The 286,537-nt window shown below is 42.5% G+C and overlaps 6 protein-coding genes across 10 annotated transcripts in view; 5 read left to right on the top strand and 1 right to left on the bottom strand.

Moving 5' to 3' along the window:
- The window catches only part of SLC5A1 (solute carrier family 5 member 1), a 26,366-nt gene extending 15,157 nt beyond the window's left edge, over positions 1-11,209 (top strand). Inside the window, exons 6-16 of one of the 3 annotated variants that reach the window (XM_066561981.1) lie at positions 2,574-2,679; positions 2,905-2,985; positions 3,324-3,544; positions 4,475-4,610; positions 5,363-5,470; positions 6,389-6,539; positions 7,061-7,229; positions 8,263-8,478; positions 9,158-9,260; positions 10,063-10,068; positions 10,123-11,209. In XM_066561981.1, coding sequence (XP_066418078.1) covers positions 2,574-2,679; positions 2,905-2,985; positions 3,324-3,544; positions 4,475-4,610; positions 5,363-5,470; positions 6,389-6,539; positions 7,061-7,229; positions 8,263-8,478; positions 9,158-9,260; positions 10,063-10,068; positions 10,123-10,346 — 1,521 coding nt within the window. In that variant the 3' untranslated portion in view covers positions 10,347-11,209. The remainder of the gene's footprint in view (positions 1-2,573; positions 2,680-2,904; positions 2,986-3,323; positions 3,545-4,474; positions 4,611-5,362; positions 5,471-6,388; positions 6,540-7,060; positions 7,230-8,262; positions 8,479-9,157; positions 9,261-10,062; positions 10,069-10,122) is intronic. The other 2 variants (XM_066561979.1, XM_066561982.1) reach the window with 2 other exon arrangements.
- Positions 11,210-16,791: 5,582 nt separating this feature from the next.
- RSPH14 (radial spoke head 14 homolog) lies at positions 16,792-91,341 on the bottom strand. The gene is made up of 7 exons (XM_066562527.1): positions 91,293-91,341; positions 90,392-90,840; positions 89,030-89,132; positions 88,729-88,847; positions 20,236-20,461; positions 18,458-18,594; positions 16,792-17,489 (listed from the first exon to the last, which is right to left on the bottom strand). Exons 2-7 carry the CDS (start codon positions 90,588-90,590, stop codon positions 17,230-17,232), a joined length of 1,044 nt encoding a protein of 347 aa, XP_066418624.1. The 5' UTR covers positions 90,591-90,840; positions 91,293-91,341; the 3' UTR covers positions 16,792-17,229.
- Positions 33,814-85,223, top strand: GNAZ (G protein subunit alpha z). Its single transcript, XM_066562526.1, has 3 exons — positions 33,814-34,153; positions 54,342-55,617; positions 83,145-85,223. The coding sequence occupies exons 2-3, from the start codon at positions 54,895-54,897 to the stop codon at positions 83,487-83,489; spliced, it is 1,068 nt and encodes a 355-aa protein (XP_066418623.1). The 5' UTR covers positions 33,814-34,153; positions 54,342-54,894; the 3' UTR covers positions 83,490-85,223.
- Positions 91,342-94,464: 3,123 nt separating the features above from the next.
- RAB36 (RAB36, member RAS oncogene family) lies at positions 94,465-107,835 on the top strand. Of its 3 annotated transcripts, none has more exons than XR_010784693.1 (11): positions 94,465-94,567; positions 95,281-95,376; positions 96,503-96,591; positions 99,060-99,125; positions 99,812-99,913; positions 101,535-101,599; positions 102,187-102,238; positions 103,600-103,681; positions 104,654-104,740; positions 105,279-105,398; positions 105,631-107,835. XR_010784693.1 is itself a non-coding variant. In XM_066562068.1 (11 exons), the coding sequence occupies exons 2-11, from the start codon at positions 95,308-95,310 to the stop codon at positions 105,693-105,695; spliced, it is 801 nt and encodes a 266-aa protein (XP_066418165.1). In that variant the 5' UTR covers positions 94,465-94,567; positions 95,281-95,307; the 3' UTR covers positions 105,696-107,835. The 3 variants fall into 3 exon arrangements, 2 of the variants coding, with proteins under 2 accessions (XP_066418165.1, XP_066418166.1); XM_066562068.1 differs by having other exon boundaries at positions 104,650-104,740; XM_066562069.1 differs by lacking the exon at positions 94,465-94,567 and adding an exon at positions 95,137-95,197 and having other exon boundaries at positions 104,650-104,740.
- A 3,363-nt stretch (positions 107,836-111,198) lies between these two features.
- BCR (BCR activator of RhoGEF and GTPase) lies at positions 111,199-205,294 on the top strand. The gene is made up of 23 exons (XM_066562195.1): positions 111,199-113,206; positions 157,557-157,741; positions 168,403-168,507; positions 169,015-169,200; positions 172,678-172,785; positions 174,163-174,223; positions 174,642-174,694; positions 175,041-175,181; positions 184,004-184,125; positions 185,331-185,499; positions 186,781-186,900; positions 187,512-187,587; positions 188,023-188,127; positions 188,711-188,785; positions 189,356-189,453; positions 190,122-190,253; positions 197,249-197,308; positions 197,436-197,545; positions 198,351-198,490; positions 199,889-200,023; positions 200,610-200,715; positions 201,521-201,683; positions 202,408-205,294. Exons 1-23 carry the CDS (start codon positions 111,697-111,699, stop codon positions 202,495-202,497), a joined length of 4,050 nt encoding a protein of 1,349 aa, XP_066418292.1. The 5' UTR covers positions 111,199-111,696; the 3' UTR covers positions 202,498-205,294.
- Positions 205,295-213,217: 7,923 nt separating this feature from the next.
- SPECC1L (sperm antigen with calponin homology and coiled-coil domains 1 like) lies at positions 213,218-279,222 on the top strand. The gene is made up of 16 exons (XM_066561946.1): positions 213,218-213,311; positions 227,454-227,643; positions 233,107-233,266; positions 233,979-235,612; positions 237,097-237,304; positions 243,509-243,582; positions 244,034-244,209; positions 245,691-245,857; positions 247,474-247,565; positions 252,756-252,846; positions 255,240-255,323; positions 256,491-256,647; positions 260,045-260,147; positions 269,711-269,827; positions 270,359-270,418; positions 272,161-279,222. Exons 2-16 carry the CDS (start codon positions 227,491-227,493, stop codon positions 272,248-272,250), a joined length of 3,366 nt encoding a protein of 1,121 aa, XP_066418043.1. The 5' UTR covers positions 213,218-213,311; positions 227,454-227,490; the 3' UTR covers positions 272,251-279,222.
- Positions 279,223-286,537: the final 7,315 nt, after the last annotated feature.

Below are 286,537 nucleotides of genomic sequence, written 5' to 3'. Positions count from 1 at the left end.
AGCCCAAAGGATTTCTGTCATTCAGGGACCTCACCTGTTCCTGCTCCCTAAGTGTGCAGCATATTGTGAGTAGTGCCCAGAGCAGCTTGCAGAGGCTTTTTAGCCATCAGTGTTGATGATATTGGTCATTATACCAAAGGAAATGGCCTGGTAAAAATAAAGTCTTGATGGATAGTAATAGACTAAGTTATGACAAGACAAAAAGGAATTAAGGTCTGAATGTTTTTGAAGAGATCAGAAATCATAAACTGGAACTTCTAAATCTGTTACAGCATTTTCTCTCTGCTCATTGTGCATCATTTCAGTAGGAGATCTATGGGCAAAGACTTCCCAGGGGAAAGAGGAAGAGAAGAATTACCTTCTCCTAGGAGTGCACATTGCAGGGGGGAGAGCAGGTGCCCCTGCTCTGGCACCCACAGGATAAACTCAGCTGGCACTTGGAGTGGAAAGGAAAGAGTGACTCTAATCAGAGATTAGCTGAAGATTGTCTATAGAAAAGTATGAATGGAGAAACAGGGAAATATTGGAAGGCAATAATCTTACTGGGGAGGAGCAGTGAAGCTGGAAGACACCTCAGCAATTTGAAGAAGCTGATACATTTCTCAGAATGCTCAATAATTAACTATACATTTCTTTGTGGGAATCATTTTAGGCTTATCAATATTTAATGATATGTAGGCTAAACTAAAGCCAAGAACAATAAAAGGAATGTCTGGAACATAGACTAATTAGTGGTGTGAAAAGAAAGGAAAGAGATTACCATAGAGAAACGAGGCAAAGGCTACGGTCTGACAGCCACTGGGGTTAGAGCTACAGGTCCTGGTTCCCAGTGCCAAACGAAAGGCTCTAAGAAATCTGCTCCAGAGGCACTTTCGGGGCTGGGAGCTCTGCTGTGACTCCCACTCTGCTCACAGGAGCAGCTGTGTGCTGCCAGCACAGTGGGGCTGCCCAGGTCCAGCCTCTTCCTCCTCCTTCAGCAGGAAGCAGGGCGAGCTCCTGCCCTGCAGTCTCACTTTCAGTGTCCCGGCAATGAAGATGGTTTTTCTCTCTGGTATCTCCCAGGCTGCTTCCCTCCCTGCTGGGCTGTGCCCTGCCCTGCACTGCTCTGCCCGGGGCAGCAGCGGGGCTGGGCTGTGACCCCCGGCCCGGGCCGGCCCCTGGAGCCCCCGCAGGGCTCGGGCAGAGCTGTGTGTGTGTGTGTGTCTGCCCCAGCTGTGTGTGTGTGTCTGCCCCAGCTGTGTGTGTGTGTCTGTCCCAGCTGTGTGTGTGTGTCTGTCCCAGCCGTGTGTGTGTGTGTCTGCCCCAGCTGTGTGTGTGTGTCTGCCCCAGCTGTGTGTGTGTGTCTGCCCCAGCTATGTGTGTGTGTCTGCCCCAGCTGTGTGTGTGTGTCTGTCCCAGCTGTGTGTGTGTCTGCCCCAGCTGTGTGTGTGTCTGTCTGCCCCAGCCGTGTGTGTGTGTGTGTCCGTCCCAGCTGTGTGTGTGTCTGTCTGCCCCAGCTGTGTGTGTGTCTGCCCCAGCTGTGTGTGTGTGTCTGCCCCAGCTGTGTGTGTGTGTCTGCCCCAGCTGTGTGTGTGTGTCTGTCTGCCCCAGCTGTGTGTGTGTCTGCCCCAGCTGTGTGTGTGTCTGCCCCAGCTGTGTGTGTGTGTCTGCCCCAGCTGTGTGTGTGTGCCTGCCCCAGCTGTGTGTGTGTCTGTCTGTCCCAGCTGTGTGTGTGTCTGTCTGCCCCAGCTGGTGACCCCAGGGGTTCTTGCTGCCAGCTGAGGATGGCAGTCCCTGTGCAGAGCCCCCCATGGGCGCTGGGGATGCAGAGCAGCCCATGAGCTGCATGCTCAGGAGCAGCCTCTGATGAAAGCAGAATTTACAGTAAGGCATCACAAGTGCACCGGGGCAGGTTATTCTGATTGCAAACTTGTGTAAATACCATTGATGCCAATTATCTCTAAATCAGGAAGTGATTTAATGGGATTAACGGCCCAGTGTTACTTTGAAACCTGAACAATTCCTTCCTTACGCAAGAGCTAAAGGTTTCCTCTCTTTGCCAACTGCTGTCAATTTTTCTGACAGGAACTTAAAAATAGAAACCATACAAGATGTTTGCCTTTAATGCAAATGCAGCATTTGTCCTGAGCCAGCAGGAAGAGCTACACCACACATGAGCAGTGAAGGGAAAGGGATTTGTGGAGTGGCACTGAAGGAAGAGAACTGTCCTGGAGGTGTCCCACAGTCCACCCTGCACACAGCAGCAAAGGGAACTCACACCCAGTTTTAAGCAGTTTGTTTTGAATCTGTCTCTTAGTGCCTAAGTACTGAGCAGTGAGGTGACTGTCTAGAGAAAACAGCCCTGTTAAAAAAGGCCTGGGAGTTCTCTGAGAAGTGTCACACCTCTGGTACTAAGAACTGCTCAGTTCTGAGGGGACACTGGCAGGTGCACAAAAATGGCTTCTATTTTCTTTTTGATTTGTATGTGCAGTACTACAAGGGGCAGAGTTGTGCATTTCAGTGCCCTCATCATGGAACTATAATATGTCACCATGAACCTAAACATGGCTGAATCTACCATTTTTCTTTTCTAGGCTGACATCTTCTCTGGAGCTGTATTTATCCAGCTGGCCATAGGGCTGAATCTTTATTTGGCCATAATTATCCTGCTTTCTATTACTGCTCTTTACACCATCACAGGTGAGCTTGCAGAGCAGTCTGATAAATCAGAGATGTTGAGGGAGCCAGAAGAAAGAGAAGTGGAGAAAAAGGGAGAAATGAAAATCTGAAAGGGGGGCTATTTATGGTAGTCCTTGAAAGACAGAGGTGGTGAGAAAAGGGAAAAAAAAAGAAAAAAAGCATTTCCACTTTTTTTGAGATATTTGCCCAGGGCTAACTAATTTGTCCTGACTTCTCTGCCATCAGGTGGCCTTGCAGCTGTGATTTACACAGACACCCTACAAACATTCATCATGGTATTGGGATCCTTCATTCTCATGGGATTTGGTGAGTAAATCAGATGAATTCAACTGGAATGTTCAGCCACAAATCTTGCAATGGCTACAGGAATGAATCCTGCAGTGTGAAACTGTTACCTTAACCTGGAGGTTTCAGCTCCTGTATCTGTTTATCAGGGAAGAAAACAGGCATGTTGCCAAAAGTCAGGCACCTTTAGTTACTGAGTTGCTCTGTCTCCCAAGCACAAGTGAATGTGTAAGGTAACAAACAGCATCCCATGATGGGATTTTTATGTCCACATCGAGGAGGCTTCTCTCCTGACACTCTCAAGCTCTGAGATTCCAGTACCAAATCCTTTATTGCTCCTGTTCTTTTGTGTGTTCCAGCATTTGCTGAGGTGGGAGGCTATGAGGCCTTCATGCAGAAGTACATGGCAGCCATTCCCTCCAACGTGTCCTACGGGGGCACCCAGGTGGACCCTGCCTGCTACACCCCCCGCAGGGACGCCTTCCACATCTTCAGGGACGCCAGCAGCGGGGACCTGCCCTGGCCAGGGCTGGTGTTTGGCCTCAGCATCCTTGCCATGTGGTACTGGTGCACTGACCAGGTAATGTGGGCCCTGCAAAGGCCAGACCCAGAGCTCTGTGCTCCAGGGTGATCCTGCCCTGCAATGCAAAGCTGAGCCACAGAACTGGCTGTCATTTCCAGACTGGTCAGTGACTTTTCAGTTTCTGGTTTCAAGGCATCTCTCACATGCAGGAAAATGGAATGGGTGTTCTTTCTGGAACCTTCCTGCACACCTCTGCCCAGCAGATACCATGTCTGCCTCCCTTCTCATTTTTTATGTGTGACCATGTGGGAAAACAGAGAGGTTGTGCTGTGAACACTTAGGAAACCATGGAACAAATGGCCCTTGTTAGACTGGGTCTGGATACCATTCCCTTTTCAGTAATACAAGTTTGTTTCCTATAAATGCAGCTTTCATCTTTGCTTGCATAGTCTTGGGGGGATGTTCTTTATATGTTTGGTCTTTCAGCCTGGAGACTCTTCCCCAGTCTTCCTTCCTTCCCTCTAAAACCTACTGGCCAGTTTCCTCAAGAGATCACACTGACACAAGTAAAGAAAAATGTGCTCCTGCTCCTGCAACATGTGAATGTGTCTCTAACAAAGGATCTCTCTGCATCCTGAATTGTGAGAAAGATCATCTTCATGATTTCTCAAGAAATTAACAAAATCCACAATGTAACTGTATTTACTGCTCAGTTAAATATTCTATTCCTTTTTAGCTTTTTAGTCTGTCTGCTTTAAAAACTTCTTGTGAGAGAAGTCTTACCCCTCAAACACACACCAGATAAGAAATATTTTCCTTTACTTGTTTCAAACATATCCTTTGATTTTCATGTAGTTTTCATTTTTCCTAGTGGTAGAAATGCTAAACAGGCTCTTTTGCTATCACAGAAGTTAAGAAGTACCTTGCATGTGGCACATGGCACGGTGTGATCATGGAAATGTTACAGCTGCCACGTGTCATTGGCAGGTTATTGTGCAAAGATGTCTCTCTGGCAAGAACATGTCCCATGTGAAGGCTGGCTGCATCGTGTGTGGGTACCTCAAGCTCTTGCCCATGTTCATCATAGTGATGCCTGGCATGATCAGCAGGATTTTGTACACAGGTATGATATGGATATGGAAATGCAAAGTTCTTGCCGCCTGCCTTGCATTGCCAATCTCCGTCCCTTCCAAAGGACCTGTGAGATTGTCATCTTCTCATCCAAATAGTCCAGGCACCTTCAGCTAACTGCACTGTTAGAAGCCACAAGCTTCCTCTTTTCCCTGATCCCAGGTTTCTGCTAATACTGGTGCTGTCTGTTTTAGGGGAAAGAAATTCCACAGGGTCCCTCCCCAGCTGTCTGTTTGCTACACACTCTGACTGAATGAGTGGAAAATGCTGTCCAGGACAGATATTGTGCTGGCAATTGGAGGGACAGGGCCATCAGTCACAGACTGCAGGGTTTGGGCCATGGGCAGTCCCAAGGGCAGCATGGGGAAATGCCACCTTCCCATCTCCCTGACCAGCAGAGAGTTTGGCTGTGTTTGGCAGCAGGCAGAGGAGACAGGTTCAGGCTGCAGGGAGTGGGCTTTGTGTTCCTCTGCTTGTTTTTCTATTTGTCTCCTTGTGGTGTTCAGCCCTGGTCTGACAAATGAGTGCAGATTTTCTTTTGACCTGCAGCACTTGTCAGTATTCTCTTAGAGAGGAAGGGAAGAGGCTTAGGATCACCTTCCTCCCTGCCAGCAAACCAAGGATGAAATCAAATGTGTCAGTCCAGTGGTTCAACATAGAGATACATTCTAGAAGCTCTGTTAATTTGGGAGCAATCTGTTGTTTACATGACCTTGTCTCAGTGTCTCATTATCCTCTCCTCAGATGTGGTGGCTTGTGTTGTGCCTGAAGTCTGTCAGCGCTACTGTGGCACCTCAGTGGGCTGTACAAACATTGCTTACCCAAAACTGGTCGTGGAGCTTATGCCAAATGGTAAGACACTGTCTGGATTTGTTGTTTCTTAGTTTTAGGAAAGCCAGACTGTAAAAACAAGTGATAGAGGGAGTCCAAGACCCATATTTAGTTCCAAAATTCTTGCTAGAATGATGTACGATTAAGCAAAGGGGTTGTCTGTATTAGCTGTAGGTGCAGAATAGCTCCACACTGACAGTGTCAGCTCTCAGCTGGCACATGCTGTGTGCTGAAATGCTAAATGAGCTCCCTTTTTGTGAAGGTAAAAAATAACCTGCTTGGCCAATGATTTATGAAAGACTCTCTGCCAGGATCTCTGTGTTGGAGGCCTATTCCTGTGGTCCTCCTGCCACCCCCAAAGAGATGGGTGCTGGCTCATAAGGCAAAAAAGCCAGGTTATGATATTACAGAGACCATGGCACTTCCCTGATAGCTTTGGTACTTTCCCATCCATGTTGTTAAAATCCTGCAGTACTTCCCCATGCTCTGTGGCCAGACCAGACCACCTGGAAAAGTGGCTTACTCTGGTTTTCAGACAGTAAAAGAAACTTGGTGGTTTTTGGCACATACCTAGTTCACAAATATACTACAAGCAAGTGAGCACTCTCCTGCAAACAAAAGGAATTATTTTTATAACTGTTGGGAAAAGTCTGCTTAATACTATTTTCTTTTTATTCTAGCATTTAATCAGGCAGAATTCACTAAAGAAGTAGCTACATGCTAAAAGCTCAAGAGTTTCCCTGGCACTGCTGTAAATAGCTTTTTGCAAGCTCTGCTTGCCCAGCAAGGGAATGTCAGGCAGGATTTTGTGTCAGGCACATCAATGTGCCAGACACGCTCAGAGCTGCCCGATGGAAAGGGTCGGCAAAGAGCTGCAGCCGGGTTCTGAGGCTGCCCCCGGAACGCTCCTCCCTCCCCGTGCCCATCTCTGTGTTCCAGGTCTGCGGGGTCTGATGCTGTCAGTCATGCTGGCCTCCCTCATGAGCTCCCTGACATCCATTTTTAACAGCGCCAGTACTTTGTTCACCATGGACATTTACACCAAAATTCGGACGCGGCCATCGGAGAAGGAGCTGATGCTGGCGGGCAGGTGAGGCCCCCCCGCTCCCCCCGAGCGCTTCCCGGAGCTGCCCCCGAGCCCGGGCCCGGCTCAGCCCCCCCGGCCGGGCGGCACCACCTCCCGGGGCCGAGCGGCTGCGCCAGCCCCGGCTCCTCTGGGGACAGCATCCCCTGCTCCCCACTGCTGCTCGAAGGAAAATCTTTTCCATTTCCTTCCTGGGCTCCCTGCTGCACCAGGCTGCAGCATCAATGAGCTGGTTCCAGTTCATCTGCTATTGATTTGTCTCTGGACGTAACAACCACAGGAGAAAAGTGATTTTGTATGTTCTGATTGCATATTTAACCATGTGCTGATGGATATTTGACGTACACACTACCCAACCTGGATTTCTTTTGTTTGTTCAGTGCTAATTTGCCATTATAATTGATTTCACTAGTTGAAATACAAAATGAACATGTAAATTATTGATTAATTGATGTTCTTTTTTCTTTCTGATAGATCATAGATACTTCCAAGCAGATGGCTAATTGAATATCTGGCTATGTTTACAGGGCATTTATGTTAGTCTTAATTGGCATCAGCATTGCCTGGGTTCCTGTGGTGCAGTCAGCCCAGAGTGGGCAGCTCTTTGATTATATTCAGTCTGTAACCAGCTACCTGGGACCTCCCATTGCTGCTGTTTTCCTGCTTGGTATCTTCTGCAAGCGTGTCAATGAGCAGGTAAGTGCAAATTAGGAAACAGGTATGCCACGTGTTCCTTTAGCAACTGGGAGAAGTGGGGTTTTTTTTTTTGTTATGAGCAACTTCTTCCTGTTTATTTTAATCCCAGTATAGCCCAGGGATTTTGTGTCTCCATACCCCAAAGGCTGAGGTTTCAGAGATGAATTGGACAAGGTTCTTTCATTGTCTGATAGATAAACAGTCACCTAGGAATTCATAGATAGCTCTGAAGCTTAGGCTCTCTATCACTTTGCCAAGAAGTGTGTTCAAAGGATAATCTATGGACACATAGTTGAAAGTTTCATTTAGGATATTGGTCACCAAGCTGCTTTACCAAACAAACAACCTCCCACCTATCCTGTCCATCTGGGTTTTGAATATCCCTAGGAGTAGAAACTCCACAGTGTCTCTAGGCAACCTGTTCCAATGGTCAAGCACCTTTACAGTAAAACAAACAAACAAGGTTAAACAGAATTTCCCATGTTTCAGTTTGTGCCCACACATAGCTGTGTGTCTGTTACCTTTGGGCTGGAGTACTGTACCCCAGGCACCCACCAACAGTACTGGGAATTAAATAATTACACAGGGCCATTAGCAGGTAAACCAGACACACGTTTTAGGAAGGATGACACAACATTCTGGTTGGTTCCATCGTGCCAGAGCTGTCAGGGATTAAGACCTCAAAGGTAAAAAGGTATGAGAACAGCCCTTGGGGTGTGCAATTCATGGCTGAAACCTGTCCTGTGGAAGGGCAGAGTTGTGTGGAGCCAGATGGACTCTGAGAAATGGTCTGGACACAGTCCTGAGGTGTGCCTGACATCTCAGAGCTGTTCATTACCCCTTTCACTTGTACTCATAGACTAAGCTGTGAATAAGGTGACTGAAAGCATCTGGATTAAAACCCACATTCCAAAGCCATTGTAACACAATACTACATCCACGTTTCCTCCAGCAGCTGTTTGAGAGCTCAGAGTTTATTTCCATCCCTGAAATGACTCATTTTGATCCCTTCTTGTCACACCCTTGTCTGCAGGGTGCCTTCTGGGGCCTGATCATTGGGCTACTGGCTGGACTCAGCAGGATGATTGCAGAGTTTGCCTATGGAACTGGCAGCTGTGTGGCCCCTTCCAACTGCCCCTTCATCATCTGTGGCATTCACTACCTTTACTTTGCACTGATCCTCTTTGGGGTCTCTGCCATCGTCATCCTGGCAGTGTCCTTCATGACCAAGCCCATTCCTGATGTACATGTGAGTATCTCTGATGTTCAGTGAGTATCATCACTGATGTTCAGTGAGTATCTCTGATATTCAGTGAGTATCTCTGATGTACAGTATCTCTGATGTACAGTGAGTATCATCACTGATGTACAGTGAGTATCCTCACTGATGTTCAGTGAGTATCTCTGATGTTCAGTGAGTATCTCTGATATTCAGTGAGTATCTCTGATGTACAGTGAGTATCTCTGATGTACAGTGAGTATCCTCTCTGATGTTCAGTGAGTATCTCTGATGTTCAGTGAGTATGTCTGATGTTCAGTGAGTATCATCACTGATGTACAGTGAGTATCACTGATGTACAGTGAGTATCTCTGATGTTCAGTGAGTATCTCTGATGTACAGTGAGTATCATCACTGATGTACAGTGAGTATCTCTGCAGTCCTGCTCCTCAGGAGATGGAGCCCAATGAAAGCACCAGTTCATACCTGGAGTGTTATCTCTTGACCCTTGAGCCACCCCCAGCATACACTCTTGTAAGAAAGGAAATATCTTCATTTACCTGTGCCAGCTCTTGAGTGGCTCCTCATAGCCTGGGACATGCCAGACACCTGGGATGCTGTGCCCTGGAGCAGCTGAGGTGCTGGCCAGGCTGGTTGCTCCCTGTGTGCTCAGCCCATGATCAATTCCAGTCCTTTTGTTCCGTGGCAGCTTCACCGCTTGTGCTGGGCCTTGAGGCACAGCAAAGAAGAACGGATTGATCTTGATGCAGATGAGGAGCAGGACAGAGCTGATGAAAAAGATGATGAATCAGGTAACTCTTGAATACCTAGAGATTCTGTCATATATTTGAGTATCCCTGTTTCATTCCTGAAGGAACATTAACATGCTTGATAGTTGAAGACATCCTCCCTCTCCCCAACAGTAAATCCTCAGCCCCCACAAATTTAAATGGCTCATGAGCTGCCTTTTCCAATCTCTCAAGCTCAGTGTAAATCAGAAATGAAGTGGATTTGAAGGGAGGAAATCTTAATCTTTTGGTATCTGAGTGGCAGCTCTGGGACTAAACCAAAGGCAATGCTGTGGGTCAGAGCACTGTGCATTGGCAGAGCTGTGTGTGACTCCAGCACTTGGAGGGAATTCACCTGGAAAGAAGGGTTGTGCTCAGGATTGAAGGCACCTGACTGCCCAGATCCCTCTTTGTCATTCTTTGCTACAAAAATATGGTGAAATTATAAAGGGTATGGTCAGGCACCACGAAAGCAGACTGCAAACCCACTGCTCTCTTTACGGGGTTTCTGGTTCTGCTCCCAAGCTCCTTTTCATCAGTATCCTCAAATTATTTTATTTGTCTTTCAATTAAGATTGTAGAAAGTACTGAAAAAATGGAGTTTAAGCTTTGAAGCACAGTTTGCTTCTCCAATACCAGGCCAAGTCTCTGAGCTGCAAAAGGCCCAAGTGTCTTCTGCAGAAGGCTCTCTTGGGACATACAGAAAATCCCTTTTTTCTAGATGAGCTGTGCAAACACAACATTAATGAGATTCTTGTACTATTTTGTACCAAAATGCTTCCACTGAATTCCGACCATAAATCAGAAGGGGAATGCTCTGGCCCAGAGATCAGTGTGTGCCATGACCTGCACTCACCTTTCCTGACCAGAGTGTTATTCCTTGCAGTTAATGAGGAAAACCAGGAGGAGCCAGGATGCTGCAGGAAAGCTTACAACTGGTTCTGTGGCTTGGACCAACAGAAGGGCCCCAAACTGAGCAAGGAGGAGGAAGAGGCCCTGAAGAGAAAACTGACAGACACCAGTGAGGTGCCACTGTGGAGAAACATCGTGAACATCAATGGCATCATCCTCCTGACTGTGGCTGTGTTCTGCCATGCCTACTTTGCATAACCCCTGAGCACAGTCCTGAAACTGGACTGCATTGTTCAAGCAAAATGATGGTTTGTAGATTTACACAATTAGATACACATTGTATTTTCATCATCCACTTTTGTAAAACATCAGAGTGATTTACTCACTGATTTTGTGATCATAATTTCAACAATTTAAAGATGAAGGCCACTGGGATTTCAAGAGAGAATTTCTGTTTAGGCATTGAACCGATCCAGGGCTAACTGAGGTTCAGAATTTCCATCCAATATTCTCTCTGCTCATGATACATTTCATATTTTAGGTTCAGAACAAGGCTGCTTGAGCCATATTTCATATCAGGTTTTGTGAACTACCTTTTAGGGTTCATTACACTGTTTTGATTTTCATCCCTTCCTCTGATCATTCAATTTTCCTTTTCCTTTGGCTATGATAATTTGCAAAAAACTGACAACCACTGAGGGACTGTATTACAAACTCAAATTAAAACATTGCTTTTGTCCTCCCAACATGGGATATCTGAAGTAAAGGATTTATGCACATATCAATGTATTTGATATTATATATAATTTTCCATTATCAGTTTTTCCCCCTTTTTCTCACTTTCCACTGGGTTGTGTTCCTCGGTTGTCAGTGGAACACTAACCTCTGCATTGATCACATTTTGAAACTGGGGAACACCTGTCTTAATGATGCTAAAAAGAATTTTTCTTACAGTAGATTATTTGTTTAAGGTTAACTTCCAAAGGTCCTCCTCTCTTGATATTTTAATATATACCTTTACTTGAATGTGAAGCTTTTTATACAAAATACATGTATTATATATACACAAGCAATACATTATGTATATGCTCTATATATATTATATATATTTAAAATATGTATTTATGTGTGTGTATATATATTAATTTCTTACTGATCAATTCCCACCCTGGGGTGTCAAGGCCCTCTTTGCTGTGGGCTTGGAGTCAATGTCCTGCCTCTGTCTCTGGTCTGTGCTGCAGCCCAGCCCAGGCCATGATGGAACATCCTCAGCACTGGAGTGCTGGGCTGCATTGTGCAGATACATCCAAGGGCTCTCTTTCCTGCAAAGCTATAAATCTTTCCTCTGAAGATTTCATTGAGAAATAGGATTGCTGCTGCATGGCAGCATGAGTTAGCAGTTCAGGAAGGAGAACAGTCACAGCTGTGGGATATCAGCTAAAGCAGGCTGATTGTCTCTACTCGATACCTTTGGTGCCAGCTGGGAACACAGGAAAAGACAGATTTAACACTTCAAAGCAAAAAGCAATAGATCTTCATCTCATTCAGCTTCCTGGGGAATCAGGTGTAGGAAGAAGATGCTGGCTGCTCAGTGCCACAGTTCCCTGCTCCTTTTTGCACACCTTGGTGGCACTGTGCTGTCCCCAAGGTTCTGCCTCAGGACACTCCGGGCTGGCAGCAGCTGGAGGGGAAGGCACAGACAAATCCCTGCGGTGCCACAGCACCCTGCTCTGCCTCCTGGCCTTGCATCACTGCCATTTCTTCATCTCCTGGCAGCATCTTTGCTTCATTTGGATGTAACCCCAAATGCTCAGGATCCCAGCAGAATTGCTGCTCTTCAGTGGAGTTGATGCTATTCAGCATAATCCCTTTGCATAGGCCAGATCTAATCAATACTTCAGAAATACCAGTGCAAACCTTAACACAGTGATAGAGTATCTTAAAGACCATGGAATTAATTGTATTTAATGAACAATGAAGATTTGTATGTATTAAAGTAATTGTATGTTTTGAAGTATTTGGTGTCCACAAAGTGATGGGATTTTTATAAAATATGATGGAAGACAGAGAAACTTCATTTGGTGTCTAGGTTTTGGCTCTGGGTAATAGTAATGGATGAAAAACAAACAAGGGAGATGTCACTGAGGATTGCCCAGATCCCTCTTTGTCATTCTTTGCTACAAAAATACAGTGAAATTATAAAGCTATTTGGATAAAGACAAAGAACCCAAGTGATTTCCTGGCAGTCTGAGCAGCCTTTGGATGACCTCCTGGTTAATCAGGCACCATTGCATGACTTTGCTCCTCAGAACCCCAGAGTTTTGAAAATCTAACACACACTTTCCCAGGGGTATTCACTGTATGTCCTCAGCAACCTGATTCATTCTGGTCTGAAGGTGGATGTTGTGGAGGGAAGAGCTCAAATGTTTACCAAAAGTTTGACAGCTGCTGTTGACTCCTGTAATTTTGTAGAATTTCAAAGAAAAAATGCCTTATATTGTGAACAGTTGATAAAATTGTAATCTTTAGCTAACTTTAAATGCCAGCTCAGGTTGGTAGCTATTGCATTCATGATTTTAAGGAAGAAAATTACTTTAGTTTTCAGGGGAGCTCTGTCCATGAGCTGTCATTGGGGACAGTCAGCTAAAAGCAGTCGTTTACACTGTTCTGGGCATTGTCCTGCTTTAGAGGTGGGATCTGTGAGCACAGCCTTTATACATTTGTTTTGTTTGATTATACATTTGAAAAATGTCTGGTTAGTGGTGAGACTCCAAATAAATCTCTGGCTCACAGCACAAAGTACCTGCATGGCACGTACAGCATAACACAGCTCTGTTCCAGGGGATCTGGAGACATCCCAGCTTACCCTGGCAGGTAAGATACATGGTTAAAGCTTATTTTAGTGGATTTTAGTTAGAGATACAGAATTATTTTAATAAAATAAAGTAAAATAAAATAAAATCTGCACTTAGTAGCACTATCAGCAAATTGTGACACTGCTCTGTAAAGAACACGCTAAACAAAATCTTCCATTTAAGAAATACTACATAGTTCTTAAGAAAAATCCTGAAAAAGTGTAATCACTGTTCATTTAATTGTCTGCATCACTCACAAAAATGTATCCAAGTACCTCACAAATGTTTAGTATTGATGATGATGAGAACACCCTGTTCTTAGAACTCAGAATTTGGGTTTATTCCTATTTCATTACTGAAAATCTCATGTACTGAAATGCCAGGAGAGGGGAGGTCTGGGACTTTTGCTTGGAGTCAGTCTGCAGTAGCCATGCTGTGGTTTCAAGCAGCCTGTTTGGCCTTGCTGGGCTGGGCCATGGCACAGGGCTGAGCTCCTCAGGTGCAGTGGTTGTGGTGATGGGAGCTCAGAGCAGCTGGGATTGCCAGGGCACTCAGCTCCCTGCCCTTCCTTAACTGGCAAAGCCAGGGTGTTCCTGGAGAGTAAAAGCCAACACAAAAATGAGGAGCAAAGCTAAACAATCAGTCCAGGTACTGTCAGACACTGTATTTGCAGGGCACTTGAGCTCAGTGGTTTGAAGTGTGGAGCCAGAGGAGTTTAGAGCTGCCATTTCTGGGGGCAGACGGCACAGAAAAGGGCTGGGCACAGGCTGTGGGCTCACAGCAAAGCTGCTCTCAGGAAAGCTGCTGCGTGCCTGAATTTGCTTTGTGGTCTGATGTGCCAGCTGCAGGTGTTTGTGCCCTGCAGAGACCCCCAGAGAGGGAAGGGAGCAGCAATCAGAGACCTTCCCTCCTGAACTGAGAACCTGTAGTCCCAGATTCAATAACAGCAGGCAATACCCTGCTGAAAGAGATGGGAAATGCAAAAACCTTGGCTTTGTTTGGTGATTCGTGGCATTTTCCCATGGAGTGTGTATTGTAGGCCTGTGCTGGAGAGCCTAAAGGACAGACAAAACTTCACTCACTCCAATTTCTACTGGCTGTTCTGATGCAAGACAGGATAAGCAGTGCCTCAAGTTATCATCCTTATTATTTATGAAAGAAGTTGCCTTTGTTGTGCCTCCTGAAGAATATTCCTTCTTGCCCTCTACCATGGGCAGCTGTGAGAAAGAATAATTCCCCTGGAGCTCCTGAGCCCACCCTCCCCTCACCTGGCACAGCTGAGGCCAGAGCAGCTGTGCCTGCCTGGACCAGCACCTCCCCTCCTTTTCTGAAGGTACCTGGAAGAGCTGCAAGCTGAAGTGTGAGTTTCTTGTCACTCTGTGCAGCATTTTTGTTTACAGTATTTAAGTTATACAGCCTATAACTTTAAAGATGTAGCTTATATGCAAGGTATGCTAAAACAAATTATTAAAATGGTTTTATTCATTTAAATTGCAAACTTTGTCTTGCTAAAAAGAAGTCCTGTGATTTGAGCATATTAGCTTTGTGTGTAGCTGTCTGTGCCCTTCTGGTTTAATGTCATTAGCCAAATGTGATTTTCCCAGACTATTTTGTCCTTTGACAAATGTCTCACTATATGATTTTTATGATTTTTTTTGATAGAAAAGGTAGTGGTGGGAAACAAATTTAGTCCCTGCTTTGAAACATGAAGAGATGGAATGAAAAGCTGCCATTTTCCAGAGCAGGACAGAATGGTTTCCACCCCTTGGCCTTCTGAAAGAGTATAGGGACAGTGGAAATGAGTCTGTAGCTGCAAGAACAAAGAGCCATAACATTCTTAACCTTCTAGAAACTGTTAGAAATAATTCAATGTGGCCTCTGCCTGGGGGGGACACCAGAGTGCACAGGGAAGTCTTGTTTCCCATGGATTCAGCTGTCTTGTCTTCTGGTGCTCTGAGGACTGCTGGGCAACTGGTTTGAAAGCCCAGTGTGTGTAGAGTGTAAGTGCATTAATTCCAGTATTGACCTGGGACCATATTAATTATATCTGGGCCTTAATAATTGTTGGCTTCAAGCTAAAACCAAATTGATTTCATTGATGTTAAAAATTTGCCTTGGTGCTAAAACCAGAGACTTGCTGTACACACAGCATTTCCTTTGAAAGGGTGAGTTTAATTAGGGTGCCAGTCCTGAGGTGTTCATTTAATTATTTGTTATGTGTATGAAGCAATTCCAAAAGATCTTCAGTATTTTTGTGACCAAGTCTGTGGTAGATTTATTATGGAGCATTCCTGACTGAAAGCTAAGTCAGTCCAAGGAAAGTGTCCATCAGCTGTTCTTTGATCCAGCCAATTGTTTTACTGACACCTACAGTGCTAATTAATTCCCAGCTTCATGAAATAGGGACTCTTGTCTCTCATCCCAAAGCAGGGAATTAGCCCTCAGCACAGCCTGTGACTTTTGATTATTATATCTGCAACCACCTTTTTGTCAATAATGCAGCTTTGTAAGTAGAAAACCCCAATTAACAGTGGCTGTCCATGCACAGACTTCAAATCCTGGCATTTGCAGAGGCAGCACATGGTCAGTACAGCCCAAGGGAGTTCCTGTTGTGTTTGGAGTGTGATGGTTTCATGTTGTCAGGTGTAGCAGGGCCAAAGAATTGCTGAGACAAAAGTTGACGTGTGGGAGGGCCCCAGTAGTGTCCACAGCTCAGAGTTCACCTGAGGCTTTGTTCCATTTCTGTACTGTAAGATGAGAACACTGATCCATGGAGAGGCTTTTTTGGGAACAGTTGATATTGTCTTTAAAGCATTGATCAGGCAGATACTTGGAACACACTACTTAGGGTCCAAATCAATTTCTTCTAGTCAGAGCAGCTCAGTGTGGATGGTCTTATTTCTGCATCTGACCAAGCTAATTGTTCTGGGACCTCACTGAAGGGTGATACCTGTATTATCAGGGAAGGCTGTGACAAGGTTGGACCTGGGTTAAAATGATGATTGTTACCAGATTTTCCTGCAGTTCTGTAAGAGCAGCTGAGCCTGTACTGTGCTGCTCCAGTCCTTTAGCATGTTATTAAAGCTGCCTGGCTTCTCTTATTGAGTTGGATGCACTCTGGCACCAATATGTATTACGTACGAGTGCCTTATGTGTTTAAAAGGCAGAGTTCCTCCAAGATCCTGCCTGGAGGGAATGAATCCAACTGACTCAATACTTTAAATCACATCTTTATAAGAGAGGAAATTCACCCTTTGGTTACATTATGGAAGAGAAGCATTTTAACTGTAATCACTCCTACAGGAAGAGTTTATCCTGTGTGTAAGGGTAATGCAGTTTGCAGTGTGACCGTGGGTTTGAATGGAAAAGCAGCCCTGACAAATAACCCCTTTTATAGTCCTGATGCAGCTGCTTTGTAGCTACAATTCTGGATATAAAACTCCCATGTGAGAACAAAACCCAAGTGAAAACAAATGGGACTTGCTGTGAAGCTGTGTCAGCCACCCTGTCACATCTTCCCTGGTGGCTGAGAATGGCCAGGGCTGTCCTGCTCATTTGTGTTATTTCTTTGCCCAGGTCTCCTGTTGAAGCCTCTTAAATTACATTCTTGTAACTGCAAACAGAGATTTGCAATATGTCAGTAGAGACCAGCCTTGAACTCCCAGTGAAGAAAATGCTACTGAAACTTCCCACCACTTCCATTGCCCACAGCTCAAACCCTGAGGTGCTTTTGTTCCCTGTTATAAGCAATTCCAATTAGGGACCACAGCCCTCTCCTGTTGGAGAGGCCCCAGCACAGCTTCACCAAGGCTTTAACCTGGTAAAGGCTTTCTGACTTTGCTCTTAATCCCATGTTCAACAAATGTTTGCAGTAAAATTCATGTGAGTTCCTGTTGTTAGATCAATTTGTCAGTAGGGACAAACTGCTGGAGGGGTTAATTGTGAACCTTTCTAATATAATTAATTATTGATTAGTGTTTGATAGGCTGAGGTTTAAAAAAGAAAAGGAGAGAACATTATGAAGAAAATAAAAGGGGTTGGTGTCTTGTATCATAGGAAAATCTTGGTAATTTGGGCAATAACTCCTAGTGGAGAATTCCACACTTCCTAACTTTTCTTCTCCGTTTTTCTGCTTGTGACCTGCAATATAGATGTGAAACTGTTGCCAAATAACTTTTCAGGACAAACTGACCCAGAGTAAGTAAAGAAGAGAGCTCTGGGGTGCTGAAGGTCTCATGTAATCGTGTACCTTTTACAGCCAGACAACAACAGAGGGCAATAGATCTCTAGAAAAGATCGCGGCTGCAGAAGGGTTTCCAGTCGATCGCGGTGATGGCGATTTCGGCAGCTCTTTGCACGGCCTCGCTGGGATCCTCCAGACACCGCTGAAAGGTGTCCCTGTGCTCCAGCAGCGTCTGGCGGCCCTCGGGCAGCTCAGCCAGCAGGGTGAGGGCTTTGATCGCATTCAAACGCGCTTTGCTGGTTTCCTCAGCAACCAGCGCCAGTAAAGGTGGAATGGCTTCAGCACCCATGGCTGTGGATCTCCCTGTAGGGAAATAAAGCGGCTTTGAAATGTGTAATGACATCTACTCGTCATCCTCTTGGACTGACACGCTCCATTCCCTGCCTGGCTGCAGCTCGGAACAGCCCTGGAGGCGCAGGGCACAGAGGCAGAACGTGCTCTTCTTTCAGAGACCAAGGCTGGCTCCCAGCCGTTCATTTTTAAGGAAAAAGATCTTCCATGGTTAACTTTATCTGCCTTGTACATTAGTATTTCATTTGCAACAAATTATCCAAAAATACACGAGGCACTAAATGATAGAATGTGTTTTGGGGGGGGGTGAGGAGTGGAATTTGTTAGATGCCCTTAAGAACATCCTCCAGTCTTTCATTTCTAAAAACACTTCAAAGACCGAGATCCACTCATGAGTTGTCTTTGGAAGCCCGAGGAAGGTTTGCAGAGGAGGACTGGAACACAACTGCTGTTATTGAGTCTTTTATGTCTAATTACTCATTCATCACACTGGAAATTTAGCAGTTAGTATTTTCTGTGTCATGTAAGTTACTTGGGAGAGCTACAGACCTTATTAATATTCATTGCTCTCCCAGCTGTGAGAGAGGATCTGCCTCTAATCCCCGAAGGTTTCCAGAGAGCAGCGCTCCTCTGCCGAGCACTGGTGATTCAGCGCAGCTCCGGGTTTCTGCATCTCTGTGTGGTCTGGACTTGAGTGGAAAATGTTCCCCCTCTGGAGGGAAATGATGCAGGTGAGGTAGATAAGTAACTTCTTGACCTACTTAGGGGAATGAAATGTGAAATATCCTGTCCCCCCCAGCACTGTGACGAAGCAGCAACAGTTGCTAAAGACAATGATAAAGAAATGTCCCAATCTTAGAGTTTCTTGAGGAGCATTAACATTGTCAGAAACTGAGGACTTGGGGAGTATGGGGGACAAATGTTTTGTTACCTAGTTGCCCTAGAATTGGATTTCCCCAACAGAATAGCCTGTGTCTCACCCTGAGGTGTAACAAGAGCAAACATCAGCGCTCCCGTTGAGTTGACTTGAACTTCGGGCTGCGTGTCCTCCAGCAGGCTCAGCAGCACAGGAATCACCTCTTCCTCAACCACGGCGATTTTCCCCTCGGCATGAGAGCTGTGCAGAGAGGATGGTTCAAGTGAGTGAGCCCTGAGCTGTGCCCGCTGCCCCTGCAGCCCCCTGGCCTCTGGCCACGCCTGGAGCCGCACCCCGGTGCCACCAGGGCTGTCACAGCCGCTGTGCCCCCTGGAGGGACTGTCCTGCCCCGGCACCGAGGGGTGGCTGTGCCTGTGCCTGCTGAACCCACCTGCTGACACCGGCCTGAGGACACCACACCCACCGGCCTGCACGGGCTTCACTATATTCTAGGGTATTTCAGGTGCTCCACTATATTCTAGGTTATTTCAGGTGCTCCACTATATTCTAGGGTATTTCAGGTGCTCCACTATATTCTAGGGTATTTCAGGTGCTCCACTATATTCTAGGGTATTTCAGGTGCTTCACTATATTCTTGGTTATTTCAGGTGCTCCACTATATTCTAGGTTATTTCAGGTGCTTCACTATATTCTAGGTTATTTTTAGGTGCTCCACTATATTCTAGGTGATTTCAGGTGCTTCACTATATTCTAGGTTATTTCAGGTGCTTCACTATATTCTAGGTGATTTCAGGTGCTTCACTATATTCTAGGGTATTTTTAGGTGATATCTGGGTTTTTAAAAAAGCTTTCTATGGCACACTGGACACTGATGGGCAGCTGCATGTAACACGATGTAGGATTAAGGGTGTTGCTGTTCCTAATTGTAACAGAATCACAAACCTGGCTGGTGAAGCCTCTAGAGATTTAAAAACCTGCTAAATCAGAGGGCTAAAATGAATTCTTCTCCCAGATCACTTTTCTTTCTTTCCAGCCTCTCTAATGAGAAGAATATTTAATGTGGCCCAGCCATTGCAGGGACCTAGAACATAGCTCATGTCCATATTTCAGTTGTATTTTGTTTTCTTTCTGTGACTCAGGTTAATGATACTCTTTTCCTCTCATACCTCTCTTTATTACAGGACATGAGGAAATCTGTAGAGCCAGTTGATATGTAAACTACATCAACTGCTGACCTAATTTTAAAATTAGACATTTGTTGAACACTTATATTTTCTGATTGCAGTACAGTGGACTTAAGTTATTCCTTTAATCCATTCTCTGATACACAAATTTAATATAAAGATTGCTTTTTCTGATCCATCCCTGATGTATGTGGCAGCCTGTGGCAGAAAACTATTTCTGTCTTCCATCTCAGTGAAAGTTTCTAAGGATCTCTAATTTTCTGAGAGAGCACTTTTCCAAAAGCATAAGGGAGATTCTCCCTACCTCCATAGTGGTCAGAATTCTGTTTCTACAAGATTTTTCATGTAAGATTTTTTTCCTAGCAGTGTGGTACCAGGAAAAAAATCCTGATTCCACTGCCAATACTGAAAACAAACAGAAGGAGAAGGAATGACTGATGAGCATCTGCTTTCTTCAGTGATTTATAGCAGTTAGGAATTTTTTAAGCCCCATGTGTCCCATTTTGTTTTACCCATGTGTGCATTCAGGCTGATGGTGCTTTACATGTGAAACGTGGCAGCTTCAGTGTGCAGTGGAACACAGCTGTAAATGAATGGCATTTATTTACTCCTGGAATTAGTTCTGAATTTACTCCTGAATTTATTCCTGAAAGAATTAGTTCTTTCTTGGACTTAAGCATTAGAGATGTTTCTTTACCTGATTTCTAAGAGGACCCAGGCTGCTTTGCTCCTGATGGCTGTGGAGGGGTGTGAGAGCTTTTCCTTCAGCACAGGAACAGCACCAGCTGCCAGGGCTTCAGAAACCTCCACACGGAGGCAGTTGGAGAGTGTACCCAGGATCAGCTCCTGGATCTCATCCAACTCTGTCTCCAACTTCAGGACCAGTGGGGGAACCAAACCAGCCTGCAGGACACCAGCAGCCCCTGCAGAGGAGACAGGAAGGGATGTGGGTGAGAGCTGCGTACAGTTACTATTGCTACCTGCAGCTGGAATTTCCTCAGAGGATCAAAACACATGTGGGAACTCATTTCCTTACCCAGAAGTGGAATTGAGAGATGGAAACTACTCCAAGATCCCCTGTTTATTAATGTCATCTCAGCATTGCTTCTTTGGGAAGCTTCCCCAAAACTCCTCTAAAGAAATCAATACCAGGTAATAACCAACAAGACAATTGCTTCAATGTTCCCAGTTTCTCTGTGATATTTCTCCCAAAATTATCATTGCAAGGGAAATATAGGAAATATATATACATTACAAAGCCACCTTCTATGCAATCTTTCTAACAGTTCTCAACATGAACAGATGCCAAGAGAGACAGAGATGTTGGCCTTTAGAGCTCGTTCTTTTATTCTCATGGTGGTTTCTGGTGGGGGGAAGTCAGGATTTTGGGAACTGTCAGCTTCCTCACACATTTCTTTGTAGTAGTTCTGTCAAGGCAAAAATTTAAATTCTGAACTTTCCAGCAGTCAGTACTCTTGCACTGGCTCCTAAAATATAACATCAAAGGTAGAGAGATCATAACTTGCTCAGCAAGTGATGTCTTTGCTATGAGCAAGAGTCTGATTTGTACCATTTCTCACCCTTTACTAAGTCAACACTCAACAGCAATGCCAGGGGAAAGCAGAATGTACTGTCCACGAGTAACTATGTGAAAACAAAATTCTCCAGCTTGTCTTGTTGCTAAGACTGATTCTTTGGTTGCTATGAGAAATGTGGCTCCTTTCAAAGTGATTCATATATGGTTAGATAAGGAAGTTTTGTGGATAAGAGTCATCAAGGTATTTTCAAATGGATCTTCACAGCAGACACAAGTAGGAAAGACATTTTCATGACCCTTGGTAGTGCATAAGAAAAATCCCTCACCTTGATAAGCGGGTGAAAAACAGGATTCTAATCTAGAGGTTATTCTGTTGCACATATTTCTGAGCCTTTGCTAATACTGAATAGCTTCTTATGGTACTGACTTATCAGGATCCACATGACAATGCCAAAGCCAAGAAATGCCTTGGGGTGATATTACAGCTTTGCTACCTGTGCTACATTTGGAGGTCAGTTTCTGTGAGAATTCAAATAAATTAGGAAAACCAGTTCCAAGACAATTTACATTGAAGGCTAACAGCATTTTCCAAACAAGGATTTCTCTTTGTGCCAGAAAGGCAAAGCAGGAAAGGAAAGTGAAATAATGCTCTTTGAAGCTGTGCCTCTGTGTGTCACTACAAGGGAGTAGCTGCTTTCACTGTGAAACAAACCCAACCAACCCTATATTGTTCCCTGGAGGAAAAAAGGAAATTTCTCAAAGAGTAACTCCAGCCCGTTTCTACTGTTCCTGCAGGAGGATGTGATAAAGGACACCTGTACTATTGCTCTGCTGGAAGGTCCCTGGGATGGAGCCCCATCATCCCTGACCAGCACCAACCCTCTTGACAAGGATCCCTGGGGTTTGGATTGCACATTGTAGGTATAGAAGGGTTTTGGCAGGTCAGACAGCAGCAGGAATATGTCTGGGAATTCTCTGTGCCTTATGGAATGCCAGGCAGTAGGGAGCTCACTAGTGAACTGCTCCCAAGGAAGCAGACTAAAGCAGTTAAATCATATCCAGAATTCCTTTAGCCACACTTCCCAACAGTCTTTTGAAATGGCCTGTGAAATACAGGATTTTTCAAATGCAACTTTTTAAACTCCTCCCAAAGTTTTTCATGAAAACAAACTGTATGGCCTGAGTGCATGGAATTGGGATCCCCAGACTGCTCAGAGTCACCACCACAGTCACAGGAACTTCTAAATTCTGTGTGGAAATCAGTACAGAATGTCAGTTTGGGAGGTACAGTTCCAGAGGAAGAGCAGTAAATCAGATGTGACAGCCTTAGGCTCACACTGCCTGTCACAACACCTGTGTGTAGCTTTGACTGACGTGGATCCCTGGGACAGCCCATAAGCAAAGCCTTTCTGCACAGGGCAGACACACTCTGCTTTGAGCCCAGAGAAAGCACTGCTTGATTGACCTTAACTTCCCACCTGTCTGTAACAACTGCTGCTGTAGCATTCCCTCTGCCTGCCCTGTGCTGGGAGATGTACTTGGCTCTTTCCTGGTTTGGGTGCTTGCTCTCAAATACTTCCTAGCCATTTTTTAACCCATCACGTTAAGTTTCATTTTCACTTTACTGCAATTCCCTCTTTTTCAGGACTTCCTTGCTAAGTTCTCTCAATTCTCTTGATCACTTCATCATCATGCAGGCAGGAAGTATAAACAGCATTCATGTTTCACTTTTTTTGTCTGGGTGTTTCAATTATCTTTAATGTATTCCACCAATACATTCATGCAGCCAGAGCTGCTTTCATGTGCCCTTGGCTTTATTCCTTCCAGTTAATGTTTATTGACTTTCTTTGCCTCAGTCATCCCTCATTCATTGCACTTCATGTCTTCTTTTGGTGCTGGCCTTAGTGTAGCGCTGCAGTCCTGGGTGTGAAACCCCAGGAAGTCACTTTGTGTCCATAAGCTGCTGAGATGAGGTACAGTGTTGTCGAGAACAGCTTTGATTCTGTACAGCCATTAACCAGTGTTTATTCTGGGGCTACTGGTCTCATTTTGTCTGAACACTTGGGATGTTCTAATGTTTTTTTAAAATTGATTTTGTTTTACCAGGCTGAGTCTCTGTACCAGGAGCTTTCTTGTCTATTGTTTTTGTCAAGCTGTCTGAGCTCAAATGCTGCCATGCTATGAGAGGCAGCTTCCCAGATACAAATATAGAAATAAAGATGAATTGTTTGACCTTGTCAAAAGTCTCAGTGTGGTGAAGAGAAAGAGGGTGGAGAGGAAAGGCCATCAACAGCAACAAAAAGAGACTACCTAACGCTGAGACTGAAATTTCCACGTGGAAATTCGTCATGATTTTCCCAGGGGAACCACAGGTTGAAAGGTCTAGGGAGGGAAAAGGGAGGAGACAAAATCAGTGGCAAATTGTCTGGGAGTCACTTGTAAAGGGGAGAGGTCTCAGATCCTTGGATCTTAGTGGGTGAGCCATTGGAGGGGAAGGTAAGCTGGGGTTTTGAGTAGTTCTATACTGAAAAATACAGTGGCATACTCAGGATATTGACTTTTTCATTAAAATACTGCCCTTTCAAAAGGGATTTGTCTATTGCAGAGAGTGTTCTAGATACCCTGGGCCCAGTGAAGTAGTTGGGAAAAATGTTTTCAAAATGCAAATAGTTGCATTTGCAGCTGCATAGTTAACGTCATTATTGATCTGTTTTTCTGAGAACTTGTAATCTTCCCTTGGGCTGCTTTTTATCTGAGCACTCATCTCTTCCTTCTCATAACTGTCTGGCCACTCTCATCCTCCATTTCCTGATTTTTTTTTCAAATAGGCCCAAAGAGGAGTTGCCATTTATTCTGTTCTTTCAGTATGGCTGCAGGGCATGTAAACAAGTTAAATTTAGTAGAAGATGAAGGAGTTATTTACAGTACATAAGAATGGTGTTTTGTTTTGATTTTTAATTACATAAATCAAATCACATTGCAAATCCTTTTCCTTGAAAATGTTGGTTTTCAACTCAAAGTGGTCTGGTCTGAAGCATGTGCCTCATGCATGGCCACAAAGTGATGATTGGTATAATAGAACACAGAAAGATAATATGGAAACACAGATTCTCTGGAAAATGAATCTCTGTTGGCACCTTGGACGTGTCCCTGCCATGGTCACACAAATATTTGACATGCTCAGCAAAGGAATTGTGCTTAGGAAGGGGCACAGAGGGAAAGCAAAGCAGAGGCATGGGAAGGGAATCTGCTGCCTGGCACCACAGGCAGCTGGCACAGCCCTGGGGAGCTGGCACAGCCCTGGGGAGCTGGCACAGCCCTGGGGGAGCTGGCACTGCCCTGGGGGAGCTGGCACTGCCCTGGGGAGCTGGCACTGCCCTGGGGGAGCTGGCACTGCCCTGGGGGAGCTGGCACAGCCCTGGGGAGCTGGCACTGCCCTGGGGGAGCTGGCACAGCCCTGGGGAGCTGGCACTGCCCTGGGGGAGCCACTGGCTGAGGAGCCACTGGATCCTGCCTGAACTCCCAGAGCAGCAGCTCTCCTGCTTGCCCTGCATAGTAAATCAGCATTTCAGAGGGAAGAAAGGGTTTGTTACCCCTGTGAGTGCCCCCATACGTGACAGACACTGGCCAACAGTGCTGGGTGATGCCTCCTTGGTGCCAAGAGTGACACTTGGAGTGACAGCTGAGCACAAGGGATGCTGCCCCTGCACACCTTCCTTAATGACTCTTTGCTCACTACTGTTTAAATGGAAAAAATATAATTTATTCTGGGAAAATCTCTGAGTCACCTGTCACAAGAGCACAGTTTATGAACCTTGTAGTAGCTTATTTAATGCTAAGATTCAGCATTTTGGTTCTCAGTGCTCCCAGCATTATGGCTGTGTCAGGGAGCAAATTGAATATAATACTGGAAATGCTCTAAACCTGGGCTGATTGTTCTGGTGAGCTTGGAGCAGGAGGCAGACCACACTCAGTGAACTACAGCTCACCTGCTAGAACCCACCAGCTTCACCAAGACTGCTACTGAAGAGGATAATTCTCACCTGAAGAGGATAATTCTCTTGGGCTCTTTGAAAATCAGAATATTTTGCTCTTCTTTGCACGAATAGTTCTCTGTCTCTCCATGACAATTTAACAGGAACAAACAGCAGAGTCCCAAAGGATGCCTGTGCCCAGAGACAGAGGCCACCTCTTATCTGCAAGGACTGAGGGGTGGGAAGTCTCTCTTTACATGAACTGAAGAACTACTGGGAGATTAAGAGAACTGAGGAAAACACTGCAGAGATTGGATCAGACTAGAAATAGTAAACAATTCTGTATCAAATAATTTCAAATGGAGGCACTGGCTGGAGGCATTTGTCTTATGAGAGCCCTGGGGATTCAGCAGGTACAAAATCACAACCTCAACAGTAGCGTCTGCCAGATCTTCATTAAAAATACAAGAGCATTATAAAACTTTATAAGCTTTATAAAAGCATTATGTGATCTGCTTTTGAAGCCACTGAGAATTTTTCCAATACTCAGGATTTTGGTATGCTGTCTGAATAAAAGATATGACAGAAATTAAGGTTATAAAAATATTAAAAAGTCAGTAGTACCCTGCAGGAGCACATAATGTGGCTGCCTCTGGGGATGATTTAAAAACCCAAAATGTTTCCAGCATTAACAAGGAACAGGAAAGATTGGTCTGATAAACAAGAGGTTCCTAAGCCTCAGTAAAGAATGAAAGAGATTTCTGCATATCTTGGTTTTGTTTTTAGAAACTTTGTTTGGAGTGTTGCAATTGTAATATCAAAGTACCACTGAAAAAAATTAACATGGAAACTACATCTGATATATCTGCATTAGCTCCTCTGGTATAATTTAGAAATCCAAGAAAAAGGTTACTTTAAAAAAATTGTCATTTTGATAGTAATTAAGACTGCCTGTGACCACCTGTTTGAAAGGAGTGGGTTTAATTATTTAAATAATTCATGGCCAATGAAAAGAGGAATAATATCTAAACAATTAAAAAGTTTAGTCTACAGAATGTATTCTATCATATCTCTAAAAACTCTGAGAATGAATTAGATAGAATAGACTTGTGTTTCACATAGAAATTATCCAACATGAGCAATAAACCCTGGCTTCTGTTTTTGTACAAGAATTAACTACAGCCCAAGATCAATGACTGACCAAGACCAGACCCCTCATTCTGACTGAGGGCAGTGTCAGATCCTCCAGTGGGAAATCCCCCAAAACAAAGATGGAAATAATGAAATGTGTTCTCTGTTTGACAGTGCATAATCCAGCAGCCCTGGATTGCTGCTCATTCATGGGCAATCTGAAGGCAGTCTCCCCAAAGAAAGCAACTTTTCCTTCTTTTACTGAAACTATATTGACTTGTTATCATATACAAGAAAGCAAACAATCAAAATGGTGGAATAATTTTTTTCCTAGCTCAAGTTGTTGACAGTCTGCCTGTAAGTTTCAGGGTAAGCTGTGCTATCTTTTATAGAGGTTTAATTTAGCCCTTTGGAACTGCGGGTGCTTGTAGCTCCCTCTAAAGTAAATTTCTCTAAGTTTTCTAAATTTGTAACTTCATCCATAGACACCCTCACAGTCATCCTGTGTACCCAAATGTGTGAATGTACACACAGCATGCATGTCACTGATCTTCCATGCAGAATGATCACACAAATTGGGAAATTGCTTGGATTTTATTTCTCTGACAAAATATTTGTATCATTTTCTAAAAACAATAAAAATCAAAGAAAAACTTTGTAAAAATTCACCCAGAGGATTGGAGGTTTTTTCCTTGCTCTTTTAGATGAAGAAGGAAATGTCACCCTGAAATTTATTAATTTCCTCTACAGGGAAGACTTTGCCAAAATACATGGAGGAAGGAAAACAATCTGACATGTGCGCTACTTGTGCCAAAGTCCTCAGATCAATAATTGGAGAGAAAATGAAAGCCTTAAGATAACTGCTCCCAAAAAGCTGAGCCCCAGCCACTGAGGCTATCCCATTTCAGATTTTGCAAGTCAGAATTTGTCCTTGTTTTCTGCTGCTCAGTGATGGACACGTGCAGCTCTAAGATGAGACTAAGAGGGAGCAGTGCAGCCTTTAACCATAAGAACCTCTTGAATTTCAGCTTGCACCAGTACCCACTGTGATCCACAGCATTCACAGAAGGCACTGGATTTACTGTGCCTGACAGAAATCATTCTGAAGAGAACCTGGACTGGCACATCCACAAAACTGACTTAAATCTTGGATTTTTGTACTTTATACCAAGCACGTACATCAAGGGTTTCCAGTTCTTGTAGCAAGTTTCAGTCACAGAAAAATTGATGCTGCAAGGTGAACATGACATTATCAGGTTGACAAACATTCATATGGTTATTACTTCCATTGTGGCAATTTTTAGAGATTCCTGTGGAGAAAGGTCTGCCTTGTCACAGAGGTTTATAAAGATGTGTGAGAGCTCATTTCCTCCAGAGATTATTGTCTGCCTGGCTGGGGAGGAGGGAGGAAAACATTTGTTTCAGGTTTTTTTGTTCAAGTCAGTTGAACAGCTGAGAAACAATTCAGAGCCATTTTTCACTAATAAAAAGAGTTTAAAACTTTTAAGCCTAACTGTTCTACAAGCCCCTAATGCGAGAGCAATGCACAATTGCAAGTTTTCAGAAGTTCTGCTGAGAAAATAGGTTGAAAGAAAAAGAAACCTTTCCTCTTTCAGGGCAGAGTGCCAAATAATTAAAGCAAAATGAATCAAGTTCAAGAAACAGTTTTCTCAACTATCTTAAATTTCTATACCTGGAAGTTGTATCTCTGCAACTGGAATTCTGCATTACAAAATGTCATTACACAGCCAAGTGACCATTAGAACATCTTGGTTATCTTTAAGGTTCACCTTCTGTAACCAGTGAATTAACCCCACACATGCTCAGGCATTAAAGAACACATTTTCCAATTTTGTTCCTTAGGAGAAATGTGTCATTGAGGTGGTGAAAGTATTCTCTGAACTTCCATAGTACAATTCAATGGCAATCCATCAGAAACAGAGGTAAATGAATGAGAATGTTTCCTATAGAGATTTGATGATACTACTGTCAAACATTAAAAAGGAGAGGCTTAAAGCAACCAAATATCTAGAATTAATTATGTGTCAGATTCTGAAGAATTTTGTCCTGAAAATTAACATAAACCTGCTTTGAAGATATGAATCATTGCACAGACTGAAAACTGAACAGACTGAAAGACTGCAAATAATGGTAGAAGAAAACAGGAAGAAATTAATGGGAACATGAATTCAGTCTCATTGTGTAACCACTTCTTTTTTGCATTTTATGTATTGTTAGAAGGGCAGGAGATATGTGTTATGTGTTATATGATATATTATGTTACTTCAAAAAATTCCTGATAGAAATTTCAAAGAAGGTGGAACTGGAGAAATTGTAGTGCTGACAAATCCACTGCTTGTATTTGCTGGTCAGGCCTGCTGGCAAAGCTGCAGGAAGACAATTTTATCCTACAGTTCACACTGCTTCCACTGATGCCAAGTGAGCACAACTGACTGGTGAGAACTGATAAAACCTCCTGAAAAGAAGAGTACAGTACTACAGGTGGGTGAAACCCTTTCTGCTCCAGTTGCTCTGGCTTGGCAATTTTGTTTGAAATGAGAGCAGAAGAAACAGATCTTGATTGGAACCACAGGCCCAGATGGCTGCACGACATGAGTGGAGCTGGGTGGAGGGGCAGATTGAGCCTCCCCTCTCCACTCAGACCTGCAGAGTCCATGTTTTCCATGGGAAGCCATGTTCTTAAGGAAAACTGCTTTCTGTACTCCATGACAATTGCATTCTGTTCAGACTGAAGCTCTACAACAGTGCTTTCCAGTGTCTTCTAGCCTATATTTTATTTCAAGCAGTGAAAAATTCAAAACCCATAATTGAATATAAGCCTGCCGAGGTGTGGGCTGCTTTGAGGATGATTTGTTTTTTAAAATACCTCCCCAGTAAATGCTGGGCACAACAGCAAAATGAAGCTGTTACTTAACCTGAACCAAAATATTAGGTCTAGCTTCTGTAAACATGCCAGATTAAGCATAGGCACTTCAACAGTACCACTTCTGTGCTTATCTATTAGAACATTATATACAGAGGACTCAAAACTGTTAAACAGAACCAGAGAACACACTTTGTGTCGAGTTTGTACTTCCTATAAGTGGGCTGGTACAGATGGGAAGCTCTCAGAGTTTATGTGGATGCAAAGCCACCTGTGGGCCTGACATTGAATAAGTGGACAATTGTCTAAACCAATTTCTTAGTCCTGACTGCAATATTACAAGTTTTTAAGAACTGGACTGGCATTTGAAGCCCCCATAGTAAAGCTACCTGGATGTTCCCAGCTCTTCTTCCATAGCTTCCCAGAATTACCTTTGTGTCCTCAAAAAAAAATTGTCCCCATTTTAATTTTTTTTAACTGCCAAATAATTTCTGTGTATCAGACACAAGGAGGTCATAGAACAGATAAATAACAGTGCCTGATGAAATTGTAGTTATATCTTGTGGTTCTTACATGCAGTGGAATTATCATGCTTAAAGGATGCAAGAAAATGTGAAGTCCAATTAGAACATTTTTTTCTAAGTATCTATTAAATTATATATAATCCTTTTGAGGGCCCACTTTGGTACTTCTTCATCTGGTAAGAACATAAGTGGCAAAACTAAATATATTTGAAATCAATAGATTTCTTTTTGTTTGTTTATTATAAAAAAATTTAAACCCCCATTAAATGCCTACTGATGTCCTCAAGTGGGAGAGACCTACTTTCAAGCCACTCTTCAGTGAATATTTAATCATTCTTATGAAGTGCAAAACCCCCAACCAGGAAGATTGCAGGAGGGAAGAGGGTACCCTAAGAATAACCAACAACCTGTTGCTCTGACCACTTTAACAGAAGATCTGATGCTGGTACAATTTGTTTCAAAAGCTTTGGTTTCAAAAAATTCCTGGCACTTTAATTGCATCTCCTGGTGTCATTCCCAAAGATTTCTGTATTTTGATCTCAAGTGATTTGTTCTGTTCCACCTTCACAGATCCTTTGTTGCATACTTTACTAAGTGATCCCCAATTTGGGTTAATGTTTCAGGGGTTTTGTTTTGGTTTTTACTCCATTTCTTTCCCCTTAATAGTCAAAAATGAGCAAAGAATACTTTAAGTAACCTTTCTTTTTAAATAAAATAATAATGCAGTCTTGAAGAACAGGCTCTTGACGAAGAACCATGTTCCTTTATCTTGTTTCACAGTATCACTGTAGCTTTCTTCCCATGGAGGCTCTGAAGGAATAGGAGTGCATGGATCCACCCAAAGCTTGGGATAAGCAAGGACTGCTGTGGAAAGCTTCCTGTAGAAGAAAGCCAAGGTATTTTCCAGGGCTCTGGGAGAGCAGCTCTCCTCCAGCTGCTGGATTTAATGTTTGTTTTTCTCAACTTGGCTTCAGTTGCAACTGCTGATGCAGCAGCTGAAACAATGAGCTGCACACACAGTAGGTACACAACAGAACTGTGAAGGGAGGGATGGAAAGCACTCAACATTTGTAGGGTTTGGTTGTTGTTTTCTTTTTAAAGAAGTTCTTTTTTAGTTGATTGTGATGTTAGATGTAATGCATTGTCTGGGTTCACATTCTCAAATGTCTCATGATTTGCTCTCATAGGAAGAGAAACTGCTGATATTAAGCAAAACCCTCAGTTACCTGAAGGGTGAGAGAAGATAAAAGGGTGAAATCCTGGTAGAAAGTGAATTTTCATCCTCAGTGATGAAGCCAAATGAGGTCAGGCTGATACCACCTGATAGAAGGTGCATTCATGATTTTTCCCCACCATGTCACAGTCACTGATACAAAGCAACAATATCTCAGATAGATACAAATATCAGATCCCAATCATCTGTACATGATGCTATTTTAAACTCTTCCACGTGAGAAAAATGGTTAAAAATAAAAATACAGCCCTTTTATTCTTCTTTAAATGTTCTGTTCAGTTCTTCATGCTGAGAGAATCACAGACCTGTCTATAAATATCTAACCCAGATCTACAATTGCTTGTTAAAAAGAGAGTGTTTGGTAGAAGATTGAATGAAACACAAAATGTCTTCTATTATATTTTTATTAGAGACCAGATGTGGCCTCTCAATTTACCCTCTATCATTTGGAGATGTACATTCACCAAGAACATTGCATGTGTGCATGTAAATATTTTCATGTTGTCATGGTATAATAAAGGGTAATTGATTAGAAAAATCCCTATGGGATTTTCCACTTAAGAGCACGTTTTTCTTTTAGCACTATTGTCTTCAAAATAAACATGTATGAATGCATCTATTTTGATTGATCCAGCAGAAAGCAGCAGTAAACAGGCAGGGCTTTGGCTTTGGTTAATGAATAGCACTGGCAAGTGGAGTGGAACTTGTGCAGCCAATGAGCCCAGGAGCTCGTGTCGGGGATGCTGCACCTCAGCAGTCACACACTGCTCCCTCCAAACTCAAGCCTGCTCTGCTGGGGCAAAAATGGTGACATGGAAGAGGAAATGGAAATCCAGTCAGATTGCACAGGTCCCTAAAATGACTCTTTGTATTTCCACACAAACTATTCATTTCTATAGTTATTTCTGTGCATTCAGTCTATTTACAGAGCACAACATTTGGAGTCCTGGGCTAAGGACCTGGATTTCTGTGCTGTTTGACTTTGGCATTTAATCACCTGTCCAGGCTATTTGGAGACTTATTTCTCTTTAAATTCCTGTGGGACCTTAGCTACATGTAATGCAATCAATACCTGCTGAAAGGCCCTAATTGAGAATTTCTGGATGCAGAACGAGGTAAAACTGAAGAAAACTTAGACATATCTCCTGAGACATTTTTCAGACAAGTTGGTTTTTAACTCTGCCATTAATCAACAGCAAGCTTCCATATGATAGTGTTGAAATAATAGCTCCTAAACTTCTCAAACCTGTCCCATCACTCAGGTACTGCATGTCTGTAATTCCTTCACTGCCAGCATCTGATCTATGCTCTGGTGCCTCCCTCCAAGCTGGAGGAAAGCAGGTGTTCTGTTCTAGCAATGGAAAATGCCTAAAGCTGCTCTCTCTGTAGACAGCATGTGAACGATGATCAGCCTAGCCAGGGTGATGGTGGCTGGTGCTTTATTTCTGCCACAGTTGGTTAGGGTGTGGAAGATGCCTTTTCTCACATATCAAGTACTATGCTAAAGATACACGTAATGTGACAGTTTCTATAGTAACTACTTGTTCTTTATGGAGTTGCAGATTAAACCTGTACACCTTGTTATTGTTCTTTTATCCTATTATCTAGACTACTCAGTTACCACAGATACTTTTTATTCTATTCCTTTGCCAACATAACTATATCAAGGATTTATGCATTTGCAAGTAAAGAGTACATATGAAAACCAAAACACTTAAAAGTTTTTAATTGACCACTATCTGATCTTATAAATGCACTGAGAGGTCTGTGCATGTATATCGAAAGCTAAAATTTCAAAATAAGACTGAAGAATATTTTTATTAAAGCAGGTCAAAATTATTATTTGAATATTCTTGTTTTGCTGGGAGAACAATGCAAGTTATATATATGACATTTGTTTTCTAACAAATTTTACTAGAACAAATTTGCCAGTCTAGATGTACTCTTCTAATGTGAATGACACCTAAGATTCCTTATTATAGGAAAATTCTCTCAATATGGTATACTGATTTTTACATGGAATTATTTCATTATTATAATTCATCAATCCTACAGCTCTGCTGATAATATCAGTACTGGAAGTGATATCATTTACAGGAATCAGATGTTTTCTGCTTTGTATTATGTGAGCCTTATTGTGGGAAAAAATGCCTGCATCCTGTCTGTGTGTGAGAGTCTCTGTTGCTATCTCCAGCAGAAGTGTATCAGTTACAAATCAAGCTTATGAAATTAGCAGTGTAGGGAGAAATCAGCTACTTGATCAGGGCTGCAGATTCAACAATGCAACTAGTATTGTAGCCAAAAGGAAAAAGACACTAGGAAAAATGTAAAATATGAATTGGGTAAATCCATTAATGAGATAAAAAGAAAATGATACTCATCGGTAATTAAAAAAAAGCTGTAGTAAATTACACATACACAAATGCAAAAGGCAGAAGGGGAAAATAAAAAAAAAAATATACGCCCAGTACTGAGAGCAGCTGAGTGACGGTAGAAGCGGAAAGCAAACAGTAGATAAATTCCGTGTAACTAAAGAAACTGTTTTTTCTCCCTTTACCCTTGACCGTATCTTCCAACACGTATGTGACCGGTTGGCACTAAAACGCGCATTGTGAAATGAACCCTGGAAGCGCTGCCGCTGCCCGAGCCGGGCACTGCTGCGCTGCAGCGAACATGGACGGAGCCGCGGGTGCGGATGCGGTTGTGCAGAGGCAGAGCCCGCGGCACGTCTGTACCGCACCTTATGTAACGCGCGAGTGCAGCGGAGCGAGCGAGCCGGGGAAGAGGCGCAAACCCCTCGCCACCACCCAGCTCCTTCTGCGCCGCGCCGGGGCGGGGGCTGCGCTGCGGGGGCTGCGGGCCCGGCCGCCCCCCGGGCGGGAGCCGGAGCCGGAGCCGGAGGCGGAGCGGAGCCGCCCGCCGGCCGCGCCGCCGCCCCGCCCGCGGTACCCCCGCCGTTGGCGTGGAAACGGGCAGGCGGCTCCGGCTCCTCCTCCAGCGCCAGCCCCGCGCTCCCCCTGCCCGGCTCCCCGGCGAGAGCGAGCAGCACCTCCCTGTCTCCCGCGGGGGGCCGCCGGACAAGTGCTCCCACGGCAGCCTCTAGAACAGCCCGGGTTTTTACGGTTGTGTTTTCCAGGGAGAAGATGGGAAAGGGCAGGTTCCTGCTCCTGCTGGGGCTGTGGGGCTAGTCCCTGCAGTCGTGGTGTGTCTGCTCGGCAAATCACAGATGCTGATGTGAAAAAGGGCCAAAGCAGAGGAGAGGCGTCAGTGGATGCGAGCGTTTGTACTGATGGATTGAGGAGGTGGAAGCTGCCTGCCTGGTGCTGGAGAGGTGAGTGCAATATTCTGCATTTCCTTCTCTCTTAAATCAGTTCAGTGATGAACATTTCCAAAATAAAATAAAAAAGCACTTCTATAGCAAGAAGGAAAAGATGTCATTTTGAAACAATAAGCTATGCTTGTGCTGGATAAAAAATATGAGTGTCACTGTGAGGTAGGAACATTTCGCTGTGTGTAGACAAAAAATAGTAAGGGGAGGCAGGCTGCTGATACAGTGAAAATGACCTTCTCAAGGGATACCGGCCTTCTATTAGCTACTGCTTGGGCCCTTCTTCTAAAAATTAAGTGGTCTCCCTTTCCTAGCCTGAGTTGTAACCCATTAATAGCCAATACCTGAGCCTTAATAGGATCCGTTGTGTCCCCTTAATGATTCAGGAAGATAATCCCTTAGATTCTGCCTGTTGGGAGAAGAACCTCCACGCTATGTAGCACCTCCTCCCAGGGAAATGCAGCCTGGATAACATTCTATCAGAAAAGACTCCTGCTGCCAAATTTCTGTAATAAGTGCTCCTGTAGCAGTCTCATGTGCCCATTGGAAGGATGTGTGGCTCTGCAGAGCCTGGATGTGTTCCCTCTCCGTGTGTGCCCATGCATGTGAAGGAATGAGGAGGGTTCATATTAATCTGCACCTGTGGACGGCTCCCATCTGCACTTGTGAACCACAAGTTTTTTGGTATCTTTGCATTTGCATTTTGGGTGAGTGCTTCATACACAAAACCTCCAAGCCTTCAATGTTAGCTGAGAGAGCTGCAGACAAATAGATGTCAGTTTAATTTCTGCTCACAGAACTGATCTGATCTGCTTTTGGCTCTTTCACTGGAGAAGCCGTTTAACGTGTGTTCTTGCACTATTTATTCTGCAAGATACTGACCTATCTCAACACTTTCCTGGGAAGATTTGAGAAAAAAATCACTAGATTTCCCTCCAGCATTTCTTTATATTTGTTCATACATATTTTCTGATAGCCTCACACCACAAATTGATTTTTATTTGGGCTCAGTATTTCGCGCCATTGTGGGTCACACCCTTCGGGTGGCCATCAACATTTCCTCCATAAAGGTTACAACAGCAGGTCAGGTGCTCTGAATACCTACTTGTGGATCACAAAGGGGCAAAAAATGAGTGTGTATTTTGGATTTAGGGGAAATGTTGTCTGACTTTATGCATATAGAAGTTGGAAGTCCGAGCTGATGCCTTAGGTGCTGTTATAGGCAGAAATCCTCGCTTTTCTTCAACAGGCACAGATTTGACAGCTGAACAGACACAGCTCTGCAGAACAGAGAGTGTTTTGCCATTAATGTGGCTGTCTCCATCAAATCATTTGTTTGGAAGCTATCATGCAAAAAGCACAGATCCCTGCCCTTGGATTAAGGACATTATGAGAGGAGAGGCCTATGTGTATAGAAGGATGAAGATCCAGTCTTCAAGAAGCCAGTGGCAGGTGTAATCAAAAGAAAACCTCTTAGTTATAAGGCATATTTAGGAGAAAAACTCATGTTATCTTTTGTTACCAAAGCACTGATTGCATTTTCAGAGAAGAAACCCCTTCTGTGTACGTATGTATGCTTATAAGGAAGAAAAGCTGATTAATTCTGTGCAAGGCATGGAAATTTCACTCTGACAGTGGACCTTACAGAGAGGAATAAACTCTGCATGCTACATAAAGAATGCTACAGCTCTGGCTGAGATTATGTGCTTGTCACTGCACAGGCGACTGGTGAGAAGAGTTGAGTAAGTCTTCTGCAGGTACTACCTTGAATTTTGTAAGCCTCCAGAACAGTTTCATGGTTCAGTTGCAGACCTTGGTTTTGAATTTAGTGTTGATAATCTAAAAATAACCAGCCAGGTAGCTCTGAAGGACTGAAGTGAAAGTGTTCTGGTTGTCTCAGTTCTGACTGTGCACTGATGGAACAAGGTATGTTAAATTTTAAGAAGTGTAGATAGAAATTTGTCCCTTCTTAAGGAATCTACCTGCTAAGCTGTGGGGAAGGGGATAAGGATAACAGAAAATTCAGTAGGTAATAAAAGCTCAAATCCTTCAAAGGTGAAGTCAGCTCTTCCTCTCCAGCTTAAGCAGATAAGGATTTTGACAGCAGCCTTGCTTGATACACAGGGGTGAGGCAATACAAGGCAATAATGCCTTTTCTCTCTCCCCCTCCATGAATTAAAGAAAAATACTTTCAGTTCCTTTGGGTTAAATCACAGCAATCCCACTTATTTCAGAAGAGATTCTTCAGATTTATGTAACTGAAAATGAGAGTTGAATCTGACTATTTCTGCTGAAGTTTTGGCCCTGCTTTCATAGGAGTCACTGGAAGTTTTGTCATTTATTTCAGCTGGAGAGAGCCCAGCACACACAGTTTCACTGATCAGGTTCTCCCTTGCCTTTAGGAGCAACAATGTTGAACAGTTTTGGTTTCAGTGAAGTCGCAGGCTCAATGACAAATTCAGAAAACTAATTCATAAATTATCAGTTATTTGAATCATGCTTTTTTATTGAGAAAATGAGAATGTTATTCTCATGTTAAGGTTGACAGTACCCACCCTCAGCAGTAACAGTTTCTACACAAGCAATCAACTATTTTCTTTTTCCTAAGAGAAAACTTATTCAAAGGCCCTTAAAAATCATAATCTTGGCCTACATGCATAAAATCATATTCATATTTAGAGAGAAGAATTGTCCTATTTTTATTTAAAAAAAAAGCTAAATTATATTCTTTGTGATCTCCAAAGTATCCAGAATTAATCCACATCCCTTACTAGTTACAACAGATTCCCTTCACTTACTTGAGAGGATAATATGCCTTATATTTTGTATGTTATATTCAAAGTTCACATTTTTATTAAACTTTCTAGAATTCAAGAATGGTGATTAGGAAGTCCAAATTTCAACTATTACATTGATGAAAGAATAATCCCAAGAAAAACTACACTGTTCCAAAGCAACCAAAATGATTCTCTTTGCAAAGTTCCCTGGCAATTTAAGGTATGTGGAATAACAAGATGACAGAGAAGGGCTAAATACAGTTTGATTAATTCTGTTATTGCATCAGGAGTTGATACATACTAACAATTTAAGTTGTTTTAGCTTTCAAGTGGAATCAAGGGCAGAATTTAACCCTTGACATGAAGGCTACAGAGAAAATGCTCTTCTGTGAACTGTTGCTTTTCCTAAACTCTGAAGGGCCCTGGTGGAGTCGGATGGAAGGAAGAACAGATTGGTGATGGGGCCACCTCTTCCATCCTACCCAGACTTCAAACATTGGTTATTATTAAATACATTTAAACTCACAATTCACAAAACACATGGCAAAAATTCAGAAGATAACAGCTCTATATGTTGGTTGGTTTTTTTTTTACTTCTTCAGCTCAGAGCATTTTCTGTGGTTCAGCAGAAGCTCAACTCTCCTCAGAATCCCATTTTATTATTTATTGGACACCCAGGGAATCATTAGGGAACACGGTTTTACCCAACAAATCCTATTTGCCTTTTGTTTTCTCTTTAAGCCCCTTATACCAGAGAGTTGTTTCTTCTCTGTTTTCCTAAGCCATCACATCAAAAAGACAAATTTGATAACACTTCCACATGATCCTACATTGTAGAAATAACCTGTTGGATTACCAGTCAACACCTTGGCCAACAGAAAAACTTCAAGAGGCAAATCAAAAAAATTCTAAGTATTTGTTTTGCTCACACACATCAAAAATAATGACTACAAAGTAAATAATAATTTCATAGGAACTACAATTGGTTAATCTGTTATTTTTGCAGTGGATTTATGAAATAGTAATTGCCTGGACTTGGCAGTTGGAAGGAATTATTCTCATCATTTTCAGACATCCATATCAAGGACATGTACATACAGAGTAGTTGTTAAGGCTCCCTTTTAGCTGGTGGAAGAAAAAGAGATTTCTCCATTGGAGTTACCCAGACTAGTTTCTGACTACCATGTTAGTGTGAGATTGAGCTCTGAAAATGAGAGCTGACCTCTGGAAATGACAGCTCCTCTCCACTGCCTCTGAGGGAAGCAGTGAGTGAGTAGCTCTGAGATAGCCACCTACATGCAGATGCTAAATCTGCACAGATGAATCCCACTCTTACTGTCTATAATGTAATGTTTAACCAAGATTTACTAGTTAATGATGAAGATATTTTCATAGTTCACCATAAATATTTGTAAGTCATAATGCAGTTGCCATTCCCTCCCTACCTGCCCTGTTTCCTTGGTACTGACTGGGCTGGCATTGGCTTCCTCCTCAGAGTATCCCAACACCACTTTGGTCATGCACTGGAAAGGCTTCACTGATCAGCACCAGTAATCCAAATCTTTTATCAGTTCTTCCTGGTGATCCAGGCAGTATTCTAGCACACATTCCCACTGTGTTTCTACTGATTTTCTGTGCCTGCTTTCTACATTTTCAAACCTTGCCCAGACAATGTGGAATAAGCACCTTTATCTTCATAAACCGCAGAAATGCAAATACAATTAGGCAGCATAGCAAGTGTTGATGTACAAATAGAGTCGACACAGTTGTGTTGTGGAAGGAAACAACACAGTGGAGCTGAATTGATTACAATTCAGTGTCATGGCACAGTAACAAAAGCCCAGCTGGGTGTTTAGCTCTGAGAGGGCTTGCTGTGCAGAGGGGGCATGCACCTGGCTATTATATTCCTTCCTTTAAAAGAGAAAAGTGTATATGATTCAAAAGGACACTCACCTGCCAGCTAAGGGAACATCTTTCTGAAGATAATACAATTTGAGCTATTAGGTTGGATCTTTCAAGTAGAGAGTTTTGTCTCTGAATATTACCAGCTCAAGTCATATAATACAAATACTGCAATGTAATATGATTTCTTTTGGATGTATAATATCTATTTATACATATATATGTATTAGGGTTTGGTTGTTTGGTTGTTTTTGGTTTTTTTGATGTCTTATGAGGAAAGAAAGACCAGGATACTGGCTGTTGCCCCTCTCTAGTGTTGATGTTACAGGAGAGGATTCAAAACAATACTATAGGAAATGTTTTCCATAACATTTAAAGCACTCAATTCAGTAAATTAATGCATATGATGCTAACCAAATCCATTACAAACTACAATTTTCCAGAATTAACACCATTGCACAGGAGCATCTCTCAGTACTGCCAGCAAGTTGATTGTTGCAACAGGCCTTGGCAAGAAGGTTTTCTCTCAAGATGCCTTTCTGTGCCTGACCTTTTAAATTTGGCAGAGTTCAGGGGACCACAGCAGAAGCCATTTTGTGATGGGAAGATATTCATATATTCTTACCATTGCTAAGAATCTATTGAGCTTCCATGTTATATTGCTCAGTAATGGTAGAACCTCACCCTAGTCAGTCATTTCAGAGACATGTTTTTAATGTCTTTTTCAATCCATCTATGTCCATGAACAGATAAACTCACCTTAATTTGTAATTCAGTGACATTTATGTAGGTATTTAAAATTCTAAGGCTAGCCTACTCCAAATTTGAACAATTGTTCTATTATCATATTGTTTCTCTTCCCTGACTAGATGTGCAATAAGTCCTCTGATTATGTTTCATGCTGTGAATGTTCCTGAAAGCAAATCTGAACTTTGCCTCATAGCTGTGATTACACAGGTGTGTCAAGTTTGCTTTTTGCATGTGTGCTTACAAAAAGCAACAGAATACTGAAGACTTTATGTAATTTTTTTGAAGTTACAGGAACAAATTTTTGGCTACCAGGTTCAAGGGATCAACAATTGTTTTAAATGTGGCAAGACTTGAGGCTGATGTGCAGTTCAGTATTATATCAGCACAATATTATTTGCTCTCATAGGTCAAGTAAATATACAATGGTCTAAACAAATTAAAGTATCAAGTAGCATCAGGAAGAGGTAGGAACATTTTTGTGACTTTTAACACTGAAAACTACAATTCTCCCTTTTTCCAGAGAGGCCTCATTGTACCCTGCAGTCCTGAATGGTGCAAATTCTATATAACAGAAGTTAAAACATCTCTAAAGTAATAACAGTAATAACCTACCATATAGACAAAGAACTGAATTATTGGATCTCTTACAGTCCTGTTCTCTGTCAGCACACACAGGTTATAAACTAAAATTAAATGTTTACAGAGGATATTACTCTGGTCTGTGACAAGAAAAACCTCTCTCTTTGCTGTATCCATGGCATAGCAATTCTACCCTTTTCCCACTTCTGCAGTCAAGGAAACCAAGAACAGCCACTGATATTGTGGCCTCTTGGGATCATACCTGGAAACTGTTCTAATTCACACTGCAACTTAGGCAGCCCCAACCTGGCTCTACAATAAAGGCTGGATCACAAAAATGCCTTTCTCCCTCAGATTAGGACTAGAAGTGTTTGAGTTTCTCTGTATTTTTGATTACTTTATGTTGCTTTTCTAGTTGTGTCTTCTGATACTGGAAGGCAATGAACCCCAAGTAGAAAATGCCAGAATATTCCAATTCAGAGATCATTTAGGCAGAATAGATCAGGTAGAAATGGGTGATGCCCATTATAGTAAAAGTGGGCTTTGAAGGGGAGATTGGGCACACAGGATTATGGAACTCTGGGACATCCTTTCAATATTGTAGACTTCATTATCAAGTGATGGGAGAATCTCAATGAGCAGCACAATTACAGTCTCCAGGTATTTTCAGTCAGTATTTTCTTTGTGGTGTTGGATACCTCCCATGACAGGAGCCTGTAACTCATCAAAGCTTATCTATACAACTGTAGCCTTGCATTTTGGATACATTATGTTTTCATGATTAACCTGTCAAGAATTATTCACAGACCTCATTGAAAGTTTACATAAACAAGTCAATTCAAGAAAATAGGAAAGTGTTTGTTTTAAAGGAGAGCAGATGGAATGCTGTCAATCTGTGCAGCACTGTTCTTACTCAGCTGTGAGATATGGTGCAAATGGAATTTCTGAGACATGGCATTTATGATCTGTCTTTGTCTATGTTGCAAAATTTATAGTTGATGGAGGTATGTTAACAGTACATCAATCTCATTGTTTACTTGGTATCTGCATCTTATTATCAGAATCATCAGTTATAGATTTCATCATTTCTAAGATGTAATTTAAAAGGATATGTTTTTCAGAGTTAGCTAGTCAGAAAATACATAGAAAATACTATTTTTCACTGCAGTTTCTTAAGCTTCTGTTGGGATTAGTCAGAGGCAAGTGGTGATCAACCACTTATAGAAGAAATAGAAGGTCAAGATTAAAAGATTTCAGAAAATAATACAGGTGGGCAAGAGGTCAAGGACTTGGCTCTTCCTTTTAACTTTTGCAAAATCCTTTAGAAAGGTCACCTTTACCAATGAGCTCCCTCCTGCCATCAACACAAAAATTGACAAGGGACAGTTAAAATGATTTTTGTGCAGAGCACTAGTTAAGAGGGGACATGAGAATCTGAAATACAAATCAAAATTGTACTTCATTCTTATGAACTGAAAAAAAAGGAGTTCTCAGAATATCCAAGGAGTCACAAACAGTACCATGATGACAATGTACTGACTTGTTCAGTGCCACTCCTGTGTCTAACAGAGCAAAACTACTTAGAGCTTTTACTGGAGGTTTCCCTATTATCCTGAGCCCTCAGCCAGCAAAGAGGTGACACAAACTGGGGTTTATTTCTCCTGAGCTATTTGGCATAAAATATTCTTTGGGATGAGGAGACTGCCAGTAGGTGTGTGTCAGTGGCATTGCATCCTAATGGGATTGCTGCCAGCTGGAAGAGATTGAAACCAAATTGGAATTGCTATAAGGTGGGTTTGGGCTGGAAGCTAGGCCAGCTGTGACTTCTGTAGCATTGTCTGCCTTGGTGCCTTTGGCAGAGGTGGGGAGGCACCTATTGGGCGTTTTCCTGGAGTTGAGAAGTAAGAAATTTTATGTGTCTTGTTTTCTGGAATGCCTGTGGGCTTTTTGGGAGGATTGTGGGTTGTTCTCTTACTACTAAGATGCATCCTGAGGGGGAATTTTTTAGCCTTGCTACAACAGAGATACAAAAGTTGTTTGAAAGTCAGAGATGGCTTTAAAAGACAGTATCTCTTTTCATAGTAAAAATAATCATTCCAAAACCTCAATTTAAAAGTCTTGAGTTATGCTGTAAATGAACCAAAACATAACAAAAGCTGTGCTTTTAGGCACAATTATCCAGGTAGTTATCAGTCAAGGGACAGTGTGATACCTAACCAGTGGTACCTGAGGTGACTGAAAATGCAGATCCCACACCTCACCCCAGTCAGCCAAGTGCCCTCAGAGGTGTTCTTGTAGTCATTTAATGAAGTTCTCAAGACGAATTCTTGTTCTGCTGTGCATTGTGGATACTTCCCTCCCATCCTCTCCCCTTGGTAAATCTGCTTTGTGAGGTTAAGGTGGATTTGAAATCCCACTGTTTTGACCCAATGTGGCTTGCTGAGAAATTCCTGCCCAGCCCCTCTGCTGAAGGCTGGATGTGCTGTGGGTAACCTCCACCATATGCATTATTTCATGTCCCAGGTCTGTGCCTGTTTCACAGAGCTGCTTCTACAACGATATCAACAGTAGATTTTTAGTGAGCAAAAAGAAATAAAATGGTGACTCATCAGCTTTTCCCCTGCATATCTCATCTGTGTGAAATGCAGAATGCTAACTAGAATAGTTAGGCATCAGCGATAAAATCCCAGCTTTCTGTGCCATCTTAATAGTAGGCTAGAGTGTCACCAGAAGTATTTTTTCCTGGTAATATGAGAAATGAATAACTAAGGATCCACTGCTGAATAATGAATAAACTAAAGGCTCGATTAGCACCTTTCAGCTTTCAGATAATTTTAGTGCTGCAGCTTCTTGAGTCGAGAAGAGATGTCACTGAGAGTAAAAGAAACAGAAAAGCAACAAAGCAACCACCTGAGAGCTGCTGTTCAATCTGTGCTGTGAGGGTGGTGATGCACGTTTGGCTGGTCAGTGATGCTCCCCCATAAGCTGATAGGACAGCCTCATGCAGACAAAAATTGCAACATTTGGGGGTATTGCTGTTAACAGTAACAGTAGATCATGTGTGTAGTATCATAAATCAACCCATCAGTTCTCAAAACATGATCCAAGAGCCTGCTTCAAACAAAAGGAATGAAATTACCAGGGCCCCAAACTGGAGAGCTGACCTCTATGTACCTTAAAGAGGAGGAGACGAGTCCAGTTAGGGTGGGATTCAAAAAGGAAACTTTTCTGACCTCAGCAAAGGAGAACTTGTGCAACAGGAGAGAGATGGATTATTTAGAGACAGAATTGAAGGGCTAAAGGAGAAGTAAAAATTTAGACATATTGGCTCCATGACTATAGAGGAAGTTTGCAGGACTACAGAGAAGAAAGAAAAAAAGAGGGGGGAAATATCTGAATGATGAGAATGCCCTTACATGCAACACAACTTGAACAGGAGCAGTGATTACTCTCCTCCCCCTCACCCCTCTCCACACACATATAGACAGAAAAGTACTGGTAGTGTTAATGGAACACCAAAAATCATCAGTATGTGCAACAAAATTGGAAGCTACACCTGCTAGTATTAGTAGTAGTAGTACAGTTACCAATGAAAAATAAAACATCAAGAGAAATTACTGGATTTTGGTTTATCCTTAATAACAAAATTAAATCCATCTATCATTCCTATGTTTCAGGTTTGGGAAAAAATAACAATTTACAAGCTTGCTCGAGGCTGAAAAATAACAGCTTTGCCCAGCTAAATCTAAATCATGGTACTCCTATGTTAAAGTAATTACCCAGATTAAAAGTCCATCTTCCTCAGAAGATGGACTTAGATTTAGCAGTTTATTTTGTTACTTATCCATTTTAAGAGTAATTTATGGTAATCAATATACAATACCTAATGTTTTGTATTTGTTTTATAGACAAAATATATATTCTTTGAATTATATGAAAGCCATCTACTATTCTGACAGAATCAGTATAGCCCTATGAATACATGAAATCATCCAACCAAGTCCTGTCATAGTATGACTCAAAATGGATGTGGTCAAATCTGGCCTCTGCTCTTCCAAGATTGATCAAACTAGGAACAAACATAGTGATGAATACCTGCAGAAGCCAGGCTGGGAACATGTGCACAGAACAAGAAATTAATGTTGAAACACAATGATACTGATCATGCTTCAGCATTTCCTAGAAATACAGTCATGCTGAGATCATACAAAAGCGGGGAGCTGGAAATTAAACTATTTTTGTATCTATTCTTACAGAAGTTCTCACCGTAGATATTCCAATATATGAGGAGTATGAATCATGCACTGAATACTAAATTTTCATCAGTAAAACAGTCTCTATTGCTGGTACTTTGGTATCCTGCTTGCAGTGTTGTTGAATACATTGTTGTTATTTTCATCCTGTTCCAAACCAAATACAGGTTCATTTCAAAACGTACTGAAGTCAACAAAACCATTACTTTTAATGGTAAGTGGATCACAGCCACAGCATTTTACAGGGTTTGGAATGTTTTTACTCTTATTTTCTCTAAATAAATACTGTCACTGTTTCTGATGAGGAAGAGCTATGAATACCCTCACCCCAAAGTGTCACTTATCATAGGGTGCCAATTCACCATAATTACTTAAGTTCCTCCAACTCATTTTACATTCTCATTTAGTGCCTCATTTAGAAATATTTTTCATCTCAGTAGAAAAGCAAGGTTGAATAAGATGAAAGACCTAACATTATCTAAGGAGCTTAAACTCTTCAGAGCACAAGTGGTGAAAAACACACTGAGACTACTGCTAGAGATGTTTGCACTGCACCTTTAGCTTCACTTTTTGGATAAATCAGGCCTTCATCCTCTTCAAATCTGCAACCTACATCTCTATCCATGACCAACTTGCTTATTAAAAGACTTCTTTAAAAGTCTGATGGAAGGAATTTAACCACCAATGTCCTCTAATATCCATTGTATGTTCAACATAAGCTGCTTAGAGTCAGTCGGGAGTTAGGAGGCAGCAGGGAGTGACTGGGATCCCTGTGCTGTGTCTGGTGGCTGTGGAACTGCAGCAACTGCAGCTGGGCTGTCAGGAGGCTGTGATCACCCCTCCAGAGAGAAAGAATTGAAAGGAGACACTGAAGAGAAATCCTCGTGGCTGCTAAACCCCAAAGGGATGTGAGGTTCTTTCTGGCAGCAGCAATTATCGGTGGTGGGGTTTTCTGTTGGTTTTGTTCAGGGGGAGGTGTCAGTGAAGGAAAAATGGGAGCTAAAGAAGTTGATGCATCAGATACCAAGGTCTTTTTGCTTTTCTTTGAGTGAAAAAGAACTTAGTTTCTATAGGTCTCTACAGAACTTTATCTAGCTGGCAAAATGATGCCTCGGCTTGGCTTTTGAAACCAGGAGCTTATTGGCCATTGTACAATGTTGTGCTTAAATGTTTCTGGTGCAGAGTAATTTTCTGTGAAGTAACATATATCTGTGTTTGGCACAAAGCAATTTCATATCAAAACTAGAACATGGGTAACTTCCTTCATATTTATCTTATAAAAAAGGTCCTTTGAATTAGAGAGTGGCTCCAACAAAGCTCAGCTGTCTGAGATGTACCTGCTGAAGCTCTTGCAGGCAGCAGGAGTGTAAGACTGTCAAAGCTTCTGAATTTCAAAAGAGAAGCAGAATGAGACCAGGCGTAGGCTGCAGCTGTAATCTGTGCTTGGTAGCATCCAAGTCCTCTCCCATGAGTCACACTGCTGAGAACATTGTGGATTCTCTTTAGCCTCTTGGGATTTATTTTTTTTTGGCCCTGGACTGCAGTCTAATAGTTCTTCCACTTCTCATCTCCCTTTTGCAGATAAAATAATGTTTAATTTGAGTTGTTAAGAAGAAACCTAGAAAATCCACAGTTCTGATACCTTCTGACATAGTTCATATGGTTTTATGTGTGGCCTAGGGGTGGAAAATACTCTCTACCCTACCTACCCCATTAATCCCTGATGATAGCCCTGCATTTTGTGCTGATATTGACACTCCCTTTCTTTCTCTTATTATATTAGGAACAGCATTTTAATCCATGATTCTGTCTTGTTGTGAGCTTAGTAACCTGACAAGAGCGCTGAAGTTTTCTTGTCCTTCCCTAGATTCCCTTGTCCTTCCCTAGATTCCCTTGTCCTTCCCATCATGAGAACTATTGGCTTTATTCTTCCACTGTACTGCTTTCCTCTCTTCCATTTTGACCAGCTCTTCAATGTTTTCTCTGTATCTTGTTGCTCTTTCCTCTTATGCTTTCATTGAGCTGCTGCCTCTGAACTCCCTTACAATTCATGTGAATCTTCTATAATCCTTTTTTGACTTTTTCTCATGTTGGGAACTTACTGCTCCTGCACACTCATTCAACCTATGTCTGTTTTTCTGTTTTTTCATTCACCAAGGTTCTTTTGATTTGTTCTCTGTGAAACATTACTCATTCTCTGTTGCTTAGTTTCCAGCTTTAACTATCACATTGCCAGTCCTCCCCTGCTTTCCCCCAGCCTTTCCATGAATTCAGTGGTTATTACTTCTACTGAAATGGTTCCTGTATTTTGCTCTTCTCATTCCAAAACCTTTTGCTCTGCCTCTCCTTATAAGTCTATTATTGCCAGCTTTCCAGTCCTGATCCACTCCCAACAATGTCCTTTCTCTAGCAAAACCATTCTGATGGAAGTCTGATGATCTAGGCAATTTCTTCCACTGTGAACACCCTGGATTTATTCTCCCTTTTTTTTTTCTCCTAGTGTAATTAAATTCCATATGTGCAGACCCATCTTTACAGATTCTGAGTCAATCCTTTCTCTATGGTCTTTTTTTTTTCCTGTGTGCAGATTTCTGCTGATCTTATGCCAGTATGATATAGTAAGATGTGCCCATCTGCTCTTCTCGCCTCATCTTTCCTTCCTCTATTGCTATGTCTTCCTTCTTTTTTTATGGATACAGGATTTCTTGCTTCCTGTGCATATACCATTCAATTTACCCTAGAAATCTTACCTAGCTTCAGTGACTTTATTCTCTCATTCCTTGCCTTTATCTTTGCCTTTCCTCCAGTTCTTTCCCTTAAAACCAGCAGAACAGTTGTGATGTATTTCTGTCTCCAAGATGCTTTCTCATGCACCATCACACATAAAACTCATCTGTTGTTTCCAGGATTCCCATTTGCTGGAGCATCTTCTCCTTGCCTCTTTCTTGGCCTTGAGCTTCAATCTTGGAATCTTCCCTGGCTGCTTTTCTCTATTGCATTAAACAAAGCTCCTGCCTTCAGGACACTGTTATCTGTACCCAGACTCTCATGTTCTCACTGCAGAGATTCCCATAGCTCATGCCTGTCACTGGAACAGCTAAAGCAAGCATGGTTGTGCTTTATTATGTCACCTTTAAGGCACAGGAAGAGAAATTTCCTTTTACAAGGCTATACTGTTCTCCTGTACACATCCCTCTTAAAATCTCTTTTGCTAAAACTATCAAAATTCCCTTATCTTTCCTAAGGTATTGTGTGCAATAAGGTTGTATGAGTGATAGGAAATTTGCCATTACATTCATGAAAAAAATCTAATGTTTACTAGTGCTTTTTTTAAAAAAATGCTATAAAATAATCTCCTTAGCCTTGTAAGGTTCATGAAACAACAACCCTGTGATAGTGACTCTTAGCTCTTGAATGACCCACATAAGGCTTATGAGTCCCACTAATGAAGACATAACCTCCACTGCTGTCATCACTGGAGTGCTTACAAACACTGAGTGGCTGCTGCATTTTGTTTGCTGCTTTATTGCACACTTTTAAATGGGTCTGACGTTTGTACGTCCCTAAAGCAGCTGCTGTGTGTGTTGTTTCTTCTCACCCTTGTCTAGCAGCCAGGATTTCCTGCACACCCACTGCTAGGCCCACTGTAATATTCTTGTTCTTGTGGTGCTTTTTGATGCCAGTGTAAAGGTCACCTGGAAAGCGGCTGCTGTGGCAGAGTCTGGCTTAGTCAAACTGCTGTGAGGCACAGCAAGTCCCTGTGCAGCCACTGCCACTGCTCTGGGCTTTGGCCATGCAGCTCAGAGCAGAACTGTGCTGTACCTGCCTCCAGTCAAGGGTCAGTCAGTCTCATGTCTGCTTGTGCTGCTGCTTCTTCCTTCTATCTCACTGTAGTTTGAAGATTTTGCTAAAACAGGTCATAATTTAAATAAGTATTTTAGGTATTAATGCTTCACAGGATTTATGTTTCCAACTTCCTCTAGTAAGTGGGGTGTGCACAGTTAAAAGAAAAATAATCAATAGGTTTTTGTTGAATGCTTGGTTTATAAGAAATACTATGTTTTCATTCTAAGTTCTTAGATTTCCCTAAATCTTGGATGAAGCCTGTATGCTAAATTTTGGCTGGGTGATAGTACAGTGGAGGATATCCCTGACCAGCATAACTTGTATTGTGGTACTGCTAAAGTTTGTTGGATATTTCCCAAACAATAGCCAAAGATGTTTAAGCTAATGAATATAATATCTCACTGCAGCAAATCTGTTCTATCCCATGTCAGGCACACTCAGTCATAGGCTGATAGGTCTATGCCTACACAGTAATTTTCTTTGGGTTCTCCATCATGTCCTGGTAAAACTTCCTTCTGCCATGTATCACAGAATGGTATCCCTAGGTGGCAATTCTATTAGCTGAGCTCAGATTTTATGCCACAAATCTGAGTATTTCTATAAAATCACAGTGGGAATCAGCAGATGAGAACCTAATGGACCAAGGGTGCTGAGAGCAGCTGGGGCTGGTAACACTCAGTGCTGGTGACACTAAGGAGCTCATGGTATGGCACCACTTCTGAGCAGTGCCCTTCTCATCCCCTGCCTTGGACTGAGTTCTGAATGAAACTTTTTCAATAATTGTCCTTTTACCTTCTTTGACAACCTTTATTGTAAGAATCCCATCCTTACACAGCAGCTTCTGTTATTTGGTGTTGTTTACTGTGGCTGAGGTCCTGTGCCATGAATATGCATTTCTTGGCTCACTTTGCTATTCCTCTCATTTTGGTATCCTTTGCACAGACATTAAATAATTCCTTGGCTCTGTCTTGGGGAGTTAGTATAGAGGATAGGTCCTATTTCTCAAATAGAGATCAAGATGGATAAAGTAAAAAAAGATTATTTATTCAATACTTAAATATTTAGAGGCTGATTATACTTGAAAACTCAATGCATTTCTTTGTCACAAACAGTAGCTCAATTTGGGTATCTAAGAAATGGACAAGCAGAAATCATCTTTGAAAAGATGTGCTTAAGGGAGTTAATTGACATCACAAAGAACCCCCGTGACAAAAAGGGACAGAATTTGGTAGTGTCCAGTCAAACACTCAGCTAATTAAATAATGACACTTCTTCCTTCACTCATCTGACTAACAGAATACACATTTTAACTGCTGCAAAAAATAAACCTCAGATACAGCAGATTTCTCTGCTGTTTTCTTGTTCAACAACTACATATGGCCCATCCTTTGTTTTGGGTGGGATTATAGTGCCTTAATGTGTAATTAATTGAAAGTTTTATCATAACTGCAACATACTTCCTTGTCTTTCAGGTTTCAATGATTGTATAAAGAGAATGTCAGTAATATCTGGGGCCATAGTTTTAAAAGAACTTTCTTCTGCTATAAACGAACTTCAGTCCCCATACATTAAACAGTAAATTAATTTCTGTCAAGTTATTTCAACCTTGTATTTCTACAGCATGCATGTCTGGGACTCTTTCCTGTATGCTTCCCAGATCCAAAAATCTGGACTGATTTTCCCATTTCTTGTGAGCCTCAGTTCCTTTATTTTTCTCTCTCTCTCTCAAAAAAAGCCTGCTTAGTAGAACACTTAATTTCTTCCTCAGTAAATGCCTTGGGTATGTCCTGATATATCACACTCCCTTGTGTCTTCTTCTCTTTCATTAATAGTATAAAAATGATTGAAAGCTAAAACATGCAGAAATAAGGTTTTGTTAAAGTACAGAAATTCTCAGTGGATGTGTATAATCACTAGAAACTGATTACAGTAGCTTGGCTTACACTTGTAGGTCTTACATGAGTTCTGTGCTACTTCTTGCTAGATTTGCTTGAGTTTGCTTTTACATGGGTGTAAAGCTTTTTACTGTGTGTGAGTGGGCTGGTGGCCATGAAGCTAAATGATCAGATCACTTGCATTTGAAGGATAATACAGCTTTGTGCCTACAAAGCTGAAATTCCTACTGCCAGCAGCATGCTGTGTGCAATCTCTGTGCTGTGACAGTCACAGTCACTGGTTTTGTTCTCAGCTTAGGAGTCACTGCCTTTCCACAAGATCATGGGGGAAGCATCTTCCCAGGCAGGGTCTGTAACTCTGTTCCACAGTGACGTGTCAGTGGATAATGAATCCAGAGACAATACTTGGATCTTTCCTTATGGAAGTGTTTACAATTGAATTGTGGTGGTGTGTCATTCTCCTTCCCTCTGCTGCCATAACTTGGGAACATGCTGGAAAAGGGAGAAGTGTTTATATTGCACACACAGAGATCAGTTTGCACAAGCCAGGAGCGATGGATAGGGGCAAAGAGCGAGCTTAGATATTAAACCAACAGTAATGACTGGTTTTATTGGCTACAAATGGGTGGTGAGCACATGGTAGCACTAAACAACTGCTCAGCTTGATGGGCTTCAACACTTGAACGTAGTAACCAGTGCAGAATTTTGTTCAGGTGTCCTTCCCACTACAGGAATTGGTAGCATTCCTCTTTTGATAGTGGCAATAGCTCACCATCAGGTCAGGATTTGGGGCATGTTAATCTTATCTTGTGGGAAAAGCTACCCATTCTAGTGATGACAAAATAGCCCATCTATATCATCAGACTTAAAAAACCCCATGTTTTCTTAACATTCTGAGTCTTCAGTTGTCAGGAGAAGGCAAATATGTTAGTTTAGACCCACAGATACAGTATCATCTGGTCATTTGAATAATAAGATTTTTTTAAACAAACTTCAGACAAGTGTGCAAGTGAAAGGAAGCAATAGGGCTTCCACTAGAGTAACTGAAAATACACTTACCTAATTAAAAACTTACAGCCATAAAACACTCACATGTTAATACGAAATCTGATTTTAAGAACCCAACAAATTCTAGACTGCTTTATTTTCTGAGTGTATTCCAAGAAAAAGTACACCTGGTAAGAGGAAGTTCATCTGTGTGTAGTCAGGGCAGTAAACTGCAGTAATGTAATAGTTTGTGAAGTTTCCTGAATTTCAAAAAGTATTGATTGTGAACATGAGAGATTTTTTTCACTGTGGGAAAACCATTTTTTTCATATGGGAAAACTTATTCAAATACACCAAAATTTTTTACTGTAGTGCCTATTTGAAAATAGAATGTACTACTCTGCTTTACAAAGCAATAATATAATCACCTACTACTTGAAATAGTGACAGCCAAATATCATAGCAATGTAAGCAATAGGAATGACTGGAATTAAAAAAAACAAACAAAAAAAGGAACTCAAGAGTGCAAGACTAATATGTATTTACATACTCCTGGCCTTTCCTACAATAAGGGGATCCTACTTTACCTTTTTTTGGTGTTAAACATATTAATGAATGGCAAACGAAATAGTTGATATGTAAAACCCTGTGGCATATGAATGATGCATCTGAATGTGTTGTGGAAATATGCAACAGGAAATACTCTACAGAATGTATGAGCTGAATGAAAACAAAAGATTATTCCTGAGAGAGTCTTTCTACCCAACCATTTGTCATAAGAGTTTGAGGCAAACAACATGAAGTTTTCAAAAGATCTCCTTGTCTAATATAGTCATAAAACCTCCAGATTGCTCCTAAGACTGCTGCCTTTTGGCAGGAGTAGGTGCCCTCTTGCTGCTTGTTGCTAGCAAGCCTCTTTTGTTCAGGATGGGACTGAGAATAAAGAGAGGGAGTCTCATGTGTGTTTCTTGCAAAATTCTTCACCTGTACACACCACAATGCATAGAAAATGTCATAAAGAATTCAGCAAGTGGTTTTATCAATGACATGAAATGAGACCAGTGATGATGAGGATTTAAAGGAGAACCAGTTTGGAATGTCCTGAACGTGTCAGAATAAGTGAGATTAGTAGAAGCAGCTCTGATTTTTATATAAGTAAAATCAGAATCTGGCCTGATATCTAATACAGAAATGTCATTCTCTCTGCATGGCCAGAAGGTTATTCATTAAGAAACAGCTTCCTCAATTCTAATTTTTCATTTTCTGTGATTATTGGAAAAAGTGACTTATTTGAAGGAAGTGTAACTCCTCACTTGGGAGGGTTTTCCTTTCCACATCTTCAGAGTAAGTAAAGTTGTGCTAATTACAATTCTATTAATGTGTACACCAGTCTTTTAATTGTTCACTGATTAATCTGTTCTTCATGAGCTAATGTCCTGCCATACAAAGAGAAGTATGATAATTATAGCTGATATTAAGACTCTCTTGTAGAATTTCAGACCAGGTAAGAGCAATACATGGTGCATTTGGGGCAAAGGATTTGGATGTCTTTACATTTAAGATATCCAAAATGCTTAAATTGCCTGGCTGTTCAAGCACTGTGGTCCCTATAGGCAAAGAAAAGAGACAAGCATTTCAAACTGCTATGGAGAGGTGACTCTCTGTACTGACTGGATAGTTTAGAACAACTCAGAGTGAGATTAATTTAGAATAGAATTCTAACCATATTCTATAATCATATTCTATAAACCATTAGAATATGGTTAGTTAGAAAGTTAAGTACATGAGGTTGCTAGTAGTTGTAGTTATACTTTTCTCACAATAGCTTGAGGCTCAACATGTGGCTTGGAACATTCTGTCTCTCTCCTGGTAGCGTGGAATCATTCTGTTTAATATGGATTTTAATTTATTGTCACATCTACATTTAAATATTGGTAAGTTCAAACAGGAAAACTTCTAAAGGCTTGTAGGGCAACTTTGAAAATGATATTGGGAGACTTAGTTTAATTAAAATGTAGTAGAAAGTTTTCTGGAGCAGACTGCAAGTTTCTGTAAGGATCTCAGTGCTGTGTACTTGGTTTGCTAAGGCACTCACTGAGGAGCCTCCAGGCCCAACAAGCCGGCAGCAGGAGAGGTGCCAAGGTGTGCTGGGGCAGCACTCGGGGAGGAAGCCGTGACATCTGTGATTCCGCTGCCCACTGCGCTCGGAGCCTAGTGGGAGGAGCAAGCCCTTCCTAGAAGAGGGGCAAGGATCGCCAGTCAGCTGTCAGTAATGTGTTTTCCCTCTGCCAGAGCAACTGCTTCCTGCTGCTGCTGCCTGCTGCAGAGTTCCAGCTAGCAGGCTTAAACTCTAATCTGGGAAAGAATAATTGCTCTAACAGCCACTGAAAAGCTCTCTGCCCTTGCTTGGGATGGTGTTTCATGTGCTTCTTGTATGAAAAATTCACCCTGTAGTCACTGTTCTCTTTTACTGTAGCTCAGAATTTTGCTGTATTGAAATGGAAAGAGAGGAGGCTCAAAACCACTGAGCAGCTTGGCTATGGGAAGCTTACAAACTTTGCATCTCTCTATTGATTAAACAAGTTGCAGGTACTGTGTTTAACAGTGCTGTTCTCCAAGGGGAAAAAAGAAAAGAGCTGTTGCAAAGATCAGTAACTCTTCCTTTCTCAAATTCATGAAGCAAAATTAATCAGCATATTTTGCTTCTTAATTTAGTTATTTAAATGTTCAGTGGAGATAGATAAGATGAAAGAAAACTCAGGAGGACATCTGTCTGAGTACAAGATATTGATATAAATAGAGGCTGGGAAAAGTAGTTGTGAGTTTTCATTTTCTACTTCAGACATACCAGTCGGAACAGAACTGCAGGAAAAGCACTGCCATAAGCTCTTGCTGAGGAGAAACTGGGGCACAGCTCAGCACTGTTTGTTTTCATGTAGGTTTAGATAATAAAACACAGAAGGCTGAAAGGGAGATTTGATTTACTATTGTTCAGAAACCACATTTTCTTGGTTTGCGAGTTTCAGCTGTCCCTATGCTTTTACTATAACTTTAGATATTTGCTTTTCTTTACATTTTTTTCCATCTGTATTTTCCATTTAGCATAATAAAAGGTTTAGAAGTCTAGAAGTGGAGGAAAAAAGTGAGTGGCTTGCTGCAAGAAAGCAGAGTCTCATTCATTTATTTTCCCATTGTTTGGCAGGTGGAAAGCACAGATTTACAGAGCTGAACTGGATCAGCTGAAGAAGTGGGGGAAGAGAAACAAAACAAGTACAGTACCAGTGAAAAGAGCTTCAGCTTTATCTTGCAGCATCACCACAGCAACCAGAGAACACGATCAGAAGAAAAGGCTAGAGCAGAGAAGGCGAAAGTGCGGCTCCTTACCTTTGGACAGAAGGCAGCAAGATCATTATGCAGAACAGAAGTGGGTATTTGATGGTTCTAGACAAACTGTGGCCAAGGGAAGTGTCCCGTCATTAACAGGAATGTGCCACAGCTCACGCACCGGAAAGGGGAGTGCCATGAGATCTGCTGAAGAGACTATTTCTGTGGCTGCATACCTCCATGGGTTTGCACCCTTGCTGGGACTCAATTAGGTGGCTGTAGGCATCGGGGATCATCAGGTACTGGCTAGTGACCTTTATTCCATTCGGGGTGTCCCTGGCACGAGGACTGAAAGGCAGCAGATCTTTTTGAGAGACGCCAAGAGAGTGAGCCAGTCTGCACCCGTCCCTTCTGTACCTGCCTGCTGTACCATGGGATGTCGGCAAAGCTCGGAGGAGAAAGAGGCAGCGCGGCGGTCGCGGAGGATTGACCGCCACCTGCGCTCTGAAAGCCAGCGACAACGGAGAGAGATAAAACTCCTCCTCCTGGGCACCAGCAATTCTGGGAAGAGCACTATCGTAAAGCAGATGAAAATCATTCACAGCGGTGGCTTTAACTTGGAGGCCTGTAAGGAATACAAACCTCTGATTATCTATAATGCAATTGACTCTCTCACACGGATCATTCGGGCTCTGGCCACCCTCAAGATAGAATTTCACAATCCTGACAGAGCGTACGATGCAGTGCAGCTTTTTGCCCTGACAGGCCCAGCTGAGAGCAAAGGGGAGATCACCCCGGAGCTGCTGGGGGTGATGAAGAGGCTGTGGGCAGACCCTGGCGTGCAGGAGTGTTTTTGCCGCTCCAACGAGTACCACCTGGAGGATAACGCTGCCTACTACCTGAACGACCTGGAACGCATCGCCGCCCTGGACTACATCCCCACGGTGGAAGATATTCTGAGGTCTCGGGACATGACCACAGGGATTGTAGAAAACAAGTTCACCTTCAAAGAGCTGACTTTCAAAATGGTGGATGTGGGTGGACAGAGATCTGAACGCAAAAAGTGGATCCACTGTTTCGAGGGGGTTACAGCAATAATTTTCTGTGTGGAGCTGAGTGGGTATGACTTGAAGCTGTATGAAGATAACCAAACCGTAAGTGCACCGTCTGCTCCTTGTTCTCTTTCCTTCTTTTCCTTTCTCCTTCATCAATACTTGGTCTTTTATCTCCCCCTCCTTCTTTCCCTCCCAAGGCAGTAATCCCCAGTGATTAGGAAAATCCAGAAGTTATGGTTCCTTCATTTGGATAGCTTTCCCCACTGGACAGAGTTAGTTATTTAATGTTACTTTTGGGAAATGGAGGCCCTTTTCACATGTCAGTCAATTTTTAATTTTTTTGGTGCCTTCAGCTAAAAGTTTCACATGGTTAACTGTTACTTCAAACACCACTTAAAAAGGTAGGCAGTAGTGACATCCTGGAGGACAGGGATGGTTCATTTGGACATCATGAAGGTCCTGGGAAATGTCAAAGGTAAAATAACAGTAACAGTTTCCTCCCCGTTTTTTTCACAGAATTTTCAATAGGAATTTGGGATGAAATTAATTTTTAAAATTAATTAAACATGTTTTTTAATTAGTATGACATTTTTATATTTAAACTTTTCTTTGACTGTTTCTGGGTAAATGGCTAATTTGCCTTGTCCAAAGAACAGCCATTCCCATTTAATAGTCCTTAATGTTGTTAGCTTCTGGTTTTCACAGCATGCAAATACAGCAGCCATGGGAAATAGATGAATGCTTACAGATACACAAATGAATATTTGCTGTGACTTTCAAAGTGCCTGAATTAAGCTTCACAGGGGTTTTACTTGAATTTTTTTTTGACAGCCTTGTAAAACATGCGGTTTAAGAGAAGGGATTTTGTGGGTAGGAATGCATGATGATCCCTTTTTGTTGGTATAGCTTATCACATATATAATATTTCCCTATTCTTATCTTCTGTAGTGACTTTACTGTTTATAAACAGCACTTCTGTTTTCTTCTCTGTACTATTCTGATGAGCCATTCCACTGTCCTGTGTGTGGACTTATCCTTCATTATCTGGAGATTCTTGTCTTGGCATTAGTGTCCTCTTATTGTAACAGATTTCTGTACCTGCATTTTGTTTAGTAGCCTCCTCTTGACATGACAGAAACATTGCCACTAATTATTTATCCTCATTTTCAGACATATTAGGAAAAGCATTTTACCTTAGACCCTGACTAGGAGTTTCTTGCAATACTTTGACTTTTCCTGCCTTACTGTTCTGATTTAAAAATCAAAAATAATTACCTGAAAGGGGGAAAAAATCAATATACCCTGAAAAATCCTTATGAGCATTGGTCCATACAGGAACAACAGTACCTGCATTGGTACATTACTGGAACTGCAACACTGAGACTGCCACTCATGAGAAAAGCCCTACAAGTGATGGAGTTGCAGAGTGTAAAATGCTTCCTGGTGTAGTATCTGTGGTGAAGAGAACTGCTAAATTAAACTAGGCTACTGCCAAACATAACTTACTGCTTGAGAGAGCATGTACGAATCTGGCTGATTTATAAACTGTGAAAGTTGAGCAAATGATCTGTATGAATATGAAAACTTCTGTGATCCTGTTGACAGAAGTGGAGAAATGCTCTGCATGAACTCTGTCTTTATGGAAGATGCGTTAAAATCATGATTGACAGATCTGGTAAGAAATGGGGGGAAAGCAGTTCTGCAGCCTGGGTGTTCTGATTATAGCTGAGTCGTGAAGTCTGCTGAGGGTGAGATTGTTGTAGTGACACCAGAGAGCAGAACAGGAGAACAAAAATGGTGCCTGAACTATTGGCTGCCTGGACAACTTTTCCTTCGTGTGACATTTTAAGTGACTAAGTTAAATTTATCCTGCCTGAAAACAACAGAAGGGGAAGGCTGACTTTTTCAGGGGCTTTTGTCTTTCTCCTGCTATGCTTTATTCTGGGTAACATCACTCCTAGGAACAAAATCACTGGAGGTGACAGTTTGTAGACCTGGACAAACCAATATTTTTGCTTGTTTGTTGAACATATGTGATATTTAGCTGTTTACTAAAGAGAAGGATAAATGAAGAATTACAGTTCACTTTTTTCCTTCACCTTGTAAGCTCTGTCACTCTGAAATAATATTTTTCCTGCTTATCTAGGGGTTATTTGGAAATATGATCTGTGTTTTCATTCCTACAATATCTTGGGAGGTTTTCCCCCTACCTAATCTAATAAATATAGCTTTATCATTCCATGCACCAAAGCTAGTTAGCATGACTCAACCACATAACAGCTGCCTCTTCTTTTGACACAGTTGCAAAATTGTAAAATATCTTTGGATAGCTATTGATTTATTGTATGATTATTATTCCTGACCAGCACTCTAAGAAGGCTGCCTTTAGTTTTTATATCCCATGCTGATTTCTTCTCTATTATGTCAAATAAATTACTGGTCTTGTTTTTCATGCTCCTTAGCAGCTGATTGACCCATTGTATCTTTTATTACATATTAAGATGCCATCTCTGGCCTTTGATAATGTTACATTATTGAGTAATAAGTTTTTTGCCTTCTTACATGTTGCATCCTGCACTTTGAAGGCACTACCCCTTAATATCTAAGTGTTTCATCTTTATTTCAATTTCTCTTTAAATCAATGTGTGCTAGAGAATGTCAAATAATCTGTACTCTCAGAAGTCACTGCTGCTGCCTGTTCCCATGGAAAGGATTCTTGGTTTCTTTGTGAGTGTCCCCACATGTCCAGCTCTGTCCTGCTGTACATTTCATGGATGGTTTTATTGTGTCCCCACGTGTCCAGCTCTGCCCTGCTGTACATTTCATGGATGGTTTTATTGTGTCCCCACGTGTCCAGCTCTGCCCTGCTGTACATTTCATGGATGGTTTTATTGTGTCCCCACATGTCCAGCTCTGCCCTGCTGTACATTTCATGGATGGTTTTATTGTGTCCCCACGTGTCCAGCTCTGCCCTGCTGTACATTTCATGGATGGTTTTATTGTGTCCCCACATGTCCAGCTCTGCCCTGCTGTACATTTCATGGATGGTTTTATTGTGTCCCCACGTGTCCAGCTCTGTCCTGCTGTACATTTCATGGATGGTTTTATTGTGTCCCCACGTGTCCAGCTCTGTCCTGCTGTACATTTCATGGATGGTTTTATTGTGTCCCCACGTGTCCAGCTCTGTCCTGCTGTACATTTCATGGATGGTTTTATTGTGTCCCCACGTGTCCAGCTCTGTCCTGCTGTACATTTCATGGATGGTTTTATTGTGTCCCCACGTGTCCAGCTCTGCCCTGCTGTACATTTCATGGATGGTTTTATTTCACAGCCTGTAGCTGCAACAGGCTTGGAGACCGAGAAACACTTCAAAGGTGCAATAATAAAGTACATAATAAACGGAGTTAAACACAGTTAAACTGTGTGCCTGAGGATTCCTGAGGTCAGTAGTCACAATAGATTCACATGGTGCATGAGATACCAAAGTAAAGGTTGTGCAGGTCTAGAAGTGGCACTGCTTCAGTAATAACATCAATACAGATGTTAGAGGAAAACTGCTTGCAGGTAACAAGTAATTTTTATTCCCTTTCTTACAGCCCCTGCAAATGAATATAAATATTAAATTTTAGGCTTTTTGGGGCTGTTTTTTTAGCATCTTGTTAAAAGGAAGATGCAGATGAAAAAGTCAGACTGCTGCAGCAAACAGTTCAGGTTGGAGTAGGCCTCATGCAACACTAATTGCTGGGGACCTAATCAAACCTCTAATAATAACTGGGAAGCCTTCTGCCATATGTTAGTTGTATGAATTTTGAACAGAAATCCTGTTTCTGCCAGGATTTTTTTTATCAAGTAAACAACATTGGTAATAGTTTTTTCTTCCTCTTTTTTTTTTTCCCCCCTGAGGCCAAATACTTAAGGGGCTTATTTGCCTTTCCTGACAGTTCAGCTTTTTCAGTAATTCAGGGTATTAAAAATCCTTTCTGGCATGCAGCTCTTTTTCTCTTTTTCTGCAATGCTAATACTAACAGTTAGGACAGAGGGGAAATTGTGATCTGTGCACCCATAGCCTTTCTAGCACCTGTTATTACCAGTGGTAAAAGATCATGTCAGGAAACGCTTTTCTGACAAACAAAGCCAGAATCCTGGAATCTGGCTTTGGGAATCCTAAAATAAGATTGACCTACACTGTTACATTTTTTCATGAAGCTTTTCCGTTTCAAGACTTTTCCTAGTGAAGTTTGTGTGGGAGCAAAGCCTAGATGACTTCAGTGCTCATGTGTGTAATCTTTCAACACTGCCAATGAAATTCAACCATTTTTGCACTTAACAAAGTAATATATATTTAGTCTCTTACCCAAGATTAACTTTATATAGTAATGCATCACAATTCCAGCCTCAAGACTTGTATCCAAGCATGTACCTTCTAAAAAATGTAAACAGCAGTAAAATAATGAATATACATAACAGGAAATGATTGATCAACTGTCAGTTTGCAGGTTTTTTACTAGGTGTTCTTTCAAGTCTGAAGATTTATTTTTGTTTACATTGTTCATTATGATTGTATGCTTCTTATGTGAATATTCTCCCACAGAACGCGTGGCACAGCAATTTTTCATGTTTTGGATTTGTTGCCATACCCTGGACTTTACATTCTATGTAACTTCAGATACTAACAGTAACTTTATATGCAAATAATTCTGTCTGTAGGTTCACTAAATTATTTCCTCTAATTGGAAAAAAAAAGGAATAAATATGGTAATGTGCCACACTATAGAATACAAAAACCAGACTCATTCTAATGGCATTGTATGATTGCAGGAAGATGCTGGTATCAGATTGTGAAAGCCTGGGAAGCTTTGCTGTGAGGCTTATCTATTTCATGTCAATAGACTAATCCCTAAGACAACCCTGTATTTAAACCTACAGATAAATATTTCTGTCACTGGAGAGCAGTAGAAGAAATTCACAGGGGCAAAACCAGAAAGACTTTACCAGTTTTGGAAAACCATGGCACAGAAGCAATGGACCTACTGGGCAGTATTTTCCTGCTTTGGTATCCAGGGCTGGTTGTCAGACTTACATCTGAATTAGATGACTGAATTTCCTGACTAGGTAACAGCAGGCATTGGCTAAAATCCCCCATGCCAAATGCCTGAGAGATGATGTAAGTCCCTGGTTTTGGTCTCTGTGGCTGGCTGTATTCAGAAGTCCTAGACTAGGTAAGGTGTTTTGCTGTGATTTTTAAATGAATTCCAAGCATTACAACACTAAGGCAAATGTAAAACATTGAGGCATCAGGAGTGGCAGAATGCTCCTAAATATCCTATGGACTTCAGGCTCGGAATAGTTCTTAGGTGGAAAGCCATGGGTACTGACAGATGAATAAATAGAACTGAAGTTAAAATCTCAGTGATCCAATAATGCTGCTGCTCTTCAAACTTTAAAAGAAGGAAAAAAACCCCAAGCAAACCCCAGGTGAATTCCAGGAATGCCTGCCAGTGCAGAGGCAGTAAAGGTTGCTCTGGAACTGCAGGCTTAAAGCACCAGCAGTGTAGTACACATGAACACAAGGCACCTGTCAAGCACTGGGGAATTGGAATGAGTCAGAAAGCCACAGCCCCTGCCAGGCAGAGGAGCTGATCATACAGCCTGGATAATGTCACTTGGATAAAGAATCAGGCTGTGAAGGAAAGAACTGAATGTCTCTGCTCTCTCAATGGAGGTGGAAAGCCATGAACATCTCAAATACACTGTATAGGAAAGAGCCAGGTGAAACTGGTGAACTGCTTCTAGCAAGCAAGGAGTTAGAAGAGGAATGCACCAGAGCAATACAGGGCTCTGTGACAGCATATTGTCATCTTCATGTGCAGCTCTCTAGGTGACTCTATTGCAAATCCTGTCCTTAAAAGCAAGCTGTAAATTTACCCTCAAAGAATGCCTTGAACAGTAAGGAATGCCACATCATTTTAGGGCTTGAGGCCTGTGTGACAAGCCTGGCCTAGCCTTATGGAAAATATGCTTCTTGGACATGTTGAGGTTTAATCTTCAGAAGTTAATTAGATTCTCTGAAATTTAATGCATATGAAGTAGAGTGGCACAATTCAGGCAATCAGTTTCACTTCTTTGTGATGAAAATATGTAGTTTTTAATGCAAAGATACTAATAAACTGAGCAACTTTTAAAAGACATATGAGAAATATTGATCATATAGATGTGGCTTGGAAATGCACTTGACTGCAGTATAAGGGGTCAAGATCCCACTGAAGCCCAATGGCACAAAAAGAATAATGTGGTTTGAGTTTAGAAACTTGGAATCTATCTAGTGGGTAGAGAAGTGTTGATATAAACTCTCATAATTCTGTATATTGTCTGCTTAACAATCAGTGAGTAGAAAAGTGCCAACATAAAAAAAAAAAAGGAAAATTCCATCCTGGTCTAGAAAAACAGCTACTCTGGGTTATTTTTGTAGGTGTAGAAGCTGTAACAACTCTCTGTGGTAGGCCAACCCTGGACAGAGTAGTGGAGTCCAATTAGCCCTAAAAACCAGCAGAAATGCTGGAACAAAGGAGGATCCTTGCTGTTAATACAGCTTCAGAGGGAGTTTTGGTGGGGGTGGATTTTTCAGAACTTTCTTCCATTGTTACAAGTCAGTAATTTCGATTGCAGGTCAAATCAACAAGCTTGTCAGGCCAGCATTGGCCATGACAGCATTGGTCCCTGAGCATTCTTGTTCTTGGAGGGCTACAGGATTCATCATGTTCTCTTTTTCAAAATTTACTTTTGTCTAGTGCCTTTACACTTATATCCTTACAGGATAATCATCCTAATAACCTTTTATACCAATCACTGGCTGAGCAGTCTGGCTGAGTTAGCCCTGGTAAAAGGAGCCATTCTAGGCCCTGACAGAAAATATAGATATCTGTTATAGGCTGTTGCAAGAGGTGGTCAGTTTTATTTAAGCTATAGAGTTTTGTAAATCCAAACATTTTATCACCAAAACATACCTAGAAATATTCTCCTGGGGCAGTTTGAAGCAGCACTGAATCTAGACTAGAGCCTTTTCAGATAGAACTTTCTTTGTTCCTTGTTTTTTTGCATAAAAATATTCTGTGTATGCAAAATTCTTACCCAACTTGAAACTCATTTTGCTTGTTTCCTTTGTAAGGATCATTAGTGACTACTCTCTGGCAATTCTGCAAAATCCCTGAATTGAATTACTTACATGAATTTTAAAAAATCTCTGTGACTTGGCATACAGCTGAAATGAATTCTAATTCTGCTATATTGTTGTCTTAAGCTGGCCTGTGTCCATGGCATGTATTAATGTAGTGTTATCTGTTACTATAGTTACTCCTATCATTAACTAAGGTATTAAATAAGCTTGGGCATTAAACAGATCCTATACACTTGCAGAGATTCAGTAATTTGCCCTTGTTGCTGCACTTTTACTGCCTTTTTTTTTTTTTTTTTGATTGTGTGCTGCCAAGACTGAGTACGTATGCCTGTATCTTGGGAAAGATTTCTGAACATCAAAATGCATTTTTTGAAAGCTATTAATACACTCAGTTAAACTTTTAACTTGTCAACCAATGACAGTGTCCCCTGATTATACTTCAAAATTAGCAGACAATGAATAACTCCTCTACTCCAATTAATTCAGCTCTCTAACTCCTGTCACTTATTTTTTAGATATTTATGCTTGATACTGTCCTTTCTTTCCATTATTAGGCTGATTGAGACAACTTGCTTTCAAAATACACAGTCCACTTACTCTCTGTGTACTTTTTCTCATGATTTACTGACTGGCCAGATTTTATTTTGCTGATAGGAACCAACTCCCAGCCATTTCCCATCAGTAATAATAAACTGTTGATAATAGTTTAAGCCAATTTAGCATAAAATGAGAAGAAAGAATCCTTCAGTCTCTCATTTATGGGGAGGAAGCTTGTGCCTAAAGTGATTTTGTAGAAGGCCATGGTGGTGTTTCAGATGTGCTGCACCTCCTCCAGGCCAGCCAGGCCCCTCAGTTCCCCAGCCTGATGTTTTCTCCCTCTGCTCTTTCCCTGCCAGCACAGCCCTGGGTGTCACAGCTGCTGGCAATGCCTTCAGCCTGGTCCTGCCAAAGCTCCCAGTGCTTCCAGCAGCCTGAGCTTTCCCACTGAGCTTATTTCCATTAATATTTCCCCAGATCACTTGGAATTCTGCTGCTGTAAATGTTAATGCAGTAGCACCCTGGTAATACTGATGAGGGATGTCATTGGACTTGTCAGAGTACACTAATTTTTATAAAGCCTGTAATGATAGTGTGCATCCTCCTGGCAGTGCTACAGAGAGGGATGGCTCCAACAGGAGCTTGCTGTTCTTCAGAGATAAAATCAAAGTAGGAATTAGAAAGAAAGAAATAACCCCTCAACAACCCACACATGAAAAAAGGGGAAAAAAAATCCAACTGAATTGGAAATGTGAGAGGTTAACAAAGGAGGTTAAAGATATGTTAAAAAAATAAAATGAAAGTTGACAAGAGTAAATGCTTTGTGGCTGTGCCTAAAATGTCCTGGAGGCAGTGTTCTGCAGAGCATGTGGCTGTCATTGCTATCCAGCAATCCAGACTGAGACTTAGAGCATTTCAAAAGGTTTCAAAAGGTTAATTAGTTCTGTAGAGCTAAAAAAATGTGAAGTACCTGCTTAGTGTATAAATACCTGAAGGAGCAAAAAATGCTCAATATTTAAAGAAATACATAATCTAACAGAGAAAGGCAAAGAACAACTGGCTGGAAGTTAGGACAGATAAATACTGACTTGAAATAGTGGGGGATTTAATTCTCTCTAATGAGAGATTATATCAACACTTCTCTACCTACTAGGTGGATTCTAAGTTTCTAAACACATTGTTTTAGGAAAGAGGCTGAACCAACTTTTCTCTGGCAGCTCAGGCTGATCCAGGTGGCAGCAGAGACATACAGGTTATTGATGGGTCAGAAACCATGGAAAAGCCTGAGAATGGTCATGAGTAGGAACAGTGCCCAGAAGGTGGTGGGGTCAGTAGCTCAACTGGAGAGCATCTACACCAACACCCACAGCATGGGCAGCAAACCAGGGAGCTGGAAGGCCCTGCACAGCAGGAAGAATGACAGAGCTGCCATCCCAGAAATGCACAGCAGGAAAAATGACAGAGCTGCCATCCCAGAAATGAGGGGGGATGACTGGCACCACTGGAGGGCTGCAATGGGTGGCCAGAAACTGCAGAAGGAGCAGGAGAGCTGGTGGCTGATGTGCTGCTTGCAGGCTGCCCTGGCACTGCAGTCACAACTGAGTTTGTCATGCTCAGACAGCCAGGAGGGAGCTCAGCAGAACTGCCACCTCCCACTGGGCCTGTTGAGGAGACTGGCTGTCCCTTGAGGGGACAGTCCTAGGCCAGGAAAGCTGGACATCCTTCAGGAAGGAAATTTTAAAGGCACAGGAGCAGGACAGGCTGTCCCCCTGTGCTAACAGATGAGCCACTGGGGGAGAACTTGTCTGGGAAACCTGGCTGCTCCTGGCTTGGATGGGTGTAGTGGCTTAACTGAGTCCTGGAAAATATAAAACTAGATGATGAAAGTCCTTCTATTTATATCATCATACATGGAGCTTAATAGTTAAAATATTTGTTTTACTGAAGAGGAAGTATTGGGAAATTGTACAGAATTCCAACAGATTATATCATAGATGCTGATTTCATTTTATTGATAGTAGTTTTCAAACAACAAAATGAATTAAAATATTGCTACCACTGATTTTAATATGAGCAAAACCAGGCTCCAGATTTTAATTCTTTGTATTTTGCTTTCCTGATTAATACTTCTGTATTTCTGTGCTCTTTGCATTCATTATTTGCTATGAGGAAATTGCTAATTTTTATTAGTATGAATTTTCTTTATTAATACTGCACATTCTCAATTGTTTCCTTTATTGGTAAATAGATCCTGGATGATATCTTGCTTTCTGACTCATGAAGCTGACTTTCTTATAGAGAAATCAGTTTTATATGCAATTTGTTGTACTGCTCAATGTACAGGTACAATGGGAAGGTATTTAAATAATGTAAATAATGTAAATAGCTTCCCAGTGTAAATAGGGAAGCTCTTGTACAATATCAGAGAGAAGTGAGGCGCTGTACAGCTAAAAAATACAGAAGAAAAAAGTCTGGCTTTCCCCAGTTTGACTTTTCAATCATTCTCCCTCATCAATATAATTATTTTCATGAATAATTCATCCCCAATCTGTAATACCACTCTATCACTTTTTGAAGTTGACACAGCTCAATAACAGCTCCTGCTGAAAGGGCATCAGTCACACAGCAGGGCAATGTCAAGTGAGGTGCAGCTGGCCAGCAAAGAGAAGATGAGTTAGAAGATAAACTCTTGGCTCACCTACATATTATGTATTGAATTTACAGGCCATGCTGCTAGATTGCTTTATTGCTTGGTATCTGAAGTCTTTCCCACCCATAAACCTCTGAAAAAAATCTTGGGGTTTTTTCATTTTTTATCCCACTTACAAGAATCATTATTAGGTTAAAGATGGCATAAATTAGTTTTCAATTTTGCACTAGAGGCAGAAAATGTTTTTAACATTTATGCAGTAGTATTTTTGCTGAGGAGCCCTGTCCCATGTTTTGAGGTTTTTTGCTCCAAAGTAGCCAGCATCTATCTTGAATGGAAGGTAATTGGGAGTGATTAGTTAGAGATTTAGTTGAAAATGATTCTGAATATGGATTTTACAGATGGTGTGATTTCAGTTAGTTGCAGGTTCTACTTCATGTGAAGATTTTAGAGAAATTATAACCTTTTTTCCACTGAGGGCTTTTTCAAGGTGCCTTCTCAGTTGGCCTTACACAAAGGATTCTAGGGCATGCTCATTAAGAAGTGACCAGAGTTTTCTGGAACAGCTTGAAAATGCTTTTGTAATTCCACTCTTTTCTCTATTATGGAGATGATTATCCTCTGAACAATAGGGAAATTACATGAATATCTAAAAGTGCAAGCTGGAAACCAACAGGTTTTCTATGGTAATAAATCCTGGATATAAAATACCTCCACTGTTCTTAAAATTCAGTGGTAAAGTGGTATCTGTGTCATACAGCTCTGTGGGATCTCAGCACATCGTTCCCGATGTCCAGAGATGCCAGGAGAACCCTTGGGGGTCTTGAAAATCCTGGAATGTTGCCAAGAGTGTTTGGTGGCTTGATTTTGATCCATCCACAGAAGTGACAAGAGTTTGAGGACATGAGAATCACTTTAGAGTGAAGGGTGCAAAAGGGACACATTTAGAGGGTGAAATATAGACTTTAAGGTTTTTGGTACAGGGGGGTGGTGGAGACAAGATGGAGGGATCAGGGCGTGTCTCGTCCTTCTTCTTTCTTCTTCTTGTCCTCCATCTCCTGTGGTGATGTTGGCACTTGGGGATTGGTTTATGGTGAGGGTGCACTTGCTAACATGGGTGAAAAGTATTGGGAAATAAAGGTAAATATCATGTACGTAGATTTTAGTATAAAAAGACATGACCGCCCCGTGGGTGGTCAGAGTGCCCGTGGCTGCCTTGCAGATCAGACCTCTGTTGGGCAGACAGAAAATTTTGTAGATAAGAAACAATAAACAATCTGAAGATGGAAAAGCTGAAGAGTCCAGACTCGTCCTTTGAAACGCGTGCCACCCAAGAACCACCCTACCCGTGTCGGGGCAGAGACAGACAGACAGCCGGACCCGACACAGCTCTGATTAGGGCATGGGGCATTTCTGGTGAGAGAAATAAGATAAGTTCTTCAAAACTGGAAGTGTCAGATGATGACAAATGCACCTTCCAGAAAGAATGATTGAGCCACTGCTGTCTAAATCTCTAATGTATCCTCAGAGGATCTTTCCCTCAGTAGCTGTTCCGTGTCCTGCTGCTCCCTCTCGCTGCTCAGCAGATGACAAATCCTCCTCCAAGTCCCTGCTGCTCCTTTGGATGCGCTCCCCTTGGTTCAGGGCTGGCATTTATGTCCCACATTGCTGTGCCAGGAGCCAGTCCCCAGAGCTCAGCCTGAATGGCAGCATCAGAATACAGAATTGTGTAGGATTGGTTTGTAAATGTTACTTAGTAAACTTTATAGATGCAGTCAAAAGAGCATATCTGCAGTGATTCTACAACAATTCCTAAACTTCTCCATATTATAATGCTTTTCTGTGGTAGAGCAGGGGACATGAGGGGTTTATTTCTTGATTGTTCTATCAATTTGCATCAGTGGCTTAATCTTCCTTGTCTGTCCTGCTTTTCTCAGTTCCAGATGTGTATGGCTTATAAAAAAGGTGTTTTTTGAAAGAGATACCTCTTCAGACACTTTTTTAGCATAAAAATGTCCCAGAATATTTGTTGCACGCAGAGCTTGGATAATTGGTTTAGCAGACTGGCATACTACCCTTGTTTGAATGTCTTTCAAAAATAGGATTTACCAATAAACATGGCAGAAGTCAGGCTGATTTTATAGCTAAAGACAATAAACATTTTGGATAGATCTTCATCAGTATGCACTGGTCATCTGCCTTATGATTTGCAAGTTTTTTTGAGAGTAACTTCATGCAAACAAGTCAATACAACATTCTTGACTTCCATTATTAAAAGGGACAGTATTTTGACATATTGAAGTGTTTATTTTCATAGACTTATATTTTAAAAATACTTTTATTCTTGGAAAATGAAAACCACACCAAGTCTCTATGCAGTAAATGTTCTATCAGCAAGCTTTTAAATTATACATCTATTTACTGTTTATTTTTCATAAATTTATAAAGCTGCCTTTATATTACATACTGTACTCCATTCTCCTTGAGGATCAAATACTGCAGTGGAATCTGCCCATACAATGGTCTTTTAAGGACTAGAGTTTATATTTTGAATCATAAAACAGATTTCCTAGAATATAAATGCTTATTTATACTACTAGGATAATTTTAGTAGTGCTCAAGTTTCAAATCTCTATAATGAGTAAACAACCAAAATAATTTTTCTGAATAAGATTCATTAATAAAAATATAGATAAGCCAGTGCATTTCCTGCTTCCAATTAGATCTTCTAAGATTAAAAGAATATTGAGGTTTTATTGTTATTTTAGAATATTCAATGTACTCAAGAGCTCAAATCTATGAGAACCTTTCTTAAAGGGTTAAATTTTAATTTTGTATCAGAAATTCTACTTGCAATATCTGAAAGGAATTAGCAGCTTTATACAGGTAAGATTTTAAAATTTAATTAAATAGTTTGGAGTTATGCAATATTTTTGTCAGTTAACAAAAGTAATTCTGTAAGCTTAGATCATCTTCTCTTTCCTTGAGAAAGGGTTCAACTTCTAATAGCACAATCTTAGCAGCATTTGATTTTGCATTGGTCTGGGAAATCTTGCATTGCATTCCTGCCTTCTCTGCAGGTCAGGTTTGTCCTGCCTATCCCTTCTCCTAGCACTGTGAGGAATTTATTCTGGGCCTGTTCTCTCCAGAATGCATTGGCTTACACACATGATCATTTACAGACAAGAACCCTGAATGTGACTGCCTGCTTCAGCAATACAGCATCTGTCATTTAAACCATCTCTTTATCCCTTTTTTTGAATATTTTAATGCCAAGAATATAAGCACACTTCTGTGCTATTTCCATGGAAACCCGAAGAGGGGCTTGAAATGAATGCAGTGCAAAACAGAAGTTGGAGGAGCAGGCATCTCGGATTCCCTCTCTGTGCTTAGGACACATTCAGGAGTCACTGGACAAAATGATTTTCTGTTATAACTGGGTACAAAATTAATTACAGTATTTCTGACCTAATATTTAAACACTAAGTGGAAAATAGGAAAGCAGTACACAACCCAAGAGCTTTTATCCTTTTAATGGATTGAATAGAAAATCAGTCTACAGTTCCTTAAGAAATCTGAGAAATGGACAAGTGATAAGCAGATAAATGCAAATAAATGAAATCCCTTCCAGCCTGCAAAAGCTGGTAACTTGGTTAGTTTTCCTCCTTGTTTCCTCTGTTATGAGTAATTCTCAGAATGTCCCTTTCTTGATTCAATCCTAGATCTAACAATTAAGAGTCCTCCAACCAGACAGGAGTTATTTTACAGAGACAACACCAAAAGTTAATTTGTTGCAAAAGAAATCAGGCAGGCTGCCAAGGCTACTGCATTGTTACTCACATGGAGTAAACATTAAAAAAAAAAAAAGTTGGTATTTAAAAAAAAAAGTTAGTAAGCATTAAAAAAAAGTAGTTCTGTAATATCAGAAATAATCAAATGTTCAACTAGCTTCTCTTTTCCCTTCCCTGTTGCTCTGTTCTGTTGTCCACCTTGTCATTACTGCACCAGCACTTCCTTGGTTCCCCCTGTGACCCCACCAGGACCAGCTGGAGGCCATGGCCATGTTTGTGCAATGAGTGTTTGTGTTTCCATTGTCTCTGGGGCAGGAGAGTCCCACGAGCCACCTCCTTGTGTAACTCAGGCCCAGCACATCTGACAGCCCTCCTGATCTCAGCTATCAGTTTCAGCTGCAATTATTAGATGGCAAGAGAAAATAAATATTGTGATGTGTTAGATGTATGCAATCCCACAGTTTAAGGAAAAACAATCTGGTCTCACTGAAATTCACACACACAATCAACAATAAAATTGGGTGATGGATGTACAAAAGGCACAGCCCTATCTTCTAGCACTGCAAATTCTAGGATTAAAGTACCACAAGAGCTTTTCCCCAGTGTAGGAGAGAAGGAATTTTAGAATAATACAAGAAGATCCATTTAGAAGCTGCCACAGCCAAGATTCTTTCTCTGATACCTGGAGAGACCCTTAAAACCACCAAAATGACTCTTACTGTACTAAACGAGTCATGAGGAAGCTGGGGACAGAAGACAATAAATCTGCCTTCCTGCAAATGGTGAAATGTATGGTGATTTAAAGAAAATGATTCATTTGCAGGGAAACAAATATTTTCAACCATTATTATAAAAGAAAAACAATTAAGAATTTCATTATTTTAACAAGATCTTTATATTTCAGATGGCACAGCCAAGGTCTCAGAGGTGATGAGTTTTTTTCCTAATTCCTTTGCAAGTTTGAATTATTTTAAACTGTGCAAATTTCTGTGCTAATATGAATGGTACAAACCATTATTATGGAGATCTGCTCAGGCTCTAATGGTACAAAATTATATAAGCACTGTTTCTCATCTGGAATGTACAAGTCAGAGGAGGAAACAGCACTGGAAGAGTGAGGAGGTTGGGAGTAAGTTTGAATTGTGAAGCTTTGTGGGTTGAGGATGAGGTGGAGAGGAGTTTAAGTGCTCTGGTGCAATCAAACAATCAAGAGTTAGTAAATGGGAGAATGTTGTTGTAACTTTATTTTGACTGTCTTGTTTATTTTGATTCCAACTTTATATTGATGATGGGTTTTTTCCACAGATTTTATGCCTCTTTCAATGAATGCAATGATTTTTCTGTGATTAATGGGGCTCATGTGATAAATAAGACTGCAGGAACACTGCCATCATCTCTAGCAGAGGGAGGAAAATGTGAAATGAATGGAGCATAGGGTAACAGGAAAGCAGAAATTTCATGTGGCTAAAGCAGTGGAACACTACTGAAAAACTGTACTAGAACCTGGCATAGGTCCACCTTCCTTTTTAGTTCCAAATGTGTTTATTAAATGACAATTTTATTAGGTAATCCCACATTCTTCCTTACTTTTCTCAAAGGAACCTAATTTGAGATGCTGTGATTTGATTTTTAGTAGGTCTGATTATTCAGAGCTACACCAGATATCACTGATATCTTGAAAAACCCATTAATCCTTGTTAAATACATTAATATATGTGCTGAAAACTTATGTTCTAGAAAATTAGATTGGGTGTCTAGAATTACTGGGTTCCTTCTAACTATAATTTCTCATTGTATAGATTGTTTCTTCCCTATAATTTCTCATTGTATAGATTGTTTCATTCCCTATTTATAAGTTCCTTTCAACAGCACCTCTTGATCTGACAACATGCTGTGGAAACAAATGTAGTCAATGAAATATTCAGATACAATAATTATAAGCTTGAGAAGAAACCAGTAATTCTGGTTTTTGAGCAGTTCATAAACAGCAAGTCTACAGCAAAGCATGAATCTATAAATTGAGCTGTGACTCTAAAGACAAATATTGACTATCACAGGACATTGTCCATCTTGGAAGTTGAATGAGACAGAGCTCAGTGAAGAGAAAATGTGTTCCTGTAACCTGAGACCACAACATCAGAGTGTTTGGGGTTTTCTTAAATACAGTCCTGATTGAACAAAACTATTTTTACTTCTTTGTAGCCCAAGAGATTAGAATTTCCATCTCAAATATGAGAGAAGCATTTTTACAGCCAACATCACCATTTCTTTCATTCTTCTCCAGTTGCCCTGAAATAACTTCATAGAAATTATCTCTTGAAACTGATTTGTTCTGAATCCCACTAATGTTCCTTAAAACCAGAAGAATTTATGGAGAGTGAAGACAAGATTCTCCATGATGCCAAACATGCTGCTTTTGCACTCTTAGTACTTTTCTCAGCTTATGCAAAAAAGCCAAGATCAGACCCAGATTCAGACCCTCTACTTTGCAGTTCCCTTCAGCTTTCTTCCTCTTGCCTTTCCATTCTTGACTCTGAACACTGACCTTTGTGCCCCTCAGCCTTTGTTTCTTCCAGGTTAGTAGGAGGCACCCTCAGAACCCCCACAATGGGAGGAACTTTGTTAGAATTACGTGCAAGGCTGCTAAAAATACCCACTTGCCCCTGCTCCCTTGATCCTGCAACGTGGACAGGCTACAAAGGGAATGCAGCTGTTGTTCCCACAAGAGCTCTTGCTGTGCTAAGCTCTGCGAGCATCCTACCCAAAATATCTTCAAAGGTGCAATACAACAAGAAGCCAGTCTGCTGCAAGGATTTCAGCTGCTGTGAGGGGAAGATGCATCCCTCTCCACATGTCCCACAGTCTGAGAAATGGTTTCAGGGTTTGTGAGATTTTTTTTTCCCCTGCAGTGAATTTCTCAGTATGAAGGGCCCTTTACCTTTTTTGTGGAAAATAGGCTGCTTTTATTGTTCAGATACTACTGAAGAATGAAACGACTGGCCAACTTATTCTGGTGAAAACTGGTTCAGCATCAATGTGAACCAGTCTCTCTCTCTTTCTTTGTCTGTCTGTCTATCTTTCTGTCATTTAAACACTCCAGCATTGGACAATGCAAATTACTAGAGGTCAGTACTTCTGGTGCCAAGAGCTTTTGCCTACCTTTCAATGAGAAGCACTCACTGCTTCAAGTGATGGTGAAGTGTGTGAAACAAACTTTTTCTAAGCTGGGCAAGACTAATGGGAAAGGCAAAATTGCCTGGGAACTGAAGAGATTTCACATGGGTTACATAAAGGAGAAATTTTCACCACCAGGGAAATAAACAACTGATTTCTGCCCAAGGATGAGCTGTTCTGACAGCCAAAACACCCAGAGCAGCTGTACTAGGTCACAGCCAGTACCTGCAGCAGTCTGTGGCTGACTGTGGGCAACAATGGACATTTAGGAAAATTAGGGAACACATCAAGCATCCGCTGATGTTTCCTGCAATTTACCCTCCCAGGTAACTGAACAGCAGATTGCATCAACATCTCTTTGTTTAAGTGCCCTTTTAATTTAATTGTTTCTTGAACCCAATTACATTTTTTGACTTTTACTATTATCATTATGATTCTCTAACATCTCATGACAGAGTTTTACATTTAATTATGCACTGTATGGAAGGAATACTTGTCTGCTGTCAGATAAATGAATTGGATGTTTCTTACTTCTTGCATTGTAAGAAATGCTGAAAAACTAATCTGCTATTCAACATTTCCATACCATTCATGGTTTTATGAGCTCTGATGTGTTCTCCCTCAGCTATTTATTTTTTCAGATTGAAAAGAACTTGTTTATTTAAATTCATACGATAGTCATTCCATGCTTATGATAATTCTTGCTGGTTTTCTGGTTTCTAATGCTACTGTTACAAATGACTCCTCATCTTACATCTTTCATAAAGATCCAGATAGTCTTGTTTGAGAGCTGGGCTTGAGTGTGTTGAAATGAAACCCTACTTATTTGGTAAGTGCTCTTTTCTTTATATCATATGGGTATTTTCTCCAGAGAAAGGGCATTCACAGGCAAGAGATTTTGCAATCTGTCCCCGTGCCATTTTAAAAAGAAATAGTAATTTCCTTTTATGTGGTCAATATCTTGTTTTACTTCAATTAGGCAATTGTCAGAAAGCAATATTCACCCTATTAATGCCCTTTCCCACCCTGCAATGTATTAGAAAAATGCCCATTTCAAAGAAGGTGCAATGAAAAGCATTCTTTCTTTACACAGACAGTATCAGCAAAAGCTTGGATTATGAATAAACTGTACAAAAGTAGGTTAGTCAGTAGCCTGAAAGAGTGAATAAACATTTTTCACTTGTGTATTCCTGTGTAGTTCTCTTGCAGATTTCTGCACTATTTCAATACCTTAAGGGCCATTCCCAGGACCAGAGAGCATCAAAGAACAGAAAAGAGTAAACTCTGGAAGTTCCAGAAAGTCCACAACTCCATTCATTAACTCTTTCCTTTTCATCCTGCCTCAACAACAGGATAGTGACTCTTTCCAGCAAAGGACAGCCCTTGTGCTTGAATTCATCTCTTTGGGAGGCAAACTTTGAGACTGTGTGTGTGACATTGACTTCTTATTTATGCATCAACTATAAATATGTTCTAACATTGCATGGAATTACAGAAATGTAGGCTGGATGTGATCCCTGAAGGTCTGGACTACTGCCAGCAGTAAATCAGGCCAGCTATGGCTTTATCAGTTAGTTGAGTGAAAATCCTCTATGGATGCAGATTTCACAAAACTCAGCAAATTGTTGCAGAGCTGTGCTGGTCTTCTAGAGAAAATCTAACATCTAATCTGAACCTCCCAAACTTCACTTCATGTTCATTGCTGCTTATTCTTTGCTCTAATACTGCTGGGAAGGAAGAGTTCTGTGTCACCTTTACTTCAAGTAGTTGTAGGCTGACACCCTTAGGCCAGCCCAAACAAGCTCAGCTTTGCCAGCCCAAACAAGCTCAGCTCCCTCAGCCTCTCCTTGAAGGTCACTGCAGAGTTAAGTTCTGTTTTCTGGGTAGATGCAGACTGGAAATGAGGATGACATTATTAACTATGAAGGTGGTGAGCCCTGGGACAGGTTGCCTGGAGAAGCTGTGGATGCCCCATTCCTGGATGGGGAATCTGGATGGGACTCTGAGCAACCTGGTCTAGCAGAGTGGCCCTGCCATGGCAGGAGCTGAACTAGGTGACCTTAAAGGTCCCTTTCAACCTAAACCATTCTGTGATTCTATCAATGTCTACACACAGAAGGCTGATAGAAGTTTAAGGCTCTCAAAGGAGGACAGTCAAGTCCTGGACCACTTTATGTGTAAAACTATGCAGTATTTCAGCTGTGTGGAATATATGCTTGAAATGTTCCTTTTGCCCTTGAGCTAAGTAAGCAATCTAAAGACCTGGAAGAAAACAAAACCAAAAAACCCACCCCACTTGAAACCACTGAGTAAGTGTTGAAAGCAAATTATTATTACCAGGAATAGAAAAGCTGGACTCTATTACCATATAAAAAGCTCAATCTAACGATAAAACATCCAGGTATTTACAATTGAAATATGAATTTTAATGACACTTTGAATATATTTTCAAGACCTGTGACATTTTAAATGAATATGCTTTTACCAAGAAAATGTTTTTAAGCTAACTTTTTTTGCTAACTTCCAGAAATATGCAGTTTGCCTGGGATACTTCACAATGCTTAAAAAACTCCACCCCCCAAAGCAAACATAAGTATTATATGCTACAAATTTACTTCTTAGAATGACATGAAGATCCTAATTTGTACTCAGGAAATCTTAATTTGCTGGCACTGTGAAAGACCCTGGAGATTTGTTTTTCTATTCCCTTTATGGGATGTTTGCCCTCTTAGTACTGCTTGTGCCCCAAAATGATCCAAGAGGAGCAGAGCACATGCACTCATAAGGCAGCAGCCAGAGGCTTCTGCACAAATGAAACGTGGCTGACTTGGGGCAGTAAAAGCAGAGTGTTAACAGTTGTTTGCTGAGCAACTGAAACACACCAAGCCCTCCCTGAGGGATAAAAACCAAGCTATTGCCCATTTTGTGATTCTCTTGGGTACTCTTACTGCAGGACTGGCAGCACTGCCCTGCCTGGACACTGGCTGGGAGATGTGGAGGTTTTATTATGCTGGCCCATTGGGACATTCAGTTTCTTTTGTCAGCTGCAGCAGCATTACTTGTGCCAATCTATCCCTATTACTGCTTCCCAGAAATGTTGACTCGTGTGGCTGTTCTCTCAGGCACAGGACCAATACTGACTGCCCCATATTTCTATTTTCTTGAACATACCTTTTTCTAGAACTTTCCTCTGGACTTGCAATTCTCTTATGGGTAATGATAAATATAACACCTATCACATGCCTATTTTGTGACTTCTAAATATAATTTTCCTGTACTTCAGCTTACTTAAAAGATATGTATAGCCAGTCACAAGCAATAAATCAGTCTATGAGTATTTCTCCATTTCTGTTTTGTCCCTTTTCTTGTTTGTGGAACAGCCTTTAATACTCTGGCCAGACATAGAGGAGTAAGTAGCCTTTATCTGGATTTTCTAGCGTTTCTATGGAGTGATGAATGTCCCACCCTTTCTGACCCTTGAATTCAGTAACCTTTTCACTGTTCTTCTAAGAGTTTTCTATATATCCTTTCTTTAAATTCCCTTTCATTTATAGGTGCCAGCAGAAGCACCTGTTGTCCTGCTCCTTTGCTTGGAAATCCCCTGGCTCAAAAATCTAATCCTCCAGTCAGGAAATTTAATCAAACTTCTCTGTCAGCTCAGCTTCCTTCACTACAACCATAGCTTGGTGTCAGACTGTACTTAGTAGGATTAACAATTCTGCATTGTTCCTGATCTAGGAATATGAAATAGTTTTGGTATGTAGTATTAAAGATTGCTTTACCCCAGCCTGTCTCTGGCACAAGTATTACTTGTGTGTAACAACTACACAGCAATGTTTAAGTGAGTGTGCACTCCTAAGACATGACTGCTGCAGGGTGAAAAGTGTCAGGGATTAATTTTCAAAGGCAAATGTTGAGGACTCTGTTAAAGTAATATTCCCAATTAAATCTGCTTTGTGTGGTTTAGGCCAGAGTAAGCCTTAGTAACACTGCAGGGTTTTCTCAGTCCCAGAGAACATACATGATGAAATATTCATGATGTTGTTCATTGTCATCCCATACAATAGCCAAGCCTAAAGGTCCTCTTGTAATTCCCATTCACACTGCCAGGTTCAGTTATCATCTACAGAGTTCTATGTAAAGACAATAGCAATATTCAACAGGAACCACCATGGGACACTGTATGTATGCTGCACTACCACTTTGTAAGGTCTATTTTCCCTTGCTTCTCTGAAAAAGAGGCATCAAATACTGACTACTGCCTCCTCTACCACTTCTACATTTGCATGTAAAAACTGTAAGTATGAACAATAACAGGACATTACCTTTAACATAAAGAAGAATTAATTTGGTAGCTTACAAATTTTGTTTGCTAATATATAGTTTCCTCCTGATTTGAGAATGAATCTGATTTTAAAAAATTCAAAACAAACTTGTTTCATGCTTAATAAATTTTTTTGCCTTCTCAATATAAATAGATATCTCCCTATCAAAATCACACAAAATTTCTTCAAGGGCTCCACTTCATAATACATATGTTTCTCAGCCTTCTATAAGCTCATTTCATAGCAGAGATTCAATATTCCTCCAATATAAAACCTTTTGCCATCCCTTTCAATTTCCTTTCATTGTGGTGGCATAAACTAACACACTATATTAGGTTTTCATCTTTCTACACTTCACAGTCCTCCATGCAGGACACTGAAAGGCATTTTGGTAGGAAGGACATAAATGGGGGGCACGTGCATGCATGGATCTGTGTGATAGGTGCTATATTGACATTGCTGCTTTTAATGAGCCCGAGCTCCTTCCTGTTTTGTTTACAAAGTGACTGAGCAGGATTTCCTGCCGTGGTTTTAGACCAATGTAATAAATTGTTTGGGTGATGGGATAATGAGTTTGTCTGCTGGCAGAATAAGTTAAGCTGCTAAGTGTCTTAAGAACACTTCTTAGTGAATTCACTGTGGGGCTTACTCTTCTATGTCACCTCTTCTAATTTTGACAGTTTAGAATTCCAACATTTTCCAGGAGAATTTTGGGCTCCTAGGATTGGGAAGAAAAAGTTTAGAAACCAAAACAATTTTGTCTAGTCAAATCCTTCTTGCTTACCCATCCCTTCTGGGAGATGCCAAGGCTAGAAACAGATATATACAGGACAACCCAGGTAAAGAGTTTTATCCCAGTTTAATTCCACCTCAGTGAGGTACTTAATTTCTTTGAGAGGTGTTGGATTAAGTCTATTTACTTCTCTCCAACAGATAGTTTCTTCTTTTGGATTTTTAGATGAAAGAAATGTTTAAAAACTCATGAAATTATCATAATATTCTCCCATTTTGTCCAGCAGCCACTTGAGCATATACATCCTTGTAGAAGTCTTCTTGCTTTGAACAAAAGATGAATCATACAATAGATTTGTATGCCTCTTACCCAGCACTCAGTCAGGACTGCCTGACTGTTACACAGGAAGGACATTTCAACTACCACTCATTGTAGTCTTCTTTACAATAGTGTCTCTGTATTCACCCAAGCTATCACTTGCTTTCTGTACTTTTGTTTGTGAAATTATTCTGTTTTCCCTCTGCCTTTACTCAAGCATAGTTTGAATTCCTGAACTACTTTGACTATGAGTGTCCTGGACAATGGTATTTCCTTCATTTGTTTTGTAGACTCTCCTTATTTCAGAATGGATTCCTTTTTTTTTTTTTTTCTATTAAACCTAAGGAAAAACATCCAACTGATTCAATTTTCAATTCCTTTTTACCCCACTACCCCTTCTTCAATTACTTTAGCTTCATCTGCTTTCTTCAGAAGATTTTAAGTCATGGATCTCTAAAGAAGATATTTGAAATAGAGAGTTTGATGCCATTTTGTGAAATAGCTCATAGCTACCAGCATATGCTAAATGTCAGCCACTATTGCAAGGAAAGCCTCTACAGGAAAATGGCAATAGCTTCCACTGGCTATTCCAAGATTTACTGACATTTAAAGATTTTCTAACTTTTCTAGAAAGTAAATATTACTATTCCTGCACAAATTTTATTCATTATTGTTTATGGCTTACACAAGAAAAATTTTACTTGGTTTTGTTAGGGTTTTCAAATCCCCAAGTGCCTACCAGTTTTAAAATAATGATGATGAAAGAGATATAATGACTGAAAGATGAAGTCCTTAAGCTTTTAATACAAATGACAGTTGATTCCCCTATTTGTGATAGTTTCTCTCTTCATAATTTTTCATTTTTAATTTCAAAGCTCTCCCAGCTGTGACTAGAAAGCTTTAATGTGAAAGCTGAAAGGAGAAACTACATTACAATTTGGCTCCATTTACAAACTCTGTTCTTTTAATTACTTGCTATCTTGATAACTGGGTCTTCCCTTTTGAAAATGCTTACTTGTTCAGAACTCCTTCCTGCTAAGCACACCTCTACTGTTCCACAGGATGACCAGGGATGCTTGTGCCTCTGCAAACTATTGCAAGCATAAAAGCAGCCATCTGTTCCTTAGCATGTTCTTTCCCTTAAGCAACCAATTCCTTGTTCTTATGCTCCCAGAAGAATTTGCAATTAGCCCCCAACAAGGCCATCTGGGTAAGGCACTGGCATTATCTTGGTTATACCCCAGCTTGTGTATAATTATAAAATTACAGCAGCACTTTTTTTTCTGACCACCTGGCTACGTACTCCCTTCAGAATTCCAGAACTGGAAAAGACACTGCAGAGAAGAATGCCTATCATTATTTTACTGTTTTATGACACCTTTGGGAGTCATACAACAATTTCTTCTATTTTTATTATAATAAGCCATAACCCTCTCAAGTTCACTTTCCCTATGATATGTAAAGTAGTTTTACAATATTGTCAACAGCAGAAATGAGCCTGTTTTGCTGGGAGTAGATGAGTGGATATAGCATGTATGTTTAGTGTCAGCCTCGACCTTAGAACTGTGGATGTATCACTGAAGGTATGGCAAGAAATCACGTGGGATGAGGAGATGGAGCAGTGCTGGGGAGAAGTGTGGAGAGCTTTGTGGATAATTGGCTAGCTGAGAAAGGCCACTTCGATGTGATACCGTTGGATAAGGATAGGGGACACAAGCTGGGGATTGTGAAACCAGTGTCCAATCACTGACAAAGGTCACGGTGACCTTCGCTGAAACAGGAAGATGGGGGAGAAAATCGCTTGCCAGAAAATGAAGATAGCCTAGGTAGAGTAGCTATAAGAATGTAAACATAGAAACAAAATAATCATTAGAGCATAGAAGTAGGTGTGGTTGATCTAAGTGCGCTTTAACCAATAATGAGCTCAGCTTTTGCAATATGTATAAGCTTCATTAACACCAATATAAATATGTGTGAGCTTTCAATAAACTTGGGGATTTGCTGTTCACGCATATTGTGTGAGGCAATTCCTCCGCCGATCACGACAGAGAAGGACTCAGGGAGGCTGGTGAGTGAGGGCTGGCCCTGCCCTGTCCGTGTGTGCTGGGACACAGAAACCTCCCTGTGCTGGGCTGAGCCCCCAGTGTGGGCAGCAGGGACGGGGGGTTCTGCCCCACTGAGGTGAGCCCCACCTGCAGAGCTGCCTGCAGCCCTGGGGTCCCAGCACAGGAAGAACAGAGTGAGTCCAGAGTTGGAGTGAGTCCAGAGGAGGGCCACCAAGTTGATTAGTGGGATGGAGCACCTCTCCTATAAGGAAAGGCTGAGAAAAATGGGATTGTTCAGCCTGGAGAAAACAAGGGTTAGGGGTGTGGACTTCCAGTAAGGAAAGGAACCTACAAGAAAGATGGAGAGAGACTAAAAAAAAGGCCTGCAGTGACAGGACAAGGGGGAATGGCTTCAGACTGGAGGACAGGAGATTCAGATTAGGTATTAATAAGAAACTCTTCCCTGTGAGAGTGGGGAGACAATGGTACAGGCTGCCCAGAGAATCTTTGGATGCCCCATCCCTGGAAGCTTTCAAGGCCAGGCTGGGTGAGAGTGGAAGGTGTCCATGGCCATGGCAGGAGATTTGCAGCTGGATGGTATTTAAGCTCCCTTCCAGCCTGAACCACTGTATGACTGTAGGATTTCAAGACTTGGGTTTTCCTTTCTGATACATTTCCTTGTTGTCCATTGATGCATTTTCCTTCTTTGGCTATTAAAATCATGACCTGGATTTGGGGGGTTCATTTCCCAAGGTATATCACACATTTATACCATGCAACCACAGCCTAGCACTGGCATAATATCACCTGCATGTTTGTTGGAAATGATTCTCGGTTGGCTTACTCGCCCTTCAGCTAAAAGAAATGGTATTCAGTTTAGTTAAGGATATTATGAATTTCAGATCTGGAGCCAATATTAAAATATTACATTGAAGAAGAAATTTCTTAGGTGTCAAGATCAACAATTTACTAATATTTTCTTTACATCCCACAAGAGATCACCAAGTTTACAATAATTTAAAACTGTCTGTCCTCTTGTATGTGTTCATAACATTTCCCAGTTTATGGAAGGCTGTTAACTCTCTGCTTTTGTCCTTGGATTACAGATTCCAATGGAAGATTTGGTAGTAGAGAGACAGTGTTATGATTCATTACAAAATACAGCAATGACCACAAACCTCTTAAAATGCAATATCCTGTTGGTATGATTGTTCTGAGAGTTGGCCAAAAACCTATATTAGCTCTAAAAGATTTTTTTCAGACTATTAGTAGCAAAAGCATTTTGACTGAGATAAAAATTTCTTGCCTGGTTATTTATCAGTTACAAAATCAGGAAAGGAAATCTTGAGCATTTGAAAACAGATCTATGATGTTTCAGGGGATTATCTGTTGTGTCAGTATTTGCCCAGTGAAAAGAAATGCACAAACATATTTTTAAAGCTATGTTTTTCCACCTGTAAATCTGTTGATATTTAAGCTAGGCTGGAGCGTCAGATGAGCCCAGCTTACAAAGGAAGCAGTAAACAAGCAGCCCCCAATCAGCAGTGTCTGGCTGAGCTGGTGTTTCAGGGTGCCTCGAGGGGCTGGTGAGTCAGCGCTGCCCTGGCTGCCGGGCAGTGCCAGCCTTGCCGGCGCTCCTGGGGCTGGGCAATGAGCAGCAAGGCCAGCAGCCCTGGCTTCGCTGCAAACAGAGCTGCAGCAGGGCTCCATGGAACTCCCAGAACACAGAATGCAACTCCCACCAAGCTGACCCTTAGCAAATGAAAAGGAGTAATAACACAAAGTGAGGAAAGTGTAAGAGGTAATTTGAAAAGCTTATGAAAATCAGTCTGCTCCTATTTCAGCAACTATGCATTGTTAAGAGGCATCTTTCCAGTATACAGCTTTAGTGTAAGAATAATGATCAAAACTGCTGCAGATTTCCTTTGAAATAATAACAATACATTTCATTTCCAAATAAAACAACATAAAAAGTAAATTTTAAATAAATTATATTTTCATATTAATTTTTGTGTAATAAACAGTGCATGATTATTCTCTCTTCCTCTCACCAGGTGACTCTACTGAAGTCAAGGGAGATGCACTAGACACAACTGATACAAATTTCAGGAGAATTTAGAATTTATATTAGAAATACTTTTTTTCTATTAAAAGCCAAAGTCATCCTCTTTCCTCCACTGTTTGTTCTTTCCAAACTGGAGAACTGGCCAGAATACTTCACAGCTAAACAACAACAAAAATGCCCAGACTGATTATTTCCATCCCCTCTGAACACAAGCCAGACAAATGGAACACATACATATTTGCAAATAGTCTTGTAAACCAAATATACTCTTGGTTTTTGATATCCCAAATCCCTGCTGTTCACTTCCCCTGGATCACTCCCATGACTCATGATGTATGCATAACATTTTCTGAAACCTAAGCAGGCTGGAAAAATATTGACCTTGCCAAAAATGCCTGATTGAGACATTTTCTGTATCTACTTTTGACAATACCTGAGTGATATTTCTTTTAATAATCTATAATATTTTCTATTCAAAACACAACATTTATTTACACGTATTTATAGGTGTAAACCAAGCAATCAACACAGCCTCCCAAGAGCCTGGTACCATGGACAGCTCCAGCTGCATCAGTGTAAATGTCACAGAGGCAGCAATGCCCCAGGAACATTCAAGACAGGCGCTGATTTTTAACAGACCTCTCTTCTTTCAGTCTGTAGCAGCATTGGATTTTAATTTCCAAACATAACTGTGGTGGTCATGCTCAATTGTTCTTAAATGGAGTTCACCTGCTCAGGGCAGCAGACAGAGCTGGGAGCTTGCCACAGTTCTGCTCAAGCACTATTGCTGACACTGTTGTTTCCTCTCCTACAGAGTCGAATGGCAGAAAGTTTGCGTCTGTTTGATTCCATCTGCAACAACAACTGGTTTATCAACACTTCCCTCATCCTTTTTTTGAATAAGAAAGATCTGCTGGCAGAAAAAATCCGACGCATCCCCCTAACAGTCTGCTTTCCTGAATACAAAGGCCAAAACACGTACGAGGAGGCAGCGGTCTACATCCAACGCCAGTTTGAGGACTTGAATCGCAACAAGGAGACCAAGGAGATCTACTCACACTTCACCTGTGCCACTGATACCAGTAACATACAGTTTGTGTTTGATGCAGTGACAGATGTCATCATTCAGAACAATCTCAAATACATTGGCCTCTGCTAAGAATCCTTGGGTTTAATCTGTTTTCCTGGAGTGATAAAAAAGGGGCTAACTTCTTCCACTTCAGTGGAAAAAAATTGGGCAATGCTTAATAGCCCAAGGAGAGAAAATGGGGAAATCTGATATATGAACACAGTTCCTCTTATGCCCCCTTAACCTGCTACATAATTTTCCCCAAATATATGTTCTGGAGAGTGAGACCCTCCTCTCCAAGAAAACCAAACACCCCCAGTTAAAAAAAACCCAACCAAAAACTCAAAAACCCCAAACAAAAACAAAAAAAGAGATTGAGGCCAAACTCTGTGGAGATGTTTCACCACAGTCACTGCACTTTTATTCCATTTGTCTCATTCCATTTCCTACAGTGGGAGTGTTATCATGTTCTGTGTAAGAAATGACTTTTCATCCAGTTGTCCTAAAATTTTATTGACATAAAAATATAAATCTGGTGAGTGACAGATGAACTTGTTTGAAGGGTGGAGAGCAGAATGCTTGTGTTTGGGAGAAAAGCTAGTTCAAACTAGAAGCTACTGAATGAGAGAGTTTAAGCAAAATACTTCTTCAATCTGTAGAGAGTGGGCATGCACCCACACTATTGGTATCCACAGTCAAGAGTATGTACACATCCATCATGTATGCACATGCACATGACCTCAGCATATACTATGTACACACCTCTGCTTTACTTTACTGTTTCTCATGGACACCTTGCCTATTAAAGGAATTGTTGGTGCACACCTGTTTTGTGAGTTCCTAACTGACTAGCAGCTCTTTCTGCTCTTTCTGGCTTCAAATATGCAGCAAAACTACATGAAATGAATTTCTCAATAGGCCAAATTAAGGTCGGTGTTTCTTCTACTGTTAAGGAGTTTTATACATCAAAACAGTCTTCTTTTACATCTTTTTTTGCCAAATCTTGTGGTGTTTCATGAAAAACCAAATTATATTTAAGAAGTAGGTTAGTGTTCCTTTTTTAATACAGATTAAAAAAATAAATCACAAAGCAATTTTTTAAATTATTGTTGTAGTGTCTGGATTGCTGAATGTGAAAGTTGCCAACGGACAATTCTGTTCCACTGCTCCAAATACCTTCTGGGTATTGTAATATTATACCAGATTTCCCAAGAAGCAGGAGCCATGGAGATTGTGTAGTGTATAACCTCAAAAGTCTTTTTTTGTTGGTTTTAAAAATTATTTTTAAAATGTGATGTGTTATTAGAAGGTTAAAGATGAGCGATATGAACAATAACTAAATGTCTTGTTATTTCAATTTAATAATTTAAATTATTTACAGTTTAGTGAAGTTAAGGAAACTGAAGAGATGCAATCCTCAGCTCCAGGTTTCATCTCATAAAGAAACACTACTGGATGCAGTAACATTCCTGCAAAAGTTTGAATGCATAAGAAGCTCTGTGGGACTACACTGGAAAATCTCATATGGATTATATAGACCTAAGTCTTTGGTCAGTTGGTTCTTTCCCCTGCCATAGAAAAGACTTCTTAAAGACATCAGTGTAAAGTTGGTGTGTAAATAAATGTTTGATAACTGTAAAGCACATAGTACACAGAGACACAGACACACATGCACACTGGAAAATCACCTTCTACTTTTGTTCCCCTTATATACTATGATTAGTGCAAGAAATCTCAGCCAAGGGCTCTAAGAAAATTAAAACAAAATGGTTAATAATATCAACATTTAAATTGTCCACTTCAAAATAAATAATTCAAATGATACTGAATGTGTCTATAGTGTGTTCATTAAGTAGTGTTATGACAGTTACTTGATTGGTTAATGCTTGTGAAGTTTTCTTAATTTTGAACGAGACATTTTATCCCTGTATTGAGGACATGGGGTCCCTTTAAGCATTCCCTGCCAACTGTTACACCTGAGGAGTAGAGGCAAAAGAGCAAATGAGGCTGTGCCTTCAAGGTATAAAGGCCCAGAGGTCTGTCATGGCACACAGTGAGTTCTTAGGTCTCACCTGTAGTGAGGAGCTGCTGCCTGCTTGGGATATTTGCACTCAGGCTGCTTGGCTTGGCAAGTTTACTAAAATCTGTATATAGTAATTCCTAGTACAAGCTCCTCTAAGTTTTCTTTACTATAAATTGCTATCATTTACTGGGGAAATTGTGCAGTATTTCTAGTCTAATTTGCTTTTTTACATGTAATATCCAATTATTAGCCAGCTGAATTGTGGAAAAGGCGGGAAGTGAGTCAGGGCTCCCTCTCCCAATGAATGCTCTAATAGATGTTGTGTGTCCTTCACCTCTTGCTTTCATTGCACTGTGGCCTGTTCAGATTAGTGAAAGAAGAGAGAAGAAAAGGCCAGCATCCATTACAGCACAGCTTCCAGGTAAGAAAGCTGGATAAAACCAAAAGTGGAGTCAATTATCAGGAGGGTAACGGACACTTTATATTAAAAACCAAATCTTTATTCAATTAAGGAGGTCTTTCTACCATAAGTGTTAGAGATGATGAGGTAGAGAACCCAGGACATTTTAACAAAGGCCCAAGGGGATTTCTAAAGGAAAGCAGCCAGTTCCAGTCCTCATTGAGTGAAAGTTATCTTGGAAAGGAGAAATGAAAGTGAAGCACCACCTGTGCTCCTACTTGACTTAAAATCAGAGGCATGGGGAGGAACAAATAAGTAAATAATTATGTTTAAATAATCAGGTCACATAATAATGTTTTCTGAATAGCAATTTCTTGCTATTAACTCTCTAATAATTTAATTCCTATGATGCTTTTTTTATTTTAGTATTCTTAGTAATTCATGGTTACTCTGTTTTCCCTCTGAAGAATTCAAGATGTTAAAATAAATTATGTTTTATACAGAGTTTTCTTCACAAAAAATTCTGATTGCATAAGAAAACTGAGGCATAGCAAAGTTAGAACTAAAAAATCTGTTGGCTGAAGACAGGTGCTGAAATGAAATCCCTTGACTCTTAGTCATCCACCTGGATAAATCATGCAATAAATTTGCATCTATTTTCTCAGTTCTCAGGTTTATCAGTGATGCAGTGCACTGCCACCTGAAAGAGCTGCATTAATACAGCTGGGATTTCACTTCACCTGGGCAACAATGACATTCACAGAAGAGATATCCCATCTGCTGCAGTAAGAATGCCATCTGTCCTTTCAGCATTTGCACTCCATACAGCAAAACAACTTTTGAAGGGAAAAAGGTATCCTTAAAGAGTCCTTATCCACACATTCAATTAGTTATGATTTTTCAAGGGTGAAAGAGTGGAGACACTAAGATCAGCAGTGTAGGAGAAATATTATCTCCTGGGCTCTTCCCAAACAGAGGTTCTGGCAAGCTTAAAAATCCATCTCCCCATCCATTCCACCTCAATTTTCACCTAAAAGGATGAAGTACCCATAAATGACAGGATAGGTAATGGGTAAGAATTATTAAACCTTTCCAGTGTTAACAACACCATAATGAAAGATATTTTTTCCTAGACCTATTTTTGCAGTTGCTATTTCCAAGGTCATTTATCATTGCATAACACCCTTTCACTAACATTATCAAGTATTATATATGTCAACTAATTGTTTTTATAAGAGGAAGTTTTACTATTAATTTCTTTAATGTCCCTAATTTTCTCCTCCTCTGGCCCTTCTCCCTCTTCTATGCTCTACTGAACATATCTATCTATCTATCTATCTATCTATCTATCTATCTATCTATTTTTGTCTTTCTTCTGCCCATTATTTTTTTTTCACCAAGTTGTTGTTTCTTCTGGAAATGTTACTCCTCAGTGTTCTCCCAGTCTTTGTGCATTTTCCTACCTTTTGGTTTTTAACTATCTCACAGTCCCTGGAAGATACTGGTACACATCCTTACATTTAGGAATCAAAAATACTCTGTAAGTGGATTTGCTCAAAATAACCACATTTTCCTAAATTACTCCTTTTTGGAGAAAGACCAGGTGGCCTGGCCCAGAGCTAGCTGGAGTCACTGACCACCTCCCAGTTAAAACAGCTACACTTCATGCCAAGGGCATGTCCAGCTTCTGTTCCTTTTTGTCTAGCACAGAGCACGTTGCAAATGACCTCAGCACGAGGGAACAGCACAAATGGAGCTGTGGAGGGCTGCAGGAGCTGCTGAGCTCCTCACCCAAGGCACCCCTGTTACCCTAGGACAACATCCTACCTCGTTTTCTGGATGTGAGGTGTAGAAGTGAATGCAAGGAGTAAAAGTTTCTTGGCTAGCTGAAAAGGGCTGAATTACCAAGCAGAGACAATTTCTGTATCTGTGATATGTCAAATGAATTATGTCAGGCCTTGTGACTCTTACTACTTATTGGAAAATATCTATGGTTATCCTTGATTCTTCCCCAAATTGTCTCATAGCAAAAAGTTTTGCACCTTTTTGTTTTCCTTTTAAATTGCCCTCTGTATGTGAGTCCATTCTTCACTGACACAATTCTGCTCCAGGATTTATCTTCCAGCTCTTAAATACAGGCATGTATATTTTTATAGATACATTATATTTTTAATCTAAATAAATAGAATACATGACTCAAAAAACCCACCTTTTCCAAGAGTAATTACTCAGAGCTGCTTTTACAGACTTTTCCATACTGATGTTCACAAAGTTGTTTAGCCCAACATCTTAATATCCTTCATATGAATGGAATTATTGAAGACTTTGAAAAGGATTGCTTGCATGTAAAAATACATCTTTAGCTTTTTTAGAATTCATGTACAGTTAGCAAGGCTCTTTTAATTCTTTTCAAGTATCAGTAGTGAAATTGAATTTCTCAGACAATATACTTTGCTATGAATTTAAACAGCATGGCTTTTTAACTGAACATTTCTACTGAATTGTAACTGAATTTCAGTCACAATTTTATTTTAAAAATTTTAATTTTTATCAACTGAAAGAGAAGTTTAAAACTAATGTTCAGATTAAAACACTTATGAAACTAATGCACTGTGATGAACAGCTGCTCCACACCTTGAACAGAAGGGAAAAAGTGAAACTTTGATGGAAGATTCTGAAATACCAATTCAAGCATGCAGTGCACTGTATCTTGAGCAGGTAGCCTTAACTTGCATAAAACCTAAGTTAACTAAGGAAAACTAAGATGAGCAAAAATAGACAAGATACTGTTTTTAAACATGAGTTTCAAGGGAAATGGAATCAATTAAATCTGGAGCATAGGTGAATTTACCTGATTTTCTCTCAGCGTTGTCTGCTTGAATACCTAACTGCTTAAAACCTCCTACCTTCAGGTAATCTTGCCAGCATGTCAAAAACCTGATGGGTGTTCCTCCGACAGACATCTGCTGGATCCTCCAGGAGCCCAGCCAGGGCAGAAATGACTCCACTTCGTAGTAGCCCTTCCCTAAAAACAACAGTGGAGGGCAGATTTAACACAATGTAATAAAACTTGGATGGATTTGAGATTTTTAGTCTTAACTGCTCTTCTTTATGCTGCATCTGTCTCACAAGACTTAGGAGCTGTTCTTATTTCTCACTGAAACATCACTTCCCAGAGGGTTCAGTAAACTTTGGAGTTGCACCCACCTGCCAATACTGTGCAAAGCCATGACAGAGAGAACTTCTGTTGTTTTCTGCCGGACAGTTTGGTCTTCATGCACCAGCAAAGCCTTCAGGCTATCCAAGAATCCTACGAGACATCAGAATTCATTTTAACACTTCTTACTTCCAGCATTCATTTGGAAATAGCAATATTCAGCGTTTATCTCACAATTTCAAGTGCCTCAGAATTTTCAGCTTGTCCTGACAGTGAAATTCTCATTGTCATATCTCAAGTAAGGAAGAAACTTTCAAATTTCAAGGCCTACTGCCAAAAATGTCACGCTACAAACAAGCTCCTGACTCCTTATCAAGTTAAATCCTAATCCTGCAAATATAAAGTGACATAACTCTAAAAATAAGACAGTAGAGCTATTGATGTCTTTAGAAAAGCGTGTTTTTGCAGGATTGACACTCACTTGTCTTTTTTGAACAGAAATAAATGTGGTGAACCATTAATGATTGTGTATGCACATATGGCACTCACCAGAGCCAAAAAACCTAACAACCCCAAACTAACAAAAATCTCACATTGCTTTGGCAATCAACTGTTCATCAAACACTAACTTAATAAATTTTGAACATGACTAGTCTCTTTTATGAGAGGAAAAAAAATGTAAAGGAAGTAAATGGAGAAAAAAGCAGTAGCAAACAAGGAATTTTTGTGTGTGTTACATAATGAGCTATGTAGATATACCACAGACTGATAAAAATTGCAAAAATAAACTTGTGGTTAGGGTTTTCCCCCCCCCCAAAAATCAAAACTCAGGATTCTTCCAGGCTTTCAAAATAAGTGGTGGCTAGATGTAGTCCTGATGAGTAAGATAAATTTGGTTATATTCCTTTCTTTTCTAATTTCTCATTAAGTTCCAGGCAAGTGGGTGATGATGGTGAAGGGCTTCTAACTTTGAACTAAGTAGGTAGGGGGTTTTTTATTAGCCTATGTTAGGAATTAGCTAAAATTGGAATAAAGTCTGGGGACGTGGTTTAGTGGTGACCATGGCAGGGCAGAGTTAACAGATGGACTGGATTATCTCAGAGGTCTTTCCCAACCTTAGCAATTCTATGATTCTATGGAAAGAATGATTCTGCACTAATTTTGTATTTAGAGGTTGATAAAACTTATAGTGAGCCAGTGATGAATCCTCAAGTGATGATAATTCTTATAATAACTGTCATGTATACGGTATTATAATATTCTTTACCTTTCTAAGGTAAAACAGGAAATTTTTCCTGGGCACCTTGCATGATCGAAGATAGTGTAAGGAAAAAGTAATGGAAGAAAGTGAAGTGGGGTTGGCCCCTCAGCCTGCCCCACTGTGTCAGAGCTAGTGAGAACAGACCACTTACCCAATGCTATTGCCTGGTAGACTTGTTCAGGATCGTGGACCAGATCGCAGAGAGCCACCAGCGCCCGCTGCTGCGTCAGCAGCTCGGGAGACTGCAGCTCCTCATTCAGCTTAGGAAGGGCCCTCCTCCCAAAGGCCAGAGCAGCTTTGGTGGGGTCTATGTCAGGGGGGAGATAGGCTGAGATACGAGGTTGTGCCATCCCAAATCTTCCTGAGAAAGATTCTCCCTATCCTTAAAAATAGTCCAAGATGGCTGTACTCGGTGACTGGGCAGATAATGTACCATAAAGACACCTACTGACTTTAAACAGTGCTCTGTGTCCCCAAGGAGCTCTTTGAGCAAACATACACTGTCAGGAAGCTGTGAAAGAGGCTGGAATCGTGCATCATCAGCACTAATGTGTGTTCATCTGCTGAATTGTCTTAATCTGGTTTAATTCTCGCTGAACACTGTAAAGAAAAGACAGAGAGAGAGAAAGCTTAAAATTTCAAGGAAGGATATTAAAATTGATAAAGGGAATGCTTTTTAAAGGGTTCAAGCGAAGAGGCCCAATGCCCAAAATCGGAGGGGACTCAAAATAATAAAATTAAAGCAAAGGAAAGCGAAATACTTCTTTTTTCCCAAAGGAAAAAAAAAAAAAAGGCATTTTAAAGGGATCTGGTTAAATCCTGCCCTCAGATTTCGGTAACGTTTGATAGAATACGTGAGGGCTGCCCCTCCGCCCCCCGCCCTTCCCTCAGTACGGGAAGCGCCTCAGCAGATTGAACACTTCGACCTCCAATATAGAAAACTGCTAACAGCAAAAACAAACCCAAAAGTTAAAACAGCCACTAAACAACTTCACTTCTCCCTTCAAGGCAAACGAAATAACTAAATAATCGAAAGCGCCGTGTGCCATTACCGAGCCCCCGCTCCCGCCCCTCAGCGCCGGCCGCCCCTCAGCGCGCGCGTGCCCCGGTTGCCACAGCGCCCGCTCTTTGCGTACGCGCCTCTTCGTGAATAGCGACCAACGCCGCCGAGCCGCGGGTCGGGCTGCGTCACCAGCGTGAGCACCGCGCTTGGCAGTGCCCGCGCTGAGGGACTTACGTCAATGGCGTAGGTGGCAGTGGGGGCGCGGCCGCTGAGGGGAGCCGTGAGGGGACGGGGGATGTCGCCGTGAGGTCCCGGAGCGGCGGCCGTGCTGCCTCAGTTCTCTGCTCAAGTGTGGAGTCTCTCTCCTCTCCCCTTGTTTTCAAAGTAGTTTTACTTGAACAAAATCGAGGAAAATTCCGAGCGAACAAAATGGTGGTCAAGTTAAGGGCAGAAATACAGCAGGCGAGTGCCTTGGGGTACAAGGGCTGAAGGGACCCCGGTAGTTTTGGACTAGATTTTCTTTCCTAATCTTCTCCAGAATGTCACTATGAACAGCTAGAATGTGTAGTAAGGGTTTCCATTATTACTTAGTTTCACATAACTGTTCAGACGAAGGTACACGGGAAGAACGGATCATTGCAATGTTGTGGCACATTGCAATGTTGTGGCACAATTTAAGGGTGTTCTGGGTTGTCAGATGTTATCTGGCATCAGGAAAAAAACTCTGAACAGCTTGTGCTATAAAAGGATAGTGCAGATAGTGAAGTCGTTGAGATGTTTTTCATTATGTCTGAGTAACAATTGTAATAATCAAAGTTCTTAAAAAGGATTTTACAAATCCAAAGTAATTCTGATCAGCCGGATTAAAATGCATCACAGGAATAGGTTATGGTTTGTTGATCTTCAAAATCCATAAAAGAAAAATTGCTACTCTAAAACGGAAAGAATTCATTTTTCTGCGACATTTTAGAGCTGATTATTTACTTTACAGGTGATTTACCTGAATTAGATTAGACTTCCACTATGTACTTGTAAAAGTTCACCTGATTTCCATAGGAAGAACATGAACTTTTCTCAGCGTAGAAAGAGCAGGACCAAATCAGAGACCTGTCCCTCAGTGTTACCTCTGCTTTTGGTGTGAGTTGTTCTGTCTTCTCCTTCATTGCAACTTGGAATACTGATTTTGTTAGTAGTCATGACGTTAACTTATTTTATATATGCCTTCCTCATATCCTTTATCTATCCACAGAAGCTGCTGGCACTACTGTTCTTGCAATGTTGAGATAAGGAGGGTTGTGATGCCATGGAGACACTGTGTTCCCAGCCCTCCCTGCTGACTGAATCCCCTTTCAGCTCTTTAAGAAGAGACAATATGCATCATTCTCAGTATGTTTAGCAGCTTTTTATTTCTTTAATTATTTTCCTGTGATGGTGTGTCTTATTTGTTGATATGGTAGGTTGGGATGTGCTTATGTGTGTGTCAGATTTAGATTAAATACATCAACTATAAGTGAAAATAGCCTCTCAATTTTGAAATATATCTGTGTGGTTGTCTTGGTCCCTCCTGTACTTTGCATTCACTCAGATGGTTGAACTGTGGTTTTTGTAGCTTAGTTTGTGAAAGGGCTCTAGGAGAGAAGCACTGAGTGACTCTGTGTACACTGGACAAGTGTTTACCTTGCTTAGGAGGTGTTGAACTGCAACTAGAACATGCAGGAAGCAAGTTCTAGTTTGAAACTCTTACCAACTCGTGGAGTTCTTGTTTTCAGAACTACACTAATAGTTCTGACATTAATTAAGACATTAATATTGTCATAAAATCATTCAAGCTGGCCAGAAGGGCAGGAGCATACCATAACAAGGGTCTAGACCTCTGGAGGTTTATTGGTTACAAGTAGCATAAGTGGAATTCTCCATATGCTAATAGATAAATTCTGTAATGTCACCTTCTTTGGTGAACAACCCATCAGCTACAAATCTGGGTTCTTTGTGGGGAAGTGGGTGTCTTGGTACAGTTGAGATCATATTTGTGCCTGAAGTGATTTAAAAGCAATTTCTCATGGAGGAGAATGTAGGGGGAGAGAATATAAGAAAATAAAGATAGTGTAGAAAGTAGTCTCACCCCTGAGGAGCTGCAGCTGGGCCAATTCTCAAAGATTAGGAACAGCCTGACTTTACCAGGCCACAGCTGTAAGCAATGAGAAGGAGATACTATAAAAGAGTGGGGTGGCCCCTTGAGAAGGGAACTGGGGTCAGTGGCTGCTTTGTGAGGAAGAAAGAGGCAGTGCTGTGAGGAGCTGCTCCTGAGAAACACCACGAGGGTCTGAAACTTTGGTGAGAGGAGCCAAAGGTATGGAATTTTTGCAGTAAGATAACAACAGGAGAATAACACATTAATTCTAGGTAGTGGACTAGTGATTTTTCTTAAGCATTATTCTTTATGTGTGCTTGTAAGACACAGCCCTAGAGTTTTTTCTTCTGTATTTGCTCACTGTTTAAAATTACTGGTCTGCTTTGATATGCCCTTTAATATTTTTAGTTTGCTGCAGAAGTGGGAGAGGCTTGTCTCCTGATTCAAAGCCTCTTCCTTTATCAAAATATGACTGTTAGAATGGGAGAACTTTGTTTTCTCCTGAAAGTTGAAAATTTAAATCCTAATGAAATACATAGCAAGATCTTTTAGCATCCTAAGTTGCATTCTGGCTTACTAAATATTCTCTAAATTAATGAGTTAATCAACAAAACTTAGGTAATGCAAAATGGCTATCTAATATTCCTTGTCTTTGGTGTTTTGTACATTAGAAAGCAAGATTATTAATGAGCAGAAAGACGTTTATGTAATTCAGAATGTCTCATTAGTGGCATGCGCATTCTGACTTTAAAGCTGAGATGAAATCAAGTAGAAATGCTGGAAAAATCCCTTGGGAGTTTCTTTATAATTGCTGCTATGCTTAATATTAGCACTGTCACAGTTCCCCCTCCATTGGTTCCTTGCCTAATAGGCTAATCCTGCTCTTGGTATCCATATATACAAGGATCTCTGAACAAAATGGAGCTGTTGCCTAATTCAGGATTAGGAACCATTGGGTTTATTGAGGAGCAGTTTCTGATCAAAGGAATCAAAGGACTCTATCTGTATGACCACTAGAACGAGTTGGTTGTTTTAAAACTACTGCTCTGTGTGTAGTTCAATTACTGTATCTCCGCCTTCCTGGGCTGTGGAAGAAGGGGAGGAAGGGAATTGTTGCAAACCTGTTGCTATGGCCACGGAGCAGGGGCTGGGCTGCTTGTGTGGCTGGAATCCTCTGCATCAGCTGCTGCTCGGTGAGTCCTTCCTTACACTTTGCTCCGTGATGGAAATGGTCCCTTTAGAAATGTTCTTTTGAATGCCAGTAAGAAATCAGTCCCCTAATTTGAGTCCCCTCCCCCAGCAGCCCACGAGGTTTCCTTACATAACCAAATTGATGTAGCTCAGGTGAGACATCTGAATGCATTTGTGATTTTCATGTGAACATTCTTCTTTTTTCGTGTCAGACAGATTTCATTCGTTCTGAGCTGATCTTGGATGAAAGTTTGATGTTGTGCCAAGAAATGTGGCAGCTTCATCTTTCCTCCCTTCTTCTGACCACATGAAATCTGGGATCCCTAACATTATTTAATGTGCTTAGTGCAGAGGCATTTGAAATAATGATGAGCAAGATTTTAAAATTAAACACTGCAGAGTCCTTTGAGAGCTAAACTGTGAGCACTTGGCTTGAATTAAGTGAGCAATTCTCTGCCCTCCCAGGGAATTAGAGTTGGTGCCTTGTAGTTTCAGAAGGCCACTGCTTGCACACTGAGGTGGTCCTGTTTGCATGAGAAACAGCTTCCCCTCCTTGCAAACTGAGTTGAAGAACCTCCAGTTGAACTGGAAAGAAAAAAGGAAAAAAAAGATGACAAGTCTGCAAGAACTTGGTTAGTCTTTATGGAGGTAATTCCTGAATGTCTCTGTACTGAGGTAATTCCTGAATACTGTGTTTCTCTTTATGTATTTTCAGACTTGTAGGGTTTACTGAACTTGGAGAATGAAGTCCAGCCTAATGCATTGGGTTCCCCCAGTGAGTAGAGAAAGAATAATCTCCCAGTTTCCCAAGGTAAGCATTTCTTATCCCTTTGGTCACAGTATGTAGTCCCTGCCACACTGATCTATCTTTCCATTGTGCTAATATGGTATTTTAATGTAATTTAGTGTACACTTGTTGTCTTCTGTTAAAATTGCAAGTTATTTAAGATTCTTTCAAAGTTTAATGTGACCTCATAGTCCCATTCAATGCTGAACTCTTTAATAACAATCCTCATTCTTCTTTCTAACCTTTACAAAAAGTGACTCTTGTGACACAAGTATTATCTTACAATATTTGTTTTTTCAGCAAACAGCAATAATTACATGAATAAGAGCTCCAATACTGAGGGTAAAGAGGAACCAGAGCTGACATTAAATTTGCCAAAAAAATCTAATTAGAAGTCTTTGGTTAAAGAATTTGAGGCAATTTTAATTTTCTGTTTGTACAAGCATCTTAGTCATACAGTAGATTAAATGTAGTGGGCAGGCACTGTAGAAACACAGACAAAATACCTTTGATGTCCCCAAAGACTTCTGTATTTGAAGTAGAATAGAACAGTTAAGGGCAGGGAATTACCACTTGTTTTTTTCAGTTGTTCAAAAGATCCTTTTAAGGGAGTTCACTTTTTTCCAGTCTTCATCTCAGCCACATATTGTGCTTTTAATTTTACGAAAAGTACCACAGGTATTTTAAACAAATGCAAGGTAAAATATATTTTCCTCCTATTTAACTAATTCCCAGTTAAAGGGTTAGTAATAAAAACAGTGCTTCACACTTATATACAATTGAAAAAACTTCACAGTAATAATGACTTGCTGGTGGTATGGTCCCATCCATGTTTTTCTTGTGTGTCTTAGATTGTTGGGGTAATTGAAGGCACTTCCTGGGGCACAGAATGATGAGCAAGTGGATTTGGCCATGAGTGCTTAGGCAATGCTGACACTGACACTCAGAAAGGAGCTCAAAGGATGGTGCTGTCCTGAGGAGTTTGAACAAACACAGCTCTGGGGAAGCCTTTCTGCCTTCTAACCCAACCTAGCCCTTTCCTTGTGCCAGGATAACAAACCCTGTGAACAATCACTTCATCTGCTTTTCCCTGCCAGTTTGCCAAGGGGCCATCAGCCAGTGTGTCCCAGCAGCTGTTGTCTCTTTTCAGTGGTACACACCTGAGGCCTGTCTGCAGCTGAAGGAGCACTTCCATGCACAGGTCAGCAGTGCTTGTCAGCAGAGCCCTGGAACAGCTGGGTGAGTTTGTAATAACCCAGGTATGCAAGGAAGAAAGTACCTGAAGCTCTTTAGAGCCTCCTTTCTTCATTGGCTTTCCTTACTCCAGTATGTTTCAAGGCAGCAAAGCCCCTGCAAGGGGCAGTTCTCTGACCTGTTCCACAGTGCATGAATTGGGTGCCTCTTCTTCTGCTGGCATAGCATTGAAAAAATGCTGTAGTAGTTTAGAAATGAAAAGGTTTTTAACACCCTTTAAATAAACACTGAGTTCAAAAGATCTAACAGATCCAGCCTTGCTGTGTTCTCTGTAGGTGTTCCAAAGGAGCAGTTAATAAAGGCTTTGCAGGGATATAAAGGCAGCAGTTCCAAGTTTCTTGAAAAATCTGGGAATCTGGTTTTAGTCTTTTTGAAGTATACATCCTGAGAAGTTCTCTTAAAAGGTTCCTTAAAACTGGAGCAAAATTCTGGTAAATATATAGCATTTAAAAATCAGAATAAGCTGTTTTATATTCTACTAATAATCTTGAAGTTGGTTTTTTCTCTGCATTATCTCTCCTCCAGAACTGTTACTATTACTGATTTCATCTCTGAAGTAAGGCAAGACAGCTCAACTGTGTTGAAATCATCACTATTCAGTTAAAATAAATAGCTGTACATGTTAGTGATAAATGCTTCTGGTTTCAATGTGAAGGATCCTCCATAAAGTGGAGCTCCTATGAATGCTGGCAATTAGCTCACTATTCCTCCAGCTCTGGAGTTGCTGACATGAGACTTGTCATGATATCCATCTTTAAATGCAACTTTATATTCATTTCACTAGGGAGTCTTGCTAAAAAAAAAAAATAACTGGAAATATGTCACCCTGAGAGACATCAGTGACTTTATTCCTTTTTTAGAAACACAGTCACTATCTTAGTTTCATGTAAATTTGTTACAAGTGTCTGGACAATTTTCCAGGTAAGACATGCTTTATTGAACTGAGGTAGTTCTTTCCTTCCGTTTCCAAGTTGTATTTGTTTGGGATTTTTATTATTAGGTTTTTGAGGTTTTTTATTTCTATAGTAAACCAACTCTGTATGTAATTTATTCTGGTAACAGAGTATAACTAAAAAACTATGTTTTGTCTTTGTGAGTAGAATTAAACTACTTCTGTCACTGCTTTCTAGAGATGATTATTATTTGGTCATTTTTTGGTGGAGTGGGAGTAGGAATGGCAGCCAGAGTGTTTTGTACAGTACTTGTAAAGCTTGTCAGGAATAACCATCATCTTTTCCTTTTCCATTAGCTTTCCAAAGGACAAAGAAATATTTTATTAGTAGGGGTAGTCTGATAAATTCAGCAGCTAATGGCTTTATTTAATACTCTCCTGACAGTCCCTCATTGTGTTAAATGGGCTGATCTAGGGAGTCTTGTTTTCCCCCAGTACAAATTGATGGAACACCTCTAAACCATCCCTTACTCCTTGGCTTTTCCCTTAAGGTTGCTGATTTTATTCAGTATTTTCTCAGTAACAGTAATCAGGAGCACAGGGGTCTGTGGTCACCCAGGTAATGTTGACTGGCACATATATCTTTATTTTTCTTTTTTGGAGATATTGGTCATGCAGTTTACCAGTCAATTTTTCAGCTATTTAGAATAGATTAACTTGGCATCAGCATCACATGGAAGTTGATGTAACCAGAAATAGTATTCAATAGAAGATGAACTCCTTTGTTAAAAAGCCATTCCTTGATAGAAAAGAGCATTAAACCTCTCAAGCCATTTTTGTACCATTTGCACGGGAGATGTCAATCTAAGTTTAGGTCAACAAATGAATTTCAATTCACTTATCCACCTGGATCTCCTAAAAGAGATACAGTTTCAATTTTAAGAATGCAGGCTGAGTCACCTAAAGCCCATCTGCTGTATCCTGGGGGAAGACCCAGAGCAAAGAGGATTATTTGCATGAAGCCAGGTTCAGATTATTATTATTGCAGGTAGTCAGAAAATGTATTGCCTCTAACCCTGTGGGCCTTTTTTCCCAGAGGCACATTCTGCAATGGGTTATTTTATTATCAGCAATTTCTTATTTCTGCACTTAGGACTTTGTTTGTACTATTAAAGTCAATGAGAAACTTGAGATAAATTGGAATACAAAGGATGCAGATGCACTATGGTCTTATGTTTAAACTTCTGTAAAATCATGCCAAATGCATATGCTTATAGTCAAAGAAATTTTAATAGAATAAAATTTGTTCCACTGAATTGAAATTAAGAAAAAACTAGAGTAAGAAATGGACTATTTCTGTTCCAGAAGGGTTTGGTCTCTTGGTGACCTTCTTTCTCACAGTTAAAGACTCAGACTGTGCAGCACAGTGGCATGTAGATGAACTGAAGTCACAGGTACCTGTGCTCCTCACTTGCAATTTAGAAATCTAAATCAGAATTTTTAGAAGGAGACTGTGAAATTACTACTAACATTATGTAATATTTTCAAATATTTATAACAGGCTGAAAATATCCAAAGTGGTTGTGGTAGGAGACCTGCATGTTGGGAAAACCAGTCTTATCAACAGGTATGGTATATCTCAGCTGATGGTTTGATTCTCCTGTTTCTCAGATAAGTGTTATAACCTTTCCATTGCTGGCTTTAGAGCAGTGCTTCATGGTTCTGCTTGAACCTGAACCAGTACTTTGTGGTTTTGTTATTAAATGAGGAGAAAATGAAGTCAAGAGTATGGGACAGTTTTGGTACATTACCACAGAAAGTTGTGCTCTAGCACTTCAATCAGTAGGTGTTACATTCTTAGGTAATTTTATCCAGTCAAATATGATACAGCGTTTTCTTAAGGAATCCAATCCAAAGGCTAAACAATTAGAAAACAATTTCAGTGTCTGAGTCTAGGTTTCATTTGGGTCATTATTTACGACCCAAAATATATTCCCTTGTAACTGAAACTGCAAGATACTGTACCTCCCTTGAGAGCCCAAAAATGTTTTATTGAGTCTCCCATTATCCTGAGAGCTTCCTAGATATATGTGCTTTCTAGTTTGTTAAACAGTATCTCCTTTTCTTTTAGTGTCTTTATGTTTTTATGTCTGCTTCTACATTATATAGAAAATCTTTTATGTCTGCTTCTACATTATCTAGTAAATCCACAGTTAGTTTTTTCTTTTCTTCATAATTTACCCCAGACAGTGTTAGTTTTGCAGTTATTTGTACTTGTCTTGTGAGATTTTCATTTTTTTTTTTCAATTGCAGATTTTGTAAAGATAATTTTGACCGAGACTACAAGGCAACCATTGGAGTAGATTTTGAGATTGAACGTTTTGAGATAATTGGAATGCCATATAACCTCCAGATGTGAGTTGAAAGAGCATGGTTAAGCATTGCACAGAGTACAGTCTCAGCAGAGCTTGAATTGCTGCAGGCTGTAGTGGAATAAAGACTTTTAAAATATTATACAATTGCACAAAGAATAATGTGATCTGAAGAAAAGATTCTGTCTCTGGACTTAGTTTCAGTAGAAATTTTACTCTTGGATTTCTCATGCCTAAAAAAATATTCCAAGCTTGTAAATGAAAATTCATCTTGAATGTGTTGCACCATTTCAGTGGAGTTCTGTCACTTTTACTCAACATTCATGAAAGAGAAGTGGAAGCTTTTGTCATAGTGGTGGTGTAACCCCAGTCTCTTATCTGAGTTTAGTAGGCACAGTGAGCAGTGAGCTTGAACTTGGCTTTACTGGGGGGTTTTATTCCTGCAGTTATTGAAATTAATGATAAGGTGTCCAGTGATTTCAACATCTCTTAATTAGCAACTAATTAATTATCCCTAAATCATAGAAAGGCTGGAGTGGTTTTATTAGAATGTGAACCTAATATCTTTGATTTTCAGCTTTGCTTGTCAGACTGGTGGGAACCCTGCCCTTCACCTGCTTAGGGTCTGTGGAGTGGTGTCCCTCTGTGTTCCTGGTGGCCAGCCACATTGTTCTGTAGAGGGCATTATGGAATCCTCTGTAGTGTGACCTAGAGCAGATCTAAGATGCTTTGCATGAGACATTTTAGTACATTAATTTTAAAAACCTTTTTACTTAGGAACACTTTTCTTTTTCCTGGTGAGATCACTGGTGTAAATAGATGGCTTGTGGTATTTATTGAAAAATCCATTTCCCACTGATTTCACTGTCATTGTGTTTGGGAAGTTTTGCCAGGTGCTTTCTTTTTGGAACTTGAGTCCCTCTAAAAATCCAGCCTCGTGCATCAGCACTTTGCAAACTGAAGCAGTAGGGTCAGGTTGCATTATCTGCAAAGTCTGCAGAAGCTGGGTAGAGCATTTCCATATGATAAGCACTAGTGCCCCCTCTTGCTGAGAGATTTCCATACAAGATACATCTGCAAGTATCTGTGACTGGCAGTACTAGGCTACAACAAAACCCACACCTCTGTAGTGCTGGCAGTAGCTGATGGCACTGCAAATCATGTTCGTTAATGAGAAGGACATTCTTGATTTTATTTAATGGTGTCATTAGTACCTGCTAGACTGAGCTGCAGGTCTCTAATTTGTAGTGTAGAGACAGATATCTTATCTAGCAGTTGCAAGATTCTAACATGGGCTAATACATGACTGGGCTAGTATTAGCACAGAAAATCTACAAAACTAGATTGCCCTAGAAATACATGCAAATTACATAGGTGAAAGAAAAAAATCTTTTAAAGAAAAGACATTACCATGCAGAATTGGCTCCAAAATTGTTAGTGCTTTTTAAGAAAAGGTAAAAATGGTGTTTGCATGTCTTCATTGACTAATAGAACTTGAGTGTATTTCTCTCAGTAGTTAATGAATAACATGTTCCAGATGGTGACACCTCCCTGGTATCACATTCTTCTCTGCCTTGTACCAGTCTGCTGCTTCATTAACATGTTTACTCAGGTTACCCTGGGTTTCATTAACCTGAAATTTCTTTTTTCCCCCCATTGCACAGATGGGACACAGCAGGTCAGGAGAAGTTCAAGTGCATTGCATCTGCTTACTACCGAGGAGCAGAGGGTGAGAGCAATATTAATTTGATCCTGCTTTTGTTGGGAGGCTGTATTTTGTACAGCAACCTAGATCCATGTATGCTCCTCAGGAAGGTATCTACAGACACACTGTGGTGGAATGGATTGTCCATTGTGGCAGGGAAGAAGGGATGAAGAAGTTCATGACTTGATGTGTTGTCACATCTGTGAGCTCTGGGTGTTCTGATGGTGCACTGATAGAAAGTGGCACTTGTGACTGGGGGAAAGAATTTGAGGTTGGGTGAGATTAATGCTGGAGTTGGAGGTGGCTATTTCTGGCTTTCCCCTTGGTAAGAGACAATCCTGTGTTAATTTGTGGTCCCAAAATGAAAGGGTTGATAGCACTATAGACTGCAGACTATAGATAAACCACTGGGGACTAAGGACTGAGGTCTTATTGGGTGCTAGAAAAAGAAAAGGAATGAGCAAATGGATAGTCTTCCACTTCCTATGTGTTAAATCTGTTCTTACACCTTATACATAAACATTCTCTCTGCTTAACAAGACAGGTTGGAGAGACTTCTGATACACTTTCTAATTTAATTGCCTTTTTTCTGGTCTTGTCTTTTATTGCAGCTATAATAACAGTGTTTGATCTGGCTGATATCCAAACTTTGGATCACACCAAGTAAGTTTCTGCATTTTGGCTTATCTTTTAAAGGTTTTTACAGCAGGTTTAATTGCCTTCCATATGTAGGTGTTAAGAGCTTGCTGGATCATGAGTGTATTTTCTGTTGAGCTAAGAAATTAAAAATGACAGTTACTAGTTTGGATTACATAGGGAGGGATTTTTCTGAAGAAAATGCAGAGCATGAATTTGAACTGCTTACACTTGACTTCCTTTAAAGTCAGTGCAGAGAGAGAGAGGCACTTCAGTGAAAGCTTGATCTTTCCAAAGCTAGACATGCAGCAAAAGATGAAGTGCACTCCAAAGGCTTTTTTTTTTTTTACTTCATTTGGTATAAATAGAATAACAGGCTGGAATCTAATGGAAATGATAAAATTGATGAGATGCATGCCATGCATGATGTCTCAAGGGCCTTTCATTTTTTAGCTGCACTGTTATCCCAATTTTTTTTCTCTAGTTTCTGCTGGGATATAGGCTGCCAAAAAGAGGAGAGAAAATTAAAACTCCAAGTATGTGTGGATACAGCTAAACTTACTAGTTCAGATCCTTGTAATGATTTGGTTACAACCCACTAATTGTTATGAGTAAACTCATTGTGCTTTTAGTGCAGGCTGCAAAGCCCTGCATGGGTCTATGATCCACACTGCTGTCACAGCTCAGGGTATATGGATTTCTAACGTGCTGTTGTGACTGGAATGCAGGTACAGACTTCTTTACAACCTGTACTCTGTCTGATTTGAATGTGTACTATGGTGCTTAGCTCATTTACATAGGACTTTGTAAAATAATATATATATTAGTGTCTCTGCTTGGCTGAAAGTAATTGAAGCCTGTGAACCTGATTTCCCACACATGCACACACTCCCTTCCCTCCTTGACTTGTGTTGGATGACTCAAGAGAAACTTGATTGCCAGAGTAACAAGAATATAAAAGCTTGTGAGACAAGAATCATACAGCCTTCATAGGGAGCTGTTTTATAATGCTGAATAGATTATTTCACTCTTTATTCCCATTTGTATCTAACCTGCTATGTGGTTCATACCTTTTCAGTTGCTTCTTGCTTTCTTATTCCTTATCTTGCACCAAACTTTGCCCTCTCCCTTACACTGAGGAATATCCTCTCTGGGTGCTGAAGTGATTGTTGAATTTGTACTCTGCCATGGGTATGGTTTTTCCTTAATGGGAGACATATTCAAAGGAGTTGGAATAGCTACTGCTCTCTCTGTCTAGAAAAAGAGGCTTTTGATACTCACACACAAGTTCTGCCACTCACTTTTCTTGTGACCCTTTTATCTGTCATATTCTCCTGTACTCCTTGTTCCCTCTGACTGTTTTGTTTGGGTTTTTTTTGGTATTTCAGACAGTGGTTAGAAGATGCATTGAGGGAGAATGAGCCAAATTCCAGCTTCATCTTTCTGGTTGGAACAAAAAAAGATTTGGTGGTGAGTAAATTGAGTGCAGATAAGGAAATCAGATTTCCCTAGTTCCTCAAGCCATTTCCCTTGCAAGTTGTGCACAATGTCATTGAGATAAAGACCTTGAGTGAAAAATTTAAAAGGTAAATTGAAGAGGCTACTTGAAACCAATTAAAGAAGAGACTGAAAAAAATGGGTAGTTAGTGAAATATTTCTTGCTTGGCATTTTTCAAGCATTTATAAACGAGCATAGTGATCTTGAAGGTTTTGTTGTTGTTCTGTAATGGTTCATAGGTTTTCTTCTTTCTCTCCATTTAAAATAACTGCAGTACAAAATCTAGAGCATTATATGTATTTTTGTTATGCCAGCAAGCCTGACATGCTGGATATGAATCCCAGAAATATGGAATTCTAAGCTAGATACTCACAACTGAGTGTTAGAGTTCAGAGAGCTATTGGAAAAATTAGAGGGAAATTGGTTTTTAAGGAATGGTGTGTTCATTACTCAGGAACAGGGAAGGTTTCTTACTTAATTGAATATCACCTAATTTTCAAAAGAACAGGGTGAATGCAGTCTCTATACAATTCTCAGCCCTGTGTTTGTCTTTCTGTAGAAAAAAGTTTTTTTAAAACTTTGAAAAAAACCTTGTTTATTCTGTTACTGGTTGGTCCCACAACTCTTCTGCTGAGAGTGATGGGCTGACAAGGATTTCAAGACCATTAACTGGGCTGCTGACCTGATTGTCCTTTACCAGGGAATGTGCTAGATACAAGAGCCACTTGTTAACTCTTGTTTTATTTCAGTGCTGTGGGAGCTGAGTGGAGCCTTCCATTTCAAGCCAGTACTAAAGAGTTGAAGGTTCTTGCAGCCATGTCTGATTACCCAAGCCTAGGCAAGGTCAGAAAGGCCACTGAGAAAACTGGCAGCATCCCAGTGTGGGTCTGTGGCAGTGCCTGGTGCTGTCACCAGCCCAGACACAGGTTTGTTTGCCCAGTCAGGTGCTGTGTGTGACAGGACAGAGCTGGATGCCATCCGTTTTGCCAAGGCCATGCAGGCAGAGTACTGGTCGGTGTCAGCCAAAACAGGTAAATTACTGCAAAGGATGTGAAAATAGCATAACCACGAGGGCTGATGTTGGAGTGGGAGGAACTTATCCCCCCCAGTGCTGGTTTTTTGTTGTTGTTCTTGTGTTTTGTTGCCATGAGAAACTTCAGGCTTATTAATGGCTGATTTTCTTTGAGCATTTGTATGTGTGCTTTCACTGTTGTGTATGCAGAAAGAAATAATCAAGCTGCTTTGCAGTATCTGAGCATGTATAATTCATAGATAGTTACATAAATACACGTGTGCACTACTACTCAACGTTTGCAATGGAAAAAGATTACACCACAAAATGAATTCTCTCTCTTGCTGGCTAAAAATAAAGGTGCAGCACAGGGTACAGTATTCCAAAGTAAGAAAATAAGAAATTCCTTCTGCAGTGATCAGAATGAGAGAGAGATTGTTGGGGAGGCCTGTTCTGTCCCAATATTGAGTAGTCAGCTGTTGACAGATGTGCTTGTTATGCCTGATCATCTGTTGATGTGCTTTTGTAAAACTCATCACTTCTGTCTTGTTTCCTAGGAGAAAACGTCAAAGAATTCTTTTCCCGAGTTGCTGCCTTGGCCTTTGAACAGTCCATGATAAAGGAGCTGGAGAGCACTCCTGGGCACAGGGCCCAGATTGGGGCAGGAAATCTCATCAGTATGTGGAGTTTTGCTTTTTGTGTGCATTTTTCTTGTTTATAGTCCAAAGGACTGGGGAGGTTTTTCAAGCATTAGAGCCAGTTTCAAACACCTGCAAGCATCTTCATATCATTGTCTGCCCAGGTTTTAGCATACAGGAGTGACTGGGCCTGCATGCAGCTTTTGTTAGCCTTAATATCAGATGGTAGAACTTCCTGTATGTTGATTTGATAACTTTTTTGTTTCCACAGAGCTAGAGAAGAACACTATGGAAGTTCCAGAAGACAATGCTCGAGTCAGCCTGAGTTGCTGCTAACTGTCACCTGTTTCTGCAAGTGCCACACTTCTCTCCAACAATGCTCTCAAACCAGAAATAGTGAGCTTTAATTTTAGAAATGAGGGAGGAAAAACTTACCCAAACTTTCTTGCTGAGAGTTCCCTTGCTGCTGCAGGCTCCCTGGGCAGGGTGGTACAATTGTTACGCAAACCCTTCTCTGTGTAGCTGAAACATAACATCCTTGTCTTAATGCAGGAAGACATTGCCAGTGCTGTGGGCTCACCTGTCTGCCAAAAAGGCTGTTAGTCAAAAATGATGTCACTTTAGTGTGTTGTTTTCTGATAATTCTCTAGAAATCTTAGCTAGTCAAGTGGCATTCTCTAATGGGAGAAGGAAACAAGTGGCAGTTCAGAATGAAGGGTGGTGTCAATATGGTTTTGCCTTTTAAAACAATCATGTAAATATAACTCTGATTTGCTTTTATTATGCACTCCAAGTATTTTAAAACTATTTGAAAGTAAATCTTTTCAAATATCAGACTTGGAAGTACACAAATGCAGACTGCATAGTTTCCACTGTGGTTTCTCCATCCAGGAAAAATGTTGATTACTTTTCATTTTCCACTTGAGAATCAGAGCCCAGTATTAAATATTTCCAAGCCTAAAAGAAGTCCAGGTAAGAACATAGTTGTTTTAACACAGCTGTCTAATATTTTGAAAAATGTTGCCAGATAAGAATGCTATTATTTTCCATTCTCTTGAATAAGAAAGAATGGTCACACAGGTGCATAAAATGGAACATATTATATCCCTCAAATTTTTCCAATAGCTCTCTGAACTCTTAATACTCTGTCTCTAGCTTAGAATTCCATGTTTCTAGTATTAATATCCAGCATGTCAGGCTTGCTGGCATTAAAAATATATATATAATGCTCTAAATTTCATATTGCAATTAATTTAAAGGAAGAGAAGGAAAACCTATGAATAGTTACAAGGTACTGTTTCTTAGGTTATTTATTCAATTGTTGCAGAATCAAGAGTATCTTTAAAAATAATTATAACAGGACTCAGATTTGAGCTGCTGAGAAATGCAGACATCATTAAAGAAATGCATCAATCTGAAAATATTCTGGATTCTCTGCTATTTTTCCCACTTTGATAAGAAATTGGAAAAAGTGGAGAAAAGAGCTTGAGCATGCTTTTATTATTTCCCCTTTTGACGTAAGTTAGAGCAGCTTCCTAGAATATGATGAATAGAGATCTAGGAACTCTGTGTCTTTTTTTGTCAGATAATCTTCACTTTGGCAATTGTGCTGCCTGTTGGCAAGGGCTCAAATGTAGCATTTGGTGGAAAAAATGAATCTGTGAGGGTACAAAAGGAGCTCTTTATCCAAATGTGTAATATTTTGACCTTCTGATGTTCTATGCAGTTGTTCAGTTCCAGAGTCTGCGTCACAAGAGAGGTGAATTTACACTGTGCTTGTAGCACAGGCTTTGGCTGGGCAGCCATGGCCTTGTGTTTCCTGAGTGAGAGTGGAGATGGTTCACTCTGCTGCAGCTGATCAGGTTAGCTGGGCTTCAGTGCTGACACAAAAAAATGCTTACACTGCAAAATGACTCAGGAACAAATCTAAGAAAATATCCATTTTTGGTTGGTTTTTTTTTCCCACCAAGAAATATATCTCCTAAGGGTTTCTTCTGTTGCTGAGCTCCATTATTGTACAAAGTCACAGAGATGCAGTGTCTTCAACAACACGATCATGTTGCCTGGGAAATCAACTGGGACAGGTTTTTCCTAGGGATTCAGCACATTGCATGATGTCATTGCTGTTTTGTGTCATCTGGAGCTCCAAAAGCTTCACAGACAAATGTAATACTCCATCAGTCATCAGCCATCATGGCACAATAGCCTAAGTCTATTAAATGATGGATGCTTTGGGAATGGGTGTTTTTTGTTTGGTGGTTTGTTGGGTTTTTGTTGGGGTTTTTGTTGTAATTTTTTGTTTGTGTGTTTGGGGTTTTAAGGGTGTTTTTAGCATCACTGAAACCTCCCCTGCAAAAAACTCCATATTAATAATTTATCATCTAAAATGAATCTTGGATCATGTTGCAAATGATTAGTTGCTTAGAAAAGCACAAAAGAAACTAACTATAGAAAATAAATATAAATGTGTAAGTTCTACCTGGCCAATGTTTTATCTCTGTAAATTCATTCTATCAGCAACTTAATTGGCTTTGAAGAAGCTTTAATATTTTGGAAAACGGTGTTGAAAAAACTTTATTAACTCTCACTATAGGTAGAGTAAACCATGATTTCTATACCAGTTGAAACCCCCCCAGTGATCATGGCAACAGTAACAGTTTCAGCTTCCTTGTGGAATTTGCAGCTGAGAAATTGAAGTGAACTTTGGAGTCAGTCTGAAGCAAAGGTAAAGAGCAACTGTAACAATCCATTTCCCAAAAGAAGTACTGAAGTTGTGCTGTTTCTTGTCTTTAATAAGGAAAAGCTAATGTGTTCATGGATTGTGGATGCATTTGTGCTGAGCAAATCCTCTGGTAATGGATCAAAAGCCATTTAAGAGAGCCACCTGACAAAGTTAATTTCTTACTATAAAAGCCTTTTCTTTTAATTTTTAACAGTGTTATTCATCTTTTGAGTTAGTATTTGACACTTAAGGTATGGCTGTTTATACTTATATAGGTCATGGGATTCAGAACTTTCTAAATCCTGTTGGTTCCCAGCTCGGGTTTACATTGTGGTGGAACTGGACTCCATTGTCCATGAATAAATCTGTCCCCCTCTGTGTCTTCAGCTTCCCATTAATAGTTAGGGGTTGTTCTGATGTAACACACTGGTGAGTGAATGCCCTGAACACTCTGTATCACACCTCTGAGCAGGCAAGTTCAAGTGAAATATTTGGCAAGGAGAATATGGATTTGGTGATGGAGAGGGTTGATCACTTTCCTGTATTTTTGACCTTGAAGTAGTTCTCACAGTGAGAAATTGCCGTTGTCTGAATTTGGAGAAGGAGAGTTCCTTTTTTTCCCCGGGTTCATAGAATGATTTAGACTGAATGGGACTTCCCAAGACTCGTCAGCTTTGTCAAACTCCTCCGAGAGTGCTGCTTTGTGTTAACAAAAATCCGATTTTTCAGTTTCAGCCACATATTAATCAGAAACCATGTTTTAGTTCTCATTTTAAAAGCTCAGCTTATGTCCTACGGTTTTTTATTTGTTTGTCCTTAAACCCCCCGGTTTTTCCGCGTGGGATGATGCTGAGGAGCATCGCTCGAGTGGCAGCTCGAGAGCTCTACCCAGAGCCGAGCGGCTCCTTCTTCCCACCAGAGGGAGCCCGGCGGTCGCCGCAGGATCAGATCCGTGCGGGTTGGGGAGCGCTTTGCGATCTCTCACCGGCCAGCAGAGGGGATGTGCCGGCCAGGCCGGCCTGAGCTCAGCCCCTCATCGCAGGATCTCGGGCTCAAATCACAGGTACGTGTCTGCCGCCGTAGCCTTAAAGAAATTTTGTATCCAGTTAAAATGCTGCTGTCTTCAATGCATAAAGTATCAGCAAAAATTCAGAGAACGCTTCAATTCCCAGTGGAATTTCTGGAGTTGTGCTACCGCAGTAGATACAGAGGGTGTAGTTGTTTAACAGTGTTATTCACTCAAAGGCAAGTGTGCACACAGAAATCCCTCTTGTGACTCATTACAATTCTTCCTCCCTCCAGAAAGGACACAAGTGTCAGAAAAGCAGAGCCAAATAGAAACCACTCCAAAAATAAATCAGAATGCTGAGCCTTCAGTAAAAGTTCTATATGAATTCAGAACAGATCCCAGTGATGTCACAGACCTGCCATTGTTTATAACCGTGCCAGTACAATCTTATTATTCCTAGAAATACATTGCATGTCAGAATTTTGTTGGTCAAACTGCTGCTAAGCAAACAAATAGTATCAATAGAGAAAAGGCAGTTTATTTTATTTCTGGGACAGATTGAGAAGTCTTGAATGATTTATAGAGTTATTTATTAAACATATAGATTTTATAATTATTTAGTTCATAATCTGTTTTCCATATAGGTCAGCCAAAGCCTGTTCTGTGTTAAAAGCTGAGGAAACAAGTGCAGGAAAAGCAGTTAAAGCCAGGAAACAAAACCAAGAGGGATGGACTATACAAAAGTGAACATATGAGTAGCCATTTGTGATATAGCTGAAAGTACCCCAAAATATTTTCATTGGCATATAAAAAAGCATGGAGAGGAAAACTGTTTAATGGATTTTGAAACAGTACATATCTCAAAGGTAAGAGAGCTACTCCTGTGGAGTTGTGCTTTTCATTCCTATGGGATTTTATTAGTTCTTATCAGAACTATATCCCACTCTCTTTTCTAACAACATGTACCAGAAAAACATGCTTCACCAGAAACATGAAAGAAACAGTTTTATGGGGGATATGAGGGGTCCATATTGTCTTTGCCTGTCCTCCAAACAGGAAAGATGGAGCTTTGGTTGCTTGTTACCCTTTTTTTAGAGGTTGAATTAGTATATGGAAAGGACACATGCTGTAAGCAAGGTTAAGGAGGAAGTGTGATGGTGTGATTTCTTAAGGAAGATAATATCTAGTAGCCAGAATTCTGTTTAAATCATTTGCCACCCTTCACCCAGAGGTGAAGTGTGGGGCTAAATAATATACAGGATGAAAGTGAGACTAATGCCCAAGCAAAGCAGCCTTTATTGTCAGTATCAGAGTTATTTTGGAGTAGCAGTTGCCCATCTCTGAAATGAGGTAATTAATAATACTGATATTGTCAGTATCAGAGTTATTTTGGAGTAGCAGTTGCCCATCTCTGAAATCCAGCTTATAATTTATTGGCAAGGAAGGTAGGATTGAGGGACTGACAAGCCTGCTACTAACCAGCACTTACGTGAGTGGGGGAAAACGTGACCTTTGAAGGTGAGCTGCATCAATGCCTGGGGGAGAGCCTTGCTATGAACACAAGAGCGAGCACGGAGACGTGCTGGTGTTTATACATAATATATGAGGGCACGGCTGTATGGCCGGGAATGGATACCTCCCTATGCACACAGGGCTGTGTGCTTGGCATGTTCTCAATCAGTCTTAGCTGTGGTCATGTCCGTACGGTGCGAGGATGCCCAGGCTGCAGGGGCGAGCGGCCGGGACCGCTCAGGACTTTGCCTTTGTCTCACGGGCAGCCGTGAGGAAGGCGCTGGGCCCCCCCACCCCCGCGGCTCCCCCGGCCCGGCTGCCCCTTTAAGAGGCCCCAGCGCCGTGTCAGTGCCTGCGCCGGGTCCTTCCCTCCCCTCCCCTTCCGCAGCGCCGCCGGAGCCGGGCCGCGATGGGCCGCCCTGGGCAGCGGGGGCTGCGCCGCCGGGGGGGCTCCCGCGGGGCCGCGGGGCGCTCGGGCACCGCCGGGTAGCGGCGGAGCTCGGCCGGGACGCGCCGCCGCATCGCCGCCCGCGCGGGGACCGTGTGCGCCCCGAGCGCAGCACAATAGCCGGGAGGAGGAGACAGGGAAAGGGGCAGGGGGAGAGGAGGAGAGAGAAAGAGAAAGCACAACACGGGGGCTGCCGAGGCAGCGCGGAGCGGAGGGCTCCGGAGCGTGGCCGCGCTGAGGACCGTGCCCAGGACGGCGGCGACAGGAGGTGGGTGGGGGGCGATATTTACCTTCCCTCCCCCGCCCCGAGCCCGCTCCTTTGTCCACGCGCTTTGAAGTGCTCGGGGATCGCCGGGGTGGGAGCATTGTTATTCGCCAGCAAACGATCGGTCATGCCGGGGAGAGAGTAGCGAGCGTACGCGGGGCTGGAGCCGGCAGAAGCAGAAGGAGACGGGGACGAGAGACGATTGCGAGAGAGGATTGCTGCCTGCCTCCCGGTGCCCTGCATGGACCGCGAAAGAGACGCGCTGAGTTGACCCTGCCTGAGCTGTTTCTGCTTCTACATGTGAGATCCGGTTGGTTTTTTCTTTCCACCTCTTTCTCTCCAGCCTCCTTCTCGTATTCTCTACTTACTCCCGTATGCAAAATGGTGGACCCTGTGGGGTTTGTAGAGGCTTGGAAAGCACAATTTGCAGACTCTGAGCCTCCTAAAATGGAGCTGAAATCTGTGGGAGACATTGAACAGGAACTGGAGATGTGCAAAGCATCTATCCGGAGACTGGAGATGGAGGTTAATAAGGAGAGGTTCCGCATGATTTACCTGCAGACTCTTCTGGCAAAGGAGAAAAAAAGCTATGATAGACAGAGATGGGGTTTTAAACGTGTTTCTCAGTTGCCTGAAGGGGGTGCAGAGCAGCAGATCCAGGACCTGCATCATCACCAGTCTGCTGACCAAGACGAATATGAAAAAAGCAAGTCACATCACGGGGAGGAAAAGTTCAAACCCAGGATACCCTCTATGCGGAAGCTGTCTACCCAGAGTGATGGGTCAGACCTGTCACCTTTGGACAGCCCCCACCACGGGGAAGGAGAGCAGGACAGGTGTAAGTACTACGGTGAAGAGAAACTGAAGAGAGTTGTAGAAGACATGGAGAATCGCTGTGATACAGATGGCTCTCCTTCAAAACACAGATCGGCTTCCACTCGCAGACTGGTGGGATCTGCTGAGAAGGAGGGATCATTTGAACCTAAGGAGAGAGGGAACAGCACCAGTGTGGCAGCCTTAAGGTCCAATTTTGAGAGAATGAAAAAGGTGAATTCGCACTCTTCTGGTGACAACAAGGACGTTGTTGAGAAGCCCTTTTATGTGAACATGGAGTATCATCACGAGAAGGGTCTAGTAAAGGTCAACGATAAAGATGTTTCTGATAAAATAAGCTCCCTTGGCAGCCAAGCCATGCAAATGGAACGCAAAAAGTCTTTGCACTCCCTCCCTTCTAACATGGTACCCAGCTTCAGCGAGTTCCAGAGGCCTGCCTACAGGGGAAGGTCCTCAGAGAGCAGCTTTGGCTATGATGGAGAATATGAGGATGCTGAACTGAACCCCAAGTTTCTGAAAGATAACCTGATTAATGCCAACGGCAGCAACCGCTCACCTTGGCAGCCCATGGACTTCCAGCCGTATCAGAGTATCTACGTTGGTGGAATGATGGGGGAAGGAGAAGGAAAAGGACCTATTCTGCGAAATCAGGGCCCACCTGACCAGGAAAAACATCTCACGTGGCCCAGGAGATCTTATTCCCCCAGGAGTTTTGAAGACATTGGAGGAGGATACACTCCTGATTGTAGCTCTAATGAGAACCTTACCTCCAGTGAGGAAGACTTCTCCTCAGGACAGTCCAGCCACGTCTCCCCCAGCCCCACCACGTACCGCATGTATCGGGATAAAAGCCGCTCCCCCTCGCAGAACTCCCAGCAGTCCTTTGACAGCAGCAGCCCACCGACCCCCCAGTCTCAAAAGCGGCACCGGCAGCAGCAGGTCATCGTGTCTGAGGCCACCATTGTGGGTGTACGAAAAACAGGACAGATCTGGCCCAGCGATGGAGATTTGCCCTCTGCGAGGTGTCACCAGGACAGCTGTTTCCACGGGGATACAGGTGTGTACCAGCTTTTTGCTTGGTCTTTTACATCTATCGAGCAGGGAATGGCGTCCTGGAAATGAATTGGGAGACCCTGGGTGAATCACTGTGAGGGGGCAAGTGTTTCCTGTGAGAATTCTGTGTTTCATTTGTAGTTTTGCTGTTTTAGGAAGATCCTACAGAAGTATGTCACACTGCATTTTAGGAATTCAGTCTGGATTCCTTGATTCAGACTTCTTTTGAGAGGATCAATGGAGTTCCACGTTAATAATTTCTTAAAGTTTCAGTCTGAACACTGAGCTAAAAGGGGCCAGAAGTTCACCAGGTATTCACCATTTGTGGTGAATTCACCACCAGTTTATTCCCTCCCTCGTATTTGTGCCCTATGGAGTAGTTAAACTCTACCTCAGAGGTGGTAGTGTGCCAACAAGCCACAACCTGAGGGTTCTGCCAGAGCTTTACCGATAATGATGCTGCTCCCACAGTCTTGTTTTTTTCCTGTCTGTATTAATTGCAGTGCTAGTTTCTCATTCTGTCTCGTGTCAGCCTTCAATTAGAGCTGATTGGAGGTGATGATTGTGCAGCTCTGTTCTTGGAGCTTTCTGCTATCGCTGAGTGAAGAAAGAACTTGGAATATCAGGAAGCCCTGAGGGAGAAATGTTAACTACGTTTCAGCAGAATAAGACTTTTCATTTGGGGAAGAATGGGCAATGTTTGAATCTGTTTTTATGTAACTTATTCAGGCATGCAGGTGTGTCTGTGGAATCACAGTGAGTTTATAGGTGGAAGAGGCATATAAGAATTGTAAAAATTCAGCTGCAGTTTTTGAATGCATGTAGATGTCTGAACCTATTTAGCAAGGCAAGGCCTGTAATGTAAATAGTATCTTGTGCTAACACCTGTAGTCTCCTATGCAGTAAATGAAAATCAAATCCAGGAATGAAGAAAATAGCAATGTTTGTTTTGATAGATTTCTTTAATTACAAATCTGTGAGTTCTCTCATGGGTTTTCTTCGTCTCTTTGAATATCTCATTTTAATAAGGGATTAACATGTTATTTGTCAATAGGACTGAATTCCTGTAGTATTGGGTGATTTCAGAGGCCTGTCAGAGATGTTAGTTAGGTTGTGAGTTTGCTCTATTACTTCTCAGAAGTAACTGCTCGAAGGAGATGCCTGGCTTTACTTTCCCTGCTGATTGCTTTTGTCAGCAATACTTTTGGGAGCAACAATGGAGATAGAACTCTGCTGTGCTGTGCTGCCATCCTCTTATCCTGTTGTGTTATTGGAAGGCTGGGCAGTTGTAGTGGATGTTCAGTGTTCGTGGAAGCTCTGCACCTCCTCACAGTGACTTCTCCCTTATCAGATTGGATGGACATCCCTGTTTTCTCTCTGGGACTGCTGCATTCTTCCTGGGTTTTAGGGGAGAAGCTGAGTCTTGTGCTCATTTGAACTGAGCTCAGCCATCTGTCTCTGCTCTTGTTTACTGATGCTCTTTAGATGACTGGGAAGCCTCCTGGCAATTTCAGTTCTTGGAGAAGGAAACAAAGGGGTAGAAATAACAAACGTTGATAAAGCTTGAGGGTGAATTCAGCTTTCAAAAAGGCAATAGGTAATTTTTATTTTAAATAATTTAGCTGAGATGCAGTGATTAAAAAAAAGGCAGCTGAAAAGTCAGAACACTCACAATTCCTGGATGCACTGGAAAGCTTTGTGTCTTATTCCTAAGGATGACCACACGTTGCAGGCAAGGACAGAATGTAACTGATCCACCTTCTGCTTTCCTCAGCACAGGGGGTGACATGGCAAGCTTAGCAGAACTTTCACCAGATGGCTAATCAGCACTGTCTTGCACGTTAGCTGGTGGCAACTTTTTACTTAACCAGGAAGGCTTATGCCTTCAGGAGGGCTGGCTTTCTGATTGATTTCTACTGAGCATCATTTTATAGGAGTTCTCTGTCCTTCCCAATTGGGATGAATTCTGATCTGAAACCAGTTGGCAGCACCTCCTTTTCATAACCCAAACAAAAGGCCTGAGAGAGCAGTGTGTGATGATCTGGCTGGCTCCCATTCCCAGCTACCCTGCTCTGATCCGGGCTGTTCTCCATGCCCACGTGGTACCAAAGCCATTCACAGATCCAGACTGATTTTCCAGCACCTGTGGTTCACTCACTGCTTCTGCCAGGCTTCCCTAAAGTTTTGCTTGAACAGAGTGCAAGTTTCAATCACAGTAGGTTCTGGCCAGCCTGCATGTTAATCAGCATCAAGTGGGGTTTATTCAACAGTACTTGACTTCCCTGTGTATTCAGACTGTTTTGTGTTTTGTGGCTTTGCCTTTGATCCCTCTTCCCTTAGTGAAGCTGAGTGTGCTGGGGACAGGTGCAGTGTGAAATTTCCATCTGGATCTGTCCCAGTGCACCTTGAGCTTGGCCAGCAGACACATGCTGTTCTGTCCAAATTATTTCATGACTTCACAGTTAAGTGATGTTTTCCTGGTTTGGTATTACAAAAAAAGGATGTAACTCTCAAGTGGATGGGGTCTGAGCCAAAATTTGAATCTGGGTTTTTGGAGGTGGACTATCAAAAACATTAAAGCAGTCCAAGGTATAGTAGGCTTTCAGTTTTTTCCAAGGAGCAGCATGAGAGCTTCAGGGTTGAGATTTGGTAATAGCTGTACTTTCTATTAAATGTACTTAATGAAGCCTGGGCAAAGATATTGATATTAGGATTAATTATGTATCACTAATTTCCTGTAGTGGGAATAGAAAAAAAAAATCTTAACTTTGCATTAAGCTTGAATATCTTGACTATGATTGTGAAGAAAGAACAAGATTTTGAAAATTCTGCCTTCTGTTAAACATTAGTTGCAGGAATAGACATGAGAAAAGCCACCCATTGTGCATTTCTGCTTATGGTCAAGGGGAAAGTTGTACAGTACTGTTATGGAGCAATGAACTCCTGCAATGGCCTCAGCTGGGACAGTTTTTAATTAACAGCACTTTGTTAATGAAGAGCACACTGGAGCTGTTGCTTGGCTTTGGAGCTTGCTGCATAAATCAGTGTTGTCACTCTGTGTGAAATGATTTTATCTGTCTGCATAAGAACATGGAAACTTTCTGGAGTCCACATAACTCATATTTACCTGCACAGCTGCCTCCCTCCCTCAAGGTGCCCCAGACTAACTCTGTTCACGTGAGAACACCTGGTGGTGCTCTGAGAGCTGTGCCAGGCTCTTGCTCCAGACAGCCCCCAGCCACCTCTGTGCTCAATCTGAGGTCAGTTTGGGGATATGTGTCATTTAATTCCATTGGAGTGAGCTTTTACTTATTTTAGCCTCTGCTAAACGTGGGAGTTCTGAATGTCCCTTTTGGAGAGCATGGAACGTTCCCTATTTTTTAGTGAGTTTATTGTAGAGAAGGGAAGGAGCAGTGGAATTTGTGCATGTGAACTGCAAATCCTGTTATGTCAACAGAAGGCCATTTTAAAACTCCTGCTTACCTAGAGCTGAAGGTTCTTCAGTTTTTGTGTGCCTTGAATGCCTGACCAGATAGGCAGGCATCTGAATTTCCTGCTTTTAAGGCAAACTGGACACTACTTACTTGTAAAACCCCAAGAAATCATGTAGTGTGTCATCATGGGAGGACCTTACTCTGTACCAGTTTCTGAAGGGTTTGCTTCTTGAGTTATTTGCATCTTCTGAGATCTTAGACAAGTTTCTTAACTCTTGTATCCTGTGAATTTTAGTTTTGAGATGTAGTTTGAAAAGTTCTTAGTGGGATTTTGCGGACTCCTGAGGAAACATGCAAGTCCTGTTGCTGTTGTTCAGAAGCACAACTTCCCTTTGAGCAGCTGGGGCAGACTTCAGTCCACTGTAGAGAGTCTTCCTTCTGAGGAGCTGAAATGCAGGAACTTTTATAATGTGCAGATTGCTTGTTAATTTTAAGGCCTGCTGGCCGTAGGTCCTTCTTTCCATCTGTGACTTACATTGGATCAATAATGCAATTTAAATGTTCCTGACACTTGTGTAGTTCATTTTGCTATTACTTCTTAAACATGTTTTAATTCTTTCCTGTGATGAGCAGTGATTTCCTAGGAGCACTGATGCCAAGATGCTGTTTAAATGCAACCCCCCACCCTGCTGTGCTTTTCAGTATTTTAGTGGCTTTTGAGATTTTGGAGATTATCAGGATGCTTGCACTACCACTCCCCTCTTAGTCTGGGGAAGTGAAGAGCTCCCTCTCTTTCTCTTCCAGATTTCTCTTTCCCTACAGCAGAGCTTAATGGAATCCACAGAGCTGCTTTATGTCCCCAGTGACTATAGTGGACTCTGAATTGTTTGTTTTGTTCCTTCTTCCACAGAGAGTTGCTGATGTTTACCTCAGGCCTACCAGAAATAGTAGCATGTAGACAGATTTTATTTTTTCTTATGTTCCCCCTAGATCAGGTATTTCTGCAGTCACAAAGCCACCTACCTTTGAAGTGGGAGTGTAAACCAATCCACACAGGAGTTGTCTGCTACTGGGGAGCCCTGGAGACTGCTGGTGTCCCCTCAGCTGGACAGGCCTCCAGGGTGCAAAACGGGAACATTATATTCTTAATTCTTAGAGTTATGCTATCTTGTGCTAATGCTGAGAAAAAGAAAGTTAAGAGCTTGCTAATTTGTGGAACTGATTGCTCTAGCATTTTTCCTAAGTGTTTCCATTTGTCTAAGATCTCAGGTTTGGATATTTGGATAAAATGCCAAGTGCTGTGTTCAGTCACTCCTTCGTGGACAGCTTGCTTTTCACTGCCACCAGGAAGTTTCACTGAGATCTGAGCAAAAGTAATAAAATGAGTTCAATGGCAAGGAGGCATCCTAAGTAACAGATTTGGGATGAAAGAAAAATAAGATTTAATTAGAAAATTTGCTAAACCTTCAAGTGTGGGTTAGGAAATGCTTATTTTTGACTACTGGGCACCATACTAGAGCTATATACTGACTCTTAAAAGAAGTGTTGTGCGTGGGGGGTGTGATTTGTAATCCAAATTTGGCTTTGAAGGCTACCTGAAAGAAGGGCCAATACAGGAGGCCGAAGCCTGTGAAGGTTTGGGCCCCAGGAACAGGCTGGAAACAATTCTTCTTCCAGTTCTAGCATGTTTAGCAGTTTGCTCTCTAATGCCCTCCCCTGCTCCCCAGCCTCTTAGGGGTAAACAGCCATCGTGCAGAGGCAAGGGGGACCTGTATTTCAGCTTCAAGGAATTTTGGAGGTCAGTCCATAAAGGTTAATGAGGTGAGACTTGGCAAGCTGTTTGAGAATTGCTCCATTTCAATTACCACAGGGAAGCATATTGAAAATCAGAGTGTTGATTGGAGGCACAGCTTATCTGGAGCTTGCTTTTCCCCAGAGAAACCAAGACCAGCAGTTTGGGTTTTTTTTTAACTGTCTCCTCTTTGATTTGTTCTGCTCAGTCAGATAAGCATGGAAAGAATAATAAGGGTCTGATCCTGTTCTTCCCCTGGTGAAATATAAGTAATCTTTTGCTGGCACGTGTAGGAAAAGAAATGGTGTTCCAGTCCAGGTTGAATGGCAGATGGATGGAGGGGCAGGCTGCAAGTGACTGGAGAAATGCTGGCATGGATTACTTTGGGTGAGAGCACATGAATGAAGGACTTCCAAAGCACCAATTGGAGTGTCTTGGGTTACAAAGCAGGTTTTGGCCAGCTCACTGATGACAAAGTGGATTGCTTTCCTGATCATATCTTTGAATTACAAGTGATAGGAAAGTAACCATAAGCTGTAAGTAAATCCTTGAATGTTGGTCTGTCCTTCTACTGAGACAGTTTTACAGATCCATAACTCCTCTAATTTTATTTTCAAATTGTACTGTATGTGTTTTAAATAGTAAAAGTGTCCTGTGTAGGACAATGTGTTGTATTTCTGTCACAAAATCTGGCTCAATTTGCAGATCTGTCTGTTACTGAAACAACAAAGCATGTCTCCCTCTCCTTGTCTTCTTCCTAAGTGCCAAAATGGTATCTCTGAGACCCTTTCTTAACCAGGTTATGGCTCGTGTAGTAATCAGATTATTGCAAATGTAATTGGAGTCTCTGCCCAAATGTGGCAGCTGCAGTCAAGTTAGTTGCTCGTGGCTACACAGATGCTCGTGGAGTATCTGTGTGAGGACTGCCCTGTAGGAAGTGTGAATTGCTACAGTTCAGTGTGTTGGTTTGTACTACTGAATTGTGCCTGTTGGTATTACAGGCCTTTTGCATAGTTGTTACCTTTTATTTTGTTATTTTCAGTCATTTCAGCAATCTCTGTTACTACTGGGCGGGGTGGTATTTTTAGAAAAATATTATTTATTTTATCTTGTGGAGGAGAAGAGTAGATCCACCACAACCTTCTTTCTTTTAAAAATAATATATTTTTTTAAAACCCTCAAAACCACCTCCTCCTCTTCAGGAGCTTCTGCACAAATTCTGAAGTATCCAAAATCCACAAATTACTTGCAGATTGGTCTGTGACAGCAGCACAGTAGCAGCTATGGCAGGCTGCTGTGGATCACACAGTATTAGCTGAAATCTAAGCAGGCAGCCCTGGTAGGAGGAGTTAGTTAATAGTGAGTAACTTGTGTGCTTGGACTCCAGCTCCTCTCCTCGAGGTGTGGAGAAGTGCACTGTGCAGCCTTGGCTCACTGTGTGTGTTTACTTCTTAAGAGCTCCAGAATATTCTAGACTCCACACTGCAATGCAGCTCCTTCTCTGCTGGGGTATTTATCAGCTATTCTGTTATCAGCAATTATGTACTCTGGCTGCAGAGCTAAGGAAGGAGTGCCCATTTTAACCCACAAGATGGGTGAGGCTGGAGCAGGCTGTTGTTAGATCAGTTTTAAGAGACTCAACACAAAAAGCCACCAAAAAGCAACAAATGCCTCAGTTGCCTACAGCCACATCTGTGTGTTCCTTTGAAATGGGCCAGCAGCTTCCTGGGCTAATCTGTTCTGAAGGAAAATACCTTGTTCCCTGGAGCATCAGGCTCCAAGTGTATTTGAGCTGCTAACAAGGGAATGTAATTGGTGTGTGTCAGCAGGGAGGTGTCACACACAAACCCAGCACTGATTTGCTGCAGGGCAGTGACATGGCAGGGTACGACTGCCCAGCAGGGCTGGGCTCAGGGTGTCCCAGAGGAGTTGGGTTATGGTGCTTGCAGTGAGCCAAGGCACACAACACTTGTTTCTGTGCCTCTTGGTCCAGCTGCCTCAGCTCATAATTCACTGCCTCATTTTCAGTTCTGCTTCCTGCTAACCTAGAGCTGCTCCGGAAATTTTTTATATTTGTGGCTTGAAGTGACATTATGACATGAGGTTTCAGAAAAGAATATGCTCAGAACAGTAGATCACTGTTGGGAGACTTGGATGCCTTGGATTCCCCTGTCCTTGCCTGTCACTTCTATAAACTGTCCCCTCTGTTTGGATTCTTTCAGGTAGAACGAGTATGGGAGTCCCTTCCCTGGGTAGGACACTTTTGCTTTACACTCTCCTGAGGTGGTTGTTGGACCTGTCAGTCTGACAGGGATGAAATCACTGACATGGTTCTGAGAAAACACAGTAATGCCTCAACTGTCTTGGAGGAAATCATGGTATTTGGATGAATAAATCGGTGTTTGCCAGCTGTATCAATAACTTATTTGGATTTCTAGATTGGTCAGCAGAGAATGCCCAGTTGCAAAATTCTCTTGCAGTTCTCCCACCTAAGCCTGATTGTGATGGGTACCAAAGCCAGTGCTTAGCTGGGATTGAAGGTTCCTGTGTAGGTGATGGGCATCATCCTGCACACTCCATCAGTGGCTGCAGTGAGGAGAGCACATCTTACAGTCCATTCCCTGTTTTACTTTCCTTGGTTTTCTTAGAAAGCTGATGAGTGAAATCTGAATTGCAAGGAGGAAGAAGAATCTGACAGGCTGTCAGATGAAAATAGTCTCTGTAGCCTGGGGACATACACCACTTCTCTAGTTCTAGTATTGATCATCTGTGGCTCTGGGCTGGGGTAAATGGGTATCAGGAGGAGAATGTTTTAGTCAGATCCAGAGTGTTGTCCCAAGGGCTTCCTAAGCTGGAACAAGAACCTCTCAGCTCACAAAAGCAAGATCCTCAGGGGCCCTCAGGAGCCGCTTCTGACTCTGACAGAAAGCTGGTGCACTTAATGTGAGCAATACATTGGGCTTAAAAGTCACCTGAATAATTGTTTGGGTGAATCTTTTGTTCAGCCTTTTCTCCATTGGCATCTCTCCCAAGGAACTTACTCAGGGGAATGAAGAATACTGAATAACTCATTTGTGTTCCCCACTGTCTGCTCTTGCCCTCTTCCCCTTGAAACCTGTGACTGTAATGGGCCCAGAGGCAGATGCTGCTCTAACAGAACTCATGATAAGCATGTGTGTGATCAGGTGAGGGGCTGGTGTGTGACCAGGAGGATTCTGTTTAGTCCTTGAGTATATCCAGAAGAGCCAGTGTGTGCTCAGCTCAACAAGGAACCCAGAAACCATCTGCTGTCTTACATTTATTCCACAGTTCAGTTTTTTGCTGTCAGAAGGGCCATTGGCAGACCTGGCTGATGGTCCCCATCCTTTTCAGGTCCTTTTCAGAGGATAGGGACCAAGGAAATTCCCTGGTTTTCCTTTGGTGTTCAGGGGGTGTATTGAGCTACAGGCCTGACTGCCTTCTTGAATTGATCTGTACTGCATGACAAGGATGAGAGACTGATTGCCATTTTGAGATGGTTTGCATGGTCTGGTGCTCTTGCCATTCAGATGAGGGCTGGGTTCTGCTCCATGTGAAAGCAGGTCTCTCATATCTTATGAATTTATATGAGGCCACAGTGCAGACAATTATTTTTCACTTCCCTGTGTTGTTGAGTGATGTTTGCACACACAATGCAGAGAATGCAGACCTGTCACTGCACCCATTTAGGCTTTGGAGAGGCACTTGCTGAATTTCTTGAAGGTCCTCCTGAGCACAGCTGAGCAGTTCCACAAACCCATAAGCCTTTTCTTTTGTATTCTTGAGAAACCACACTGCTTTATATAGAAATATTTACATAGGATTTAAGCATCACTTTGACCCTTCCTAATCCAAATTGATTTTGCATCTTCTGTATGCACTGAGTGAAATGTGCAGTCACAGAGCTGAAGTCAACTTGCTATTACCAGTTTCTCTGTATTGCTGAAAGGGTCAGTGTTCTCAGTAGGAAAAATATTAGGAAAGAGGGTATGCATTTGGAGTAAGTAACAAGGAAGGAGCAGGAGAACTTAACACGATTGGTCGATTGGGTTTTTTTGCTTGGATTATTGTTTTTTGTTTTTGTAATAGTTGAAAATGCCAGTGGCTACTTTTGAGACCTCCAACAGTGTCTTTGGAAAGACTTGACTGAGGTTTTCCTGATGCCAGGAGAATTCTGTGACTGGTTTGCTGTGAGTGAAGCTCCTCAGCAGTAGCTGTTTGTTTCTATGTAACTACCTGAACCAGCATTTCCCAAGATACTTGGGTTTTGAAGTTTGAATTTGAGCTCTGACTTCAAAAGCACTGATAGTGTCTTCACAGGCTTAGATTATAAATGTTTTAAAACTGACATGCATGCAGGTTGTGCTGTTTCAGTAGCAACACTGATGTGGCTGAGCTGTGCTGGGCAAGCAGTTCAAAACTGTAATTTTGTTTTGAAATGTCTTGTACCTCTTGGAGAGCTGTGTTAGCTGGCCATATGTATCTGCCATGCCTCCTGGTTAGGTGCTATGGAAACCCTAATGAAATTTGGAAAGCATTTTTACTTTATTTAATAATTCTTTTAGCCATCCTGCATCTGCCATCCTAAAGGGGAAAATGGCCTGACAGAGTGAGAAAATGATATTTACATCAAAATAACAAAATATTTTCTTCTTTCCAGTTTGCCCAATCCTCTGAGCTGGGACTCTCTCAGAATGAGTTCTGGTTAGGTAGGGCTTTTTCAGGATTCATGGAGAGAAAAATCTGTGTGTTATGTCTGTGCAGTGCCTGAGACACCAGCAGAAGGTGCCTCCCTCTGTGCTGGGCCATTGTGTGCAGGCAGCTGGGGCTGTCACACCCTGCTGGGATGGGGCTGTTCCGTGGCACTGACCTGTCCTGTGCGCTCAGCAAACCTGCCCTAGGCCTGACCTTGGCTACCCCAAATTCACTCAGCCTTGAGCACTGACCTAGACATAATTTGTTGTGGTCTCTGCTCAAACTGAAGCACGGACTAATGTGATCTAAGCTCTGCTTTGTTCTGTGCTGATAGGTAAACATAATGAAATTTCTACTGCAGATAAAGGGTTACACATCTTCCTCCAGTTAGTGTCCTCCATTCCTGAGCATGTTAGAAGTCTGAGTATCTCCACTTAAAGCAAAGAAGGAGACCTGATTATCTGTTACATAAATGTGTTGTGAATATTTATGTGCACAAGGAGAATCTGAAGAGGAAGAATTTTTAACTTGAATATTTTATTCTCTATATAGGTGTTTCAGACTGGTTTCAATGTATATGCAAAGATACAAGCAAATTTAGAGAGTTCTACCTAAACTTTATAAGGAGCTTTTCCTTGTAATTAGACCAACATCTGGTTAAGGAAGCATTCTGATGCTAAAACTGCTTTTCCCATTAATAGACACTTGCCATGTAGGGCTGATGCACATTGAAACAGGCTTGTTTAATAGTCTTTAATAATTGGTTGCTTTGTGGTTGTGTTTTTTAGTTTGTAAGGAAACGAGTCATTTGCAAGTTTTTTTCCAAACACATGTAAAGAATGAAAAGGGAACTTAAAAAGAAAAACAGCCTTAGGTTTCTAGCAAGCTTTTATCTTAATATAGTGATTTGCATAAATAAATTTCCAAGTGTGTTAATGAGGAAATATGCAGCTCAGTCTTTTGAGTTGTTGAAACTCAGGGTTTTAGCAGAACTGGGTGAGCTCTAGTGTACTGGAATCAAATTTGGTGCATTTCTCCTGGATCCATGCTTTAGTTAGTAAATTGATTAACTTCCTCTTTAGGTATGTGTTAGAAATTGTTTTGTATCCATGTTTAACTTTTAAGGGAAAATACTGTCAAAAAACAAGACCAAAAAAACCAAAACCCAGTGGAGAAAACCTGAGTTCTGTTGCTGGAGGGCTTGCCCTTTCCCTGATTTCTACAATTCAGATGCTTGCTTCCACTATTTCCTTTTTTCTACTGAATTCTGTGCTCATATTAACTCATTCAGTTTCCTCTCTAAGTAAATAAGTTCAGAATCTGGGGCTTTTGCCTCTGGCTGTTCTTGCTCCTTATGTGTTAATCTCTGGGTTTTCTACTTCTTCCTTCTTTTGGTTTATTTGCTTAAAATTTGGAGCACGAGCTGCCTTGTTTTACAGCATGTATCTGTGTATGTCTTCCAGTATTTTCTTATTATGCCCCTTGAGGCTAAATCTTGATTTAAATTGTCTCTGGTGCTAAAGCCTCATGCTGTGACCTGCTGCCCTGTCAGCCGTGCCAACAACTGCTCATTTCTGGCTGCACGCTGGGAACTGGATCAGGGAATTTGTCTGAGGCATTTTTGGGGGTTTTGTTTGGTTTTTTCGGAGCCAAAATCAATCAAACAAAAATCACAAAACTCACCCAACCAAAGCACAAACCCCCTGTAAGCTTGGATCATCATCTATGCTCCTACAAATGTTGCTGGAGGAGCAGTAACTGATGGTGGTGGGGCAGAGTGTAATGCCATGAAAGACAATTTACACTTAAAGCCCCAGTCCCCTGTGACTCCAGAGCTGTTAATTCAAATAACAATGGAACATTAATGCTGAGAAGTCTTGTTTAACTTCAGCAATTTCACTTAGGACTCTCCAGCTGCTTTGGGGTTTCACAAAGAGGTTTGGGGTGTCCTTTGAGCAGAATACCTGTTCCCCAGGAAGATGCCTTGTTTCTGCTGCTGGCAGAGCATGAATGAGTAAAGGCTGCTTGAGAGCTTGCAGATATTAAAAATTGCTTTGTAGAATAAATCCAAATGGAATGGTAGGAGTGAAAATGGCAGTATTTGCAGTAAGACAGACCTGATGACATCCTGGTGACATGATGCCTGAAAATGTGGCTCTGTGACTGCATATGCCTGATGACATCCATTTTCTGTATGAGTGACTCCCCTTTCAGTTGCCTACATAAGTACTTTGTGGTTTCAATTATTACATCAGCAAATACTTTGACTGGTTATGACCAGGAGAAAATGGAAGAAAAGATACAATTACTAGTTTTTACTAAGACTTAAAAAGGTGACCAGCTTCTGCCAAAAGGATGTTTAGGTCATGCATCATCTGAAAGGAGCACAGGAGGGATGCCAGGTCAGCACAGCTTTTAGAGGTGAGTGGACCTCCCTCAGTAACTTGTGTTTGCTTTCTCTGTGTGTGTGAGTGTTCGTGGGCTAAGATTTAATGTCATTTTTTAGGATGTAATTACTGTGATGACACATCTGTAGAATTACATCTTACGACTATGTGAATATTTTCCCTTTGTGAGTGTTTTTGGGAAAGTGGAGTTTTAGAGGTCATTTGTAGGCTTTCTTACGTTTGTTTGCTTTGAAATATAAAATGTCATGTCCTAGCCTAATAATGCAACTAAGATTTCTGTCAGATGGTGTGATTTGCTTAAAAAGCTCAGTCTTGAACAAGGAGAGGGCAAGAGTCACCACTAGGAGAAAATGCCTGGAGCTTCCAGCATTGAAACATCTTTACAGTTTCTCTGTTCAGTTTAATTTTGAATGCTTATGTGACTCCCAGATAAGACTTCTATTTTTACCTGTGACTGCTGGCTCTGCAGAGATTTGTGAACTCTTCTGCCTCAACTCTGCTGAATTCCTGCCTTTGCACCAGCCAGGTGCTACATTTCTGGCTTCCAGCTTCTTTTGCTTTTTCTGTTCCTGTTCAGTCCACAAACATGGGAAAGAACTGCCCCACCCTGCTGACTCACTGAGCCCGGAGCAGTCCCTATATTCCCGAAATAGGATTACTATCTGAGGCACTTGGAGCAGCTCAGCAGAGCTGGCTCTGGTTCTCTTCTCTAGAACCTTTGAAAATAGCTGATTTCTTGTTCTTGGCTGCTGCTCTGCCTCAGCCCCAAGGTGATTTCCTCAGCTCGTATTCATTTAAAGGGCTTTTACAACAAATGCAACTGTTGTAGAAATCAACTCTTATGTAGAATAATCCTTTTAACAGGTTTATTCTGATACTCTGTTGGGTCTTTAAGTGGATTTGACTGCATTGTTTTAGTATGTCCTTGAAGATGGCTCCAAATGAAACCTGTCAGAGTGTGTCCTGTGTGTGCACACCAAGTGTGCCTGGGAGATGTCAGCCAGTGCTGTAGGCAGTGGGGAGGAGTTGCTGTTTGTAGGGGAAAACTGGGGGTAGCAAACCATTCCTGCTGTTGAACCCTGTGCTGTCTACAACTCAGGCTCTCAGGCAGTGCTCAGAAAGTCTCCTTGCTCTGCCAGGGCTCAGCACCTTGTTACAAGGGCAAACTCATGGTTTTTTCCCTGTTCTTCTCTTCCCCTCCTTGCACAGCCTGCAGGTGTGCAGTGGCTCACCCCAGGGGCAGCTGTACCACTGAATGAGTCTCTTTGGCTTCATTTGCTTTGGGAGCAAAGGACTGTGTGAGGCAAATATCAATTATTAATTCTTGCTTTTAAAAATACACAAAGTGACACAGTTTTTGTCTTTGATTGAGGTAAACAGCAGTCTACTTTGTGTCAGCAATGCTGTGCAGCCCTCTTGAAATGGCTCAAATTTGGAGTTCTTGCAGAAAAGTACATCCTGGAAAGGGCAGTGTTTGGCAGTGAAACAGTCAGCAAAATGCCTGGAAAAGAACATTACAACCTTGAGCACAGCCCTTTGGAATGTAGCAGGTTCCTGATAAGGCAAAAATTGGGTGGGTGAATGTTTTTCAGAGAAGCAGGCCTGGAGAAAGGAAGAGTGTTAAGGATGGTAGAAGTCCTGTGCTTAGAGAGTCCTGGGGTTTGTTCTAAGTATATTGAAATAGAGTTTTAATAGTATGAAAATCTGTGTGAGACTTGTGATTAGGGTCAGTTATTTACTTTTAAAAGGGTGATTTGTCATTTTATGTTGCAATGTGCAGAATTGGAGATGGTGCATTTTTTTAAGCCATAGGGATCCTGTACCTGACGTGGGGAGTAGAAAACTCAGTCTGAAATGGTCTGCATGAAAGAAGCAGGATACACACTGTTAAAACTGGGGGTTTCTTTCCATATATTCTCTTGCACTGCTGTAATGATAGGGACTTACTTGTTCTTGGGATCTGCAGGTGTTTCAGAAATGTGGGTACATTCCCTGTCCTCCAGGGAAACTGAGGGGTTTCTTTGTCCTAATCATCTACAGATCATAGGCTGGGATCTTGACCCTGGACTTCAGTTTTGGTTCTAGAACTTACTGCCTACATCTCATCCATGATGTGAGGTGGTATCATCAATGCTAAATTACCTTTGGCCCCTCTCATCTTGCCTGTGCTGGTTAGATCAGTGTGGTTTCACCTTTCTTGTCACTGTTTTTGGTAGAGCACTGCAGTGGATAAGGCCTAAAGGGCCCGAGTCACTGTGCTCTGCTGCCTTTTTGTTGGCCTTTGCTGCAGTATTTGGATGATAAAGAACCATACTGGTGACCACATCTTCTTTTATGTAACCAACCAAACAACTATTATTTAATTACTAATGCATGTCAATGAGCTGAAGCTGTCAAGTTTGTGTCCCGTTACCAGGCTCCTTACTGGGAAGCTCTTCTTTCTTTGTTTCTCCCAACATTTCTGTGGCTCTTGGCTCGTAGAATCCAGGGGTCTGATTTGTGTTCTCCTGTTACAGTGCAAGAGACACTTCTTTTGACCATAACTTGTTAATTGAATGGTACTTGGCAGTACAGAAACTTTGTGGCAGGAGAATATTTCAGGGAAGTCCAGTCTATTCTCCCACTGAGTTTGCTTAAGAAATCAACCAAGCCTTTAGCTGGCAACAATAAAGGCGAGAGGAATTGAAAAAATTCCATTTTTCCTGTGCTACAGGATTGACTGCTAGATGAACCGGCTTTTCTTATTTGCAGTTCTCCAAAGGCAGATCTGTATGTTGGGGTTTTTTTGGGTTGATGTTTGGTTTGGGGTTTTTGTTTGGTTTTTGGTTTGGTTTGGTTTTTAGTGTTTTAACTACTTAGGAAGGTGCATTTACTGTAGAGGTAATTTGTGTTTTGGAATGACTTACTAACCAGTAAGTCCTGCCAGAACAGTACTCCCCTAAATTTTAAAGCCTTCCAGGTAGGTCTCATTAACATTCTCTTGCAAGATCAGTGAGAGAAGCTGGCGTACTCAGCCAGGAATGCAACTGTCTTGTGATCTGTGGTGTATTACCAAGCCCAGAAACTTTCAGTATCTTCCTTGTAGCAGCTTTGCCCAGGTTTTCACTGTGTGGTTGCTTATTTGTACCCTTTGTACCTTTTATTTTTTTCCAAAACTCCATTGTTGTGTGCTCTGCTTGTTCTACCTCTTTAGGAGACCTTTAAAATCTGAAGTTGCTGATGCTCTGAATCAGCAGCTCCCTAAACCAGTTCCTGTGGTGAGTCTGTTTACAGTAGTGTCAAGAAATAAGGTGGCACTATTCAAAGGCAAAAGGAATACCCAGCCCTCAGGGAATGTATGGTTTGAGAGGAGCAGTACCCACACAGCTCTCCTGCCTCTGCTGAGAGCAGCCCTGCTGAGCTGAGCCCTCCTGGTGTGTTTGCTCCCCTCATGGCCCTTCACCAGCACCATGGCACCCTTTCCTGGAGGGGATTCCACCCTTTGGTGTTGGGAGGGTATCTGCCTTTCCTAATGCAATGAAAGGGCCAGCTTGGTTTATGCTTTGGGAAATTGCCTTTTTCTTCAGTCTCATTGTCCCTTCTGCCCAGCTGCATGATCTGAGCTGTCAGATATTGAGCTTAGGATCTCCTGATGCTTTGCTGTGATTTTAGTTGGTTTTTTCTTCTCTGCTGAAATAAGTTCATTTGGCAGTCTCATGAAGTGAAGATTACTTCTGCCTGGGAGCTGAAATGTATCTTCTCCAGAAGTGGCTGTGGCCATCTCAGATGCTGATTTCTCTCCTTGTTGACAGTTTTTGGTTGTGGTGTTTTTCTCCTGTCTCAATACCCTTTACTATTCTGGTGTCCCTGGTGTCTATGTGCCATGCATGATTCAGTTTCATATGTAATTAGTTTCCTCTTTGGTGTTGATTTGTCTATCCTGAGCCTAATTAAACCTTAATTGCTCTCTGATACCTGTGTAAGGATTCTTTCTGTGTATGATGTGCTGCTGCACAAACCCACACTCCCTCATTAGCCATACCCTGAGCTGGCTTAAAACCAACTTTTATTTCAGAGTCTTTGTGTCCCTGTCTCAACACTTTGCTTTTTATCTTTGATTTCCCTCCATCCTTGGCCATCATCTGCTTCTACTGCAATGCACTGTCACCTTTGGGGCAGCCCTGCAGCGTGACTGGGAGACAGGAGGGGTGGGAAGGTTGCAATTACATCAGCAGCCTTGGGGAACCCTAGAATCATGTGAATAGGAGCATGTGAACCCTTGGAGGGGGCTAATGGACTTGGCAGAGATGCTTCTGCTAAAGCAGTTATTCTCCATCCTTCATAGAGAGCATGTGTATTTGAGTATCAGGTGTGGATGGGAGTCAGGCTGTAGTAAAGAATGTATGAACAGAGAGCAAAGAGCTTTGAGATATCTGAAAAGGTGTTAAAACACTAAAACTGCCCTTTATCTACTCAAAGCCTGTTGTTCTGTCACCCTTAACCTTTGGTAGCTTTGTATTTATTGTCCTCAGAGGTCACCATACTTGTACAAGTTGCAGAAGAGCTGTGCTGAGGAGCAGTAGAGTTCCAGGAGTACCCTGCACCTGAGTCCTCAGTACACCCTTCATCAAGAGGGTTTGTGAGACTGCTGCCAGCACATTTGTAAGCAAAGGCTTAAGGAAAGGGCAGTAGTTCTGTGGATTGCATCCTTCTCAATTGTTGCCAGACCCTTTGGGTTTTCTTAGTTTTGTTTTTTCTCTGACTACCATTTCCCTGGAAATCACACATCCAGTACTGAGGCGGTAGGGAGGCAATGTCTGCAAATCGACAGCATAACAAGAAAGAGTATCTGAGTTCTGTTGCTCTGCTTTTGTCTCTAAAAAATACTGTGGCACCATTTCTAGCTCCAACCTACAGGGAGGGGTTTTCCAGAACAAGGTGTTGATGATCCAGAATGGAGCAGCCAGAGGGAGGGTAAGTACTGTCACAAACCAGGATGAATAAAATGCTTATCTGATCCATCCTGAAATGTTTCATCTGTCCCAGGTGTCAGAATCTGGGTATATTCTGGGGTTTAAGCTATTTATGTCATGTCTTGGAGGGTGTGCAAGAGAGAGGTGAGGCTGAGGGGGGGAAGAGGTGACATTTAATCCCTTGCTGCTTGCTGAATCCTAAAGGTTTGCTTTGTGTTGGTCTCTCCCCTGCACTTCCCTCCTACTTTAATGGCAGTGTTGAATGACAAATGGAGGCAAAGCAGTGAAAACAGGAAACATAATCCCTTAAAAATAACTGGTGGGAAAGGAGGAAAGAAACTGTAAATAAAGGAACCCCTGCTTTCATGGGGCAGCTCCACAGAACAGCTACTTGCATGTCAACAAGAAGGAGGTGACACTCTCTGAGGTCACCAGAGAGTCCTTTTGAGCTCCTGGAAGGGTGAGCAAGACCTAAAAGCAGGGGAGCCGTGGTCTGCTCTGTGCTGTTTTTGTTATTTGTTTTGGTTTTGTTTCTTTTTTAAAAGAAGGTTTAGAACCACTTGTCAGTGTGAGGTTTGGCTGGGATGTGATTTATGTTCACACATTGTTGCAGGCTGCAGAGGCCCTCAGATTTCTCTGGCTGGGAGAGGCCAGCCTTGCTTCTGTATTGTCCTGTGGTCCCTGGGAGCAGGAGGGTGGAGGAGAGCTGGATCTGCACAGGGAGGGAGCCCTCAGAGCAGTGAGGAGCTGCTCAGACTGGTTTGCTCACTTGGCTGTCTCTGGACCCTGGTTCCCTGCTATGTCAGAGGGGTGGGAGTGTCACAGCTTTATTGCACACCCTGCACAGTTACTGTTTAGGGGTGACAGGAAGAGTTCTGCTGGACACAACAAAAATCTCTGTCAATGGAGCATTTTAGGAGGTACCATGTTACCTCCTTGGCAAGGTTGAAGGCTTAAGATTTCCACAAAACTTGATTAAAGATGGCAGATAGAGATATCCTACCAGTTCACGTGGTTTATCTTACAGGACTTTTGATGCCATAGCTTTGGGGGGTGTTGGATGGAGTGCCTTCAGTGGGAAATCCTTGGGGTTGAACAAAAGTGAAGACAGCAGAAAGGGGACTCTCTAGTCCACTCTTACAGCCTCTGTGAACAGTAGATGCTGAGTAGCTTGTGGAGAAGCTGCTGACCTAAACTGGTGAACAAGGTTCTGCTGGAGGCCAGCCTTCCCAGCTCCTGTCTCCTGATCACCTGGCTGGGGATGGTAAAAGGCAGTTTGCCTTCTGACTCTGCTGGGTCCTGTTCAGGAAAGGAAAGAAAGCCTAAGGGAGCAGGATCCCTTTGGTGTGGCACAGGACAGTGAAAGAAAGTGGGACTGTTCAGGGGGATGTGCTTTACCTCTGCTTTACCTCTGCACCCCATCATCTTTTTGTGGAAAATGAAGATCTTCTTTATAAATTGTACATTTCTTTGTTTTGAATGTCACTTACTGCAAATGAAAACCAAATCCATGGCAGAACTGCCTGTGGATGTGTCTGAAATGCACCTCTGGCAAGTCCCTTCACATTGGGAACAGCACAGGGCACTGCCAAGCTTTGGCTGTGTTCAGTGTTTCACTTAACTTTGCTTTGGACACCTTTCCTGAAGCCAGCTGGGCACAACTTTCCTTTTTTCCCCCTAAACCTGTGAGGATGAGGGAGCTCAAGCAGCTCTGTAATATCTGATCTGAAATAGCTAGAGGAAGAAAAGAAGTGCCATGGATCAGCACATCAGTACTTTGTGCCTTTTTTTCCAAGTGGAGCCCATATTAATGGAAAAATGGTTCCAAAGCTGTGCCCAGGAGCTGCCAGGTGAAGACTGGCAGCCACAGTTGCCTGGAATGTGGCAGCAGCTTGGGTGCTGCAGAGTGTGGGCTCAATAAAGGGGTACAAGAAAGGCAGGTGTAAAAGTTGGATGACTCACCTGTTTATTTCTTGTGTTCTTAGGACTTCTGTTAGTGAGGTGTGGATCTATAGAAGTGTTAATTTAAATGTAATTAAGTCAGTGTTAGAGAAATTTGCCTGTGCATATTTGAGGTAGTTTCAGCCTCTACTTATATATGTTTGTGTATGTTTAAAGAGTTTGAGAAATACTGTTTGTGTGGCTCTTGCACTCCAGCCTCTCTGCAGCCATGCTTCCATTCTGGACTTCCTCAGAGAGCTGCTGCTTATGCATTTGCCTCATCTAACCCCTGTTAGTCCAAGAATTTAGTGCTCCAACTTCTGCTGCCTGGCCTGCCCCTTAAGTTTGCAAGAGTACATGCAGAAAACAGCTGGTGGACCAGCTGTGGCAGCATTAAAAACCAGAAGGTGCTGTCAAAGCTGAGCTGATGTTTGTTACCTGAGCTGTGCTGTGGAGTGAAACTCCCTCCTTAGCTTGAAAATTGCAGGATAGGCCTGAGAGGAACATGATCAGTATCTACATTTGAGTATCACTGCTTACCTGAGTTTAGAGGAGTAGCAATTCTTCAGCTGAAGGAACACTGAGGACCAGAGGAAGGCACAGAAGAGTTTTTGAAAGGGAACACACATTTCATGTGTTACCACTGACTGTGGTAAATGTTACCCAGGCATGTTTCATTGGTTCTCCCATTGTCCCTCCTATGGTTACTCTGCCAATTTTGCTTTTTATCTGATGTTTTATGGCGTGAACTTGGAGGACTTGGCTCCAGGGAAAGCTGCAGCTTAGATTCCCTTTCTGTGGCCACCACCCTCCAAACTCAGTGCCCCGGGCTCCAGCTGGGTTCTGCTGAGAGCTGTCCCCTGTTCAGCTGCTGCTTCCCTGCTGTGCCTTTGCCACTTGCCACTTGTTGTGACCCGGCTGTTGCCTGTGGAATGGGAGCTGTCCCACACCCTGGGGTGGCATCTGCTGCTGGCTCTGGGCAGGACTGGGGTCCTGCAGCCACATGCCAGTGCTCAGGGCCACTTGGGCTGCTTCTGGTCCTTTGTCCCCTGCATCTCCCTGAAGCCTGGCTGCTGGAAGCTCTGGGTGAGTAAGGCGCTGTGTCAGACAGCCTTCCCTGCACTCCTTTTCCCAGAAAGGCTGCAGGCAGGTGAGATTGTACTGTGATTCACATTTTCTTTATAAATTCTCCAGCCTTAGGTGGACTTGGGATTTCCCCAGCATTAAACATTAGCCCTCAGAATAAATTACTGCAAGCTGGAAGGAAGGGGGAGGATGCCAATACCTGGCATCTGTGTGCTTGCCCCGTTTTCCTGAGTCCTTTTTTGTCCTTTGCTGATGCTCTCCCCTGGGTGGGCTGGGGAGAGCTCCCAGCCCCCAGGGCTCTCCCTGCAGCTGCCGGGGAGGGAGGCACAACAGCTGCCTGTGCTGCTTTGGAGACAGCTGATGGCTCAGCCCTGCTTTAGGAACTTCTGCTGGGCCCCAGGTGCTGGGCAGGGACCAGCACTGCTGCTGTTTCCTGCGGGAATGGTGGGAATTTTGGAATTTTTATCTGCTGCGGTGGGGAGTGACACAAAGGGATCCTCCACAAACACCCTTTGAAGGATCTCCAGCCCTTTCCTGCCCAGTGTAGCACGATGGGATTTCCTCTGCCAACTTCACAGATTAGCTAGAGCTGTGGATTGGTTTTGGAGCACAAGGGCCTTTGTCAAGGTTGCTGTGCACGTCTGCTACAAGGGTTATTTCCCTCTTAAGGGGAGGGATTTCCAGTCAAAATTTGCATTTTGGAAGTTCTCTGCATTGTCTCAGTGTGTCCTGTCACTTGTAAATATTCATCACCTTCAAAGAGATTAGTGAGGGTAGTTCTGAGCCTTTCCTGAGACACCTACCCTAAAAATCTATGTATTTGTTCAACTGATTAGCAGCCACTTGGATCACTTTGGAATCTGTTGTAAATTAAAGTGTACAGGCAGAATTTGTCCTTCCATATTTGTTTCTATGGGGAAGGTGGAAGATGTGAGAAGTGGAGAGGAGTATGGAAGACAAGACTATTTTTGATTGTGATAGGGATGCAAAGAGGTGAAGGATACCAAGGCTGAGGTGAAGGAGTTATCTTTAATAACAGCCCTTTTCTCTGCAGACTCTGTGTTCAGGTGCTGCTGAGAGTGTGCCACCTCCAGGTACAAAGGAGTGACTTCAGGACAGTGTAAAGTGTGACAGAGAATTTTCTGCTTGTGTTTTAAGTAGAAAACTATCACCTTATTACAGAAATATAGTTGGATTCAAAAAGCTTGAGAAAATTATTGCTTGGATAGACAGTCACTGAAAGCTGTGAAGATGAAACACAACTGAAATTGTCTTTTCTTGTGTTTGTTTTCACCGATAAACTTCATGCATCTTCTGGCAAGAAATTAATGCTCAACAGGAACAGAATGTCTGGCTCTCCTGAGGTGCAGTCATTCCTGTGACTTTTGCACTGCTGAGGCAATGACACTCAAAATGACACTTTACTATCTGTCACCACAGTTTCTGGTTTAATTTAGCTTTGTTTCTATTTCCCTGGCAAACAGGAGCTGGTTCTTGCATCGGCTTGTTTCTTTCTTTCAACTTGGTGCTAACCACACCCAGAGTTCAAGTCCCAGCACACTTAACATTCCTAATTCTTTAACTGCTGAAATACTGCTCAGAAAGTGCCAATACATTTGTTTGGGGGCGAATTCATTTCTGCCTGAGTCTGAAGTATCTGGGAATGTCCTGTAACCTTAAAAATGTAAATGTGTCTCGTACACCTGTGAAATCCTGATAAAGAAAGTTCCTCAAAGCTCTGCCTGGCACATTTGAAGCATTATCTGGGTGAAACTCTGTGATTTAGAAAAGCCTTGGAGTACCAGCTCTGAAATTCTGTTCACTGGCTCATGTTGATTTGTCCATGTGAACATAGCAGAAACTTTTCTTGCTCAAAAGACATTGGTCTAGAGAGTATGACATCATATATTGAAGTCTGATTCCAGAATGTCTTAATGCTAAATTGTTACAGCTGAATCAGTATGTTCCCTTTGGATGACATTTAATTAGGGATACACTGTGCTTGGGAGACTTTTAGCTGCAAAGCTGGACTTAAGAATGAAAATTAAAGGACCAGCTGAATGGAAAATCTGTATCTTTTTGGTTTTTTTTTTTTTTTGTATAATTTCTTTGCCAGTCTATCTTTGTCAAGGTCAGATTTTGTACTGAAGCTGAAAACTGGTGTGAGAGAAGGGTAATTTATTAAATGAATTGTTCCTGAGGCTTTCAAAGTCATGATTTATCTGTGAGCAGGAGGCCAGGCTCCTGGTGCTGGGACAGCAGTGCTGTTCCCACAGTGCTGTCCAACTGGACTGGCAAGCTGTGTCCTGTGTCCCCTTCTGCCAGGAGCTGCTCCTTCCTCCCTTTTGGTCTCCCCTCCTCTCTGGGGATGCAGTTTTGCTGTGATCAGAGCTGAGGCTGCAGAAATACCTACAGAATTTCTTAATTCCACATGTCAGAGCAGCAGCACATTGAGCCTGTCATGTTGCCTCGTTTTTCCTGTGGTGATGGTGAATCTGTGCCTGTGCTTGGGCCTGGCATCAGGCAGGCTTTTGCTGGACCTGGCATCCGTTCTCTTTGCTCTGTGTTGCCTCTGGGGTAGCTGTTTCCAGAACCATCTCTGCACTCCTGCTCTGTCACTGCCTGCTTAACCAGACTCATGGCTCGTTCGGTGTCCCTTCCTTGCTGTCACTGTAAGGTGATACAGAGGCAAAGAGGTTTTTATCCCTGCAGTAATCCTCAGACAGCTGCTTCTGCTGGTGGTGAAAAACTACTTCATACTCTCCAGGAGGCTAATGTCTGCAGAATTTGTTGAATAACTGTGTTATGACTGCAGGCATAATAAGCTATAATTGCAGATAAATGCATGTACAGGTTGGTGAGTGACACCATTTCTGTGCATGCATAATGTCCTTATCTGTGTTCTTTGGATAGCTGTTGCAGTCTGGTCTCACTTGCTCCACTGGGGCAAAGTGGAGAGGCTTCTTCCCTGGAAATCTGGTTTTACAATGTTCTGATAACAAGACAGACAGACTCCCTCACATGTGCTATCAAAGATGTGTTTCTCGTGTTATGGCTTGATGTGCACACACTATCAAATGTTTTAAAAGTCCTGTGGAGAGTGTTGATGGTTTTTGTGGGGTTTTTTTGAATTGCCATATGCAGAATATTTAATGGTTCATCAGTAAGGCCTTTTCACATTTGTGTGGTGCATAAAATGTGAGTTCATTTGAAACTCTTGTGTCAGAAAATACACAATCTCATTCACTGCCATACCAGGTTTTGACATCCAGTATTGTCTGTGTGCATAATGTAAATTTGTTAGTTTAGTCAGCATAAGAGCTCTGACCCTGGAAAGCTTTGGCACTGCTGAACTTTTTCCTGCTTGCTGAATGTACAAGCCTTGGTTGGAGTGGTTTGGTCAGCTGGAGCATCACAGCTGTGCCACAGCTGCCCATGCAAGGTGAGAGTTGTCCTTTCTCAGGGCAGATGTGCAGAGGCTGATGCAGAGCTTCTCTTCCAGACTCAGTGTAAGAGGCAGTGGCTGCTGCAGAGCTCTGTGCAGGCCCTCATTTCCCTACACATTTAATTGCAGGGTGTGGGTTCCCCATTGCTGTGTGGTCTTGGCTGGCTGTGTGTGCTGCACAGTGCAGCCCTGAGCTCTCTGTGTGCCCTGGCAAATCTGAGCCCCTGTTCAATGCCTTGCCCCAGTCATTGCCCCAGGGTTGCTCCTTTTCCTCACTGAAGGGCATAATTAAAACAAACTTTCTTGTTTGTTTTAATTATGAGTGTTTCTTCTTTCTATATCAAATAAAATGCTGGGGTTTTTTTTCTAAATTGACAGGCAGTCTTGTAGTACACTGTTAGGAACCATTAATTGACCAAAATATTTGGATTTGCTTATCTAAATGTTTTTGTTGTTTTTTTTACATAAACCATAAAGAATTGCAATAGGTCAAAGGATCTGCAGATCTTAGCTGTGCCTGCTTGTACTGAGAGCATCTTGCTTTGTGTTTGTGCTTCTGGTGGAGTGGTTTTGTTGTTCTAGTTTGGATTATTCTGCATATTGCTTTCTTGTCTCAAAGCACTGGAATATTTGACTTTTTAGTGTTTCTTCTGACCAAATGTTCTGAGGGTACAGTCCCACTAGCTTCAGCAAAAAGAACTTTCTCAAATGGATTATAAAAATCTCTTTCTGGTAACAATTTCTTTCCTATTTCTTGGTCCTGGCCCACAGGTATCTCAGACTCTTCACTGGGGGGAAAAATGGTCTCTGAGGGGGAAAGCAGACGTGCATTTTGAAGGCCACAGTAGTAAATATTTCAGTACCTTATGTGTAGGGATCACCTCAGGAGTTCACAATGTCTCTGAAGTGTAGACCATCTGCTGAAGATCAGGGCTGACAAGCATCCACACAGGACTTGAGTTAACAGGAGAAACCAGCCTGCAAGTGGAAGCAAAGAGAAAATCTTTTCAAGTGCTGGGCAGCATTTTGATGAACAGAGCACATTGTTGGAGTGCAGAAACATTGTCTCAGCTGCTTGACTAAGAGTTTCCAAATGTTTGGTCGTGCAGACTTGTTTTCTGCATCCCATTTCTGTGACCTTATTTCATGTTAAGTCTAAAGATGGAACTCCAGATTTGAAATGGCAATTGCCATGCTGATAGCTGTCTTCAGGAATGTGGCAACAGCTAAAAACCACTGCAGAATGCAGCACATGAGCGTAAATAAGAAGCACAGTTGTTGAAATGGGTTTAGGAATTTGCTTAATCTGCTTCTGTATTTCTCCAAATGCTGTCTTCTTTTATCCCAGGGGACAACCATTATCTGTGAGGATGGGCAGGGTGACAGGGGCATCTGTCTGTTATAGCTGGGGGTGGTGAGGAGTCCAGGCTTTACAGTGCCATGATGTTTGGGGTACATTTTCTTTGCCTGTGGGCAGTTAAGGGGCACCAAGTAAGTTTTCACACACCCTTCTTAAATCATACTATTGTATTTTGGGACACAATAAAAGGCAGGACTTTGGCACTTCCTGGCATTTGCTGGAGTCCTAGAACTGCAGTATATTTGAAATGCCCACCACCTCCTCTTTTCTGCTCAGTCATCTCTTTGATACTCTTTACATGGTGCTGCTACCTGGGCCTCCCTGCAAAGGATGAGATGGCAAAGCTTCCTCATCTCTTAGACTGTGGTGTTCAAATTCTTTTGTGTTAAAGGGAGTTCATGTGGCAAAAGGCTGGTTAGAAAAGCTGTGCCAGTAAGTGTTGCTCTCCAAAGAATGGCTGTGCACATCAGCTATTCACCCTCACTTTTCCTAGGGAGGAGAACTAATTTTCTTTCCTGCAGAATTATAAGATTTGGTTACTTCCTGAGTCTAAAATAATGTGCCCTGCTGCTTAAACCTTGTTAGCAAGCTTAGACTTGCTGAAGAAGCATTTGCTTCTTCTGCTCCTCAACCTGTCAGGCTTTCAGATTATCCTTGCTTGTGTCCTGCCTGTAGAGCCAGGTGGAAAATAATAAAGCCCCTCTGCTTATCTGTGGTCAGCACTGGCTGAAAGGGAGAGCTTATCTCTCCTCCCCATGTGTCCTAGAGGAAGCCAGGCTGAAGCAATGATTCCCATTCCTAACAACAGGAAAACCCAGAATTTGACTTAAAGGGGATGATTGATTGGAGAAAACAAACAAACAAACAAAAGACCAAGTAACTGGGATTGGTGCCAAGTGGCTGAAGCTCCATTTGTGACCTGCTCAGGTGTGGCAGTGCCCACTGCAAGCACAGAGCTCCCAGAGCAGCACTGCTGGGGCTGCACCAGCAGTCTGGTTCTGGGTGCTGGAGGTCACAGCAGCATGCACAGATTCATTTTTGTTTGTTTGTTGAAGTTCCATTCTGGAGAAGCATGTGCAGCAGCTTTCAGCTCAAGGAAGAGCAGAGCCTGCAGGGGTGAGCAGAGGGTGGTGCAGGCTTTGGGCAGGAGCTGCCTCAGTCTTTGTTACCCTTGCTCACATGTCAGTGCTGTGACAGCAGATGTGATGTTGTATTCCAGGGCATGATTTCAGGAGAGCTGCAGGCTGTGTGGGAGGCATGCCCTTATACAATGACCTTCCTACCTGTAAGCTCTCAAAATAATAATGCACAAGTGTTCAAGAAGATGTCAAGTCAATCACTGTGTAAGCTTGTCTGAGGACCAGCTGCTGGGACTGGCATCCATCAGGGGGTGTGGAGGAAAAACTGGAAACATAATGAATTTGAGACTGAGGAAGATTGTTTTCCATGCCCTTGCCAAAGCTTTGACTAAAGGATTGGTAGTAGAACAGGTAAAAGAGGAGTCAAGTGCTGCATCCAGAAGTGCTTGACTGTAGAAGAATGCCTTGAAGGGGATAATATGCAAGATTTTGGGGGTCCTGGATTGATGTAATTCTGAAATTCTTCTGTTGGGTATGACAGTGTGTGTTGCTTGTTCCTACAGTAACTTAAAGCTGTCTAGTTCTCCTTGCCTCAAAAAGCTGCTCCTGAGTGATGCTTTGGAATTTCTCTTCTTTGCAATGGAATAATTCAGCCCTTAACTGTACAGGTTATCTTGATTCACTAATCAAACCCCCCCTGCTATGAAAAGTGCAAATGAGAAGCCTAAGAAGAGTTAGTTACCTGTAGGAAATTACTTTTGCCTCAAAAACCCCACAAATAGATATTTTTCTAGCTTTTACTTTACAGTTCTGAGTGTAGGTAGCTATTATCTCAGTTTAAAAATGGAGAAAGTCAAGGCATTGCTGGATGCTAATCTGGCTCTTCCTAGAGTCCAACTGTTCACCTGCAGAACAAAAGATCTCAGCTGTTGTCTTTCTGTAGCTTGTTCTTAAAGTAATGAATAAAATAGTACAGTCAGCACATCTATACATGTTAGAAAGTTAAAAAACAATGGAAAAACTTTGGGGTGTTGTTTAAAAAGCCACATTTCTAAAATCTCATGGCTTTTCCTTATTACATGAAAGCAATTGCTGTCCCAGATGGTTGGACCCAAAGGGATTTGATATGGAGCAGGATTTTGTGCCAGGTATTGTCTTGGTAACCATGGTGCCATGCTGTCAAACCTTGCAGAAGAGTTTCCTAGACACCTTTCCAGTGATGACTGTGAATCACTCACTCTTTTTTTGCTTTGTACATCTACTAGATGCAGAGAAGTACAAGTTCATGGTGCCATCTCATGAAAAATGAGCTGCCCAGGTGATTCTGGAAGTAGGGATATTTTTATTTTTTGCCAGTTTCCAGAGCAGTCTGATTGCACTCAGAGAGCTGTGATGGTATAAGCAATTGAATTTAAGTTACTGGAATACTTCTAATTTCCAGCAGTCCTGGAGGCGTGGAAAGTGTCTGCCTTGGATTTGCTGCATGCCAGAGCTTCTCTTCTCCAGCTGTCATTCTCAGAGGATCCACCTTCTCTTTGCCATCCGGTCCTTTTGGATTGAATTCTCTGTTTGTCACAGCTCTCCTAGCCTTCCATGTCTCCTCAGCTGAGATTTTTGTTCCTAGCCTTGCAGACAGAAGTGTACCTAAATTAGGCTTCAGTCCTCCTGATTTGCAGCTCTAGCTCAGCATAAAGCTGTTCCCTGTAATGAGTTTTATCCTTTGTGGTAGAATTTTGCTGTAATTCTGATGGTACCAGGATCCTTTATTAACCACTGCCAGGAGAGGCATTACTCATATGCATGTATCATCTATTACAAAGGTGATATTGAATGTGTTCCCAGGTAAGGGAGAAAAAGGTTTCAGTTTCTTTAATGGGGTAAAAATCTCTGTAGCCAGGAATTCCTCATCCTTTGAATGGAATACTGAGGGAACATTCAGAAATTACTGGGATTTGTTTGCTGGTGCAGAAGGAAGTTGTTTGATGTGTTTCCATTTGAAGCAACTGGCTTTGAACTTCTATTCCATACTTTTTTCTTCAGTCTTTTCTTCCATTTCTTCTGGACAGTACTGCAGGATGTTTGTGCAGGATTTCTTGCAAGGGACAGTATCCCTGTCAAAAAGAAATGCCACTTCTTTTTCCATGTGTGAGCTCTTCTCACCCCTGATTGAGAGCCTTGCTCTGTAGGACCAGGCTTGTGGGCTCTGCTGGTTAAGAATGAAGGGGTTTGGCTTTGGTTGCCATTGGTGTAATGCCCCTTGTACCTGGCATGAGAACACAGGGAAAGACTGGGAACAGGGAAATAGCTTTGACTAGCCCTGTTGTTGCCATTTACAGAAACCAGCAGAAGGGGCTTGTCCAAAGTGGTTTCCTCCTTCCCTTTTACCAAACTCAATAACCATGGGCAGTGGAGAGGGAGAGATTTAAATTACCCAACAAATAGATAGGGAGTAACTCCTGACATCAAAGCTTCTATTCATGTCTTCTCCTCCTCCTTGCTTCCCTTAAATAATATATATTTTATACACAGCTTTTGGGCCTATTAATTGAGCTGGTTTTGGTAGGTTCAAAATGGGAATGTGGTGTTTTGAGGCTGGGCACTAAACCACAGAGCTGAGCTCACTGAGTGGTGCCTGAAGTTTTATGGCCTTGGCCTCCCTTTGCTTGCAGGCCTCCAGATGTGGAGCACAACCCACACTGGCATTCTTAGGATTTCTGTCATGTATGGACAGCATTCAGTAGGAAAAGCAGATTATTAATAGAATTTGGAGGAGGTGGGATCTTCACTGAAAGTCTCCCCTTCCAAGTTTCTTACCAAGCTGCACGGGGCAACCTGCTGTGCTGGGAGCCAGATTTCCTGGTCTCTGCTGCCATGGGGTGGAACATTCTTCCCAGCATTTTCATAAAACAAGGATAGAGAAAGAGGAATATTCACATCCAAAAACTTTTCCAGCCTTTTCCAACCTTGTGGGCTAAGCAAGAGGAGTCCCAGCTTTTTGGAAGGCAAGAAAAAGCTTTGCATTCTGTTCAGAGAGAAGCAGTGAGGAGAGGCAAACTTGTCATCTCTAGAGGGCAGATTAGAGAGAAAATACTTTTACTGGGGGAGAAGGATATTTTAATCCTGGACTGTTCATATGCTTGAAAGGTGAGTTTGGGTTTGAAGAAGAAGTTGCACATCCAGAGGGAAGCTCATTTTGCACTATGGTCATTCCAAGTTCTAGCTGAGGAGTGGATTTTCAAGCCTGTCTCTTGAAGGCACAAGCCTTGCTAGTGCCCATCTCTGTCCACATTGCAGTCACAGGATGGAACTGCCTGTGCCTCCATGTAACAGTGGTGTCAGCTGCTTGGTTACCACACCTGGTGAGGAGCAGCACTGATCCCTCATGCCCCTGTGAGACTGGGCTTGGGATGCCAAGGCCTGCTGGTCTCCAGTGAGCTTGGGCTCCACCTGTGCCATTTGCCTGCCCTGGACTGTGGGAGTGGGGCCTAAGCTCCTGTTTTAAGGAGTTGAGCCCCATCAGGTGCACTGTTGGTAGTGTAGAGTTAATTCTGCCATTTGACAAGGCCCTCCTGCTGCAGGAACTGCACTGCCCTTCATCCCTGGTGAGCTGGGCTGTTGTGGCTGTGTTAGCTCCTGTCTGTGCCATCCCTCGTGCCAGGACAAGGGCCAGCCTCGTGTAAAGAGCCCCCTCTGAGAGTGGCTGGTAGCCAGCAATCCCTTTAGAAAAGTCTGTGTGCTGTGAGTGTTGTGCTGCAGATCCCACTGTTACTAAATTTTACATTTCACCCCTGGCTTTTTGCCAGATCCCATGGGGATGTTGGTTTCCAAGAAGCAGTTACAGAAAAGGAATAGTGGCTGCTCTTTGCTAGGGATCTACCAGGCAGTGCTCATCCTTCCCTGGGAGGAGAGGGAGGCAGCCCTGAAAGGAGGGATCACAGATCCTCCTGGCCAAGACTCCACAGCAGCAGGGATGCTTTGTGCTACTGGATTCAAATTGTCCCTTGTGTGAGCACTGCAGGTCCTGAGGCTCTCACTGCCTTTGCTCCCCTGACCTTCTGTACCTCTCTGAGGCACAGCAGGGTGTGAATGGCTTCAAGGTAACTTCAGATTTAGTCCCAGACTAAATCTCCAGGCTTGGGAAGAGGGACCTGGCAGTGGAAGGTGCTGCCATGACTAGCAGAGAACAGGGACAGTGACTGAGGAGCCAAGTCCTCTGGTTGACATGCAGGTTGTGATGTCCAGGCCATTCAGTGCCACCCTTTGATAAGGCTCAGCTGTGCTTTTTGGTTTTGCTCTTCTTGTTCCCCTCCCATTTGTCAGCACCAGGTGCTGATCACAGGTGCAGAAGTGCCTTGCAGCAGAGTTCAGCAGAGGGGGGTCCTTGTGCTCCTGCTGAAGAGGGAGGCAGTAACCAAAGGCAAGGGACCCTTCTGCTTGGCATACAAGTGAGCATGGAGTGCTCTCACCTTTGAGATGGAGTGCCTGGGCACAAGGGTGAGCTGGCTTTACCTGGGAAGTCCTCACCTTGCTCACTGAGTTTGGCCTTCAGCTTCATGGAAACTTTGTGTTTAGATTCATTAATACACATGGATCAGCAGTGCAGGTGATTATGAAACTTTACTTTTTTTTCTGAGCTGCTACATTCAGGAGTAATATGCAAATGGAGTGAGTTATGCTTGTTTTGTTTTTCTCCTTGTTCCCATCTGTTAAAAACAAACCCTCTTAAACAAAAATGAAGCTATTCCATCATCTTTCATCTCTACCAGGCTGCTGTTAGAAGACAGCTTTGCCTTTATGAAGTGCTGAGGTCCAGCCCATTTTTATTTTAGGATAGAAGAGACAGAGGCTTGTTTCACTTCCTGCAGCTCCTGCTGTGTGTAGCCACTTGTGGTCCCGAAGCCCTGGGTTGCTGATGTGAAGCTAACAACTCAAACCGTTGTGGTTATTAACAGGAAGAAAGTGCCTCAGGATATTTGTCATCTCTTTTGTGTGAACTGAGTTTCTTCCATTACAACTTGATGTCATTCTCTGTGGCATCTTTAACACCTGCTGGTTTTATAGTCCACACTTACTTGATTGAAAGATTCTTGGCCAAGGATCTAGGCTAAAATTTGCTCAAGTAGCTTGAGTCTAAATCTTATTTTCATGAATTACTTGGGCTTTCGAGGTACCAGTGTGGTCCCAGAAATTCCCCATTTTGACTTACTTACATTCCCAAGATGTAATTCCTTCTTTTTTGTTTTTAATGGTTTTGGGTTTAGAAGGAGAAATTAATATTTGGGACAGAAAAGGAGCCCCTTGAAGGTGATGATTATTGTTTTATGGTAGTGATGTCCTGAACAGGGTTTCCATTGCCACATACAGATTTTGTAATTAAGTATGTGCCCGCTGTGCTGGGTAAGTTCATTTTATGAGCTGTATAAAATCTGGACTGGGGCATGCCCCCACTCTGGGGAAGTAAAACAAATCCTTAAACCAGGTTAAGGTTTCTTTTTCTGGGGACTGTCTGTCAAACCCTGTTCTTGGGGCAGGGTTCAACTTTCCACTTTATGGGAGTGGATGCTGTGCTTTGAAATAATTGGCTGCCTAGTCCCATATAGCAACTGAGAAGTAGTGTTTCTTCTTTCTGCTGTAGTAATATTGACAGGAATCTTGTCTAATCCTATTAATTCTTCAGTATTTCAATCCTATCAGAGTGTGTGAGTCTGTCAGACAGTGTAGTTGTTGTTTCAAATTGCTGCAGAAAATTCAAGGAAGCATTAATGCAGGAAACCTAGTGGTGTGCAGAGGTTTTGTGGAAAACAGTGACTGTGCTGTTGAACAGTATCTGCTCTGTGCAGCTTGCAGTCTGAAACGTCACAACTTCTATTTCAGGGCTGTGGCAAATTGCTTGAAGCTTTTTAGGGCTGGACCAAGCATCAACACAACACGTCTTCCAAGTTTCTGTAACAGTCCCAGGAAAGCAGGATCTAAATATAGTGCTGATGTACAAGTGTTCCTTTCTTTTCCCCTGTTGTGTTTTACTTGCTTCTGCTTGTACGTGTGTTCCATTTAAAGATGGTTAGGCTTTTTGCTGAAGTTTTCACTCAAAATATTTGACTGTCTGCAAACATGAGATGAAAGGCAAGAGATGAAAATAAATAAATACATTTCCTTTAAAAGGAATGAAGATTTGAGGCAGCTGTGCTGCATGGAGGAGTGCAGCCATCATTCTGGGCGTGTGCTCCCCTACTGGCACAAACATTAGCTGTACACTCAATTTACTCAGAGCAAGTAGCTGGGCCTGCCTCATCTTTTTCCCTTTCAAAATGGTCCAGTCAAGCCAGAAACCATGGCCTGGATCCTCTCCCTGTGACAGGGGAGCAGAACTGTGAGGATTTCTCCTGGTGACAAGTGATTGATCCCCTCCCAGTAAGAAGTTTATCCCATCTAAGATTTTTGTTTGCTTCCGGCCATGCCTCTGGGCTATGGAAGGAGTTTAGGTTGACATCATTTCCAAATTAGTTCCTTGGGGGTATGTGAGGTTAAAGTACCTTCTACTGCAATACAAGCTGCTGTGAATTTCCATATCCCCACCTCTTTTAACTTGAGTTGAATGAGGCCAAAGAGTCATTTAGGTCTGTGTTCATCCTAAGGTGTCTGGTTAAGGTGCCAAGACCATATGTGTACTTGTAATGCATTCTGGCACCAAGTTCTCTTCTCTCTTGCCTGACATAAAGGGCTTTTGGAAGCTCAGTTTCTTGAAGATTTTGGATAGAAGTTGCCCTCCAAAGAGCTTCTCTTTGTATTTCTGTGTTTGTAGAACTGTTCTCCTGTCAAAACACTGATTGCAGTGTCAGTTCATGCAGAACATGTCCCAGCCAGGGTTTGCACAGGCACTGGTGTGGTGCCAGTGCCAGGCAGGCCAGTTCCCTGCAGCCCTCAGCCAAGCAAAGGGCTCAGGGCTCCCTGGCACAAGGGGAGCTGCTTCCCACCACCGGCTGGGCAGGGATGGGGGTGTGCTGGGGCTTGAGAGCTCCTGACAACAGCCCCTGCTCCTGCTGCTCCCACATTCTTGCCTTTTTAATGCTCTGTTCTCTAGCAAAACGTTGCTTGGAAAGGGGGGAGGGAGGAGATCCCAGGCTATTATCTGCTAAGTAGGTTGTAATTCTGGTAAATAATTGATTTTTTTTTTTCAGGCTTGAAATCAGAAGCAGGTCCTAAGTGCCAGTGTCAGACCACTGTGATTATCACTCCTTCTGGAATTTCAGTGCTTCAGCTTGAAGGATAGTTGTCTGGCTCTTTTGGGAGGGGTGTGTCACTGGAAATAAAAGGAGAAAGTAATGCCAAAGCCAGATGGAGAAAGCGTTTCTTTTGCTGTGTATTGGTTTGAAGGTTTTCTTACTTTAAATTATCTCCTGTGAAAATTCTCTGCCTCTGGCTTCTGTTATGCTCTGGAATAGCTGCTTGGACTCCTCACCTGTTTATATGAAGCAGTGGAATTTGGAAATGAAAGTGTTAACAGCAGCCAGCATCATCATTGGCTGTGTCTGCTCTGTATGTGACTGTCCATGCTGTACTGCTTAATCTTTTAAACTCTTACCCTGCTGGGCAGGCTGCTCACTAGGAGTCTGCTGTGCATTGCTTGGCTTCAGCCTGGCTTTGGGCAGGCCAGATCCTGCTCCCAGATAGCTGGGCCAGCTGATCATTCTTCTCCTCTGGGGGGTGTGTGTAAATGTGTGTTTGTGTACACTCTTGGTGTGTGTTCTGTGGTTTTTAGCTCTGGACACAGAGTGTTTCTTTAACAAGCTGTTTCCACCTCAAGGGAAGGAGCTCTTGTGCAGGGCTGTGGGGTGTGAGACACACTCCCCTGAACTCTCTTTTATTTTGTGCCTTGCCTGGGGTGAGCCCTCCCTGTGGGCAATCCTTGGCTCATCACCTGCAGGACAGCAACAGTGCACAGGCTGCTCTGGGGCCTGCAGTGGACAGAGCTGCTTCCACAGGTAAGTCCTCTCCTGCTTTGCCCTCTCCTGCACCAGCTGAGCTGAATTGCAGCTTCTGGGTGCCCTTGAAGAATGTGTGTGTGTGGCTGTCTCAGCTGTTCAGGCAGCCAGGCTCTGATCCTGCCTGGCTCTCTATCCCTGCACATCCTCAGCTCCTCTCCAAGTCCTGGCGAGCTGCAGGAGCTCAGTTCTTGGCCTTGGTGCAGGGTTACTGAGTGAGACTGCTTTGGGACTGGCTGGGCATGAGAACACTCAGTCTGCTTTGGGAGCTGCTGTCTGAGCTGGAGCTCTGCTTGGTGTGTACAGTCTGGTACAGAACAAAGCTCTTGGGGGACACCATCATCTGCACAGGTTTTGTCTTAGTTGGGACTGATGTGGTCCTGTTTTCCTTTGGCTGGAATTCATTGGCATTTTAGTGCTTCCCCTTGGCATGTCTCCAAAATCCCTTGTTGGCTGGTTCATGCTGTGGGATGGAAGGGCTTAATGAAGTGGTGGTGTAACACATCTGTGTTACCAAAATAAGCTCCCTCTTATCCCATGTCTTAATAAAATCTGAACAGCAATGAATCAGGCAATGATGCTGGAGTGTAAACCAGCATTGTTGGTGTCTGATGAAGTGCACCATGAGCTCAGACTGAGAGGTCTTTCCTCTCATCTGCTTTTCAGCTTCTCAGAGAGCTCTGGCACCACTGTGTTGCTTGTTCTTGAATTGTGTTTTTCTAAATTTATTCTTCATAATAATTGGAGGAGGACTTCCACTTCTAAAAGCAGGTTCCACACAGAAGCACAGTTTGTGAAGAAGGTGGTGTGGTATGTCAGCTGAGAACTCCCTAACCCAGAGCAGACCTTGACCTTCACTTAACCCAGTGGCTTCCAGGGGAAAGAGATGGGGAGAAGATTTTGTTTAATAATGCTGCTAGGAAGCTGTGTTCCACCTTCAGCATCTTTAATTAAAAGAAGTTCCTATAACTACCTTGCTGTGATTATGAATGACACAAAAGTGTTTTTTCTTCTGCAGCCAGATGACAGGAAGGCACTGAGCTTGGGCAGCAGCTGTGTTCAGAAAGGGTTGTCAGGGGTGTAGGCAGAACCATCTGCCCAGCAAGGCATTTAGCTTGGGCTGCTTTTTCCAGGCCAAGATAGTAAATCAATAGCTTATTTTTCATAGTGTTACAAGTAAGATGTCAATGGGGAGATTTACAGTGTAAACAGGAAGAGGGAGCTACCTTTATTGGCTTCTTAGTGTCCCAGATGCATTAGTGAGAAAACAAAACAATATTGCACAAAAATAATGCCAAAGCAGCTCACCCTGAAAGGGGTTGAAGATCTAGAAACACAGCAGTGCTCTTACCAGAGATTTTACTGTTTCTTTTAAATAGACTTTAATGCCCCCCACTGCCTAGGGCTGACCCTCCCTTCCCTTCTCACGGGGCCGTCAGTTCAGTTAAACTCTTGTTTGAACAGGCCCTTTCCTCTCCACATGCCAGGTCTGCTCTAGTTAAATACAGGAAAAGGTGGATATAGAAATGGGGAGGGGTTTTAAGAGATCATGGGGTGAGAATTGCTCCATTTTGTTTCAAATAATTTTATAATCTGCTTCTCGGGAGATTCCTGTTGCCAAATGTTTGAAGTAATTGCAAAACTCTGAGATGACTGTCAAGAGCAAAATAGTAAATATTATGCTGGTCATGGTTGGAATTCTCTTCCATTCACCTGGCAGATGACAGAGCCCCTGGGTATGAGAGCAGCAGCCCTCCCAATGCAGTCAGTACATGCAGTTTCCACTTGGGCTTTGTCACTGGTGGTTTTTTTAGAGCTGAAATGAAGGCTGTAGTTTGAGCACAGCAGTCGTGCTGACCTGAGCACTCAGGTTTGCTGCACCCCACCTCTGTTCTGAGGCTGCTGCATTGTGTGGAGGGGAGCAGTGAAATGGAATAGGAGCTGTTCTGCCTTATCAAATAAAACTCTTTGCAGTTATTTTTACCTCAGCCAACTCCTGCTGTGGTCTGCCATGGTCCCTGCAAATGTGATTTAGGGGACAGTGGGTGGATATGTGCAGGAGCCTACACAGGGGGAACTGCTTGAATCCTAAACTTTAGCCCTCATAATGAAGGCCCTGCTTTTGTTGGGAAACACTTTTGACTTCCAGGTTCTTCTCCTTACAGAGTGCATGGTTCATGGTTGTTTGCTTGTTTGGTTTTGCTCTTGGTGTTTTTTACCTTATTTTTCATGGAATCTTTTTCTCTCTCTCAGTCAGTTTGCACCTCTGATCTAGTCAATGCTAAAGCTCCTGGTGCCTTTGGCACAAAGCCACAGGTACTTCTGAATGTAGCTGCCTGTCCATGTATCTCTGTGCTGAAAAGTCTCTACATGTGAACAACCAGGCCTGAAATTTGCTTTCTGCCTGTTAGACTTGCAGTAAATGAGGACAGCTAAACTTGGTGCACAATCCTGAGCAAGGAGTGGAAAAGAAAACTGCAAAGGTGTTCCAGGGTGCTTTGGGGTTTCCTTTGCCAAGAGCATCCAGTGGCCTGACTGCCAACATGAACTGAACATGGAAACCTTTCCAACTTGCCTGAGAAAACACAGAACAGGAGAGGAATCTGAAGGCATAGATGCTGTAAGGAAAGAGATTCATTTTCTGCTCTCTCTCTAAGGCAGAAACCTGAGGTTTCATCCGTGTTATGGGGTGTGATACTGTGCCATTATCCCTCAGTGTTAAACAGGAGGAACAGTGAAAAAAGACAAGAGGTAACAGGAGTTTGACTGCTTTGGGCCCTGGCCTGCACTGTGGTGCTCAGGCTCTCTTCCTTGGGTGGGTGGTACCTGTGTAATTCAGCCTTGACCAAATCTATCTTGACCTGTTGGCAAGATGTTTGCAGCCTGGTAACATCCCTTGTCCATGTGTGTGTGTGTTTGCTGTTTAGGGCTCTGAGTGGGGACATGAAACCTTGGAAGTGCCTAGAAGGATGTGCAGCAGCCACTGGGACAGACATGGGACAGACAGGCATGTGAGAGACAGGCTCAAGTCTTGCCTTCTGCAGTGGCAATGGGTGTGACTTTGTCTCCTGATGTTAGTCACACCCCAGTGCTTGTAGTTACATCCTAGAATTTACAAATGGCTGTGGAGCCACCCTGTATTTGAAAGGCCACATCAGAACGTGTAACCTGTTCTCCTCCTAATCACAGCTGTGCTTATCAGCGTGACTCCCCTGGCTGGTTTGTGGTGTGCACTGCTTGTGCTCCCCTCCCAGTATTTCAGCTGGATTGGAACTGCTCTGAGTGTCAGATGTCTTGGAGAGATGGGAATTTACAGCTCTGCTGCTCCTGGCCTGCCGTGCCCTTTGTGCAGGCCTGGCTGGGTGTGAGCTGTGGGTGATTCCTCAGCCGGCAGCACTCCAGGGCTGCTGGCTGCAGTTGTCAGGAGGGAAGATGAGCAGCAGAGAAGTTGTGCTAGCAGAAGGGAGATCCTTGGAATTTGCATGCTACAGAGCAGTCGTGTCTGGACTCTGCTGGATAATCAGGTTAGCTTCCTGGATTTTTCTAATGACTCTCAGTAGCTGTAGTGAGCAGCTGCTTCTGTCCTGTGGGAGGATGCCTTGGCTTTCCCTGAGGTGAAGAATGGCCTCAGTAGTCCCAGCTTTCACATAATGGGTGGATCATGGAACCTCTCTGCATGGGCATTAGATCTGCATGGATGTTTAATCTGTCCCCACAAATACACCACTGAGAGCAAATGCAACATGTTTTAGTAACAGACTGCTGCAAACAGATCAGACCTGTCCTCCAGTCTCTGCATGAACTCTTCATGAAATATATGGGCAGATTAAAGAACTCTGATCTTCTTTTTTAGATGTTTAATGATCTGGGTTTGACACACCTAAAAGATTAAAAGTGGACTGCAGTTAATTCATCTCCTAAAGACTTAAAAGCGCTGTCTGCAATGGGGATAAAGCTCATCTGTGGTGGAGACAGAAGTTTCTTGGAGGCTGGTTAACATCCATGGCCTGGGATCCCCCCGGGGGAGGGAGGGAGGGAGGGTGGAGAGAACCACCAGCTGTCCTGCTGCTTCCATATGCAAGGTCCATTGCTTTCTCCTTCCATCTCAGAAATAAGATGCAGTTCTCAATCTGTACATGCACATACACACTTGACTCACATGCGAGTCTCACCCTCCCTTAGCAGGCATTGAAATATTGTGTAAAATTCCCAAGTGACAGGTCTTGTTCCTGCAGCCTCTCCACAGGGTTGAGAGATGACTTTACTGGAATGAGAGAGCAGAGGATGCAAACCTGAAATGGGTGTTGGTGATAGTGGGAAAATCTGCTGAAACTTTGGATTCACAAACTCCTTTTTTGCATGCTGCATAAGCTGCAGTTGTCATTCTAGTGTCCAGCAATGCATTTAGACCCTCCCTTCCTGGGGTGCTGATTCCCTTTTGTCCTGTTCCCTGGAGAGGCTTTGATGTCTCCTGCAGCCTGGGTGAAGCTGCTTGTTCAGCTCTGGCTTTGAGCTGCTGGCTGTTTCCTGGTGAGCTGGGTTGTGTTTTGCTGCAGCCCATGCTCCGGTCAGCTTGTTCAGCAGTGTGAGGGATCATCCCCTGGCCATTTTCAGAGAGTCTGTCAGCACTGATAGTTGGCTTCTCTTCAGGTGCCTCAAGGAGAAAGGTGGTCTGAGCCCATAGGCAGGCTTGGAGCTAACTTGGGATGCTTTTGTCTTTGATTTTACCTTGTACTGAAGAATGAGTTTACAAATTAATGGGACTTTTTGTTGCTAAATGAATTGGTTTTGTACATCAGGGGGGCTCCAGGGCTCACTGAACATCCTTTCAGGTAGGTGTACTGTCTTTATGTAGAGAAGAGATAGAAAGGATGAAGAAAAAGTTTAGTTTTGAATCTGTTTAGCATCCTAGCAGAGCCTTTTCTTCATCCATACCAGAAAAATAAAGTTGTAGGGATTTGACATGACTAATGTATCTGTGCTTTTTCTTTTGAATTTGATCTTTGTGTCCTGGGGGACAGGCTCCTGGTGTAGGTAAACACCATAATTTTAATTTGTGGATCTCGGTTTTGCGTGAAATTGTACATATTGAGTGTGCTGTTTCCTGGATTTGGAGATGATGATTCAGGATATGTCAAAGAAATAAGCAAGATGTTTACCTTTCCATAGCTTAGTTATTATATCTTTTAGAGAATGGTGCTGTATTCCCCAGGCAACTGCATTCACAGCCATCCACACTGATGTGCTTCGACAGGCTCAGCACCTGGGCCTCAGTCCCTGATCCTGCTCCAAGCGGCCTGGCCAGCACTAAGAAATAAAGTGACATGTTTCTGTATTGTTTATCACCAAGTAAACAGTGATATGCAAAAGCTGGAGCTAAGGTTGGAAGGCACATTAGTGACTTAAAGGTTACAAAGGAAAAATAAAAATAGAAGGGGGTGTTGCATTACAGTAAATTATCCCTAAAGCAGCCATGTGTAAATCCCAGGAACTGACTGAGCTGCAGCCTGAAGGAAAATGAAGCAGTGTTTTGCTAATATGTTCTTCAGTTGCAGTAGAAGCTTTTAAGTGTACCCACCCCATATCTGCTGTGTGTGTATCCTTCCAGTTTGGATTCTGAGCCATGAACTAGATCACAGAGCTGATCCAGCTTAGAAGGGAAGCGTCAAAGATATTTTTCTTTGAGCTGGCTGAGTTCTTTATCTGGACCACAGGCATCTGTGGGGTTGCAGAACTAAGGGGATAAGAGGGGAAAGGGCAGTGAAGTGGTTTATGGCTTGGTGGGGGAAACCTAAAACCCTATTGCTGCCAAGACAATGCATTGTCAAGCTATGGCCTCACACATTCCCTGGCACAGAAACACAAGGGTGCAAACTGCCCGAGCTCTGCTCTGCTCTGCAGCTGTGGGGATGTTTCTGGAGTGAGTGTAGACATTACAGACTTGTGCTAGCCGTGGTACCATTCACAAAGAAGCCACAGTGATGTGGGGCTTTGGCAGGATGTGCAGCTCCCTTCCCCCTCCAGGATTCTAGGTATTTACTTAGGCAGGCAGGTCTGAGCTGCTGTGGCTTCACTGCTCTTTTAGCAGGATTAGCTGGAGCACAGCTCGCTTGGAATCTTCTCTGCATGCTGCTGTTAAGCCTCTCAAGCAGCTATGGATGTTGTGCTGCTGTGAAAGTATGACACGTGCATTTCAACCATTGTGTGCCTGTGGATTAGATGCAGATAATCTTTCTTTTTACTTAGAAGTTAATTTCTTTTACCCTTCCTGCTTTCACATTAGGTCTATGATTTCATATTTCCAAAGAATGAATGTGGCACCCAGCAGGAAGGGTGTAGGCAACAGGGCAAGGGAGCAGTGTTGCTGTGCTCTCTCTGAGTGCCAGTGCATTTGTAACTGTACATTTGTTAGATTCTTCCTTACCCCCCAGCCAGGTGAAATTTGAAGCAGTGAGGGAGGGAAGCAGTTTAGAAGAGGGGAGGGTGACAGGGTCACAGAGGGAAGGAATATTATATTTGAGTAAAACAAAAGAAGATGAAAATGGGACAGAGATGAAAAACAAGATGAGAGGATGGAAGCAGTAACTGAGGAGGGAAATGCTAGAACAGGCTCATATAAGCTGAACAAGGCCAGGCTGTTGCTGTCAGAAGCAAAGGTGGAAGTAAATGCTTGAGTGGGTTTTTGCAGAATGGGTGAATTAATGATGAGCCTCTGCAGCCCCAGGTGGTTCACAGCCCACTGTGCTAGTGCTGTGAGAGAATGTCAGAGGGCCAGGAGTGCACACACTCCTGTTGTGTGCTGAGAGGGCTCATGGCTGCGTGTCACAGCTGCTGCTCTTCTCTGTGGGATGAGATCTCTTTCAGGTTGGCCCGAGGAGGAGCAAGGGCTGTGCCTGGTGCTGAGGTGAGAAGCAGAGCACACGTGGAGCTGTGTCCTCAGTGCCTCTCAGGTGCTCTCTCAGCACTCTGTGTTGGAGCCCATCAACCTTGTTTGCCTGCCCTTTTTCTTGTCAGCACTTATCTGTTGTTGGTGTGGTTCATCTTCCTCTGGCCTTGATGGCAAAGTTGTTGATAGTAACTCTGAGCCTGGCTGGCCCTAAAATGAGAATAAGAACCCTCGTAATGCTCCCCTTGACAGAGACACTGGCTAAGAAACCAGGTGCTCTTGCTGCCTTGTGCTGTCTCCACTTGGCAGCAGAGCAGCTGAAGTGTCAGAGCAGGTGAGCTCCTGGCTCTGATGGCTCTGCTCTGCTCCCTTGCTCCCAGGTGGAGGCTGAGCAGGCTGAGCTGGGTGCTGGGCTGAGGAGATGTGAATAACCCAGTTTCCCTGGCAACAGCGGCTCTTTCATCACAGACACACAAGGCTACCTCTGTTCCTGGTGCTCAGGCTTGTGTCATGTATCTGGCTCTGGCACTTTGCTTTGCTGGGGAAAATGGCAAATAAAAGCAAGAAGGTCTTTTTGCCTTTGAGATAATTAAAATCTCCATAGGTAGATTTCAGTGCTGCATTCAGCAGTAATAGAAAGAAGAAGGATTATAACTACTTCTAAGCTTTTTAACGTGTGAAGAATCCCTGGAGGATACAGAAATAAAGTTTTAAATTCTGTATGGGGCTTTATGAACAGATCACATAGCAGTCTGTGACACTGATAGATTTGTGAGATGACTTAGTTTCTTTTTTATGGCTAGGGAGACAAAGTGATTCAAAATAGACTGAATCTTGTTGCAAACCTAGGAATAAATATCCTTCTGAGCTGATCCTCCACCTGGCATTTCCTCCAGTTTCAGGTAAAGGTTTTCCTGTGCAGCAGGAGACAGAACATGTTATGGGAGGTAGAAGTGTGAAGCTGGTTTTTAGCTGGAGAAAGTGAGGAAAGTGGAAATACTGTTATTCACTGCAAGCCTTTCTGCTAATGTATTTCAGTCTGCATTTACTCCCCCACTAACAAAAGTGGAGCAAACTATTCATTTTGAGAGTGAGCACTGGGAGTGAAAAAAATATTCCTGCCTTAATTTCCACACAGTGACTTGGTCTTGTTACTGCAGGAGTGCAGGGAAATGGGTTTGGATAAGAAGAGTTTGAAGAAACTTCTGCAGGAAAAAGGAACTCTGCCTTGAGTGGGCTTGAGGCCAGCAGGAGTGCCCAGTACTGATGTTCCTCCTTGGGTAACACCCAGTTGTCAGTGGTGTATCACAGCTTTCTTGGGTTAGCAAGTTCCTGGTTTCAGCAACTCCCATTCAAGCTGCTGTTTAGCAAATCAACTTATGTGGTGTTTTCTGAATGGTTGTGGACTCTGCAAACCTCTAACATCTAGACCAAAGCTCCTTCCAGAGAACAGATACCACCTTCCCTCATGTTGCTGTGATTGTGTACAGTCTAACAAGTCTTTTGAGGAACTCTGAGAGCTTGAGCACAAGGTAATAACTCGAGCAGGTGGGTGACATAAAACACACCGAGTTTGTTAAAATAATATTGCCACAGCCCTTCAGCAGCCTCAGGGCCTTGTACCAGGCTGTTACTTAGCTGGGGGGCATTTGGTACAAGCTGAGACAGAGGCTCATATCTACAGTGAGTTTATTGTTGGGTTTTCAGTATATTGTTTGTGTAAATTCCCAGACCAGCTCTCCCTCCTGAAAAAGCCACATAGATCAAGTTTTATTCTGTTCCACATAAAGTTCACATCTTTTACTGAAATGAGTCATGCTTTAACTGAGTTTACTGTGAGGGAGGAAAGTGGGCTTTAAAATGTTACTCCTCCACCCTGCCTTAGTGATGTATAACAGGATTATTAGTATGCTTGGCAGCAGCTGCTTATTATTTTAGCAGAACCTGGATATTTGTGAAAACAAGAATTCGCTTCTACTTGTGTTCAAGTGTAACTGTTTTTCCTTTTTTGATGGCTTTGTCTTCCATGAGCTCACTGGCTTCTCTAAAGGCAGATCTAGCTTATCTCCTTGGGGTTGTTTTTCAGTCTGGGGAGAAGGGTGGCATTCTGTGAAGAAGAGGAGGAACAGCTCTGCCATTTTGTGGGCAGTGGCCTGTGCATGGCTGTCCCTGTCACACACAGGACATTGCTGGGCACTGACAGGTGAAAGTGCTTCACAGGCCCATGGAGGTCCTGGTGCAGTGTCACTGTGTGGACACCAAATTTGGCTCCTCTGTGAATATTTCTTTGTGCAGAGAGATGAAAAGCTTTTTAACTTATGGCAAAAGAGCTGTTCAGTGTGTGTGTGTCCTTGTTACAGATTTTTGGAGTGGAGCAGTGTCTGTACACAGCAACTAAAGATGCCATAAGCAGTTGTGCTACTCAGGAGGAGGGGCAGCAACAGAAGAGGACCTTTTAGGATTTTATTTTTGCTAGTAGGTTGGTTCACTTGACATGTAGGACCTTTGCTACACTTCTTGTTGCTGAGAGGTATGGAGAGAGTTACAATTCTCCCCTGAGTTAGGGGAAAACTGAGTTAGGTATTACCTATCTTGTCATTATATTACAAAGGTTCTATTGTCATTACATTGCAAAGGTTCCATATTGCTGGAGTTTCAGACCTCCTTGATGTTTCTTGTAGGCAGCTCCTGTAGGCACTGACTCTTCCTTGTCCTCACAGCAGCCAACTGACTCCAGTTCCCCTCAACCACCCAATCCACTCTTTTATAACACTCTTCTTATTGGCTACAGCTGTGGCCTGTTAACATCAGGCCTGCTCCTAATCCTTAATAATTGGCTCTGCAGCAACTCTTTAGGGGTAAGATTACATTCCATACTACCTTATATTCTATCCCCCTGCATATCTTACCTAAACTGGCGGGGGCATCATCTGCTCTTGATTGGCAGAAAACCCAGAGTCTGTTACCCAGTAGGTTCCTAAACCCAGACTGGCAACTTTTATGGAGCCAGCAAAATCATTTATTTTGACGTTAATGCTTTTGAAGGAAGATGTGGAGGAAAGAGCTGTAATTAAACAACAACTAATGCAAGAAAGGACTTTGCTTTTTAGGACTTAGAATAAGTGAAATGAACTTTTGGTGACAACACGAATTTAATGATATTTGCTCCTCTCCTGGATGTGTGTTTGCTTTCCTGATGCGTGGCCCAGGGGCTGTGGGGCTGTGCCCTGGCCGTGCAGGCTGAGCAGAGCCCGTGTTGTGGTTTGTGTTTTGCAGATGCCCCGTTCGGGGGGACCCCGCCTGGCTACGCCTTCGATGCGGAGCGCGCGGAGGAGCAGCGGCGGCACCATGACATGATGCCCTTCATCGACGACTCGCCCTCCTCCTCGCCCCACCTCAGCTCCAAGAGCCGCGGCAGCCGCGACACACTGTCCTCGGGCTCCCTGGAATCCACCAAATCCGTGAGTCCTCCCCTGCCTCTCTGCTCCAGCAAAGCACCATTGCCAGGGGTGCTTGGGCTTAGTGGGGACAGACAGGGACTGCTGGTGCTGTGGGACATTGTCACCTGTTGTCATCTTACTGCAAAAGTTCCATGCTGTTGTCTCCTATCACAAAAGTTTCACGCCTTCTTGGCATTTCTCATGAGCAGCTCCTCACAGCACTGACTCTTTCTTCTTCACAAAGCAGCCACTGACTCCAGTTCCCCTCTCAAGCAGCCACCCCACTCTTTTATAGCATCTTCTGCTCATTGCTTACAGCTGTGGCCTGGTAAAGTCAGGCTGTTCCTAATCTTTGATAATTGGCCCAGCTGCAGCTCCTTAGGGGTGAGATTACTTTCTACACTATCTTTATTTTCTTATATTCTATCCCCCTACAGTCACCATGATATTTTCTGAAAATTCCTCTTTGCCCAGGATTTTCTCCTGGCAAGCTAAGAAGCCTCAGAGAGGAATGAAAACAATAATTATCTGATTGCTGCTCCTGTGTTTGCTGCTTTGGAATGTGGCTAGGACATTGTTTACCAACAGGTGAATGTTTGATTGGTTCCATGTGAACCAATCAATGGTTTGGCCAATTATGGCCAATCACAGCCAGCTGTGTTAACTTTCTGATTCAGTCATGGGTTTTTTTATTATTCATTCTTGTTAAGCCTTCTCTTTCTTTAGTATAGTTTTAGTATAGTATAATATAGTATAGTATAATACAATATAGTATAATATCATAATAAATCAGCCTTCTGAGAACATGGAGTCAGATTCTCATCTCTAACCTCGTCCTGGGGACCCTCACAAACACCACAGTTATTTTTGGGTAGATTAAGGGTTTTGATCAAGCATCTGGAAGATCTTTCCTTCACCCTGTGAAAATGGAATAAAAAGAATTAAAAATGCCAGCTCTTACATGGTGACTTTGGTTGGGAGATGGCCACTGCTCGTAGTGGGTTTGATATTCAGTAAATAACTGTCTGTATCATCAATTATCATTGATTAAAAATACAGAAGGGGCTGCCTTGCCTGACCTGTGGCTTAACATGGCCCTGCAGTCTGCCTTGCTTTGGTTTTCTTTCAGGTTCAGTAGCATGGCTATAGCTTGGAACTTCAGGAAAATTTCTCTTTTTGGTTTTACAGTGTTCTTGGGAGTGGGACATCTGCCTGCCTTGGTGAAGAACTCTTGGCTCTGCTGTCTTCACAGTCCAAAATGTCTTAGTTTCAGCTTGGATTTGTCTCTTTGACTTTCAACCTTTTGTTTCTTTTTATCCTTTTGCAATAGATTGCAGAACACTTGAGTCCCAAGTTACTTTCTTCCTGAATATTTTTGTCTTTTTCAAACTTTTGGGTTCCCCAAATCATTCATAAAGATGTTCAATAGCACAAAGACAACTGTCACTTCCTTCCTACAGTACTTCAAAGAAAATGTGCCAAACAATCTCGAATTCCCACATTGTAAATGACACTTTGAAATCTCTCCTCCAAGTGTTTTAACTTCTGTGTTGCCTTTATATTGTTCCTTCCTGTTAATTAAGATATCATGGAAGATAATTATGGATATTTTAGAGATATCAGTGTACGTGTAAATCAACACCATCACCATTATCAGGCAGTTTTATTTATCTTGCATCAAAAGGAGAGTCTGAGAAGTGCCACCAACCATCATCCACATCCTGCTGCTCTCTGTTGGTTACTGTCACAGCTATGCTTGCTTCTTCCAGCATGAATTCTGGGCTAAGAATCCTTCCTGAAACAGCGTCCTTGTTCTTTCTCATTTCTAAAATTCATTGTCAAGATCTCTTAAAGCATTATCAAGTAGATATATTGTTGGTGTTTGCTTAACTTTATTTGACTGTAAAGTGTAGAATCTAGTTAGCTGCTTATGCTTTAGTGTATTCATTTTGAGATGCTTTCTTATCTTTCAAGATGAGAATTCTTGTGATATCTAAGAGGCTTTTGAGTGAAGAAATTATCATTAGTAAATTCAAAAAGCTCCAAAACCATTTTAATATTGGCTTGAGATTTTCAGGTTATGTTTCTCACGATGAAGGAAAAAACAGTGTGTGACTCCACATGGCTGAGAGTTATCTTCAAAGAACCAGTTATGACAGTGACTGGAGGCCTGGAGGAGACACTGCCTAATAGCTCATCTTTTACTTTATTTGTTTGAATATTGCCTCATAAGCATTTAACAGCAGTTAATTTTAAAATTACTTTAGTAATGCTTGAAGGCTGCTTCTTCAAAAATAATTTTTAACATAAATTGCTGCATTATTTTCTCTGAGAATAAAAAGATGTTTTAGGGCTTCCAAAATCTAGAGGTGTCCTGACACAGATTGGACTTCTAATCAGAACCTCAGCTGCTTCACTTGAGCCTGTCTTAATCACAGGTGACAGTCCCTGGGCAGTCCGTGACAAGCAGAAAGAGTCTAATTTCTATCCAGGTATTTCCCAAGCAAGTTAAGCAAGTTCAGTCATCACGAGCTGTGAGATGGCTTTTGCTGAGCTGTGTTTTCAGCTACAGTGGAAAAGACATCAGTAACAAAGTCAAGTGTCAAACACACTGCTGAGCCAAACACATGACGTGTGTTGGACCAGAAATACCAGGACATGTCTCTTCCATTTTCTTTGGTACTAAACTTGATTAGCAGAAAACATGTTTTGTTTAGATGGGTTTGCTTTTCAAGTTGTCTTCTTGCCCTTTTTACTTTTAACTGAGGTGCCTGCAGTTACTTCTGAAAATTTCAGATTATTTTTATGACCAGAGTCTGGAAGTGAAGTGAACTCTATGCAGCAGCACAATGCATGCACTACATACACCATGGCAAAACATGGAGGGTGTAAAGTCAAGAATTCTTGAATCATTATGATAACTTTGAATTACTCAATTGTCCCATCTTTCCTGTGGGCTCCTGTGCAGTGGATACAGTGAATGGTACTCAGTGGATTCAATATTTCATCTCCAGAGCTGCACCTTATTTACAGGACACTGCAAACTCCAGTCTGGGTACAACAGTGTTCATTTCCATGAAGTCCAGATACAGCTGGAATGCCACACAGGTCTTAATTGTCCTGCAGTGTTCCTGTGAGATAAGAGGATGGTATGTTCACTAACCACAGGTAATCAGGGCAGACAGGTTATGGGAGAAGCATCTGCTAATTTTGGGTGCTTAATGTGAGGTGTGTAATGTTCTGCAAAACCAGGTTCTGACTTTTAGCACAGCTTTCTTCACATTAAAGTAAAATTCATTTCACTTTGCAGCCAAGAGTTAACTGCACTTCAGTCAGACACCCAGAAAATGGAAAATGTAGCAAACTGACGTTTTAAATTTATTTTTTATAAATATAAATCTAAGTAATTCACTTATCATCACACAGGCATTGCAGCATTCTGCTGTGATGTTTATCTGCCTCATCCATGAGACCTCTTGGGAGCTGCATTTTTGCTAACTGAATATTGAGGGCATTTTGCTTTGACTTCTTTTATGGGCTTGCTCTGGGCTGTGTAATTTTCTGCCCGGAGTTTGTCTGAGTTCTTCCACCTCCCTAGAGCAGCTTGGCCCATGCTTGGGTAGCACATCAGGACTCACCTGCTCTGTCCAGCCCCCATGGAGAAAGTGCAGGCTGCCAGCAGCAGGGTCTCTTGCTGGAAGAGAATGAAGGGAAACCTCCTGGACTGCTTGTGAGGGAGCCTCCTGCTGTTCCCTCAGTGTGTAGGGGGACTCCCAGCACATTCTGGAGTTGCAGCTGGCTTCCAGAGCTTTGTGGTGTTTACACTTTGCACCTGGGCAGTGTTTTGTACTCCCTCCTACCACCTGGATCTCCTGAGCAGATGAGGAGATGCTGCCTGCTCTGTCTGCAAACTGTGCCACTCCAGCCACAGCTGGGGTATCCCCCATTCCCCCTGTTCCCTGGAGCATTCCCCCATTCCCCCTGTTCCCTGGAGCATTCCCCCATTCCCCCTGTTCCCTGGGGCATTCCCCCATTCCCCCTGTTCCCTGGAGCATTCCCCCATTCCCCCTGTTCCCTGGGGTGTTCCCCCATCCCCATTCCCCCTGTTCCCTGGGGCATTCCCATTCCCATTCCCCCTGCTCCCTGGAGCATTCCCCCATTCCCCCTGTTCCCTGGGGCATTCCCATTACCCCTGTTCCCTGGGGTATTCCCATTCCCCCTGTTCCCTGGAGCATTCCCATTCCCCCTGTTCCCTGGGGCATTCCCCCATTCCCCCTGTTCCCTGGGGTATTCCCATTCCCCCTGTTCCCTGGGGCATTCCCATTCCCCCTGTTCCCTGGGGCATTCCCATTCCCCCTGTTCCCTGGGGCATCCCCATTCCCATTCCCCCTGTTCCCTGGAGCATTCCCATTCCCATTCCCCCTGTTCCCTGCCCACTGCCCAAGCTGTTGCTGCCCAAGGAGGAGGCCAAGGCTGCTCTGGCATTGCTTTTGTGTGTGCCCCAGAGAGGGACAGGCACCGGAGCTGTTTGTGGTGTGGGTCTCAGCAGCCCTTGACTTGTCATTTGTGTGGAGAGGAGGTCCTAACAAATGTTTGTAGAGTCTGACCCAACTTGCTCCATTTCTTCTGGCTCTTCTGGAGTCTCAGGCTGGGCTGCTGATGCATGTCCTGCCATAAACCAGTGCTTTTGCCAAACTTTGCTCTCAAGCAAGCCTACAGGGACAATGGAAAAAGGAGAAATAGGTTCCACTAATGCTTAAGATGTTTGTTTATTTAACTTGAGGAGAGATTAAATTTTCCCAAACCTTCCTTTCTGTAGCAGCTGAACTGTTATGATTGAACTTTACAGAAATTCTGGGAATCTCTCTTGGAAAATGTCAGCCCAAATGTTTGCCAAATAAGACAGCGCTGGTAGCTTCAGAAGGTGTCAGACTGTTGGTAAAAAATAGTGATAATTCACTCCCAGAAAGAGAGAGAATGTGTCTGTGAGGGTGAAGAGCAGAGAAAATACCTGGATACAGTTAGAGGAGGACAGAGGGAGAGCTTGGTACAGTGTGAGGCCGCAGGGAGGTGTAGGGACAGCTGGAGACTCAGTGAGTGACAGCCTTCAGAGGAGAAGGGTTCTGGAGGGGTGGCTGGCAGCCTGGAGGCCAGAGAGGGCTGGGAGAGGGGAACCCTCACTCACTGTCACCCTGTGCTGCTCCTCATCCGGGAGAGGCTGCAGAAGTAGGAAAGGCCTTGGAGGATGCTCCCCAGCACAGGCAGCTCAGGGATGTGCACAGGGCTCTGTGGAGGGGGCAGGGCAGGCAGTGGAAGAGCAAAGCTCATTCCACTGCCCCAGGAAATGAGGAGAGTCCCTTCTCAGGAATTTAGAAGATGAGTTTTTGACAAAACAGATCTTTCCAATCTTGCATATATCAAAGCAAGGGAGGCAGGGGTGCTAAACTCCTGCTACTACTTCCTACTGTCTGTTCTGTTTGGGGGAGAAATTGGCTGGCACTTACAGGCTTTCAGGTCGAATTTCTCTTTCCTTTTCTGCTGTGTGTCCATGGTTGGTGCAGCATTGGCAGCCACTGCCTGTCCTCAGATCAGATCCCTTTGTTCTGCTGTCTGCCAGCTCAGCAAGAGCAGGGCTGGGGCAGAGCAGGTTGTGGATTTTGCTCCTAGCTTGGTCCCAAGGGGATGCAGGAAGCTGACCTCTGAAGCTACACAGTAAATGGGATTACTGCTCCTCTTGGTACTACTTTTGCTAGCTTGTCCTTCCCCCTCCAGCATTTCCTAATCATCCTTTCTTCCTCTCAGTATTTGAATTGGTTTGTTTGTTTTGTTTTACTGTCACTTTCCCCTCACCACCCCCAACAGATGAAGCTTTTCCTTTTTATTCTCCAATTCTTTGCTCCTTAAGGCTCTGCCTGGATGTCAGCCCTTCCTGAGGAGAGCTGGCACACCAGTACTGATGTTATAAATAATGTTGGCTCCTCTCCCTGCTGCTTCCCCTCCCCACATGGAGCATGATTGGCTTGATTACAGAATTTGCCCCATTTAATATCACCAGGACAATGAGACACCTCCAGCAGAAGCTTTCAAACATATTTACACTTGAAAAATTGAACAGAATGTTTTTCTCCTTGGTAAGCTGGCAGCTTCTGTATGAGATTGTGAGCTGTCCTTATGGGAAACCTTCCTTTGAACACATTCATTGCATGGTGTATGAACAGCCTGTACCAAAGGAAGAGTTAAAGTGCCTTTTAAACACCCACTTTGAATCCCCGATTCTCTTAAAAGAGCTGTGTCAGCAGCAACCTCTTTGCAAAACCTTACATATTGTGGTTTCTGGATTCTTAATCTGTGCTCTGCTAACATTTGCAAGAAAACAATTATTGCTGTTAATTTAAACAAGAACCTGGCAGCCCTGAGCTCTTTAACCAGAGTCAGGAGGAGCTGAATCTGTCTAAACCTCGGAGCTGGTGAATGTCAACCTCACAGTAATTGAACACAGCACAGGATGCCAAGCTGGTTAGTAAACTAAAGCACTTAGGCTGACAGGCTGTAAACACATCCAGCCCAGCCATGGCTCGGGGCCAGGGTGTGCTCTCTGATATCTCCAGATATCAAATATGTGCTCTCTGATATCTCCAGAGCTTCCAACCCCTCTCACTGGCCGTGCTTCAGGTTGCAAGATTGCACTGTGACTCAATCTTTTGGTTTTTAAGGCTTTGGAATAGCAAAAAGCATCACCCAACGGAGAAGAGAGGAGAACACTGGGATCTTATGGGCATGAGATACCTGTGTAATTTCCTGTAGCCTGCTTTCCACCTTCCTTATTGTTTTGGTGGTTTTTTAATGTAATTCACGAGGAGTGGAAGCAAAGCACTGATGCCTTGTTTGTTCAGGTCTGGCTGGGTGCTTGGTCCTCACAGCTCCCACAGCAGGGAGACAGGAATGCTCTGAGTGCTGCCCTGGTACAGCTCTGTAAGCTTTATTCTGAAATGTGGGTAGAGAGGCAGCCAAAAGATGGGAGGGCCGTGGAGAAAGGCTACACATGGATGCTGGCATCAAAGAGGCAGGGACAGTCAGAGCATGAAATACCAGTCAGACTTGTGCAAGTGGAAAACAGGCTAACCGAGCTGGGGAGGAAGCATGGGCTGGACTGCTGACCACCTGGCACTCCCTGCTGAGTGCTTGGAGTTTGTCAATGCAGGCTGCTCCCACTTCCTGCTGGGAACATCCCATCTGCACTTTGGTTATAGGTGTGTTTTCCCCATCCTCTTTGGTCTGGTAGCTGTGGTACCAGCTCCTCCACTTGCCACAAGCAGCTCCAAGATTTCAAACTGCTCCCTTCTTGCCAGGGAAGGGGAAAGGAGTCCTCAGCCTTGGCAGGTCTCCCTGTACTGGTGGGAAGCTTGACAGCAATGCCCAGGATGTTCCCTCTTGGCTGTCCTGGCTGGAGAGAGGAACAGAGGGCAGTGAGGCTGCTGGAATCAGTGTTGCTCTTTGTTCCCCTTCTGTGCCAGACACAGGCAAAGCAGAAATGCCCTTGGCCCAGAGTGCATCACAGCTTGGCTGCTGTGGGCAGCATGGGAGGCCAATGCCACAGTCTGTGCCTGCTCACTGCTCTGCTGGTCTGGGTGAGCAGTGAGCCTGCTCCCAGGTCTGTAAGTGAGGAATGTTGTAATACCAAATTAATAACTTACTCTTCTTCCTCCTGATTTTGGCACCAAGTGAATTTCTGAGTCTTGGAGTACGTTTCTTAACATGTGTGACTTAAAAGTACTCTGAGGCTGAAGCAGCACAGGGGCTGTTTTCCAGATGTTCCTGGTGCTCCATCAGCCCCAGCTGACACTGAGCAAAGGCCTCCCTCAGCAGGAGCTCTTGTCAGGACACAGCTCCCGGGAGGGAACAGGAGCAGCAGCACAATGCACAGAGCAGCTCCCTGGTGCTGCACTGATCCCTGGCACAGCAGGAGCAGGGGATCATCTTTTCACTCTGGAGGAAGCTGTATGTAAATTCGAGGTACTGCATTGGAGATCTTGTAATGTGCCCTGTGATTGTTGGAACAACTCCCCTGAGGGTTTCTTGAGCAATTGCTGTGCAGAGCATAAAGCAGCCAGTGCCTGCCCCGGGTCCTGTGGCTGCACTCCTGCAAGCATCACACTTGGACAAATGCCCCTGTTAACAAAGGCTTAGGACAAATCCGTGGACTTTGCACAGTGCCCCTGTGGTAATGGGCAGGAAGGAAGGCCTGCAGTGTGTCCTGGGAGATGTTTGTCTCTCTGAAAGTGCATCTCTTAAAGGAGGAAATTAACATTCTGGCAGAAAATGCCTCTCTGTCAGCTGACGGTGCCCAGCAAGGGCTGGCCTGTAAATTAAAGCTTTTTCTTGTGAACAGAAAACTGTTCTCAGTGCTTGAAGGAAAACGGGTGTGCCACTGTCATGATGGGCAAGTTTAAGTCATTTCAATAACTTATCATTGTGTGCTGCTCTTTACAGATGTTACAAACGCGCCCAGCTGGTTTTTAAATCCTCACCTCCTCCAAGAGAACCTGGTAAAGATAATTATAGTGCTGTGTCAATATTGACCACTTACCTCATCCTCAGCAATGCAGACTTTAGAGCACTGTTAGTTTTTCTCAATGCTTCTTTGTGTAGCTGCACTTTTTCTTTTGTAAGTGTTGTAAGACATCTCTGGAAACCAAGAGCAATTGGGTTTTTCTTGCACCAGGGCTGCCACATCCCTTCCTCTTTGGATGAAGGCAATCTTTGTTAACCATCCTGGGGCTGCCTGTCTTGATTATGTGTGTGTACCATGCCTTACAAAGTGGTCCATGAGCTGGGCATCCAGGCACTCCTGGCACAGAGTCCATAAGGGATGGTCACAGCCCTGTTGAACATTTCCATGCCAGTCACACAGGTGGCCATGGATGCACAGTCTGGTGCAGTGTTCATTTTACCATGGACTTTGTCACTTGTGTTCTTCTGAAGTCTTCTGAACACTGACTGGTGAATTACAAATTTCTGCCGCCTTTGAGATGCCCTTTCAAGATTTTAAAAGGCACTGTGGTTCTTACTGAATGCCACTGAAGGGTGGGCTGCAAAGAGAAGTTCTTCTTTCCATGTAGTACCTAATGTGTGTGTAAATCTTACTCATTTCCTTAGAACAGCTTCTGTCTGCCACTTTTATTTAAGAGGTGGTGGTGGCATTTGACACCTTGCAAAATTTTTACGAAGTAGTTGCTGCAAGTCTTTTAGGCTAGAATACAGCTTGTGAAATTTAATGAAACTGTTTGAAAATCAGGATGGTTATTGATGAGACAGAATCCAGAAATATCTGGGAGCGTGAGGATCTGTTTCTTTCTTTGTGTTGTGCGTAGGCTCAAAGTCACAGGATGTGATAATTCCTGCAAACTGAACCTCTAGCCCAGGTACCTCATCTGTACATCTGCAGAGGACCCTAAACTAAGTGGAGCTTTTTGGGGGGCAGCTGTGGGGCTGTATGTTCAGTCACTAGAGTGGAGTGTACTGCTCTGCTTCCTGATCCTCCCACTGTGAAATCAAAAGCTGAAGATTCCTCTGGATATTAAGAGTAGGATGGAGCCCCAAAAAACCTACCCAAATCCCTTGAAAAGCATGTACCCTTTCAGAGCCAACTTCTGACTCTATTCTTAGAGACATTTAACAACATAAAAAGGCTGCAAGAGTTTTAAAATGCTATTTCTGTGAATGACAGAAATAAAAAGAACTGGGAATAGGACTCTGTGAAAGGGGGATGTTTCTCATTATTTATAACCTTTATTGCTTGGCCAATTTTTTCTAGAGTTTTTGGAAAGACTCAGTTTCACTTTATCAGGTTAAACACTTTTCAGGTAACAGTTTTGAGAAGAAGGATAATTGAAATTCAGCAGAAGGGATTATTGCTTCTCTTCCCACTTCATGCAAGTCTTCCCCATTAGCCCTTGAATGCAGTTATGTGGGGCCTTTCCCCCCCTCTCTTTCTTCACTTGTTCTGGTGAAGAACTCCTTCATGGGATCCCAATAAGAAAATCAGCATGTGCATTCCAAGCCATGCTGGTTATTCCATCCTCTCACTAACAACAGGCACTGTGCTAGGTGGCACTGAAAAATAATTCAGGGAATAGAGGGGGGTGGGAGGAAGAGCAGCCCTGGGGAGCCAGGTCAGGCTGTGCACACCTGGGGAGGGCAGAGCAGAGATCCTGTCTGCTCACAAACACAGCTTTGGAGAGCCCCTGGGGAAGGAGGGAGGGCATTGCACAGAACAGGGGCCCTAACATTTGTTTAGGAGGATGAATTCTGAATTTTTAAGTTCTATGTTTTGAATTTTGTAAAGAGGTCTGGGCACCTAATTGAGACACCACAGTTGGATGACTAAAGCTGCAAACTGTAAATAATCTAAGTGGTATTAGTTGCTAGTAAATAAAAATTTCTTTATGTTTTCTTTATGCTTTTCTTTTGTGTTCTATGTTTGCATATTTCTAGAAACAAGATGCTCATCACAAGTGGATGTTTTGGTTTTTAGTCTGAAAGTAAATTGAAAAAGCAAGTGTGCTCTGGTCAACTGAATGGTCTTGTACTCTTTGTCCTCATTCTTGGGGTTTTTTCTTACTCTCCCTGCAACCTGCTCTTAATTTTTAAAATTTTTTTTCTCCTAAACAATTTCTTTGTAGAGTGAGCCAGACCTGGAGAAAGGCCTGGAGATGAGAAAATGGGTCCTGTCAGGAATCCTTGCCAGTGAGGAAACCTACCTGAGCCACCTGGAGGCCCTGCTGCTGGTAAGGCTGGGGCCAGGTGCCAGTGCAAACACTGGGGCTTGAATTTTCACTGCTGCTCCTGTCCAGAGTTTCCCTGAGCTCCACATGCCATGGGTTACAAGTTGCTGGGTGCAGAAAGTACCTGTTGCACCTCCAGTAGAGAGGGAGGCTTGCAGGAAGGAGTGGATGGAGCAGAGTTTGGGAGTTGTTAATGTGGCAGTATCCAGGAGCTCTCTTTAGGTATCCTGTGCTAATTATTACATGTTGATGTACTGTTGGACAGAGATCAGGGAAATGGAGTGCAAAGGGATTTTAATTGCAGCATTAATAACCAGGGAAAATCCACCTGCCAGGGGTGGCTGATCCTCCTGAGAGACCTTGTTCATGTCTAGCTTTCAGGAGTTGTGTCAATGCAAATCTCACTTTTCATTAGGATGAAAAATAACTCTATGGAGGGATGTGTTGCAGTGTGGCAAAGGTGAATGTTCATAGTTTATTTATAATTATTTCTTTCTTTCCTCATTTCAGCCTATGAAGCCTTTGAAAGCTGCTGCCACCACCTCCCAGCCCGTGCTGACCAGTCAGCAGATTGAGACAATATTCTTCAAAGTGCCTGAGCTCTATGAGATCCACAAGGAATTCTATGATGGGCTCTTTCCCCGAGTGCAGCAGTGGAGTCACCAGCAGCGTGTTGGGGACCTCTTCCAAAAGCTGGTGAGTCAGCTGCCATCACCAAAGGTGCTGGTACCCCTCACCCATCTCACAGGAGCTGGAGGTTCCCTCTGGTGGCTGCAGACACCAAAGGGATCAGAGTCTGTGGCTGGAATAGATGAGAGGTTTCTCACCTCCTCACTTTGCCACTGCAGTGGAGGCCCTACAGCAAAAGTGGCTCTTTCATTGTCTTTAATTAAAGACTGCAGCAAGCTCTGGTGGTAAAATAAATAGAATTTCACATAAATGTTGAATCTCCAGAGTTTCTGCAGAGTCCTCGAAGCATTTCCTGTAGATGGAGATGGGAGAGTGGCAGTATTACCAAGTGAACTTCTGAACACCAGCAGTGAAGTGTTCCTCATTGCTGTGGAACTCCCCCACTCATCCTTCCCTCTCTCTCTGGTGCTTTGCTGATTTTTGGTCATCACCATTGGCTTTGCTTTTCTGCCACTGTCCTGGCCTTTCTGTTCCCCTTGCTGTTGTGCTGATGTAGTCAACCTGCAGCTGAGAATCCTCCAAGCAACCTCAACAAAATTCTGAGTGCAGAAAAGGACAAAGACACATACAGCATATTCCTGAGGCTGAATTAAAATTGCTGAGTTTCTGAGCCAGATGACAAATTGTTTGCATTCTAGGAGGTTTTTTTGGCCCCTTCAGCCTCTCCCCTAGCATGTGCAGAGAGCAAAGGATTAAAGGAGCTGTTTTTTCCTTTTTAGAAAAGAAAAGAAGCTCTGCATTCCTGAGGTGCCTCTGGTTCTCAGGGTAGGAGTGACATTCCAGTGAGGGGTTTATTGGCTGGGGAGTGTGCTTTACCAGGGTCCATCAATTGTTAGCAGCTGTGTAGCCCAGCATCAGCCCCATCCCCTATGGAGCAGGGGGAGCTGGCCTGGAGGATGATGCTTTCTGTACATGCCAGCAGCTCAAGATGAAAATCCAGGAATCTGCTTTTCCCTGCCAGCATGTTTTAGCCAGGAGGGGTCATGTTGGTGCCTTGGTGAATAGTTCATGGTATGCAGTTTGAGCAGCTGGTTTGAGAGGACAAACCCAGCTGCTGCTGGGTGCTGGAGCAGACACAGAAGGCTGCTGGAAGTGACACAAGCTGCCCTGGAATTGTGGTGCAGCAATGGGAATAGCACTAATTGGAGAAGACCTGAATGTATTCCTTGCAGGGCTGTCCAGCAGCCCTCTACTCACTGCACACACACTCAGGCTTTTGTTTCAGACCATTTCTTGGTGCTGGCTGATCTCGGGTGCAGGAGTTCAGCCCTTCCTCTGCTCCTATGTTCCTCTGATTTTTCTGCCTTTGTGACAGAATTGATGATTTTGTTGGATTAGCATTGGAAACAAAGGAACAAATTGCCCTAGTGCAGGAGGCTTGGAGCTGGCATGGCAGCTTTAGTTTCGGGTGCTTTGGTAGAGCAGTGGTGGGAATTGTTGGATGAGATAAAGCTAATAACTCCTGGCAGGCACTGGGAAGCAGCAAGATGAGACAGACAGCAAGAACATCAGGCTTTATAAGGCATCTCCACTGGATGTACATCAAATCTTCTGGAGCAGACTGTTTACTCGTGGTCATGTCATGCAGTCTGATGATGAACACTGAAATATCCAAATGTCCCTGGGGACATTAATTTTCTGTACTCACGCAAAAAACAGCACAGTAGATTGAAGTTACAGATAGTGGATGCAAAGAGTTTTAGAATTCTGTGTGTTCTGGCACAAAGCATGATCTATTTGCAACGTCAAATTGACTGTTATTACACCTTTTCCTGTTGAGAAAAAGAAAAGATGCCAGGCGTGTGGGAGTGAAATACGCTTCTCATTTTTGGAGAATATATTGTGCATATTTTTTTACAGCTAGAAAGGAAACTCTTTAGAGCTCTTTTTAGAAATGAAGACATATTTAGCAAACATGCTCACAGATAGGCCTCAGAAACAAAAAATGTCCAAAAGCCAACCATTTCTACCAACTCTTGTTTCATTTTCAGTGAGTTCTTTTTAATTGAAAAAAAAATTAATCAGCATGAAAATGGTGTGTGAGCATTATTGCTTTCATTGGAAGCTCAGTTTTTAATGAAAAAGATGTCTTTGTGATGACACATTCAGAGGAGGAAAATGAAAGCTTAGAAAGACTGTTCAAGAGTAGCAGGAAATGAAAGAGCTGCATGGGAATGGAGAAACTTTAAAGCTCTGCCATGTTAGCTGGCATCATCCAAATCTGAATGGCATAAGCCCTGCAAATGGGCAGTAATTCTGACAGCAGCTTCTTCACAGGATGGTGCCTCAGTGGCAAATACAGATCTCATTCTCTCCATGCTGCCGGGGTCATCCCTGGTGTAAGTGAGCACAGTTCAGCTTCAGTCATAACTGTGTTATTTTGTGTAAGGGTTGAGATTGGTTTCTAGTCTTTCAGTAAAATGTCACCTAGGAAATAGCTCACTTTTCTCAGCCCTGTTAACTGAGTTGGTGCAGGGAATGTTGTCCTGGGAGTGGCTTTTTTTCTTCCATCACCTCTGGCACAAAGCTCCCCAGAGAGTGGGGAGCACAATGGTTATGAGAGAGAGCAGGAGAGGGAAGGAGCAGTGGGGAAGTTGCTGCTCTGCCTCTTGCACGTGGGCTGCAGCAGTGCTGAGGTGAGTGCAGCCCCTGGCAGTGTCCCCTTGCTGCACCCTTGGCTGCTGCCCTCAGGTGTGCCCAGCCCAGCCTGGCAGCTCTGCAGCACAAAGCCAGCTCTGCACTCCAGACAAGCTTGGAGCCTACCCAGGGATTTCCCAGGCTGGATCTTGTGTTCTCTGGCATGAATATGGCTGAAGTTCCTAAGTCAGCAAACGGTGTCAGTGCTAAGACTCTGTGATAATAATGACTTACTGCTGCTCTCTGAGGCCTGTTCCATCCTCTTCTGGAGCAATTCCATATTCCTTCTGCTGGAAAAAAGTGCCATTTTCTGTCACCTAGTGCCCCAGTCACTGCCATCCAAACATTTCAGCCCTCTGCTGCCCTTATAATAATGCTCGCTAAGGCAGATATGGGTAATATCTGGGTTTGATTTAGTCTATCCACCATGCAAAGGCCAACAAGTAGCTTACTGGGGTCACATTTGTGCTGTTGGGCTGAATCATTCCTCCCTGATTCATATGTTGTGGCAAAAAGCCAGCAGCTCCAGTTACATCAATGAGCTGCAATATTAATAGATACTAATCTGGCAGTTTAGAAGGAAAAATAGATGTCAGAAATAAGGATGTGTCACTCTAATAGGTTTTCACATCCTTCACAAGTAAACTTGTTCAGCATAGGGTGGAACTGGGTGCAGTACTGGTTGGACAAAGTTAAGAGGTCAGAGATGTCATTCTGGGCCTGCTCAGTATTCCCTGCAGTTGTTTGGTGTGAAGGAAACATGACCTGGTCACTGGATACCAAGCCTGACCATCCCAAACTGTCTTTTTCCCCAGCATTTATTATATTTTGTTTTGCTTCCTGCAGGCCAGCCAGCTGGGAGTGTACCGGGCCTTTGTGGATAACTATGAGGTTGCCATGGAGACAGCAGAGAAATGCTGCCAAGCCAATGCTCAGTTTGCTGAAATCTCTGAGGTAATGTCACGGTGCTCAGACACACGAGCTGTCTGGCTCTGACTAATGCCCTGCCATGTCACTCCTGTCTATTCTCCAAGTACCTCTGCAGCCCTGACTTCTGGAGGAGTTGTGAGCTCCCACAGACTCAGCTCGTGTCCTTACACTGAATTGTACCCTGGGCTGGTCACAGACACAGCCTTTGTGTGCTGTCCCCACCCAGGGAATCTGCTAGAAACTGGCATTGCTTTGAACTTCTCCAGCTCTGTGCCCCCTTCATGCATTACTAGAAGGGAAAGCTCCATGTGAGTTTCTCAAATGTTTCTCTTGCTAATGATGATTCTGGCTGTGGTATAAAAGCCATCCTTAATGGCTTGCACTGTGGCTGTCAGTGGGATTGCAGGCTTCACTGGCATGGAGAGGAGAGGGTAATTCTCTCATGAAAAAGGCAAATGTGTCAACCATAAATCTATAATACTATTCTTTGGCCTGCTCTGATTTCCTCCCTGACAGAGGAGTACCTGTCTCAAAGCATTTTGAATATTTTTTCAGGCTTCCCAGACCATCAGCTTTCCCTGCAGTGCATGGTCTCATTGACTCTTTATATTGCAGTGGTTATTTCTTGAAGAACTCAGTTGCCAGGAAAACATGAATTTCATATGTGTCTCCTTAAAAACAATCAGATAAATCATCAGAGCTGAGGGCGTTTAGTGCTCTGAGAAAACTCCTGAGTACATTCTATATCACATGTCCCTTGAGACTTATGAGAAAGAGGTAAAATATGATCTCTCAGTTTTGCTGTTTCTGACAAATAATTCTGAATCATGCCAGTATCTACTGTATTTGGAATGATGGTACTTCTGCATTTGTGTCCTGGTGAGAATTTTGGAGCTGAGCACATTAATGCAATGGCCCATGGCAGAGAGCAGAGTCACAGACAGTGTTCCTGTGCTGCTGTGGAAGAGCTGACGTGTCCAAGGTCACCCAGCTCTGAGTACAGGAGTAAGAAGTGTAACCTGAGGGTATTGAGTGCCAGTGCTGTACTTTATTTATTGCTGCTGGCAGTGGCTGTGTGCTTATGGACATCTCTTTTCTGCAGGTGATTTAAAAGCTCCCCCATCCCCATTGCTGTAGGTGGTTCTCTGCTTTGCTGCATGTCTATTGACAGGTGCTCCTAAGAACACTGTTTAATATTTGAGATGTGTGGGGTGCCTGTGACATGGCAGTGGTGCATTTACCAAGAAGGAAAGTCATTTCCATCACTGACTTGAACTGTGATAGGGCTCTCCTCCTTTCACACCTAGGCCTTCCCCTGGAGGAGCAGATAGTCTGTTGTGTTCCCATGTGACATTTCAAGGTGATTCACCATCTGCTACAGGGGTTTTCTTTTTCTTTCAGAATCTAAAGGCCAGAAGCACAAAGGAATCTAAAGATCAGACGACAAAAAATTCCTTGGAAAGTGAGTGATCCATGGAGAGGAGACTGGTCTGTCAGGACTGTGTGGAGGCTGTTGCCAAACCTCCACCCTCTCTTTTTCTTTTCTAATGCTGCAAAGTTATGGGGTCTGCTGGCTCTGCCTGGGAAGTCAGTTCCTTTTTGCTAAGTAGGCTGCCTGCATGGGGAAGTGCCTCCTGGCTTCAAACCTCAGCAGTGCCTTTGTGCAAAGCCAGCCCAGCCACTGGGCTGTTGTGATTTTAAGAGAGCATCTGCACAAATGCAACCCCCAGCAGTGATGGGTTTATGGGGGCATTTAGAGAGCCTGGTCAAGATCAGGTTCCACAGTGCTTGTCTTCGTGCACATGAGTGGAAGACAGCCCATGCTAGAAGGAGCTTCCCCACTCACTCTTCCTGATATTCCTGCTGCTTTGTTTCCACAGCTCTGCTGTACAAGCCAGTGGATCGAGTGACCCGCAGCACACTTGTCCTGCATGTAAGTGTCTGAAGGGGAGTTTTCAAATTTTAGACCCCTGTCCTGTTTTCTTCGACCTTCGGATTTTCCATGGAGCTGCAGGACTGCAAAAATAAACCTGTTGAGCTGCATAAGAGCCACTTCCCTTTACACCAAGGAGATGGAGTCTATGGGTAGGATGCTGCTATCTTTGCAGCGATGTCACCAAGAAGTGCAGGGTATTTTTATCTTTATCTAGAGATAAAGCCTTGCCCTCATCTGCGTGAAGAAGCTGGAGCATCCTGTCCTGCAGCTCTGAGTAGGGTGCTCGGGCTCTCCTGCCATCCAGTGCTGCCTGTGACTGTGTTCTCTGTCTGTGTTCTGCCAGGATTTGCTCAAGCACACCCCTGTGAGCCACCCTGACCACCCCCTGCTGCAGGATGCTCTGCGGATCTCGCAGAACTTCCTCTCCAGCATCAACGAGGAGATCACTCCTCGCAGGCAGTCCATGACTGTAAAGAAAGGGGAGGTGAGTCTTCCTGTCTTGTTATTTTCTCAGTTTCTAAATACTGGTTATGTCTTTTCTGTAGAGCTGACTAGGAAGTTATGCTCTTAAGCTGTTTGTTGCTAAGATACAGTTTATCCAATGTCCTTGTTCTCTAAAGGATGTGGTACAGCTCCCTCTGTTTTCTGTTCCGAAAACAGTTTGGAAACCAAGAGGAAAAGTGTGATTAGAGTTTTGTCTTTAGCATTGTTATAATCATTTGTCATACGTAATTCCTATGATGCACATTGCCATGCACTAAATGGGTTTGTATTTTACCTGCAAACTGGAACCAAATGGGAAGCCTAGGAGGAGAAAAAGCTGAGGGAACATCAGAAGTCATGAAAGATTAGGAAAAGCTGTTTTCCAGCATCTTAATTTTCACCATAAAATTAATTTTCTGCATCTTTATTCTAAAGGAGAGTGTTGTAAATATGACTGAAAAGCAAAACAAATGGAATGGGTTGGGAATGCCAGAGAGATGATTGACTCTGGGAGTGTAATAAATATAACCCTTTTCAGCTCTGCAAGGAGCTGCACTGCACCCAGAAAGGTCTGAGATGTGCAGATCCTTCACCTGCATGCACTGTTGTGCAGGGAGACCATGGAGCTTCTCTGTGGTGGAGTCTGCATTCCTCAGTGGTTGATTCAGCTGCCTTGTAAGTCCATTAAAAAGGGATTCAGTCCCTCCTGATAAAGAAAGGCCAGGACTGGCAGAAGGGTTGAGAGGGAAGGATTGGGAGATTGGACACAGAGAGAAGCAGCTCAGATAGTAAAGGTGCAAGAAGAGCTGTGGCAGCATTCCAGACATGGGCTGATCAGCAGTGACCCAAATTACCCTGTACAAAAACATCTTTTGCAAAGCCCAGGAGATTGTTAAGATACTGTGAACCTTCATGATTTATTCCCAAATCCTGACAGTTAAACATGCTTGCTTTTAGCTGTTAACCTGATATTTAGCTGACAAAAGGTTTGCTGGACGCTGCAGTTCTGGGAATTGGGCGCACTTTGTCCTGCAAGTCTTGCTCATTGTCTCATTTTGTCAACTGAGGACATTTCCAGCTGAGAAAAGAAGAGGAGGGGCTGAGCAGTTGGAGGCTGAGGCAGAAGCTGAGCCATCAGTCACCAGTGCCTCAGTGACAGGGGATGGCCTCGTTAAAGTGGCTGCTGATTGAGTCATAGCAGAAAGCACAGGCTAGAATGCCCCTCGCAGGGGAGGGAGCAGTTTGTGTTCTCTGCTTGTCTGTCAGCATCTCCGTGAGGGATGCAGCCTTTGAAACGTGTCATGCAGAATCCTAATGAGGTGCCAGAGCCCAGGCAGGGGAGGGGGCTCAGGAGGATGATCCTGCTGATGCCTTTTTGGAGCAGTATTTGTCAGGTCTCAGAAAGCAGGAGGGGAGGCACAGGCTCAGCAGGCCTGCTCACACTCTCACTGGTCCTGCAGTGACTCTGGGTAGGATGTGGGGAGGGAGGAAGAGGACATACCAGAGGAGAGGGCTGTGGGGTTGTTAAGGGGACTGGGAAGCCTTTGTGCCCCTCCTCACTGCACACAGCTTTTCCTGAGCCCAGGGAAGACAAGGACTTCCCTTCCACTCTGGGAATCTGACCATGAATATTTTCTTTAGTCATTTGGCACCAATATCCCACTTCTATCAAAGCAGTAGTGCCCCAGTTGAACCCTCTGTGTCCTGAGAGTAGGTGTGTTCACTCTCCATGTAGTAATGCAGAAACACAAATCTGCTCCCAGCCACTCTGTGTGGGTTAGTGATGGCTGTTCCTTCCTACAGGCTGCTCAGCTTGGGGTCATAACTGGGTTTTGTTTATGCCTGTAAATCTTTCCTTTTCTACTTATCCTTTCCTCCCACTCGCCTTGCTGGTGCTCCCCCTGGGGTGACAGGACAGTGTGTGGATTGCATCTCCTAATTGACTGCTCTCAATGCATAATGCATTTTTTATTTTAATGAATCACCAGCTTGCTTTGATGGCTTTTTTCGTTATTTGTCTTCCTCCCATTGAAGTTTCCTTGGTGGAAAGGAAGGAGGGTAAAATAGCCTTTTCCTCTCATGTATTGCTTAGGTGCTGATCTCAGTTATCTTTTTTCACAGTCCTTGCCTTTTATGTGGAATATTTTTTCCTTTTGAGTGTATTGTGGGGAGGAATCAAATCTCCTTTGCCAGCCTCTTGCTCCAGCTCTTTTTTTCAGGATTGCTTTGAACTGGGGGAAAGCAGCCAGTTGTTAATCTCCCTAGTGACAGGCTGCTAAGGAGGGGAGTGCAGGTCAGGAGAGAGTACAGGCTCATCAGCACAGAGTTGTTCTGTTTTGCAGAGGTGATTCCCTGCTTTGGGAGCAGTGACTCAGCCTGCCCTGCCTGCTGGGCTCCCTGTGTGCTGCCAGGTGTCCATCCTGCACTCCAGCCCCCCAGTTTTGCTGAGCTCCAGAGGCTTTGTTGTGATCTAGACCTATGCATAGGAACTGGGAGCTTTCTGTCGTGTGGTGTGATTTGCTGGGCTGGATGAGTATTTCAGGTGGCGCAAAGAGATGGGAACAAAGGGAGTAAAATCCCTGCCCAGAGGGCCAGAAAGAGCTGCAGCAGGGAAGGCAAGGTTGGTGCAGGGAGCCTGTGAACAGAGTTGGGTCCTTGCTGACTGTAGCAGACTTTGCTGAGGGCCACGGTACAGAGGAGCCAGCAGAGCCTCAGCCCCAGCCTGGCAACGCAGGGGAGCCAGGGGGCGTCTCTGGCCTTTGGGCTCTGTTTCCATTCACCTTGGTCCACTACATTCTCCTGCTCCCTTATTTTCATCCCCTCTTTCTACTTTCATTGTTTTACCTTTTTTACAGTTTTTTTAATGAATTATCTACAGATACCCACTTTGCTAACCCTCCAAAGAACCAAGCAAATGCATGGAGGGGGAGGGAATCTAAGTAGCCCTGTACTTTGTGCCTTGTGAGTGGTGGAGAGTCACCCAGCCCTTGGGGGCATGGAAGAGGCATCTTCTTGTCACTGCTGATCCTTCTGCACCGCTGTTGTCTTGGTTTAAATAAGGAATGAGGTTAAGGTTCTGCTGGGGATGGTGCCTTGGGGAAGAAGGAAAACAAATGCATTGGGATGAAGGATGTGCCACTGTTATGTGCAGGAGGGCAGTAATAACCTTCTCTAGGCTTATTAGCAGAGCAGCTCTAGGTACTGCATGTTGGGTTTTTTTCAGCTAAGCCCAGATGCAAATGACTGTAGTGCTTGTGTCTTGGCCTGCCAGAGGTCAAGGCTGGTGTTTCCAGCTAATTCAGTGCATTTGTGCAAAGCAGGAATTAATGAAACAGCAAAAAATTGCAGAGTTCACTTGGTGGTCCCTTTCTTGACTGCTGCTCCTCTCGTGCTCTTTGCAGAGTGTTGTTGCAGGGCAGTTCAGACCAGCCTGAGTGTGGTGGCTGCCACTCTGCCTTGCCTTGGCCATGCTCTCCCACCCCCTCTGAAGTGTTCATACTGATGTTTGTGTGATCCCACAGCAGCACAGAGGAAAGGAGCCTGGAGTTTTGGGTGACTGCTGGCTGAGTGGCTTCATGTCTGGTCTCATCAGCACCAGTCCAGACACAAGGGAGCTGACAGCATTTTTGGGAACAAGCCCAGTAGATCACATCACAGATCTGCTTGTGCTACTGTACACCTTTGTCCTTGCCCTGGAGAGGAGAGGCTGCTTGGCAAGCTGCTCTGCTGTTTCTAAATCTGGTTTTAAACTGCAGTCAAGGGACTGGCTAGCATTGCCTTAGGCTTCTGTTTGACTTTGCAGAGGACCAAGTCTGCTAGAGAAGGGAAAGCACGAGGGACGTGTGCAAGGGAGCAGAAGTGCAAACTGAAGCCTTTGAAGAGCTGGAAGTGAAGCTTGGACACAGCCATGCACAGCGTGGGGCCTGGTGCCTACTGCTCCTGGAGGCCTTGGGCAGATGTTGGCAATAGAGCACTCAGAAATTATCTTGGCTGCTTCACACTCTGTCTTACAGCTGGAGCCAGAGAGCTCCTGGTGACAGGAGCTTTGGGAAGAAGAAAGAGAGGCCATTAAAATGCTCAAAGAGCAGCCAGTTTAACTCCCTAGGCAGAGCATCACTTTTTTTTTTTTATTTTTGCAGTGCTGGTCTTGCAACACACACACACGAGGAATCATTTTCTTCCTACGCTCTGCAGAAAGCCAAACCACCTCTTCCTCACTGCCATGTGCCAATACCCATCTCCTGGTTTTCCTCTCCTCCCTGTGCCTCACACATGTCCCAGCCCTTCCTGGGGCTCTCACCCACGCACGCTGCAGGCCTCTGCTGTCAGCACATGGGATGAGCTCCTTCCTCAACACACAAGTGGGGAGGTGGCCTTTTGTGCAGCTGTGGGGCTGCTTGAGTAGGTTTTTTAATTCCACTTTTTGTCATGTGCCTCAGACAAGCTGGCCACACTTCCTGGAGTTAATCAGTCTGTGACAGCAGCAGGATTTATCATATGCAAACAGCACGAAAACACTGTAGGATGAATAGATGAGCATGCAGGTAGTCGTGAGCTTGGTAGCAGAGGAGGGGAAGATGCTCAGTGACAGAGGTAAGAGGAGGAGGAGGACAGCAATAGGCAATCCAAAGAGGATAACCAAGCTCTGGGAAAGGTACAGGGAGAGCTCTTTTGTTCAGAGCACTGAGGTGGGTGGGAGAAAAAGCAGATGAAAACATGCAAAGAAAAGCAGGGCCTAGAAAAGAGACGTGGAGCTTATATTGCACCAGTACAGGAGCTTTGCAAGAGCCACTGAAGTTAACAGCACAGACCTTGTGTGAGAGATTAAAGATGATCCTAATTCACTCTATTATCAAGACTTTTCTCCCACAATTCCTGGAACATCTTTCTGAAGCTGAGCTGAGCTCCTGTGCAGGACACCTGCCAGACTTGGGGGCTGTCTGTGGAAGAGAGGGGGTCACTCTGCCACTTTCCTGCCACTGTCACCCTATCACCCTAATCTTATGTTCTCTTGGATCTTTATTTGGTCTTTCTGTAGCCAGTGTTATTTCAGAGTATTTTAGGAGACCTTTAGCACCTTTGGTTACTTTATCAAACAGAGTAACTCTGGGTAGAGTGATGGTTTCCCACATGAGCTATTATATGTCAGTACAGCAGGCTCACCATCCAAAAACCCTTGTGTTTCAGGAGACCCCATTTAACAGGAGCCACGAAAGGAGTAGCTGTTGGTGGCCCTGGGTGGGAGGAGTTGACCAAAGTCTTGGTTCCAAAACTGCAGAGCTGAGGTGGCACAAGCCCTGTCTGAGGGGGCTGCTGGCTCCCCCAGGGTGGGAGAGGATGGGCTGACTCATGTCAGGAGGTCCAGGAAGGTGCCCTTTGCTCCCACACTGTGGGGTTTGGATCTGGTAAGCCATTGGGAAATCCTTTGATTGTTTCCCTCTGACCTGCTGAACCTCCCACAAGATGACTCATGTGCAGCAAAGGATGTGCCCCTTTGCTGGAAGTGCCCCTCCTCAGCTCCACGGATGCTGAGCAGCCTGGGGCATGCCTGTTTTACCCTGCCCTAATGAAAGTTCTCTTTTCCAAGAAAAGCTGGTAGTGAGTGAGCAGAGATTTCCTGACTTGATCCACAAATGTTTTCTCCTGTACTCTCCTCCCCAGATGCTTGGTTGCTCTTTTGGCAGTTCACCCCTGCTGCTTGCTGGAGGGACACCTTCCCAACTAACTCCCATGAGCAAGGAGAGAAGAAGAATGAAGGCTTCTGGGAAGCTCCATGTTTCTCTCTGACTGACTGGAATAAATCTCTTTCACCTCTTTCCTTCTCTTCCAGCCAAGCTTAGGAAGTACAGGCTTGTCCTCTTCCACCCAGCTCTCTTTGTGGGATTTTTGCTGCCTCAGGGTTGCTCTGTGTCTATGTCAGTGATAGGATTTGGTTCCCAGGAGTGCTAACCCAAATAAACTCAGTGCCACCTCAGCCCCAGATGGGAATGAGGAGGTTGTTGGGTCATTTGGCATGGACTGGCTGAGCTTTCTGCTCGGGTTTTGGGGAGATGTGCTCTCAGCAGGGTGCTGGGCTGGGGCCCTGGCTCATCTCACACACTGCCAGTGCCTGGCAGAGGCAGCCAGGTCAGGCCAGGACTGTGCCCTGTCAGTGCCAGGCAGGGAAAGGACAGTGCCACCTCCTGCTGGGGAGCAGAGATGAATAAGCTCTGAGAACATCTTTACACCTACGAACAATGAGCAGAGGTTGAGCTGGCAGCAAGCAGCTATTCTCATTGCTCCAGAGGAGCTGAGCTGATTTGCAGTGTAATTAATATGCATCAGATCTAGAAACCTGAGATCAGGGGTTTGGCTTGCTCAGAAAATATCTTTCCCTGCTTATTATTATTGCTCCCAAATGAAATTCTTTGCAGGAGTGGAGAGTGTTCTTGTGCTACTGACAACATACCTCCTCCTGTTTGTTTATTTATTTTCCAAGCTCAGTGTTTCTAGTTTCCTGTCTGGAGCTTGCTCTCCCAGGCAGGAGGGGAAGGCGTGCTCAAGTGCCCATCAGCAGCAAAGGCAGGAGTGCAGGCAGGAGTTCTCTCCAAAAACACTGAGAAGAAGCCAGGACGATCACACCCACCTAAAAATAAACACTAACATATGTACAGGCCTTTGTGAGCTGAATCACTGCTGGATGCCAGATCTCCCCAGAGTCCTGCCCAGAGATGGTGCAGCAGTCTGTCAGGGAGCAGCCTTGCTTCCTGCAGCTCTGGGAGAGGTGCAGCTTTTGCTGCTGTGCTCACAGATTTCCAGGACCTTTGTGTAATGGAAGGGAGCACCAAGATGAGCTGCTGACACTGCTCCATGTGCTTTTGCAGGTAGCTGTGGTGCTCTCGTAGCTGCAGACAGGAAAATGCAGCTCCTAATCCCTGTCAGGAAGTGTAGGGTACTGTGGGACAGACTGTGGAAAAAAAATTATGTCTGCAAGGGCATTTCTTTGTCATGTGTTCCTTGCCATGATGCCTGCTAGGCTCAGGACTGATGTGGTTTGTTTTAATTTTGGAGAGCCAAGATGGGAAGAATGGTAGGCAGGAGGAGAGGCAGTGTGGGGGTTTGCACTCCCACACCCTTGGCAGGGAACACGTTCAGGGTTTGTTAAATCACACAACAAACAGAACCCAGGGGCATCACCTGAGAAATGAAGGCACCACTTGTGGTGAGGGTGTCCTGACCTTGCCCAGGGGAGCTGCTCTCGTGGTGCTGCCCCTGGAGACCTTTGTGTGTGTGTCAGTGTGAGGGTCCTGAGCCTGGGGCTGGGCAAGGCTGGCAGTGAGGCAGCTGGGGAGGTGCTGGTGAGCCCTGGACAGGGTCAGCAGAACTCTGCTGTCTCCAGCCACAGCGCTGTCTGGGCAGATGTGGGGTGTCTGATATGTCACTCAGGGATGGCAGAGGAGCATCCTCCTGGCTGGAATAGCAAAGGAAGTACAGGTCAGGGAAGAGTTCCTTAGCATACCTCAGCACGTGTGGGGAAGCTGATGGTTCCTGCTTGTACTGGCTGTGAAGTGAGGCAACACTGACATTTATACACATTGGTGGAAATAAAGCCTGCCCAGAGCTGAATGCCCTGACTTCTGCTTAAAAATCAGTGGGAGGTATCTGTTCCAGGTGTTCACTGAGTCCTGCTGATCCTGACAGCACAGTGGAGGACCTGAGCACAGAGCAGGGCATGAAACTGCTGTGGTGGTCACTGGAAGGAGCACACAGCCACCTGTCTACATGCCAGCATTCCAGCCTTTTGGGCTTTTAACTATGGAGGCATCTGTCCCACCCCTCCCCCATAAGGAAATGAGGAAAGCAATGTTCTGCCTACCAGTGTGTGCCCCTTCTTTGGGAGGCTGTTAAACTCCATGGAACTAGAAGCAGGATTAAAGGCATCAGAGTTGTGCAGCTTCTTTGCATCTTCTAGGTTTGGGGAATCTTTATATGATATATAAAGAAGATTCCAATAGGCACGTGGGGAGGGTACATCCAGATGGTCCTTTTAAAGCAAAGGCTGATAAGGGACTCCTGAGAACTTTACCAGATACACATGTTCAGGAATTATCCCTTAACAGCACTTGTAATGAAGAAGCAGCCGTGGCGTTCAGCTGTTCATGTTGACAAAGTCGTTCTGTGAAAGGGAGAGAAGGGGTCGAGGAGAGCTTTGCTGTCCCTGCTGGGGTGGCTGAAGCTGCTGCAGAGGCTGGGAAGCGGCTCTGGGAGAAGCAGCTCTGGGAGAAGCGGCTCTGGGAGAAGCGGTGTGTGCTGCTCTCTGCTGGCTCGGGAGGGGACGATCCCCTGGCAGGGATTCGGGGACTCTGGAGCTGGGCAGTGACTCACAGCAAACTGCACTTGGGCTCAGGAACAGGTGATAGAGAGAAGCCCGAAGTCTGAGCCAGCACCAGGGTGGGGAGAAGATGCATGGCTCTTTCTGCCTTTGGAGAGAGGGCTGCAGCAGGGGGCAGAGTGGACAGCAAGGAGTATTTCAGAGGCTTTTTCATTTTTCTGAGTTCGACAAATGTACTGAATTTGCTCTGGTAGGAGTCGAGTTTAAGGACTGTGTTGCCCCAGTGCCAGATTTGGAGCTGGTATTGCACTGGAACATTATTTGGAGCTGGTATTGCACTGGAACATTATTTGGAGCTGATATTGCACTGGAACATTATTTGGAGTTGGTATTGCACTGGAGCATTATTTGGAGCTGATATTGCACTGGAGCATTATTTGGAGCTGATATTGCACTGGAACATTATTTGGAGCTGGTATTGCACTGGAACAATTCTCCTGTTTTCTCCCCAGCACCGGCAGCTGCTGAAGGACAGTTTCATGGTGGAGCTGGTGGAAGGGGCTCGCAAGCTACGCCACGTCTTTCTTTTCACTGACCTCTTCCTGTGTGCCAAGCTCAAGAAGCAGATTGGAGGGTGAGAGTTTCCTTTTGCACTTCGTGCTTTGCACCTCGGCTGCAACAGGATCCTGGGCTTAGCCTGCAGTGTTAGCTGCATATGGATACCCCAGGCCTGGGTAACCATCATGCACAAGAAGTAGTTAGATAAGAAATGATCAGCAAGATAGGAATGTTTACGGTATGAGATCCTAAGTCCTGACCCCTCAGGAAAGGTAATTCCTCCCATCCCTGCCCTGAGCCTACCTATGAGAGCAGGATATGTTGTAGCTGCTGGTATTCTGGATAAATGTCAATCATTTTTCTGTTTGCCCTTTCTTTTAATAGGTGACATTCTTCACTTTTTTTATGACTAGGGTTGTTAATTTTGGCTTTGCAGCTACAGCCTGTTAACAGTTTTACAGAAAAATGGCAAAGGTGCAGTAAACAGACTATGTGTCAAGCCCAAAGTGCAGTTATTAAAGCAGTTTTGCTGACAATTTTCACATGTGAGGGGGGAGGAACCATTACCAATGCACTTGCCTCAAACAGGGCTTCTCCTCATTTGGTAAATGTTTTTCTTGGGGAGACATCTCTTATCTTCTTGCCCTTCTCAAGCAAAAAAGTTATGTCTGCATGTGCTTGTGAGGAACGAACCTTCAAAAGAGTGGGACATTCCCAAGAGTGGATGATCCTGACAGCACAGTAAGAGGGAATAAATGACATGAAACATTAAAAAAGTGCTGCTTATCCTGGTGAAATCCCTGGAGAATGGCAGCTATGAGCTGTAGTTTCTCTCCCCTGGCTGAATTACACAGAGGTTTATATGCATTGGCTCATCTGCCCCAGCTTGACCCCAGCTTGGTCATGAGAGACTCAGGTTCAGATCCCAGGGGGCCACCAGGTCACAGGTGTGGCACAGCTTTAGAGCTTTGCCACACCAGAGGCTGCAGAGAGAGAGCACGCAGGACCAAAATTGTCTGCAGGAGATGGATGTGGTTCCTTGGGATGAAAAGAACTAGATAACAAAATGAGTTGCCTTTTTATGTGCTGTACCAGCTACTGGCCCTGCTAGGCTGTCTTGCTGAAAAGCAACCTGTTGCCAGACTTTTTCCATATGGGAATCACAGTAAAGTTGGGCCAGTATCTGCATCTTCTGCACTATAGCAGGGGAGAGCTTGTGGGAAGGACTGGGTGTTGCCAAATACCAGTAGCAGTAAAAGGTTTGGACCTCCTGCCTTTCAGAAAAAGCCAACAGTATGACTGCAAATGGTACATTCCTCTCACTGACCTCAGTTTCCAAATGGTGGATGAGTGTGAGGCAGTGCCCAATATCCCACTGGTACCTGATGAGGAGCTGGATTCCATGAAGATCAAGATATCCCAGATCAAGAACGACATCCAGCGGGAAAAGGTAAAGGAGTTGAGCACTCCAGGGCAATGCAGACACAGGTGTGTGCTCAGAGGAGGTGCTGGGGGCAGCTCTCCCAGGGCTGCACAGGGTGGGGAGCCAGGCTGCAGCAGGCTGTTCAGCAGGGGCTTTGCTCATCTGAGTGCACAGCCTGGGTGATGCTGCCCTGTGAGGAGGCAGAGACAAAAGGACCCTGTGGTTGTACCCAGCAGCTCCTCTATTCCTATGAGCATCCATGTGGAGGGCAGGGATCTTATGCTGCAGACATGAAAAGGACTGGGAGTGTTATTTGCCAATTTCTGGCTGTTAAATTGTGATCCTGCCAGTGATTTTTGGTCAGAAGCCATATACTCTTGAATTTTAGCAGGCTCAGTTATGCCTTTGAAGCTTTTTCCTACTTCACTGATGTCAAAGCAGCAGCAAATGCATAGAAAGCAGCAATTATGCTGACAGTCAGACATGGACATGGTGTCTCTGGCCCAGGCTTCTCTTTGCTTGCAAGATCTGTCTTCTGAGAGCTGTTAGATCCCAGACCTTCCTGGAGCCTAAAAGAGAAATAAGAGTTTGAACACTGTTGGTATGTAGGGCAGGATATGAGTAATATTGATCGTGCTGTGGGAAGGTTATTCCCCACATTTCCAAAGAACATGCTTCTGCCTCACAGCCCTGGCTGGCTTTCAAAGAGGGCTTCCTGGAAAAAGTAAGGTATTAGGAAGAATTGTGGAAGCTGTTTACTCAAGCTGCAGGTGTCTAAGGTTCGTGCTTTGGTGCATCAGTGCTAAATAATACACATGGCTGGGTTTGGTAATGGATTTTATCCAGGAAAAACCAGACTTTTAGCAGACTTCTGATGAAAATGGATCAGCGGGTGGTGAGTGGGAGAGTTCTGTGCAGCTTCTACAGAAGTTCCTTAGAGTCTCCTTAGTTAAGGACGCTTGGAGGACCTGGCAGTGCTATGGCTGCCCAGTGACATGATGCTACTGCAGCCTCTGGAACAGAAAATACAGGGTACAGCTGGGACAGTGGCCACACACCTCTGCACTTCAGCTGGGACAGCTGGAATCAGGGAACAGTGCCCCATCCATGTGTAGAGATTGTAAATATTACACCCTTCTGAGCAGCTGGGAGTCCTGTGGATCCTATTGAGAGCATTTCTTCTGCTCTGGGGCTATTTACCTACTCACAGGGTAGACACTGTGGATTTCAAAATAGCAGTTTGTGTGAATGAGGGCAGATTTGAAGAATAACCCATGTCCTCTGCTCCCTCTCTCCTACACCCTTCAGAGAGCCAATAAAGGCAGCAAGGTCATTGAGAGGTTGAAAAAGAAGCTGTCAGAGCAGGAATCCCTCCTCCTGCTGATGTCTCCCAACATGGCCTTCCGCGTGCACAATCGCAACGGCAAGGTGAGAGCGCCATCGCCTCAGGGCCAGGGATCCTGGGGGCTTGTGTCTGTGTCTGCACGTGCTCCTGCACAGTGAGGGCTCTGTGGCCTCTACTGTGTGTCCTCAAAGCACTTCCCAAGCAGCAGCCGCCTCACCCTTGCTGTGCCAAAGGTTTTGATGGCATCCTATAAGGCTGTGATTAATTTGCATTCAAGATTGGCATTTAAGAAATAACCATGGAAATGAATCCTCTGTCTCAGCACCAGTCCTGGTGCAGCATGTCACTGCTTCATTGGTGTCTAGGCCTGTGCTGGAGGCTTTTGGCATTCCTGGTGCAGCTGAATTCCTGTTGTGAGGAATAGCACAAGCTGCCATGGGAGCTGCTGCAGGGCCACAGCTGCCCTTGGCAGGGCGGGGCTCTGTGAGCTCTGAGTGTCCATGTTGGTAGTGTGGGCACATTGCCAGAGCCCAGCCTGTCTTGACAGAGATGTGATGCAGGATAAGTGGCAGGAGTGCCAGCAGAACAGTCTGTCCAGCAATGTGCACTGGGGGAGGGTGGGAGCAGGCAGGCCCTGCCCTCAGTGCTGCATCAGACTAATGCATACCCTGTTTTCTTCTGTGTTCCTGGGTAGAGTTACACATTCCTCATTTCATCGGACTATGAAAGGGCAGAGTGGAGGGAGAATATCCGGGAACAGCAGAAGAAATGTGAGTATCCCTCAGCTGTCATTGGTACAAATCATGTGAGGAATGTGTAGATAGAGCAGTTAGTAAGTAAATGTGTGTAGAGATTCTCCCATTTACCCTAGAGACCAGAGCTCAATGCAATTCCAGGTAGGGGGAAGAGCTGAACCCTTTCCACTGGCTCCATTCAAAATAAACTTAGTTACTTTTATGGCATGGTGGTTTTGGCTTTGCAAGGAACTAAGAACCCCTCTATTTCCAGTGAAGCATCCTGAGGCTTGGAGGAGTAACTGAATATGCCCCCAGCAGAGCTGCCTGCAGCAGTACTGTCCTGAGCACCTCGGTGCTGCTGCTGAGCAGTGCCCAGGGAGCTCTGTCCCTGTGTGCCCAGGATGAGGGGTCATGCATCCAGCCTCTCCTTGGAATTTTTACTCCTTCCTCTTGCAATCTCCTTGGCAGGCTTTAAAAGCTTCTCACTCACATCAGTGGAGCTCCAGATGCTGACAAACTCCTGTGTAAAGCTTCAGACAGTGCACAACATTCCCCTCACCATCAATAAGGAAGGTAAGACCTTAGGGTTTTGCTTTCACGTGGTGCAGCTGCAGTGGAACTCTCCCCTGATTTTGTGCTTTCCCCTAGAGCTGCTCTTACTGTTCCCTTTTGCTACAGGTTGCAGGCATCCTCCAGTATACATGAATCAACTGTTAAATGGTCCTTGCATGCTGCTGTTGTGCAAGGTATTGGAGTGCCTGGTGGAGTCCTAGCCTGGGACAGCTTTGAGCTGTGTCTGAGAATCCTTTGGAACAACACTCGTTGGCCAAAATTATGTCAGGAGCCATCCTAAATTACTACATAATCTGCTAATGTTGACTTAGCCACTATAATTTTTTTCTCCTTTGAATTTCTTCCATGCTGTCTTGCTGATCCTAGAACTGTCACTGTCACTGTAAAAGCCCCCACTGCCAGCAGGTATCACAGGTGCCAGCTGAGGAACAGTCTCCTGTCTTGCTGAAGTGGTTGTTACTTGCTCCTGCCATTCTTGGGGACAGTTCACCCTCTGCTCATTAACCTGTGTAATACCAGTCTCATCACTCTCACTCTTGGCTCTACTGTAAATGTAACAAAATCCCTTGGGTCTTTTGTACAGATGATGAATCCCCAGGTCTCTATGGATTCCTGAATGTCATTGTCCACTCTGCCACGGGGTTCAAGCAAAGCTCAAGTGAGTTGCAGTTCTGGGGCACACAGGAGGTACTGATAGGGGGTAGATAAGCCCTGTGCTGGGACAGCTGGGCATGGATTGCAGCATCTGTGGGGATGGTGAGGAGGAGAGGTGTTTGGGGAGCTGGAAGTTCTACTCTTAACTCCCAAAAAGATCAGCATCAAGGATTGAGCACACAGCATTTATTGTTAGGCCTAGTCTGTTTGAGGTTTTAAGCAGTGTTTGCTGATTACCCAGCTGTATTAGAAACAAGTCAGCCCTTATCCTCAATTCTTTCAGCTGTATTTTGTTTTACAATGAAAGAATGAAAGGTGTTCTCTGGCATCCAGAATTTTTGCTGGGAAGAAAGTGGTGTTAAAATTCAGTGGAATGACTTGACAGAAGGATCAAAAAAGGTGACAGAGCTTCTTAAGGACAGCTGGGCTGATCAAGGTGATGAGATTTGTATGGGATGGTGTTACTAATACAGAGATTATGGAAATGAAGACACCTTGTGCAAGTGGTTATTGCAAGTTAGGAGATTGTTGATATTTTTTTGAAGTTTTTGTCTCTCCTGTCTCCCCTCCTCAGATTTGTACTGCACGTTAGAGGTGGATTCTTTTGGGTATTTTGTGAACAAGGCCAAAACCAGAGTTTACAGAGACACCACAGAGCCCAACTGGAACGAGGTAGGTTTGATTTTTCTTGATGTGACTTGTTCCACGTGCCAAACATCAACACATGATGGGCAGAAGACCTGCCAGTGAAGGAGGCTGCTGCATGCTCAGCCCTTGTGCTGCACATGCTGCTTCTCAGAAAACACTTTTCTGCCAGGTTCATTTTGCTGTCAGGGCTTGCAGAAGATTTTCTCTTGGATTAGTGGTAGTTAAACAAACAATTTGATATAAATGAGTCTTGTCCAGTGTTGAATCTTTTAAACAGATGCATGCTTGACAACTTTTTTAAAGACACAAATAAAAATATGTTGAAGGAGATGGTTTTGTTTATTTGTTGAGAGGGGGAAGAATCAGCCATAGACATTTTGCCTGTTTACAGCCAACTCAGACCTGCTGGTGAGCAAAATTTCTAGAAAAGCAAATTTGTGTCTTTGAATAATGCTTTACTGAGATCTGTGAAACCTGACTAAGGAGTGAACCATCTTGGTCTCCAATTTGACCATCTTATAGATACAAAATACAAATTCTGCTTATTTCTAGACCAATTTCAGTAGGGAGGAGGTTTTGGCCAGCCCTTAAGTGTTCTTCTGATGAGTATTAAAAAGACTGTATTGATTATTCTGAGACTGGTGTCCTGTTGTGATGCAGCCATTGCTCTTTCCTTTCCTGGTGCCCTGCAGGAGTTTGAGATTGAGCTGGAGGGCTCCCAGACACTGCGGATTCTGTGCTATGAAAAGTGCTACAACAAAACCAAGCTCACCAAAGAGGATGGAGAGAGCACAGATCGCATCATGGGGAAAGGACAGATCCAGGTAAGGCTGTGCTCAGCTCATTCCTGGTACCCTTACTGCAAAACATCACGGGACTTTTGAATCTGCTGTTCACCACAGAGGTTGTTTTCTGCCTTCTGAGTGTCTCAGCATTGAAGATTTTTCCCTCAGATAGTGAGGTACACAGTGTGATTCACAGGCAGGGAATCAGCAGCTTTGTCCCTCTTGCTTTGTGCCCTGTGCCTGCTCCATGGAATAGCTGCTTGTTTTGATCTCTCATTTGCCCATTAACTTCAAAACTTCCACACCACTGTACAGGAAGTGCCCCTGGGCACTGGTGAGGGTGCTTCATTTGTGACAGGAGGATGCAAGAATATTCTCTCTACTCTGTAAATCCTATGCACAAAGGCTGCCATCTGTGTGTGCTGGAAGTTGATGGATGTGTTGGCCAGGCCCTGGGACAGCCTGCCTGTCCTAGTGACTGCCATGCCCAGAGTGTGGTGTCCATGACAGCATCTGAGGAACATTTCCACTGCTGGGAACTGGCCTGGGGCACTTTGTATGGCAGATGTGTAATACAGTGGGGGAGGTGATGATTGCACAGGGCTGCTGCTCTTGGGGAGCTGCTGGGTGGCAGAGCACTAAAGCTGGATGTAGGAGAAATCAGGCCTTGTGTGGAAACCATGGGGAACATGTGTCCTCCATCCTGTTCCATTTTGTTGCACTGTCTGTCCACAACTTTAGGAGGGTGTTTAAATGCCTGCTCTGAGGACACATTCTTTGTGTTGGAGTGGCTGTTGAACAGAACAGCCACTGATACCTTTTCCTTTCTGGCATGTTCAAAGATCTCACCAGTTCCCCTCCATTTAGGTCTGGCTGTTCACCTCCCTGTGGATGGCAGCTTTCCCTGGCCATCCCTGCAGTGATGGTCATGCAGGCCAAGGCCATTTCTGGGATTGCAGAAGCAGCTCAGGGTGAGGGTGGTCTGTGGGATCACATCCCACCTTTGCTCTGGCAGGGTTCATTGCCTAAATGACTTGGATCAGCCTCTTCCTTCCTTCTCTCCTGGTTTCAGAGAGAGCTTTTGTCTCAGATGCATGAATCACTGTAATTTTGAAGGGAGCTGGTGTGCAGATCAATAAATGCCAGCACAGGCTGCTGTGTGTGAGTGTCTCAGCTGACCAGGAATCCCTGTGTCCCTTCAGCTAACAAAGGCTGTTTTCCACAGAGCTGAGCAACTACAAAAGAGCAAGTCTTCAGCCCTGAAATGCCCTGGAGATTTGTATGCTCATAACAGAGAACCCTGAAATCACTGACCTGATAAATTCTACAAATATGTTACATAGAAAGATTATTTAAAAAAAATAAAATCTTTCAAAATTTGGCAATTTTTTTCCTTCTCACAGCTGTGGGCATTTTTATGCACAGCAATTTTATATTCTGTAAATATATTTTATACTTTAGTAAATAAAAATGCTCTTTGATGGCAATTAAATATTAATTGCATCCTGATTCTTTTAGAGAAACCTAGACAGTGGGAAGGTTAAAAAATCAATTTAAATGTTTTTAATCAATGCACAAATGTTGCATTCTGTTGTATCATAAAAGGCACATGCAAAAGCTCTCTTGGTTTCTATAAATTCCCTTTGCAATTTATAAAGAAACTTGATGAATTGCCAGAATAATCCTTTAATTTTCAGTGATTTCTGTCCCATCATGGATTTCAAACACTATTGAATCAAAGAGAAGTCATATGACAGTCTGGTAAAATTTTGCATTGATGAAAATTATTAAAGGTTTTGATTTTGGTTTAGTTCCATTTTTGAAGTAAACACCATTTCTCTATTAAGAAACCATAATAATGCAACAACAAAATCTGATTACAGCCTGAAGGTTGGCTGTTCTCCCAGGTGCTTTTATATCAAATTTTGTTTACCTTAGAGTTTGTAGTTTATCCTGGGTTTCTGATTTGTTGTTTCACTATCATTACTCAGCCCATGTCTGTCTGTCTAAAGGCAAGGTCTGTGACGTTGGGTGAGGATTTTTGTTACATAAATTCCTTTTAGTTAAAAACTCTGGGAACATGAAGAGTCGTGTCTGCATCCTCCTGTTGATAAAAGCAGAGAAGTTTCTCCGTTGGCCAAATTGCAGTGTATTGTTAAGCCATGAATGATTGTAAATATGCAACGTCCCACTGCTGGGAATTCTGACTCACCAAATACTGAGCCTCAGTGATGAAGACAATCAAGGAGACTGGGACTGTTTTGGCTGTAGAAATGTTTGTTAAATCTCTCCGTTACATTATAGCAGTGAAGGAAGGAAGGCTGGAAATTGGTCCATGTCACAAGTTTCCAGGAATGGGCAGCAATTTGAATGGCTCCCATTGCTCATACTTTCTTTTCCTATGGAATATTTTATTTGTCTGTCTGTACAGCCAGGGGCAAGAGCTGCTTCTTTCCTGCCAGTCTGCAGGTTTTTTATCTCTGAAACATAAACCCATGAGGTTTTAGTGTAGGAGAACCTCCTGTGAATGTAGGGGTGAAGTCCTCACCAGACCTGGGCACAGCAGTGCTGGGTGTGCAGTGCTGAACTGACTGGCACACGTGGCTGGGGGCTTCTGTGCACCTCAGGGATGAGAAATACTATTCCTGAGCACACTGTGAAATGAAATTCCCGGGGAGCTGGAGGAGGACAGAATGGACATCACATGATGGGAGGAAATGTGAGGCTTAGTTCAGCTGTGGGCATAAGCCCCTCTCATTGTGAGCACCCTGGGCTTTTCTTTCTGTTGTTACCTTGCAGTCCATCTTTGGCACTTGGCTGGCCCTTTGGCTCCTTGAATTTTGCACTTCGTGTGGCAGAAACACACCCATGTGTGGAGTGCAGCAGCTTTTGTTTGCTGTTGAGACTGCACCATCGGGCACATTTGTCAGCAGGACCAGCGTGGATGGGGAGCTGTGAGTGAGTGAAGTGATCACTCTGTGATCCAGCTCCTCCCACCGGTGCCTCCTAGAAATGCCATTTCCTTTGCTGTTTTCTGTTTCTGCATGATCAGCTCAAGCTAAATATTTCCTTCTCCCTCACAGCAGTGCTGGAAAATCAGGGAGGATGTGGCCTTAGATCACTCATTCTATGGAACAGCACCATTCCCTGCTGCCTTGCAGAACAATCACTCTTATCTTAATTATCTGGGATGTCTCATAGCAGTGCCCGTGGCTATTTCAGGCATTAAGTTGTTTTCCATGTAAACCAGATTGTCCCATGTTGTACCTCCCCAGTGTTAACTTGAAACCTTTTACTCACTCAAGCTTGTTTAAACAGTTTGCTGAAGCAGAACATTGTCCCAGCAATGAAAACAGGGGGGAAATGAAGAAGCCAATGGGTCATGCCTAAAGGGTGATGGTGGGAAAGATTAACCTGTCAGTGGGGAGCTGTGAGAAGAATGGGGTTATGGCAGGACTGGGAGTTCCCAGCAGCAGTGAGGCTCTGACAACATGTATGTCACATTAGTTACAGCTCAGAATTGATGGGGTGTAAAGTTGCCTGGGAAATTTAATAAAGGGAAGAAGTAGTGTGAATGTACTGTATATATAAAACACACTAACCTTAATGTTCCACAGTCCATGCTCTTTCATTTCCACTGAGGCTTCTTTGTTTTTTCCCTCCTTCTGCATGTTTTCTTTCCTCTCTGGGGAAAAAGAAATCATGATCAAGCTCTCTGTGGTGCTTTCCTAGGGCAGAGCATAGACACCCTTCCTAGTGCCTGGCTTGCATTTGCCAGAGCAGCATCCCCAGTTTGCCTTTTTCCAGTTCTCAGCACGCTGCTCTGCACTCTCAGCCTTTCCTGACTGCTGTGCCCTGTCTGAATTCAGTGCTGAGCTGCTACAAGGGGCAGAGAGCTGCACTCAGAAACCCCTGTGGTGCTGAGCTGCTTTGTTCTCTTGTGTTTTGGGCAGGAGACAGAGAGGTATTGGCTTGATTCATTAGTGACTTTGGGGCTGTAGCTTGCCACTGCAAATACCAAAGGCCACAAGGGGACTGGAGGGAGCAGCAAACAGACAGAGTGGTTGGTTTGTATTTTCCTGTTCAGCATGAGCTTTTGGTGGGGGCTGTGCAAAGGAGCCCATGCAGTGCAGCCTGTGAGGGTTTTAGCAGGTCTGGCCTATTTGCACAGAGCATGGAAACAACACAGTGGCTCTGCTGCAATGGAGATGGGGCAGGTCACTCAAACCAAAGCACTGTTTGGAGGAACAGTGTAGAGGAGCAGTAAATTCCACTGGCAATGCAGAGGCAGCAGCTGCACAGTGCCTCCCCTGCCTGAGCTGGAGCAGCTTGCTCAGAGCTGCCTCCCTTTGCCATGCTGGCCGTGGATTGCATTCCTCTGCTCAGTGTTCCTTCTTTCAGGTCACTGATCTCCAAATCAGGCCAGAAGACAGCATGGCCCCATTTGTCCTCTGTGCTGGAGCATCACTCTTGCTAGCTCACTGTCCTCAGTGTGCTCTCTCCCTGCCTGCTCCAGCTGCCCTTTCCCTCTGTTGCTCTTGCTGGCCTCAGAAGCTCAGTCATCACTTGGGACCACGACTGAAGCTTGATTGAAGTCCCAGTGACAGTTTTTGGTTTCCTGTTGACTCTGTTATGTCCTGCTGTGACTTATCAGACTGTTAGACCTGATCTTCCTGTCTCACTCAGTGTTGCTGAGAGTTTATTCAAGCTTTGCTCTTTTAATAGCTTCCATTATTTTGCTTTGTTATTTAAAAAGCACCTTGGAGGAGTTTGGGTTTTTTCCCCCCTTAATTACTGTTGTTATTGCCAGTGATTTATGCAGGGTTGGCTGGGTCAGCCAGCCCTGGTGCCTGCTGTCCCTGGCTGTCCCCATTCAGTACAAGGCATTTTCCAGCAGGAGTCAAACAGTAGGAGGGAGTGCAGGGGTCCTGCCAGCTCTGCAGGAGAGTTCAGAAACAAGGGAGCAAGAGGCAGCAGCAGGTACATGGAGCTTTACTCGTAGTCCTGGCTCAGCCCAGCAGTTATCCAGCCAGGAAAAGTCTCTGTGAGCTCTCAGCTCCAGCAAGGAAAAGTCTTTGCAAGTTCTCAGCTCCAGCACTCTGATTCTGCTTGTTCTTTGCAGCAGTGTCAAAGTTACTCTTGAGAAGAGAGCAGGATGGTTTTATTTTTTAACAGCTATTGACTTGATTTTGGTTTGTGCTGTGACAGGAATTCCCTGGTCATTACTGAGACATACCCAGTAATACCTGTTAGCTTAAATAAACCATAACTGGATTCTGCTGGACTCTTCCTTTGAAGTTTTTGGCAAATATTCAAACCCTCTTTCCCCTTTAGTCTTAAACTATAAATAATATAACCCCCTGCTATAAATAATACACTCAGTGACTCCATTCTAAAAGCACATGGAAAACAGGTTCCCAGCAAGAGGATTGGCTGTGACTGTGTCCATCAGCAGGGCCATTTTGGCAGCTTAACAAGATGACTCCTCAGAGCTGGAGATCAAGCCTTCAGGAATAGTTAGCATGGTTGCTCCTCATAGGAAACCAGACACTTCAGAAATGGTTTCCTCTTGATTCTGGGAAAGAATTCAGTTGTTGAAAGAAATCAAGCTTCCAGCACGGAAGTTCAGGGTAGAACAGCCTAGAAACTGGCCAGCTCGTAGGGCCCTTGGCCAGCCCCACAGGCGGGGCGGATCCGTTCTGCCGGCGTTAAAAGCAAACCCCCTTGGCGAGCAGTGCTGTGTTTGGGGTCGCTGAGGCACTGAAGCCAAGCACTGCTGCCCATCCTTTGCACAATCCCAAAATGTGGGAGCTGCTGGTTGCTGACAGTTCCTTACAAGGGCTCTTCAGGAATTTCTGCCAGCGTTGCACCTACAGGAGCCGGTCCAGTTTGCCATGGAAGCCTGTGTGTGCTGGCAGCATCCCGCTGTGGGCTCACATCCGTAACAGAGCGCGCAGGGACAAGGTTGGCCTCGCTTGTTCTGTGCTGCTTGGGGTCCCTGCAGTGGGAGGAATTGCCCTCTCTGCTGCTTGCCTTTCTTTGGGGAGTGGGGAAGGTTTAGGTGGGGGCTTGTCTCTGTAGCTGTCAGCAGCACTGGGCTGCTCTGTTGATGATCTGAGTGACCATGACCGTGTCTAAGCTCTCCCAGACTTTCCTGCAGCTGCCATTGTTCCGGCATTTCCCTCCCCTGCCAGAGCTCTGGCCCTGCACGGGGCTCTGTGAGAGGGGGGAGCTGTGCTGCAAAGCAGCTCTGGTTATGACTGCCTGTTTGCTGACAGCAGTAACCTCAAAACAGAGTTTGCTGCAGTTGCCTCCTCCTGGTCTTACTGTGCCTCCGTGTTCAAGAGCCAAGTGTTACAAAGCTGTCTCAGGAGGCGCTGAATTCTTGCTTTGGCTGGTTCCAATGGCTGATCAAGCCCCCAAGCAGACAGCTCCTCCTCTCTCTTGCCAGTCTCCCTGGAGCTGAGTGCCACTGCTCAGGCCTTCAGATGTGTTTGGGCTCTCCCAAGGCAGTAGTGGAATTGCTGGGCGACATTCTAGCACTTGAGTCAGCTGCTCCCCAGCCTCACAACTGTCCACTCGAGAGATCAAGCGAAGCTGAAAATGAGAGATTGGAACTTGTTTCTGTTTAATGAGTGCTTGCAATAGCAGGGTCTGGTGTTCTTCCTGCCTCTATGCTCAAATAGAAATGAAAAGGAATAGGCTGTTTGAAGGACAACTTTCCATGATTTCTCAGCAGATTCAAATATTGGTTGTGCTCCCTGGGGTTGCCTTTATTGTTGAGCAGACACTGCTCTCATGTTGCTGGGTTTTCCATGGGTATAAACCCTCATCAGCCCTGTTTAGAGAACTGCACAATATCCAGTACCTGGTTTCCCTGAAACAGGGAAACTTTGGAGTGTTCCATAGGTTTTCCTATGGAAAAGAAATAAGAAGGTAAAAGTGATTGTGCTCTGCTCACTTGCAGAAGCCTCCCAGGCTGGCTGGTTTCTCTGAAGTCTGTTCCTAGCTCATGGGTAACTTCTGTTTTCCAGCTGGACCCACAGGCACTGCAGGACAAAGACTGGCAGCGCACAGTCATCTCAATGAATGGGGTAAGTGTGCAAACAGAAATTAGCTCTGCTTCTGTACCTCCTGTGGGCTTTATTTCTTTGCTCTTCATTGCAGCATGAAAAAGAAAAGAAAATGTTCAAAAAGTGACAGCTGTTCTGTTTGGTTCAGGTGGAAGTGAAGCTGTCAGTGAAGTTCACCAGTCGGGAGTTCAGCCTGAAGAGGATGCCATCCCGCAAGCAGACAGGCGTGTTTGGGGTCAAGATTGCCATTGTCACCAAGTGAGCTGATGGGTCATGTTTCTCCCCATTGTGTTTCAGGAAGACAACTGGCCAGTGGGGTGCACTTGCCTGTGTCCCCTTGAGGGGCTTGGCAGTCCATCCTGCTCCACTAGTGTAGGAGTGTAGCTGTGGCTGCAGACTGGAGATGCTTTACAATCTCTGAGCTTCATTTTTTGCAGAGATAAAAAGCAGTGTGCACACAGGCTGTTTACTGACAGCCTATCACTCCTCTGAATTCCGGAAATCCCCCTTGCACTTGCCTTCTCTGTAGTTAGCTGACATGGTCACAAATTTCCAGAGCCACTGAACAGTGATGTTTCCTTTCCATAATCAAAAATGTTCAAGGTCTTTGGATCCCATTGTATTATTTTAACCCCTGATCTTTTGTCATGAATCATTTGCCAGCAGAAACCCGTTTGTTCTGCTGTATGGTTTGGGAAGTGTGGTATTTCCTCCCCGTGGAATTGCATCAGTTTGAAAGCAACAGAGTTGCTATGTATCCAAGGGCTGTTTGGGAATCCTCTGATTACCTGGGCAGAGTCGCAGGCTCTGGGACCTGGCCAAGAGCTGAAGTGCTCAGGGAAGCTGCAGAACAGCCAGAGCAAGGCTGAGACAGTCAGAAGAGGAGTTTTAAAAGGAGTTTTTCAGCTCAGTCCTGACTGCCCGCTCAGACTTCCTCCCACCCCATTTTCCAGAGGAGGTTCACCCAGGGAAATGTTGGGGTGCTCAGAGCCATCCTGGCTGGCTGGGGAACAGGCACGGAGGGCCTGGGCTGAGCTGAACCCTTCTGTCTGGGTCCCCTCAGGAGAGAGAGGTCGAAGGTGCCGTACATCGTGCGGCAGTGCGTGGAGGAGATCGAGCGGCGCGGGATGGAGGAGGTGGGCATCTACCGCGTCTCCGGAGTCGCAACCGACATCCAGGCTTTGAAAGCTGCCTTTGATGTCAGTAAGTACTTGGGTCTGATTTTTCCCTTTGCTCCCTCAGAACCTGCCTGAGCTCCCTGTCAGGTGACTGTGCTATTTTTAATCTTATGTTGCCCAAGAAGCGTTAAGAAGTAGGGGTTCTCACTCAAGGAAAATAATTTTAACCCTGGCTGCATATTTTATTTATTGATAACCCAAGACGTACAAGAGGATGATCCTTGTACCAAACCATGCTTTTTTATTCTTCCCAGCAGGGATGAAATGATGGCTTTACCTGCCTTGCCAAATCTTTGTAAATGGCAGACACCTCTCTGGGGGAAAACATCAGCAATCAGAAATCACTGTTGTGAAGTGTCCAAATTAGTAGAAGTCCTTAAAATAAAGAATGTTTTGTGAAAGCCAATGTTCCTTAGAACTAGGAGGTGTAGAACTGGGGTTGGGTGGTCAGGGCTTCTCTCCCTAACTCCATCTGGACTAATGTGCACAGGCTTAGAAAATTAGATCACTTTGAGCAACCTTTGCAAAGCTCTCTTTGATCTTGAGCAGAAAAAGGCTCCTTAGTGGTGCTACATTTAAAAGAGTGGCCTGTATGTCCCAAAAGGCACCTGAGGTCAGGCAGGTGAAATGCTTCTGAATTGCTGAAGTACAAAAAGTGAAATTTTTCCCCACTTCCATCTTCCATGTGATGGTTGAAGAACTGTTCAAGCCATACTCCAACAGTCACAAGATCTGTGCCAGCCACTCAAATTCACCCTCCCTGCACTTTTCCTTCAGTTTCTAGTGAAATTTCCTTCTTGTGTTTTCTTTTCAATCACCCTAAGATATCAAAAACCACTGATGAATCGCTCCTAGTGCAAGTAAGGGTATTTCACAGTTTGAAAAACAACTTTTTTCATTTCTGTGAAATGCTGGCTTACACTGCTTTATGAAACCAATGCTGATTGGTGTTTAGTTCAGGAAGAGGGGCTAGTTTTGTTGTTCTTAATAGTAACAAAAGGGAAATATAAGCCCTGAATTGCCTTAGCTACACTCAATGGGGAGTTAGAGAATCTCAGAATCTCTTAGTCTAAGCTGTTAGAGGCAGGGAATTGGAATAACAACTGCTGTCAGTAATAAAAGTTGAAATGCATATAAATACAGTCAAGTAGGGCTTGTTCAGATCAGGCCAGGTTTGCTGGCACAGCACAGCTAGCCCTGGGAGGCTGAGGTTCCCTGGCTTGGTGTAAAGCAATGAAGTGTTTGCAATCATTTTTACAGTGCTTCTCAGCTGGAAGGTTGCTCATTTAATCTGGAGAAATGTAAACAGGAAAACTCCCAGCTATTTGAGCAGAAATGAAAGATAAACAGAGCCAAAGCGAGGAAAAGAAGGAATGCAAGGCCAGCAGTTCCTTTACCCCTCCTGTACTGTCCCCTCTTTCAGATAACAAGGATGTGTCAGTGATGATGAGCGAGATGGATGTTAACGCCATCGCAGGCACCCTCAAGCTGTACTTCCGGGAGCTGCCCGAGCCCCTGTTCACAGACGAGCTGTACCCCAACTTTGCTGAAGGCATCGGTAGGTGCAGCACAAGGAGCCCTTGGTAATGGAGGCTCTGCCATGGGAGGCTGCTCTTAAAGCATCCTAAACCCCAGATTTAGAGTGTGGATAAAAGCTGGAACAGGCTGTGAGGGGAGTGGGATGGAGCTCAGAATGACACTGCCTTCCCACGTGGTGCAGTACGGGCGCCTGCCACGCTGTTGTGCACGCTGCAAAGGCCCAGGTCTCTGAAGGACAGGTTCAGGACAGAATGCCCCTGCCTGCTGGGGCCCTGCACACTCACTGCCCAGGCAGGCTTCAGGAAAGCCCCCTTTGGAGGGGAGGGGTTTATGTACCTCATCTTGATGCAGAGAAAAACATCAATGATTGAAAGCCTCAAAGCGCTTGAACTGCTTTGAAGAAGAGAGAAAAGGATTCTTAATGCATTTGTGAAATAAAGGAACGAGATGCTGTGGGGTATTGATGTGCAGCTCTGACCTTCCAGCCCATGAAGATGTAGTCACAGTCCTTTTGGGACCATCCATATTGGCTGTTCTGGGACTTGGCTCAGTCAGTCAGATTTGCACTCACTGCCTGTGGTGATGTCTTGTTCTCTGTCTTGTAGCACTTTCAGACCCCGTTGCAAAGGAGAGCTGTATGTTGAATCTGTTGCTATCACTTCCAGAACCCAACCTTGTGACATTCCTTTTCCTTCTGGACCATTTAAAAAGGTAACATGTGGTTCCTACAGAAATGCATTTAATGTGTAAAGCATCAGCCATTGTGAAACTGGAGCCTTTTCTTTAAATACCTGCTGAATCACAGAAATGAGGAAGTATTTGCTGATCTGCTGGGAATGTTCATCAGATAACTATTGTCTCATACTCACTCCGTGAGGTAGTAAATCCTGAATTCCATTTCCACTCCTTCTGACAAAGGATTAGGACTGGAGGAAAGGAGTAACAAAAGAATCAGGGCTTATCTATCGCAAATGCAAATTTCTGCTGCAATGTCACTGAGACTGCACCTGTATCTGGATACACAGACCAGGAAAGGTTTTTGTACAAACCATGAAGATTTACCTATATTTAAGGTCTAGGGAACCTTTCCTTAGAAGGTGTCTGAAATCCAGTAAATGTATTTTTTAAATTCCAGCAGTTTGCCTAACTGCAGTTGTCAGTTCCTTTTGTAGTCAAGTCTTTCTGATTTTGTATATGCCTTTGTAATATGGTTGTACCTGTGAAAAAGTATTGCCATGCATTTGACATTAATGCAATAAACTGGCTTAATGCTTGCCCAATGTGTTGATTTGCATAAGTATGTTGTACATATCAGAGGCTGTCCCTGGAGACATGAAAGATCATCTTGTGATTGAGAGTCTGGATTAAAATCCAGGAAATCTGGGCTTTAATTGTGTTTCTGCTACAGACTTTTCTGCCCTTGGGCAAAATTTTTAAACTTTGTGCCTTGGTTTCTCATTCTCATAAAACTCAGATATTTATGAAGGTCTGCCTTGTGCGTTGTTTCTTCTCCCAGGGTTGCTGAGAGGGAAAGCGTCAACAAGATGTCCCTGCATAATCTTGCCACTGTCTTTGGACCAACACTGCTCAGACCTTCAGAGAAGGACAGTAAAATCCCTGCTAACCCAACCCAGCCCATCACCATGACTGACAGCTGGTCACTAGAAGTCATGTCCCAGGTAAAATCCTGAATGTGCCATTCCATCTTGTAAAGACACTTTCTGGGAAAGCACAGTCTGGGGCAGGCCTGGCTCAGTGACCCTGTTGGGCTTTCATGGTCATTTTTTTGGTAAACATAAAACAACTTTTGGCCTCACACAGACATTTTAGCCTGTCTGTAGAACAGTATTCCTTTAGGCAGGTCAATTTACATCAGTACAAATACAGTTTTTCATGAAGGAATGTCTGTGTGTGTGCATCCTGTGTGTGCTCCTGCATGGGAAGAGTTTAGTTTCTGGGGAGCTGTGTTCCAGTACCATGCTGCTGGCCTGGGATAAAAGAATTGGCAGTATTTCCACAATGCTCCTCAGCACTTAAACCACCTTCACTGATGCACAACAAAATTCTTTGGCCACTGCTGCCTTTGAAGGCAGAGGATTGGAGCACAGAGCCTGTGTCACTGAGTCAGACTGGTTTGTATTTCTCCGTTGAGTAATGGCAAATTCTAGATTGAATTTTGTCAGTGCTGGAACCTCCAGCACGATTTTTCCACTTGGAATCTAAAAAGCATGTCTCTGAAGCATGTCAAGTTCTACTTTTTCTACTGCTGTTATACACTATATTAAATCCACAGCTGCTAGATGTCCCAGAGAGAGCTGTGTCACTAGCACTAGCTCTCCCATAGCCAGCATGAGAATGAATTTTTACAGGGCTTTAGTATTACCTTGTCATTTCTCTTTCCAGGTTCAAGTTCTTCTGTACTTCCTGCAGCTAGAGACTATCCCTACCCCAGACAGCAAGAGGCAAAGCATTCTCTTTTCTACAGAGGTGTAGGTGCCTGCGGTACCAACAGGACACAAACTGCTTTTGGCAAACTCTGTCACCCCGGGAAAAAGATGACTGGTGTTTCCTCAGACTGTTCCTGTGCTGAGGAGTTCTGGCCCTCAGTGCTTCTGCAGTTTGTTACCCAGAGACAAGCTGGAGAGAATGGAGAAAAACCTCCTTATGCTGGTAGAACCAGAACTAACCGGAGATGGAGCTGTGCAGAATCTCCACTAGAAGGAGCAATAGACACTTGGACAAATGCACCACAGAATGTGGTGATGATTCTTGGTAGGAATGTGACAGAAGGTATTCCTCATTTTATGGATTTAATTTATCATAAAGAAACTTCAAGATTTCTACTGGACCACTTGATAGGACACCCCTTTTTGGGAGAGGGGACGTTAAAGGATATATCACAACTGTGTCTTTAATAACTGCTGTTTTTCAAGTACTGTTTGAGGCCACAAAAAATAGCATTGCTTTGCAAGAGGAAGGAGAAGAGAAGGGTCTGGGATCTAAAATTCTCTCCACAGAAATTCAAGTCTTGATTTGAATATGGTTCTAAAGAAATCAAAGAGTTTAATGTACAGCTAGAACTGTTGTCTGGTTGGGGGCTGGGTTTTTTATTTTGTTTGTATGGTTTTTTTCCTTCCCATAGAAATGTTTGTACACCCCAGGGAAGGAGATGCCCTGCTCTTGCCTATGTTGCACTTCTGATGGGTTTCGTTGAGTTGAGACAGACTCAACAAAATTAAATAAATAAATACAGTACATGAACGAGAGGCAGGGAGAATAACAGTTAGTGATTCTGTTGTTCGTTTGCTTATAAAAGCAGGGGCACTATTATCCAGGAAGGATTGCTAAACTCCTTGGACCCCACCAAACTTAATGAAAATTAATTGGGAAGACTATTGATACCCAACACTCCAAAGAAAACACATTATCTCTGCAAAAGTAATTGAAGAATTTGTGGGAAAAAAAAAATCAATAACTCTCAGTTTGGCTGGCTGCTTACTCCAGACTTTTATCAGAACATCTTTTTTTTGATACTTGAATTTTTGGAGGCTTTGTACATTGTTTCTACAAGAGTCTTTTTCTGATAGATACAAACGCTCTGAAAAAATGCCAGAATGTACTTTATGGACAATCTAGCAAGTAGCATGCATTGTAAATTCTCCAGAAATTCCAACTCTGTTTCAATTAAGAGCAGTGGAGAAATTTCTGTGGAACTCCCATCTAGCAGTACAAAAGATCTGGCCAAACACCAATTTTTTATTTCCCTCCCTAAATCAGTTGAAGCTACAGGGGTGGAAAAGGCAGCAGGATTTGTCCAGGGAATTGAAACTGCAGGATCTAATAGCTGGTGTCCAGAGCCAGCATTCTGGCTCTGAAGCAGTTGTGCCAAACATCCTGGGGGTGGGAGCAATGCCATTGTCCTAAACTATTCCAGCCCCCACTACTCCTACCCAGCTATGCAGCATCCATTTAGTGGCATCTGTCCATCATCATCCTGGCAAGAAGTACAGCTGGAACCACAAGGGAAGGGATTGGCACCACAAGGGGAGGGAGGGACAGATGTTGAAAGATTGGTAGGGTCAGGTTGTCAACATCATTCGCAGGGAAAAATGACACAGAAAGCAACTCCTCTAGTGCTGAATTGCAGGTTTTCTGATGGGTGATCTGCAAACTCTCAATTAAAAAAAAAATAGCAAAGGAGCGTTGCAAGCAAATAGAAAACAATTAAAGGGAAATGATTTTGTAGTCACTGTAATTCTGACTGCTGCAGAATATTAGAAATTATTGTACTGTGAAGTTGCGAAATCAGAAAGGAACAAATATAAATTTCAATTTTGTGAGTATATCAATATTTTGCATGCTTTGTAAGGATTCTTATAGGAATTTAATATTGCTTAGTATCCCTCCCTCCTTAGGTCTGGGAGCAAACCTCTTTGTAATGTAATGTACAACTAGAAATTCCTTCTCTCTTGTATGTATTTCCACAACATTCCAACTTCTGAACCCGCAAAAAAGAAAAAACTGTCTGTAGTAGGAAGTGCTTTTTGGGGGAGGGAGGGAATGAAGGCAAGGAAGCTTGAAGGCTTAAGATTTTGATTTTTTAAATTTTTATATTCATTTTTTGCCTGTTTGAAGGTAAAAATTGGTCAAAATCCTGCAAAACCATTGACTTGAGCCATGTCGTGCAGAGCAGTAAAGCATTCTCTGTGTTTGTTTCTCTGTATTTGTTCTCCCTTTTCCCCAGCAGCTCACAGCAATCCTTGCACTCCTGCCTGCTCCCACTTGGGAGGATGGACCTGAGGCAGGAGCACTGCTGATGACTTCATGGAAAAGGGAGACAACCCAAGCTACACCTGCTGCTGGGTGATAGCCTTTTCCTTTAGTGTTTGCAATCTGTGGCTGCTCCTTGCAGTGTTGAAACTGGAAAGTAATACCATAATGACTGTGCCAATTTACTTTTGCCCAACTTTTTAATTTTTATTTATATAGGAAGTTAATTTTAATATTAGATTACTGATCTATAGTATGTAACCATGAGAAAATTGCTTTTGCTTTGGTTACTGTGACAGGTTGTTGCTGTCAGTCTCTCATTACAATGCTCAGTTCTAATGTAATGTTATCTAACATGCAGGCATGTGGATCAGGGAAAAAAAAGTTAAATTAACTTAACCCATTAATTATTTCTGTTAAGTATGAATATGTTTTCCCCAAAGCTGGTAATTTTGGGCTGGAAAAGATAGTGGATCATATTGCTGATGATGAAATAATGGACTGATTTGAAATACGAGAATTGATTTCTTGAATTTCCTTTAATTTTGCAATTCATTTTTTTCCAATAGTCTTATATTTTCAGGAATTAAGTATTTCCAAAAGGCTTTTATGTTTTTTTTTTCCCAGGGATGTTGGTTGGGTTTTTTTGTTTGTTTGGAGGAGTTTTTTTGTGTTTTGGCTTTTTTTTTTTTTTTTAATAAGCCTTATCGTACTTAAACAAAAAGGGAAATGTAAAACTTGGCTTCGGAAAAGGCCTTCTGATTTCTCCTCTTATACATTCCCTTGTGAGTTGTGTCAGAAAATTGAATTCTTTAATTTTCTGTGTTAAAAGGTACAATATAAACAACACAAGAGCAAACTAGCAAGAAGTTACCCTTTATGTGTGCACTGGGAGATTTTGCTCCTTCAGTTTCTAATGTATTGGAGAGACTTTTTTACAAATGTCACTTTCAGGAACAGGAATCTGAAATGTTTAAATTTTCAGCTGAGGAAATTCAGGTGATTATGATAGTCTGTGTCTCTCCAGTTTAAGGAGGGGAATAAGCATCAGTTTCTTGGCATTTAGAAATTACCTTAAAATTCTTGTGGGTTTTTTTAACACTGAATAGGTTTTTAAGTAAAATTTTAAAAAGTTAAGTAAATGAAGGGAAAAGTTTTCAAAGATGGACAAGAAATAACAGTTACTAGCTCAGAGTCAGCTTTGTGTTTGTGTATGCTTTGTATGGGAGGGAAGTGTCAAAAACCAAATTGAAATACATCCATTCAAATGCTGCTGGTGTTCTTTATTCTTGCACATTTTTAACAAGTTGAGGTAGTAGCTAAGCTATTTCAGGCTGTATTTTAATGCTGCTATTTTTCAGTGTACAGCTAAGGGCAAAATGCAGCAGTGGGGTGCCCGTCCTTGCCAGTGCCCACTGCCCGCCTCGGCTCTGGCCACCGTCGCGCCCGCGGAATCGTCCGGCACCACGCGGCCCTCGTGGTGTGGCCATGAGCTGGTGGAACCACAGAGGATATTTATGGGAGGTGCAGGATTTTTACAGTTTATTAGTTTTACCTGTTTAAAACTGTTTTATGGTTGTTCCTGTTAGTTTTCTATGAGTTTATTGAAACAAATGGACTGTTCCTTAAGGCAGACCTGGGTCTCCAGATTAGTTTGTCACCTGTGTAACACTGGAAGGCATCACAATGTGTCAATTTACCTTCATGTGCCATTCTTTCAAGTGTGTATAAAATGTAAACTGACCAATGTGGTTTTAAAAATGTTTAAAGTCTGATGGCAAAACCCCAACCTTCTCCCATTCCTCACTAGGTAATCAATCCTTTTGTTTCAGTGCTTGGTCACCTACTGGGATAATTTTACCAGATGTGGCATTCTTCTTATGGAAGTTTTAGTATTAAATGAGAAATGTTTTAAGAAAAAAACTTCCCCTTTCTCTTTTTACTTCAATTCAAGATGACAGACATTTGTAATAACAGAAGACCAATACATTTGTGCAGGAGCTTGGGGAGAATTTGCTTCTGTTCCTTGAAGAAGAAAAATCTGAAAGGGCAATTCCCAAATACAATCAAATTCTCATATAATATATAAAGTCACGTGTTTATGCCCTCTTCAATTTCTGCTCCAGGGATGTTTTTCTTTGTAGACTTTGCTAACACTGTCCTACTGCTATTAGTGAAAAATAAACATGGTACCATTCCCTTCCTTTAACACAGGGCCTGTACAAAGTGAGATACTGGAGCCTTGGACTAGTATTAGCAATTCTCCATTCTGAACTAGGATGAAATAAATGTTCATGTGTGTTCTGTGAACTTTCTAATTGAACAGAATTAAATCCATGGATTGCCCTTAAAATCAACAGAAGCTATAAAGGAAGCACTTATAGTTAATAGACTGTTCCTTAACAATCATCAGGGAATGAAACCATCACAAATGGAAAAGGGAAGCAAAATTAGGAATTGCTCAAGGTCACATTGCTTGGGGCTAGAATGAGGCTCTCATTTTGAGTTACAGAAATGCCCTAGATAACTGAGCAAAAGCTCTCCTGCCAGTAAATAAACATGAACATGGGAATGGCAGGAATTTAGCTACAGCAGCCTCACAGTTGTGATGTGCTGCAACCCCTCTTTCTTGCTAGTGAACATTCACAGTTCAGTGCCAGGAAAGCAAAGCTTATCACTTGCTCTCTACAATTTCTCCCTGAGGCAGCAGCTATAGCGCCTGTTTGTTAAAGTAGGTGAAACCACCACAAGGAAGAAAAAAGCTCCTAAACTCCTAGAACCACAAAGTTGGATTATTGTTTAAGGTAGAAGTCTGGTTTTGGGCTGCAAGGATAAAAACAACACAACAGCTGTAGTGACAGAAGGATTGGGGCAGTAGGACCAAAGCAAACCTGAGTGTATGTGTTGCCTTGAGTCTCCCTTCTGGGACCACATCATTAGATTTATGCCACTTGGGTCAAGCAAATTCATAAATGCTCTTGTCCAGAATTAGAAAATGACTAAATTCTCTAGTTTTCCTCCACTGTTGATTCTCTTGTGATACCATCTTACAGTGACATTGCTGGAGACCACTGCAAACCATGCAGCAGTTTTTTTACATCATTTATTTCCTGCTGCCATGTTTTACCTCACAGTAAGACAGACTCTTCCTTTCCCAACAGAACCACTTCACATCTTTCTGCTCTGTAGCAAATACCACACTGAGATGTTCAGTTTGTAGCAGAGCTACAGAGCAGAGCCCTGGAGATAATTAAAATATTTCCAGTCTTCTTGTGCAGAGTGGACCAGGTAGTGCTAAAGTTCTGGACTCATGCAGGGCTGTGTTGTGAGCTAAGTAAAATTCATCATTTACAGCTGTTCAAGCATATTTGGGAATTAATAAAATTACAGAGTGCCCAAGCCTAGCAGAAGTGTTTGCTCTACTGCTTTTCTTAATCACAATCATGTTCAAATCCTCTTGTCAAAAATGGTTCACCAGAATAGAGACAGTTTTATTCTGTGCTAGAGCTTTTGCTTGTGGAACTGCTGTGGTCTTTCCCCCTGTGCTAGGATGTTCTGAGGAGACATTCTAGAGTTGAGCTGCAGAAGGATTTATACCACACAGCATTTCATATCCCTGTGGATGTACAAAAGGGCAGGCTTGAGTACAACACAGCTTCCTGCCTGCAAGGAGGCTCCAGCAGCTTCCTGGAGACGAGCCCAGGCGAGGTCACAGCAGGTCCAGCCCAGCAGTGACAGAGGCCTGGCTGCTGCTCCCATCTCCCCTGGGCCACTTGGATCAGGCTCAGAAAGGAGCTGGGAGTTCCTTCTTACTGCACCCAACCAAGTGATCAACTGCTGATCTAGAGTAGCTCAAAACTCCTCCATTTTAGTTCCATTTTGGGAGAAACAGGGGCAATGCTAATTTGGGATTATACAAAGAGCTGAAAAGCAATCTATATCTAAAACCTATTTCATATCTAGTAGATGGTAATGTAAAAGCTGCTATAGCAAAAGGTCATTTCTCCACAAGAGCCTTTTCTTCTCCCTGCCTTCTTTACTGCTTCTTACAGCCTAAAAGAAGTCTTGTCTTGGGTTTCACAGTCACATACAAAACTAGCAGAACCCTGGATAAAACTTAGCTATGCAGGGACCAGTGCTTCAGGAGTACTGAGAGTGATTACCAAGGTAGCAAAAAGAGGGTAAGGAATTGTTGTGTAGGGATAACTGAAAAGCACCACAATGAAATGGTGAATTTAAAAATGATCTCACAGCAGCACACTGAAATGTTGTCCTTTCTGTGTCCGTCCAGCAAAAAAAAAACCAAAACAAAACAACTCAGCCTTCTCTTGCCTATGTAAGTTGTGTAGTTTGTTCTTATCTCTAGTATTATAAGTGTTTATAATCCATGAAGAATTCCAAGGAAAGGAGTTAAGACTATTTATTTAAATATAAATACAATTAAATTATATAATTAGTCCTAAATTATCAGATGTAGAAGACAAACAACTTGTTATTGTTTGGATAATTTTGGGTTTCATCAGAGCTAATACTGTTGGCATTATTTAAACACTACCGTGTTAGGGAGTCAGTTTTTGACATTTTATCCTGCTGTTGGTAGTGCTTCAGTATCTCATAGTGCTCAGTTTTGGGGAAAGAAAACCTAATCCTAATAGTTTAATTTGGAAAGGTGTTGAAACCATACTGCTAAACATCTCTCAGTTTAGGCCCAAAGAGAAGGGGAAAGGGGAAAATTGTCATTTTGGATTTTTTTTTTTTTACTTTCTGAGAAATGTGGTATGAAAAAGGGATCCAAGAACTGTATTTGGGGGAAAAATGTCTTAAGGCATTTGTAGCCTTTCTTTGTACACAATGTTAAATAAAATCTCCTGTATCTATGTTGCCAGGTTCTTTTGGTCTTATTTAGATAAAAGTGGGCCTATATTACACTGAATGTGTGAATTGCATTCAGCTGAGTTTGCTGGGGGCACGGAATTTAACACTGCTGTTTCAAAATAAAAGCTGTTTCTTGTTTTACAAGGTAAAAGCTGTATCATCTAAAAGCTAGAGGTTAGTACAGAGAACTAAACTGGAACAACTTGAATGTGTGGAAATAGTTTACATGGAAGGTGGAGAAATAGCTGAGCAACCCAGTCCGTGTTCAGCTCTGTATGAATCCTTTTGTAGGAGTTCTGCTTCAAAACTCACCTGTCTCAGACTTTGTCAGCCTCCCCCTTGTGTGCAGAGCACTTGAACTGTAGTTAGTTTTTACTGAGAAATCAGCTCTGGCCTCCAGTTCTTCAAACACTGCATGAAATTAGTGGGATTTTGTAGGAATCAGTGTGGAAACTGAATCAGTTATTTAAATCAAGTTAACTTGGTGCTTTATTTAAACATTGTTTAAATTATTAATGTAATTAAAGTACATTTATGTTTGAATATAGTCCAAATTTAATATAATATATAATCCTTTCTATAATAAAAAGATACCTGCTTGAAAGCTCTCTAGCCCATTTCATTAAGTGTGGGTCACAAAGATTACAGGGTTCCATTGCAGCATTGGAAGTAGATAAAATGTAACTGACTGCATTGTTTACAACTACACTGAGTATCATGCTTACCCCTGAACTGGGCAAAGAAGGGGAAACTCAGTGACTATTAATTCTTACCGGTGGTGTGATGATATAATGTAAAAATGTGGAATTCTTCTGCCAAATGCTTCTCCCTCTCCCAGAAAGTGAACCCTTGAGGTGCAGCCACATGGAACAGCAGCCTCTGGATGAGCCTGGAAGGGATCATGTCCTGCACCAGGCACTCTGCACCCACACCCGGCTCCTACCGTGTCCAGCTCTGCGCTGACTGCCAGCCTGGAGCATCCCAGCCGCTCCTCCTGGATGCTTCCCCCGCTGAAGGCCCGGGTGAGGCTGGTGCAGGCTGGGCAAAGCGGCCGGCACACACCCGCGGCACCTGGAACGAGAGGGAACCAGGCTGCAGCAGGAGCAGGCTGGGAAAGAACACGAGTATAAGAACCACGGATGTTCCGTGCAAATTGCTCCACCTGGGCAGGTGTATCCATCCCCATTTTGCAGACAGCCCCGAGGCTCGGACAGGCTGCCCGGGGGCAGCAGCTCCCCCGAGGCCCGCGGGATCCAGCTGTCCCTGCCTGACTCCCAGAGACGTTTGTCTGCTCTTTGTTAGAAGCCTGCAGTTATGGAGATTCCGTAATCCTCTGGGGCAGGCGGACCCAGACTAACCACAAAGAGAAAGCGTTTCTAGCAGACAGCTGAACCGCTCTCACACACGGTTACAGCACACAATACTGCCATTTAACACATTTTTTTTCAGCGACCTTTCAAGTTCCAGAACCAAGATCCACGGCATATGCACTGTCAGCAAGCAGCTCGTTCATGAATTCACTGAGCTGAGCGGCTGCTTCCTGCTGCAAAACAGAAAGCTGAGCCCTTTGTGGGCTACCGTGAGAAATACATTGTTCAAAACAAATGCAGCCACTTTTCACATCCTTCATACAGAAGTAGTGCCATAGAAATGCCATTTTTTAGCTGATAACTTCAAAATCAACCCGAAGGTAGAAACAGGACAACATTTTGCTGAAGGTATCATGGAGCAGAAAATGTAGCAGAAGGACATTGGTCATAGTGTAGGAAAATAAAGAGCAGGATTATTACTTAAGCATAAAGGAGCATTTCACTGTCAAAGGAGTGCACCATGTCTGTGCTGCCGCCTGCCAGGGGAATCCCCACCAGGTAGGAGCAGGCAGAGTGACAAAGAAATGGACAAGGAAGGGCATCTCATGACATTGACTTTGTCAGACACACAAACAGAAAAATTTTCCCACCGTGTAAATCAAACGATGTTGCAATATCTGGCTGCACACATCCTGCTAGTTTTAAAGGGAATTCTGATGTACTAGAGATATCATTTACTTTGATTTATAATATTAAAAATTTAACTTCACCAAAGATCATGAGGGGACTCTAAATCATACTTGCCCTACCAGTCTGCAACCTACAAATTCTGTATTCCTGTGAATTCTAGGAAGGAATGTACCTCAAGGGAGAACATGCAACTCAATCTTACACTGAAATATTTTGCTAAAACAGCTGAGTTGGGAAAGCTTTAGCCTAAATAGAGGGAAACTTTTACAGGAATGTGTCAAATCAGCACATTTTCTTCATTACTGTGCTCATAGCATTTCCCAGGCAGTGTCTGTAAATACAAACTCTGCTATACCTCCCACCAAAGCACCCACGCTGCAATTTGGGGTTATTAACTTCAGTTGCTGGCTGTTCATGACAAGTCAAACATCCTGCACAGTGATGGGCTACACAGCTGAGCTTAGTTTAGTGTGTTTGAAGGGAGCTCAGACCCTGAAAGCTTGTATGAATTCTTGTCACCTAAGAAGGCAAAGCTATTTCCTACCACAACGTGCTGGTTTTGGCTGAGATAGAGTTAATTTTCTTCAAGGTGGCTAGTATGGGCTATATTTTGGGTTTGTGCTGAACAGTGAAGAAAACTCTAGCCCATTTAAGCCACAACACAACATTTAAACATCTACCTCTCACTCGAATGAAAGGCTACAATTACAGATCTGGACAGTAAGGCACAGGTTTGCAAGACCCACAGTTCCCTCACTCACGTTTCCCGCACTGTGCGCACTTGGTGCTGGAGCTTAAAATATGCATGCTTATTCCCTCGCCCCAAAAACCCCACAAAATAATTGATTTTTTCACTAGTCCCAGATGTGGGCACTGGGCTGGGGCCATTGCTACCCTCCCACCCCTCAGCAATGGAGCTGAGGAAGGGTCTGGAGCACAGGTGTGATGAGGAGCGGCTGAGGGAGCTCGGCCTGGAGAAAAGGAGGCTCAGGGGGAACCTTCTGTCCCTCACAACTCCCTGACAGGAGGATGCGGCCGTGAGGGGTCGGGGTCTGCTCCCGGCAACGAGGGACAGGATGAGAGGAAACGGCCTCAGGCTGCGCCACGGAAAGTAGCTGCCCTACTCCTCATGTTCAGGTTGGACGTGGGGAGTAATTTCTCCACAGAAGGGTTAATGAGACATCGGAACGGGCTGCCCTGGGGGGTGATGGAGTGACCGTACCGGGAGGTGCTTGAGGAAAGACTGAACGGGGCGCTCACTTCACGGCTATGTCCTAGATGACCCGGTGGTGTTGGGACACAGGTTGGGCTCCACCACCTCAGTTTTTCTCCCCTACCTGAAGCCGCTACCCCGCGATTCCGAGGCTCAGGTGCGGAGCGGCCCCGCCCTGAGGCAGGGGCCGCCCTGAGGGCGGGGCCGCTCCGCGCACGCGCCGCCCGTGCGCGCGCCCCGCCCTTTCCCCTCACGGCCCCCGGGCTGGCGGGGCGGGCTGGCGGGGGGCGCGTGCGCGGTGCCGCCAGGGGGCGGGGCGGAGGCGGGCGGAGGGGGTCCCTGCCGTGCGCGCGCCCCTCCGCGCCCCCCCCGCTCCCGCCGGCCCGGCCCGCGCGGCGCCCCCGGAGCCGGGGCTGCGGAACAGCGGGAAGGAGGCGGCGGCTGCCCCGGTAAGCGCCGAGCGCCGGCGGGCACAGCCCGGCCCCGACCCCCGCCCGCCCGTCCGTCCGCCGGGGGGTCGCCCGCGGCCGCTCAGGCTCCGGCAGGGCCTGTGTCCCGCCTCGCGGCCGCGGGAAGCCCCGGGCTCGGCCCCTCCTCACCGCCTCCCCCTTAGGGGCCGCGCTGTCACCCGCGGCGGTGACACCGCCCCGCGCCCGCCTCGGGTACATCGCGCCTCAGGGGCCGCCCGCGGCACCCTCCGGCCGGCCTGCCGCGTCCTCGCTGTCAGCCGCGGTGCGGGGACCCCGCGGGGCTGGCGGGGAGCGAGCGGAGCGGCCGCCGGTCCCGGCTGGCGGGGAGGCGCAGGTTGGCCCGCGTTGCATCCCGCGGTGGAATCGTTCGCTTCACGCTGCTGCCTGTGAGAGGGATGGTGGGTGTGTGTGGAGCTCCCTGAGGAGAAACGCGGAGTGCCCGCGTTCTGCAGCTTTCCAGCTGGGTTTGGTGTGTTCGGGAGCACCTTTGTCTGGATTCTGGTCTCATGCTTCTCCTGAGCGCGGCTTTTCTGCCTATTTAGAGCTGAAGGAACCTCTAAGTTCCCGTTTTGTGCCTGCTGTCTGCTATCCTGTGCCTCATCACTATTTTAGCTTCCAAGTCTGTCATGACCTGGTATTCCTAGGGATGTAGGAAGGCAGGTTCCATAGCTGGGCCAAATCCGGTCACCAGCCTGCTCTGAGGGTTCTGTACGCTGTGTCTTTAGAGGGAAAAACAATGCAGTGCTGTGCTGATGCTCAGCAAACTGCACCCTTCTCTCCACAACACCATCTGTGATCGCATGAAGTGTCCGTCTGTGCTGGGATCGGGAGAACACAGTTCTCTTGTAGCAGAAAATGTGTCATGTAAGTGGTTCTGCTGGGGGAAAAAAGCTCTGAGGAGCCGTGGGTTCTGTTGAAGGGCATCGTCTGTGCAAGCTCTGCTCACCCCAAGAGCAAACATAAACCTTCTGGAGCTGCTTCCTGCTTCGTTAATGGTGTGGACTTTGGCTGCTCAAAGATAGGCAAATTAAAGCCACTGGCTGCTTTTAACACTGTGGATCACAATGTAGGGCTGTAGTAGCTCAGAAGAAGAGAAGCATTTTCTTCTCTGTCTCCAGCTTGGTTGAGTGTTGTTAGGTAGTTGCTAACAAAATTGAAAAGAGAAGGTCATTGTAAATAGTCTGAGATTAAAACTGGGAAACTGAGACGGGAGTAGTCTCATGTTTCTTGTAACCCTGCCACTTCACTTTCAGTTAATGGAAAAACCAGATTCCAGGCTGGTAAACTAGGTGAAGTAAGGAAAAAAACCCCTTGATTTCTCACATGTTTTGTATGGCTGAAGATACATGTCTTTTTCTTTCTTTTTTGCATATGATACATAATTGGGAATAAAGCCTCTCAAATATTTTTAACATACTTTTCTATTCCTGTCAAATAAAATACCATCTAGTTAGATAATGCAGCCCACGTTTTCCCAGTTATTTTATCTGCTCGAGCTAATTGTTGACATGTGTTTTAGTGTGATCATCAGTAAAGATCTGTCTTCTCTCTGATTGTTTGAGGGTTTGTTATATTAAAGTCTGATGATGATGGCACATTCACAGTGGGAAAACCTCTGTGCAAGGATTTCCAGGTGTCATGGACTGTTACCTTCTATTGTGATTTGCAGCTCCAGGGTATTTTTCATTTCCCTTTGTGCTCTAGGCTGGTGTGATCTCTGTGGCCTTCCAGGCATCTGCCAGAGGTGTCTTCTGCATCAGGATGAACCTGGAGCTAAGGTTTCCCTCAATGGAGAGTGTGTCCATAGCAGCAAATCAAAGACAGCTTGGGTGTTGGGCTGAGGTCTGGCACGTGCTTGGCCACATCATTGTCAGCATGGGCACTGGCATGGCTTGCTTGGGCCAGCTGGCATTTTCCTGCACATCATTTAAAGGTGGCAAATGCCAGGGCTAAAACTTCTTGAGTTTTAGAAGTTTCTGTCTAAGCACGTGTTGGGATGGATATATTTATGCTGCAAAGATTTAATTGTACAAAATGAATCTGATGTACAGTCAACATTTTATGTATTGATAGATATGTACTTAGAAGTAACATTTTGCAGTCAAATTTGTGCCATTTTGCTTTACTATTGGTGTGAAAGAGGAAAATAGATTTTCAGTAGGTGGAGGCTGTGGAAACTCCTTAGGAGATTTTTCACTAATGTGATTCAGAAGCTCTTTTTGGACCTTGTGGTGTTGGAGCCTGTCTTGCCAACAAGGACCCAGTCCTAGCAGAGTGTAATGCTATTAATGGGACTGAATCACTATTGCTCATTGGGAAAACAGCATGAGAAATGTTAGGCTTGTACTTCCTGCCTTAAAAAATCACCCCATTTAGTCTTATTTTTGGTTTTTATACTGAAAAAGGGAGAAAGAGCAATGTTGGAAGCTGATTTATGTACATAATGGTAGCCTTACATGACTAGTTACAAGGAACCTATTACTTGTTTCTTTTGAGCTTATTCCAACTGAAATGATCAGAGGAGCCACCATTTGGAGCACTTAGCACTAGTGGTGCAGCCTGGAACTAATCACAGGATTCTATCTTTAAACATAAATAATTCATTAGTGGAGTTTTCACACATATGTGCATGATTTTCTTTGGGAAAGATTTTACTGTCCTACACCTACAAGGCACTACAACTTTTGATCTTCATCAAACATCCAGACTTTTGATCTTCATCTTCTTGGGGTACTTCAGTTTTGCAAAGAACTGACACTGTGTTGTAAATCAGTGGCAGAACCAGTAGCTTCCCAGATTGCAGGGAAGAATAATACAAGGATAAATTCTGGAGTTAGGTGAAAGGAGACTTTATGAAGGGTTTCAATCCACAAGGCTTCAGTACCAAAAAAAAAAAAATTAGAACAAGTCACTTGTTGCATATTAAATGTTTATCAAGCCACTAAAGCGAAATTTTGGAAGAGTAAATAACAAGTTTTTACTTACTTCAAAACTTGGGTTGACATTTTTGAAAGATAAATCTTGTGTGAATTTTATTTTCCGTCACTGTGTGCCAGAACGGAGCCAAGGTGATGGATGAGTGGCTGCAACTAATTGTTAGATATGCAGTTTTATTCAGGAAAATAAACTGAGCACCTAACATGGAGTATCTAAATTATAGTAAAAAAGAGTTAAGGTAGAGTTGAAGTACTGAGTGGTGTATCTGATGACATCAGTCTGGAAGTATTTGTATATTTTGGATGCTAAAAGCATTTCCTTGACTTTGGTCATTGGGCCAGTGTGGGACACATGCTCTGCACAGGTACATGCAGTGAGTGATGACTTTCTGTGGGATCTGCCTTTGGGGAGGTGGGTGGCAAGCATGACCAGGGTGCTGGCATTCTTAATGCTCCCTGAAACTTTCTGTGTTCTTCTTAAAGCTTTTCTGTGGATGTTCTTAATTAAAAGCACGCAGTGGTTTTGGCAGATGGAGCCTTCTTGAAGCTTGGCTGCAGAATTTCCTTGCTGTGGGAGGGTTGGTGCTGGAGAGTATTCCAGCATTGAAATACTTCAATGTATTTATTTCACTGCTAGAATGTTGGCTGTCTTTGTATGGACAGCTCTTAAGTGACATGGGCAAGTTTATAAAAATGATCTGCTAAAGTTTGACTTTCTCTGTTTAGCCGTAGGATTTTTAATTTTTTTTCTCTTTGTCCTGAGTTGCTGGATTATACTGAGCTAAAATTTTCTTTTATTTAACAAAGTAAATGACATTGAGGGTTGCTAATGGGTGTGCATTTAAAGTAGCATCTGTTGTGCAGTGTCTTTTCAGACAATGGTCTTGCCTGTTTCAATTTGCTCTTCCCTAACAAGTGACCAGCACTTTAAATGGTTAACGGCAAATATTTCCTTCAAGTCCCTGAAGGAATATAGACTTTTCTGGAAGAGAAAAGGAAAACTAAAGCTACTTTTATAGGCATGATTCCTTCCACAAATCTGAGTAGCTGTGTACACTTGAAGTTTTAGTTTTGTTTTTCTTTCTGTGACAAAAAAAAAAGAACCTTCTTTCCTTCAGTGACAGAATCATGCAAAGCTGCTTTGTATCTGCACTTGCTTACATGAGATGGACAATGAATGTCTCTTTTGGAAATGATGAACTTCTTAAATACATACAGTTGTTGGTAGTTGTTGTCAACAAATTATTCTGGATTTAGGATTGTTAATATGAGATGCATCCTTGAATGTGGCAATATCATTGGATTGAACTATGCTGAGGTCATAAAGAATTAGCGTGTTAAAATGAAAACTTTGTGACATCATGTTGCTTTTCTTTCTAGAAATTGAGGTGTGCAACAGCCAATTCTTGCCCAAAGCTCTGGTCTTTCCTCCCTTCTGTTTGAAAGAGAAGTAGCAATAGCAAATGCAGCTTGAAGACAGTGGATGCATAGCATAACTGAAATGCAGAATTCCTATTTTTGTAATTCCACAAAACTACAGGAGAAGGTTTCCTCAGCCTGCAGCATGGGTGTGCCTGTGACTTTGGAAGAGTTTAAAGGTGCCATCATGCTGTTCTCCAAAGGTTTTGATGGTTTGCTAGGATAGATATTGCTGTAAACAATGTAAATTCTGTTTGTGAAAACTCAGGAAAATAGTAAAGACATTTTAAAGGGTATAGATTCAAGTGTGCAGATGAAATTTCTGTCTGCTTTGTCTCATATTCAGAACTACATTTGCTGTGTTGAATATGTGAAATCATACAAAATCTTGTTAGAAAAACTTATTGACAGTTTTCTCAAAATCTTTCTGATATACACTCCTGTAAGAAATAAGTAGTGTCTATCTACAGAAGAAAATTAAGTCTATCAGTTAATGGACATTAGTGTTGTAATATAAAGCATGCTTGAAGGAAAAGAAAAAAACTTCAGTACAGCCTTCTTTAATAGAAAGACTGCATTTTGCTGGAGGAAGAATTATTCTGAGGCCTTCAGTCACACATCAAAGATTTGCCAGGAAACCTGGAGATCCAGGAGCTTTTCAAAGAAATACCTTGAAAGTGTTTCACAGTGGAAAGTGCACTTGGCATTGCATGAGGCTATCAGCACATCAGCAGCTATATCAGCTAGGGATGCTGTACTGGGCTTTTAGTGCTTTCCCAGGCTTTGTCCCATGTAGAATCCTGCATTGTTCCAGCAACCAAACTGTGCCAGGGAACAGCAGCTCCATGAACTGCCTGGTGATTCACCCTTTTCTGGAAGGCTTGGAATAAAATTTGGAAGAGAAATAGTCTTAGCCTTTTTCCCTGGGGAAGTAAAAAATTACCAATAGATGGGAGCCTCTCCATCCTGTCACAAGGACTTTTCTTCCATATGACTCAAATGTATGTCCTTGAGCTTCCACACTGGGGCCAGTAACTGCTCCTCCCTTAGTGATACCAGGGTATTTAGGAAGGATTTGCATGTGGCTCTGTCTGCCAAGCCTGAAGCCTTTCAACTGTGTAATGAGTGTGCTGTTGACAGGTCTTGGAGGCGAGGAAAGATGCAGGCCACAGCACAGGATTGAAATCTGTTGCTAGCCAGGCTTCAGACCCCTCTGTGCCCTGTTTTGTGACATGGTCATAGCATAAAAATAACACTGTTCATCTGTGCCCTGGCAGAGTGTGGCTTGGAAAGTGTTGGTGGCTTGGTGGGGGCAGTAATAGGTTCATTTAAAGCTGGGCTGTTGTGAGAGGCCAATAGCCTGAAACTGAATGAAAACAAATTTGGGGCTACACCATCTCTGAAAGGATGAGACTTCCTTCTTGTTCCCAGTCCCGCTGCTTCCTTTGCATAGGATCTAGCAATTACAAGGTGAGTCACATCAGTCCTGATCTGTCTGAAAGACCAACTCATCAAAAATGAGCTGTGATCTCTAGAATGGAGAGAAGGGGTGGGACTGCCTCTTTAGGTGGCAAGGTACAATTAAGTTATTTTCATGACTACTTAAGCAATCCCCAGCAGGCACTTCCCTCCCCCAGCCTTAGCAAGATTGAGTTGTGCATAAGCCATTCCCATTCAGGCCATTTGCTTGGTGCATCTGAGACCAGGATGGTCCTTCTGGGCTTGGGAATCCCAGAGCTGTAAGCACCTAGGGCCTGGGAAGCTCCTCAGGTGATGCATCTCTTTATTGCTTTTTCTGTTCTCTGGGACCTTTTTGTTGCAATGCCTTCAAGAATGTTGTCAGACCAGCTTGGGGGTGAAGTGGACACGGTGAGCTCTCAGTCACCTCTCAGTTCCAGATGTTCAGGCAATAGAAAGTCCTCAAGCTGAGCATTAATCAGCTGCTGGTAAGAACAGATCTATCACCATAACCATCCTGGTATCAGGACTGGGAGTGTTTGGATTTTGCATGAACTGAAGATCTGGTGGAGTGTTTTGGATGAGCATGAGACCCAGTCAAAGTTAATCACTTCTCTTACAGGTTTTACCTGTCACACACATGTGCTGGGAGCCACTGCTCTGCCTCTGAAATGGCTTTTTGCACGTCCTTTCTCTGTCCCCTTGCTGTGATGGGCACTGGCTGCTGCTGCCTTGCTCCTCCCTGGGAACTTCATGCAGCAGCAGCAACCTTTGCTGCAGTTGTTGATACCTGAGTTCAGCTGGGAACATTTAGAGTGGACCAAAGGGAGGAGGTCACCACTGGTCACCTGCTCGAGGCAGAGAGAGAACACGGCAGTGAAATGTTGTGTGCTGAGCCAGTCAGTTTGACTGGGAAGGGAGCTGTAGTGTTGGTCCTACACCTTTTGTTGTGCTGTTCTACCAACTCCCCTGGTTTGAAAATCGACAGGGCTGGTTTTGAAAGTACTGCCAGGCAGTGCCAGGGGAATTTCCACGGCTGTGTTTGTCAGCAGGACTCGTGGCTGTAGGAATCCCAGCAGTTAACGCTGCAAGCATTCTACCAGTGGACTTTGGTTGTTGTGTGAGGAATACAGTATATGCTTAAGGTTATAGGACACTAAATACACCTTTGTAACTGGAAGGTTGTTGATTTTTAGAGTAACACTTACTTTAGACCATGCTTGGAATAACAGGTAAGAGCACTTCCAATTAATGGATTTAACTGATCCAGTATCACTTTTTAGATTACTGGGGTTTATGCTTAAAGCTGGCCAGTCCTTTGGCTGGGAAAATTTGTGTGTTAATTTTTTTATTTTCCTGGAAAACAAGTGTCGCTGTAGGAGTTAGCACTGTAGAATACTAACCCAAGGGGTTTACAGGGAAGGTTGACATGTCTGCTGTTTGCTCAAGCATGTAAAATCTGACATAGAAGTGCAATTGCTACCCAGGAAATAGGTATATACTCCCTCATCTCTTAGTGTGTGCCTTAACATTTGGATGCAACTGTGAAATTCACCAAAAGGGGTGAAAAATGACAATGTAACCAAATTACCTGTATTTTCAACACCAATGAAACAAACCCTACTTCATACTGACGTGGATGGTGTTTTATCTGGACTGTGAGCAGCTGTAGTTCATGGGCTGACATAGAATGCTTTGTAATCAGTTTAACGATGGATACCAGTTAGGTATGGATTTACCTGCTCTGTTATTCTGTTTTTCAAAGTTTTAATTTAAAAAGTCTTCTGAAGCTGCAGTCAGTGTAAAAGCTCCTGCTGAGACCAGGTCATGGGCAGTGTTGCCCTTCCCTGTTGAACAGTTTCTCCATGCTAGTTGATGAACAGTTGTTTTTTCTTTCCTTGGCAGTGGGTTTGAAATAGCAGTTGTTTGAAATAGGAGCTTGAAAACAAGGCTACATAATTTAATTTTGTTATGAAAAGGCCTTTAGAGCACAGTTTGTGAGTTCAGGAGTTCTGTAAATGTTCCTGTCACTTGTCTGGAATGTTAAGTATTGCAACGGTTACACATTGCTTGCAGCAGCTACAGCTCTGAAGTTTTCTCCAAAGAAGGAGTAGAGAAATTGAGGTGTGCAACAGCCAATTCTTGCCCAAAGCTCTGGTCTTTCCTCCCTTCTGTTTGAAAGAGAAGTAGCAATAGCAAATGCAGCTTGAAACAGTGGATGGATAGCATAACTGAAACGCAGAATTCCTATTTTTTGTAATTCCACAACTTGTAATGGAAAACTGTAAAGGCTCTTCAGAATTTTGAAGACAGAAATGAATAGAAAGGTCTTTTGTCTCCAGAAGGCATTGGTGCAGGAGTGCAGCCCCGTGTGCCCCATCTGTGTTGCAGTGCACAGTTGTGTGTTCTCCCGTCAGCACAGGAACGGAGCAGGCCCTGCCGGCACAGGGATCAGCCCACCTGGAGCTCCAGCCCACCCACAGCTGGGGGCAGATGCCTTAGGAAAGAGCCCAAACCCTTCCCTCCTACCCCGACTGCTCTCCCACCTTGGCATTAGTGCTGGCTATGGGGGGTTTTGAGCCCTTTGTGCTCACATGTTTAACAGCCATTAGGAAATGTCTGTACCTTGTGCGTGGCCAGTCTTCCCATCTCCTCACACAATATACATTAAACATACAGCTCACGTTTTTTTGAGTTTAGAATCTGGCTCCAAATTAATTGCTGGTCTTTAGTTTTAGTTTTTTACTGGAAGAGATGTTTAACAGCCACTCCCAGTCTGCCTTCTTGATGCCATTCCAGATTTGATAGGCTTTTGTCATGATCCCTGTGAGATATCTCATGGGAGCTATTATATATCTTTGATCTTATTTTTGCCCCTTGCTCAATCATTTTAAGATCTGTAAGAATTTTTTTTGAGGTTGAGAGAAGAACTGCACATAACAATTAAAGTGTGGCTAGATGGGTAAAAAATTGATTTGTTGAGTGTAATATTTGTGTTTTATGGTCCGTTCTCTAGTCCTTTCTTTAATAATTTTTGGAATTGCTTTTCTTTTTTTCTTTTCCTATTTCACACACTGCACTGATAGTTTAATGAAGCTGTGAATCAGAATGCTGGAGTTTTGCTGAGCAGTAATGATACACTGAGAGCACATTTATATTTGAAGCTGAGGTTGCTCTCCTCCGAGAGATAGATGTGTTTGTGTTTACCTATATTTAATTTTGTTTGCTGTTTTTATTGTCCACTTAGTCTCAGAAGGGTTTTTGTGATTCCATGGACTCTCCTGTTATCCTTGCTATCTTAAATTACCCACTAGCATCAGCAAACTTGCAAGTCACTACAACTGATGTCTTGATCTTAAGCAATAAAAGAAATGCACTATTTGCTCTGGGCTGCTGGAATCCAGTGGTTTATATATCATGTTTTTGGAATTACTGAGCAAGAGACCTTGTAGAGTGCTTGTGCAGCTTGCAGGCTGAAAGTTATAGATCTAGAGAGCTGTGTCTCTTTCTAGATAGCTTATTTCATATTCCAGATATGAAATGGTGTCTGTGCTGTCTTGTCTGCAGAGACTTGGGAAAGTTCTCTATCTGTGTTTTACAGAGGGTTGATGAGGCTGCATTTTATAATCTCTTTGCTTTTCTGCCTTTTGGAACTGTATAAGTGACCTGAAAACGTCATTCCCTAATTATTTGGGCAAAGTTGTCAGCCTAAATATATCAAAACCAAAGAACTTGCACAAATACAGAGTGAAAGTGCACTGACTCTTATTGCTCTTAGATGTGAGCAATTTCTTCTGTAACTTGGGTATTTGATTTTCCAAAAGTGCTCAGTATCCTCGGATTTGAGGGATTGCTTGCTTCTTTTTTTTTTTTTCTCTTAAAAGATAGTTTTAAGATTAATAATTTTCTTAATAATTCATGATTTTTAGTAGTAGAGTAGATAGTAGATAGCCTTGCTTACTTTCTACTCTAGTAGTAAGCTTACTTTCTACTCTAGTAGTACTACTACTTTAGTAGTAGAGTAGAAAGTAGATAGCCTTGCTTAATGCCTCTCAAAAATACTGTTGCTCAACCCCCTATTGTCTTCCAGGCAGAGGAAACTGTATTCTGTACTCATGTAACTACTACTCTTTACTTTTGTGACAACAACATTAGCATAAACAAGTATCTTAACTAATGGATGAGATTGAAATAATCACAGTAAGGAATCATCCCCTCCCTGCCCTGCTCAGGGCTCTGCAGGGTAATGCTGAAAGCATTGCATGCTGGCTGGCTGCATGTATCATATCAGTTTACAGTCAGCAGCAGAGCCATGCTATTGGGCAGAGCAGTTGGAAATTATTATTTATGCAGTTGTGTTTGCAGCTGCTATAAAGGCCAGGAGTGGTTTCCCATGCCTGCAGCAGAGCAGGGAGAGCCCTCCTGAGCGCGCTGTGCTGTGTGCTGGACTATGTGTGCTGTGGAGAGAGAGGCGCCCGGCAAAGGATACAGGTTAGAGGAGCACTTACAGTTCCGTTCAGGAATGCAGTCCTTCTAGCTGATATTCTGCTTGTTTTGGCTTGTTTCCATTTTGATTAATTGATACTGTTTGTGCTATCATTAATCAAATCTTTTCCAGTAATGTCTTCTGCCTGTTGATGAGTATTTTCTTATTTTCTTTAGTAGTGGCTTTTTTTCCTTCTTTTTTTTTTTATTTTTGAGGAGGAGGAAGTGTGTATAAAGGGAAAGGAAGTCTTCAGTAATTCTTTCTTTCTCCCTAGGGCAAAAGATAAAATACAGTTTTATATGCAATATTTTCTTTTTAAAACAATAGTGAAATAATATTTTTGTTCTTGTTTGAATTGTCAGTGCTGTATGTTACTCTTCAGAAAGCTTCCTTTGGTTGGAGAGTGTTTTATTTCTTATTTTAAATTTCTTGCTAGATTTTCTTGTTGGGCAGAGACAAGATTATTGCTGATTCTTAATTCTGTTTCTTCCTACGGAATGTGGTTTTGTTCTTCAGAAGCACAAAAGTAGTTTTTATCTGCCATACTGGGTGAAGCAGGGCTTTTTCTACTTCCAGTCACACAGTATTGATGTCTTCTGTTTTCAGTGCTGAAACCCCATCTTCTTTTTCCTTCCTGGAGAAGGCAGGAGGGGAGAAATTGGCACAGAGAGGCCATAAATTCACTTTAGGACTCTTAGTAAGCAGCTGCTTTTAGAACCTGTAATGCTAATTGATATCTTGTTCTTATTTTGTGTGACCCATTTGTATATTTTTTCTCAGTTTTTAAACTCTAATGATGTAAACTTCTTTCATTAGGAAAGTAACTACTAAGGCTTTGTTTCTCTGTAATTAAAACAGGAACAGTGGGCTCTAAGCCTTCTTGTCCTCTGTGTATCTTTAAATCTTTTATTTCTGGAAATGTGGTTCTAACTTTGAGTTTCAGTGAATCAAAAATACTGGTCTTGAGTGTCAAATTTCTGGATATTTTAAAGTAATGCTGTGATGAAACATGAGGATCATACTTGGCTGACATTGCTGAGTTTTGCTTGCTTCCATCACTGTTTTGCAGTCGCTGTTCTTGCAGCAGACACTGTGGCATGTTTTCAGGAACACTTCTCATGGATGTGAAATGTTGCTTTGATTTTTTAAGATTTTTTAAGCCTTCTGATGTTTACATTTTTGTAGCAAACTTTCTCACACACTTTCTGTAAATAATTTACTGTTTTACATTCTTTTATAGAAGAAGAGAAATTTGATAAACTGTTAAGTTGTCCAGTGTCATTGCAGAGGTGGCACTTTGACCCTCCGATGCACTGTCTCTTTTAGAAAACTATAAATGTTAGAATCAGAAAATAAACTTCCCTTTCCTTCACCTTGAGAGCAGCGTGTGTGTGCTCGTGTTGTTTCGTGTCCTGTAGTGACAGTGAAACATTTGAGTTCACAGAGTCTTGTCACTGCTGCCCCCTGAGATACCTTGATTCCAGTAAAAATTATTTGTTCTGTACAAGGTAATGTTAGCCTGCATCTCTTTGAGGCCCTCCATCCAGTGGGTTGTGTTATTCTTCCTTGCTGTGACAAGCAGATCCAGCTGTGTTTACCGTGCATGCAAAGCTCGTGTGTGCAGTGTCTGGCTTTGCAAGGTGTGTCAGGGCTGGTGAATGTGCTCTGCAGACGTGGACAATGTGCACTGCAGGCAGCCAGTGCTGGGTGTCTCCATGCCAGCCAGGGCCCTGCTTTATCTGCATTGCCAGGCAGGGTTGGCAGGCTGTGCCCAAATGTATCACAGTCACATCACAGTGCCCCAGCCCTCCTGGCCTCCTCTCTCTGTGAGCTGTCAGAAAGGGATGGTTCTGACTGACTGGATTTATCCAGGTGTGTAGTTTTAATTTGGGATAATTTTTTAAATGCAGTCAGCTTCGCTACGAAGAGTGCTCTGAAAATTCATTTCAAGTGTGCTATGGGCAATTTATTATTGTCTGTAAAACATCAGAAATAACCACTCAATAGTAAAGATGCCAGTTCTACTAAAGAACTCTGTCCTCTTTAGTATTTTGTAGTTTTCAGTTGAATAAGATCAAAAGCACAAGTAAGTGACTCATAAACATGAAAAAGGCAAGAAATAGAAGTGTGGCAACATAGATGGTAACCAGTGTTACCATGTGCTTCTGGATCTGGTAGGCAGTTGTACCACTCCACATTACGTGTATATAACAAGCATATTACCTTCATGGGGCTTTTCTGGTTTGGGTTTTGGTTTTCTAAGGAGTCTCTCATTTCAAATTATCTCTCGGTTATTTAGTCTTCTGTGAAAGTGTTCTGATTACTTGTAGGCAGGACTGGTGCATTTTTGACATTGTGATGATGAAACTGCAACAGCAAACAAAGTTTTCTGTGTCTGTTCATGGCTGCTTTCAGAACTAAAAGGAATCTGGAAGCTATAAACAAATATTCTCAGTGTTTTAAGATGAAGCTTCCTGTTGCTTCTGTTAACAGTTCTTAGGGATCTGAGGAGGCAAAACTGCTGCAGTTTTACTGACTTTGATCAAAGTCAGAATTGAAATATACTTGTGTGCAGCTGAGGTGCTGCTCAGAAGGAAGGAGTGTGTGTGAGGGTATGGTGTTAATTTTGTTACCTGAAATTATTTAGTACTTCTGACCACTGTGTTGTTATGTCAAATGTCTCATGCACACAGTCATCACTCTGCTTTTTGTGCCTTTGAAATGCTTCAGTTTTTAAGAGATGGAAATGACTGAACGTGTTTCATGTATCCAGTCAGCTGTGAGATATTGGGCTCACATAAACCTGATCACTCACTTCCACCTGGAATCCCTCAGCCTGAAAGTGGAGTGGGGATGCTGTCCTTTTAATCTTCCATCCCATGACATCTGACTCAGGGGTGATGAGGAAAACAGCTGCCAACTCTCCCTCTTGCAGGAGGAGAAGATCCTGCTGTGTCTGGTCTTTCTGGTAGCCCATGCTTCAAGTTATTCCTGTGGCTGTGCTCCTGTCAGTCTGTGCTTCCTTGGAATCAGCTGCTGTTGTTGTAATGGCTGCAGTTTTCTGCTGTGGCTGCTCCTGGTTTGGATAAAGGCAGCTTTGTTTTCTGGGCTTTCATCAGTGCTCGTGGGTGGAATGGCAGTGCTGGCAGTTCTCTGCTGACAGGGACAGCAGGGCCAGGCTGCAGGAGTGTCCTCACTGCAGCCATGGCACACAGGGAGCTGCTTCTGGCTCCTTCCTGCAGATAATCCTCAGAATCACACCACTCGTGTTACATTTGTAAAGTTCCATGTGTTTGTTATTGGGATTTTTAATAACTGGTTGGAGGGAATCTGAATTTTTCAACTTCTTTGGGTTTTTTGTAAGTCAGTTTTTCTCCACCACTGCTGTTTCACTGAACTGGTGGTAATCTTCTCTCAGATCCAGTGTTGTTGGTAGTTAAGCTGTTGCCTGAATACTCCCACAGTGTTTTCCTTCCCACAGTCAGAAAAAAGGACGTTGCTCCCTACTAAGCCTTTCTTTTGCTGGCTAATGAGTGAGCTCAGCTACATGGGTCACTTATAAAATATCCTCAGTTCAATGCCATTTGTGGAACGAGAACTTAAAAAAAGAAATTATTATTATTTGGTGTGGAGCTTAGTCCTTAGCAAAAAATCCCTTTTAGAAAAAGGCAAAAACCATTGGTCAGTCACATGCATTTTGTTTGGCTCTAATTTGTGGTCTTTGCTGCTCTTCTGATGTCTGGTCTTAAATAGAACATTATAAAAAAGACATTTCTTTTCATCTGTATTTTATGTTTCAAGTCTCTTTCTTTCTGCTTGTAGATTTGTTTGTAAATGCATCATAAACAGACAGCCCAGAATGAAGAAAGCAAGCAGGAGTGTTGGCTCAGTGCCCAAAGTGCCTGGAGTAAATAAAGCTCAAACAAGTGAAAAAGCCAAACCAGAAAACGGCTCCTCAGTGTCTGCAGTAACAAAACTCTCCAAAACCGGGACATCAGCATCTCTTTTGAAGGTAATAACCAGTAGAACATTCTGATTATTTGTATTTTTTTAAAATAAAACTTTAGAAAAGGTAGCATTTCCAGGCTTTTCTTTAATGCAGCTTAGAGTGGAGGTTGCATGGGTAGCTGGAGGGAATCTGGGGAGTTACAGAGTGCTGGGCAGGGTGACAGGATCTGGTGTGTCATTCATGCTGAACTTGCATTCTGCAGCAGGAGATGGAGAGCAGGGTGCTGTGCAGGGCTTGGCTGCTGTGCAGAAGGAGCAGTGGAAGTTGTGCTCTGACCAATGTTATTTGTTTGGTGTTATGCTTGGATGGTGTCAGTGACTAATAGAATTTGATGGGCGTTATTTACTAATTCTGAAAAAAGAACTAATGAAGTATCTAACATGAGGACTTCTTTATATCAGTGATCTGTGTTGGGTCAGTGCAGCTGAGTTCTTCTGGCTGTTTTGGCCTTTGCTTTGTGCTCAAGTACTGCTTGAGCTGAATTTTCACAAGTTGATTCTTGCTCCCTGAACAAGTTCAAAGGTAGAGGTTTTCTCTTACAGTAGGAAAACAGGGCAGTGTATGGAGGAGCAAATGGCTTCCAACAAACAGTCAGACACACTGAGGTGTGCTGCTGTGGAGTTTGCACCTGGGAGCAACCACGTCTGGGCTGGGTGGATGGAATGAGCCTGCCTGCTGTGCTCCTTTTCCTGGCATGGAGCTGGAGCCATGGCTGGATGCAGCTCCTGCTGCTCCCTGCAGCCCAGGGTGCAGTGCTGTGCTGCTGCTGCCCTGGAACACCAGAGCCTGGAGCATCAGAGCCACAGAGCAAGGGGCTGAACCTCTGTCACTGACACACAGGGAGCCACAAAGGCCATTCAGGTAAATGGCAAATAAAGGTCCAAAATCGAAGTGTAAGAGTTGAGGTCTCTCTCTAAGAGCCCTGCAGGGTTAACTGAAGTCAGAAGATGTGTTTCCTTTCTCTTCTTCCTTTTCCTCTATGGAAGAATAGTCAATGCTTTTGCTGATGAACTTGCAAGCCAAGTTTCAGGGAGCTTTTCTCCCAGTGCCTCTCCTTTCTTCCATCACCCAATGCATCTTGCAGTTTTCTTAGCTTTAAATAATCTTTTGATGCTTGTTGACACTACATTCTTTCTATTTCTAGAAACCTGTCAAAGCAACTAAAGCCCTTTGTAGTTTACTTATCAAGTTTCTTATGTCATTCCTCTGAGGGAGATAGAGGAGGAGGATGATGTAACTCTGAACAGATTTGACCCAGTATGCTTTCACAGTTTTACTTATATTAGTAACACTTCTGGCTGTGTTTTGGTGTGGGATTGGAATTCATGACAATTTATAAGTTGGAGGCACAATGAAAATTTTCTTTTGATTACTGAGGCTTATCTCAGGTTTATGTTCAACCAGGCTTACTCATACACTTGGATGTCTTTTAGTTGTTTTGGTGTTGTTGTGCCAACTGTGTGACTTAGTGATAGTGATGAATCTTCTTTGAGTGTTCTGTACTTCTGTAACAAAGTTAGTTGTTTGTGGGGCTTTTTATTTACTGGTACTGACAAATCACAGAATTTCTGGCTTGAAAGAAGTATCAATAGAAGTTGCTTTTTAAAAAATACCTTTTAAATATGATTTTTATATTTGATATTGTTGATGAAACATTTGGCATATTGTTTTCCTCATAGAGGCTGTAGGATATTCTCTTAGAGTTGATGAATTGGTGTGTGTTATTAAATTAAAATTTAATATTCTTTTACAAAAAAAAGCTGGCATTAAATAACTTAATTGCAATGCTTACTAATTTATTCAGCCCTTTGAGCTGGATATTGAGTGAAAGGCTCCTATTAAAGATTAGAAATACAGTACTAGAACAATCTTGGTTCAGTCAATAATAACTACTCCTGTTAAAGATTAACAAAATAATGTTTTGTTGCAAAACAGAACATTATTTTGTAATTATAGCCTCCCCTTCATGATATAACTATAGGCCAGCATTCAGCTTCGGGTGGGCTTCTTTAACTGCATTGTTCCATACATTTGTCCATTCTTGTGGAGTTTTCAGAATGTATGGACAATGAGCACAGGAAGAAACTGTGGGACCCACCCTTCAGCAGAGCTGAGCCTGTCCCAGGGTCTGTTTCCCCATGCCCTTGGTCAGTTCCTTCTCTGCAGTTTTTGTCTCCCACTTGGCCCAGCACTTGGGTAAATGTTCAGCACCCACACACTTTATTGCTACAGAAGTTTAACTGCCAGCCACTTTTAATCTGTCAAAAAAAAATACTCTACAAATAATGTATTCTTATTTTTAAGATCATTATTTTTTGACTTCTTCAGCTAATGAGCTTGTGATCCTGCTAGCATTCCCAGCTGCAATTAGACAGCAGCTTTACTTCAGACAAATTGCAAAATCCAGTGTCCCTGAAAAGCCAGGACTTGGAGACCAATATTTGAATATTAAAAATTAGAGTGTGTTTTCAGTATTCATGTGTCTAGGCTTCTATTCTGTTTGCAAAATGCAGTAACTTAATTACAGATTGTTGTGAAGTTTGATGTTTGAAAAACTCAAATACAGCAACAACAACCATCAAAGAAAATCTTAGGTAGGAATAATTATATATATATAAAGGGATTTGAATGAGATGCAGTAAATAGGATATACCTGTTGAGAAACTAAGATGAAATGAATTGTATAGGTCATTATTCAAGTTTCGTTGCACTGAAAGAAAGTGGTGAGAGGAAAACAGAATATGAATTGTATAATTATAAAGTGGTTTTTTATACAAAAAAACAAAATAGGTCTGGATGAGCATTTCTAATGATGAGATTTTCTAATTTTTCATATTTTAATGTAGGAGTTTTTATGCTAAGCAGGATGACACAGTTCTTAGTAAATGGGAAAAGTTGTTTAATAAATATGCACCATTGCTTTTACTTCAATTAAAAAGATATGCTACGAAAATACTTTGATTTTAAAGGTTCTGAATGGTTGCCATTGTGGAACATTAAGAAGAGAGCTGCTGGTTTGTAATTTTTCCAAAGCTTTGCTAAATAGTTTTCTTTGCCAAGAGTATAATGTTACAGCTTTGAGAAGCTGTTTACTAATTGGCTGCAGAGGAGGCAGTGCCTTCCAACCTAGACCAGAAATAGTTTATGGGTAAGTCAGAAGAAGAATGGCTGTCTTAAATTCCTTTGTTCAGCAAGGACTGCAGATGAGTAATGTCTGAACGTGTGTATTTTTCTTAGTTTTCTTCAAGCTGAGTCACATCTTGACCTATTTGGCTTGATAACAAGTACTTGTACTCTAAGTATCTGAAATCTTAATCTAATTTCCCCAGTCTTTCAGCAGGGTAAAGATGCTGACAGCTCATAGTCTGTTTGAACCATCACGTTTGCAGGAGGGTGGGCAGATCCAGCAGCAAAGCAGAAAATCACTGTTCTGTGCCTTTTTGTGCTACCTTGGTTTAGGCAATAGTTGCACTCGCTTGTTTCCCTTCCCCCTGTGCCCCCATGCCCACAAAATGGGTTTCAATTAGGTACAAAATCTAATCAGATCACAGGTAAACCAGCATTGTTGTACACCAGTAGTTTGTGCTCAAAAATGTTATACATACATATATATATATATATATATATATATATATATATATATATATATATATATATATATATATATATAAATAATTATTATTATTGTTATTATTATTATTATTATTATTATTATTATTATTATTATTATTATTATTATTATTATTATTATTATTTTGTTATAATAGTTTGTGCCCATCCTCCCCACACGAGCTGGGTGGGCTTTATGGCTTTTGTTTCATATTTCTATTTCCATTGCCTGTGCCTGTTTGCATGGCTGTGTGACATGGCAGATCAAGGAGCTGCTCTGACTCCTGGGAGGAAGGAGCCCTTGGAAGAGCTTTGTTTGCACAGCAAACAACAATGGCATTTCCATAGCAGAAAAGCCAGCTTTAGATACACATCAGACTGGATCCTTGGAGTGATGTGTTTTCTTCCAGCCTTTGATAAACCTTCTCAGAAGGCTACACTATTTCTGAGATGATTCAATAAAAACATGCTTGTTCTAGAGGATTTTACCTTTACTAATACTTTTTCTATCTGTAAATTTTCTATATTTCTATCAGTTCATGCAGAGCAAATATGTTCTCCTCCCAAAGCTCCCTTTTGTTTTGTAGCTGCTCTTTGTAAATGGCACAGATCCCATCCATGCTCTTTCCACAGTGCTGTGATCAGTGTTCCTAGCTGTTCTGGAATTGACATTTGCAAAAAGAGACTGTAGAGAACATGCAGCTATTTTTTAAATTAAGCAAATGTACCTTTATTCTAAATGTGTAGAATTGTAACGTCTGCAGTGTAGTTTTTAACATGGATGTGTGTGGGAGTTACAGACTTGCAGACATGATGGAAAGCAACTGGTTAACTCCCAAGCAGTACCTTTGAGCTGGGATGTTGGAGGAGAGTTCAAATGTGTTATCCAGCTGAAAAATACAGTTGCTCAAGGAATGCTGCTAGCACAGCTGTTTCCTTTTAATTTTTTTTTCTCATCTAATGGGAAAAATGTTGAGCACATTTTGATTTTCAGCATTTGAAAAACTGTATTTTAAAGAGTATAAAGCCTGCCAATTAATGCTTAAGAGTTTAGTGTTTCTACACTTTGCTTTATTCTGAAAGATGTATTCTCTGTTTGGGAGTCTGGTTGTTGGGAATCCTGTGCTTGCTGCCTTGTCACATTCCAGGCAGCTTTTGTGGCTAACAGTAGTTTCAGGAACAATCATATGAGGTTAGACAAAAAGTCCATCAAACAAATACCCCATCTCTTAAAATTCCCTAGAAAAGAGCTTGAAAGCAAGGCAAGAGTATATGGTGAGAGTGGCTTTTTCCCCTGCCTCTGTTCTAGTTTCTAGTGGTCTGTAGCTCAGTATTTTGAGCTAGAAATTGTATTGTGTTAATGTTGGATTGATTTTTGTTCTCCTTTGATTTGAGCTTTTTGTTGTGAATTTGTCCACCAGAAAATATTTGATCATATTCAATTGAAGGATATTGTACTAACTTCCTGGTATTTGGTGGTTTAATTATCTAAGCATTGCCTTCATTTTTATGCATAAGCAACCTTCCAGTCAAAATTGAGAAGTTTTACACTGTGATGTTTTACTCTGCTTTAAGTGATTTTTTTTTTTAAATTTTTCTCCCTGGTACTGAAAGATTAAGAATTTTTGGGGACAGAGAGAAGTTTCAGTGCTCACTCATATGTGAGGAGTTAAAGTTCCATTTCAGTTTACTGACTCTGCACAGTGCAGCACACTTACGCTTTTCAGCATTCTTGCATAGACACATGACTTGTCAAATATGTACTTTTTGAACTGAAGGAATCTTTAGCAGTAGAAATGTTGGCTGTGCAGACTTCTGGGCCAGCTGTTTTAAAGCTGCTTCTTCCCTTTCTTTCAGACTAAGAGTAATGATGACCTCTTAGCAGGGATGGCTGGTGGCGGCGGAGTGACAATGACCAACGGTGTCAAGGCCAAGAAGAACTCTTGTGTATCAACAGCACCTTCAGCTCCAGGGACAACCATGAACACTCTAGAAAACAAACCCAAAACTATTGCAGGTAAATGGATATATTGATTCTTAAAGGTGGAAGTTGGGGGGCTTTTTATTTTCTTTTAATGTATTGAGGATCCAGGCTGCTTACTGAGATGCTCAATAACACCATGATCAAATAACACATCTTCTAAACTATTTTCCTGTTTTTAATAATGTAATTGCTTTTTTGGAGGGTGTTCCTTTTAGTTTTTTTCAGTACTGACTATGCAACTATTGTATAAGATGAAATAATATAATTAATTTAGAAAATCATAGATTTTTCTAAAATTGTCTGTTTAAAAAATCCATGACACAAGCACTAAATCTCAAAGATGAATTGTTACAATGAACATTTTGGATGTTTTGTATTGCTTTACAGAAATAAAGTAGGAGAGCTGTTGAGAAAAATGAAATCATTTAGTGTGTTATTGATATGGATTGAAATAGGTCTTGCCTTCCATTGCTGTGTTTTGGATTCAGTAATGCTTGCAAAGCTGTAAACCATCTGGAAATAAAGGAGTAATGATCTATCTTTATTTTTATGCAGTGAGATGAAAATACAGAAAACAGAAAACACTGAATGTTGGGTTAATGCTTACTTCCAATATTTTCTATGAAATGTATTTAACAGTGTGCTTCAGAAAATCAGCCACTGTGTTGCTGATACAAAGCACACAGCCTGCTGTGACAGACACAGTATTTTAAATTCATGTTCCTAACTTTCAACAAACACACAGGTACAAGTTCCACAGCTAAACGTAGCGCTTCCTCTGGAAATAAAGAGTCCAGCTCTTCCAGAGAGAGGATCCGGGAGCGTTCCCGTCTGAGCCAGAGCAAGAAGCTGCCTCTGGCAGGGCAGGGCCCCGGCGACGCGGGGCTGGCCAAGCGCTCCCGCAGCCGCACCAACCCCGACTCCGACGTCCGCATGAGCAAGTCCAAGTCAGACAATCAGATCAGCGACAGGGCTGCGCTGGAAGCAAAGGTGAACGATCTTCTGACGCTAGCAAAAACAAAAGATGTGGAGATCTTGCATCTGAGAAATGAATTGAGGGACATGCGTGCTCAGCTGGGACTCAACGAAGATCATCTTGAGGGGGATGAAAAATCTGAAGAGAAAGAAGCCATTGTTGTCCATCAGCCAACTGATGTAGAGTCTACACTGCTCCAGTTACAGGAACAAAACACTGCCATCAGAGAAGAGCTCAACCAGCTGAAGAATGAGAATCGAATGTTAAAAGACAGACTGAATGCTTTGGGCTTTTCTTTGGAACAAAGGCTGGACAACTCTGAAAAGCTCTTTGGCTATCAGTCTTTGAGTCCAGAGATTACAGCTGGCAACCACAGCGATGGTGGGGGCACTCTGACATCTTCAGTGGAAGGTTCTGCTCCTGGGTCGATGGAAGACTTGTTAAGTCAGGATGAAAATACTCTCATGGACAACCAACACAGTAATTCCATGGATAATTTAGACAGTGAGTGCAGTGAAGTTTATCAGCCACTGACATCAAGCGATGATGCCTTAGATGCTCCATCATCTTCAGAATCTGAAGGAGTACCAAGTATAGAAAGGTCTAGGAAGGGAAGCAGTGGCAATGCAAGTGAAGTGTCTGTAGCCTGTCTGACAGAACGGATACATCAGATGGAAGAGAATCAACACAGTACAGCTGAGGAGCTCCAGGCCACGCTTCAAGAGCTTGCAGATCTGCAACAAATAACACAAGAGCTGAACAGCGAGAATGAAAGACTTGGAGAGGAGAAGGTAATCCTGATGGAGTCTTTGTGCCAGCAGAGTGACAAACTGGAGCACTTCAGCCGTCAGATCGAGTATTTCCGCTCCCTTTTGGATGAGCACCACATTTCCTATGTGATTGATGAAGACATGAAGAGCGGGCGCTACATGGAGCTGGAGCAGCGCTACATGGAGCTGGCGGAGAACGCGCGCTTCGAGCGGGAGCAGCTGCTGGGCGTTCAGCAGCACTTGAGCAACACTTTGAAGATGGCAGAACAAGACAACAAGGAGGCCCAAGAGATGATAGGGGCATTAAAAGAAAGGAATCACCACATGGAACGGATCATTGAGTCAGAGCAGAAGAGCAAAACAGCTCTGGCATCTACCTTAGAGGAGTACAAAGCCACAGTAGCCAGTGACCAGATTGAGATGAACAGGCTGAAAGCTCAGCTGGAGCACGAAAAGCAGAGAGTGGCTGAGTTATATTCCATACACAACTCTGGAGATAAATCAGATATACAAGACCTGCTGGAGAGTGTCAGGCTGGATAAGGAAAAAGCAGAGAGCTTGGCCAGTGGTCTGCAGGAGGAGCTGGCACACACCCGCAATGATGCCAATCGATTGCAAGATGCCATTGCTAAGGTAGGGCTTCAAATACCATTGCATCCTGACACCCCATGTACACAATGGCCTACTGGCCTCTGCAGTTCTTTCAGAAGTAAAAGATTAATTATGAGCTTAATTAGATTGCAGTAGTGTTAGGACTGATCACTTTCTCTTGACTTTTGTTATGAAAATGATGTCAGCATTTGAGAAAATTATATGGATACATTGAGCTACAGGGTGACTGTTGTGTTACTTTTAAAAATATTTAAACTCCACAACCTATTTCAGTGTCCAAACTTAAACAGTATTTAAGATCCCATACTCATTTAGTGCTTAACTTGCACACCTTCTGCAAGACTTTATGTGCTGATTAGGTTTCGGATCAAAATGTTTATTCCCAGTTCTGTTTTGACCCAAGTATTTCTAATTTATGCAGTAGCTATGTCTAGTAAAAGTATTTACCATAATTTAATATAATAGCAAGAATCACACAATTTATTTAATAACTTTACATGTGCATTTAAAGGTATATCTTCCTGAAGAGACAGTTTATACCAAATTTAATGTGTGAACTATATATTAGCTGCAAAACAACATGTTAGTCATGATCACTAGCCTGTTAGAATCAACCTTAATTTGGGCTGAAAACCATACTAAGGTGATTTTAATAATTATACGTTGGAGAGTGCTATTAAAATAAAAACCACTGAAGCAGATGACTTAAGAGCAGGGTATTTTGTCTGTTAAACTTGGTGCCTGCCAGCATTGCCCACCCTAAACCACAACCTATTTTCTCTTTTCTCTTGTTTTTCTGACACCCTATTTTTTATATATATATATAAAAATAAATTTATTTTTTAACCCTGTTGGGTTAATGTTCCTGTGCCACTGATCCCAGCCTATTACTTATGTTACACTTTTGTGAAGCAGGATAAAAAAGCTGCTTCCCCTGCTCCTGAACGAGAGAAGTCAACCACTTCTTCCCTTCCCTGTTTTGTTTTTTTTTTCAAAATAATAGTTTGACAGACTCCTCTGAGAACTGCTTCAACTCACTAACACACCTCACACACAAATGTCACACTTGCTTAAGGAAATCACTCATCACACAGGTCCAGCAAGCACTGAAATTGATGCACAAGAGACCAGGTTTTTTCTCTTTTGGCAAGAGAAAGGAAGGGTAAAGAGTTTTAACATTTCCCCTCCACCCTGTCCCTTTTCCATAGCAGCTGGATGTTAAATTGGATCAGCTGCTCATGAAACCTCAGCCTTGGTACAATGGTGGTGTTGCTTCACTTGTATGCAGGGCACTGCTCTGAGAGTAGCTGGGAATGCTCATTTATCCAGCCTGGGAATATAAAAAAGTTTAACTTTGGCCCAGGAGAAGAGTTGCACTAGAACAATGTATAGGCAAAGACTTTTATTTCTCCTGTATTTGTCTGGTTGCAGAAAGAAATTTTAAGTGTGGTAGTTACAAAACAAAAAGTGTGTTTAATATGCAACTGAGATTTATTCTTCTTTAGGTTGAAGATGAATACAGAGTGTTCCAAGAAGAAGCCAAGAAACAAATTGAGGACCTCAATGTGACTCTAGAAAAGCTTCGGACAGAACTGGAGGAAAAAGAGACTGAGAGGAGCGACATGAAAGAAACCATCTTTGAGCTGGAGGATGAAGTAGAGCAGCACCGTGCTGTGAAGCTTCATGACAACCTCATCATATCTGATTTGGAGAGTAAGTGATATGCATTTCTCTTGAGAGAAAGGATTATTTAAGGAAAGCTCAAGTAGAACACTGTAATATTGAAAATATTTTTACTTGTTGTTTGTATGTCTGAATTCAAGTCAGAGGAGGTTTTGCAGAGTCCTTACACACCGGGGGAAGAAAAAAATCAAGTTGGCTTAGCTTTTCCAGACCCACTTAGTAGCTGGTGTGGGAATAAAACCTATGACTAGAGAACAAAAATGAAATCTGCTAATACTGTTTTCAAGTTGTTCTTCAAAGTAGAGAAACATGTGGTAGAAACCATGTTTACTGTGTACCTGTCTAGCTCTCTGTGCCTTAGTTCCCTCTCTGATCTTGGAGACCTGCTCAGACATTCCTACCACGGGCTGGAATTCTGCAATTAGCCTCCATCTAATTAAGAGCACGGGCAACTCTACCCTGGCAAGCTGTATTTGCACAGTGCTGCTTAGAGGATTTACATATCTGTTAGTCTTCCATGTTATTCAAAGATGAAACAAGATAGCAAAAAAAACAAAGCATGATTCCTTCTAACAACAAGGGAAATATTCATAGAAAGGGCTTTTAATTGCTCTGCTATCAAGAAAAGTTGGTGTCTTAAGCAAGGTAAATTGCTTATTCAAGCTCAGTATCTTCAGACATGGCTGTGAGTGTTGTTTCCCTAAGCAACCCTTCTTTATCTTGAAAGGCAGTCACTGCTTCTCTTTACAAAATAGTTTTAACTGTTTATTCTGAATTTTTTTTCCATTTCTGTGCAAAAAGACAGTAATTTTGGAGCAAAGACTCAAAAAGGTTGAACAGTTTTCTACTTGTTTTTTTTTGTCCATTAACTGAAATACACTCATGCAGGAAGCAGCACTGTAGTCAAGTGGATATTTGGGTTTCTGCCTAGCAATACCTCATCACAAGGCAGCTCTGATTTTTAGATGCTTCTGCTTTGTGAGTACAAACCAGCTCTCAGATTTTTAATTTTGACTGGCGAAAATTCGGGCAGGCAAACCTCTGCCAGGGGAAAAATTCTCAAGAAAAACTGCAAAAGTCTTTGTTATTCATTGATCTTGGAAAATTCACGTGGACCAGCCAATGTCCTGACGTGATCCTTAGGATGGAGCAAGCTGTTGTGTTAGTTCTGTGCTGGAAGGAGAGTGGCATCTAGTGGCAGTAAGAGAGGATGGCACACGAGGAATTCCATAAACTTTAAAAACTGCTTTTTTCTGACAACTTGAAAACTCTGTTGATTTTGGGTTCATAGTTAAACCTCTTACAGGAGTTTTTTCGTGGTAGTCTCTAAGTGGTGGCAACATAGGACATAGTGAAAAATCTGGGACTTTGAGGTAGTACATACAGCATTTAAAAATAGACTTCTACATACAAAAGGGAAAATTAGAACTTAAAAATTTTACTAAAGACAGACTTTACACTTAGGAGAAAGATGCCTCATAGATGAGGTGGTGAGTGTTCATTCCATGTAATGATCAATCAACACAAATAGTAATGTAGAAATGGGAAACACTCCAAGCACGTAGGGCATGCTTCACTGTGGGCTTTTCAAACACCAAGAGGAGGCACAAGGAACCTCCAGTGGAACATTTTTCACATTAATCTGGGTATTGAACTGTCACATTTGAGCTGTAAACATGTCTGCCTGCAGAAACAGGGATCTCTTTGATGGTGCAGCAGGATGCAAATTGCATTGCTGAAAAGCACACAGGATGTTCCTGACATGCAGCCAGATGTGCTGAGAGCTGCAGTCACTGCAGCTGAGCTCCTCACTGCTGGGATGAGGACTTGTAAGCACAGTGTTTAAAGGGCCTGCAGGGGGAACCTAGGGAGGAGCAGCTGAGGGCACCTGGTTTGTTCAGCCTGGAGGACACTGAGGAGTGACCTCACCGTGGTCTTCAGGCCCTGCTCTGGGACTGGTGACAGGACTTGAGGAAATGGCTGGAGCTGAGTCAGGGGAAGTTTAGGTTGGATACCAGGAAAAGGTTCTTCACCAGAGGGTGGTTGGGAACAGGATCCCCAGGATGGCCCCAAGCCTGCCAGAGCCCAAGGAGGGTTTGGACAAAGCTCTCAGGCACAGGGTGAGATTGTTGGGGTGACCTGTGTAGGGCCAGGATTGTGACTCGATAATCCTGGTAGATCCCTTCCAACTGAGGATATTCTAAGATTCTATTGTATGTAAAAATAAGAAATGCTAAAATAATCAGTGTTTTATATCCTCCATGCTGTGCTGAGCTGAAACAGGCAGTGGGGAAGGAGGAAGGGAGGGAGGAAGGGAAGGAAGGGAAGGGAAGGAAGGGAAGGGAGGAAGGGAAGGGAGGAAGGGAAGGGAGGAAGGAAAGAAGGAAGGAAAGAAGGAAGGAAAGAAGGAAGGAAAGAAGGAAGGAAAGAAGGAAGGAAAGAAGGAAGGAAGGAAAGAAGGAAGGAAAGAAGGAAGGAAAGAAGGAAGGAAAGAAGGAAGGAAAGAAGGAAGGAAAGAAAGAAAAAGAAGGAAGGAAGGAAAGAAGGAAGGAAAGAAAGAAAGAAAGAAAAAGAAGGAAGGAAAGAAAGAAAGAAAAAGGAAGGAAGGAAAGAAAGAAGGAAGGAAAGAAGGAAGGAAAGAAAGAAGGAAGGAAGGAAGGAAAGAAGGAAGGAAGGAAGGAAAGAAGGAAGGAAGGAAAGAAGGAAGGAAGGAAAGAAGGAAGGAAGGAAAGAAGGAAGGAAGGAAAGAAGGAAGGAAGGAAAGAAGGAAGGAAGGAAAGAAGGAAGGAAGGAAAGAAAGAAAGAAGGAAGGAAGGAAAGAAAGAAAGAAGGAAGGAAGGAAAGAAGGAAGGAAGGAAAGAAAGAAGGAAGGAAGGTAGGTAAGTAGGTGGGGAAGGCTGACACTGCACTAGATGGCGTGTTCCCTCTGGCTTTCACTCCTGATCCCAAAAACTTTGAGCAGTCAGGTAGCCCAGCTGTCACATGAGTCATCTGCAGTAACTAAGTGGGAAACAGAAACCTGTTATTCTCCCAAGCAGTTAATAAGAGTTTGTGAGGAAATTTTTGCCCAAAAAGTTTGACTCCTGATGTGCAGAAAATGTGTATTTGTGGGTTAGCTTACCACTTCTCAAAGGTTTCTTCTGAAGCACAAAAATAATCATTGCTTGTTCTCTTAGCACAGGTGCACATAGGTTCTCCTAGTCTGTAAGTAAAAGTCAGTAAATTTTTAGGACAAGTGTAGGTGAGCTAGAAGGTGGATATTTTTAATGTTCAATGAATAGTTCTTTTATGGAGCTGACAGTGTTAGTTTTAATTCTGCTATATTTCATTTGAAAAGGATCTTGACAGCAGTTATGAAATCAAATGTTTGCTTTACCATATTTAGGCCTTTTCTAACAAAGTGTTGGAAAAGTCAATAGGATGTTCATTTTTGGTACCTTTTTTAACATTTTTAGTTTTGTGACTAATGGCAGACCCTTAAAAAGTCACCTTTCTTGCTGTACAGATGTATTGTCTTACATGATGAGCTCAGAAGCAAGATTGGTCTACAAATTGCCTGAGCTTTGGTATTTGTGCCCAGTGCCTGTTCCTTACAGAAGGAATCTGTAGTTCTTACACTGCTCTGTGTATTTGTGGTTGTTTTGGGATAGCCATTTCTATGCTAAAGAACCAAAATGCTCTCCCAGTGTAAGGCATGCCTGTGAAACCAGTACAAAAACTGGGAGAGTGTCCATTGTGGAATTGCCTGTGGCAGAATTACTTGATTTAGTGTCCCTTCCCAGGAATTGTCATGTCATTTTTCCTGAAACTACTGCACATGAATATTGTTAATATTTTTTCTCCAGAAACTATTGAAATTATACAGTTGAATGTTGATATTCATTTTTATTTCATAGTGATAAATTCTAACTGCCAGTTATAATATAATTAGTAAAAATTGCAGATACAGAACATTGTGATACCTTTTCTCTGGTAGCCTTACAAAACTCTTCCTCCCACCCCCAGCCCTAACTATAAGAATTTTCTTTACCATTTGTAGTCTGCATGTTCCATAATCTTTTTTTTTTTCTGCCTCTTAGGTAGAGGCAAGGTCTTGTCAAACTGTGGCTTAAATCAATATAATTTTCTGAAATGTAGATGTAATTGGATCCTGCAGTCAAAACACGAGTTTGCTGATTTGCCATTTTTAATTATCCTGTTCATTCATCAGAAGAGTCTCCTTGTTCTTCATTTACCCTAATGTGTAGTTACCTTTTCTTTTATCTCAGTCTCCTTTGTTGTCTGTGATCATTGAAGAAGGAGACTGGATAGAGGTGGAAGTACCTGTCCTACCACACTGAAACTTCAGGCAGTGGAGGTGGAAAGGGTTTGTGTGTGTTTGAGAAGAATGTGGAGTTTACAGGGATGCAGAAAGGAAAGGGGCCACATGGCAGCCTCTACCTGTTTTGACTACTTGAATTTTCAGGCTGTAGCTGGTGGAACAGGTGAAATCACTTACATTACTCATAATTTCTCACTGCATTTCAAATTCAGTTGCAGTTTGGTGGGGGGGGGTATTTTTAGTCTCCTTGGTTGATTGGGGAGGAGAGAGCACTGTTTCCAACAACTGCTCCAAACTGCTCTGTATTATTTATGTACCTGCAGAATATCCAGACCATTGTGTTTTACTTCAAAGCATAAATACACTAAAATTTAATGGTGCGTTTCATAACTCACAGAAGCTCAGAACAATGGCACTACACAAGCTTTAACTGGGTGCATTTATGGTTTCTGGTTTGTGGTTATTTTTAGATAGCTTGCTTTTAGTAGTACCGCAAATTTTGTTTTTAAAAACATTTTTTCTTTGAACTGTTTTAAAAGTGAGAATGAACCTTGACTTGATTTGTTCCAAAATGTATTTAAAGGAAAAGGTGGGGGGAGCAAATTTTATAACTTTGGCCTAAAGCCGGCCTCCTAGTTCTGAATTTAGCTCAAACAAGTTGTGTATCAAGAGTCAAGCTAAAAATTGGAGGGCTTTGCTTAAGTATCATGGCAGCATGAGATGTGAGTGGCCCACCCTGTAGCTTATCTTCAAAGCTTAAAGATCAGCTGGGTGCAACTTAAAATGGGCAGTTTTACAAGGAGGAGATAAATACAGAAGTATCTGTCTATTTTTTCTGTTCCAACTTTTCCAAGTTCGAAAGGTTATTGTGTTTTCAGACCAGCTGAGGTTTCATTTTTATGATTCTTGTAAAGAAATTTACTGTGACTTAAAAAGTCCCTGTACTTGGGGCTGTTGAGGAAGGTTTTGTGTACTGAACAGCCTAAATGTTGTGTTGTAGAAAGAGCATTGCTAATGTACAGGAAAAATATTTGTTGGGATAATGAACCTGAACAAAAAAATGCATTTAGTCACCTTCTCCATCATTTTTACAGTTTTTACAGTCACACAATACAACAGAAATAAAACATCCTAGAATGCAAGGATCAGTGAAGTGACACAATGATTAGAAATTTCTGCTGCTTCATTAGTTGCTTAGTTTTAAGAATGGAGTAATCAATCACATGCTCCTGGTGCATTGAATAAAGTCCCAAATGAAGAATAATTGCAGCAGCCAGTCTGTCAGACGCCACACACTGCTGCTGGTCAGGCTGGGCACCCTGCTGCGTGGCTGCTGACAGATTTAGGGACCCTCTCTCTCATAACACAAGCTCACAGGCTGTTTGGCCTTTTGCTGTAAATATAGTTTGCTTTGACCTCAAATAGTAGCTCGATAGACAAGAATGTCAGATTCTTGGGGACACGAGTTCAGTTTTATCCCTGTGGAAGGCAGGGCTGAGAGTGTTATGTCAGCTGCTTGGTGGCAGGAATTAAACTGTGAATAATCAAAAGGCTTCCTGTGGCTGCAGCTTATGTTTGAGGAGGGGAAACCCCCAGACATCCATGTTTTTAGGATCCTTTCATGTTAAATTGCCTACCTTCTTTACTTGGCTCTTTGCTACTGCTTTGTCATATTAGTATTGTGATTTGGGATTTGTATAAGAATTGAGTTTGCTTATGCTGCTCCCCTGTACCTATTAACACCCTCTGGCAAATGATTCCCTCTCCTACTGTGTTTCTTCAGATGTCTTTGGTTATAAAAACGTTTTCTCTGATTAAGTCTTCAAAAACATTTGCAGGTCTTTTCAGTTATTCATTTTTAAGTAGATAAATCCCTGACTAAGATCTTACAGGGAATTGAACTTTTTTTCCAGATACAGTTAAAAAACTTCAGGATCAAAAGCATGACATGGAAAGAGAGATCAAGAATCTTCACAGGAGACTCCGGGTAGGTAAAAACCAAAAAAGTCAATAAATTGTCAGCTTAGAATGTCTTAAGACCAGCTTATGAAATTGTGAAAAGATAATATCATTAGATACAATGCCAATAAAATGATTGTTTCTGAAAGACAGGCATCATGGGACTATATTTACTGACCTACAGACACTAAACAATGCTAAAAATTTCTCACTGTCACAAAGATATGATGTTGGGCTTAGAAGAAAACGTTCCTGTGTATTTTGATGTGAAGTTTAATATTAAATATTTTTCTTCTCTACTTTGAATATTTTGTCTCCAGAAAAGAAACTCATGACTTCAGTTTATCTTGTGAGTTAGGCTGTGCCTAACACTGAACAAGTGCCTGTGTTGTTCCTGTAAATAATTTCCTTTAACAGCATAGGAGAACTATGAATAATAAAGGTAACTTTGATTTTGAACTTCCCAATTGGTGCTTCAGGAGGAGTCGGCAGAATGGCGCCAGTTCCAGGCAGACCTGCAGACCGCAGTGGTCATTGCCAACGACATCAAGTCCGAGGCGCAGGAGGAGATCGGGGACCTGAAGCGCCGACTGCACGAGGCACAGGAGAAAAACGAGAAACTCACCAAGGAGCTGGAGGAGATCAAGTCACGCAAGTATGCACATAACAACAGGGACACGTGGTCTCTTTTCCAGGGAAAGGGCAGTTTGGAATCCAGTTTCTTAATTCTTGAGGCTCCAGAAGTTTGTAAATCCTCTCACTGAGGAGCTGGATTTCAGCAAGCTCCTTTCTGTTGTCATCATATCGCAGGGGTTCCATGCTGTTGTCTCCTTATCACAAAAGTTTCACACCTTCTTGGTGTTTCTCCTGGGCAGCTCCTCAGAGCCCTGGCTCTTTCTTTTTCACAAAGCAGCCACCCCACTCTTTTATAGCACTCTTCTTCTCACTGGTTACAGCTGTGGCCTGGTAAAGTCAGGCTGTTCCTAATCTTTGATAATGCAACTCCTTAGGGGTAAGATTACTTTCTACACTGTCTTTATTTTCTTATATTCTATCCCCCTACAACTTTCAGCATTTTACAACTGCAATATTTGTTTCTTTGTACTGTATACTTAATCCACCCAGGGTTTTACAAAACCAAGTTGGAGTGGAGGATTTTTCCAGTTTAACAGCTCAAAATTATTTGGCTTCCCACAGTGTGAAAAACAAGCAGTGTTAGCTTTTCTGTACCATCATTAATGTTTCTTTATTAGCTGTCAAGGCTTTTGGTGTGGTTAAAAACACAGCTGGGTTTTTACCTGAGAAGAAACCTTCATCTAGTTCTGCATGTTACTTATACTGTTTTCTTTCCACTGATAATTAGAAGTGCTTTCTGTATAAAAACAAAAATAATCCCAATTGTGATGTGTTGTGGCTTGAATTAAGTGCTCCAGATATTTAGAAGCTGAGTTATATGTCTTTCAGAAGTAATAAACTCCTCAAATAGGAACATCTTGGACAGCACCATTTGAATCCTGACTACATTGTCTCTAGGGGTCAGATCTGTATATAGCTTACAGTAATGATGCTTGTGATGTGTATATATAAAACAATTGTTTTCTGCATGGATGGAAATTTGGTGAGATTTACATTACATTTAGCCCAGCATCTAGTAGGATAGGAGATCCTTTCACAGGCTGTGAAACTTGGGGAAAAGCTAATGCTGCCTAAAGATGTGTACCAGAAACATATTCTTACCTCCTTAGTATTAAATTGTTTTCCATTTATTCAAGTGGAAAAAAATTCTCCCCTCTGAGATGATTATTTTCATGTGGAATGATGAAATCCTTAAGTCTCAATTTTTTCCATCTGTGTGTGTGAGTAGGAGTAGGAATTAAGCCTTACATGAAATATTGATTTGATAGACTTTTTTTACCTGATGCTGAGCTCTGCTGCTGACAAATAGTAAGAAATTACAGTGAAAATTTGGGTTGATAACCTATTTCTGAATTACAGTGGAAAGAAAACTAGGTTCATGTAATGACCTATTTGGACCATAGATTTTAATTCAGCTTCAATTTGTGCTGATTTTTTTTTAAGCCTTTGCACGTTAAAATGTTTTTTAAATACCCTAAACGAGCAGCACATTGACTTCAGGCAGGAAGAAGAACGTGGTCGAGTGTACAATTACATGAATGCAGTGGAGAGAGATTTGGCAGCTCTGAGACAAGGCATGGGCCTGAGCCGCCGATCCTCCACCTCCTCGGAGCCGACCCCCACTGTGAAAACGCTCATCAAGTCCTTCGACAGTGCCTCCTCCCAAGGTGGGTCCCAGCAGCTGCCCCAGGCTGCCCTCTGCCTGTGCTCCTCTGATGGCTCACAGGAAATCTGCTTTATCCTGTCCTGGCTGAAACAAACCGACCCAGACTGGATTGCAGCACAGATTGTTCACTGCACTTCATGCAAGCATCCTTTTTTGTCTTGTCTTTATTTCTCTCTTTGCTGTCGCATTGCCAGTGACTCATATGCTGGATGCTTTGATTCAGTGCTCCTGTATATTAGAAATACATAAACACATATGACACACATAATTATAGCTGGGAGCACAGCTGATTTCAGCCTGATTATTAAAATGTGAACTTAATGTTCCAAATTAAGCATTTTAAAAGCCATGTAATAGCTAGAGCTGAGTTTATTTCTTTTAATAACTTATATCTTATACTCAGAGCTCTGATGACAGATAAAAGTAAGATCCAGCCAGTATCACCTATTGAAAGATATAGGAGATATTTTCTAAAATGAAAGGAGTCTCACTCTTGAGACAATGGACTTTACTATTACTCTATTTGTGGGAAGAAGTGGTGCTCTTCTCCATAGATCACCAGAATAAGGAGTCCAAGTAATTATTCTGAAATGAGAAACCCTTGGGTTTCACCTTTAGCTGCATGTGAAACCTTGTGTGAATTAAAGTATTTCCCTTGCCAGGTCCTTGAGTTTTGACTTTTGTGTCCAACAAAGTCACCCTAAGTTTAATGTATGAAGGCTTGGTGTGAAGCAGACTAAGGTAGCAGAGCCAGTCCAGTACACAGCAAAGCTGCTTTCCACTGCTTAGAACCAGGAGGTTTCAGATACAGAGCCATCTCTGTTATTGAATCATTCTGTAAATGCTTCTATTTCCATGCTTGCTTGTTTTCTTCACAGGTATTTACAGGTTTATACTTTTCTAGTGTTAGTTTAGAAGGTGTTTTTTGTGTGTTACTGGAGGAAGGTGCTTTCTTGCCAGAGTTAGTTTAGTTAAATGATAAAACCTCTCTCCCTTCTTTGGAATCTTTTATTTCAAGCTAATATCTGCCTTCTACCTCAGCATTCATGTCTAATCATGTTGTTTAATCATCATCATGTTGTTTAATCATCAGATCACTGATTCACCAATTTAGAATTTTTCTGTTTTCATACATTTCTAAAAATGTTACTTGTTTAATCCCAAAATTTAAGGTATATAATAATCTAGTGGTGGTGGACTTTGATTAGAAGCTAGAAAAGAGAAGCAGGTGATATAGTTGATCTTTCTTGTATTACCAGCAGAGCCAGGAGCCTGCTGCTATCTCTTTAATTGTCTGAAGATCAGAGAGCTAGTGATGCCATGATTTACATCTGCCAAGGTAATAGTATCCTGCACCTTAGCCTTGTCCACCCCCAGCCAGCTCAGGCTTTTACCATGGATGATAGAAAGACAGCAAATGAAGGTAATTGCAGGGGAGTAAATGTGTAGGCATACTTTCAAATGACTTTTCAGTCAATTGCTAATTGAAATTCTGAGAGTGTGATCTGGTAAAACTGGTAATGTAAAGTACAAGGTGAGGGTTGGCTTTAGCAGTCTCCTGTTGCACTGCAGAACAGTGTCATGCTCACCATGGCTTCCTTTCCATATTCCTCCTAGTTCCAAGCCCTGCTGCTGCCACAATTCCTCGCACTCCCCTGAGCCCAAGCCCCATGAAAACTCCCCCAGCTGCTGCTGTATCCCCTATGCAGGTGGGTGTTTTATGACTGCACTTAATCCTTCTCTGTGAAGAAGATTGTGTGAAACTACAGGTGGTGACATACAAATATTGGCTGACTTGCTGGGGAAATAATGATAAAATGTTGCCTTAAGTAAGTAATTACTAAACTGTTCAGTCTAACAAGTGTTTCACTGAGAACCACGTTGGAAACTTGGAAGTTCTTGTTAAATACTTGCAACCATTGCTATTCCTGTGCTGTTAAAAAGCGTGAGAGGAAGACTTTATTTGCATTCCTTAGTTTTAGAGTTCAGTTTGTCAGTTCTTAGTCCTGTGCCTGGCAGGGAAACAGCAGTAATCCCCTTTGGCAGTGGGCTAAGGACTATCAGCAGTGATCAGTGTAAATTCATCTTTCAGTGCAGGATTGAAATAATTGCAGATTTCTGCTCTTTGTTCATTTTGCACTGGCAGAGTTTGGCCAGTGGGTGATGGTGCTGTGTGTTTTGTGCTGTCCCCTCTGAAGCTTTGTGCTTTGGCTCAGCTGCTGCAGCAGCAGCCTGGGTGCACTGAGATGGCATTGTCAGGACTCTGATGTTCAGCTTTGTAGATCTTTGCTGGCTTTATTATCTCACTTGCTGTGAAGTGAGATTTTGGCAGAAGCCAGCAAGTTTAAGGACCAAGCAGGTGGGACCAGATTAATAAAGAAAAGTCAAAGAATGTATGTTGTTTTACTCCTTTAATATCCATAATTCTCCTGTTGCCTTCAAGATATTGCTATCCCAAAGTTCCAAACTAGATTTTCACTGTAGGTCAGTGTAATGATTTGGTAATACATTCTCTCTGCCTGAACTGAGGACTCTGCAGCCATATTAGCTTTTAGTCCTCAAGGAACAATACCTGAAACAGACTGACTGTTCTCCTGTTCTCAGACTAGTGCAGCCTTTATTCATTTAAGAGTGAATTTCATGAAACAAATAGATAGCCTTAAAGCAAAGAGAAAGAATTAAAGGGTTTCTTGGGAGAGCTTCTGCTTCTTCTTGTGGTTCAGTCACTCTTGACAGCAGTTCTCTAAATTAGTTAAATGTGACGAGTTTGCTGACAGATGCTTTGTTCCTATTGATCTGGCTTTATATTTCTGTTTATTTCTGCACTCTTGGAGGAGGAGGCAAACTTAATCTCCTGTTCCAAAGGGCTGAACCAGACCTTTGGCAGACAGAAGACTTCTTGGTGAAGCCTAAGGCTTATCTCACTTTATTTATCTGTAAATTAACCATGAACCAAAGTAATCTCTTAGAATACTGCAAAGCTGCTCAGGTTTACAGCTCTTGTTTGATGTTCTTGATCTGCCAGAATTACTTGAATTTTGAATTCAACTTCTGGTATAGACCCAAGTCATTAACAGCTGGATACTCATTAGTGGGAAACATTGCCTGAAAAACAAAGGGAGGGGTGTGTAAATAAAAACAGCTTCTATTGTCTTTCTGAAGATAGGTGGTTTTCTTCAAAGTGCTTGTAATTATCCAGAAGGCAATTGGGTTTCATGACCTCAGTTATGTGAATATTTTCTGCTCAAGAGAGAAGGGGTTGAGTTTTCTTTATTTTCATATTGCTGCCTCATTTTCTACTGTTGCATTCTATGTAATTTTTTTTAACATTTTTTGTTTGTTCTCTCTTACAATTGAAAAGCAAGATTTTAATAAGTAATCACTATGTGAGCTGACCTATTGGCTCCCACATTATAGAAGTCATCTATGGTTTAAGGTCTTTGAGGAAAGGTGGATCTCTGTATGGCTGTGTTATCTCTGTTGCAGTGTTTATTATCATTAATTTCTGTTCCTCTTAAATGCTGTCACAGGGGAAATATTTACATGGGCACCTACTGAGAAACTGGCACAGTGTTGATACTTCCACAAAATGGATTGGTTGCAAAAAACATTGTCCAAGTACAGATGAATCAACCATGTGCTTTGTCTTTGGACTGTGAAATGAATTTCCTCAGTCTTGAAGAGTTTTTGTTTGCTTGGTTTGTTTTTCTTTACAGCTGTGTGTATGTGTAATGAGATAGATTCTTGAATATATTTTGAAACTCAAAACAAACAAACAAAACCCTTTCTGGCTTCAAGTCCAAGCCTGCAGTGGAGCATAGATGTGTTTTACTATGGCTCTTAACAGCACTGCAAAGCAATTTAGGAAGAGAGGTATGAAGAGAATGCTCTTCAGAATGTGAAAACTGTAGCCCTGCTGGGTTACCCAAAGCTTAGCTGGTCTGGTATGCCACTGGGAGTGACCAAAGCACATGCCTAGGGAGGAACATAAGGACAGTGGAGCATATCTGCTGCTTTCCCTGGGTACTTCCATTTTCTGTTTTGTAGCTGGAGGACTCTCTGAAGCAGATGTGGTTTCAGATTTACAGGTTACCACTGAATGTCCTGTTACAAACATGGTTTCAGATTTACAGGTTGAATGTCCTGGTACAAACATGATTTCAGATTTACAGGTTACCATTGAATGTCCTGTTACAAACATGGTTTCAGATTTACAGGTTGAATGTCCTGTTACAAACATGATTTCAGATTTACAGGTTACCATTGAATGTCCTGGTACAAACATGGTTTCAGATTTACAGGCTACCACTGAATGTCCTGTTACAAACATGATTTCAGATTTACAAGTTACCACTGAATGTCCTGAAACACACATGGTTTCAGATTTACAGCTTACCACTGAATGTCCTGTTACAAACATGGTTTCAGATTTACAGGTTACCACTGAATGTCCTGGTACAAACATGGTTTCAGATTTACAGGTTACCATTGAATGTCCTGTTACAAACATGATTTCAGATTTACAGGTTACTATTGAATGTCCTGTTACAAACACGATTTCAGATTTACAGGTTACCACTGAATGTCCTGTTACAAACATGGTTTCAGATTTACAGGTTGAATGTCCTGTTACAAACATGGTTTCAGATTTACAGCTTACCATTGAATGCCCTGTTTTGATTTGAGCATGTGAACTTCCAGGGTCCAAGCAATTTAATGTCAAAGCCTTCCTATATCTTAACTGGTCAATATGTGAAGAACTGTTTGTTCTGCAATTGCCACGTGCAGGTGCACTGGCATGAAGTGCAAAGTGATCAGGAAGAGGTCCCTGGATACTGGTGATGGTCATGTTTCCTTCCATAGCTGACAACAGACACAAGGAGGACGAGTCAGAAGCCAAATATTTGGAGTTGAAGTGATTAGTTCATCCTGCCATAGTTCTGTTTGAAATTTAAAGCATCTCCCAGACACCTGTGCACTGCTACATGGATGAAGGCAGGTGAAAATAGATAAACATCAGTTGGTCCATGTTCCTCTGGTTTGCAGTGCATCAGTCCCTGTGTTACTGCTGGTAGCTGTGAGATTTGGAATTAGGAACTAAACAGTGCAAGGGAGCCCTGTCTGCAGTGCCAACAGGAACAGAGACAACCAGTTTGTTTTATTGCAAAGAGACAAGAGCAATATACAGCAAGTAGTCAGCTGAGTGATACAGGCACTTTCTGACAATTTCCATAAAGGAGATTTGGTTTTAAGGGATAAATGCATATGTTTATCCAGCTCTGTACATACCCCTGTTTCTTGGCTGAAGCTCTGTAGTGCCAGTCCCAAAGCTAACCAAAATTAAGTATTTTTATTTTAGCCTCATATTTTAGCTGTTTCCTGGGGTGGGGAGATGCATTGAAATGGCTCACTTTGGTACAGTTCATATCCTTTAGTTAGGAAATGCTTGGGGTTTTTTTAAGTAGGTGGTGTAAGTATGAAATGGCAGCTCTTAGGGGAAGCTGTTGTGGGCGTTTCTGTGCATGGCTCACAGTCACTTTCACCTGCACATTTAAAGATATAATCTTTGTGTGTGTGTGCAGGACATTGGGTGTATGAAGTGATGAAATTCTTCATGCTGTACTTTGGCAGTTGTTCTTTCCATTTGGTTTCTGGCACAAAAGCATAGCTCCAGTTTGACCCTAAGTGATGAATAAGTAGCCCTGTAATCCTGCCTGTGCTATGGGGTGCTGTGAAGTATATACTCATTTTAATCACAGTTCTGCATTTGACTGTCTTGCCTAGATAATTTGGTGTGAGAAACATCTGACCTTTATTATTTTATGAAGATAAGACTCATTTACCCTTGGGCCAGATGGAGACCTGGAAGAGTTTTCAGGATAAACACATTAGTGGACTGATTATGATTAAATATTGGAATCTAATAGAAAGGACAGGATGAATAAAGAATGAACTGTAATTTGCAATAGGCTCTTTGAAATGATTAATTTGAAATAATTGTGGGCGATCCTCCATGAGTCTTCAGCAACTAAATCTGTTTCAGTAACTCTGAGGGTAATTATTGCTTTGTACAATTCACTGTGTGAGACTAAAATGCTTATTTTAGTCCTTTTCAGTGCTTACTGAATTGTGTGTACAAGTCTGAACACAGCTGTGATCTTGTGCTTGCTAAAAGCCATATATTGCCAAATATTTATATAAAACTTGAAAACTAAATGCTCAATTCATAGCTCTTTAGAGGAGAACAAAAATTGAAGTGACTTGAGAAGGCAAAAAAAAAATTTTATGTATTATTACATCTTCGACAAATAATAAAATGTGTCTCTCCATTTGTTCCCTGAGCATCTCAGTTAAATATGTGGGAACAAAAGCTCTTGACATTCTGAATAAACCCCATTTTTTCAGTGGTGTTTTTCTTATCAAAGAGTGCTTTGGGTCACTGTACCCATTGCACCATTCTCCCAGATTTCCAGGAAGAGGCACAAAGCTGTGAAGGCTTATGTTAATAACACAGATCATGCACTAAAACCTTGGCTTTGTATAGGGGGTTCTGTGGGTTTAAATAAACACATCAAGTTTAACCAGAACAGGTTTGTTCAAACAAAATAGAAATGAAGGTGAGAATTAATATAGAAACTGCAAGACCATTCACAGCCATAATTTTTAACATTGGTCTGAGGAACAGGACTCAGCTTAAAGAAGTGAATGTTGCAGGATCAAGGCATAGTCAGATTGGCAAAAGGTTTTTATAGTAAAGAAGGAAAAAATTTCAAAGGTTCCTTTATTGTTGTAGTTCTATAAAATTAGTAATAATGTCATATCTGAATTTCTAAAGCTAATTCTGCAATTCCATATTTGTTTTTTTTTTACCGTCTGACAGAAGTATTTTTCCATTTCAGAGGCATTCCATAAGTGGGCCAATCTCAGCTTCCAAACCCCTTGCTACTCTGACAGACAAAAGACCAAGCTATGCAGAAATTCCTGTTCAAGGTACTGATCCAAGTTAATTTAAACTTTGGGTTTAGCATTGCTATTGATAGTTTTTTAAAAAAATTATTTAGTATCCAAGGCATTATCATGTTACATACTTTTTATTATCTAAGTATCTTAGTAGATTCATAGACTATCTCATGTTTAAGTTCTTTCTTCTTGTATTTCATCACATATGGTGGTGTAACAAAGATGCTTTTTTGAATTTCCAACAGAACCACAATTGCATGCTGATAACTTGGTACTATTCTGGCAAGTTTTAGTGTCTGCATAAACTAAGATCACTTGTAAAATCAAGATAAGATAATTTCAGGGACATATCTTGCAGGTGTCTCAGATATTAAAAAACCCAGCCTCTGGGGTTACAGGTTTTTAAACCCCCAAAATGCAACAGAGATGATGGTTGGCATTGTATTGCATGTGAATAATAAAATAAACTAATTAAGTATTGAACCTTCAGCAGCCAGATGAAAAATTGAATGGAATTGAGTGTTGATTTATCTATTTCCCAATATTCCCCTGTTCTGTGAACTTTGTTTTGTCTCTCAAAACACTGTTCACAATGTGCTCTTCCTGTGAGAATGAATGGCTATCATGTGTTGGGTGTAGTTCTCTGATTTATGCCTGCTTTAGGGGCTTTTTGTGTGTAGATGTTTCTCAAGATAATCCCCATATGACTCCAGGCTGAATATTTCCTCTCAATTTGGTATTTCTGAGGTCTGATGTTTTCTAAAGGGTTGGGGTTTTTTGTTTTTTTTCTGTAGCACTTCATAATAGTCTGTATGTGCCAGATTTCCTTCTTGCTTTTGTTGAATCCATATTGAGGCTATTTGTACAATGCAGCTGCAGTTTTAATTTTAGAAACTTTGATATTTTTAGGAATATTGAAATGCCTTTCCAAGAAGATAATACAGGATTCTTTAATTGTTACAGAGTTCAGGGTAAGACATAAGGGTTAGACATAAGCTTAAACACAAAATGAATGGTATGTTTTACATGGCTTTTGTGGTTTTTTTCATATCAGTGAATGCAGGAGCAGGACTGTGTTCCAAGAGTGAGGGTGCCAGACAGAATTCTTGTTTGCAGCCATACAGATATATTTTTAATGTATCTCTCCAGCAAAGTCACATTTTCAATTAATAAATGGGGTTTCACTTTTCTTAATTCTTATTTCCATGAGGTTTTATATTCAAATTACTGTCATTTAAGTGTTTCTATGTAGGAGTATGTATTTGCAGCTTTTACTTGAAGGAATATTTCATAATAGGAAATAACTTTGATTTGTTGCTATAGAAAACTAATTTTGTTGTAGAATTTTATTGTAGTTTTTTTTTTACTCATTGGTGTTAGGCAGAACTGATCTTGCAATGCAATATGTAAAGGCACCTTTTAGACCCTACTACATGGAGGAGGAAAGGAAAAATGTGTAGTTTTATTTAATAATAAAATGAAAAAAAAAAAAACCCAAAGCCCAAAAATGTCAATCCAACAAACCAGAGAGGAGGAAAAAATAAATCACCTGAGGGATAAAGCAATCTGCTTTACCACTGAGCATTATGAAGGACATATTGAATATTTTTGGCCATGTGCTGAATGGGGGTTCCTTTCTCAGCCTTTTGCTGTAAGGATTTTTTTATGACCGGGGCAAGTGGATTAGCAAGAGGCTTTAGGGCAAAAGGATTCAGGGGCTCATTGGCAATGGGCAATTTTAGGGCTTTTCTATCTCCCAGATAGAGTCACCTGTCCTCCCTAAAACAGCCAAACTCGGGCCCTGGTGGGCAATACTGGTGCCTCAGACCTGAATGTTACATTTGGGACCTGTAGTAAGGATGATTCCCTCCTTTCTCTTTGTGCAGAGCATTTGCTGAGAGCATCCTCCACCATTTGCTGAGAACATCCTCCTTTTTGCTTTGGGCAGAAGGATTCAGGTGCTCATGGTGCATTCCTGGTGCACTTCCCTGGCAACGAGCAATTTTAGGGCTCTTCTATCTCCCAGATAGAATCACCTGCCCTCCCTAAAACAGCCAAACTCGGGCCCTGGTGGGCATACTGGTGCCTCAGAACTGAATGTTACATTTGGGACCTGTAGTAAGGATGATTCCCTCCTCTCTCTTTGTGCAGAGCATTTGCTGAGAACATCCTCCACCATTTGCTGAGAACATCCTCCTTTTTGCTTTGGGCAGAAGGATTCAGGTGCTCATGGTGCATTCCTGGTGCACTTCACTGGCAATGGGCAATTTTAGGGCTCTTCTATCTCCCAGATAGAGTCACCTGCCCTCCCTAAAACAGCCAAACTTGGGCACTGGTGGGCAATACTGGTGCCTCAGACCTGAATGATACATTTGGGACCTGTAGTAAGGATGACTCCCTCCCTTTCCTTTCTCTCTGTGCAGAGCATTTGCTCAGAACATCCTCCACCAGCCGGCCGGCATCTCTGCCCAGGGTCCCTGCCATGGAGAGTGCCAAATCCATTTCAGGTAACACCACAGCTTTTAGGTGATCAGGAAAATGGGGAACTCTCATTTCAGTCATGTACTTACAGGTCTGCTTTGTGACTGGCATAACCCACAAATATTCTTCAGTACTGCTGGACATTTGATGGTAACTTTGATTTTAAAAAAGCCAGACTTGCTAAATACAAATTTATGCAGAGTGTTAGTTTACTATCAAGCAGTATATACTGATGTCTCAGTATCAGCAGGGGCTTCTAAAACCAAATCTTTATTAATTATAGCACAAATAGTGTAATACTGTGAAAATGATGCTTTGTATAATCTAGGCAGAATTGATTTTAGATCAATATTTTTTTTTAATTTGAGTAAATGCTTACAAGTTTTAGGTAGTTTTTGTTTGTAGAAGAACCCAAACTTCTTGTGTCTGGTATTTATAAATTAATGAATGTACTTGCCCCCAGGTCATTAGAAAATAAGTTCCTGGTTTATGTAGAGAGTTGTATCTTTGATTTGCACGAACATGAACAATGGTGATTATTTAAGTATAAAGACAAACCTCATACTTTTAACTGGAAACTCTTCCATGTAGAGAACATGTAACAATTCCAAATTTGGTTTTAGAGAGTACAATGCTTGTGCTTTCATTTGAAACAAAAACTATTTCCTTTGATAAAATGAAGCAAGCTCTGTGGAATGTGGTTGACTGATCTCAGGTCAACATTTGATATTCTTGTTGATGATATTTAATTAATGTCCAGAGCATCACATACATGCCAATTCTTCATTAAAATGAAATGGAAATAAAACAGCTGTCATCTCTAAACTGATTTGGTTTTCTTTTTCCTTAACTACTTGAAGCTTCACAGTGTAATTATATGGACTAGAGGAAAATAAATGTTTTGATCTAAAAATTCCTTCTCATTCATTAAATCCTTCAAATGGGAGTAGTCATATTCCATTAAGATACATCCATCAAACTTCCTTTGCTTCAAAATACAGGCTTGATCATAAATGTTTCTAGTGCAGTCTAAATCCTTCATATTTCCAAAGTGGAAAGCATCAAGAAGAATATTGACACCTGCTATTAGATACTGGTTTCTATGCTTGGTTTCTGCACTAATGCTTGTCTGAGAGCAAGTTGGAAAGTTTTTATGTTTGCAAATGATAAATGCCTGGGCAATTCCCCCTCAGTGTCTCGAAGAAGCAGTGAGGAAATCAAGAGGGACATCAGTGCACCTGATGGAGCATCCCCAGCATCTCTCATGGCAATGGGCACCACCTCCCCACAGCTGTCCCTCTCATCTTCTCCTACAGCATCGGTCACCCCTACAACCAGAAGCAGAATAAGGTAATTATTTAATTAACCCCTTTATTGGGGTTAATTCCACAGCTGTCTGCCTGCATACCTCTAGTATATAATATTGGTGCTGAGCCTGCAGACCCCACACAATAATGATCTTCAGTAATCTGTAGGAGCTTCAGAAAGGTTTTTCTACATCTCAGTATTTGTTTTAAAAGTTAGACTAAAAGTTAAGCTTTTTAAAGCTTATGAGTTAATAGCAGACTTTATACTCTACTAGAAAAGCAAGCTAAGTCATGTCACTAAATAATAATAGCAGTTCCAAATACCACAAAGCCAAATTCAGGAAGGGAGCTTGCAGCACATGGAGCAGATCATGCAGACTGGCTTGGACCCAGGGAGACCATGATAAACCTTAACTTCTGTAATCCCAGTTGAAGACAAAAAGCAGCATGCCCAGATCTTAATCCCAGACACTGACAGGTCTTTTTAATAACCATGAGTGAATGGACCTGGGTTTTTTGGTCCCACAGATGGAGTCATAGTGCAAGTCTGAGCAACAAATGGCCAGACAAGCTCCTTTGATTAGTAAGACAAAAGATAAGTCTGTGGTAAATTTAAAACTTTTCCTCTCTGGTGTGTTATCAGTCAGAGGACTTCAAAGTATTTAATCCTCACGTTATCCAAGTGAAGTATGTCCTCAGCCCTGCTTCATAGATTGGGAAATTTGCAGACAAAGGTTAAATAACTCTGGCAAGACCATTTCTCACAGAGCTTCCTGACAAAGCTTTTGTACAGCAGAGTTTAAGTATTAAACTCCTAATGTTCAGAGACACTTGCCAGATATATTAAATTCTAAGGTATTCACAGCTGTGGGTGCTTTTGAAAGTGATTTTGTGAAATCAGCTGAGACAGGCCTCAGTGCCACCCTCCTTTTATTGTGCAGAAATTAAACTGAGCTTAATTGTGGATACTTTACTACCAGCAATTAATGTGTATGTTAGCACCTAAATTTAAACTGAGTACCTCCAGAAATAAGTTTTAAACACCTGTGTAAGAACTTTGAACCAGTAACATTGAGTTGTGTTGGTGTCAGCCTGCAGACTGGAGCAACCAGTGTGGCATTCCAGGGTGGAACTGCACAGTTGTAATTATGAAATCATTACTTTGCTCCCAGCCATTGCCTGCAGTGTTCAGTGCTACAAAAGACTAAATGGACTCTGAGCAGTGGGTGTGTGGTGATGAGTGTGGCCTTTGGAGACACTCTAGTTTCTTAAATGAGCAGATTTCTCTGTTTTCCCCTACCTTTTTCTGGAAGTTGTTGGAAGATAAACAGGTATTGGTGTAGTTTATTAGAGCAAATACTTGCAGTTCCCTGTTCTAGGTGAAACTTCATTGGTTCTTTGATTTGGAATGCAGTTGACCTAATATGTGAACATGTGAGATTTGTGTGTCAAACCATTTCTCATTGTCTCCATACAACTTAATGCTAATTTATTTTCTTCGGCAGTGTTTTCATAACTGTGAGAACCTGATATAAACCATGTGCTCTTGCTGGAATTTGAGAACAGGCTGTGCAGCTCCCTCATGGCTAAACAGCATGTTTAGCATAAAGAGAGAGGGATATTTTTATTTGAGTTCTATTGTTGCCCCAGATCTCTGTTCTTCAGTCTCAAAGTGTTGCATAACCCTCATTATAAATTGAATATGCAATCCCATTGTTACTTGTTTCAATCACCAAAGGAGAAAATCACCTGTGTAAGTTGTTGATATTTGTTCTGATTTAAGAACTGAAGTACAGAATTTCTTGAAGCATCATTCTGGCTGTGTGGTGCCTATGAAGTTTAGATACAGTGACCTATTCAGATAATTTATTTCATATTTTAAATGCCCAATTATTGACTTCCTTGTTGTGTTAAATCAAGATGAGCAGTTAGGTTTGAAGGCTCAGCATCGAAGATAGCAGTTACTCTTTTGTGTTTACTGTCCTGCTGGGCATAAATTTTCATGGATATTTCAGCTGTTATCTCTAAGTAATCTCTAAGTAACTCGGAGATCCTGCCCATCCATATGTCAGTGAAGACTGGCCAAGAAAACTGCACTACATGTACTTGAGATTAGTGCCTTGAAACATTTCCTTGTCTGTTGGGCCGTGTTCTGTTTTGTGCATTGACCAAGAGATGCTGCTGCATGGAACAGTCTCTGGTGTTCTGTTTCTAGCAGGCACACAGGAAGATATTCACATTCCATGGATGCTTTCTTTCCCTTAGCAGGAGCTGGAGAGTTGCTACCTGAAATCTGCAGCAGAGAATCCACTGATGCACTGATTTACTTCCACATTCCACCCCTCTTTCCAGTCACCAAATAGGCTGTAAAGAACAAAGAGTTGAAGATTTGAGAGTGAATGTATACAAATCCCTATGTCTTTTGGGAAATATTCAGAAAGAGTAGCTTAGGCTATAATTTTCTGTGAATTTTGTGAAAACTTTGCTTACATCTGATAGAACTCCTTAAAAATGGCAGATGGGGAAGTCTTTGCAGTTCACTGATAGCTATCTTATTTTAATTTTCCAAATGGAGACTATTAAAACAAGAACAATTGCTGTCACACTTCCTGTGTGGTAACTAATATCCATAATGGTGTTGTACTTGCTCTTTTTGTCAAAGACTGTTCATTATAATATCTGTAGAAATACTGAGTCATGTAACCAGGCCACTAAAGAAGTATTAACCTTTATAATATATTTTTTTTTCATCTAAGAATTCTTTTCTGAATCCTGGTAAAGAGATGCTTGTAATGTAAGGCTCATGAAAAAAATGGCCAACTTAGTTAGGTTGTTCTTTTCTCCCCCAATCTTTTCTTAAGGAAAAAATTACTTAAGATAGCTTGACAAACTGGAATTGAAATTAATTGACTGCTTTTATTGTGCTAATACATCAAATGGCAGATCAGCCTACATAGATCTCCCCCTTCTTTTTTGAGAACTCCAGGTCTCAGGCAAGTGTTCTGTTAATAACACCGTGCTGCTCAAATGCAAACTTGTTGGTTCAAGGTGACATTTGTAATCAGCCATGAGATGCAAAAGAGATAGCATCAGTTTATATTCTTTCTAAATAAGAAATAAAGTCACTTGAGTTAGCTTAATGGTTCAGGCTGCAACTTAATGTGTTGTAAGTTTAATTTTTCAAACTCTTAGAAAGAAATATCATTGAGGTAGAAAGATCTAGGAAAAAAAGCTAAAGGAAAAAGAAGGATGATTTGCTAATGAAAGAATTACTCCAAACTAACTCAAAAGTCTTTTGCAGGTATTCCTGTGTGTTCTGTTTTTCAGTCATAAGTGCTGTATCCTGCTTCTTCCAGTGTGCCAAGAATTTGTCCTTCTATTTAAGCCTTTATAAATACTTATTTCTGTTGTGTTACAAGCTCTTCTGGCCTTGTTCCTAGGGAAGAGAGGAAGGATCCCTTGTCTGCCCTGGCAAGAGAATATGGAGGCTCCAAGAGGAACGCCCTGCTGAAGTGGTGCCAGAAGAAAACAGAGGGCTACCAGGTACCTGCAGAGCTGAGTGTGCAGGGCCTGCCAGGCACTGGAGCCTGCCCCTGGCACAGAGCAGGCTGCTCCACACCTGACTGCATGGGCTGAGTGCCCTGGCATGTCCTGTCCCCTCCCCTTGGAACCTGGGCTCCCAGGGCTGCTCCAGCACCAGCAGCTCCTCAGTCACTTTGCTCCACAGCTTTGTCTGAAGGGGCTGCTGCCCTCCCACTGAGGCACTTGAAATCAGCCTTGCACTTATGAAACTGGAGCTGAAACTTTATCAACTGAATGTTTAAATGAATGTTTCCCAAATGAGCTTGAGTACCATTTCTCAGATTTCAGAGATTTATTTTTTATAGGTAATTATCATAGGGTTTTCTTTGGATCTTTGACTCCCATTTGGCCTCTTAGGGAGTTTGTTTTGTGAAGGTGGCATTGTCTTGCATTTTGAACTTGGCTTTCCACTGTGGTTGCAGACTTTTTTTTATGTTTTCACTTGTTCCAAATGTTATCAGAAGCCAAAAGAACTAACAAGATAACTGTCCAGAGTTCTCCTGATTACATTATTTTTTCAAAAGAATAGTGGCTTCAGCAAACTAAACCAGGATGTTAATAGTCTGACCATGATGTATTTGTTTGGTTAACTTGTATTGAGAGTGTTTGGAGTTCCCAACACAATCCTCAGTTTAAGAACTTTACTCTTTCCATGACTTGAGGCTCACAATGCAGGAGGAAGTTGAGAGCCACATAACAGGATGGTGGCCCATCCATAGGAAAAGTCCTCCTCCAGCACAATGGACAGGCTGGGATATAACCCTCCCCCTCTTCCTGTGCACGTCTGATACTCACTGTGCTATTTCTGAGGAGAAGCAGCTTTGTGGAAAGAGCCTTTCTCCTTCCCCACGTTTTAAAAAAGGCAGGATGTTACATTGCTTTATAAATCCTCAAACTAAGTGCAAAAATATTTTCCCATATTGTCTCGAAATGAAAGATGAATTTGACAGCTTCGTTAATCTGGTTAGGAAAAGTGATAGAAATTATTCCAAACTTTTCACTCTCTAGTTGTGTGCACATTGCAGAATACACTTCTGATCCTACAGATTGCTGCTTGTAATTCCTGGAGTTTTATAAACACTGCTCAAAGGGCAGCTTTTGAGACTTTGTGTACTTGCTTCAGAACCTGCAGCATGGTGCTGAGAAAGCACAGAGCATCTGCAGAGCCACTGCAATGCCTTCATTGAAATTGTAAGATAGTATCAGCAGGTTATATTAAGTAGTTCTGGGAGAAGAATGGCTTTTGCTTTAGGCACACTCATTTTTCATTTCTTTGTTGTACAGAATTTGATTATTTTCAGCATCCCCTGAAATTCAGTTCTGGTTGAACACTGTGTTGGTGGTATTCTAATGTTTTAAACATACCCAGCAGTGTATTCATTGTGAACAGTGCTTATCCAGATTTCTGGCATCTCAATGTTATCAATAACAGATAAGGATTTTTTTTTTTTAATTTTCAACGAATCTCTGCTTCATTTAATTTTATTTTAAAACTATGTGTGTTCAAAACTGCCAAACAGGAGACAAGCATCAGGGTGATGAATGTCTCCCTTCCTCATTCAGTCTTGCTGAAGGTACTCAGCTCTTCTTCCTTCCCTGTCCTGCAAGCATGGACATCCTCTTTACCTTCAGCTCTTCCTGATGTCTCACACTCTGCCACAGCTCCCTTTTCTCCCCAGCATTTCCTATCATCAGAACTTCTGCTTTTCCTCTGTACCACTGTTGTTTTATTTGCTTTAGCACCTGGGTGAGAGCCAGCATGAGCTTTCTGAGCTGCAGGGACACGCTCCTCTGTCTCTGAGCTGCTGCAGGAGCCTCACAGAACACAAGTCCCAAATATCCCAACCTTCTCCTCTAGGAAGAGCAGTAGGTCACCTTCTGTCCAGTCACCAATTTCTGTCCAATATTAGCTGTAAATAGGAATATGGCAGGCTAAAGGAAAGATACTTGTAGATGGAGTCTGTAACAGGTTCTAAAATGACCTGGAAGATTGTAACCATCATTTGGAAATAAGCAAAAGAAAAGAAAGGATTAGAAACCTTTTGTTTCAGGATGATTCTTTTCTTACTTTTGTCCTATTCATATTAAACTACCAATACTTAGGTAGAACCCTGTAAGCCAGTATTTTTCAAGATATGTTTAAATCACAACTGATTGATCCACTGCCAACAATAATCACTTTTTTTTGTCTTGTTTTCTCCCTCTCACCTGGAGGTGATGTCTCACAGCTGTAGGTCTTTATGCATTAATGCATGGAAGGTATTTATAGAAAATAATTTCAGCTGTTGGTGTTTCACAGGGAAGATGGAACCATGCATCTTGAGTTAAAGCTCCTTTTTTAACAGAGACCTGTTTGCTCCTGGCATTGTTTTGCCTTTTATCTCTGGTGTTATATTTCACACTGCATAGTGGAAAGTAGCTAATAAATACTAAAAAACAGTAATCACACAAGTAACCAGATAAAAATCTTAATTTCTAGAATTTTTTGAAGGTGTACAGAGTTCTAGGTGAGCTGCCAGTGGTTTAGCCTGTTAAACACCAGGTGTGGTGGAGTTGGTTTATCCTTATCAGCAGGGTAAAATACTGCTGATATTTATTTTATTTAATTAAATAAAATTCTCTTCTTTAAAGTGAAAAAACCACACCAAAGTCTGTCCTGTTTCGAAGAGAGAAGGTTTTCTTTACTCACAAGATACTTGTGGAGAATGCAGCCCTACAGAATTGTCTGGTGTAACTGGTACGGGTTTTTGTCAGCTTAAGTAAAAGGGAAGAGAAATAACTCTTCCTTTCCTATCCCTTCTAGAAAATTGCTTTCAAGCTTTTGATTAAAAGTCTTAAGTACTTATTTCTGCTTTGGAAGCTTGAAACTTTGTGAATGCTAAATAATTCAAATATGATACTGTGGTGAAGCTCTTAATTTCAGTCCATTATAGTGGAATAAACCCCGTTAAAAAACCCTGTAAATTACTTCATTGTACACTTTTCTTGATTTATTCAAGCAAATTTGGAGGAGAATAAATGAATAGTCACCTTTAAATGTAGGTGTTAATATTTAACTGTGTTCCAAATGTTTTTTCAAGACCTCAGTAAAAAAATCAGGTTGATACAGCCAATGAAAATAAGAGAAGTTTCTGGTGTAAAAACCTGAATGACTTCATCTCTTACTATATTGTAGCTTTTAACATGCTGCCTGAATGCTGTGTGCAGGCAGGATTTCTCCTTGGAGCTCAGCTTGGGAGGATGGTGATCTGCAGAAGGTCAGTGCAGGCCTAGCAGAGGCAGGTTCTGTATTAATTCCACCCTGAGCCTGTTCAGTCCTGGCACAATTGCACAAACACACAGGTTACTGACTGCATTGTGTTCTGGGCTGAGCAGATCTCCGAGCCTTGAGAGAGGGGAGCTGCTCTCAAGATAAGCATTTAGATAAAAGAGGAGCAAATCACCTTTCGTTTTCAGATCAACAGGCACAAAATAGTTGAAATTTCATTGTGTGTTAGCTGTGCTCAGGATCTGACACTGCTGCAGAGCACAGAGCCAAGTGCTGCATTTTTCAGTGGAGAGAATCCTCCTGGCTCCTCTAAAATATGTGCAGTGTCATAAAACTGTCATAAATTCCAGATATCTTCAAAGCATCAAGTAATCCCATCCAGCTGTTAGGGAGCATTTACCCTGGCTGGAACACAGCTACTTTCATTTTGAGTACACAGCTAATAAAAGTCCCAAAAAGGATGTGAGCATGCATGTTTCATGTTAAAAGAGGACCAACAAACAGGATACACATACACATCCTTACCCATTCTTATCTCCACCAGTATTTCCATTTATTTTCCATTTTTGTCAGCATTCTAAAAGATAATTCACTTCCAGAAGTCTGGCACCAAAAAGCAATTGTCACAAAATTGCAACAAGAATAGACTAAAGTTTTTTTTAAAAATTTTCTTTAAGATTTACACACTTTCTAGGTACAGATACACTTAGTGTAGCCATGTAGTACTTGTCCTCTATTTCATGCAATGCTGCTTTCTGGAAAGACTTTTGCTGCAAAGACCTAATTTTTACCTCCTCTACAGATTGAAGCTACATGTTTTACAAAAAATTGAATGCTATGCTCAGTGCACCTTGGAATCAAGCAATACTTTCATTTGGGCTTGGGCAATAAGTGTAGAATAACAAAACTAGAAGTAAAAAATGGTTCTGATTTTTTTTTTTTTTAATTATCAACACTGAGCTAGGTCATATCCTATTCAAAGTACTATATTGATTTTAAAAATGCACAAGAAAAGGACATGGCTGTGCTGATGTAAGCCTGTGTTCAAATACTGACTCCAGGGTGTGCATTCTGTGCTGTCTGGTTGATTCATCAGAGCAGTCAGGATGCCAAAACACTTCTCTCCTTGGTTTAAGCTGATGCTTTAGCCAAAAATCAGTGAGTTATGGAAAGACGTGCTTCCTTTTTGTGTTTGGATTGGATTGTGATACAAGGGAAATGTCAACTTGTTAGACTTAATTATGACAAAATTTAGAATAAATTATGAAGCTGTCTGTACCTCTAAGTGTTTCAGACATTAATGTCTGAAGCTATTACTGGATTTTGTGAGAATGACTGTTTCTTTTATGGTTCTTTTTTGTGCCCAAAGTGAAAAATAACATGTGTTTGGTATGGAAAGAAACATTACCAGTCAGTGTTTAAGGATTTTGATGGTCTATATTTGCCATTTACTGCCTTTCCAGAAGCTGGCATTGAAGAGGCAGTAGCTGGGACTGCTGCTAAGTCTATTCCAGAAATATTTTCATGTTCTCACCCACTGCCAGAAGCAGATAGCCACAGCTCTATTCCATGATTTGAGAGTCCGTGAATCCTGATTCGATGGAGCATGGATGGCAGCCCTGTTGTAGTTAACCTTTGTAATCTTCTGTAATGGAAACTCTTTTCTTTTGTGGATGTATCTTTAAAAGCTCTGAAAAGCATTTTACTAGTAATTTTCTGCCATAGGAAGAAGCCTGCCAAGGTCTGCACACTTAAACTTCAAATCTTGTTTTAAGACTTCAATATATTATAGCACAGAATCATATTAATGGTTTTGTTTTCTCAACCCACTTATTTAATTAACTAATACAACAGAGACATAGACACATGCTTTTATTTTCTTCATGTCCTGACTCTCTTGAGAGCCAAACCAAGCTTGGATATGGGAATCTCTCCTCCTTGTGCAGAACAAGGGGTGGAGAAATGGCTGCTGTGCAGGATGCTGCTCTGCTGCAGTTCTGATGTCCACAGTTCAGGGAGATGGAAGCTGGGGACGTGTCTAAAAAAGTGATTGAAATTGCTTTGGTCTTTATTTGGAACTGCAAGTTAGAAACCATATTTTCTGTAGTTCTTGATGTTTGTGGGGTTTTTTACTTGTGGAAGTTTTCTGGGGGGATAAAAAAATTAAGGAGTTACTGGGTTATAATAGTTAACATCACTTTCTTGCGTTTTTTTAGAAGAAGTATTTTCACTGACTTTAGATCCTCTATTAATTTAGAATTATTGCAAAAAGCAATAGGAGACAATTTTTACATTAGCAGTATGCTGGTTAAAACCACTATAAAATGGTGAGTTTTAGAAAAGCCATAGGTTTGCAGAGCTTGATAGGTAGATTGATGTTATGCCCAGTCTGTTAAGCAGTGTAGAAAGTTTCATGGGGAACACTGTTTTTAGTCTTTTTTTTCTATGTTAGCTCAAGGGAATCCTCATTTTGTGATGGCTGCTCCTACTCTGCAGTTTCCAGTTCAGCAGGGGCTGGAGTCATGCTTGAAATGCTGCTTGGTTGTGGATCTACCGAGTTGTTCTAGTACCATCTATTTTTCACTTTATATTTTTATGTTCTGTCTCCAGAAAGTCTTACAAATGTTTAACTCTGTTGTTTACTCCTGGTTGGAAAGTGTCTTCCACAGATCTTTTTATGACAATGATGTGCTGCTTAACTTTTGTAAAAAGCACCTATTTAAAAACCATCTACCCCAAATACAGAGGTGGCTTCACTGCCATCCTGCCTATTAATCATAAATAGACATGAGAAATGCCCTTCTAGTTCATTTATCTCCAGAAAAGCTTTCTCCTCATTTGACAATTTATCTGAAAGTATGTTCTTCAGTTGCTTTAATACTTTGTGGTCTGAAATGTCTTGAAGAATAATTCTAGATTATATTCCAGCAGAATTCTCTTAATAGAGCCAATTACTTAATAAAAGCAGTAACAAAGAAGAAATTATTTTAGAGAGATTTTAGATTGATGTTCTGTTTACCATCAATTCTTTGAGAAATAAGCGCTTAATGCAAGATTGATTTCATTATACTGACCAAGCTTTTTCAAAAAAAAACCACAAGTAGTTAAAAGCATTTAGGAAATAAAATTTGCCGTATTTAAATGTGCCAGTTATGTGCTCAAAGCCCTACATGAAAAATTAAATTTTCAGTTTAAATGACAATCTGTCCCATTTCTAGATTTGTTTTTACTGTCTGACCAATATTATACTTCTTTTAGTCTGAGAGGTAGTGATAATTCATAATGCTTAGAGCAATTGGAAACAGAAACCAGTCCCTTTTAATTGTTTCCTTCCGTTGTATTTAATTCAGCTTCTCTGGATACATTAAAATTCTTGGATGATGGGTTTGCTTTCTGCTTGTTGTCTTAATAATAAAAGCTGGACCCTACAAGATGATTTAGAAAAATGGGATATTCTGAGTTTGGTTTTGTTTGAGAACCAACCAAACTTGTGGCTGCGGCTCTTTTCCCCCCCAGTGTTTATATTAAAAATAGTAAGCATTCTGTGGATACTTACTAATATTAAAGTGAAGTTTTTAGTTTGTACAATTGTAATGTTGAAGAGAAGACTTTTGCTTGTTGTAATTTCACTGTGGCAATGCCAGGGTACATCTTTCTCCTCCCCTTCCCGCATCAATTGCTCATCTCAGGGAAAGAGGGAGAACATTTCAGCCAAGAGGTGAAAACCAGGTTTGAGTTTTTCTCCCTGAGTGGATTGCATAGCAAAGCCCACAGGATCATTCACACCTGATTTTTATAGCCAGCTTGCCACACAAGTCTTTGACAGAACAAGCCCCTCTCCCTACCTTTATCCATCTTACTGGCACAGATGTGAGCCTGAGGCCTTGTTGGGTAATGGTAGGAGGAGAGAACTCTCCAAAAAGTGACTTCTGTAAATTGACACATGTAGAAATTTATTTGCTTTAACAATCTGACATTTTTCCATGTTTTATCCTTAAAACCTCATCCTATGTGTTGCATATGTTCCCTTAATTTAAGTAACATTGAGAAAGCTTTAACCGGGCATTAATTTAAATCCAATTTCCTGTCTCTCTTGAGGAAAAAAGAGAGTGTTTTTTTTTTTTTGTTTCTCTCCTCTCCCTTTATTTTTTCCCTTTTGCAGTTGAGTTTTCCCAGCCTGTGGCTGGAGGAAGCTGAGCAGAGCAGTTCCCACAGCCCGGGGGGCTCCAGCCGCGGGCGCTGTGAGCCCCAGCACGTACACGGAGCCAGAGCCCGGCCTGCCCGGGGCCACTGCACTGCACAAGGGCTGGAGCTGAGCAGGAAACCCAGATTTCCCTCACATTCTTCTAGAAATTGCCCAGAGTTTTGTTTTTTTCCTCTGTCAGAGGAGATTGTGGCTGTTGTTCATTTGAAGTCCAAGTGGCCAGGGCTGCCTGGCACAGAGCACTGGCTCTGGGTGGAGTTCTCTGCCGTAGCAATAACCATTTTTAGAGTCTTGTCCAAGACAGCTGCTGATGATGATGATGTTGATATCTAAATTGCTGTCAGGTGAAAGGCTGGCTCAGGTGATTGTGATCCTGCACTTCTGTCACTGGAGGTTTTAGTTTCTGCTGTTAAAACTTTGAGAACCAAGTAAACTGCTGTGTAGCATTTACGTTTTTTGAAAAAATTCTTTCACTTAGGATTTTTTTCCTGGGAAGCTGAGAAGCCTCAGAGAAAAGGAAAACAATTCTTATCTCATTTGCTTCTCTTGTATTTTGCTCATTTGGAATGTGTTTAGAGATTGTTCACCCAAAGGTGATTGTTTCATTAAATTCTGGTGTGAGTTGCTCATTGGCCAAGCTGTTTTGAGACTCTAAAAAGAATTATGAGTTCTTATTATTATCTTTTTTAACATTGAGTAGGTATCTTTTCTGTATTCTTTAGCATAGCTTAGTATAGTATTCTTTAATATAATTCAGTATCATAAAGTAATAAATGAGCCTTCTGAGAACCTGAAGTCAGATGCATCACTCCTGCCTTCGTTAGGGCATTTCCCTGCAAATACAATACTTCTGCTTGAGCCCAGTTAAGTGGGTTAGATATTAAAGCATATTTTTATTTCTCCATGAAAGTGTAAAAGATATATGATAGATTGTTGTTACTGGTTGTTTCCTAATTAAAGTTTAAACTGACTGCTATCCACTTAGCCTCTCGAACATTGTTTGACTGCCAACAGTACACTCATTTAAAAGGTCACTGAGGCATCTTGTTCATAACTCTTTTGGACTGGGCTGACTCTACAATAATTTATACAGTCTCAGGAGATGCATTTGCCAGTGCCACTGAGTTTCCTACGGGAGCTAAAAGATCAAGAGTGCAAGACAGCAGTTCTCAATTTCAGTTTCAGTCCCAAAGATTCTCTGCTACTGTCAGCACTAAGTCTGCTGGAACATCTTTATTTCCAAATGAAAGTTAACTTTTGTTTGTCATCTTGTTCACATCAGTTTCTATAGAGAAATGGTTTGTTTAAAAGAGAAAATACTTTCCCTCATCATTTAGAAATTTTGTCTGGATATGAGTGTAGTAGAAGCAGAAAATAGAATGAACATGAGCAGAGGTAGGAGCACATTGTCTGATCAGGGATTTGGGGTACAAGTCTGACTCATTTGCTTTTCTGTCTTGGGGCTGTGCTGTGGAACATCAGGGTGGGCAGCAGGATGGAGCTGTGGGACACCCTGGTGCAGGTACAGCTGTGTCATCCTCTGGATCCTGGGGATGGAAACATTTCCATAGGTGTTACACTAGGTTTGGGTTCAGTTGGTTTTGTTTAACCCAGTTTGATTTGGCTGCTGGTTTCAATAGAAACACTAATTTAGTATCTCCAGTGTCAATCTCTGGCCGTTATTCCCATGCCTCCGAAAAACTGAGTGAAATTTTCCCTTTTAAATTTGTGTTTGTGGTACAGTTGCCCCAAATCCATTACCTTCTCTAGCACAACATTTTACAGCTTTTAACACACACTCAAGCACACATTTTGCACTTTTTTTTGAAGGAGGATTTAAAATTATCAGAAATTAATATATAAAATAACTGACTTTATTTTGTTTTCCTCTGTTAGTAGTGCAGTTCTTACCACAGAACTTTGGTATTGGGCTGTCCACTTTCCCTGCCAATTTCTTTGAAAGTATTAAAAAGAAGTATTGATCAATTGGTAGCATGTTGATCAATTGTTAGATTACAATTTTAATGTTGCTTTTATTTTTTTCCCTTCCAGAATATTGACATCACAAACTTCAGCAGCAGCTGGAATGATGGCCTGGCTTTCTGTGCAGTTCTCCACACTTACCTCCCTGCCCATATTCCCTATCAAGAGCTGAACAGCCAGGACAAGGTAAGACATTACAAATCCCATTCCCTGGACTGCAGTGCTTTGGTTAACATGAGTTAATAAAGACCAGTGAACTAATTGGAGTTCTGAAAACCCCAGTGTTACTAGGATTTCCATAAATCTCTTTGTATTCTAGTCTGCCACAGTTCCTACCTACTGATTAGCTGAGGATGTACAATCAATGATGATAGATCCTAAAAACAAAAGATTATTTCATTAATTTATGAAGAGATTTTTTTAAATGCTTTTCAGAGAATAAATAATCTTTTTTTTAGTGCTTTATAACTCACTTGTTCTTTGCTGACAATGATATTCAGCATTATCTTCTGAACAGTCAATTAATAAATGTTTTATTAATTTTTGGATTATATTAAAACACATTCATTCCTATGGCTCTTTAAAATTACTTTAGTCTAATTATATAGTCCATTTGAAGTTTAAGTAGTAGCATTATTAAGAACATTCTCAAGACCATTTTGATATGTTTGAAATAGTATTTCCTTGTTTTCTAACATGTTTTCATATCCCACGCAGAGAAGAAATTTCACTTTGGCTTTTCAGGCAGCTGAAAGTGTTGGCATTAAATCTACTCTGGTAAGATTTAAATGTATATTGAATTAATTATGACCCACTTATAAAAATCCAAATAACTCTATTTTGTAGTTCCAAAAGATCTGGATGTTTATACTTAAAAATAGCAGCAGATGAGCTCAGCTAGAGGTTATTGCACTAAATAATGACTGAAATGCAGACTGGTTAAGCTTTAAAAGGAAGGTTCACCAACACTTATCTCCCAATATGAAAATAAATATTAATAACAGCAGTGGATTTTTTTGAGAATAATTTGAGAATAAGATTTCAAGAATCCATTAAATCTGTCCTGTCTCTGATCTATTTCTAAATTATTCAGGATGTTTGAACTCTGGAGCTACAAATCAAGCAATGTCATTTGTTCCTTTTTCTCAGTGTAGTGTGAGAGTTGAGATTTGCCTCTTAAGTTTAGACTTTTAATTTGTCATCATCACAAGTAGTTGTAAGGTTTTTTCAGTGATGGCTTAAAAGTTGTCTTACACAAATTTCACAATAAAAGAATTAGTTTTCAGCAGTAGAGTGTTTACTAGAACAGGAGTGTTTCTGAAGGTGTGGAGTTTGGAGTATCCCAAACCCTTGTGAGTGATCACAAAAACTCAGCTGAAATGGCCACTATCAGAAATGAGACTTAAGTGACACTTTTGCAACCTAAGTTCTAACAAAGCTGCCATAGTTAGTGACTAACAGTACAACAGAGTTTTTAAAAATAACACTTTCCTTGATCCTTATCAGTGCTTTTACCCCCCAGCATTGTGTTTGCTGACAATGGCAGTGCAACTCCTGGGCTTTCCTACTTTGACTTTGGCTCTGATTTGAGATGTGGAAGTTTTTTACCAAGTGCTGATGTAAGAATGAGATAGTGGAAAATAACTACAGAAATTCTTGCATAACTCAGCCTTAGTCCAAATGGTTGCTGTCTGCCCTTCCCTTTTGTGATGTACTTCATTAGAGACACTCCAAACAGGCAGATTGAATGGAATTCAGTCTAAGTGCAAATTGCATCCATCTGAAGAAGTTAGTAGCTATTTGCATACCTGCATGCACACTGTGTGTGCTGTGGAGGTTTGTGGATTTTTTCTCATCCATGTTACATGAGTGAGGGGCTAAGAAGGGTCTGAAACCTGCTGTACGTAAACAGGAGTGGAATGCAAGTAGAAGTTACCCTCTGAAGAAGGTGTTCAGCTAAAAGAACTCACAACTTCTTCTTTGAGTTTTGGAGATTCCTGCATCCAAGGCTTTCAAACAGAGCCTTACAGTGAACAGAAATTGCTAGGAACTGCATCACTCTGCTTTGCTTTGTACATGTGCTGAAGAGGGTAGATGGGAATCAGTTATTTATTGGTGCTTAACCTGATGGGAATTTTGAACTTTAATTAATATCTGGGCCTTGATTCTGTGGCTTGCAGTTCCTGGGTAGGTTGTGTTGATTTGCAAGGCTGGTGCAGGGTTCTGTGAACATTAAAGTCTGACTGTTGTACCAGCTGTGCTCAGTGGGGCACAGCTTGAGCATGCACAGCATCAGGCATTTCAGTCTTAAGTCAACAAAAGAACTGTCTACAGATCTGCTATTCATTACATTTTGTAAGCAATACCAAGATATATGGAAAAAAACAGAGCTTTCTTCATCAGTGCTTTAAATTGTGGAACCTTGACAGATTTACCATTCCCAGGAATGTGTGAAAACACTGCCACATTGCTCTCAGGGTTTTCATTCCTGCTTTTGACCAATGTGTTTTCTGTGACAGGACATCAATGAAATGGTGCGAACCGAGCGTCCAGACTGGCAGAATGTCATGCTGTATGTTACAGCAATTTACAAATACTTTGAAACCTGAACCCCAGTCATTCAGCAGATCCATGGGATGCAACCAATGTGAGCTACCAGATGGAAATCTTACTGAAATGCTAATCCCCATTCCACTCAAAACTGGCAACATTTGAGTCCCCTCCAACTTCAGTGACACTATCATGGATTGCCTCAGATTGCTTCAGCTACTAAGCATGGGAACAACTGTTTAAAAGTAAGAACTTGTTGCCACAGTGCTTGGAATAACCCAAGTTATTAAGCTATTCAGATTAATTATGTAGCCTAAAGAGCCTGAACTACTTCTGTGCTGCCTTTCCAGTCAGACTTCCTGAAACTTTCTTTGCTGGGAGAGTGAGATGAATGCTTCCTCTGGCATATAGGAGACTGAATGTACAGATAAAGCTTTGAGAAGGAAAAGGATAACATGGCATCATATCACTGAACTTTCTGTAGCATCCTGATTTCACAGACTCTAAATATTCTACCCACAGCATATGGCAGCCCCATACAGTAGAGTCCTTAATGGTAACTTAGTTACTGCCTATACAGCTATTTTCCATCCTTTAAAATGTGCACAATATTCTAGGAAAACAAGCTTTGATTCCATAATGACAAATTGAGGGGAAAAGTGCTCTTGATACCTCGAAAAATCTGGCACAGAAGAAGTCTTCATCCTAAAGCTTCATTATAAGCCTACCTCTGTCACAGTTGATGTGGCTTTCATCTTTATCTTATGGATTGTAAAGACTAGCACATGCAGCTCCTGCCTTTCAGGGTACACTACACTTCAAGGAATCTGTGCAAAGTCCCTGTGCTTCCACTATAACAGCAATGAATCAATGATCACCCCTTGTCTGGCTTGTTCTTTGCTCTCTCCCTGCTCTGCCTGTGCTGCTTTCCCCTGCAGCAATATGAGCACACGTGGTGGATGGCTGTGCTGGAACAGTGCAACTGGGACAGCATTTCCTCTGCAGAGAAGATATTCTCCATAAGATGTAATAATGAAGTAGTTTGTCTCAAAATCCAGCTTTGCCATGTTTTCTGTGTGTTTTTCCTTGGTCTTGCACATCCTCATCTGAGTGACAGGAGGTGAGATGTTCTCTGGGAAGGACTGTGGAGGAACTGATGTAATGTGTGTCCACCCAGCCGTCTCAAATACTGCGTGGAAATGACTCACTGTCACAAGGAAGGAATTGAGAAACTTTAGTCTGCTCAACTTCTTTTTCTTTCTGAAAATGTACCTGAATTCATTTAGCAGCTCTTGGGCAAAAGAGTTTAAGTGCCTTAGCTATCATTGAGTTGATAGGTGCTGGCACTTCAGGGCCTGCTGTGGAATGTTAATGGCTCCCAATGGTTTGTGGCTCCCTTTGTCACGAGCTGTTTGTTGTAATCTTGTTTGGCAAATCCAGGGGAGACTTCACTCTGTCATTGCTTCTGCCTCTTGCTTTTCTGAGCACTTACCAGCAGTTCAGCCATGGAACATCTCATTAATATTAAGCAGAAGCCAACTTGAGCAGTGAGTTCTGTAACAGCTGCTATTTATAAGCACAGGCTCTTTCAGCAGTAACCCCATTGTAAAGAAAATAAATCTGTTCTATGGTGCTCTTACGACTGTTAAGGACAGTTTGAATGTCATAGATGTTAACCCAGTGAATGCAACTGTGCTTGGCATCTGTGAAACTTCTTCATGGTAAAAAAGCACAGATTTAACTCAAAACTATTGCCAAATCCAAAACCCCATCATCTGAAGAACATAGCCCACGTGAAGAGTAATAATTCAGCATATCTCTAGCATTGTATAAGAATACACATTTACACTGATATGTGCCTGTGAGAATTATGGAACTTTGCAAAATAACTATTTAACCTGTGCTGAGGGCCTTTGGAGAAGTTTTCAGAGCAGTGGTGTCTCAAACATTCTTGCAGCTCTTTAGAACTAGAAGTAGAGACCCTCAGATTATTGATTGGTTGGTGCATTTGAAGAGCCAGCATAATCTAAAAGCAATTGTTGCAAGCGAGGTTTCAAGTGAAAGATCTTCATTAATAGATTTTAATAAAAGTCTGAAATGCATTTTCCTCTCCTCTATATTTCTTCAATTTTTTTTTACTTCATTAGTTTCAATAAGAATAGTCTTAGTGGAAACACACATTAGTGCTGTCTTGCTTTCTATCTCCTATTATTAAATTCCAGATTTTGCCAATCAGTGTTTAAAAACCCTTCTGTTTATCCTCTGAACTGATATCCTTATCTATGATTGTCTTATTCATTGCCTTAGAGTTAAAAAATAATATTTTTCTAATGAAAAGGATAGCATTTCTTGATCTAAATTCACTCATCACCTGTTTTGGTGAGGTAATTTGAGCTTTGAGCTGACTTTTTTTCTGTCCAATGGTCACCTTCATTTACCTGGAATGTTGTCAGAGTCCTTAACTGCAATAACCCTGAGAGTGTCAAAGGAGAAATCATGTTTGCCAGATCCCTTCTGTTGAAAGATGAACTGCTGGTCTTCAGAAAGGAAGAGAGAGAAAAGCTAGCAGTAATTGTAACAGGGATCTTGTTATGAACTTCAGAGCTCTGTGAACTTCTTCTTGGTGTGATCTGATAAAGCTCTGTGAATCCAGCCCAGGAGCCCTGGGCTTCAGGAAGAGGTTTCTGTGTCCTGATGTATCTGAGCCTTTATGTGTCAGGTGCTGCCCATGGAAGGAATGAAGCAATGGAAGAGCAAAGCAAACACAATGCCCTGCTGCACTCCACAGTGTGGCTTTTTCTGAAGGTTCAAACCACATTCAGTTGCTCAAGAGGAAAAATAGCAGTAGCCCTTCTGGATGTGGAATAAATACACTGTTGTGTTTTGTTTCTGTTCATAGTTAATCCTCAAAAAGCTTTGGTTTTTTTGTTCATGTCAAGTGCAAGTTTATGCTGATTTATTTCCCTTTTAATCCAGAAGGTATTTCTGAATGTACTGAAAATATGTTGTCATCCATTTGTGTTTTCTATGTGCCTTGCAAAAGCCTGTGCTGTGGAACATCAGGGTAACTCATGGCCAGGGTGGGCAGCAGGATGGAGCTGTGGGACACCCTGGTGCAGGTACAGCTGTGTCATCCTCTGGATCCTGGGGATGGAAACACTTCCATAGGTGTTACACTAGGTTTGGGTTCAGTTGGTTTTGTTTAACCCAGTTTGATTTGGCTGCTGGTTTCAATAGAAACACTAATTTAGTATCTCCAGTGTGAATCTCTGGCCCTCACAAAAATGTCTTTTCCCATGCCTCTGAAAAACTGAGTGAAATTTTCCCTTTTAAATTTGTGGATAGTTTATCCAGAATATAGTATATGATTGTGGCATATTCCAATTTAAAGGTAGATTTTTATCTCTTTTGCATAAAATATAATCTTCGAGTTACGTGTAGTGTTTCTGATAATTTTTCATCTCCAATTTTATGAAATATTTCCACTGTTTGTGTTTTTCTGTAATGTCCATTTTCATGTCTTAGAAGGCCCTTAATTTGCCAGAGCTAAATGAACTCTGCTTTAATTTATTGGTGCAGACTCCTGTTCATGTCCTGGCGGAGGGGATGCTCTGGTTTTAGGTGCATGAGGAGAAATGAGCTGGAGCCCTCCTGTCATGGTGCAGTGGTGTGAGCTGCTGAGGCTCTGCCCTGGGAGTGCTGTAGCTGTGACACTGGGGTCTCATTTCTCTTCCTGATCTCACTGCTAAGTTTTAGCTCTTTTTTCAGTCTCAACACTCCAGACATTTGGGTTCTTTTGCATCACCAGGAGATTATTTTCACTCAGTTCTGTTTCTGTACAGATTTGGCCCGGGGCACAGTTTTTATTCCAGCCTAGTTTTAACCCAGATTATTTGGGAAACTGGAGATTTGGAGAACTTGTGGGTGTTCGTCTTCCTGCCTGTGCCTGCTCTGGGGACACTGCCTGGAGTTCAGGTGGTGACAGTTCCTTCCAAAGGCTGAAGTGAAAGTTACACCTTTAAACTGTGTTCCTGTGACTCCTGTGGGGACTTCACTTCTTGTTTGCCTCTTGCAGCTAACACAGCCCCAAGCAGGAGTTCCTAAGGGGCAAAATTCTTCTGGGAAGGAATCCAGCTGTGCATCTTCATGCTGCTTTCACATAACTACTGTGAGTTATGCTGAGGTGGTGTAGAAAGAGAACCTTAAAATAGTCATGTCCATGGATGGACTGAGTTAACTGTATGGTTTGTTTGTGGAGCTTCCCTAGACTTGGTAAATATTTATTTCTGTTTGGTTTTAATGTTCTGTGAGCTCTATTTCTGCAACTCCTTCCTTTAAGCTGCCATTAGTGTATCCCTTTCTTTAGGCTGATATTAACCAGCTGGGGGCATTATTTGGTGAGAAGGGCTATAAAAGTGTCTTTGTCAGCCAGGAGTGCTGGACATGGCACTGTGCTTTCCCAAGTTAGTGCGTGTTGACTGGCAAAACACAGACAGCTCTTAATACATTCAATTGTCCCTATTTAGAAAGGTATTTTTAATAGTGTTCCTGCTTTCACAGGAGAGTGGCTGGATGGATTTTAAATTACTGCGTGGCTTGCTGTGTCCCTCCTTCATCTGAGGTTCTTCTGTTGTGTTCCCTGATTTCACAATCAGCCTTGTAGTACACTCTATAATTATCTAACCCAAGATGTTCAGCATCTGGAATATGTAGCAAGTATGCTGTGGGTAATTAATGCTAAATAACTTAAAAGGTCGAGGTTTGTACAGTTCTGATTTCTGTTAATTGATACAAGTCTTTTTTTCTTTGTGTTTTTGCTACACTTGCCTAAAGTTGTTTGGATGCAACACCCTTGAGCTTGGTTTGACAAAGCCACTGTCCTGATCTCTTGGAGCTAATTCATTCTGGGATATTAGAATTATTTCCTCCCAATGAAGCTTTAGTAAAACCTATGGATACCAGATGAGTTCCTTCCAAGTGACATTAGCTTTTGCTTGGAATATTCCTTACCCAAAGGCCACTGCTGCCTCAGAGCTGCATGCAAGCTTCCCATCAGTCCCAGCAGGACCTGGGGATGCAGAGCAGCAGGGTAAACTTTGGCAGAATATTACAGCAGCCTGATGCAATTAAGCTGGTTTCATTTTAATCCCCTATTTTCAGGGGTTTTCAGTTTAGGCAAAATCATTTACTGAAAGCTGAAATGTGGCCTGTTAGTTCTCCACTGGGAAGTATGCTTCTGTTTAATAATATTTTTATGAGATTGTATTTATGGAAATGGAAAGAAAAATGTCATAAAGCTAGTTTTGTTGCACTTTTCTAAGGCTTTTGTATTTTGCATAGTTCTAGAATATGAGGAAGTTGCGTGGGGAAGTCAAGGCTTGGAACCTGCTCTGCCCCAGCACAGGAATGTGTGATGTGCATTTTCACCTAGTGATCCATGTATGATTTTAATTGCATGTAACTGGTGTATTTATATGCCGTGAGGGAGCCCAGCAGACATTTCCTCCTGCCCAGGAGCCATTGGCAGTCCCAGTTCCACAGTTCATCAGCTGACCTGTTCTGACTGTGGCTGCACTTGCAATAATGGAATAGTCCATTTTTGATTCTGAGCTCTTTCAACAAATGAGGAAAAGGGGGCTCCTTTTTTTTTCTTTTTTTTTTTTTTTCCCATTGTTGAAATTTCTCTGGAGGCTTTTAATGGTTTCCAATTATTGCATATGTTCATTTTAGGATGGTTACTTGGAAATCAGTTCATCTAGGAGGGCACAAATACATGTAACATTCTCAAGTAATTAATCCTTGTAACTTACAACATTTCAGTTTGATAGAAACTTTTGGTTTTATGTGTATTGTAAGGTTAATTTTTCTGTCTATAAGTAGCACTTTTATATGTATCTGAAGGGTTTTTTTTGAACAGAAATGTGTTTTTTCTGTATATTATCTAATGGGAAGAAAGTATAACACTGCTAAACAAGGCATAGAGTAGTTTGCCTCCAGACTGTAAGTTCACTTTAGGTCAGTAATGATCAGGAGTTGTTCAGAGTATCTGAAATAAATCAGTGATCCCATTTCCTACTGGACAACTCTCCTGATCAAACCCAGAAGGGCATTAATTGGTACCCTCCTCCTCTTGGAGGGTGCTTCCAGTTCAGGTGTGAGGCAGGACTGACAGAAGGGTGAGGAATTTTGGACTTGGTGGAAAACCAGAATTTTATTGATGCCTCAGTCTGACTTCACAGCACTATACTGGATGAGGACTAACCTAGTTTGAGATGACACTGCAGCCAGTAACGATATCTCCTAAATAGCTAATTTAAAGCTCACTTTCCATGGCCTTTAAAGATGATCTAAACCCCAGTGATTCTAAAAGCTCTTCTCATCCTTCCAGCTTTTCTGATTTGCATTGGTTTTACTCTTCCCTGGAACACAGCTGCTGTGTGTCAGTCTGTGTATGGGTTTAGAAATTCCTCCAGACAAGTGCAAGTACTTTGCTTTTTTTCCAGAACCCTTTTGAATAGTTTACACATATCTTACATAGAGAGAGGCTTTGCATAAATGTACAGATGTACCCACATGTGTAAATGTGTGTGCAGATATGTGCTCCTGCAGGTTCTGATAACATGGAACGTGTTTCAACAAGTGCTTATGTCTTGAATACTTAGGCTGGTGTATTAGTGTAGATATTTAAATGGCAAGGAGGAAAAAACATGTTGTTTGCTTCTGGTTAGAGCTGAGAAATGCAGCTCTGAGGAAAATTTGAATGAGTGTTCCAATTGTATTTCACCCTGTTTGTGGTTTGAAAGACACAAGTTGGTCGTGATTGGAACATGAGAAGTCAGCAAGCCTGTGTTAAGCTAAACCTTTTGGAGTACCCAATATGCTTTCAGTTTGCAAGGACCACTAGAGACCTGGGCATTTACTTTCTCCATGATGTATTCTGTATGAGTATTTAGTGTGTATGCCTTCAATTTGCCAATGTTGCCATGTTTTCTTCTTAATTATTCATGAAATAAAGGTTGCAAATAGGAGAATGTGTGTTTGTTTTCTTGGGTGAAGGGCTGCCCAGGGGGCTGTTCTCAGGCTGCCTCTGGCACTGTTTGTTCAGGAGTGTTGCAGGAAGCAGTGCTGGAGGTGAGGAGTGTGTACCAAGGCCTTGTGTGCACACAACCTCAGGATTTTTTTGGAAATCATATCTCTCTTGGGATACCAGCAGCCTCTACCCCCAGAGGGTTTTAGGTGATAAGACAGTGAATACCCCAGATAAGAGGGACATATTTAAGGCATCTGCTTAGCCTGTATTGTTCTAGAGAAGGAAATTGCAGAGAATATGTTCACTTTAGGCAACTTCTGTAATACATTGCAGGATTAGAATTACTGAAATGTTACTTAGCCCAACCCAAGTAAGGCAATTGTGTGCTCACCCCCTCTCTGTGTCTAAAGGAGTTGGGCTGGGGAGAAGTTGGGGGCTTAATCTCTAGAACAGTTCAGACTATTTAAGGCAGAAGCCTAAACACAATTTTTTCCAGGTGAAATAAAGCTTAGAACACCTTAAACCTCTTGTGGTCTCAAATTGTCCTGGATGGTAACTGTTTTCAAATGCTGGTTTAATTTCAAGTGTTCTGGAACAAATTGGATCCAGAGGTTTGGATTGAGCTCCTAATTGTAGTAAATATTGTTCTGAAAGGCACTGGCTAGTGTAGGTATTTTAATTTTAATTTTTTTTTGAGACTTTGTGTGTTGTTTTCTGACCGTTCAGCAATCCAGAAAAGTCTTTGTCTCAGTGATGTTATTCTGCCAGAAAGTGTCTTGTTTCTCCTTTCTTGAGGTGAAATTTTCTCCCTGAGAACTCCTTGCAGTCCTGCCTGCAGTGTCTGCAGCTGCTGGAGGGGTGCGGTTTAACAACATGCCTGATTTAAGAAAACATTTTAGTTCTTAAAATGGATTTATGTCCTGGTTTTTAATACTTCTCTTGCAAATAAATGTTTCAGAAGCATATTGCAGTACAATGTCAGAAAATAGATGTTCTTTCCTATAAGAAGCACATGGCAGCTCCATGGGAGGGACTGGTCCACGTGCAGTGGGCACCTGGAGGGCAGGACTGGGCCAGGCCTGAGGGATGCTAAAACTGCAGGGTCTGCACAGTCTGGAGGGCTGCAACTTTTCTATCCAATATCCACTGAAATAATATTCCCTCACCAGAGTATTTTCATGGATTGCCTTCCAAGCTGTCACTAAAAAATTTTGTTAAAAATGTGAAACCAGTGTCTAAGTTGAATATAATGAAATTGGTTCATTATTTTTTAAGATCTTAACTGTAATGAAAGCTGCAACTATATGGAATAGTGAAATAAATACCTAAGAAGCAACAGTAATATAATATTCCATTGTGTTAAATCACAGAATCTGATATTGGAGTCATGGTATTTCTGCAGTTAAATTCTGTGGAGGAACTAGGCCAGCAATAGAGACCTGCTGAAATTGTTAAATTCTGTGGATAACAATACAGATCTTCTGCCTAAATTGTGCTAAAGGGTTTCACAATTGCTTTGATAGAGGAGACTTGGATTAAATCATGTCTGCTGCAGAATTCTACAAAGGGCAGAGATCAGAGGAGCTCACAAGATGTGCATTATTACCACACAGAATTATTTTAGGGGAGACCCTTATCATTGAAAGTTAACTCCTTTCTAAACTTTTAGGAAGCTATTTACAGCCAGTAGCTACTGGAAGAACTTAAAACCCAGCAAAAAGGGAGCTGGATTCTGTGCCCCTCTCAACTCCCTCAGTGCTTTGTCTGTGGTGGTTTTTCAGCACTGTCTTTCCTTGAGCCCAGCATTTCACATTTCATGTTGAGATGTTCTCATACCTCAAACTGGTTTTCTTTTTCATCCTCACTACTAAAGGTTGAGTGAATTCTCCTTGGATTTGCTTGGGAAGTTTTGTTGGCATTGAGGAAGCCCCAGTGCCTTCTCTGGCAATTCCTGCTTGGTGCTGCAGCCCAGCACCTTGAATGGGCAGGTTGGCTAATTAGTGTCTCTGGTCCTGGCAGCTCAAGATTAGAACAGCATTTATGTCTAATTAAATATTTTTATTAGTTTCATTTCTATTAGAAGAGTTGAGTTGAAACTTCTCCCATGCAAGTCTTTGTTCAGAAAAAAGCGTTGTCTGTGAATTTTTAAAGAAGCAGATGAGGGAGTGGTGCCACCAATTCTAATCCAGGTTAAGGCTTTTATTAGACTTTGTCTCTTATTTCCTCTGTGTCACCATTGTTTAGTCCTTTTTGTAGGACTGAATTTCTCTATGTTTAATGCCCTATTTGGAAAATATGATGTCGATTTTCCTTAAATGGTCTTTGTCCTTCAAGATTTTTAGTTCTTTGGAACCTTCTTAATCTCATTGTGAAAATGGTGTTGAGCACAGTAGTGTCTCACCACAGTATTTTTGCTCTTAGCCATCTGCATGGATTCTATAGTGTGGGGCACTATTTGTGCTTCTCTCCAGTGCTGTGCATAGTTCACTCCCTTGTTTATGTCCTTTTCTTAAACCATTTTAGGCTCTTTCCTCACGCCAGAAGCCTAAAAGTTAAGCTCTTAAAAATGAAAGAAACTTGAGAAGGAGACATAACAGTCTGGAGACAACTTCACTGAGCTGTTGACAATATCATATTTTTCAAAAATAAATATCCCACAGAGCACCAAAATGCCACTGTGTTGAGTTAAGGCTGTGTCTCCATGGGGCCACACTCAGAGTCCATGGGCTGCACCAGGGCCCAGCCTGCACTGGGCATAGCCAGGGCTGGCTCTGCAAAATCACAGCTTTGCATTGTCAGCTTTGCAGTTCAGGAGCTGCAAAAAATCCCCCCCAAAAACGGCTGCTCTGAGAAATTAATGCAGCTGGACTTTGGTCTGGGCAGAGACAAAACGTCAAAGGAGGGTTTGGTGCCCTTCTGCTCTTGGCCAGAGCTACAGCTGGCATTGAAATGGGAGCTCAAACATCAGCCCAGCTCTATAAACCTCTGAAGTTGTGTCATTTTGCACCAACATTTGCAGCACACGCTCTTCCCTACCAGGGAGTGGTGGGGAGCAGGGTCAGCAGCCACTTTTTGTCTTCAATTTGTGTTGTGACAAAAAATGGGGTTGTACACAATGTGTGTTTGGTAGAGTTGAGTAAGGGTTGCCCTTTCACTGCTCCTCAGAACAAAATGAGAATAGTTCAAGTGAAGAAGAATCAAGTGACTTCTGCTGGGCCTTTCAATTCAACAGTTCATTTATTGTGTAAAGGTAAGTTATATTTTAGCTGTTGCTCTGCAGCTCCCACATGATGATTCATGCTACCAGTTTTTCTTCTATTAATAGTTTACAGAGAGTGCTTAAATTTAGATTGAATTCCATCTCATAGTCTGTCATGCTGGATAGCATTGAGAGGAATAAAGCCACAGTCTGTTTGGGCAGTGTCTTTTATGGAGAGTGGTCAACTCCTGACATGAAATTACTGAAAATCCTTCCTTTGTTCCTGACTCAGACTGTGCTGGGGACATGGTCTGCATTTCCCTGTGAGAGCAAATCTTACCTTGACTTCAGCTTCTTTTCCTTCAGCCTTTGGGAAAAGCTGAACTCCTCCAGTGCTGGAGTGAAACAATTGGTGCAAGTGCATTATGATTTTAGCCATGGGCATTGCCAGCACAACTCTGCATGTGTAACTTTGTTAAAGGGGGCACTCTTCAGAAAAATTGAACTTTTCCCAATGTTGATTTTAAAAATGCTATCAAATATTTAATGTTGAACAATGTGTGTGAAATAATCACATATATACAAACACACATACAATTTGCTGGTGTATCCAAAGGACCTCAAGTAATTGTGCCCTCATCCCTTCTTTTAGACTAACACAGGTGTCTCTCACTGCTTTTGGGGAGATTCAGGCAGTATTTGTAGAAGTGGGATATGTACAAGTCAGAACACACCATTTTAAATGTCCTGTTTAACACCATTGAACACGTGTGCTAATGCAACACTCAGTTTGATGTTCTTGGCAAAATAGACATCCTTTAAATGTAATTTTGCACATATTAAATAATTCAGTCTGGTTAGAAAGAAAAATTTCATGACAGAGAAGAGCCTCAAAATTGATAAATCATTGATATTTTTGTAAAGACAGAAATATTTTTACTGTTTGAAATAAGATTAATTCTTCCAGATTCTGTCCTAGGCGAACTGATCATTTTCAGTCCTCCACATGGAAGCCTCGGTACCTGGGTACCATTTTCTGCCTCCCAGGGTGGCAGGCTGTGTTTGTTTGTGAGTCTGTTTTGTGTTCCAGGGGATCCCTGATGTGCCCAAGGTGTCACTCGGGCAGTCCCAGCACAGAAAAGGGTGAGTTTCTCAATAGGCCATGAGAGTTTTATTTACTTTGCTCTCACCTTTTTGGAGTAAGCATTTCAAGGGCTGTTCTACACAGGTTTCTAGAGTTTACTGCTTGAGCTGAGTTGCTAAATCTGAGGGGTGCAAATATTCTTATCAGCACTTTTCAGCTGCCCAGAGCTCAGGAGTTTGGCGTGTTCAGTGAGACAGTGAACAGGATGTCACTGATCTCTGCTTTCCAGGAATGACAGAGCCTATCTTGGCTGCACATGGGAGAATCAGAAAATTTAATTCCTGTCCTTGCAGTCCTGCACTCCTTTCAGCCCAGAGCTGGCTCTGAACGTGTGGCAGCCCCCCCATGGCTGTGGGGCTGCTGGAAGCTGTTTTGTTTCCAGGAGGGTTCAGTCTGTCTCTTCATGTCACCCCTTCTCAAACTGTGCCTGGGCACAGCACTCACAGTAATGCTGGTTTATTCTCCACAGTGACCAAGGGAAGCTGCACTCTGTCATGCTGCCACCCCTGCATTTTTTATAAAAACAAAGAAAAGATAAAAAAGCTGTTTGTACTCCTTACTGTCAGTTTACTGTCATTGGCCAGTGGTAAGAGAGGGCATAAGTAGAATTACCCAGAGGTAAGGACAGTGCACATGGAATATGCACAAGAATTATGGTTGATACTTGACAGGAACAATGGCATAGAACAACTAGAAAACCAATTCATTTTTTACTTCAAAAGAAAGGTAACAGATCTATTCAGATCTTATTATAATAATGGAAGTTATCCTATCCAACTGCTGAATAGGACATAAAACAGCAGCTGCTCATTATAAACACAGTTACTTGTGCAGAAGTGAGAAATGAGCATGCAGAAGCCATAGAGGGTCTGGCCTCGTTGCTCTGGGAGGTGTTAATACTGATTTTAACATCTTGGATCACTGCAGAGTTCCCAGCTGCACAGATAAAATCAATAGGTGACAATGAGGATCTGATGTGCCATCCAAACTGGAATGGCCAGTGAGGGAAGGAACCAGTGCTTCTGGTATCAGAACACTTTTGTAGAAGGAAACTCATTCCTAAGAGGCTTTAGGAGCTGGTCAGGGAGCCAGTCCTGGGAAAGTACTTGGACATTTGTTTTGGATCTTCTGTGACTTGCTGATTTAAAAGAAAATCTATGTAGTCTAAATCAAATACTCTTAAAATTGGTTAGCTGCAAAAAATCAAAGAGTTGCAGCTGGGAAAAGAAACACCCAATGATATGGGGCCCTTCTGGGGTCCTTCAAAGGTATGGTGATCAACATTTGTGACTTGGGAAACTTGTAAGGTGATATATTGAGGATGGGATGTTGGGATAAACCAGTCTGGCAGTTCAGTGAAGAGGGTTGACTGCAACAGCTATGTTTAATGTATTCAAGAACAAAATAATATTTAGAAATTGCATCCCTGCTCCATAAAAGTATTTTGATTTCCAGCTTTCATTGATTTCAGTGGGAGAGAGTAATTTGGATGGCTTTGAGGATCTGGGCCAAAGAGTGAGGCAACCTCTGCAACACAGCAAACACAAAGCCAGCAAACACTGCCCTGGAAAGGAGCAACACAGAGCAGATGCAGCAGAGCATGGCAGGCAGCTGATTCTGACTTGCTCCTCTAGTTCAAGAGCAATTGCCCAGCATAAAATTTAATGGAATATCAGCTAGGAGTGGGAAAATACCACCTCTTGTACAGGGCACATGTGAGGCCCTTACATGAGTAGTATCCCGTTCCTAATGTCAGCATTTTTTAAAAAGCTCTGGTAAACATCATGTAGGCAGGTGGCATTTCTAAATCTATCATCTATGCAGCATGTTTTGATGAGGCTCCTAATTTTCTCATCTCCCACTTTTGTTTTTCCTCTTGACTTGGCTAGTCAGTGTATGTGTTCCTTAAAATCATTTCATGTTACTGTGTGGTAAATTACTCCAGCTTTTTCTGTAACTTCCTGGGAAAAATTACTATTTTTTTTTCTCCCCAGAGGATTCCCATTGTGTTTGGAGCAGCCCTCACTCTGCTCTGTAGTTCCCAGCTGAGCCAGCCCATGAACCAGCCTGCCTTCCTGACTGGGGTAAGAGTGGAGGGGAGGGCAGCTCAGCTGCTGGCTGCTGCTGCCAGTGCTGGATTTTTGATGCTGAGATGCTCATAGATTTTGGGGTTGGCACTGGAGGGGCTGATGCCAGTTTTGCTCCTTCTTTCCCTACACCAAGGAGATGTAAAGCATCACTGCTGCCAGGGAAGGCAGGGTGAGCAGTGCTGGGTGTCAGTGATGTGGGAATGCTTTTGGAGTGGGAATCCTGGATAAAACCTCACTGTATGACACAAGCAGTCCCTGCACAGAGGGGCCTGGCCTGCTGTCACTGAGGTGGATCAGTCTGTCACAGGCTGGAACCTGCCGTGGAGCTGGTGGGAAGTGTGGGGTCACACTGGTGGTTTTTCCTATTTGCAATGTCCACCCACTAGGAACACGTAGATTACTTATTTGCTAAGAGGTAAACTTGAAAAACAGAACTTAAAAAGCTTAGAAGATGGCCACAAAGACCAGTGGGATCAAATTCTGGAGAGGTTCTCTCCCCCTGTTTCAAAATTGCAGCGAGATGAGTCATGGCTGTGCCCCAGTCCTTCGGAGGAGCGGAGCTGGCTGGGGACAAGCACGGCCCCAGGGGCACCGCGGGCAGGAAATGTGGAGTGTGCTGGGGGATCCACAGCCGCCTGCCCGCTGGGAATGTGAAACTGCTGCCCAAGAGTCAGCATCACTGCACAGAACTCCTAAACACTGCCAGAGTGGTAATGCACGGGGCTCCTTTCCGTGGGTGGAGGTGGCAGCTGGGCAGAGAGGAGAGTGAAGCTGCTCCGTGTGCGCAGCCTGACCCGGCGTCCCCTCAGCGCTGCACGGGGCCACCCAGCCCTGTGTGCTGCAGCTGCAGCTTCCACTCGCTGGGTGCGTTTTCCAGCCTGGA

The sequence above is a fragment of the Molothrus aeneus genome, chromosome 18 (assembly GCF_037042795.1).
Source record: "Molothrus aeneus isolate 106 chromosome 18, BPBGC_Maene_1.0, whole genome shotgun sequence".
Lineage (NCBI taxonomy): Eukaryota > Metazoa > Chordata > Aves > Passeriformes > Icteridae > Molothrus > Molothrus aeneus.
The sequence above is the reverse complement of the archived record's forward strand: the minus strand, read 5'-3'. Positions and strand labels throughout refer to the sequence as shown.

Bases quoted from the DNA above. Each gene is read 5' to 3' on its own strand.
- GNAZ (XM_066562526.1), top strand. From the start codon at position 54,895: ATGGGATGTCGGCAAAGCTCGGAGGAGAAAGAGGCAGCGCGGCGGTCG. The intron at 55,618-83,144 runs GTAAGTGCACCG...CCTCTCCTACAG, and splicing joins TGTATGAAGATAACCAAACC to AGTCGAATGGCAGAAAGTTT.
- RSPH14 (XM_066562527.1), bottom strand. From the start codon at position 90,590: ATGGCACAACCTCGTATCTCAGCCTATCTCCCCCCTGACATAGACCCC. The intron at 88,848-89,029 runs GTGGGTGCAACT...TGTTGTTTTTAG, and splicing joins GCTTTGCACAGTATTGGCAG to GGAAGGGCTACTACGAAGTG. The intron at 20,462-88,728 runs GTAGGAGGTTTT...TCTCCTCTGCAG, and splicing joins GCTGGCAAGATTACCTGAAG to GGGCTGCTGGTGTCCTGCAG.
- RAB36 (XM_066562068.1), top strand. From the start codon at position 95,308: ATGAAGTCCAGCCTAATGCATTGGGTTCCCCCAGTGAGTAGAGAAAGA. The intron at 99,126-99,811 runs GTATGGTATATC...TTTCAATTGCAG, and splicing joins AAAACCAGTCTTATCAACAG to ATTTTGTAAAGATAATTTTG. The intron at 101,600-102,186 runs GTGAGAGCAATA...CTTTTATTGCAG, and splicing joins TTACTACCGAGGAGCAGAGG to CTATAATAACAGTGTTTGAT.
- BCR (XM_066562195.1), top strand. From the start codon at position 111,697: ATGGTGGACCCTGTGGGGTTTGTAGAGGCTTGGAAAGCACAATTTGCA. The intron at 185,500-186,780 runs GTAAAGGAGTTG...TACACCCTTCAG, and splicing joins ACGACATCCAGCGGGAAAAG to AGAGCCAATAAAGGCAGCAA. The intron at 187,588-188,022 runs GTGAGTATCCCT...TCTCCTTGGCAG, and splicing joins CCGGGAACAGCAGAAGAAAT to GCTTTAAAAGCTTCTCACTC.
- SPECC1L (XM_066561946.1), top strand. From the start codon at position 227,491: ATGAAGAAAGCAAGCAGGAGTGTTGGCTCAGTGCCCAAAGTGCCTGGA. The intron at 233,267-233,978 runs GTAAATGGATAT...ACAAACACACAG, and splicing joins CAAACCCAAAACTATTGCAG to GTACAAGTTCCACAGCTAAA. The intron at 247,566-252,755 runs GTGGGTGTTTTA...TTTCCATTTCAG, and splicing joins CTGCTGTATCCCCTATGCAG to AGGCATTCCATAAGTGGGCC.